The sequence below is a fragment of the Plecotus auritus genome (assembly GCF_963455305.1).
Source record: "Plecotus auritus genome assembly, chromosome: X".
NCBI lineage: Eukaryota > Metazoa > Chordata > Mammalia > Chiroptera > Vespertilionidae > Plecotus > Plecotus auritus.
In genome coordinates, this window is record NC_137784.1 from 11,329,238 (window position 1) to 11,590,109 (window position 260,872).

General features: G+C 42.2%; 3 protein-coding genes across 10 annotated transcripts; 1 reads left to right on the forward strand and 2 right to left on the reverse strand.

Annotated features, from left to right (window-relative positions):
* Positions 1–11,392: 11,392 nt before the first annotated feature.
* RS1 (retinoschisin 1) lies at positions 11,393–35,784 on the reverse strand (the record flags this gene model as incomplete). The annotated part of the gene is made up of 6 exons (XM_080653865.1): positions 11,393–11,545; positions 13,531–13,726; positions 16,175–16,316; positions 26,012–26,117; positions 26,918–26,943; positions 35,733–35,784. The coding sequence occupies 6 exons, from the start codon at positions 35,782–35,784 to the stop codon at positions 11,393–11,395; spliced, it is 675 nt and encodes a 224-aa protein (XP_080509991.1).
* Positions 35,785–37,893: 2,109 nt separating this feature from the next.
* PPEF1 (protein phosphatase with EF-hand domain 1) lies at positions 37,894–159,589 on the forward strand. Of its 4 annotated transcripts, XM_080652664.1 has the most exons (23): positions 37,894–38,070; positions 38,747–38,951; positions 41,906–41,959; positions 46,196–46,290; positions 48,610–48,705; positions 56,752–56,838; positions 59,169–59,244; positions 71,648–71,789; positions 90,942–91,069; positions 93,998–94,058; positions 102,346–102,509; positions 108,757–108,871; positions 112,097–112,143; positions 129,100–129,266; positions 132,155–132,191; positions 132,971–133,120; positions 138,404–138,544; positions 145,842–146,027; positions 148,397–148,539; positions 152,747–152,853; positions 155,654–155,817; positions 157,163–157,247; positions 158,028–159,589. In XM_080652664.1, the coding sequence occupies exons 8-23, from the start codon at positions 71,744–71,746 to the stop codon at positions 158,234–158,236; spliced, it is 1,950 nt and encodes a 649-aa protein (XP_080508790.1). In that variant the 5' UTR covers positions 37,894–38,070; positions 38,747–38,951; positions 41,906–41,959; positions 46,196–46,290; positions 48,610–48,705; positions 56,752–56,838; positions 59,169–59,244; positions 71,648–71,743; the 3' UTR covers positions 158,237–159,589. The 4 variants fall into 4 exon arrangements, with proteins under 4 accessions (XP_080508790.1, XP_080508788.1, XP_080508789.1 ...); XM_080652662.1 differs by lacking the exons at positions 46,196–46,290; positions 48,610–48,705; XM_080652663.1 differs by lacking the exons at positions 37,894–38,070; positions 38,747–38,951; positions 41,906–41,959; ... (1 more) ...; positions 48,610–48,705; positions 56,752–56,838 and adding an exon at positions 58,892–59,032.
* A 29,139-nt stretch (positions 159,590–188,728) lies between these two features.
* On the reverse strand, positions 188,729–255,295 carry PHKA2 (phosphorylase kinase regulatory subunit alpha 2). 5 transcript variants are annotated; one of them, XM_080653292.1, is made up of 34 exons: positions 255,177–255,295; positions 254,608–254,831; positions 239,388–239,546; positions 236,980–237,027; positions 235,893–236,061; positions 234,380–234,462; positions 232,104–232,184; positions 230,531–230,629; positions 228,618–228,764; positions 226,582–226,635; positions 225,869–225,991; positions 223,944–224,039; positions 220,020–220,127; positions 219,567–219,645; positions 218,091–218,225; positions 217,287–217,396; positions 216,008–216,152; positions 215,655–215,733; positions 211,386–211,558; positions 210,217–210,393; positions 204,444–204,532; positions 202,838–202,977; positions 202,270–202,426; positions 201,376–201,455; positions 201,097–201,175; positions 200,872–201,001; positions 199,969–200,070; positions 197,381–197,499; positions 196,361–196,390; positions 194,863–194,916; positions 192,989–193,159; positions 190,667–190,720; positions 189,755–189,955; positions 188,729–189,238 (listed from the first exon to the last, which is right to left on the reverse strand). In XM_080653292.1, the coding sequence occupies exons 2-34, from the start codon at positions 254,683–254,685 to the stop codon at positions 189,068–189,070; spliced, it is 3,720 nt and encodes a 1,239-aa protein (XP_080509418.1). In that variant the 5' UTR covers positions 254,686–254,831; positions 255,177–255,295; the 3' UTR covers positions 188,729–189,067. The 5 variants fall into 5 exon arrangements, with proteins under 5 accessions (XP_080509418.1, XP_080509420.1, XP_080509419.1 ...); XM_080653294.1 differs by lacking the exon at positions 194,863–194,916; XM_080653293.1 differs by lacking the exon at positions 236,980–237,027 and having other exon boundaries at positions 255,177–255,266.
* Between the last annotated feature and the right edge of the window lie 5,577 nt (positions 255,296–260,872).

A 260,872-nucleotide genomic window follows, 5' to 3' on the forward strand; every position in this document is an offset into this window, starting at 1 on the left:
ACACACACACACACACACATATATATATATATATATATATATATATATATATATATATATATATATATATATGGTCAGAACAGGAATTACCTTTCTCTCTCATTTGATCTCCTCCAACTCCCAAATTGCTCCCAAGTTTCATCAAGGCCTTTGGCCAACAAAGGTCATAGCCCCATGACTCTGGGCCATCCTTGGCAGAAATCACTCAACATCATCATCCATCAAGAGCATTAGATTTTTAGAAGTAGTCTCCTAGCAATAATATTTTTAAAGATCCCCTCCTACCCCTCAAGGAGGTAATGTCTCGGTATTTAGTACTTGTCCCAGGATTCTGAGAGTGTCAGCCCCTGAATCAAGTCAGCTGTAACTGAAATGTGCTATTACTGTTCCCCCGCCCCCACGATTTTGAGAATTATAGTTCTGATGATTATGAAGATTATAAAGAAAACGTGTTAGTTTCTTTGAAGCTTAAATTGTGTGCATATTGCATTTTATATAACTACTATAATGATGTGTATTGATTATATATAGAGGTCATTTTAAGGTGCTTTTTATTTAATTTAATAAGTGTAATAGGCACTAAAATGCAACTCAACTGGGTACTATCATTGAAACAATTTGATTCAAACCAATAGTTTGCATGCTCTTTGGTTCCTTTTATATCTTGTATCTTTCACCAGTTCAATACTATTCAAGTAGCTCTGAATTCTGGCTTTTCCCAGGCAGCTGCTCAGTTATATAAGTGATGTGGACCCTTAGCAGTTTTTGCCTGGATACTAATGACTCTAAAAGGGTGTGAAACTCTTCTTTTTCATACTAGATCTGTACCTTATATTCCCCCTTGCAAACCAGAAACTACATTTTTTCCTCTGGAAAGACTTCTCACTGTGCTGTGCGCTTAGGACTGCGCAGTCAACATTGCCATGTGTGGCATTGGAGGCTCGTCGTCACCTAGCGGCTGGTTTCCCATGTTTTCATCCTTGCTAACACTGGGATCTCAGATGTTTGCAGATCATTTCTATTCCTGATGGTTCTTCAAAGAAGGGCTAGAATTATTGCCTTTTACCTAGAGCAAAAGTAAACCTAAATGATGAAGAGTCAATACATACTTTTCGTACATTCCCAGATTTGAGCCAGATAATATCTACAGTGTTTTCAACTCGTGTTTTTGAGGTAGCTCTTTTATCCTCTTCTCAGCTTTTGTCCATTTTGACTTATCATTGACCTCAGTGAGTTGTAAAGTGAACTACAATCTGCATTTCTAGCATGTAAAATGCTTTTCCTACTCGCACAGGGGAATAGTCATTTCCTCTCAAATCTAACGGGCCCTCTCTTAGCTTTTAACTGTTATTTTCCTGTGTCGATGAATTATGGACCTCACAGAGATTGCCATCCATGATAAGGACTTGATTTAAAGTCATAAAAGCTGGCATTTTTCTTTAGGAAGGGAAATTTTTATGACATCCGTGCTCTGTTATCTGCCCTAACTTCCTAAAGAATAAAAAGGTTGAATGAAGGCTTACCAATTACTTTGTTTTATGGAAGGATCACTGATCTCATTTTGAAAAGAAACTCTGCTTTGCTGTTTTTCTGCTTTTGCTTTACCACCATCCTCGTTTTTCTTCTCACAAGTTCTAAGTGAACTTTTACTGAACCTTGTTTGGTCTCAATCTGAGGTTTAGCTTCTCTCCAGAGCCCTGGACCAAAAGTAGTCCGCACTAAGGGGCTCAAGAGAGCTTTACAGCAGGGGTTCTCAACCAGGGCCAATTTTGCCTTCTGGCAGCATTTGGCTCATATGTGGTTATTATAACTAGGTGTGGTGGGATGCTACTGGCATGTAGTTAGTAGAGGCCAGGGATGCTGCTACACATCCTACATGCACAGGACAGCCCCCCACAACAAAGTGATCTAGCCCTAAATGTTAGTAGTGGTGAGGTAGAGAATCCTACTCTACCGTATTCGAACCCCTGGAATCTTATTGTTTGTTCCCATTGTCTTGGGCCTGCTAAAAGGTGCATCCTTTGGGAGGAGACCACAGTTACTTTATAGGTATTTGAGAACTTAAATTCTAGGTCAGCGTCCTTAGAAATTGTTTCACAGAGCCATGATGCTTACGTCAGAAGTAAGCAGCAACCTGGCAGATCGGCACAATTTTTACCAAGTGCTCCAAGGTATCCATGGCTTTTAGCGGTGTCTCCCAAAAGAAAATGTCTTTGTTTTTCATTTAGGTCATTTAATAGCTCTTTACAAATATCGGCATATGACAGACCAATTAGAAGCAAAAATCTCTGTATTGGTGGTTGTGATGTGGCTGTTATAGGAGTATTTGTGCTGTACGCTTTGGTCAAATCTGTTTTCAAACCAGCTTTACAACTCACCATACGCAGTTGTACTTTCATTCTAAGCTCAGAGCTACGCTGGTTAGTTTCTAGTCACTTCATGTATTATAAAGTACGTTGTGGTTGTAGAGTTAGCCAGTTTAGCATGTTCCTAATCTGAAAATTAGTGACTTCTCTAGGAAATGCTATCCCATTTTCCAGTCCCAGCTCCTCTTAGTTAACATCATAGTATCCTCACTTCTTAAACTAGTTTTTAGAGTAAATAAGGAAAAAAGCCATTTATTTTCTTCTAGCTGTGTATTGAGAATGATTAATAAGTGTACAGCTTTTTTTAAAGGCCAGAGGATTACTTTTCAAGTGCGTGGAAGGCGCTGTTTATTTCTGTTCACCTACGTCCTGGTGGTGACCCAACTTTCAGCAAGGGCAGTCGCTCATTGGGACTTACTCCTAGAGCTCAGCTGGGACTTAGAAATCTGCATATTCTCTCCTGGTCAGAACATTGTTTGTGGAGAGCACTGCTTTTATATCTAGAAGTTCGTTACTTCCTGCATTATAGTGGGATATTGAGCTCCCTGTGAGCACTAAGATCCACAGCCTCATGCTTTTATGAACTGGGAATGTGGTAATGATACACTGAACCAAGTCAGAAAATACTGAACTATTTCCTTACCTCCATCAGTTCATCACCAATAAAGTGTGTAGGCAGAGAAAACTTATTTACAGTTAAAAACAAATGGTTTCTTTAAAGGGGGGCAGCAGAAAAGATGATGTCCTATCTCTAATCCCCAGGGCCAGAATCTCACAAGAAGGTTCTCTCAGAGACTTAAAGGGCCGGCTTACAAAACAAAAACTTGTAAGTGGTTCTGATTTTCTTTTCTTTTGTGTCTTGACCAGCTGAGATATAGGATATCTTGAGGTTTGATTCAGCTGGGTAAAAAAAAAAATCTGTCTTAGAAACCATAAGTAAATACAAGAAAATGAAGCTGTGACAGGACGAGCCCCTCGTCTGTCTGTATCCACACTTGTGGTGAAGGTGAGGTGGATAGGAAACTATGGGCCTGCTGCCCTATTCTACCCTATTTCTTCTTTTTTAACTGAATGTACTATAAAAGATCATAGACTTTCGTGCCAAGTCAGTTACTACGTGAGTATTCATTTCCCATAGTGCTTTGTTAATTCATCAGCATTAGGCCTGGACCTGACTGTATGTTTTTTCACTCCAGGCACTGACCCACCTTTGTGTGTATTTTCCTGTAGGCTATTAAATATGATCACGACCTGCCTTGTATTTTCATTCATTAACTGTTTACTCCCTAATTTGAGGGAGGGTTGTCTTTTTGTTTTGCCAGAAAAAAAAAAATTGTAATAGTTGCACGTTGGATTTCTAGGGCCAGAGAGCTGTGTCAGTGAAACCAGTTTCACTTCTAAGGCCCTTCATTACCAACAAGGTTAAGCTCTCTGAACCCCATTTGATCCTTGGGTCATATTTTGATCCTCCTTTGGAATCTGAAAAAAATCGGTCTCTGTGTTGTATGCAGAATAGAAGTTGCCTTGTTTGTTACTCTTCCAGCGCAGAGTATCAGGGAGAAAGAGGCCTTATCTGTTCCTCCATCCCCTCCATTTTGACAGATTGCTAAGAATTCCTCAGGACTTCCTTTGGTTTGGGATTGTACTTTCCCAAAAGCCTGATATGCTTCATTTCAGGCATAGACAAGTTTGTCCTAGTGTTCTGCTTCAGGGTTAATCAGACGAAACCCAGGAATAGAAAAGGTAGATGCCTTGACTTTTGTCCCTGTTGGGGGATTAAAGTATTTATTGCCAGAGTTGTCAAAAGCTCCAGTTGCAAAGCATTCAGAGGTTCAAGAAAAATAAAAGATACTTTTCCTTCTGGAGAACTTTGAAGTTCTCCATGATGGCTTAGGTTTTCCATAGTGGAAAGCAACGTTTGTACAAAACCCATTTTCACTAGCGATATACAATTGGTTATATATAGTCCTCTCAGTCTATTTCCCCCTCCTTGTTTCCTCTTCGGGCACTGATGGAGTCAGGCTGGAGGGGTAATGCTGTGAATGCAGGAAGTTAAATCTCACTGTAAACTTGGATTGATTAACAGAAACAATTAAACCAAACAAAATAGTGGCCCCTACTTCCTATCTCCAGGAATTGCTTTTGTGCCATTTTAAATTCAGGTAGTTATTCTGTATATACTTAGAAGATTATTCCGAGCTTCTTCAATCTCTAGGGCAGTGATTCTCAACCTTTCTAATGCCGCAGCCCTTTAATACAGTTCCTCATGTTGTGGTGACCCCCAACCATAAAATGATTTTCGTTGCTACTTCATTAACTGTAATTTGGCTACTGTTATGAATCGTCATGTAAATATCTGTTTTTTCCAATGGTCTTAGGCAACCCTGCTAGTGGTTCTCAACCTGTGGGTCGCAACCCACAAGTTGAGAACCGCTGCTGTAGAGCCTAAGACCATCGGAAAACACAGATATTTACATTATGATTCATTAACAGAGCAAAATTACAGTTATGAAGTAGCAACGGAAATCATTTTATGGTTGGGGGTCACCACAACATGAGGCACTGTATTAAAGGGTCGCGGCATTAGGAAGGTTGAGAACCACTGCTCTAGGAGGTTTGAAGGTGGTATCTGGGAAGACACAGGGCAAGGGTAACTTTGAGAACCCTGCTCATGCATGAAAACAAAAATAGGTATAAGTCAGAGTGATGTAACATCCAAATTTGTGGTAGTTGAAGAATCAGTGGAAATTCTTAATTGCACAGACTTTATAAATCCATAATGCAAAGTGTAATTCCATACTTTTTACTGTGGCAAGGCTGTGCTGTAGTGTTAGCCTTTTTAATTTTTGAGTCCAAACTGAATTTAAAGTGTTGAATATTTAAATTCCTCACAAGCTAATTATGAACCATTTGTAAAGTGTTTATATAACTCTTTGTATCATGTGTTCCTACATCTTATCAAGTTTTTTCTGGCATGTATTCCATTCTAAACTTCTGTAAAATTTCTATTGTTGCTGTAAATATTATACAAATATCTATTCCGTGGTAACCTAAATTATCAGCATGAAATGGTTAATTTTTACTGAGCACAATGTATTTTTGAATGGATCTTTCCAAATGTCTTTAATAAAATGCAGATTTTGCACTGACTGAAATGATTGCCAGGCCATCCCAGTCTTGAGCACTGTTGTCCCTCGAGTTTGAAAAGCAAGAAGCTCTTCAATTAGTTCCTTCTTTGTAAAGAACTTGGTGGAATTCAAATGAGGGAAAATGGGCCTTTGAAGTTGGAATCAGTTTAAGGGACTGAAATTAATGTAAAGCAGGGCAAATCCTGTTATTTAATGATGTTGATAATTTTTTTTTTTGTATTTATAAAGCTTTTTTCCCCTTCTGGCATTTTGAAAACTGGTTTCTTTTACACTTGAGTTCTGTCTCCTTTGCACGTTCCTAGTGGTTCACTTGGTGGGTCGGGGAGGATGGGAAGAGATGCCAGCCTCCTGCTCAGTGCCATGGAGAAAGCAAGATGGAGAACTTAATAAGGGTTTCCTTGTGTTTTAGAGCAGGGGGTTGGCAAACTTTTTCTGTAAAGGGCCAAATAGTAAATATTTGGGACTCTGTGAGCCATAGGGTTTCTACTACTCAACTCTGCTATTGCAGTGCAAAAAGCATTTGAAAATGATGGGTGTGTCTATGTTCCCGTAAAATTATTTACAAAAACAGGCCAGACACCAGATTTACTAACCTGTTCTTGGCCTTCACTTTTGTCTCTGAGGATAAGAAGATTGAATGAGTAAATGCTCTAATGAGTAAATGCTCAGTCAGGGAGGAAAGAACTTACATTTTGAAATAACACATCTAAATATTCTCCAGCTTTCTTTATCTTCCTAAACAAAGGACATTCTTATAAGCACTGTCATCAACTTCTTTGCTCTAGATTTCTCCTTAAGTCATGGAAACCAATGATTTCAGCTATATTTTTTATCAAGACATAAAGAGTATCTGGGGCTTGTAATTTTTTTTGTTCATATTACTATGGCTGGGCACAATGCCAAGTGTTTTGCTTTTACTATTACATTTATTTTTCACAGCAACACAATGAAATGGGTTGTATCCCCATTTTGTAGATGATGAAACTGAGGTCTGTGTGCTTTACATTAACTTGCCCAAGGTCAGCCAGCTAGCATTTGGAGCTTAGTATGTTCACGGTAAAGCCCGTCCTTCATCACTACTAAATAGTGCAGTTGCTGTGTCTCCATGTATAGAAACTGACATGGGTGATTCATGTACCACCTTTCCTCCCATCTCCCAGCAGGTGGTAATTGATTTGATCTGAGAATATAACATTTCTTTGAAATAGGTCACTAGAGGTCCAGAGACTGGTGAAGTGGTTAAAAGCACAGGATCTGGAGTCTGCTTGTCTGAGTGCAATCCTACATCTTGTATGGCTTTAAGCAAATTACTTAACTTTTCTATGCCTCAGTTACCTTATCTTTAAATGGAAATAATAATAATGATACCTACCTCATAAGGTTGTTTTGAGGATTTGCTGAGATGATACTTTGCAAAGCACTTGGTAGATTCTCAAAAAACATTAGCTATTACAACATTGTTGCTAGTATTTGTGCCCTAGTTAGCAGCCCTATGAACTTGAAAGGGAATATCACAGAATTATGATTGCCAGCTATGGAGATCTCATTAAACACTTTAGATACATTTATCCTATTTGATCTTCACATCAGCCCTGTAACACTGTCCAGGTTAAGAACCATTGTGACTTGAAGTTACTTACAGCTTGGAGCTACTCTTGGATCCTGGGGGAAGCAACAGCCCTTACAGCTGTACATTTGTCAGCAGGCCTCAGCAATTGCAGGTAGTAAAAAAGATGGGCTTCTGGCAGTGTCTGTTCAAAGGCTCACTTTAGGTGTGCAATCTTCCAGGTTCTGAGACTGGATTCATAGTGCCATCTTTATTTTGAAATACCTTTGCTATGTCCAAGTGACCTCCTCCCTCACTGAATACCCACATCAGTTCAGACCGTTTTCTTTATCTTGGCAACACTTTCTGCCACCTTTTTTGTTCGTAGCATTTAATTTAGCTGTTTTTAAATCTGCAATATGTATATTTTACCACGATTAAAAAAAATCTCCAAGTGTAGACTACACTAGCATTACTGAAAAGAAAAGTAAACATGTTAACATAAGGTAAGAGAATGAGTTTTTGCTACACTATATATTTTTTAATTGGAAGTTTTCCCCACAAAAGAAATAATGCTGCAAACAGTACGTGTTTAGTAGCAAAATTCTGTTAAGCTTCAGATGTCCCTCAATAAAAGCTTTATTTTTATACATTCTGGCATGAATTCAATGAAGTAAAAAATCATATGCTGTTATAAACAAATTACCTGCAGATAAACATTTTACGGATTTCAGTATCTCATTGTTTATTAAATTCTGAAGTATTGAACAATTTCCCTTGTGAAATCTCAGCTGACTTCTTTGCAAAAAAAACAAGTTGATCCTAAAATTTATATGGGATCCAAGGGACTCAATCAAAACAATCTTGAAGAAGAACAAAGTTGGAGTACTCACACGGTCTAATTTCAAAACTTACTACAAGGGCTACAATAATCAAAACAGTGTGGTGCTGGCATAAGGATAGGCATATAGATCAATGGAATAGAACTGAGAGTTCAGAAATAAACCTTCACTTTTATGTCAATTCCTATTTTTTCAATAAGGATACCAAGGCTATTCAATGGGGGGAAATAGTTTTTTTAACAAATGGTGCTGGGACAACTGGATATCCACATGCAAACAATGAAGTTGGACCCCTGTCTCATACCGTATATAAAAATTAACTCAAAATGGATCAAAGACCTAAATGTAAGGTAAAACTATAAAACTCCTGGAAGGAAACATAGTAAATCTTTATGATATGGATTTGGCAATAGTTCCCCAGATATAACTCCAAAGCACAAGCAAAAAAAGAGAAAAATAAATTGGATTTCATCAAAATTTTAAAATGTGTGTTTCCAAGGATTCCACCAAGAAAATAAAAAGACAACCCACAGAATAGGAGAAAACATTTTTAGATCATATGTCTAATAAGGGAATTGTATCCAAAATAAATTTAAAAACTCATACAACTCAATAATAAAAAGACAGCCTGAATTTAAAATGGATAAAGTATCTTAACAGACATATTTCCAATGAAGTGTACAAAGGTCCAGTAAACACATGAAAAGATTCTTAGCATTGTAAGTCATGGGGAAATGCAAATCAGAACTACAATGAGATACTACTTCATACTCCCCAGGGTGGCTATAATCCAAAAGACAGATAATAACAAGTGTAGAGAAATTAGAACCCTAATAGACTGCTGGTGTGAGTGTAAAATGATACAACCACTTTGGAAAATCATCTGATGGTTACTCAGAAGTTTAAACAGAGTTATATGACCCAGAAGTTCCCCTGCTAGGTATATATACCCAAGATAAATGAAAATATGACTACACAAAAACTTGTACACAATTGTAGCAACATTATTAGTAATAGCCAAAAAACGTGGAAATAATCCAAATGTCCATCAACAAATGAATAGATAATAAAATGTGGTCTACCCCTACAGTGGAATGATATTCTGCCATAAAAAAGGAATGAACTATGATATATGCTACAACATGAACAAACCTTGAAAACACCGCTAAGCGAAAGAATCCAGACAGAAAAGTCCACATATTGTGTATGATTCAATTTCTAAGAAATGTCCAGAATTGGCTATAGAGACAGAAATAGATCAGTGGTTACCTATGGCTGGAGTGGGCAAGTGGGTTGGTGGGGTGATAGCTAATGGGTGTGGGGTTTCTTTCTGGGATGATGATTTTTTTAATTGTGATAATGACTGCTCGACTCTATACTAAAAGTCACTGAATTGTACAATTTAAATGGGTGAAATTTGTATGGTGTGTGAACTTTATCTCAATAAAGATGTTACCAAACAAAAATAATCCAACATGAACAATTATTTGGAGAACCTTTATCCCTGCCTCACACCATTTCATTCTTTTTTCCCCTTGACTCGACTTCCCTCCTGGGTCCAGATTGCCAGTTGTAGAGGGCCTGAACTTAGGCTTTTCTCTGACAGTGCATGTCATGATAAAAGTTCATTCAACTTTCCCAGTTAGGATATCCAATCAGGTGTTCTGTTCAAAATGCATTTATCTGTGTGTTCTAAGACCAGAGAAGGATTTTTCCCCACCGTGAATTGATTTGAGAGCAGATGGAGCAGGGAAGAGTGTTTTTCCAGGTTCAAATATACAGCGTGAGGAGAAGAAAGAGGCTGGGTTAAATATGGAACTCCTCAAAGACCAACGACACCAGGGAAGAGACTGGGGATTTTAGGAGGCTGCTCACTCACAGAGAAGGTGAATGTGATATCTAGAATCATGTTAGTGTGAGTCCAGTCACTCAGCCTGGTGTTCGAAAACAGTAACTTGGAGAAATGAGCTGCTAGCAAAGGGTGTACTGCATCAAGGCCAGGATAGTCAGGTTCCCCAGTCTCGTTGAAGGACCCCATTCTCTGATTCCACCTGCTCTCATCTTCTCCTTTTAAATCCTCTCCTGCCCACCTGCCATGACATTATTAACCTTTCCCAGGGAAGAACCCAAAAACTCAGGCAGAGCTATAAATGACAAGGGAGACTTAGACTGTTGTTCCCCAAATTCCCTGCTTAATGAGCTTCTCCAGGAGGAGAAGGCCACACCCATTCCTTCCCAAGGAGGTTGCAGTCAGCAACAGGCAGGTTTGCGTTGCAAGGCAAGGGGGCAGAAGTTGGAAGGTGGGCTCACCAGGGGTGTAGCCACATCTCCACTCTTAGGACATAGGTTCTGACTGCTTCCTACAAAGGTAATGGGCTCAGCTAATGGGCCTCCTCCACGCAGCCAGTGATAGCTCCTGGGCCAACTGTTTTCAAAGTGTTAAGCTTGTTGAAAACAGCAGCCCTAGATAAAGGGAAATTCTGGTGTGTTCTGGCCATTTGGGGTTCCTAAATATAATGAAACTGCTACTTACATGTGCAGCCTGAATGGGCTGTATGTAATGGGAGCTCTGGAACGCCCCCTCCCCCCAATCCCAGTGAACATGGGGGTAAAAGCTCAGCAGCTGAAGCCCTTCTGCCCGGGGCCTTTGGTCCTGTGTGGCTCTCAGGAAACTGGGGCACGGGCTCACACCCACTGGACTCACCTGCACCGCCTGGTCACCCTGAAACCTTTCCCTCTGTGTCCCCGGTGCTCTACAGTCCTCAATGGTCATGATTTAATGAAAACTTAAGAGAAAGCACACGGCCGAAACCGGTTTGGCTCAGTGGATAGAGCGTCGGCCTGCGGACTGAAAGGTCCCGGGTTCGATTCCGGTCAAGGGCATGTACCTTGGCTGCGGGCACATCCCCAGTGGGGGGTGTGCAGGAGGCAGCTGATCGATGTTTCTCTCTCATCGATGTTTCTAGCTTTCTATCCCTCTCGCTTCCTCTCTGTAAAAATATCAATAAAATATCTTTAATAAAAAAAAAAAAAGAGAGAAAGCACACGCTTGCTCCTCCTTTGCATTAAAAGCCGGGCTTTATGAAACATTATGTTCCTGTTTTGAATAAAGCAAACGAAATTTCAAATGATCAGGGCTGCTTTGTGTTCCCTGGGGATGCCACCTTGCCCAGAGTTGCTGTGACAAAACAAAACAAAAACCAGCGTCCATTACCCCTGCCACATAGGCTCTTCTTTGAAAATTGTTTTTAGAGACATTTTCTTTGTTCTTATTTTCTTTGGCCCTGAGTGGGGAATATGTTTATTGTTTTTTTCTCATTCAAATTGGAAACTATATCTTAAAAACTGGAAGGAAAGAAAGAAACATTCTCTACCCAGCTCTGCGTTGAAAAGAGCTTGTAAAATGCCACCTCACTTGTCACAGGGGTGTGAGGGTCTCTGGGGGCCACTCTGCGCGCCCCACCCCTGCAGGCGCCCAGCTCGCAGGTGTCAGGCACACTTGCTGGCACACTCCAGCAGCTCCATCCGGATGGCGATGCGGACGTGCCAGCCCAGCGGGATCAGCCGGATGAAGCGGGAGATGATGGGCGGCCGCAGCAGGTTCTGGACTGTGGAAGTTCTGTCCGAGTTTCCATAGAAGACCTAAAGAAAGGGGTGAAATCCTGTCTCCGTCACAGCCAGGGAGGGAAAAGGAAGACTGATTCCTGTCTGGAGCTGGCCCCAATTTGTAACCGGAAAATCTCAGAAAGTGCTTGAAGTACAGAGAATTTGCAGATGCCCCACAAAATCTGATCTTGACTGGTTGTTAGCACCTATACGCTCCAGACCTCTCTGAGTCTGGAGACATCTAGAACTGCCCTGTCCAGTATGGTAGCCAGTAGCTACATGTGGCTACTTAAATGTAAAGGACTTCAAATTGGATAGCAATTCACTTCGTCAATCACAGCACCCATGCGCAATTGAAGTGCTCCATAGCTGAAATGGTTAGTGGTGGTCATATTGGACAGTGCAGATACTAACATTTCCATCATCGCACAGAGATCGTTTGGATGGCGCTTATTTTAAAAATTGCCTCTTGATTTTGCATTTTAATTCTTTGCGTTTTGACAAGAATTTTGAAAAGGACCACATCACACAAGAGGAATGTTCCCATGTTCCAAAGGTATCCAAAGTGGGGCTCAAGTAAAAACTTGTGAGCTGGCTCTGCAGTCGTGAGTCATGAGCCAAAGCTTAATGGTGAGTCTCTACATCGATACAAATAGCAAGGACTTTCCACACTTGGGAATGTTTTGTAAAAGAAAAAAAACAAACTAGAAGGAAGATTTGCAAGGAGGAGGGCAGGGCCCAGAGAATAGAGAGAAAGGGTTTGTTTTGTGGTTTTCAGGGTATAACATGGCATGATGCAGTGGGTGAAGCATAAAAGGTGCAGTGGATGTGTGGCTGTATTTCCAAAGAAACCATTCTTTTCAATCTTTCCAGAGTCATAGTGTTCTGCCCAACGTCACCAGAACATTTCATTCCCTTCTGGTATTATCTTCAGAAAAAAAATGACCTCATCCATCCACAAAACAAGAAGGGCCTCATATGCCATGATCTTACCTTTCTTCCCAATAATAATGCCCCACATCCCCTCCTCTACCCTATTTGTGCCCTTGAACCTATTCAAAGCAGCAGCCAGGTGAAGAGGGAGGATGGAACAGGCTCTTCCAGATTGCACAAGTGCCCAACAGGCACTTTGCAAAGAACCTCAAGGCCTTCAGAAGCACGGTGCTTGAAAAGAATTCCTATATCTTTTTGAAAAGCCAGTAAGAACAAAAATGGAACAAAATGTCCAAGTAGCAAGCTGATTTTACCTATTGTTCAAACTCCTTAAAATCTCAACCCATGAATGTTCTTGCTATACAAATTGGCATCAGAGAGTACAAAGCCTTCTGATTTTCAGCTGCACATGTCTACTCAATGTGGTTAAATGTCCAAATTAACTGGGTGAAGTCCTCACAGGCGAAAGGGCAATTAATATTTCCAAATAGCTAGTAAATTTTTAGTTCATCATAAATACACATTATAGATAGATAGATATAGGTAGAGAGAGAGTTCTGTTCAGTCTATGATGAACAAGAGTTGGGTCTTGTTGCTCAGTGGTTAGTGGCATATAAAAGTTTAAGGGCCTCTGTGTCTGCACTGCTGGAGTCGTTTTAAACATTTCTGTAGTTTAGTGGCTAACTTGCTGGGTTGTCCAGAACTTCCCAGCTGTAGGTCTCAATCAGTAGTAAGGAGGAGCCATATCTACATCAATGGACCAGGACCTACCTGCATCAGTAATGGATCATGTCAGACCTATGCAGCAAAGTGTTCAACAATCCAATGAGTTAGGAATAGTCCAGAGTTGGCTTTGATTATTCAAGCAACTATATGCTAATATGAGAATTTAGACAAAGATTTCTTCTGCATTCAAGAGTGACACTAATTTGCAGACAATCTACTAAGTCACCAGGGATATAACAAGAAAGACACCTGCCTTGGGGTCAGTGCTTTGACAGAGGGTGGCGACAGGAACACAGGGATACAGCAAAGAAGAGAGTCCCAGAGAGTGAGAGCTAAGGTGATTTGGGGTAGGCCTGACTTACCCGGTTGTTTCCGGTCTGGTCCTTATAGTAAATCCAGTTCAGGCTCTCATCGGTCCTGTACTGCACACTGTATTTGGTCATCCACTCATCGATGTCACAACGACCCTGGGTGAGGATCCCTGAAATCACCTTGACCTCCTTCAGATCTATCTGTAACCACTGGCTGCTGTCCTGGAACTTGGAGAGCCAGGCACACCTGCCAGGGACACAGAGAATCAGCAGGAGCTTTCCCTGAGAGTGCCTCCAAAGAGCCTGGAAATGCTGACTTTTGAGGGGATGCCAGCACCTGAAGAGCCCCCCACCCCCGCTAAGCTTGGGTTGAGCTACAATCTGTGAAGCACCCAGAGGCTTGTCTCCAAGACGTGCCCAGCCTCTGTGACATCCTCTTTCTCCCTGCACCTCTATCGCCCAAGTAAAAATTGTCAGATTCAACTAATTTGTCAGATAAATGCCTTCAAATGGAGCTGAAATTACCTTTGGGGCGTGGTTGAGCATGTCTTTCTTCAATGCATGGTTATTGCACCCATCAGCCCCCTTCCCTTTTCATTAGTCTCTCCTGATGTTTATTTCACCATGAATCTTTTGTTTTTCTTTAATATCACTCATCACTCTCTTCATACATATCTGCATCTCCTTCATGTGCTGTCATGCGTGGCTTTCAGGGAGTGTCTACCATGTGGAGAACAGTGAGATGAGTGGCTCTGGGAGGGCTTTTGACACTTACAAGCTAACCAACCTTGAGGAACTGATTTGTTTTTTTAGCTTTATCCCTCATAAATTGTGGAAACCTATAGCTCCCCCACTTTTTATTGTGTATTAATTAGCTTCTCAGAACTCAGTCCTTGGTTGCTTTCTCTTCTAATTCCAGACTTGCTCCTCAGGTGGCTCTGACTTTCTACTTCCACCCCAAACCTTTTCTAAATTCCAAATCCTGAGAATCAATTGCTAGCTAGTCAACCTCTCCCGGATGCCAGAGCATCTCAAATGAAACAAGTTCAAAAGTGAGTTATGAATTATCCCCACCCGAACCCCTCCTTCAATGCTACACCTCTCTCTGAATGCAAGCCCTGTCTTTCCAGATCTTCATGCCAGCAACCTGAGAGCCATCCTTGACCCCTTCCTCTCTGTCACCTCAAACAGCCAATCCATCTATCGGCTCCATCTCCAAGTGTTTGTTAGTCATTTACTTCTCTCCATTTCACTGCCACCACACTAGCCCTCAATTGTTGCCTGGACTGCCACCATAGCTTCATTAGTCTCCCTGGATTAACCTTGTCCCCAAACTACACAGCTCTCCTCACAGGAGCCAGAAGATTTTTTCTTTTCTTTTTTTTAAAATATATATTTTATTTATTTCAGAGAGGAAGGGAGATGGAGAGAGAGAAACATCAATGATGAGAGAGAATCATTGATCGGCCACCTCCCACATGCCCCACACTGGAGATCAAGCCTGCAACCCAGGCATGTGCCCTGACCAGGAATTGATCCGTGACCTCCTGGGTCATAGTTCAATGCTCAACCACTGAGCCACACCAGCCGGGCAGAAGATTTTTTTCTTAACACAAATTTGACTGTGATACTCCTCAACTTCCAATTTCTCTGAGTCTGCTAATTGTCTCCCAATAGCCTCTTCCCATCTCCCTTTGGTAATAGAGTTTTATCTGGGCAAATGGCCACCAAACAAAGATCACATTTCTTAGTATTCCTTGAAGCTATCTGGGCCATCAGACTAAATTTTGGTCAATGGGATATGGGCAGAACTGGCCAATAGGGTTGTCTGAATCCTTAAAGGAAAAGTGTGTGTGCTCTGTTCTCCTTTTCTCTCTGTTGACTAGAATGTGGATGTGACAGTGGAAGCTAGAGGAGCTAGCTTCCAAGATGGGAAGCTTCATGTTAAGGATGACAGAACAACAAGGTAGAAAGAATCTGGACCCCTGATAGCACCCAGCTGCCATAAGAACCCTAGACCGCCTAATGAAACTTTTAGATGAGCAGGAGACACACCTCTACACTAAGTCTCTGTACTTTGGGGTTCTTTGTTACAGCAGCACAAACCTGCATTCTAATTAATGCACATTCAGGATCCTCCCATTATCCCTAAAGTGAGGACCACACTCTTTAGCATGACTTAAAAGGACCTGTGTGATCTGATTTCTGTCTGCCTCTCCAACTTTGCCTTGCCTGTGCTCTAACCTTGCTGGCCTTCTTTGCGGTCCCTATCCATGCCCTTAAGTGGTATTTACTGATGGCCTTTACACCTGCTGTATCCTATGTCCACCCCCTCACCTGGCCAACTGTAAGTCACAGGTTAAATATATTTCCCTTAGAGAGCTCTTCCCTGGTGCTTCAAATGGACCAGGTGTTTCTCCTCTGTCTCCTCCACAGCACTCATCACACTTACTAAGTGATCACTTGTGTGATTATGTGCTTAGAATCCTTCTCCCCCTCTAAATTGTGTGCTTCTTAAAGGCCAGGACCTCATCCATCTTGTTCAGTGCTCTATCCACAGTCCTTGGCACATGGAAGACATCCAATCAATGTTTATTGAATAACTAAATGCATTTTGTTTCACTCATTTATTACAGAGACCTACTTTTTCAAATCACATGAAAAAAAAATCAGCTGAGCTGCCAGCCCTACTTACCCAAAGCCTTGACTGTTGAGCCGGGCCTTGTTGGCAGTCCACGACGAATACCAACCCATGTACTGCTCCGGGTTGGAGCAGGTGATCTGGTCTGGTGTAACCTCCCCTGACTCGAAACCCAGGGGTTTATGATAGGGGCATTCTGGGAAAGGAAAAACAATGCGCATCAAAACACTCAGATTGCATCACAATACTCAACAAACACGACAGACCGAAATGACAAATCAAACCATCCCGTCTGAAGAGGAAGTAAAGGAATTGCTATAGAGATTCGGGACATTCGTAAAAGCATGGCAGTGGTTGGGGGTAGTTTTGAGAAATAGTTCACCTCCTTCACAAACATACAGAACTAAAAACCAAAAGGTTTGCAGCGAAATGTCATACTTAAATGCCATACTCTTTGTTTTCCTCATTAATACATCAGCCATCCTGTATGATGACATCAGGGTCCCTAATTGTCCTTGGGCAGCATGTGGTGGCAATTATAAGGAAAAAAACAATGGTGAGAGGCAGGAAGGCAATTATATATTGAGACTGAGTTCCTCCTTGTAAATTGCAGTTGTCTCACTAGTCTAATGGGGGGGGGGAGGTGAAATGTGCTTGAGTGACTTTTGAATAAAGAACAGTAGGAAGGAACTGCTTTTCTCAAATAAGCATAGCCAAAGCTCATTCTTATATGTTAATTATCTGCTGCTTCTCATGTATTTCCTCTCGCATTTAGTGTTGGTTTACCTGGTCAGAGACTGCCAATTGCCATCCAAGTATCCATTCTCCCCTTTTTCACTAAAGAACCCTAATTTTGTTGGGGACAGCAATGTAGCCAGCTACAAAAACAATCTTTCCCAGACTTTCTTGCAGTTAGAAGTCATGTGATACAATTTCTGACCAGTGAGATATAAAAGGATGTTTGCTGGGGATTTCTGGTCAGGTTTTGCTTGCCCCTTCTTTCTAACTGTTGCCTAGAAGCAAGACTTAATGGCTGGTGTAACAGTAGCCATCTTGCACTATGGGGGTAAGGCCAAGGGAATGGCAGAGACCTCAGCCCTGATACTCTTAAGCAAAACCCTACCCCTAATCTTTTTACCATGTCAGTCAAAACAAAGCTAATTCAATAACACACTATTTAGGGGGCCTCTTATTTATAACCAAACCTAGTTTCTACTGAATTCCTATCTATCTATCTATCTATCTATCTATCTATCTAATAAAGAGGTAATATGCAAATTGACTGTCACTCCAACACACAAGATGGCCACCCCCATGTGGTCAAAGATGGCCACCCCCATGTGGACACAAGATGGCCACCACAAGATGGCCAGCAGGGGAGGGAAGTTGTGGGCAATCAGGCCAGCAGGGGAGGGCAGTTGGGAGGGACCAGGCCTGCAGGGGAGGGCAGTTGGGGGCAACCAGGCCTGCAGGGGAGGGCAGTTAGGAGTGACCAGGTGGCACGGGAGGGCAGTTAGGGGTGACCAGGCCAGCAGGGGAGGGCAGTTAGGGGCAATCGGGCTGGCAGGGGAGCAGTTAGGCGTTGGTCAGGCTGGCAGGGGAGTGGTTAGGGGTAATCAGACTGGCAGGCAGAAGCAGTTAGGGGCAATCAGGCAGGCAGGCAGGCGAGTGGTTGGGAGCCAGCAGTCCTGGATTGTGAGAGGGATGTTTGACTAGGGTCCCTTGAGGGGTCCCAGACTGGAGAGGGTGCAGGCTGGGCTGAGGGACACCCCCCATGCACGAATTTCATGCACCGGGCCTCTAGTATATATAAAAAGCTAAGTGACCTTCCAACTGGCCGGTAGGTATGACATGCACTGACCACCAGGGGGCAGACGCTCAATGCAAGAGCTGCCAAGCTGTGGTGACTTGGCAGCGGCGGTTCTTGGGTGATGCACCCCGGAATGAGAGAGAAGGGAGCCTGATTCCTCACAGGGCCGCGCAATTCCACCTTTGGCTGTGGGTTATGTTGTTGCTGGGGCACTGTCAGCCCTGAATCTGGATTACTTCATACTTGTGTTTGTGTTCCACACCCTGTACAACAGCAACTTTGCAGAGTGCCCTCTCACACTCTGGGACCCCTTGGGGGATGTCGGAGAGCCGGTTTCAGCCCGATCCCCACAGGCCAGGCCAAGAGACCCCAACTGCCAGAGGGACCCCCGCTCACTCTGCAGATGCCCTTCGAGCCCCGGTGCTGCCCCAGATGTGGCAGGCCGGGGAGGGACCACAGGAGATTGGCTCCAGGATGTGTCCAGCCTGTCTTGCCCAGTCCCGCCCCACAGGCCACCTTCTAATTAATTTCCTTTCAATCTTCACGAATCCATGCACCGGGTCACTAGTAGGAAATAAATCAGCTTATGCAAATACATTCTCCTAGTTTTCTGATTGTGAGTGATAAACTTCAAGTAAGGTAAATCAAATTATTTTTTTTCATGTGTAAGTTTGGGTTCATATTGAAGAGCTGAATATATTTACTCCGGTATCATCACCTTACACAGTAAAATGAGAGCGAGTTCTTTCTAGAGAATCATTTTCAGAAGTCAGTGAAACTGAATGAAGCATGAAAAAGCTTCAGACCCCCTGGGGTTGGGGGTGGGAGTAAGAGCCTTTCTACCCAATGCACCAAAAAAATAGGTCTAACTCCCACCAGTAGCTGCAGCTCAGTGGGGCTGGGGGTGAAGGTATAGCATTTGTAGTTGATCAAGTACCCAAGGCTTCAGGGGCCTATTAAAATGTCAATTCCTGGGAGAGGGAACAGGAACGCTTTATGGGCTACACGCACATGCCTTGTGTGGCCAAATCATCAAGGGAGCTTCTTAAGAATGTAGTTTCCAGGATTTCACTCCCAGAGTGGCCATTTTTTAACAAGCACGCTATCCAAGTGCACTGTGGAAGCCTTAGCCTACCACAGAAGGCATTTTGTTGGCTGGTGGATTCATGGGCCTAGTGCCCATGGCTTTGAGGGCTCCTCCACCTCCTCTACCCGCCTCCGACCTGGAAGACAAACTTGGGCCACCAGATAGAGGGACAAGGCTCCAGTGTCAGAAAGCTGGCTTTCAGTTGGGCCTTGGTGGTTACTTAAATTCTAACTGTGGATATCTCTAACTTCCCTGTATCCAGAACCTCCCTTTTCTTACTCCAGGGCCACCAACTTGGAGGAAGGGAGCAGAGGGGAAGAAAAAGCCATTGCCACCTCTCCAAGAACTTTATTCTTAGCATTTCGATCTTTCTCTGTTTCCCCTCATATCTCTTGCCATTTCTTCCCAATTACCCATCTAACAGTTAAGAGTGTGGGCTGTAGACATGCAGGGACCTGGCCAGGAGCAATGGCCTTGGAGGCCTGTGAAGACTTGTCCAGACATGGATCTTGTCCACACTCTCCAGGGGAAGTGATGATCTCACCATTCCCATGGTTTCAGCAGGCATGTGGGAGCCAAAGCCTTACTCCCAGGCCCTATGAGTATTTTCCAGGTGAATAGTTCCATCTGTGTGACCCAAGAATACTTCATAGCCAAAACTGAGCCCTTCAGCATGCAAGCCTCAAGCCTGCCCCTGTCCAGTGCTCCTGTCTCAGGCTTTGGTGCCTCCAACTACCCAGCTGCTACACAGAAACTGGATGGTTTGGCCCAGGGCACAGAGCAGAGACTCTCTGATGGGTCTCAGCCTGCAATTCACCTGGGGAGTTGCAGAAGTGCTGGTGTTTGGGCCAGACCCCCAGAGAGTCTGACGTCATTGGTCTGGGGCAGGACCTGGGCATGGGGTAAAATTGCAGGTCATTGTAATGGGCAGCCAAAGTCAAGATTGCTGGTTTAGAGCCAATGCGACCTGGAATTGAATCCTACTCTCCCTCTGTCAGTTTAGGCCAGTGGTCGGCAAACTCATTAGTCAACAGAGCGGCAAACCGCGGCTCGCGAGCTGCATGTGGCTCGCGAGCTGCAGTTTCCCGACCACTGGTTTAGGCAAGCTGCTTAATGTCTCTGCTTCAGATTCCTTGTCTATGAAAGGAACACAGCAGTAGAACCAGCCTCCACAAAGTTGCTGTGGAGTTATGTGAAATAACATTTGTAGTTTTATAAAGCCCATAGTGCCAGGTCAAAAAGCAGCAGCTCCTATTGGTAGGATAGGGTGAAATTGTGAGACTACAGTCATGTCTTCTTGTGTTTGGCATGTTTGTTTCTCTGATGAAGAGTCTCTAGGGAAGAAATCTAACAGCCTGCCCTATATCCCATGCTGTCCTGCTCCCATCTCTAAGAAAGAGGTCAGCTTCATGTTTCTAAAGGTTTGGGCTCTCCTTGCCCCAGGATGGAATAAGCAATGAGCACATCTGTGTGTGTGTGTGTGTGTGTGTGTGTGTGTGTGTGTGTGTGTGTGTGTGTCTTGAGAAAGAAGCCTGTCGGCCACATAGCATCTCCCAGGCTTATAGATTTGGAAGGTCTAGGCCTCAAAAGGAATCAGCTGATTTTCCCAGAGGAGGAGATGGCCAGGGGCTCTGGGCTTTGACTCTTGCTAAGTTGGGTCAGGTCGGGGGGCTCATGGTAAGGGCCTGAGCTTAGCTGGGAAATGGTGCCTCTGATGAGGCTGGACCAGGGATGGGGCCTGAGAGCCCTGAGCTCTGGACACCTTCAGGAAACCTGGAAAGGTCCCCAGGACTGAGTTTGGTTCAGAGGGGAAGCTGTTGACCTTGGAGTGGGGCTGTGGGCTGGGCAGAGAGCCTACTACGTAGCCTGGATCCAGGCCCTGCCCCAGGCAGCCCTTGCAATGGGTTCATGTAGTCCAAAGGGGAGAGAAAGGACCTTCTACAATCCTTTCTTTAGACTCTTCACAGGCCATGACAAGAGGGGACTGAAACTAAGATTATCTGAACTTGGTAAAATAGAAACTGTAACATTCCTTGTGCTCTGTGTGCTATGGAGTGAACTGTAGTACAGTTTATTATTTTTCCTGACTCCTTCTTTTCCCTCCTCCTCCTCCTTCCATGGTCCTGGCTGAGCTGCCTTCAGATCCTCATGCAGGCCTGGAGGCCTTCCCTTGAGTCTGTTCCCTCTGCCTATGACATTCCTGCATCCCTTCACCTCTACACATCCTTCAGATCTCTGCCCACCCTGAGCTAGGTAAAGGATTCCAGGTACTCCCGGGCACTCTACACCTGTCACTTGTCCCTCTTCCTGTGATTATTTAATCAGCAGCAGCCCCGTCGGTCTTTCTCACCATTCTATCCTCTGAGCCCTGCAGAATGCCTGCACATGTAGGTACTGCGTAGATATTGATCAGATGGATGGATGAAGGATGGATGGATGGATAAACAAACATCATCACCCCCCTGTTGGGTGGCCACTGGGGATAAGCAGAGAAAATTGCAGAAACAGGAAGCAGTGAGCTCAGGGAGAAAGTAGAAATTAACTGACCCAGAGACGTCCCACTGGCTTATGTCTATACTCATTTTACTCTTAAGGAGAAACCCAAATCATTTGTGGCACAAGTGGCTCTTGTGAGCACTGATGTGCTGCTTAGATGGATAAAGGCATATTCACATTGTGCTGCTAATCCAGACTATGGATATTTAACATACTAGCTTTTCTTATTGAGTAGATAATTTCTCAATCTCTAGGCATTCAGGCCAGACATGCTTATAAAAGATGTTAACCTAAAAGGACACAAAGAGAGTTGAGGGACATTCTTGTCAAGAAAGATGTGAATACTATTATGCATGAGTATTAAACTTGTATATTTATGACAATGTAGTAGAATATAAAATAATATTTACAGACGAATAGAATATAAATGTGACTATAATATAGAAATATAGAATCTGGATCTGGAATACAAGTAAAGCATTGAGTCATTGGATTTCTCATACTTTGATACCTTCCCAACCCTATTCTTGCATCTCAGAGTGCCCAGGTAATCTTGACTCAATGGTGGAAATGACAGACCCTTGAGTATTTCTAGTAGTGTTAAGATGAAGATTAGGAGGCCACAATGCACCTAGCCTTCTGCTCTATGGGTGGGACCCCTGGGCAGTAAGAACCATTGTGCCCCTGGGAGCTCCTTTTTGGCAGCTATGAATGACCTTCCTGTCCTCCTGTGCTTCCTAGGCTCTTCCTCCTCCCTAAATCAGAGTACGCAGAAAGCCTTGAATCACAGGGGCCAGAGACACCAACATCATTACCCAAGTTCTAATAAGGATCTGAGGCTCTATGGGCAACTGACTTCTGGAAGCTTGTAGTCCTGCTGCCCTGAATCGTATCTTTCATGGAAAAGCTAATTAACACCAATGAATCAACCATTTCACACCAAGGTTGTGTGTTTTCTTTCTTGGAAATATCTGTGTTGTTATAAAAACAAAAGAAAACAAACAAAAACAGTGGGGAAAGAAGAGGTAAGCTAAAGAATTTCTGATTTCAGAACCTCCAGTTCATGACTGTGTAGGGGAGATAGCTTTGGGGACCCAATTGTCTTCGCATTCCTCAAACACAAGGCCCTTTCACAGCTGATGAGGTCAATGAATCCAATCTGCATACATAATCTCTTTTCAATTTCTTAGAAAGAGCTTCCTTGGAATGGAATTCCAGTAGCCTCCTGTCTCTAGTGAAGAGAACATTTGTTTTCACCAAATGGTAAACTCCTCCAGGGTGGAGACAATGCCTTCATTTTTGTCTCCCCATCAGTATCTGGCACATAATAGGCACGTGATAAAAGGGGGCGGATTATTAATGAGGGTGCATCAATATTGACTGGGAAGATCATACCAACACATAATGGCTACAGGAGCTCCGGTCCAGTGGGAGAAGCCCACTAAACTAAACAGCACATAATGCTTTCCTCACTACAGGGACCCCACTGTTCCCTTGTAAGACTTAGTAAATAGGAAAACGGTGGCAGTAAAAGCCATTGTAGGCTCCCTCCTTCTCTCCCCCACAATTTGCTATTTTAATGCAAATTTAATGAAATAATGAAGAGAAGCTCACAGGCATACACACAAACCTGTCTCTCCCGGAGCTATTATTAGGCGATTATGTAAAGTGGATGACGTTACAGGCGCTCTGTAACTCTGGAGGGGGGGGGGGCAAGGACAGTTTCATACCAAAGAGGCTCTGAGCCTAGAAAGGACTGAGCATTGCAAATATTTGCGGGCCTCCTCAGCCTCTGAAAGCCAGAGTGTGAGCTCTTAGAAGGCAGGAAGAAAAGGAGCACCAATTTGCCAAGTACAGCACAACGTGCTTTAATGCCTCATCCGAGTTATTCCTCATAACAACTTCTTGGAGCGGGGGTCCACAAACTGGGGCCCTTGGGCCAAATATTGTGCACTGCCTGTTTTGTAAATAAAGTTTTATTAGCACACAGCCATGCACATGCATTTACATGTTGTCTATGGATTCTTTACGAGCAACAATGGCAGAACTGAGGAGTTGAGAAGGCATGACCCACAAAGCCATACATACTTATTGTCTGGCCCTTTACTGACAAAGTTTGCTGGCCCCTGCCTTAGCAGGAGGTAGGCATTCACATTAGTCAGGAAAGGTCATGTTACGCTGCAGAACAAACCGTCCAGAAATTTCAGAGGGTTAATACAACAAAGATTTATTTTTCACTCAGGTGCCTGAGCCATTGTGGGTGGGAAGGGGTTCTGCTCCACAGAATTTCCTGGGCACCCAGGCTGAGGGACAAAGCCATTTTCTCAAGCAGGAAGATGGAGAGCGGGAAAGTTGAGGACCAGCAGCCCTGAAATGCCTCACTTTGGAAGGACACTGCTCACTTGGGCGGGAAGTGCTAATATGAAGCCACTGATTGTGGGGGAAGGGGGACTGGAATATGGGGAAGTACATGGCTGTTTGGTGAGCAATGGCTATCCAGGCATAGTAGCATTGATACCATTGTAATTAACTAGTTATTAATAACTAGAGGCCCAGTGCACGACATTCATGCACTGGGGGGGTGTCCCTCAGCCCAGCCGGTGTCCTCTCTCAATCCAGGATCCCCCGAGGGGTCCTTAGCACTGCCACGGAGGTGAGAGAGGCTCCTGCCACCACCACTGTGCTTGCCAGCTGTGAGCCTGGCTTCTGGTTGAGTGGTGCTCCTCCTGTGGGAGTGCACTGACCACTAGGGGGCAGCTCCTGCATTGAGCATATGTCTCCAGGTGGTCAGTGTGCATCATAGCAACTGGTCGTTCTGCTGTTTGGTCAATTTGCATATTAGCCTTTTATTATATAGGACTAGAGGCCCGGTGCATGAAAATTCGTGCATTGGAGGGGGATCCCTCAGCCCGGCCTGCCCCCTCTCACAGTCTGGGACCCTTCAGGAGATGTCCTAAGCCGCAGTCTGGCCTCCCTCTACAGGAGGCAATTGGGCCAATCAGGGGAAGGTGCCACCCCCATAACCCTGCCACTGCTACTGCCTCTGGCCTCCCTCTGCGGGAGGCGACCAGGCCAATCGGGGGAAGGTGCTGCCCCCATCACCCTGCTGCTGCTGCCACTGCCAGCCACCCTCCTCGGCCCTTGCAGCTGCTGCAGCTTTGTTCAGAAGGACGTCTGGAAGATGCCCGGTCTATCCGGTCTAATTAGCATATTACCCTTTTATTAGTATAGATAGGAAAGGAGCAAAGGGAAGGCCAGATATTATAGGCATGTCATTTGGGCAGCTTCACCAGGAAGCTGCAACTTTACACTCCCCAAGGGTCCAGCAAAGAGAAGATAGATGCATGCCCACTAAAGTTGGAGGGCCTAGCGAAGGTGCTTGCTGTCAATCACACCTGGAGATAGAGATGGTTGGCCAGAATGGGTGTGGCCACTGCAAGGGCACGAAGATTTGGGATACATAATCTCCTAAACAAATGAGTTCCCCCTCTTGGCTCTCTTGGGACTCCTGTGACTCTGGGCTTGTGGGGCTCTTTTGCTCCTGCTTCCCTGCATTTGCCCACATGGCCCACAGCCATGGAGACCCCCCACAAAATGGACTAATGGACTGGAAGTTCATTACTGAACTGGACTCTGCTCCAACATGGAAAGGAATTCTGGACACTGGCTCTGATTTTAGCTCTACTGAAACCCCAGCTAAACTTCTTCTCTGACTGGACTAAGGGAAATGGGACTTTGGAAAGGGGTATAATTCCATGGAAATAAAGTTTTCTACCTTATCTCATCCTCCCGTGGGGACCTCTAGAAATGCTCCTTCCAGCGGTACCCCAAGAATCCCACTCCCACTAGCAACAGGAGAAGACGAAACATATTTTTCTCCTATAAAAGCATTGCCTCCATTTGATAGAAAAAGGGCAAAGTGGCAGTCCCAGAGTTAATAAGTGACACAGCCAGGACTCTAACTCTGGTCTTTCTGGCTCAAAAGCCTAAGCTGTTCTCAAAACTCCCTGCCACCTACCATTAACTTATTTTCAATTAATTATCCATTAATCTCTTTCAATGGGTCCCATCTTTAACAAGGACATCAGGTCAGTTTAGTGCAGCCGTGGGCAAACTACGGCCCGCGGGCCAGATCTGGCCCGTTCGGCTGTTCTATCCGGCCCGCGGAGCCGAAAGAGCAGAGGGTTCTCTTGCTCTCCCCTCCGCTCCTTTACTTTGAATTTATATTAGTTCACACAAACACTCCATCCATGCTTTTGTTCCGGCCCTCCGGTCCAGTTTAAGAACCCATTGTGGCCCTCGAGTCAAAAAGTTTGCCCACCCCTGGTTTAGTGGATCAGTGGCCATGTGACATTTGAAGCTCAGAGGCCAACTGGAGAAAATCGAGAGTGTGGCATTCAGGGGTTTAATTCAGCTGGATTGAAAGAAAGGAGAAACAGGGTGTGCCCAAGGACAACCCAAGGGTCTGGTGCCCCAAGGAAAGGGGATACTCATTCACCTGGTATGCAGTCTAAGGAGGTGGTGCCTGCAGACCACAGGGTATTGGCACCTCCTTGGCAATCGCACTTGCACACTTTGTGATACCAGGGGTCCTCACCCTCATCCTGTGGGAAGCCAGAGAGGCAGAGTGTCAGAAAAGTCAGGGTCAAAGGTAACTGTGGTCAGCACTACTGAAAAAGCTTGTGTTCAAAAACCGTGCTCGTCATTACTATTGTCTACAGCTGCTTTCACACTGCAACAGCACACCTGAATCATTAATCCAGCCTTAATGCACACAGTTGCCGCTCATCTGTGAGTCTAGATCAGTGGTCGGCAAACTGTGGCTCGCGAGCCACATGCGGCTCTTTGGCCCCTTGAGTGTGGCTCTTCCACAAAATAACACGGCCTGGGCAAGTCTATTTTGAAGAAGTGGCGTTAGAAGAAGTTTAAGTTTAAAAAATTTGGCTCTCAAAAGAGATTTCAATCGTTGTACTATTGATATTTGGCTCTGTTGACTAATGTGTTTGCCGACCACTGGCTAGATAAACAAGTTTCTGCACTGTTGGTGACCAGCTAATAATCTCACAGACACACTCATGTAAGGGGCAATGTTCACCCCATTATAGTTGTCTTCAGGGGTTTTGGGGCAACCCAATCCAAGGTCAGGCTCCTTACATCCCCTGGATGTCCCTTTTGGGGATCCAGTTTTAAAAGGTACTGGATTCAAAATTACACCATCTGAATTAAGATGTGGTTTATTTGCACTCTCTCAATGAAACATGGAACTTGCTCAGATAAAATGTGCTATTGCCACACCAGAAAAAATATCTTTAAAAGCACATTGAAAAAAGTCATAGCTCTATCCATTATTTTTGGCTAGGAAAAGCTTCAAAAACAGTATCCATGCCTTCTTACTGTAACATACCTCAGTAGATGATAATCCCAGAGTGGCTGAGCAAGAGGACAAGAGAAAAAAATCAAGTTAAAAAAAAAGGAAGAGAAATTCAACAAAATAATACATTACATGGAAAAGTGAAATGAAGTCATATAAAAGTTAAAGCCCCTTCTTAAATTGATTGTTTAAAGCTGTACTATCCAATGCCCTAGCCACTGGTTCTGGTGGCTATTTGAATTGAACTTAAGTAAAATTGATTTTAAAAAATTAAATTCCTCAGTCACACTGGCCACATTTCAAGTGCTTACCAGACTGGCCACATGTCACTAGTGGCTACTGCGCTGGACAGCACAAGTACAAGGCACTTCCATCGTTGCAGAAGATTCCATTATACAGCACTGGTTTAAAGCACCAAAGCGCCGCTTCTCATTTTCAACAAAACAAACACCTTCATTTCTTTTCTGATTATAAAAGCAACACATACCTATATATAAAAATCTCAAACAAAACCCGAGTGTAGACAGCAGGAAATAGAAGTCCCTCCTTAACCACTTTCCTATCTAAAAATCAGATCTGATTACCCCAAAATGCTTTCAGATTGTTTTACAGAGTAAAGGAATGGTCTCATCTTTTTCATCACAATTATAAAACTCTTCAAGTTGTGCCTCTATTTAAAAAATACATATTTACCCATTCCACAAACCCCTTTTGCGTATCCATTGTGGGACTGGCACTGTGCCAGGATGATACACATGGTGAATGGTCTACCAGGTTAGGCACAGGCTGCAGTGTGAGTCAAAGGAGCATATCTTTTTTAAAAACATCTTTTTATTGATTTCAGAGAGGAAGGGAGAGGGAGAGAACAAGAAAGAAACATCAATGATGAAAGAGAATCATTGATCAGCTGCCTCCTGCACACCCCACACTGGGGATTGAGCCCATAACCCGGGCATGTGCCCTGACTGGGAATTGAACCATGCCTTCCTGGTTGATAGGTCAATGCTCAACCACTGAGCGACTCCGGCTGGGCCAGGGGGCATATCTTTTAGCCTGGGCAGATTCAGAACCACCCCTCACCTGCATCACCAAACTGCTATCTCTCCTCAGCCCTCATCCTCTGGTTATTCATGTCTAGAGACTCTTTGGCCTATCCGCTATGGGCAGAACTGGCCCTCTCAGATAGCAATGAAGGTTAGGGAGCACCATCTTGGCAGGAGGCCAAGCCCTGTGCTGGCAAAGAAAATCACCAATGACTTCTTTTTTAAAAAATATATATTTTATTGATTTTTTACAGATAGGAAGGGAGAGGGATGGAGAATTAGAAACATCCATCAGCTGCCTCCTGCACAATCCCTACTGGGTATGGGCCCACAACCAAGGTACATGCTCTTGACCGGAATCAAACCTGGGACCCCTGAGTCCACAGGCCAATGCTCTATCCACTGAAGCAAACCGGTTAGGCCAGGGCACCAATGACTTCTTACTTTCACATTCGATAGACCCTTTCCAACACTAAGCTTATGCCTTTGTGGTACAATATTGGGTGCTGTCAGTCCCTCCCATTGTCCTACAGCTACAGCTTCTGGTACCATTCTGAATAATCCTCCTCAGTCTCTCTTGAGAGCTCTGCTTCCTCTCCACCTCCATCAATGTTGCTAAATTCAAGATTCCAACACTTGTATTGAATGGCTTACTAGACATCTCCACATACATTTCTCTTACTATGTAGAACTGGCTACAACCAAGTGTTGGCAAGGTCATGGAGCAACCCGAACTCTCATATGGTGCCAGCAGGGTATATTAGTAAGTTGGTCTAACCTCTTTGAAAAAGTGCTTGGTAATTTGTACCAAGGCTGGTCATACTGCATAAATGCCCTATGAACCAGCAATTCCACTCCCAAGTGCTAGTATTTGCCCACCAGAAATACATACATATGTTCTCCAACAAACAAAAACATGTACTAGATTATTTACAGCAGCAGCAGTATTTATAATAACTCCAAACTGGAAACACTTATATACCCATCAAGAGTAGAATAGATACCTGTGGTAGATTCACACAGTGGAACACTGTACTGCAATGAAAAGGGATGATCTACACACAATATGCTGCATTTCACAAAGTTGAGTGTAAAGCCAGGTGCTAAAGTGAACATACCATATGAATCCATTTAGCATGCACAAAAACAGGCCAAAGTAATCCATGCCACTAGACATAGGGTCCTGGTCACACTTGGGGTAGGGAGTGGCAGGTAGGAAGCCCAGAAAGGGTGTCTGGTAATGTTCTGTTACTTGATCTGAGTGCAAGTTACTTGGGTGTGTTTCATGGTAAAAATTCATTGAGTTGTACACTTACCTGGACTCCTTTGTATGTCTATTGTACTTAAATAAATGTATGTAGGTTATATATTTTTAAAAAGTTTTTTAAAAAACCAAACTCAGGAGAAACCAAGATGGCAGCATAGGTAAACACATAAACTGCTGCCTCACACAACAATTTCAAAACTACAACTAAAAGACAAAAGGGACATCATCCAGAACTATGGGAAGGCTGGCTGAGTGGAAATTCTACAACTAGAAGGAAAGAGAAAAGCACACTGAGACTCAGAGGAGCTGCAGGAGGTAGAGGTACTAGACGCGCGCGGAGAGGACTGGCAACTGAGTGTGCAGCTGGCTTTCTCAAGCGGGAGGGAGACAAAAGCTCCCGACTGTGCTGAACTCCAGTTCCGGGCAAGACTCTGGGGACCCAGACTCATTCAGGAAGGAACTGGACGGTCAGGAAAGAGAAAAGCACACTGAAACTCAGAGGAACTGTGGAAGGCAGAGGTACTGAGGCGCGCACGCAGAGAGGGTGGGCAACTGAGTATGCGGCTGGCTTTCTCAAGCGGGAGGGAGACAAAAGCTCCCAACTGCACTGAACTCCAGTTCCAGGCGAGACTCTGGGGACCCAGACTCATTCGGGAAGAAACTGGACAGTCTGGCAGCAGGTGGAACTTGAGGGCGGCTTTCTCTCAGAGGTGCTTGCAGTGATTACCATGGGACACTGAGACACAGGGGCCTATTAGCGCAGGGCTGATGGGAAACCAATGCTGTCTGCTCCGCCCTGAGACTCCACCCCATCCAAGCTGAGCACAGAGGCTTTTGCAAGTCTTCTCCCATAAGGGTGTCTCCAGCACAGAAGTTCTCCCAGCGTAGACACAGCTAATCCTCACAGCCAATGGGCCTGGAGGTCAATTCCTCCCAGTGATACCAACAACAATCAAGGCTTAACTACAACAAGACTGTGCACACAGCCCACAAAGGGGTGCACCAAGAGTGTCCACCTCAGGTAACTGAGGAGGCTGAGCCACTGGGCCCTATAGGACAATTAGCACACAAAGCCACTCTATCAACTCAGGGAAGCAGCCAAAATGCGGAGACAAAGAAACAGATCACAAATGGAAGAAAGCAAATGACTGGATATAGAGTTCAAAACCACGGTTATAAGGTTTTTCAAGAATTTTCTAGAAAAGGCTGATAAATTTGGCGAGACCCTCGAGGATATGAAAAAGGACCAACTAGAAATTTAGCATACACTGACTGAAATAAAAAATATTATACAGAGATCTAACAGCAGACTAGAGGATTGCAAGAATCAAGTCAAAGATTTGAAATACGAAGAAGCAAAAAACACTCAACCAGCAAAGCAAAAAGAAAAAAGAATCCAAAAATATGAAGATAGTGTAAGGAGCCTCTGGGACAACTTCAAGCATACCAACATCAGAATTATGGGGGTGCCAGAAGAAGAGAGAGAGCAAGATACTGAAAACCTATTTGAAGAAATAATGACTGAAAACTTCCCCTACCTGGTGAAAGAAATATACTTACAAGTCCAGGAAGCGCAGAGAACCCCAAACAAAAGAAATCCAAAGAGGACCACACCAAGACACATCATAATTAAAATGCCAAGAGCAAATGATAAAGAGAGAATCTTAAAAGCAGCAAGAGAAAAACAGTTAGTTACCTACAAGGGAGCACCCATACGATTGTCAGCTGATTTCTCAACAGAAACTATGCAGGCCAGAAGGGAGTGGCAAGAAATATTCAAAGTGATGACTAGCAAGAACCTACAACCAAGATTACTCTACCCAGCAAAGCTATCATTCAGAATTGAAGGTCAGATAAAGAGCTTCACAGATAAGAAAAAGCTAAAGGAGTTCATCACCATCAAACCAGTATTATATGAAATGCTGAAGGGTATTATTTAAAAAGAGGAAGAAGAAGAAAAAGGTAAAGAGAAAAATTATGAACAACAAATACATATCTATCAACAAGTGAATCTAAAAATCAAGTGAATAAAAAAATCTGATGAACAGAATAAACTGGTGAATATAATAGAATCAGGGGCATAGAAAGGGAGTGGACTGACAATTCTCGGGGGGAAAGGGGTGTGGGGGGTGCGGGAAGAGACTGGACAAAAATTGTACACCTATGGATGAGGACAGTGCCGGGGGGGTAAGGGCAGAGGGTGGGGTGGGAACCGGGTGGAGGGGAGCTATGGGGGGAAAAAGAGGAACAATTGTAATAATCTGAACAATAAAGATTTATTAAATTTTAAAAAATTATGAATGATAAAACTGTAACCAGCTTCCAATCTACTTGAGAAACAAGAATAAGACATGGGAGAAAAACAGTAGGTTGAAATAATGTCCCTTTCCATGAAGAAGAAAGAAGGAAATTGCTTCTGGTGTGAAAATGTTACTATTTTAGGCAACAGACATATTCATGGGTAATTCTGTTATCTGTACCTGCTTCACACAGATGAACCTCAAAAACATATGCTATGTGACAGAAAAAAGACCATATGTTATATGATTCCATTTAAATGAAATGTCCCGAATAGGCAAATCTATAGAGACAGAAAGTAGATCAGTAGTTGGACTAGGGAGTGAAGGCTGGGTGGAGGGGGGTAGTGGAGAATGGGGAGTGACTGCTTAATGTCTAACAGATTTTTTAGGAGAGATGAAAATGTTCTAAAATTAGATTGTGTGCTCCACAAATCTGTAAGTATACTTACTAAAAACCATGGAATTGCACACTTTAAATGGATATGTAAATTACATCGCAAGCAAGCTGCTTTAAAAAAAAATCTGCTGTCCCTGATCATTGACACACTAGCAAAAGAGGACACTTACCTGTAAGATGAAGCTTGGTAATCTTTTTTGTTTTTATATAATAACCATGAGCAATTAATTGACTGATAGAATTTACTAAGGACGGTGTTTTTAAAATCCTTGTTGGCTTTGAATCCAAAATGTACAATGTAAGATAAATAGAAGCCTGCTTCAGTTATAAGACATAAGCAGTGCTTTACTCTGATGATTAGTGCATTCCCAAGTGAACCCTCATCTAATGCGTATGTGAGGTCAATCCATTTACCTTATTTCACTGTAGTAAAGAGCCGCTGCCACCGTGGAATAGAAACAGCGAAGAGTAAATTAGACAAAGAACCTTTGTCTTCAGGTTCCCAGTGTACAATAGAATACATCTTTCCCATGTGCTTTATGTCTTATTCCTCTGTCTGGATTGCAAGCTGATTCAGTGCGGTAATTTTATACTGTACTTTTTTCTCTGCCTCCTGGAGCATCCCTCTAGCTCAGGGTAGAGCACTGGCCATTTTCTGCTGGCTTCTTCCCTTCCATGCCGCATGAGGATGGAGGGCCTTGGTTAGGTGGGTAAGAGAATTTAAACTTCTCCAGCCTACCCACTGGGCCATATTCCATTTCACTCAGACAGATACGATTCTCTAAATGTAAATTTCTGGAGCTCCCTAGCTATGCACAAAGATTGGTAAGCAATAGAAGCTTAACAGTAGAACAGGAAAGAAGGCAGGGCTCTGTCTCTCCTGACAGCATGTCTTTTATTGCAGATATCCCCGAAACGAGCAGGTCTAATTTAAAAACAGGTTGGTACAAGAGGTCACCGGTTCGATTCCCCTTCAGGGCACATGCCTGGGTTGTGGGATCGATCCCGAAGTGTAGGGCCAATGCAGGAGGCAGTGCAGGAGGCAGCCAATCAATGATCTTCCTATCTCATTGATGTTTCTATTTCTCTATCTCTTTCCCTTCCTCTCTCTCTAAAAATCATTAAAAATGTTTTTTAAAATAGGTTGGTAAACTTTTATAGTATTTCTTCACATTTGGGGGGATCACAGAACAGGGTTGTTAGACTCAGCACGTGTTTGGCCCATAGCAGGTACTCAGGGATGGGTTCTTGAATGAACAGGCAAATGAACGAATGGATAAACAAATCTCAATGACAATCACAAAGAGAAATCTGAGGATGAGTCCTATGGATATCTGAGAAACAGAGGTGTTGGGATCTAAGCCTTTAAAGGCTGTTTAGCTGTTCTTGCTGAGGAAAGGTCAAAGAGGAAAGGGAAAACAACAAAACCACAAAAGCATCTTAAACTATTAAGAGTTATTTGTAGGCACCTGGATGGACCTGGAGAACATTATGCTAAGTGAAATAAGCCAGTCAATGAAAGAAAAATACCACATGATCTCACTCATTTGTGGATAATAAAAAACATTATAAACTGATGAACAAAAAGATAGATACAGAGGCAGTAAAGCATCAAACAGACTGTCAAATTACAGCGGGAAGGTTAGGGAGAGGTGGGGGAAATAAGAGATCAACTGAAGGACTTATATGCATGCATATAAGAGTAACCAATGGATGCAAAACATTGGGGGGTGAGGGCATGTATGGGAGTGGGGTGGGGGGGCAATGGTAAGATATGTACACATATAATACCTTAATAAAAAATTTAAAAAAAAAAGAGTTATTGAGACAGTCCTGGCCTGTGGGTTCAGTTGGTTGGGCATTGTCTGGTGCTCCAGGTCAAGGGCACATGCCAGGTTGTGGGATTAATCCCTGGTAGAGGGCATGTAGAAGGCCGATCACACATAACAATCTTTCTCCCTCCTTCCTCCTCTAAAAAAATCAATAAACTATTATCCTTTTATTTTTTAAACAATTTTTATTGATTTCAGAGAGGAAGGTAAAGGGAGAAATAGAAAGAATAATTGATAGGCTGCCTGCGCGCCCCACACTGGAGATCAAGCCCGCAACCCGGGCATGTGCCCTGACTGGGAATTGAACCGTGACCTTCTGGTTCATAGGTCAACGCTCAGCCACTGAGCCATGCCAACCGGGCAAACTATTATCCTTTTAAAAAACGTTCTTAGTGATTTTAGAGAGAGAGGGAGAAACATTGAGTGCCTACAGTCAAACCCGCAAACTGGGTATGGCCCCTGACTGGGAATCCAACTGGTAACCTTTCCATGCACAGGACGATATTCAACCGAACCACACCAGCCAGGGCAATAAACTATTCTTTTTTTAAAAAAGTTACCGGGGCATGTTGCAAGGAGAAAAAAACAGACAATTAGTCTGAATGATCTCTACGTAGAATGATCTCTACATCATTTGCAAAATGATGTTGGGATTATATCTTTACAAGCCTTTCCAAATACTGAAAAATGTGACTAAATAACAAAAGCGATGTGATTGGGGAATCATGAAAGTGAGAACTCTACCAGTAAAATGTGAGAGGGTAGAAAGGAGAATGATTTAAACCAGGAATTCTGAGTCTGCTTGTGTGAGATTTGTCATGTCTGTCTACCAGGTCATTTACAGAGTGGAGAGGGCTCCTTCTCTGTGCCTGCTTTATTTATTTTCCGTTACACACATAAATACCCAATGGCCATAAAGAAGATATTTTGTTCAGAATTAACTAAAAAAGAAATCCTGAGCTGATGGGCCCTTGAGAGTTGAAAATTTAAAAGTTGAATTGGTTGACATTTTAGATATTTGCCTTTAATTTCTCCTTATTTAAGCATATCACTCCTGCTAGGACCATATTTAGCCATTTAAAAATAACTTAGTGTAGCCAAAACCGGTTTGGCTCAGTGGATAGAGCGTCGGCCTGCAGACTGAAGGGTCCCAGGTTCGATTCCGGTCAAGGGCATGTACCTTGGTTGCGGGCACATCCCCAGTGGGAGGTGTGCAGGAGGCAGCTGATCGATGTTTCTCTCTCATCGATGTTTCTAGCTCTCTATCCCTCTCCCTTCCTCTCTGTAAAATATCAATAAAATATGTTTAAAAAAAATAAAAATAATAATAATTTAGTGTATTGAGTCTTTGGGGGTTTCTGACTGTCAGTTGGATTATTCTTTCTATTAGAGTCCAGTGGTACTCAGCATGTTTTATTAATTCATATATTTTTATTTTTAATTTTTAATCTTTATTGTTGAAAGTATTACATATGTCCCATTGACCTCTTCTACCCCATCCCCGCCCCCCATGTTAATCCATATTTAAACTAGGGTAACCTCACGTCCTGATTTGCCTGGGACAGTCCTGGTTTACACCTGTTGTCCCAGCAGAATTATTAATAGCAACCTCTTCTACTCTCATTAGCGTCCTGGTTTGGAAGATTAAACTCTACAATCACTCTAACCGTGACTCCTAAAAATTTACAAGAACATGTCACACTTTCCTACTAATTGTTGAATTTGTAGCTATTTTATACGATCTCTGAGACCCTTCCTTCCTTCCTTCTGACCCATTTTAAGCATCCTTTGAACTTCAGAAGGCTCCTCACAGAGCCAAAAAGCCAGCGGTGAGACAGAGAACCGCATCCACACAAAGGCAATGTTGTTCATTCATAACACATATTAATTAACATGCTTTGCTAATTAATCATATTTTAATTATTTAGTTGCATTTCTCTTAATCAGCTATATTATTAATTCAATTATATTAAGTGTTTAATGAATGCTAATGGTTGGCTGGCACCTACCTTCATAGCCAAACAGAAGTAAGAGCAAGAAGCCTTCTATCTTGAGTGGCATTCTCCCTTGTCCTTGGCTGCAGCTCTACCTTATCCTGAGAGCTTCGCCAGGAGCAGGAGATTAACTTGAGCACTGGCCTCATTAAGTACCTTATGCCATTTAGTTCTTAGGGCTTGGGCTGAGCCCCACCAAGTTAACCCACATCGTTACCTGCCTTAACAAGGAAGCCTTAGACAAGAATCTAGTGTCAACTGAGGTCGGTTTAGCAAAGGAAAATATTGTTTTTATTCTATCTTTAAGTGTAAGGGAAGCACTGGAGGGAAATGGAAACTGGAATCAGAAGACCCAGGTCTTAATTTCTCTGTCATCATCTTCTAGTCACTAGAATCTAGTGGGTGACCTTGAGCAATTTCCTGCCAAATAAGCACTAACATTTGCGAGTTCTGTGAAAATGACATGGATTCCCCTCTTAGAAAGCAACCTGGCTTCATGTTCATATCTATTCACTCGGGGAAATACTAAAATACATTGCTGTGTTATTTATAATAACAAAAAGTTGGAAATAATATACATGGCCAAGGTTAGGGGTTTCAGTGCAACAGGTAGGGTTAAAAGCAGGTTCCGAAGCCAGACGGTGCAAATCCCAGCTCAACCATGTGTTTTGTGACCTTGGGCCAAGTTACTTAAGGTCTCTGTGTTTCAACTTTTTGATCTGTAAGGAAATGATAATGCCTACTTCATGAAGTTAGTTTGAGAATTCAATGGGATTATATATGTAAAAAGTTCTGGAGATCTTTTTCACAACAGTGTGAATATAATTCACATTACTGAGCTGTATACTTAAAAATGGTTAAGACGGTAACAAAAATACAGTTAAAACTTGAAGCGATTGTAATAACAGGGACAATCACATGTCATACTCTAGCGTTAGAAAAGGGTGCAGATTTGCACACTGTATGAACAACACGATGTGGAAAAAATGCAGAGAAAAGGACTGCGGTTCCCATGGCCTTTTCGGTTCTTGGCCACCACTATCCCACCTCAGCTTCCAGGGCCCCAGACACCTTTCCTTCATTCCTCCTGTCAAAGAAAAAAAAGGCCAATATTAAAAAGACAATGACCCCTCAAAATGAAAGTGTAATGAACTAATAAAGAGGAACAAAAAGGAACTAGAGAAGCGTTGTTCAATCAGTGTTTATTGGGTGTCTACAAGCCTGACATTCATTCTGTGCTGTATATGGATTCATTAAACAGACGAAGGTCTATTCAACAAACTCCACTGTTGTATTAAAAAGAAAAGGACTGTAAAGGAGACATATGTAGCACTTTAAACAAGAAATGAACTGTTTTATTAATTTTTTAAAATAGAAAAGGACTGTTTTCCCTACTCTGAATTTAAAGTTTAATGAAAACTTTAAATAATAATAATTATTATTTAATCAATAATAATTTGATAAACAATAATTACTCAAGACAGAATAATTATTATTAATCATTAATAAATAATAATAAGTAATAACCCTACAATAATTGAACAGCAATCAAAGAGCTGGCGTATTGCCATATTTTATTTGGAGGCTTTGGGCAGGGAAAGGGCCGCGCTGGATGGTGTTGCTTCGCCCCAGTTCTAGATTTTTCAGGCCGCCCTGAAGTAGCGGAGGGAAGATGGGAGTAGGGTCCTGGGGGGCCGCGGTGTGCTCCGAGACTACAACATTGCCGGACCCCCATCTCTGCTGTTTTTCAGTTGAGGCGATGGCGGCCGGGAATGGAGGAGCCGGGTATCTTTCATTACGCTTCTGTGATAAAAGCATTCTAAAAATTAAAGAAATAAAATGAAAGTTTGTTTAAAAGGAGAAAGGAAAGTACACGGTTTTGTTTTCTGTTTTCATCTGGACAACTCAAGGCACGCTAAAAGTGAAAATGAAAACTAGGGCGTCTCAGGATGGTTCCACTGGGGCTCGAACCCAGGACCTTCTGCGTGTAAAGCAGACGTGATAACCACTACACTATGGAACCTCCATGCAGAGCGCTCCCATCGTTTGTTTACTTATAGTCTTCCGTCAGAAACCGCGCCCTGCTGGAACCCCGCCTTTCCGCCGTAACTCCACCCCCCGAGGTGGCCCCGCCCCCTCCCAAGAACCCGCGTTCGCGGTGGGGCGGAGCTCACGCTCCTACGTAGAGGCCGCTGGTGGTCTCCGCGTGCCAGATTGCTCTCCCTGCGACCAGGTGTCCCTCTGTCCTTCCCCCCCCACTCCCCCGCTCAGCCGCGGTGTTTGTGAGGCGGTCTCGGCGGGCTGAAGCGGACCACAGCCGGGGCACAGCCCCTAGGGCAGCTTCCCTCAGCTGGTGAGGGGCCCGCACTTTCCTCATTTTCCCCACGGGCACACTGAGCCGCTTCTGGCGGTTTGAAGGGCGGACAGGAGCGCTACTAGAGCCAAAGATTCAGGCAGCGTGGGGCGTGGGGCGTGGGGTGTGGGGTGGGCTAAGGGCGGGGGTCACTTTTATGTAGGCGTTTATTTTGCCAGGGTTGGGAAAGGCCGCTGGGGAGTCGGCCTCTTGCCCCAGAAGGTAGGCTCTTACTGCTCCCCTGACCTTTCCACAGCCTTCTCCCTAGAGGGGCTAAACATTGCAGGACTTTTGTTTGCTCTTGGCTGGGGTAGGGTTGGGGTAGTGGTGTAGACAAGCCACCCCTTTATGGCTGGGTTAGGGCGGGGGGTGGGGAGTGAAGCAGGAGCAGACGCAACATTTGAGGGACCCAATGCAAAATAAAAAGTGCCAGGCCTTTTGTTCGCGTTATTAAGAATTCCAAAACGATGACCTCAGAGCACTAAACCCTTGAACCTGGCACTGTGGTTCCAGGACCATGGTCCCTATAAGGTGCTGGGACCCTCCATTACAAAGGGCGCCTGCATGGTTTCCTTCTTGCTTTTCATTGTCAGTGCCATTTATTCATACCTTCCTCTCCCCCCTCCCTTCTCTCCCCCGACCTGTGCCTCTGGCCGGATCTCTGTCACCATCCTAGGATTGCTTGCCATCCTCAAGCTTGAAAACCACGTAAAACCATATCTTTTAAGTGCTGAGTGGGACATGGCTGAAGGCTGCGGCTGTCCTTTACACTGGAGTTTTCCTCCGAAGCTACCAGAATGATGGAGAAATGATACTGATTGCATGAAAACAACCCATTCAGACAACTCCTGTCTTCCTGGGAAGGCCCCTGAAAGAAACAGGTGTGTGGAAGGTGCACTAATCTGGGGACATGATTTGGATTGTAGTCCTGTCTTGGCTACTTACTAGCTGTGTCCTCTTGAACTATAGTCAGTTCACCTCGCAAGCCTTCGTGTCCTCCTATATGAAATGCATGGGTTGGACTAGACACCCCCCCCCAACCCCAGTTTCCCCTCTGGGTCTAAATGTTATCCCAACTTTCCAGGTGCGAAAATGGAGGTAGTTATCTGCCATGTCAGTTTTTGCACAGAAATAGAGGCAGGCCTGCAGTTAGTGCTTGGGTGACAAGGTTCCTAAGATTTACTTCTCCCACTCTACTTGATTCCTTTTTTTACCTCTGTTAGAGAGTGGGAATTTTTTTTTAAAATATATTTCTTTATTGACTTCAGAGAGGAAGAGAGAGTGATAGAGAGATAGAAACATCAATGATGAGAGAGAATCATTGATTGGCTGCCTCCTGCACACCCCCTACTGGGGATTGTGACCACAACCAGGGTACATGCCCTTGGCCGGAATCGAACCTAGGACCCTTCAGTCTGCAGGCTGACGCTCTATCCATTGAGCCAAACCGGCTAGGGCAAGAGTGGGAATTTTTGAGCATGCTTCCTCCTAGTGAGAAGGCTAACCCCTTCATGTGACTGATAAAGAGATCAGCTCAAAATCCTTTGTCTCCCCCTCCCTTATTTATATATCTTAAGATGCCTCTAATTTTAAAGTCACTCTTTTGGGGCTACGTAACTGAACAGAACAATTTGGCTACTCCTCACTCCTACAGAAGCCCACTTAAAAGAAAATGTCTTGATAGCAGTGTCTAGCCAGTGGTAATTGGTGACAGAAATGAAATTGGCTATTCCCTCCACTTCCCTGACACTTAATGTCTTCTTTAGATTTATAAGTGGATTCAACTGTGCACACAATGGGGCTTGTCTCTAAGCTTGATGGGAAGGTTTTAGGAGTGGTGCAGATACCAGGTTCCTATGTCCAGGTTCCTACCCTGGAATATTAATCGCTGGACCCCTTCCAGAAGGCCTTTCTGTTAGGCCAGGCGTCCTCAAAACTACGGCCCACGGGCCACATGCGGCCCGCCGAGGACATTTATCCGGCCCGCCGGGTGCTGCTGCCTGTCCTGCTTAGCCGACTCGTCCCGGGTCCGCAGTGCGCATAGGAATTTGTTCATAGTTTTTTTTAAACTATAGTCCGGCCCTCCAACGGTCTGAGGGACAGTGAACTGGCCCCCTGTTTAAAAAGTTTGAGGACCCCTGTTTAGGCCTTCTGAGAGGACTCTGGAGCACTTGGTGCTTAGGTGGTCAGCCATGAGATGACTATGAGCGCACAGCCACCAGCAGAGGATGACTTCATAAAAGCTCCGTGTTTCCTCCTAGCCCAGTGGTCGGCAAACTCATCAGTCAACAGAGCCAAGTATCAACAGGACAACGATTGAAATTTCTTTGGAGAGCCAAATTTTTTAAACTTAAACTTCTTTTAACGCCACTTCTTCAAAATAGACTCGCCCAGGCCGTGGTATTTTGTGGAAGAGCCACACTCACTGGGCCAAAGAGCCGCCTGTGGCTGCGAGCCTCAATTTGCCGACCACTGGTCTAGCCCATGAGCCATAATGACCCTGGGATGCTCAGTAATAAGTATGTCGCACCTGTTTCCAAACCCCTATAGTTCAAAACAAGGCTTCTGAGAATTGGGTCTATAATTCCACTCACCAGTTGTGTTTTTGGTTTGTGTCTCTAGGGCAGCCGTGGGCAAACTACGGCCCGCGGGCCGGATCTGGCCCGTTCGGCTGTTCTATCCGGCCCGCGGAGCCGAAAGAGCGGAGGATTCTCTTGCTCTCCCCTCCGCTCCTTCACCAGCAGCAGTGTTAACATGGCAACGTCGGGAAACACGGCCGCAGCTCCTTCTTCTGAGTGGGCGGGTTTATATCCCCCATTCAGTAGAAGGAACAACCTCTCCATCTTCCAGAGGCTCCTTGTAATGCCCGCAGACGCGTCCCCCGACATCACCCCGGGAATGCATAGACACAGTATCGTGGTGATGTAGGGAGACACGCCCCTGGAGAGCACAGTATCAGAGCATTAGCTAAAAAGGAGACCAACAACACTGTTCCCACTGAAGTTGGTGTTTTAAAGACCAAAAACCTTTCAACCCAGTCTACATGGCCATCTACATCTACGTCCCGGGCATAATTTGGAAGTTGCACTAAAGAAAATGTTTAATTTACTGTTTACACATTTTGTTCTTTTCTATTTGTTTTAGTTTTAAATTATTTTATTATATTTAAGTTTAATTTGAAAGGCTTTTGTACCTTTCCTTTGTTAGGCAATTTTATTTTGCCTTTGCCATCTTCAATATAAGGTATGTTATTGTGCTATGATTCCTCCATTTTTTTGAAGTTTCAAATTATAATAGTGTTTACATTCTTCTTGTTAAAATGTTTGAAATGAATAAAACTATTGAAATAAAAAAAAAGACCGTACCCTTTTATGTAATGATGTTTACTTTGAATTTATATTAGTTCACACCAACACTCCATCCATGCTTTTGTTCCGGCCCTCCGGTCCAGTTTAAGAACCCATTGTGGCCCTCGAGTCAAAAAGTTTGTCCACCCCTGCTCTAGGGAGTGCTTTGCTCTTCCTTCAGCTTCCTTCCTGCCCTTGCTCTAAGGGTGGGTTCGCCAAGCGCAAGCTTTGATCAGGTTCCCACATGTATACTCCGCGTAGAAAAGAAGCTGGCGCACCTCTGAGGCATGCGACGCAGGGTTCTGCCTTGAGTGAAAAACTCCTCTCGCTTTTCTCCGTTTTGACAGGGACGGGGACTTTTGTTCCACTCCCTGCTGCTGTCAAGGTGTAGTCACAGTCTCCGTAACTAGTGAAGTACAACATGGTTGACAGCGCACTTTCGTATACATTCCTGCGAGGTAACCGTAGTAAATGTTACTGTTTTCCAGCTGAAGAAGTTGAAGCCGAAGATACTGAATGCCTTGTCTGAGACCATTCTGCTGGTGAGTGGCAGGGCTGGGCTCATACTCACTCTTCTGATACCTAAGTGATTTCAGGAGGCCTCTGTCCACAAAGGCTACATATTTTTCCCATAAGAGTGCCATGGTCTTCTGTAATATTTTGTATGCATGCCAGTGAGGAAATGGATACTTTTTCTTTTTTCTTTTTTTGTAATTTTAAATGAAATCCACAAAAGCAGGAACCAAGAACCTGCGGAAACAGCTATTGATTTTCACATTGAAACCACCAGAGTCATGGACAGTGCTTCAGATGGCCACAGCTTTGCCGGGCACTTCAGTATGTTCAGTTGGATTTGTGAGACCTGTCACCCCCAGGTGATGCCCATGATCATCTCAACAAGTATAAGACAAACACATAAAGCAGTAAATGAAGACTAGAAGTCACTTCAAGGTTTTTGAGTTCTTTGATTTCTCCTCTGTTCAGTGTGGCTCCCCCAGTGTTTGGCTTCACTGATGGAGGGAAACTCAGCCAAATGGACTGCAGTCCCAAACACTGACCTGATTTATTTATTTATTTATTTATATATTTTATTGATTTTTTTTTTAACAGAGAGGAAGAGAGAGGGATAGAAAGTTAGAAACATCGATGAGAGAGAGACATCCATCAGCTGCCTCCTGCACGCCCCCTACTGGGGATGTGCCCACAACCCAGGTACATGCCCTTGACCGGAATCGAACCTGGGACCCTTCAGTCCGCAGGCCGACGCTCTATCCCAGCCGTGGGCAAACTAGGGCCCGCGGGCCGAATCCGGCCCGTTCGGCTGTTCTATCCGGCCCATGGAACCGAAAGAGTGGAGGGTTCTCTTGCTCTTCCCTCCATTCCTTTACTTTGAATTTATATTAGTTCACACAAACATTCCATCCATGCTTTTGTTCCGGCCCTCCGGTCCAGTTTAAGAACCCATTGTGGCCCTTGAGTCAAAAACTTTGCCCACCCCTGCTCTATCCACTGAGCCAAACCAGTTAGGGCAACACTGACCTGATTTAAAAAGCTCAGTGGACTTGGTGTCATTTAGAAACAATTGTACTATGTCTTCCAATGAGTACTGAAGTATTTATTAAGTAAGCGAGTCATTACCTTGGTATAATAGACTTCACCTTATTTTTTCCCCTTTTTTGGGCGCATCACGTTCAAAATGTTTGGAACTTTTTGCTCACTTACCTTTTCATAGTTGCTTACCATAAGTCCCTCTGTCTTCTTACCCTGCTCAAGTTCTGTGGTCATTTTTATCACTTGTTTGCCTTTTTTGTTGCTTGTGGCAAGATCACGATCTGCTGAATTCAACTCTCTCCCTGCCACTCCACCTCTGAATGTGGCCCCAGGAAGAATACACATTCAGGCCGACAGGCTTCATATTAAATTCTTGACTACTTACCTCAAGTGAGCCCTTGATGCGGCCCAGAATCATGTCCACGTCCCCTGTCCATTCATTGTCCACCTTTCCTAAAGGACAGTTTTCATGTCTTCTCTCCCTAAACTTCTTGAACCTTCTTCACCAATCTCACAGCCGATGAACTTGCTTCCCATTTCAGTGAAGAAATGGAAGCAGTCAGAAGAGAGCTTCCACAAGTACCCCCCACATCTGCCCACCTACCTACATCTGTGCCCTCAGAGATCTAGACACGGGCTCTTCCTCTAGATCAGGGTTTCTCGACCACAGCCCTATTGACTTTGGGACTGGATAATTCTTGGTTGTGGGGAACTGTTCTGTGTACTGTAGAATGTTTCAGAGTATCCCTGGCCTCTACTCACTGGATGCCCACAGCATCCCTTCCTTAGTCCTGACAACTCAATATATCTCCTGGAGGAACAAAATCTTGGGGGCTGTTGACAGTATCTGCAGACACTTTTGGTTGCCATGACTGGCAGAGGGATTGGGGTGCTATTGGCGTCTAGAGGGTAGAGACCAGGGATGCGGCAAAACATCCTGTATTGCACAGGGCAGCACTCACAACAGATTACCTGGTCCCAAATGTCGATAGTGCCATGGTTGAAAAACCCCATCCTAGATGAATAGTCTGCATTCCTATTGAAACCCAGACCTCCACCTGCTCCTCCAGGAGTTGGAGGAGCCATGGCATGTAACACACATACCATTTTTTTTAATTTTAATAAATCTTTATTCAGATTATTACAATTGTTTCTCCTTTTTCCCCCCGTAGCTCCCCTCCACCCAGTTCCCACCCCACCTTCTGCCCTTACCTCCCCGCCACTGTCCTCATCCATAGGTGTATGATTTTTGTCCAGTCTCTTCATGAACCCCCCATACCCCTTCCCCCCTGAGAATTATCAGTCCACTCCCTTTCTATGCCCCTGATTCTATTATATTCACCAGATTATTCTGTTCCTCAGGTTTTTAATTCACTTGATTTTTATGTTCACTTGTTGATAGATATGTATTTGTTGTTCATAATTTTTGTCTTTACTTTTTTCTTCTTCCTCTTCTTTAAGAATACCTTTCAGTGTTTCATATAATACTGGTTTGGTGGTGATGAACTCCTTTAGCTTTTTCTTATCTGTGAAGCTCTTTATCTGCCCTTCAATTCTGAATGATAGCTTTGCTGGGTAGCGTAATCTTGGTTGTAGGTTCTTGCTATTCATCACATTGAAAATTTCTTGCCACTCCCATCTGGCCTGCATAGTTTCTGTTGAGAAATCAGCTGACAGTCGTATGGGTGCTCCCTTGTAGGTAACTAACTGTTTTTCTCTTGCTGCTTTTAATATTCTCTCTTTGTCTTTTGCTCTTGGCATTTTAATTATGATGTGTCTTGGTGTGGTCCTCTTTGGATTCCTTTTGTTTGGGGTTCAACACACATACCATTTTGACAGTAGGTTTAATCTGCACACCAGCTACTGAGGAATTGCCCGGTGTTCCAGTCCCCTGATTGAAGTTTATTATCACATTTCTTCAGTATGTCTAGAAGCACAGTGTTGGGCAGTGTGGGAGTTTTACAGAGACATATATGATATGGCCCCATCTTAGGCATTTGAAGAACATTAATTAACCCAAAGGGCTATTTTGTTCCAAGATATTAATGGATGATAATCATTGCATGTAGTTTTCCTAACTTAGGATATTATTGGATTTTAATTAGATCCTATCTCCTCTCAAAGAAGAAACTCAAAAGTGGAGAAGGCAGAGGGGAGTGGGGCCACAGTAATATGCAGAAACCTGTCTTAATAGTAAAGATGGCCTCATGTGGCATTCCTCTCAGTAACAGCTATCTATAATCCCCCAAATCACCCCCAACACGTTCGATGAGCTTAGATTTGATAGAGATAGCCATTCAGGAGATAAAGAGATCAGCTCAAAATCCTTTGTCTCCCCCTCCCTTATTTATATATCTTAAGATGCCTCTAATTTTAAAGTCACTCTTCTGGGGCTACGTAACTGAACACAGAACAATTTGGCTACTCCTCACTCTTACAGAACCCCACTTAAAAGAAAATGTCTGATAGCAGTGTCTAGCCAGTGGTAATTGGTGACAGAAATGAAATTGGCTATTCCCTCCACTCCCCTGACACTTAATGTCTTCTTTAGATTTATAAGTGGATTCAACTGTGCACACAATGGGGCTTGCCTCTAAGCTTGATGGGAAGGTTTTAGGAGTGGTGCAGATATTAAACAAAAATCATATAGTATATATTTTTTAGTGATTTTAAGTATTCATGATTTTTGGGATACAATTAGGGTATAGTCTGAAGGCTATATGTAATAATAAAACCAAACTAATTAGTAGGTTAACTCAGAGGCTGCAGGCAAGTAGCTTTCCTCTGCTAAATCTTGTTAAAATGAAGTGGATTCTATTTTGTACAGAATGAGCAGGCTGCCATGACAACTGACTGTGAATATTATTTCAGTATTAGTCATACGTTTCCAGTGTCTGACTCTGGGTCCAACGTTTATTCTAAAACCCAGATGCACATCTATTCTTAAAGGAGTTCTCCTGGACGTATTTACAAAAAAAACAGAAACAAAACACTTTCAACTGCCTGGGTTGTTTTCTTTTGGGAATAGCTATTTGAATGAATTTACACAATTGCAAATTGTAGATTTTATTGCTGTTCTTTTCCTTTGGAGAGGTGATTTGGGTATGAATTTATATTGTACTTGATTATAGAGTTGATTAAATAGACACACTAGACCAGAGTTTGGAAAGTTCCCCTCTAGGTATGTAATCTTTATGTTAAATTCTTTTTTTTTTTTCATCTAACAGTTTCAGAAGGAATCTGAGGTTGCAAGTGAGAAGATTCAGCCCAAACTGAGTAGGCAAAACCGATCTCAAATGAATCTGACTTGAAAATTCTGAAGGTAAAATTTCATCCAGTGTTTTACGATGGAGGGCCCCAGCTCTGTTTCTTTGCCTTTCCCTTGGTCTGACCTTCTCCATGTATCAGCTGCACCCCCCAGACTGGCTCTCCTCATGGTGATAGCCTTGCTCAGAGCACAACATTTGGGGGAGAAGAGTGAGTTTGTGTCCCAGCGCTTTCTCCAAAGCCCTGAGATTTGCTCTTAGTGCCCGTCTTTGGCTACATGTTCACGCAAACACTCCCTTGTGCCAGAAGACAGTGTGCTAACTGCCGTAGGTCACACCCATGACCTTCCAATGTATAGGACAACACTCCAACTGAGCAAAGGGAGTTTATTTTTATCTCACACACTATAAAATCCAGAGCTTCATTCATAATATGAAAGTGTTCATTACAAATAGCTCTTATTCTACCTGTTTAAGTAAAAGAGTCATTAAACATATAGACATTTCCTGGCTTTAGTTACATCAGGTTAATTTATATTACGTTTCCTTTAGACTGCTCTGTAAATCAGACTTTTCACTAAGTGAGAATGACAGTCCACCTTCCTGAGATAGGTTAGTGAAGTTTCACTACATTACTGATACCTCAGATTGCTTATAATTGTTATTTCTCTCATTCGTTCCAAATATTTGAAATTGTTAGCTTATGGCATTGTTTTAATTATATATCACAACATCCTTTCATTCTTGTGATACTACTGAATTGACCAAAAACATCACAATAACATTGGAGAATATAGTTTTACTTTAATAGTCATGAAAGGGTGGGTTGTTAAAGGAGTAGAGATTTAAACAAATAAAAATCATACTGTGTTATAGAGTAGCGCTGCTCAAAGTATACTTCCTTATCACTTGGGAGCTTAATAGAAATACAGATTCATGAGCACCACTCCAGGCCTACCTAATCAGAACCTCTAAGTGGATGGGCCTAATAATCTAATCTATGTTTTAACAAGACCCCCAGGTGGCTTATCAACACATTAAAGTTTGAGAAGCACTGTTTTAGAGAGTTTTATGGAAATGAGAATCACAGATTGTGTACTCTTTGGAATATTGGTGAAAATACTAACTTTAGCTTTAGTAAACTAAGACCTATATATTCAGGCTTGGATTTCCTTTGAAAGTCTTCAGGTCATGGAGTCCACTAATCTACTCCAGGTCACTGAGCTTTAACTCAACGTCTAAGCTTGACCCTATCCCCCTATCAACACCTTCACATAATTAATCCGTGTTCATCTTGCAGATGTCAGTACAAAGGTTATTTCCTCAGAGAAGCCTTTTTGCTTTACCTTCTGATTCACTCTCATGATACACTTAACTTCTCTACAAATTTATATTTATTTTTATAATAATTTAAAAATATTTTTATTGGTTTCAGAGAGGGAGACGAAGAGAGAGAGAGAGAGAGAAAAACACATAAATGATGAGAGAGAATCATTGATAGGCTGCCTCCTGCACGCCCCCCACTGGGGATCAAGCCCACAATCTGAGCATGTGCCCTGACCAGGAATACAACCAGCAACTCCTGGTTCATAGGTCAACGCTCAACCACAGAGCCACACCGGACAAGGTATTTTTATAATTATTTGATGACTGTTTACTTCCCTCACTAGGCTATAAACTTCATGAGGGAAGAGGCCTTGTCAGTTCTGTTAACTGGTATATCCCCCAGGGTCTAGAACAGTGTTGGGCACACAATAGATGCTTGACAAATATTTGTTGAATGAATATATGAATGAAACCAAGACAAGAATAAGTGTTCTTAAAATTTTCTAGCTCTGGCTGGTGTGGCTCAGTTGGAGCATCATCCCGTGTACTGGAAGATTGCAGGTTCCGTCCCTGTTTGGGTCGTGCAGGAGGCAACTGATTGGTGTATCTCTTTCACGTTGATGTCTCTCTCTCTCTCCCTCCCTCCTCTCTAAAATTGATTTTTTAAAAAAAGAAAATTCCCTAAAACTTTTCCAAAGGCTTCACCTTCACCATAAGCTATTAGTCATTTGAGACTATAGTAGCAAGGTTTTTGAAAATAAAGCCATAGATCTTTCCCAGGTCTTATTTAGCTAATAATTTCAACATTTTCCCAAGAAACCAACTGTTCTTTAGATTTTATGTTTATGAATACAAAAATGGTTGACGGGGTTAATGATGGCAAAAAGAAAGGTTGAAGGACCTTGTACCTGCCTTTTCAATAAGTGGTTTTTGTATGCAGGTTGTGTTGTTCACATTATGTTGGCAGGTGATGATGTCATAATTGCATCTGACATCAAGGGGTTGTCATGGCAACCTACTGAAGAATTACTGTATAATCATCTGTGCAGTTAAGTCTCAGTCCTCCTCAAGTAACACCTATGAGCAAGAGGATGGATTGAGTCCTGAGCCTCCAGCCCAGGCTGAAAGATACACCAACCACCCAAGTAAGTATTTAAGAGTGTGGAACTGTTATAATGTGGAAGGATAGGAACTTTTAAAGGAGAAGATGAATTGAATGAAATCTGGGTAGTCATGGAAACGTTTTAAAGTTAAGCTTCCTGTGTTTAGTTGTTTGGCCAACTCTTGTGGGCTTTATGTTTTGTGTATGGAGTTTATTGTACTTTAATATCTATATATATAAAAGCCTAAGCGACCATCCGACCATCTGACTGTCTACTTGGCAGCTACAGTTCTCAGATGATGCACCCGGAACCAGAGAGGAAGGAGCCCAATTCTGGGGGGTGTTACCCAAGAACCTCCCTCTCGCAATCCGGGACCCCTCGGGGGGATGTTGGAGAGCCGATTTCAGCCCGATCCCCGCAGGGTAGTCCCAGGGACCCCACCAGTGCACAAATCCATGCACCAGGCCTCTAGTATATTATATTGGAGCTATCTTTATAGGGTTGAATTGGGTAACTTTGTTATAATGGAAAGAGTACTGGCCATCCAGTCATAAGACTATGACATTTGGGAGCACCTAACACCTCCTGTGAAATGGAGGGCCTGCCCTGGCAAGTGTGTTCAGTTGGTTGGAGCATCGTCCCATATACTGAAAGGTTGGCGGGTTTGATCCCCAATCAGGGCACATACCTGGGTGGCAGGTTCAATCCCTGGTCGGGGCACATATGGAAGGCATCCACTTTATGTTCTCTCTCACAATGATATTTCTCTCTATCTCAAATCAATAAGCATATTATTGGGAGGATTAAAAAACAAAAAATGGAGGGTCTTTCTGAACAAGTCCCGAGGGCCATGGTATCTTGCCACATCATAGGCTCACCTATTATGGAGCTTTGGTTCAAGAACCTCATAGTGGTCTTGCAAGGGGAAATCCATCATCTGTGCCTAGATAGTTTCGCCCAATTCCCAGTGCTTGGACATGACAGGGAGTTGTGTAAAAGTATATTTTGTTGTTTGACTTTTGCCTTGGAATGGCAGATTAGAGCCCCCACAAAAGGAAAATCAGAATTACCATTGTTCTGCTATTGACTTATGCTAGATATCAAACTGAGATACTGCAAAACAGGAGCACATGCAAGCTAGAAGGGACAGATTGTGGCAATATTTAAAAATATCACAACTCTCTAAATAAGAAGCTGCTCTGGTAAGTGGATTTGGAATTCAGACAAAATACCCATAACACTGAAAATCTGAATTGTACATTGCCAAGGTAAATTACTTCTATGCAGTAATTATAGAAGATATGTTGGATTATATGTTAATACCTATCTTCCTTGGTATACAGACATCCCTCTTCCTTTCCAGATTGTTCCTTTGTTCGCTCCTTAATGTCTCTATTCCCCAGGGTTCTGCTTTTATCCCTGTTGCCTTCTTACTCTACAAGCTCACTCAGGCTATTTTATCTTCTCTAATCACTTCAACTATTACTGATACCCTGATGACCTCTTTAATCAAAAAGACCTGATTAATTTCCTGGGCTCTAAATGCCAGCTTCTCAAGCATATAGAACATTTCAACTTGTTCTTTTTCTCCACCATAAACACACTTGTCCCCCTTCATGTCCTACCCCTGTACCTGTTAATACTCTTCTGCAGTTAATGGTATCACCTAGACTGTAAATTGTAAGAGAGAAGGACCAGTGTTGTACCTCTAGCACCCAGCATAGTGTCTGGCACAAGGTAGACACCCAGTAAATAGTGATAAATAAGTGATGAATCCATTTATTATTCCAGACTATAAACCTTGGGATCATTCTTTTTTTTTTTTTAATCCTCACCCGAGGGTATGTTTTTACTGATTTTAGAAAGAGAGGAAGAGGGAGAGAGTGAGAAACATTGATGGACTGCCTCCTGTAGCACCCCAACCAGGGATCAACAGCAACCTGGCTTTGTGGCCAGACTAGAATGGAACCTGTACCTCCTAGTGCAGGGGATGATGCTCCAATCAATTGAGCCACATTGGCTAGGGGCTCTTTCTTTTTTTTTTTTTATCTTGGGGGGTTCTGGATCTTTTTTTTTTTTTAATCCCAGCCCTTTTTAAAATTGATTTTAGACAGAGAGGAATGAGAGAGAGAGAGGAGAGAGAGAGAGAGAGAGAAGAGAGAGAGAGAGAGAGAGAGGAGAGAGAGAGAGAAGAGAGAGAGAGAGAGAGAGAGAGAGAGAAGAGAAGAGAAGAGAAGAGAGAAGAGAAGAGAAGAGAAGAGAGAGAGAGAGAGAGAGAGAGAGAGAGAGAAGGAGAGAGAGAGAGAAGAGAGAGAGAGAGAGAGAAGAGAGAGAGAGAGAGAAACAGATCAGTTGCCTCCCGTAGGTGCCCAGACCAGGGATCAAACCCACAACCTGGGTATGTTTCCTGACCTGAAATTGAAATTGGCCTGCCACCTTTTGGGACTACACTCCAACCAACTGAGCCACCCAGCCAGGGCTGGAATAATTCTTGATACCTTCATCACTTTTGCTCCCTATATTCAGTCTGCGACCAGTGGCATTTTGTACCTAAAAGGCTTTTATATTTGGCCCCTCCTCTCCATTCCCACTGCCAGGGCTTAAATCAGCCCTTATATATCTATCTCCTAGATTGTGGCAGGAGCTTCCTCATTGGCCTTAAGGCTGGCTTTTTAATCACCATTTGACCCTCAGAGTCATCTTCCTAAAGTTTGGATCTAATCAAATTACTCTCAGGCTCCCCTTCACTCAAACAGAGCTTGCAATCTGGCAACCTCACACTGATCCATGGAGTTTATACAATGTTTTGAGAAAATGAGAATTACAGTATTTCATTGATTCTAAGATGCACATGTTTTTCACATTTAACATCTCTGAAATTGGAATCTGTCTGAAAATCAATGGAATGTCATAGTTTGGTGAGTGGCTTTTTTCTTTTTTATTGGTACATAAAATAGTGATGCACCTTATAATCGACGGCATCTTACATTTGCAGAAATATATTCATACTCACATTTAAAAATAGGAGGATTTTACATAAAAATATGTTTAGCTTCTCTTGAAAAATTACATCGGGCAACACGGCCAGGATTTCTGTATGGCAGCCTAAGAGGAGCTACCAGTAAGTAGCAGCTGTCTCATTTAGACAAAAACTCTCTAGAATGTCCCATCGTTTCCACCCAGGATGCTTTATTCATTTACTAGAGGCCCGGTGCACGAAATTCGTGCACGGGGGTGGGGGTGTCCCTCAGCCCAGCCTGCACCCTCTCCAATCTGGGACCCCCTCGAGGGATGTCCGATTGCCCGTTTAGGCCCGATCCTACCAGGCCTAAACGGGCAGTCGGACACCCCTCTCACAATCCAGGACTGCTGGCTCCCAACTGCTCGCCTGCCTGCCTTCCTGATTGCCCCTAACCGCTTCTGCCTGCCAGCCTGATCACCCCCTAACCACTCCCCTGACAGCCTGATTGATGCCTAACTGCTCTCCTGCCAGCCTGTTTGCCCCTAACTGCCCTCCCGTGCAGGCCTGGTCACCCCTAACTGCCCTCCCCTGCAGGCCTGGTCCCCCCCCAACTGCTCTCCCCTGCAGGGCCTGGGTCCCCCCCAACTGCCCTCCCCTGCAGGCCTGGTCACCCCTAACTGCCCTCCCCTGCAGGCCTGGTACCCCCCCAACTGCTCTCCCCTGCAGGCCTGGGTCCTCCCCAACTGCCCTTCACTTCAGGCCCGGTCACCCCCCAACTTCCATCCTCTGCTGGCCTGGTCACCCCTAACTGCCCTCCCCTGCAGGCTTGATCGCCCCTAACTGCCCTCCCCTTGCAGGCCTGGTCCCTCCCAACTCGCCCTCCCCTGCTGGCCACCTTGTGGTGGCCATCTTGTGTGCACATGGGGGCAGGATCTTTGACCACATGGGGGCAGCCATCTTGTGTGTTGGAGTGATGGTCAATCTGCATATTACTCTTTTATTAGATAGGAGGATATTATCTTCCCCAGTTCATGTAAGCATTTGTAATTGCATTCCCTGACTGACTGGTTAAACTCTGAATTCTTTGTTATGATTTACAAGAACAACCACAGGTACCAACCTACCTCTTCAGGTTCACATCCCCATCCTCCACTCTGTATTACCCTCTAGCCCCCAGTCTCAGGAAGCATTACTCAAATATAACATGCTCCCATGTTCCCTGGAATGCTTTGCTCACCTTTTAATCCCCTGTGAAACATTTCCTAACTTGCCCTGACCAAACTGATATAATTTTGGACTCCAATAGTAAGTGGCATATCTCTGGACCTACACTTTCGTTTTGAAATTATTGTGGACAGGCCTGTGTCCCTCATTACACTGTACCCTGGCAGGGAAATGAACCAGAGCTCATTCATCTTTGCATCCCTGCCTCGTAGCTGGAACATGCTCAGTAAGTATCTGTTGAGGGCAAGTGTTTTCCTTAGTGTTCATAATTTACAGCAGAAAGCACTGCTTCTGGCTGTGATTTAAAAAGGGCCCTTGGCAGTCAGAGGCTGTCCATGGGGACTTTAATATCTGCAGACCCAAGGCACTAAGCCAGAGCCAGCTCTGTGAAGCTGTTTGAAAATTTTATTTTTAAATTAGTGTACAGTAAAATCAACTTGCTGTACAGTTCTGTGAATTTGGTCCCATAGATAGATGAGTGTGACCACCATCATAATTAGATAGAGAACATCACCCTCCAAAACGTCCTATGCTGCCCTGGCCAGTGTGGTGCAGTGTGTTCGAGCATCGAACCTATGAACCAGGAGGTCATGTTCAATTCCTGGTCAGGGCACATGCCCCGGTTGTGGGCTTGATCCCCAGTGTGGGGCATGCAGGAGGCAGCCGATCAATGATTCACTCTCATCATTGATGTTTCTGTTTCTCCCTCTCCCTTCCTCTCTAAAATCAGTAATTCATATTCATTCATATTCTCTCTCTCTCTCTCTCTCTCTCTCTCTCTCTCTCTCTCTCTCTCTCTCTCTCTCTCCTCCTCTCGGCGCAGTGCACAAAATTTGTGCATGGATTAGGGGTCCCTAGCGGCTGCTAGCTGGGGCCTTCCTTCTCCTGGCTGCCTGCCACCACCGCTGGCTGGGGCCTCTCTTTGCACCCGCCTTGGCCTGGTGCCACCCGCTCACCTGCTCCACCATCTAGCCGCAATCCCAAGCGGGGCCCATTGGGGCTGGTAGCGTCTCCGTTGCCACCTGCTGCCAGCTCCGCTTCGCCAACACCTGCCATGTTCCATGCTGCCCCCTAGTGGTCAGCGCATGTCTAACTCCTGGTCTGTTGAACTCTGCCCATGGGGACAATTTGCATATTAGCTTTTTATTATATAGGATATTCTGTATCTATATATCTATATCTATAGCTATGTATATATCTATATATCTATACCTATACCTATACCTATACCTATACCTATACCTATACCTATATCTATATCTATCCCTTTGTAGTCATACCCTCACCCACTCATCAACCCTGGAAACCACTGATCAGTGCTCCATCACTGTGGTTTTGTCCTTTTGAAACTCTCATATAAACGTACACAACCTTTTAAGCCTGCTTCTTTCACTCAGCATAATGCCTTTGAGATTCATCCTCATGTACATCGATAGTTTGTTGTTACCCACCTTTGATTTCTTTGAATAACTTTCTAATTATTTGCCAAATCTGGCCTCCCTTTTCTCCTACTTAATATGGTTTTTCAATACCCAGAATTTATCCCTGAAAACACATGTGATTCTTTCTCTTTATTAAAATTTAATGTTACTTGCTATTCCTTCCCTCTCTTCAAAAGGCAGCAGGCTCTTTAAATCAAGGTTCTTTAAATGCATTTGATTGTGAAGCTCTCACAGTAAAAGCTTTCTGAGAATGAACCCCTAATACAGGTATATTTACTTATTTGCAGCTAGTACTGCTGAACTCATATTGTGTATATTACCAAACATACATGAAAATAGAAAATTCAAAAAGAATAAGAAAATAGATTAAAATGCCAATTCTAATGGTTTGCTTTCTATTCTCCAACATATCTGTGCTGCTGCTGTGGGGTAGGTACCTCAATTTAGAGACTACCAGGTGCTAGGAAGCTGAGATAAGGTATGATTTCTCCCCGCTAGCCCCAACACCAGGAGGCTAGCTGAGAGGCAGCCCCATTTGAGTTACCTCCTTTGGTTACTATCAGGCATTGAAGTATCAGGGACCTTAAGTGCTCACTACCAAACAGATCTGCACACATTGTTATTTTCTCAGTTGACTCCCAAATCCAGCTGCTTTGCCTAGATTTAACAGGGGTGGGCAAACTTTTTGACTCGAGGGCCACAATGGGTTCTTAAACTGGACCGGAGGGCCAGAACAAAAGCATGGATGGAGTGTTTGTGTGAACTAATATAAATTCAAAGTAAAGGAGCGGAGGGGAGAGCAAGAGAACCCTCCACTCTTTCGGCTCCATGGGCCGGATAGAACAGCCGAACGGGCCGGATCCGGCCCGCGGGCCGTAGTTTGCCCACGGCTGTAGCATATTCCCCAGTGTGTATCATGACCCATTAGAATTACTTTTCCTTGGTAGAAAATGGAACTGTAGCCAGCTCCAGGAAACTTGTGAAAAAGGACAGGTTGGCCTGCACTGCCCAGTCTCTCCCTTGTGAGGTAAGCAGCCTTCTCCATCCCCTCTAGCTTCCCATAGTTTGCTACTAGCATAGACTAACGGAGATGCTGGTTTGGGCTTCTTCAACAGCAGACCCTTAGACAAGCGTTTGAGAGCAAGAAGTTTATTTGGAAGGTGAAGGCAAACGCAGTCGGGGAGTGGGGAAGTGAGAAAGGAAGGAGAAGCAGCCAAGATAGCCAAGAAAGTGTAAGTCTAGTCTACAGAAATGGAAAGGCGGCCACTTTTCTCTACCCTCTCAAAAGTCTAACTGCAGCATTGTAATTAGGACCACAGTTCATTCTGATTTTTACTTCGCCTCTCCCATTTCGCATCCTTGTTAAGTACTATAAAATAGACATGTCTACAAGAACACCCTTGTCTCTCCCTTACCTCTTCTTCTGGCTAAATCTTAACTCTGGCTGCTCAATCATCAGGTCTCAGCCTTACCACCACTTCTAGAAAGCCTTCCCTCATCCCACTTTTTGTGATGGGGCTCTTTCTCTGTGTCTACCTATCTGTCCTGTTACAGATCTTATCATACTGTATTGCTTTCATTTATTCATATAATAAATATTATGTGCCTGGCACTGTTTTAGGTACCTGGAGATTATATTGCAATAGGGGAGAGATATTTTTAAAAATATGTTTTATTGATTTTTAGAGAGAGAGGAAGGGAGAGAGAGATAGAAACATTGATCAGGCCCTAGCTGGTTTGGCTCAGTGGATAGAGCATTGGCTTGCGGACTGAAGGGTCCCGGGTTCGATTCTGGTCAACATACCTCAGTTGCAGGCTCCATCCCTGGCCTTGGTGTGGCTCAGTGGTTGAGCATTGACCTATGAACCAGGAGGTCATGGTTTGATTCCCCATCAGGGCATATGACTGGGTTCTGGGCTCGATCCCCCGTAGGGGGCGTGCAGGAAGTAGCCGATCAATGATTCTCTCTCATCACTGATGTTTCTCTCTCTCTCCCTTTCCCCTCCTCTCTGAAATCAATAAAAAAAAAAATTGATCGGCTGCCTCCTACACACCCCCTACTGGGGATCAAGCCCACACCCTGTGCATGTGCCCTGACCCAGAATTGAACCAGTGACCACTTGGTACATAGGTTGATGCTCAACCATAAGCCACACTGGCCATGGTGGGGAGACAAATATTAATTTCTCATTTACCTATGTGTGTGTGTCTCACCTAATTGTTTCCATTTTCTTCACCATTTATGTCCGTCCCTCAGCACAGTGCCTGCCACATAGGAGGTGTTCAATAAAAATGTGTTGAATTGATTGAAACAGCACAAGGCATCTTAGTTAAGGATGATTTGGTATTTATATGGCCTTTCTGGGGGGGAAATTAGCTCTCATCTTTCCCATTGGCTGTTATCCTATGATGATGTGCCCATTGAGAGATAAATTGACCCATTAACTTTTCTTTTTTCAGGCTAAGACAATACATCCATCCTCAGCTGGAGGAAAACCAGATAACATCTGAGTAGAAGCTGGAAACATCATTTTACAAACATATAAGGTGCTGACTGAGGCAGTGTAGTGTAATGATTATAAGCAGAGGTTCTAAAGCAGGGGTGGGCAAACTTTTTGACTCGGGGGCCACAATGGGTTCTTAAACTGGACCGGAGGGCCGGAACAAAAGCATGGATGGAGTGTGTGTGAACTAATATAAATTCAAAGTAAAAGAGCGGAGGGGAGAGCAAGAGAACCCTCCGCTCTTTCGGCTCCGCGGGCTGGATAGAACAGCCGAACAGGCCGGATCTGGCCCGCGGGTCGTAGTTTGCCCACGGCTGTTCTAGAGTCAAAGTGCTTGGGTTCAAATCCCAGCTCTGCCACTTATTTGCTGTTTGACTTTGGGCTGTAGTTCCTAATTCGTAAATAGGGATAATAGTAGTATATGTCTCATATGATGGTCTGTGGATTAAGGAAGGGTAACACACTTAAAATTTGTAAGTGCCTAGAACGTAGTAAGTACTCAATAAATGTGATACTGTCATTGTGATTTGTTAACATACATCCATGCTCTTTCATTTAATAATTGGAGGCTGGCTATAGGATTCTGTGGTGCTCAAAGTAGCATTTTAGCATTCTTTGTACAGTGGAAAAATACGGTTAAATTCTTCATTTTAAGCAATTTTAAGTTTTAGACAAGTCACATATAGGGCACAGCCAATCCAATTCATAGTCCAGAAGCTGATCATTAAAAATAAATACCTAAATAAGGAGTTCTTGTCCTCTTTTTCTTTCTTTCTGAGATTAAACAAATATTTGTATTTGGTGCTGGAAATGCCAAGAGGAATGAAATGGATCCTTCCCCTTCAGGGTTTCACATGTAAAAGGACAAATTACAGTGCACTTTTGGAGGTTCTATAATTGGACGCACACATGGCTTTGAGTGCCAGAAGACAGAGTGACTAAGTCCCCTTCGGTGATTCAGGAAAGGCATCACACAGAGGAGGTGACATTTGAACAACTGTATCTAGACCATAGCCATCATTTGGTCGGTGGATTAAATAGGCATTTGGCTGGAAACTCATCCATATAGTGACATTATCCATTATTTTTTGGGAGTCTGGCTAATTATGCTATCATTTGCAGTGTGTACAGCAGTCTCCTCAGATTCTTGGCTTGGAGTTCCTGCCATAGAAACCTGTATGGTTACATTATCTCATAAGAGGCCCTCTGATAATATTGAATATGCTAATAAGCGTAGAGAAGCCCAGAGCTACCTTTCCAGTTATTTTTAAAGTGACTCCATTAGTATAAATATCAAGCTAGGTAACTGCTTTACTGGATCTCCTGTGGTACCAAATTGCAGAAAGGAATTGGCTAAAGAGTAGCTTGGGTGGGGTTATGAAATAATTACGTCTGGAGTCCTTTAAATCCTAGCTCTCTATGCCTAAGGCCAGTAAGCTAAGGCCATACGCTGTGTAACCAACTAGGAAGAGTTTGGGAGGAAAATTGCTGTCAGTGCAGCTGCAGTCAGCGTGAGACCCTGGGAACAGGTCACCCCTGATTGCCTCAAAAGACAGCCGAACTGTAAGCTGGTGGCATCCAGTACTAGCATCCGCACTTCGATTATTCAAGTGTGTCTTCACTCCTCATCCTTCTCAAACTCAGCAAAATTACAGGTCAACTTTCCCTTTCCTTTCTGCTGATGGTGGGAGGTGAATCTCCCTTTCACAGATGGGTTCTTCAGCAAGCGACTAATTGAATAGCTGGAGGAATAAAAATGTCATATAAATAAATTTGCAGCACAGCACACAGCAGCCGCCCCTTTAACCCCTGCCTTTTCAAGTCCTAAGGAGGAATGGTTAGTGATTCCGCCTCCTTTTTCTTAATTGTACCGAGGTTACTAGAATGTTTCCTAGAAATCATTCTTGATTTACCTAAAGAGTCAGCCATTGAATGCTTTTCCGCCCTTATTTGCCAAAATTCTCTTTTATGCTTTGTACTGGTGCATATTATTTATGCAAGCAGCGGCCTGGTCCTGCCCTTGTAGAGCCTGGTCCCCCTGGAAGCAGTCATGTGATCACAGCCCATTACTTGAGCACATCCCTATCTCCTAGCCTGAAACAAGGCAGGGTTGGGGCAGAAAGCTGTGGCTCCCGGCCAGAGCTCAGGCTCTCCTGGATCTGTGGCTCTGGGCTCAGCTTCCAGGCTGAAAGGCAAAGCAGCTGTGGCCTGTTTGGGTTATTTCTTTGTGTGTGCGGGTGTGTGTGTATTTCTTGATTTATTTAAGCCGGAGCTCATCCTGCAGAGAGCTGCAGAGATGTGAGATGTGTGGAGTGCGTGTGTATATGTAGGGGGTGCTCCAGAGAGAGCTGACTTCTCTCTTTTTTCTTTCAGACTTCAGCATTCCTCATAGAGAACGTTTTTTGGCGGGTGAGGAAAAACCTCTGCATTGGCCAAGCAAAAGAACCAGGTAATATGTTTGTTTTGTTCTTAGCTATTTGGGGGAAGCAGAAGTCTACATTATAAGCATATATTATGTAGCAACAAAACATGGAATGTGTACTCCTTGGAGTTTATTTTATTGCTTTGCAATTTCTCAGATTGATTTTTCTCAAGGATGCTGATTGCAAATCACTTGCCATCGTCTTAAAAAATGTGTACAGATGACTTTGCAATCTGAAGGGTTGTGGCCTATTTCAAATGAACGTGATATTTGGAAAAACTCTGTGGTCACTTGGGTGAGAGCTAGAAAATGAGGGAAGGGATACTTTAAGAAACTCTTTTAGGCCCTTCACGGGGTGTTCCCTAAACCCCATTGTGCAACTTCGTGTTCAGAATGTTCAGAAATCTTTTTTTAGCTCCTTTGGCCTCTTGTTACCACAGAGCACCACAGGGTTTCCATCTGTCTGTAAGAAAGGGAAACAGAATTCCCTGCAACATTAAAGAATTCTCATTAGTGATTAATGCTTACAAAGATTGACCAGGTTGGGTCCTGAAACCAGGGCATAGCAAACCTTTCAGTGGACATTTTTGTTTTTTAAGATTAAGCAGAGTAGGTCTTCGGTTCTGCCACTGATCAGCTGTGCCATGGAGTACAATATTTAATTTCTGAGTCTCAGTTTCTTCATCTGTAATATGGGAGTGATGATATGATCTTGAAGATTGCTGTGAAGATTAACTGGATTAATAGGAATACAAAGCACCCACTCTGCTGGGTAAATAATAGTTCCTTAATAAGTAGTGGTGATTTTAGCTGCCATTATTATTATTATTATTATTATTATTATTATTATTATATTGGTATAGTGTTCTTTCAGATCTTTGTGTTCTCAGGGGGAAAGAGCCCAGATCTTGTGAATCTGCAATTATCCCAGAACCTGTAGACACCCAAGGGATTTATTCTCTGGAAGGTCCCAGCTAATGCATTTGGAAGGAGGAGATAAGAGCAAACACAAGTTTCATTTTAACATTCCTACCACAGGGGTACCCACCCATGTATAGCCTTTCCTAACTCATCAGCTAAGAATTGCTCCTCATTAGTCCTCAGTACAAGTATGAGAGGTATGTTATTTGCCCTAGTTCCTGTTGAGAAAACTGAGGTGCAGAGCAATAAATGACTAGCTGAGAAGAATTTAAACTCTGGTTTGTCTGACTTCTAAACCCCAGGCTCCACTGGGTCAGCATTACCAGTTAGGAACCATAGGTGTTGTTGATATGGGTTCCCTGAAAAGGGTTCCCTGCTAGGCTGTTTGGGAAACAGTGGACACTATAGCCCTTTCTTAGAGATTCGCAATGCACATTAACATATGAAGGCTCTGAGGAGTCCTGTAGTAAAGAAACGTGTATAAATGTACTTCTCCTGAACTTATTTGATGATGAGACCTTTTTTTTGGGGGGGGGGGGCGGGGAGCCTTATTACTAGAATTATAAACAACATGGAACTACACTTCCACAAACACACTTTGGAAAACCTGGCACCAGGCCAAACTGCCCCTCATCACAGTCCTTCCTCATATAACAGCAGATACCCTCAGACACCTTCTGGTGGCCAGTATAATTTCTACCCTTTTCTTACCCTTTAACCTAATGAGACCCAGGAAGAATCAGCAGCTCCATCCTACAGATCTCCCCTTATTCATTTAGGACCCCTTATACAAGCAAATGCTACAGTGTTTTACTGTAAAGGTAGTAGTGGAAGGAGCCTCTCTTAGCATGGTCTGCCAGGGACTCCTCTACTCTATGCCCTTTAGTTAGGCCACAGACATCAGGCTGTACAACCCCTGTTTTTAATTTTTTTTTAATTTTATTTTATTGCTTAAAGTATTACAAAGAATAGTACATATGTCTCCTTTTTTTCCCCATTGACCTTCCCCTGGCCTCCCCTACCCCCCAGTATCTTGCGTCCATTGGTTATGCTTATACGCATGCATACAAGTCCTTCGGTTGATCTCTTACCTCCCCACCCTCCAACTCTCCCCAGCCTTCCCACTGTAGTTTGATAGTCTGTTCGATGCTGCTCTGCCTCTGTATTTTTGTTCATCAGTTTATAATGTTCTTTATTATCCATAAATGAGTGAGATCATGTGGTATTTTTCTTTCATTGCCTGGCTTATTTCACTTAGCATAAAGCTCTCCAGTTCCATCCATGCTGTTGCAAATGGTAAGAATTCCTTCTTTTTTACAGTAGTGTAGTATTCCATTGTGTAGATTTACCACAGTTTTCTAATCCAATCATCTGCTGATGGGCACTTAGGCTGTTTCCAAATCTTAGCTATAGTAAATTGTGCTGCTATGAACATAGGAGTGCATATATTCTTTCTGATTGGTGTTTCTGAGTTCTTGGGATATGTTCCTAGAAGTGATATTACTGGGTCAAATGGGAGTTCCATTTTTAGTTTTTTGAGGAAACTCCATACTGTTCTCCACAGTGGCTGCACCAGTCTGCATTCCCACCAGCAGTGCAAAAGAGTTCCTTTTTCTCTGCATCCTCGCCAGCACTTGTCGTTTGTTGATTTGTTGATGATAGCCATTTTGACAGGTGTGAGATGGTACCTCGTTGTTTTGATTTGCGTCTCTCGGATGATTAGTGACTTTGAGCATGTTTTCATATGTCTCTTGGCTTTCTGAATGTCCTCTTTCAAAAAGTGTCTATTTAGGTCCTTTGCCCATTTTTTGATTGGGTTGTTTATCTTCCTTTTGTTAAGTTGTATGAGTTCCCTGTAAATGTTGGAGATTAAACTCTTATCGGAGATAACATTGGCAAATATGTTCTCCCATGCAGTGGGCTTTCTTGTTGTTTTGTTGATGGTTTCTTTTGCTGTGCAGAAGCTTTTTATTTTGATGTAGTCCCATTTATTTTCTCTTTAGTTTCCATTGCCCTAGGACCTGTATCAAAAAGATAATGCTGTGACAAATGTCTGCTATTTTGCTGCCTATGGCTTCTACTAAGATTTTTATGGTCTCCCATCTTACATTTAAGTCCTGTATCCATTTTGAGTTTATTTTTGTGTATGGTGTAAGTTGGTGGTCTAGTTTCACTTTTTTGCATGTTTCTGTCCAGTTTTCCCAACACCATTTATTGAAGAAACTGTCTTGTCTCCATTGTATGCTCTTGCCTCCTTTGTCAAATATTAATTGGGCATACTGGCTTGTGTCGATTTCTGGGTTCTCTGTTCTGTTCCACTGGTCTATATGTCTGTTTTTTGCCAGTACCAGGCAGTTTTGAGAACAGTGGCTTTGTAGTATAGCTTGATATCTGGTATTGTGATCCCTCCTACATTGCTCTTCTTTCTCAAGACTGCTGCAGCTATTCGGGGTCTTTTTTTTTTTTTTAATTCCAGATGAATTTTTTGAGTTTGTTCCAGGTCTGTGAAATATGCCATTGGTATTTTAATGGGGATTGCATTGAATTTATAGATTGCTTTGGGTAGTATGGATATTTTAATGATGTTGATTCTACCAATCCATGAACATGGTATATTCTTCCATTTGTTCATGTCTTCCTCTGTCTCTTTTTTCAATGTCCTGTAGTTTTCCCAGTGCATGTCTTTTACGTCCTTAGTTAAGTTTATTCCTACGTATCTTAATTTTTTTGGTGCAATGGTAAATGGGATTGTTTTTTTCGCTTCTCTTTCTGTGAGTTCATTATTAGTGTATAAAAAGGCCATAGATTTCTTGGTGTTAATTTTGTATCCTGCTACTTTGCCAAATTCACTTATTAGGTACAGTAGTTTTTTTTATGGAGTCTTTGGGGTTTTCTATGTATAGTATCATGTCATCTCTAGATAAGGACAGTTTTACTTCTTTTCCAAATTGGATGCCTTTTATTTCTTCTTCTTGTCTGATCGCTATGGCTAGCACTTCCAGTACTATATCAAACAGGAATGGTGAAAGTGGGCATCCCTGTCCTGTTCCCATTCTTAGGGGAAAGAGTTTAGTTTTTGCTGATTTAGTATGATGTTGGCTGTATGTTTGTTGTATAAAGCTTTTATTATGTTGAGGTGTGATCCCTCTATTCCCACTTTGCTGAGAGTTTTTATCAAGAAAGGGTGTTGGATTTTGTCAAATTCTCTTTCTGCATCGATTGATATGATTATGTGATTTTTGTCCCTCAGTTTGTTTATGTGATGTATCACATTTATTGATTTGCAGGTATTATACCATCCTTGCATCCCCAGGATAAATCCCATTTGGTCATGGTGTATGATCATTCTAATGTAATGCTGAATTCGATTTGCTAGATTTTTGTTGAGGATTTTAGCATCTATGTTTATCAAGGATATTGGCCTGTAGTTCTCTTTCTTTGTGGTGTCTTAATCTGGTTTTGGAATTAGGGTAATGCTGGCTTCATAGAAAGAGCTTGGGAATGTGCCTTCCTCTTGCATTTTTTGGAATCGTCTGGGGAGGATGGGTTTTAATTCTTCTTTGAATGCTTGGTAGAACTCCCCTGTAAAGCCATCCGGACCAGGGCTTTTGTTTGCTGGAAGATTTTTTTATCGCTGCTTCAATTTCTTTGGTAGTTATTGGCCTATTCAGGTTTTTTGATTCTTCTTGATTGAGTTGTGGGAAGCTTGTATTTTTCTAAGAATATGTCCATTTCATCTAGGTTGTTCATTTTGTTGGAATAGAGTTGTTCATACTATTTTTTTCATAATTGTTTGTATTTCTGTGGGATCGGTTGTTACTTCGCCTCTTTCATTTCTGATTTTGTTTATTTGGGTCCTCTCTCTTTGCTTCTTGGTGAGCCTGGCTAGAGGTTCATCAATCTTGTTTATCCTTTCAAAGAACCAGCTCTTGGTTTTGTTGATCTTTTTTATTTTTTTGGTCTCTATGTCATTTATCTCTGCTCTGATCTTTATTATTTCCTTCCTTCTGCTTACGCTGGGCTTTTCTTGTTGCTCTCTTTCTAACTCTTTGCATTGTAGGGTTAGATAATTTATTTCCATCTTTTCTTGTTTTTGAGGTAGGCCGGTAGAGCTATAAACTTCCCTCTCAGGACTGCTTTTATTGTGTCTCATAGCATTTGCACTGTTGTGTTTTCATTATCATTTGTTGCCATGATGCTTTTTATTTCTTCTTTGTCTTTGGTAACCCAATCATTATTTAAAAGGATGCTATTTAGCCTCCAGGTGTTTGATTTTTTTTGGATTGTTTTTATTGTAGTTCGTTTCTAGTTTTATGCCATTGTGATCTGAGGAGATGCTTGATATGATTTCTATCTTCTTGAATTTGAAGAGACTTTGCCTGTGTCCCAATATGTGGTCTATCTTTGAAAATGACCCATGTGAACTTGAGAAGAATGTATATTCTGTGGCTTTGGGGTGGAATGTTCTGAAGATGTCAATTAATTCCATCTGACCTAGTGAGTCATTTAGGATTGATGTTTCTTTGCTGATTTTTTGTTTAGAGGATTTGCCCAGTGGTGTTAGTGGAGTATTAAAGTCCCCTACTATGACTGTATTGCGGTCAGTCTCTCCCTTGATATCCTCCAGAAGTTTTTTTTTTTTATGTATTTGGGTGCTCCTGTATTGGGTGCATATATGTTTACCAGAGTTATATCTTCTTGTTGAATTGCCCCTTAGTATTATGAAGTGGCTTTCCTTATCTCTTGTTATGGCCTTCACTTTGAGGTCTAATTTGTCAGATATAAGTATTGCTACCCCAGCTTTTTTTTTCATTTCCATTCGCCTGAAAAACCTTTTTTTCATCCCTTCACCATCAGTCTGTGTCAGTCCTTTGTTCTAAGGTGTGTTTCCTGTAGACAGCAGATATATGGGTCATGTTTTCTTATCCACTCAGCTACCCTATGTCTTTTGATTGGGGCATTTAATACATTTACATTTAAAGTTATTATTGATAGGTACTTGTTTGTCGCCATTTTTATTCTTTATGCCTATGTTCCTTCTTCCCTTACTATTTCTTCTTTTTATAGCAGACCCTTTAGCATTTCTTGCATTGCTGGTTTGGTAGTAATAAACTCCCTTAGTCCTTTTTTGTCTGGGAAGCTCCTGATTTCACCCTCAATTTTAATTGATATCCTTGCTGGGTACAGTATTCTTGGATTCAGACCCTTGCTTTGCATGACTTTGTATATTTCATTGCATTCCCTTCTGGCCTGATGTGTTTCTGTTGAGACATCAGTTGGTAGTTTGATGGGAGATCCTTTGTAGGTAACTTTCTGTCTCTCTCTGGCAGCCTTTAAGATTCTTACTTTGTCATTGGTGTTTGCCAGTTTAATTATAATGTGTCTTCATGTCGATCTCTTAGGGTTCATCTTCTTTGGGACTCTGTGAGCTTCTTGGACTTGTGTGAGTTTTTTCTTCCCGATATCAGGGCAGTTTTCTGTCATTATTTCTTCAAACAGGTTTTCTATTCCTTGCTCAGTTTCCTTTCCTTCTGGAACCCCTATTATGCGGATGTTGTTTCGTTTCGTGTTGTCCCAAACTTCCCTTAGGCTCTCCTCCTGCTTTTTAATTTTTTTTCTAGAAGCTGCTCTGCTTGGGTATTTTTTCGTACCTTGTCTTCTATCTCACTGATGTGGTCCTCTGCTTCTTCTAGTCTACTGTTGATTCTTTCTATTGAGTTCTTTATTGCAGCGATGTAATTTTTCATTTCTTCTTGGATCTTCTTCATTTCCTCTTGGTTCTTACACATATTGTTGAATTTGTCTTCCATCCTTTTCAGCAACCTTATGACCATTGCTCTGAATTCTTTCTCCGTCCTATTGCTTGCCTCCATTTCATATACTTCCTTTTCTGGTGATTCCTCCTTTTCTTTCATATGCAGGCTGTTTCTTTGTCTCCCCGTGATCGCTCCTCTCAGCGTTTCTGGTTATGTAGCTCTCTCTCTCCTGCATTGACTTTCTTTAGGCAATGCCAGCTGTTTAATTCGCCAGTTCTGGGTGAGTGCTCTTTCTAAACCCCTGTTTTTAAAAAATATATATTTTTTTATTGATTTCAGAGAGGAAGGGAGAGGGAGAGAGAGAGAAACATCAATGATGAGAGAGAATAATTGATTGGCTGCCTCCTGCATGACCCTCCTGGGAATCGAGCCCACAAGCTGGGCATGTGCCCTGACCGGGAATCAAACCGTGACCTCCTGGTTCATAGGTCTATGCTCAAATACTGAGCCATGCCCACCGGACTAGAACCCCTCTTTTGATGAAGACCAAATGTCATGCAGCAGGATGAGCCTGAAGAGGTATCTGGAGGACACATCAGTGGTGTCCACAGTTGAATGACTGGGTTCTAGATTTGGCTTCCTCAGGGCTAGAGCTAGAGCAGGCATTTCTCATGAAAGCTGAATTTTCGCTAGAAAAAGCTAAGTTTCTAGCATGGGAAACCAACCATAGTTCACATCTAGAATTCCAGAGGTGGAATCAAGGTCATCGTGGCTGAGCCAAGGTGTGAGGGTTCAGTAGAGATGCACTTTGAACTAAAATAATGAATAAGAACAACTTGGGGAGACTGGGCTAGCTTAGAGGGTACTTGATGACTGAGGTTAGCTTGGCTCCAAGGACCATCTTTTGTTCTTTCTTTGTATCTTCATCTTTGGAAATGAAAAGTGGCCAGGATGAAAAGAAATGAACAACATCAAGCAGTTCAACCCTCCACTTCTCCCCCTCACCCTTCTTCCACACACACACAGTGAAAACCTTTTAGTGGAAGCCTTAGAAACCTTTCATTCTGCACAGTTTAAATGAGTGCCCATGATGAATCACTATTTTATGTTTATGCTTAAAAACCATCCTCGGTATATATATATGTATCGGTAAGGACGGAGGCACTGGGCAAGTTTCAAGCTGCTTTTTGACTGATTATGGCATCCTTGGGTCTTTGTGAATGCTGATGACACTCCCCACCTCTTGAGCTGAAGAACCCATTTGAGGCTCCAGGAAACTGTTTCTTCAAAGACTCTAGCACACTAAATGCTTTGCTAATGCAGACAGAGGGCAGGAAATGGAAGGAGCTTATGTTTTCCCAAATAATGGAAAATCCCCAAATCATTTTTATCAGCTTAGCAAAAGCACATCTTTAAAAACTTGCTTCCCTCTCTGCCTTTAAGTGGATGATTACAGTCTAAGTTGGGCAGTGTGTGGGAGTAGGAAGTGGCATCTGGCCTTAACCAGTTCTTGTTTTGGCGAGAATTAAAATGAACTCTCTTTTTCTTTTTTTTAAAAATTTATATTTATTGATTTTAGAGAGACTGAGGCACTGGGCAAGTTTCTCACTCAACAATAGCAAGTGATATATTTCAATCTCCATTTTCTTTTTCCAGAAAAAGAAAGAAAGCAATATTTAATAATATAAAAATTCTAACAACAAACTATTATTTCTAATACCAAAGAATTCTAAAACAATTCTCACTTCCATCATGTTTTAAAAATTTTGTTTAAAAATGGATGTATAAGTACTATCCATTTTCTGGTTTAATAAAAGATTTATAATCAAATAGCCAGCATCTGTGCACAAAATTATAGACTAATAATTATCTTTAGTTACTAATTTTTAAAGGACCCTGGCTTAGAAATATTCATTCATGCATGCATTCAGCATTTATCAAATACTTGCTATGTTAAAGACACTGTGTAGGTGCCAGAGATTCAAGGAGTATTTAGAAAGTAAGATACCCTAGAAGCTTACAGTCTAGTAGAAATATATTCAACCATGATGCTTTTTAGTTCCTAGTGAATCATTTATATGGACTTTTGTTGTGCGGTGAATTAACTGAGAACCAAATGCCTTTGGAAAGATATATTGTTTTATTTCTTTTTCTGGAAAAAGAAAATCGAGATTGAAATATGTCACTTCCTATTATTGAATCAGTGTTTGTTGCCAACTCAATGCCCAACTCTTATATATTCATAAAAAGGGTAGGAAAAATAGCATGAAGATGGAAGTGAAGCCCAAGGAAGAGCAGAGTTTGTCAAACAGATACAGGGAGTGCCTGCGCCAAAGCACCCTGAAGGGTGCAGGCCACCCAGACTGCTTGAATTCAGTATTGGCAGTAAAGTCTGGGAACCTGCATTTTGATTTTATTTTTATAAAATATATTTTTATTGATTTCAGAGAGGAAGGGAGAGGGAGAGAGAGATAGGAACATCGATGATGAGAGAGAATTAATGATGGGCTGCCTCCTGTACTGGGGATCAAGCCTGCAACCTGGGCATGTGCCCTTGACCAGAATCGAACCAGGACCCTTCAGTTCGCAGGCCAATGCTCTATCCACTGAGCCAAACCAGCTAGGGCAGTCTGCATTTTTAATAATCTTCTCTGGTAAGTCTTGTGGTACTCACGTTGGAGAGCATTAATATAGGTGCTTGGATAAGGTCAGCAGGACTAGATAAACCACTTCAAAGGCTGATGAAGACCCTAGCAGATGTGTTCTCATAGGCATTGCAGATAACCTTAGAGATATTTTTGAGTATGGAGAGAAAGCAAGCGATGTGTAAATAGTGCCCCAATTTCAAACATGAGAAAAGAGTAGATGCCAGAAACCGCAGCCTTACAAGCCTGACATGACCTTTGGAAAAATCTTGTTCCAAACAGATGAAGTCAAAAAGCATTCAGAGGAAAATGTGATGTTCACTAGGCATCATCGTGGATTCGCTAAAACATTGTCTCTATTAGAGATTGTCAAACTTTGCTGCATATTAGAATCATCTGGGGAGCTTTAAAAAATTCAGATGCCCAACTCCACCCAAGGGGACCCAGGCAAACCATTTTTGTCTATATAATAATTATGCAAGTTGCTTAACTGCCTTGTACTTTCTGTCAATTCTAGGTAATTTTAAAGGTCTCGCCCACCCTTTACACATCTATGATTTTGTTACTTAAAATCATTCCAAACTGATTTCCTTCCTTTCTTCCTCTCTCCCTGCCTTCCCACCTTCCCTTTTCCTTCTCTTCCTCCTCCTCTTCTTTTTCTTCTTCTGATTTGAGATAGCTTGGAATGTCAAGGTGTCAAAGTACATATCTTAATTTCATTAAAATATTTAGCAAAATTTCCAAGGAGCACCCGGGCTGGTTTTGCTCAGTGGTTGGAGTGTTGGCCATGGATCAACGGGTCCCAGGTTTGATTCCCAGTCAAGGGCACATACTTTGTTTGCAGGTTCCCGGCCCCTGTAGGGGTGCGTGCGGGAGGCAACCAGTCCATGTGTCTCTCTCACATCGATGTTTCTCTCTCTCTCTCTCTCTCTCTCTCTCTCTCTCTCTCTGTTTTTCTCTCTCTCCCTCTCTCACTCTCCTTCTCCCTCTCCCTCTCTCCCGCTCTCCTTCCCTTGTCCCTCTCTTTCCACTCTCTAAAAATCAATGGGAAAAATACCTTCTGGCGAGGATTAAAAAAAAATTTCCCAGGACCTCTCATAAATACGTAAATTGATAGGTATGATGGATGAATGTACCACCCAAGTGCACAAATATGAGGATGTGAATGTAATGGATCTGCGGTAACCTTGGAAAATGGTTTGGAATGGAATGTCACAAGAGTTGTTGTGTTCTTGGAGCTGACCTTGTTAACATTTAAAAAAGATATAGCCCGAGCCGGTTTTGCTCAGTAGTTAGTGTCAGTCTGCAGACTGAAAGGTCCTGGGTTTGATTCCATTCAAGGGAATCATATGTTGGTTGCAAACTCAATCCTCTGGCCCTGGTTGGGGCATGTGCAGGAGACTACCAGTCTATGTGTCTCTCTCACATTGATGTTTCTCTCTCTCTGCCTCTCCCCCTCCCTTCCATTCTCTCTAAAAAAAATCAATGGAAAAAATATCCTCAGGTGAAGATGAACAACAACAATAACAAAAGATATAAAAGAAATCCCTATTAGATTTGTAAATAATCCCAAATTTAAGAGGGTTAATTGATTCAACATGTAAAAGAATCAGGCCTAGTTCTGATTAGAATATCTGTTTATTAAGGTTATTATTTTAAAAAATATTTCTATAATTCAAATATTTTGCTCATTTTTGTTTTCCCTTTTCTTCAGTTGAGTTGAAATTCTGAAGCTTTTAGTGTAGTGCTAATGGAAAAATAAACATGCCTATAGGGTCCCTAGTCAGTTAGTTCTCTTTGTTTCTATCAAGAAATGCAAATATATTAGATCAGGTTGGTTTGGAGAATCAAAAAATAAAGGAAATGTGGCAGCTAAAAAAATAATGATTTTCCTCCCACCTTCTAGGTTCTTCTACATGGCCTAATAACTCAGATCAACAGAAGAAAATTAAATTTCAATACATGCTCACGGGGGATTCACATAAGCATGGAAATTCCAAAGACAGTGAAGTAAAATTGGGTATACAGGTCATTTTTAAACAAAGAAGAAAGAGGGGGCCTGAGATTTCAAAGGGAGTAGGCAATTTACAGGTAGTTGAGGAAGAGAGGAACGTAGTTTTGCTAGGCAACCCAGAAACAGTGAGACACAGGGTGGTCTAGTGAACAGGCACCTGCTTGGAGTCCTCCTGTCTAGTACTAAGGTTCTCATCCTGAAGCAGGTTTTTTTCTTATCTGAATCTCTTAGGCAGGAAAGGGGGAAGATCAAAGGTTCTTTCTGAGTCTTTTGTTTCTCTTAATATCCTGCTTAAAGATTGCTATCACCAAAAGCAAAACTTTTGGCCCCCTTCAGAAATATCACCCCCCAAAAAAGCAATGAGGAAAGGAATTTTGTCAGAAATTCCCAGGGAGTGATTGTGGAAAATCCCTTTAGCAGTTTCATCTAACTTGTCAGAGGGGCTGGTGAGCTACCGGAAGGTAGACTTGGAAGAGTCTCAAAAACACTGGGAGAGCTTGTTTAAAAAGGGCACTTGGACAGATTCTGATGCCTTCATTTGCCGGGGTGCGGGGGGAGGCCTTGAACCTCCTTTTTATAAACAAGTGCTCTGACTGATTCTGAGAAATATTGTCAAAGAATTCACTTGGATTTGGATTTTGGCATTTAAATATCTTGTTTTTGTCTCATAGTCCTCCAATTTGTGTTTTTCAAAGCCCAAATAGGTTTAATTATTTGAGCTGAAAACCAAAACTGTTCAATAATGTCAGATCTTTCCTATCTTATTCCCTATATTTCAATTAGAAAATTGTACGCTCTTACATTGCCATTTTTCTTTTCGTTTTTAATGTTTTATTTTCTGCAGACCTTGATCTGACTGAGACATGAGGAAAATAATATGTGTATCAGAAAAGCAACCTATAGCTGCTCCGTTGCTGCTGCTGTGCTGTGGAAAATAAACCAGGATTAGATTATGTCTGGTCACTTTCCACATCACATGACAAACAGCCGTTGAGAAGAAGCATAAAATGAATCCTGCTGAGCAGTCAGTCCTTAAGATACCTAGTTGTTAACATCCTTCTTCCTTCCCCTCCCTCCTGTGTATTCCCCATCAGTGTCTGTGACTGAAGTGTCAGCTAAGGAGTGGTTCCTCACACCTCTTCACCATCTGGGAGTAAGAAGTTGAAGCTATTTTACACCATCTAGAAGACATGGGCTGTGGTAGTTCAGCAATTAAAATCAAGAAATCTGCAAAAAGTGAGTGCTAGGAATGTGTCTTCCTGATGAAAAGTGAGCCAATTACCTGTCCTCCTTTCTCATTTACGTACATAGTTGGTTCTGGAGCTGCCTGCTCTGTGTGATTTTGCACAAGGCATCATCCCTTGAACCAGAGGTTAAATATTGGGATAACATCAGAAACTACTGGTAGGAAGATGTAGCTTTGAATTTCTGATGTACCATAAAGTATTATCTAAGAGATATTTTATATTTGATTTGATTTCAGTTGGAAATGTACCAATATAAAATCTCAATTTAAAACTCAGTGGCAGGGAACAAGAAAGTCCCTGTAAACCTATATCTCTTTATTCAGTATGCTTATAAATAGCTATATTCATATCTGTGTAACAACTGGTAACAGCATTGAATCTTTATTCGGTTTTATAACTCAGTGATCAGATTATTTTTATAGCTATTCAACACAGAACTTTATGAGATTTGCCTCATGTTTTTAGAATATTCTAGGTAGAATTTGGCAAATGCTAAATCATCTGCTTCTCCAAAAGGGTGTTGTTTCTAAATAGTTGACATGCCCCCTACTATTACCATATAATTAGAAACTTAATATTTTCTTTATTTGGTACCGAAGTTCTTTCTCATAGCTACTAGAATCTAGTTGAAACTCGAGTGTCTAAGAAACATAGTCTTTACAAAGAAATTAAAATAAAAACAAGCAAGCTGGGACAATTATGTGAATAATGTGCTCTTAAATTCCATTCCTTTGTTATTTAGGTACAGATAATCTCCCCAATTTCTCTTCCACATCTTGGTTTTGGAAGGTCACTCAGTCTTAGTGTGGAGAGTTTAGGATGAAGAGTTTTCCATACTAGTTAGTGTGAGATGTTTTCCTTTTGGTTTCAAATGCTGTGCTCTCTCCTAGTTGAATTGTGCATGTGTAGTTGGCCATCCATATCTGTGGGTTTCCCATCCACTGATTTATCCAACCCCAGATCAAAAATATTAGAAAGAAAAATATCCCAAAAAGTTCTAAAAAGCAAAACTTGAATTTGCCATGCCCTGAACACTATGCTGAATCTGCATGAATGAAGTGATGTGTAGGCAGACCCTGCTGTAGCCTATATGCAGATATAGCCTATATGCAAATACTATGCCATTTTAAAGAATTTTCTCTATTGATTAATTTATTACATATGTGTCCTTCCTTATTCCCCCATTACCCCCCCCCCCTACTATGCCATTTTATAGAAGGGACTTGTACAAGTCCATCCACAGATTTTGGTATCTTTGGGGGTCCTGGAACTAATCCCCCACATATTCCAAGGGACAGTTGTATTGAGATGCTCATGTAGTTTTTGTCTTTTATTCTGTGATATGGTACACAGTAATTGAATTTTAGATGTTATACCAACTTTGCATTCCTGGGATAAATTCCACTTGATCATGGTGTATAATAATCCTTTTTATATGTTGCTGGATTTGGTTTGCTAATATTTTGCTTAGGATTTTTGCATCTATATTCATAAGAAATACTAGTTTATGTGGTATCTTTGCCTGGTTTTGATATCAGGGTAATACTGGCCTCAAAAAATGAGTTGGAAAGTGTTCCCTTTTCTTGCATTTTTTTATAAGAGTTTGTGAAAAATTTGTATTCTTTAAATGTTTGTTAGAATTTGTCAGTGAAGCTATCTGGGTATGGGAATATATATATATATATATATATATATATATATATATATATATAGTTGTTGTTGTTCTGGGCTTTTCTTTGTGGGTAGTTTTTGATTACTTATTCTATAATTCTATTCAGATTTTCTATTTCTTGTCATTTTCTTTTTTTTATAGATTTTATTGATATTTTACAGAGAGGAAGGGAGAGGGATAGAGAGCTAGAAACATAGATGAGAGAGAAACATGGATCAGCTGCCTCCTGCACACCTCCCACTCGGGATGTGCCCGCAACCAAGGTACATGCCCTTGACCGGAATCGAACCCGGGACCCTTCAGTCCACAGGCCGACGCTCTATCCACTGAGCCAAACCGGTTTCGGCTCTTGTCATTTTCTTTTCATCCAGCCAGCGTGGCTCAGTGGTTGAGCATTGACCTATGAACCAGGAGGTCATGGTTTGATTCCCCATCAGGGCACATGCCTGGCTTCTGGGCTCGATCCCCAGGAGGAGGCGTGTAGGAGGCAGCCGATTGATGATTCTCTCTCATCATTGCTGTTTCTATTTCTCTCTCCCTCTCGATTCCTCTCTGAAATCTATTAAAAAATTTTTTTTCAATTACAGTTGACATACAATTTTATATTAGTTTCAGGTGTACAACATAGTGATTAGACATGTATATAACTCACAAAGTGATCATCCCAAATTTCTTCTTGTGATTTTCAATAGTTTTTATCCACTTCGTCTTAAGTTATCTAATTTATTAGCATATATTTGTTCAGAGTATTCTCTTATAACTCTTTTTATTCTTCTATTACCTGTGGAATATGTGAATCAACATGTATTATAATTTCATAATAATAAATCTGCTGAAAACTGATGCAATGGTATTTACTTACATTTATCCATGAGATAAATATTTTATCCATAAAACTTTTTTCTCATTCAGAAATATTGTACAACATAGAAAAGCATTTGGAAATACATACTACTCCCTCATCATTCTACTACTTAGAGATAATGACTGTTACATTCAGATAATCTCTAGTTTTTTGGGGGGGTATAGTATAGATATTTTTATCAGACTAAATATTAATTTTTTGTAGTTTTGCTTTTGGCACTAAAACATTTTTATATAAACATCTCTCAGTTTGTTATAAATGCTTTGTAAACATCACTTTAGTCATTACTAAATATTTCATTTAGTGTATAGTCCATAATATAGTTAATTATTCCTCTAATATTGAAATTTTTTACAAATATAAATAACACTTTGAAAAATATTTTTTGTAAAGCTTTTTCCTTATTTTGGATTATTTCCATATTTAAGAGATTGGACATGAAATTATTGTACCAAGGGCTATGAATATTTTGAAATCTCTTGATAGAAAAGAATAACTATTATTTCCTGATTACTATTATTTCAGAGAGTGTTCAAAATATTTTACATATATTTTATTTAATTAATGCAATGAATATAAATTCTCAAATAAAGTGTTATTATTCCTATTTGTATAGATGAAAAAGCTCATGCTCAGTGAGGTGAATATTTGTCAAGTTGTTATAACTAACAACTGGCAGAGTTAGGGTACAGTGTTGTTCTTTTGATCCTCACCCAAAGATATTTTCGATAGAGAGGAAGGGAGACAGAAACATCGGATCAGTTGTCTCCTGTACGCACCCCAACCTGGGACCAATCCTGCAACCTAGGCATGTGCTAACCAGGAATCAAACCTGCAACCTCTGGTGCACGGGTTGACACTCCAACCAACTGAGCCATACCAGCCAGGGCTGACTACAGTGTTTTTTGCTGTCAAACAATACACACCCTTTTATGCTAACTCCCAGTGTAACTTTATTAAATTTACTTATATGAAGTGTATAAAGACGGGGAGAGAGAGATCAAAATCAAGGAGTATGGTTGGATTATTGTCTTGAACACTGGGTGGTTCTGAGAAGGAGAATACAGGGAGAAGGAAGAGGGGTCTGAGAGGTGAAGATGATGTTGACATGTATATTATCAGCTGCCTATAATCCCAGGGAAAGTATCCAGTAGGAAGTTGGACTCCTGGAGTGTTCTTTATCTATCAGAAAAGACACCACAGCTGTAAACATTTTGTGATATTATGAGGAATGACCAAAAGAAAAACAGCTTGGTCCCAATCAAAGACTGGTGGTTCAGTCTAGCTCAGGGGTGGGCAAACTTTTTGACTCAAGGGCCACAATGGGTTCTTAAACTGGACCGGAGGGCTGGAACAAAAGCATGGATGGAGTGTTTGTGTGAACTAATATAAATTCAAAGTAAACATCATTACATAAAAGGGTACGGTCTTTTTTTTTATTTCAATAGTTTTGTTCATTTCAAACATTTTAACAAGAAGAATGTAAACACTAATTATTATAATTTGAAACTTCAAAAAATGGAGGAATCATAGCACAATAACATACCTTATATTGAAGATGGCAAAGGCAAAATAAAATTGCCTAACAAAGGAAAGGTACAAAAGCCTTTCAAATTAAACTTAAGTATAATTAAATAATTTAAAACTAAAACAAATAGAAAAGAACAAAATGTGTAAACAGTAAATTAAACATTTTCTTTAGTGCAACTTCCAAATTATGCCCGGGACGTAGATGTAGATGGCAATGTAGACTGGGTTGAAAGGTTTTTGGTCTTTAAAACATCAACTCCAGTGGGAACAGTGTTGTTGGTCTCCTTTTTAGCTAATGCTCTGATGCTGTGCTCTCCAGGGGCGTGTCTCCCTACATCACCACGATAACGTGTCTACTTCCCAGGGTGATGTCAGGGACGCTTCTGCGGGCATTACAAGGAGCCTCTGGAAGATTGAGAGGTTGTTCCTTCTACTGAATGGGGGATATAAATCTGCCCACTCAGAAGAAGGAGCTGCGGCCGTGTTTCCCGACGTTGCCATGTTAACACTGCTGCTGGTGAAGGAGCGGAGGGGAGAGCAAGAGAACCCTCCGCTCTTTCGGCTCCGAGGGCCGGATAGAACAGCCGAACGGGCCGGATCCGGCCCGTGGGCCGTAGTTTGCCCACGGCTGGTCTAGCTCATAATATGACTCAGGTTGGTCAGCTAAGCAACAAAGGCCCTATGAGCCCTGGGCTAGCTAATACTCTTTTAATCACAAAAACAAAACCAAACAAAAAAACACTAGTTAGTCTAAAGACCCTGTCAGTCTTTTAGATCAGAATTCACTCACTTCCTCACCACACTCACCTGGGAAACCTTTTCCTGAGCACTTTCCATGTGCCAGAAATTGAGGATCCCCCCCCCCCCCGCTCAAAAAAAGCTTTTATTTGCATACTGCTTTTTAATTTTTTTAGATTTAATTTCATTGTATTTTATTTTTTTCCATCACTATTTATAGTTGGCCAGGCCCTTTCACATACATTTGATCTTTAAAATCTGTGAAGAGTTCTCAATTTGTGGAAAAGGAAACTGAGGCTTTGAGAGGCAAAGTGATTTGCTCAGTAATACATGGCTAGTAAGTAGCAGAGCTTGCTTCCTGTTTCTCACAGTCTCTATAGTGATGAGGGTGTTCCCCCCCCTCTTGGTCATTCAGCCCCACCACAATACTCTGCCTTTGGAATGTCAAGGCATTTAAAAAATGTTTTTATTGATTTCAGAGAGAGGAAGGGCGAGGGAGAGAGAGATAGAAACATGGCTAAGAGAGAAACACCGATAGGCTGCCTCCTGCACACCCCCTACTAGAGATCCAGCCCACAACCTGGCATGTGCCCTGACTGGGAATCGAACTATGACCTCCTGGTTCATGGGCGACACTCCAGCCAGCTGAGCAACACTAGCCAGGCTCATGGTATTTTTGAGAAAGAGTAGCCTACATGTAAAATGGAGGCTGTCCCCTTCTTGTGGGCTATTCACCTTCCATGTAGAGAAGTAGCATTGATTTTTATCATTATTGTTATTTCACTCCCTCTGTGACATGCAACAGGGAAGAGAAAAAATAATGGCTATACTTTGCTGAGCGCCTACAACATTCATTATTTCTATTTCTCACCAAAATTCTTGGAGAAAGATTTGATTAGTCTCTCTTTCTAGATGAAGAAACTAAGACTTATAGAACTATTCTGAGTCATGCATTAGTTGGTGGCTGACCCTGAATTGGAGCCAGCTCTGTCAGATTCCAAAGAATATGCTACTTTAAAAAAATATTTATTGAATGTATTGGGGTAACATTGGCTAGTAAAATTGAATAGGTTTTAGGTATACAATTCTATAATACCTCATCTGTATATTGTATTGTGTGCTTACTACCCCAAGACAGGTCTCCTTCTTTCATCATTTATCCCCCTTTACCCTTCTCTACCTCCCCCTGTTATTGGTGGAAGTGGAGTTCTTGGGGTGCTGCAAGGAAATGGAATTTCTTGAGTCCCCCCCCATGGGAAGATGGGGTTTTGTGGAAAGCTTTATTGATGATGTAAAATTAAGGGGTTCCCCTCCAAGGTCCCATCTTTGTCCATCTCGCCCTGGAAGAAGTCCAGCCTTCAGCAGGGCCCGAATGAAGGCCGCTGGCCAGAATCTCTGCTCCATATTAAAGCACAGTCCAGCCCAGCATCGGGCTAGCTTAGCTGTGTTCCCAGCTGCAGTCCATTGTGTGTGGGGTCCGCAAGGCCATGGGCCATGCAACTGCTTAAGGCCACATGGCTATAGAGAGAGAACAGGCGAGCACACAGATGAGTGTGGTCATGGAGCAAGGTCATGGAGCAAGAGAAGAACAAAGCAGAGGGAACTCTTTGGGGATTTTAACCAGGAGCTTCTTCAAACTAACCAATTAACTTTCTAAGATTTCACATGCTTTTGATGGGGTCCACCCCCTAGCCAATCCATTGTTCCCCAGGCTAGACTGACAGGCAAGCACCTCCCTTGCGCCACTCCAACTTCCACTGCACATGTGCCTATTCCCCCTTCTCCCCCCAATAATCCAGTACCAGATGGGGGAAGGGAGGGGTGTTAATACCTTGGAGGAACAATGCTGTGTGAAGCTGTAGCTTCCGGACAAAGCTTCCCAGGTGACCATGTTTACAATGTCTGACTCCATTTGCCTTCTTTCCTTCATTAATATTTATTAATGTTATGATGATAACACCCCACCCCTCTTTCCCTCTGGAAATCATCATACTGTTGTCTGTGTCTATGAACTTTTGTTTTTATTTCTTAATCCTTTCACCTTTTTCACCCAGTCCATGCTCCTTTTGATACACTGTCCTGACTTGTAAAATTGGAATTCAACCAAAAAAAACAGAAATTAAACATTGCAATTTCATTCTCTTGAACTTCAGTTTACACTTAAAATTTAATATCGATGGGTTTTGAATTAATAATCTGTTTCCTTTTGCTTTTTCTCATGGAGCACTTTGAGAACACTCTGATATATTTTCTTTTGTTTCTTTACTTGAGACCACTTAGGCATACATTTATTCATTTTCTCTAAGTGCTGAGGAGCCCACAAAGGCTATCTAGTTTTTTTAGCTTTGAAGTTTGATGTCTTAAGCTGTAACAAATGGAAAATTTCTCTAATGGAGATTGTTCTTTAAAAAAAAATACTTGTTCTCTATTTTTACTTAAAATTTTGAAAATACTAAATAGCCACCACATACTTCTATAATTCTTGGAATAACGTCTAGTTAATTTAGTGGTTTAAATATCTAACAATCAGGCCATTCAGAACTGCCTGAGAGATCCCCTCCCTCCATGCCCAGCCCCATATTTCCCAGTTGTTCAAAATTGCCCTTTGTAACTGTTTTCCTTCCCTTGCCCTCTTGTTCCCTCCAGTTACTCTCCTCTCTCCTCCTGCTAAGAGTTTGCTCCTGAAGGGAGCATTCACACCACTGTCCCCCACCTCTTCCTTTATCCCATCCCATGAAAAATGATTCTGACAGGTTCTTGAATGACCTGGAAGTCCAATGGTGCATTTTCAGTACTTATTTTGCTTGACGTCCTGGCAGTAGTTGGCATTCTTGCACACTCCCCTCTTAACATACTCAAGGCTCTTGCTTTCAGTGCCAGCATATTCTCCTGGATTTCCTTTTATGTCTCTGAACTATTTATGAGTACTTTTAATATATATATATATTTCAGAGAGGAAGGAAGAAGGGGAGAGAGATAGAAACATCAATGATGAGGGAGAACCATTGATCAGCTGCCTCCTGCACGCCCCCCCACCGGGGACTGAGCTCCCAACCTGGACATGTGCCCTGACTGGTAATCGAACCGTGACCTCCTGGTTTATAGGTCAGTGCTCAAAAACTGAGCTACACAGGCCAGGCAAGGATGCCACTTTCTTTCAACTTTTACATATTGGGGGTTCCTCTGGATTCTTCTTGGCCCTCTTTGTCACTCTAATGCTCTCTTTGGGTGACTTTACTCCCATGGCTTTAATTAAGATCAGTATCCCAAATCTGCCAATTCTTTAGTTTCAGCCCACATTTTATACTATAATCCCTGGTTGATTGGCATCAAATGGAAATCATTTTAAACAAGTACTTTTCTTTGTAAAAGGAGATCACTTCCTTCATCTGAAATTATGATCCCTTTCAATAACAATTTTTACTTAATTATTCACTTTTTGATATGATAATATATGAGCCTTGAGATTTATATAGGATTAGTACTAGAAACACGTTTATTGCCTGGATAGAAACAAAAACACTAAACAGTCTTTTTATTCTTTACACCAATTAAAGGCATCCTCATCTTTTTCTGTATTGTTATTTGCTGTGTGGTTAATCTGCCTGTGCTTTAGACATTTTCGGTATAATGAGATCCTGACGGGGACTATTCAGATATCCACTCTAGAATCATGAGCCTTTAGAAGGTAGAAAGTACTGCTGAAAGAATATGAAGTCACATCTCCCCATTTAAATGCTATTTACCAGCTTCAGCCCTAACTGGACAATTCACACAGAAACCAGCTTTATGGTTGGAGCCTGTGATTTGTTAGGAAATCCTGTAACAGACACATTTAAACTCAGCGTAAGAAAGGTCAGTACCTCACTCCAATTGCCAGTGATTTCCCGTAATCAGAATACCTTTCCTGTATGATTATGGCTTTGTATTGCATTGTCTTTTTAGCAGCTGCGAAAGACAGAACTTTAGTGCTGATTGTATTTAACCTTGGGTGAGTGAATCTGGCACTGTAAGTCAGATTAGCAATTGATAACAAAGGACACATAAAACATAATTGTGGTCAAGACATTTAATTTTTTCCCCACCAGGTGAGGATTAAAGGTCATTATGGAATTGTTAAATAGAATATTTCCTCTACGAAAATATTTTAATAATTTAAAATGACAGTTATACTTGTACATAGCTAAATTTCTTATTTAAGGATATGATAGTTTTTAAAAGTTGATATTTTCACAATAATGATTCTTTTGGGAAATTAGAGATTAATATGAAAGAGGTGTCACAGTTGCTTGTAAACTGTTGTTCACCTGGTTTTACTGATTTAGCCTATTATTTTGGTATTGTATAGATAAAACTTCATATTTTCCTGAACTGTGATTCAGCCAAGGATTACAATTCTCATGGAAACTTGCATTAGATGGCTTTATGCAATCCAGGTGTTGTTCCATTGCCATGTTGAATAAAAAAGGACCTTAAACGGGGCATTTAAAAATCCCAATCCTAGTAAATGTAGAACAAATGAGTTAAAATTTGCTGTTTTGCAACCACCATAGAAATAATTGATTTAGGCAAAAATCATCAATGGATGTTTTGGAGAATAGAATATATACACAGTTCCAAAGTGTTTTCCTGCAAATTATTTACTAATTATAAAGAGAAAGAAAATAACAGTACCATTAAAGGAAAGGAAAGCTAAGAACTTGGTCTAGAATAAAGAAGACTGAAGAAATGATGGATGATAGGTGTGTGTGGAGAGAGAGAGCATGCATATGTGACAAAATAGTAACAATTTTACTATTCTTACCATTTTCCAATATGTTTGAAAATGTTTCAAAATAAAAAAATATCCCAGTCCTGTAGTGGCTGCAACCTAGGTTTATGTCCTTTGGAGGTACTGTTTGTTAGCCCTCTCTTGTTTTTGCTGTCCACCAACTTTCTCATTCTTTGCAGACTCTGTGTGCCACGTCTTGGCATCATCTTGAGTATCTTCACTGTGCACATGAATAATCTCAAGCATGTTGGCATCTCAGTTCCTTGACCTCCTAAACTCCGGCAGCCCCTCCTCCACTGTACTTCAGCTGCTCACTCCCATATCCTGGCCCCTGTAGCCACTTGGATCAGTTCCACCTCTGCAATCTTTATGATTATTATACCATTCTTTGATCTCTTTTTAAAAATAGTTATTGATTCTTTTTTTAAAATATATGTTTTTATTGATTTCAGAGAGAGACAGAGAGAGGGAGAGAATCATCGATTTGCTGCCTCCTGCATGAGCCCCACTGGGGATCAAGCCCACAACCCGGGCATATGCCCTGACTGGGAATCGAACCGGGACCTCCTGGTTCATGGGTTGATGCTCAGCCACTGAGCAACACTGGGCCCCATTCTCTGATCTCTTGATCATCATTGAAACCTATGGGCCTTGGACCTTTCCCATGTGTCTCTGTCTTCCAGCCCCATCTTGTCTTCACTTTCTTCCTCATCCATCTTTCCCCATCTTCTATTGGGTATTTCTTGACCCAATTAACAGATAATATACAGTAATCATATTTTAGGTAATTTAAAGAAGTAATAGGTGAAATATTTCATGTTCCTTGACCAATTGCTAGCAAAGCTTGGCTACAACTCCTTGATGAGGAAGTCAAGGATATTAGTGACTTGACTTGGATTTTTCTACAGGGATAATTCACATTTTTAAAATAGTCTTTAAGCTTTGTCTTCTTTGTCTAGAAGCTTCTGATTTGAGTGTTTGCATTTACACATTCTATTTTGTCCTTGGTTATTTTCAACTTCACTATGTGCAATAATAGGCTGCAGCTGTGGCATTAAAAAAATAGAGGGATGAATTAGAGTATTTTATAACTGGAAAACATTTTAGAGATCACAAAATCCCAAGTTCTCATTGTTCACATGAGAAACTGAGCACCAGAGAGGTAAAGTGACTTGCATCTGGTCGAGTTGGGACCAGAATGGAAATGCCCAGTTTACAAATTCAGAAATTATTTTTTATTACCCCATGTGGATGAGTTGGTGGGTGGGCTAGTATATGAGCAAATAAAAAGGTCACAGACATTACCTCTAATTCTTGTCCTTCTCTGACTAACAGGCCAGAGGTTTTCAAGAATGATAAAACTATGATTTCTTTTGTCATTAGGGGAAAGTGTATAGTTTTGTTTAAAATGCCTGCCACTGTTTGGACACTGGGCCTCATGCTTTATCTCATTTACCTCTTGTTTAAGAAAAAATGCTTTCAAGGGACAAGGAGGCTGTGCTATGTCCTTGTTCTGCAGGGATGTCACAATTTGTGGATGAGTGAGTCTCATAGAGATCCTTGCCTTGTTTGCTGCCCAAGAATCAGGCTGTGTGACCATCTCACACTTCATGCTTTTTCCAGTGAAGTTGAAAGTCTCACTGTGACAGCCCCACACTCCAGCAGCTGGCAGATGTAGAATATCTGTGCACAAAAACAACAATGAAAACTGTGGTCCCAGAGTTGAGCCATACCCTATTTTCAGCATGCTTTGAATAGCTGAGGAAATAGATGCTTGTCCTCCTCGTTTAAAGCCTTTTGCCACTAGACGGTTCATTTTCTTTTCAGTTCATTTGACTTCATTTTAATCATTTTTATCACACTTGTGCCTCTCTCTCTTCCTGACTGGATGTCAGACCCCTTAAAGTTACACTACATATTCCCTCATCCTGGAGGCCTCTACCAACAGAATTTCAAAAAGCAGAGTCTTTAAATGGCTTATTCTGAATATAAGGCTTCTTGCTTAAATGTCAAATAAATTCTTATTTAAAAAACAAAGCAAACCAAACATAAGACAACCACTCTGCATGAGGAGGAACACAAGACAGAAAGTCTTAATTAAACAGTAGTTTCATTCATTTAACAAATATTTATTGAGTATCTACTATGTTCCAGGGACTGTTCCCAACAGGGATACAGCAGCTAATCCAATGGACCAAAATCCCAGCCTTTATGGAGATTGCATTCTAGTGGAAGGAGACAGACAATAACACACGAGTGAAATATATGCCATATCAGATAGTGATAAGTGCAGTGGAAAGAAAATAAGGAATGAGATAGGCAGTGGGAGAGGGGTGCCATTATAAAAAGGGTGGTCAGGAAAGGCCTCACTGAGAAGGTGACTCTTTAGCTGAGACTATGCTCTCTAAAGGAGTGAGCCCTGTGGGTCCCGATTGGCTCTTCTTGCTCCTGATTCTTGGGTTCTAAGATGGTAGCCTGTTTTGTTCACAATAGTTTGTGAAAATTTTAATGAAATATCGTATCTAATTAGGAAGTCTTTGGGGACACTAGAAATTGTTAGCCTGGAGATAGAATTATTGTCTCTTATTCCTGCTGTACTCGTTTTTTTAATTAAATCTTTATTGTTGAAAGTATTATATACGTCCCTTTTTTTCTCCGTTGACCCTTTATAGCCCCCCTCCCCGCCCAGGCCTTCACAACCCTATTGTCTGTGTCCATGGTTGATCTCTTCCTACTCATCCACCTTCCCCCACCTTCCCTCTGAGATTCTGCAGTCTGTTCTATGCCTGCCTTACTGCTTATTTTTCTCAGTATTTTTTTCAAGAAAAACGATTTTAAATATAATAATGTTATATGCAATAAACATTAATATCTCAAGAAAAATGTTACATGCAATAAACACCAATTATTCAAGAAAAATGATCTTACATATAATAATATTACATGCAATAAGCATTAATATTTCAAGAATAAAAGGATTTTAAGTATAATAATATTACCAAAACTGTACTAACATAGTATGATATCACAAAAGTTGTAGGAAATATTAAAAATCTGCAAATAACAGGGTTACTTCTATTATATTCTAGAATATTTTTCCCTCTGGCTCTATTTTTGTTCATCAGTTTATGTTGTTCATTATATTCCACAAATGAATGAGATCATATGATATTTATCTTTCTCCAACTTGCTTATTTCCCTTAGCGTGATGCTTTTAAAGTCTATTTTGTCGGATATGAGTATTGCTACTCCAGCTTTTTAAATTCTGTATGGCTAGGTTTCTCTCTCTGTTTCTTCTTAGCAATCCCTTACAGCAATCCCTTTAGCATTTCTTGTAATGCTGGCTTGGTGGTGATGAACTCCTTTAGCCTTTTTTTTTGGTCTGGGAAGCTCTTTATTTGACTGTCTATTTTGAATGATAGCCTTGCTGGATAGAGTAATCTTGGTCTCGGATCCTTGCTTTCCATTACCTTGAGTACTTCATGCCATTCCCTTCTGGCCTGTAGAGTTTCTGACGAGAAATCAGGTGTCAGCCTTATGGGAGCTCCTTTGTAGGCAACAGTTTTCTTTTGCTGCCTTAAGATTCTCTCTTTGTCTTTAATTTTTGGCATTTTAATTATGATGTGTCTGGGCATAGGTCTGTTTGGGTTCTTCTTGGTTGGGATTCTCTGTGCCTCTTGAACTTGTGTGACTTTTTCCTTTACCAGGTTAGGGAAGTTTTCTACCATTATTTCTTTTTTCTTTTTTAAAATATATTTTATTGATTTTTTTTTTTTTTTTTTTTTACAGAGAGGAAGGGAGAGGGATAGTTAGAAACACTGATGAGAGAGAAACATCGATCAGCTGCTTCCTGCACACCCCCTACTGGGGATGTGCCCGCAACCAAGGTACATGCCCTTGACCAGAATCAAACCTGGGACCCTTCAGTCCACAGGCCGAAGCTTTATCCACTGAGCCAAACTGGTTAGGGCTCTACCATTATTTCTTCAAACACCTTCTCTATTCCTTTCTTCCTTTCTGCCTCTTCTGGCACACCTACTATTCTAATATTGTTACATTTCACATTGTCCCACAGCTCCCTTAAGCTGTCCTCCTGTTTTTTAATTGTTTTTTTCTTTTTAGTTCTCTAATTGAGTGATATTTTCAACTGTCTTCTAATTCCCTGATTCAATCCTTAGCTTCCCCTAATCTGCTGTGCATTCCTTCTAATGTGTTCTTTATTTGTGTTATTTCATTCTTTATCTCAAACTGTTCTTTTTTCATAGTTATTATATCTTTTTTCATTCTGTTGACCATTTTTAACATCATTACTCTGAACTCTGTTTCAGATATATTTCTTATCTCTGCTTCATTTATCTCTTCTGGAGAATTGGCTAGTTCTTTCATTTGGGGGTTGTTTCTTTGTTTCCTCATTTTGGTTGTCTGTTTGGGTTTGTGACTATGTATTAGGTAGATCCTCTACACCTCTCAATCTTAGTGCAGAACATGTTAAAGGCTGTTTCTGACTAATTGGATCAGGCAAAGACTCAAAGCCTCCAGAGACTGCCTCTATCTACAGACTAATAGGATTCTGATTTGAAGCCTCCAGGCAATCGTCCTCTATGGCAAGAGTTTTTTCAACATGGTGGGTGCGGTTGCTTCTGCCTGGAGGCTAATTGTTACTTTTAATCTCTTAAGTGGCCTCGGGGCAAGGTGTTTTCCAATAGGGTGTGCCAACTGTCTTCCCCCCAGGCAAGGCAGATGTCTATGTGGGAAAGATGTCCTCTGCTGTGTGAGGGAATGACTCAGCCCAGGAAACTTGGGGTGTCGGCCTTCTGAGCTCTATCCCCTGAGTCCCCATTCCTGGGTTCTGCTGTCACAGCTCCAGTCCACTTCACCCACCAATGCCAAAGCACAAGCTTTTATTTTTGTCTTTTTCTGCATGGAGTTAATGTGGCGGGGAAGCCCTGTCACACCATGAAGCAGCAGGACCAGAAGCAGATATAAGCTGTCTAGTGAGTTTGGAACTGGACAACACAAATATTTTCTTCTATGGGCAGGGTTGGAAGTTATGGAGTCAGTGCCCCACCCCTGGAGTGGGGTGTATATCTGGGCTCTACCCTTTGCCATTTTGGAGGTTTCTGCTCCAGAGGAGAGTCCTGAGCTGGCTAGTGTGCCCTTCAGTGGTGACATTTTAGAAGTCTGATGTTGCTATGCCATTCCTGCTCTGCCTCTCCTTCCCTCTTCTCGAGAGGGTACTGGGAGAATTCTATCCCCAAGACGCAGCAGTACCTTAGTAACTGGCATTCATGCTCAGGATCAAAGTTCATTTTATCAGCCATTTCCCAAGTACTCAAAATCTCAATGTGGGACTCTAGTAAGGGCCTGAGCTGGACCTACTTTTCCCATTGCCATGGGACTAGCTCATCAGGTAGGGTTTAGTCAGGAGGCAGAAACCAAGAGTAGTTTGAATAGAGAGAACTGAATGTAAGCAACTGTCAGCTAGGAATCAAGTTTTTACTAGGTAACTAAAAGAGTCCCTGAAAAAGAACTTGAATGGGGGGGATAAGCGGGGGTGGGTGGGAGTGGGGGGAAAGAGACATATGTAAAACTTTACATAATAAATAAATATAAAGAAAAAGAACTTGAATGTATGTGGAGGTAGCAACTGCAGGAATGTTACCACCTCTAGGGCTGAGAGAACAAAGAGGGAAGATTGGAATTATTAAAATTTAGGAACTTGGAGGAGGGGTCCTGCAGAACTGAAACTCAGACCTTTGAGAAGGGGGGCTGCTCAACTGGTGCCCGCGTCTCTGAGGGGCTGCCATGAGGCTGGCTTTACAAGTGCTGGGTAAACTACAAATTGGATCCAATGGCTGCAACAAGGAGAATCTGTGGGGGAGAAGAGCACTTGCTAGGCTATACTAACAGGAACAGGAAGAAGTGTGTCCCCTGTCCCTCCTCTAGCCTCAACAGGCCCTATTTACAGAGCCAAACATGGGGCAAAGTGGAAATGTGGCCTGCAGAGTCCCAGCTTCCAGCACTAGCAAGCTGACTAAAGTAGAGAAGCATGGAGTGAGAGGTGATAGCTCAGTAAGTGGCCTTCATGCTCAAGTGTAGGGGCTCAGGTACAGGAATGCAAGCCCAAACAGAGATGGTGGATTCCCAATGGGGTCAGGGTAGCTCAGCTTATTGACTTTGGAGTAGAAGAGGAAGTGCAAGAGACAGGGAACTGAGCATGACTGTTCACCTTCCAAGGTCCATTACCCACATCCACTAGTAAAAGATCGCCCATGAATGTGCTGTGTGCTTACCAAACAAAATAACAACTCCTCCCCTGGGTGAGTGGACTGTGGTCCCAGCAAGGCAGAAATGAGAGGGGAGACTTAGATGACCTCTTCCTCCTTGTGGGAAGGAGTAGAAGTAGTAGTTTATGTAATGTGTCTGGCTTAGTTCTAGGCACGTAGTAGGCCCTCAATAAATGGTGGCTATTATTCAAGGAAGGAAAGGTACAAATAGATTAGGAAATGAAGTAGCTGGCTATATATTGTGGAGAGAGCCCAGGACTTCGAAGACCTGAATCCATACTAGGTGAATGACTTGAGCAAGATCCCTGCCTCTCTAAACCTGAAGTTTCTGTGTGTGTAACATGGAGATGATAATACTTGGGACTAATGTCTTATAGTAGACTTTAACATATGGTAGCTATTTTGTTCAATTATCAATTGTAGAAATAATAAGCTTGATTATTTATTACTAGAGGCCCAGTGCACAAATTTGTGCATGGGTGGGGTCCCTTGGCCTGGCTGGCGATCGAGGCCTATTGGGGGGCCAGCTGGCTGGGGAGAGGAACCCCGGGAAGTTGGCCGGCCAGACTCCCGATTGAGGCTGATGAGGGGGTGGTGACCGGATGGGGAGAGGGGCCATGGGAGGTTGGCCAACCAGGGGGCGGGGCTGTGAGATGTTGGCCAGCTGGCCCCTCAGGGCCTATGGGAGGGGCTGGCAGGGTGGGGAGAGGGGCCGTGGGAAGCCGGCTGGGTGGGAAGGGGAAGCGCCATGTGAGGTTGGCTGTGGAAGCACACTGACTACCAGGGGGGAAGCTCCTGTGTTGAGTGTCTGCCCCCTGGTGGTCAGTGTGCATCATAGCGACTGGTCAACCGGTCATCCTGGTCGTTCTGGTTGTTAGGTCCTAACGGTCGCTTAGGCTTTTATATATATAGGTTGATGTTTTTAATAGTAAATAGAAAGAGGTCATTTATTTCACTTCATAATTGTGCAGATGAAGAAACTGAGACACAGAAAAAGGTCAATAGATTTATGCAGGTTAAGAGCTTGGGCTATGGGGTCAGTGAGTTGTTGATTCAATTCCTGCTGTCCATTTCCATTTATTGGCTAAATGACCTTAAGTAAGTTAGTCTCTCTCAGCTTCACTGTGTGGCGAGGACTGCAGGAATGAATCTATTGCTGACCCTCAGTAAATAGCACTAGAACAGTGGTCGGCAAACTCATTAGTCAACAGAGCCGCAGTTTGCCGACCACTGCACTAGAACATTGTGCTTGGTCAACAGAAAACCACTGAGGTGAGGATTGGTTGGTCATGACAGTCACTGTTCCACAGAACAGACCTGTCAGGTTACTGTCCAGAAGGATATGGTAAGAACATGAGATTTCAGCCATGGTACTACCAACTATTTGCTTTGCAACATTGAACAAGTTACTCGATTTCTTCTCCCTGTGGTTTTTCCCTATAAAGATTTTGATATTTGACCTTATGTCTATTTCCTGGGGTTTTCTGAAAGCTGAGTAATGAAATGAGAGTCTCTGAAACCCAAGAGCCTTGAGGGAGCTCATAAATAAACACCCTCAGATGATTAGTGTCTACTCTGTGTACTACAGCAGTACTAAACTAAACATACTGGGACTGGAGGCTGGATTTCTGCTTTCAAAACTCAAATGTTCTCATTTAGTCAACTCTTTTTTTTTTAAATATATTTTATTAATTTTTTACAGAGAGGAAGAGAGAGGAGAGGGATAGAGAGTTAGAAACATCAATGAGAGAGAAACATCAATCAGCTGCCTCCTGCACACCTCCTACAGGGGATGTGCCCGCAACCAAGGTACGTGCCCTTGACCGGAATCGAACCCGGGACCTTTCAGTCCGCAGGCCGACGCTCTATCCACTGAGCCAAACCGGTTTTGGCACGTTTAGTCAACTCTTGATTTTTATGTGCTAACTGGGAAAAATTACAGCAGGAATAAAAGGAGCCAGCTGATGTTGATTCCTCTTAATTCTAAAACTTGAGGAAGGCATAAGAGACTATGTTTTAATCTCATCTTTCACCTGATCTCTTTCTATGAAGGTACAGGATAGTTCAGTGGTCGGCAAACTGCGGCTCGCGAGCCGTGGTTTGCTGCTCTGTTGACTAATGAGTTTGCTGACCACTGGGATAGTTCAAAGGCTACCAGAAGAGAGTCAGTGTGTTTGAATAATCCACAAACGAGAGTACTTACCACTATAGTTGACATTTATTTAGCATGTGCTTTACATTAGTCATTTAGCTAAACTCTTTACCTGTAGTATCTCATTTTGTCCTTACAGTAACTCTATGCAGAGGGAGGTGTGTTTATTTTCATCCATCGCTTGTCAATTGAATATCAGGTGTAGAAGATGGAGTGAATCATACTTCTTAATTCATTGTGCATTGTTATCATTGGTTTGTGCAAGACCCTTTCTTATGTTAATTAATTTGCTTATTCCCTTTTACCCATGTACCTGATGGTCACCCTCCCCATAAATAACCAATTATTATGTTTAGTGTGTATCTTTTCCTTTGTATATACTCTTATGAAATGTATATTGTGGTTTTGTGTATATGTATTTTAAATTTATATAAAATGGTATCATGTTATATTTCATTCTAACTTTTTAATAACTGTTCTAACTGAAGCACAATTTTTTAAGACCTGTTCATGTTACTATGGGTTTATTGAATCTATTGCTTCCACTTGTGGCATAAGACTCTATAGGTGCATCCACTACAGTTACATATTCTCTGTCCTAGCAATAGACAGCCGGGCTGTGTTGGTGTCAAACTTTATATTGCCACAAAGAAGCATTGTATTGCCATATGTCTCCTTAATGGACTGTGTGACAGTTGCTTTGGGGTATATAGTGAAGAACGGAATTGCTACTTCATAGGGCATACATAGACTTTATATGCTTAATTATTGCCATAGATAAGTGCTATTATCCCCATTTTACAGATAAGGGAACTGAGGCTTTGAAAGTTTTAATAACTTACCCAAAGTCACATAGACAGTAATTAGCAGAGCTGGGATTCAAATTCAGGTAGTCTTGCTCCAAAAATTTTACTCAATATTCATGCCATTATTCTTCTATGAATATTTGAGACAAGGACATTTTACAAAAACATGAGGGTAAATCTCATTGATTCTAGTTTTTAAGTGTGTAGAACCGAGGAATCCAGGTGAAATGACTATTTTTTCCCCTGAAGCACCTTCTTACCCCCATCATAGCTGCATAGTAACTGTTTTTCTCTGACTTTTGTGTCCTGTGTGTCTGCAGCAATAAGAGCTGCATTGATCATCCAAAATTGGTACCGAGGTTACAGAGCTCGGTTGAAGACCAGACAACGTTATGCTCTCACCATCTTCCAGTCCATTGAATATGCCGATGAGCAAGGCCAATTACAGGTCTGTTTTGTAAGCTTGTCTCTTATTTTGGTAAACTGCTTATTTTTACCCTTGTTATTGAAAGAATGACTGGTTGGGATCATTTTAAGCTGAGAAACCTTAGTGAAAGGCTTTAATAGAAGATATAGTGACATTGTCTTGGAACTAGCTGTTGAGAGAGGGAGTATGATTTGGGATGAGGATGGTATTTTTCAGTTCTGAAGTTCACATTTTTAAGAGGGCTGGAAAAAGCTATACAGTGAAGTATTTCCAGTGGTTATTTCTGGGGACAGGAGTGGGAGTGGATGGGAGAGGAATTCTCATTTTCATTCTGTATTGTTTGTAATTTTCAACAATCATATTTATATGTAAATTTATCACATTATCTTTAAAAATAATTAAGAAAATTTTAAAAAGTATCAAAGACATTGCTGGATTTATTCTTGACAGTTATAAAGATGATATACTATGATTCAATCAGATATTCCCTTTGCCTTGATTAGAAGCTCACAGTGTGAGCTGTCCTTTTAAGCACTGTGGAATGTAGTGATGAGTATAAAGGTAGAGTGAGCTCTAAAACTGGTATGTTTTATATGCACACATTCTAGTTTTAGTACATTCTTTAATATTGACTCTTTTTATAACAGATTTATTGATATACAGTTCAGTTAAAGTGTAAAATTTAATGGCCTTTTGTATATACCCAAAGTTGTAACCATCACCACAATAAATTTTAGAGCATTTTTATCACCCTCCCCAAAAAATATCTATAGTCATTAGCAGTCACTCCCCATTTCCCCTTCTTCCCAGCTCCTGGCAACCACTAATCTGTTTTCTGTCTTTATGAATTTGCTTTTTCTCACCATTTCATATAAATGGAATCACAGAAAATGCGATCCTTTTGTGTCTGACTTCTTTCACTTAGCATAATATCTTCAATGTTCATTCATGTTGTAGTGTATATCAGTACTTCATTCCTTTTGATGGATAATACTTGAGGCCCGGTGCATGAAATTCGTGCACGGGGGTGTGTGTCCCTCAGCCCAGCCTGCACCCTCTCCAATCTGGGACCCCTAGAGGGATGTCTAAAATGAACATGTAACATTTAAATTACCAAAACTGAAAACAACTCAAAAGTCTATAAACAGAAGAATGAATAAATTTTTGGCATATTAATAAATATGGAATATTATTCAGCAATAAGAATGACCAAACTGCATCAACATAGATGACTCAACGGGTTAATTTGCATATTACTCTTTCATTAGATAGGATTCCATTGTATGGATTTCACACATTTTGTTTATTCATTTCTCAGTGGACAGATCATTTGAGTTGTTTCCACTTTTTGGTTACTATAAATAACTAGAGGCCTGGTGCACGAAATTCATGCACTGGGGGGGGGGGTGTCCATCAGCCCAACCTGCACCCTCTCCAATCTGGGAGCCAGCAGTCAGATATCCCTCTCACAATCAGGGACTGCTGGCTCCCAACTGTTCGCCTGCCTGCCTGCCTGCCTGATCACCCCCTAACCACTCCCCTGCCAGCCTGATTGACGCCTTACTGCTCCCCTGCCGGCCCGATTGCCCCCAACTGCCCTCCCCTGCTGGCCCAGTTGCCCCCAACTGCCCTCCCTCCCCTGCAGGCCTGGTCGTTCCCAACTGCCCTCCCCTGCTGGCCTGATCACCCACAACTGCCCTCCTCTGCTGGCCATCCTGTGGCAAGCCATCTTGTGACCACATGGAGGCGGCCATCTTGTGCGAGCGCATGATGGTCAATTTGCATATTACCTCTTTATTATATAGGATACTGCTATGAATATTTGTGTGCAAGATTTTATGGGAACATATTCTCTTGGGTGTATACCTAAAAGTGGAATTGTTGGGTCATCTGGTAACTCTGTGTTTAACTTTTTGAGTAATCGCTAAATTGTTTTCCCAAGTAGCTACACCATTTACATCCCTCCAGCAGTGTATGAGGGGTCCAATTTCACCACATCTTTGACACTTGTTATTATCTGTCTTCTTTATTATAGACATCCTAGTGTGGGTGCAGTGGTATTTCATTGTGGTTTCTATTAACTCTTGGCAAACCCATCAACAGTGTTAAACTTACACATTTTGATATTTGTATGGAAAGCCTTCCCTGAACTCCCAGACCTATTCCCAGGTTGATAAGGTTCCTTAGTGGTCACTCTTTATGGGAGACAGGGCTTGGAGAAGTTATTTGTGCTGTATAAATGCAGGTTTTTGCAGATAATTGGTAGGCATAGAGGCAGCATCTATGTGATGGTTGGAATGCTGGTGGATTTCCATTTTTCCCTCCCTCTCTCCTTCCTTATTTATTTTCTCAAATATATTTGACATTTAAAAGTATCCCTTAACTCTTCATCTCACTACCAAAAGAAAAACAAGAGCTCATAATGAACAAAATTTAGTAGCTGAATTAGGTTGGTTTCCTAAAAGCAGAATCTGAATCAGAGATTCTGGTACAAGTGATTACCTAAAAGTGTTCTCAGGAAAAACCTATACGGAAGTGAGGAAAGCAAGATTGGACAGGGGAAGAAACTAGGCAAAACTATGGTTTCTGGAGAAGCTTGACCTCAGCCTGATCCCATTGGGAGCTTTGAAGGGCATCACGGTTTATCCCACCCAGTGGCAAGGGAACCTGGGGTCTGGGCTGTAATACCCTTGCTTCAGTTAGTCATTTTCTATGGGCAGCCTCCCAGGAGGATGGATATATGAAATCCTATGCAACTCTGGGGAAGGTGCCTCTCATATGCCAAGGGCAGTCCTTGGGAGGAGGGGGGCAAGTAGAGGTGGGACCTAGTGCAGCTGGGAGATGAGTGCCCTAGAAGACTAAAGGGGACTTACATGAAACACCAATAGCATTTATTACAGTAGCTATTTGGGGTTCATTAATTGATTAATGTGTTTTTATTTTATCCAGTTATCCAATTTCTTTTCCTTCATGTTGGAAAACTACGTACATATACAAGAGAAAGATCCAAGTAAGTAAAACTTTAGTCTTTTGAAAAGCACTCATTAAATATTGAATTGTCCTCACCAAGGGATGTAAACTCTGAAGATAGGAGAACACTAAATAATTTAAAAGATGCCCACTGGCCAGTGCTCTATCCACCGAGCCAAACTGCCTAGGGCGATAACCCTTTTTATTTGTGGTCATCTTTCTCTCTGTTGATGTGTGGTAATACCTTTATTATGTATTAAGTTCCTATAAATATTAGCATTTGTTTTAAGGCATTTTTATTTTGAGTTTTGTACTGTAAATGCTTTCTTGTCATTTGTTTTAAAATAAGAAAAATTTTCTTTTTTCCTCTTATTAAGTTTGGGGATGTTTATCATTCTAAAAAAGAAAAAAAGATGCCCACCTGTCTTGTCTATGTGACACAAAACAACTGTGAAATCAGTTCAGCTGGCTTTTTTCCTCTCTGATGGGAATCAACTAAATTGACCATTTAATCCTTTCATTTTCACAAAACTGAATTAGGTTTCATTCAATGTTAATTTGTTTAATACCATCTCTGAACCACGATTTATTGATGTACAGTAGTAGTTTAGTAAGGAGGATCTTATTTTTATCCATAAAACTTTAAAAAATATTTGTATTGATTTCAGAGAGGAAGGGAGAGAGAGATAGAAACATCAAAGATGAGAGAGAATCATTGATCAATTGCCCAACACTGGAGATTAAGCCCGCAACCTGTGCATGTGCCCTGACCAGGAATCCGACTGTGACCTCCTGGTTTACAGGTCGATGCTCAACCAATGAGCTACACCAGCCAGGCTTTCCATGAAACTTTTGTGCTGAACGATAAAAATATCTTGAGTATTTCATGAAACAGATCTTGGGGAAATGGTGGATTAAATACAGTTGGCTCCACCATGTCTCTGTCTTCTGCATAGATGTCGAGAGACAGACAACATAGGTATGGTTAAAAATAATTTTAAAATAATAGTTTTTCACAAGGCATGTATTTCTCCTTCAAATTAAGATCTGTCTGCTATTTGCAAGGTAGATGCTAGACTTTGAAACTTTTTTCTTCAATTTGGGGCAACCATTTTTTATTCTAATTTAAACTGTTTATGGCATCTAAGAGCATATTTTAAATAATCTAGTGAACACCTGTTGAAGTGGCAAAAGAATGGTGGTTTAATGGCATGCTTTGAGCTAAGTACATATGTATGAAACTAATTAAAGTGTTTAATGATCTATGGAAGCTTTTTGAATGGTGGAATAGCCAAACCTGAGGAGTTGGGAGTGGGTGGAAGTAAGTATTTTGGCATTTTCTTTCTTTTAGATAATTGCGGTTATCTAAAAGAACGAGAGTTATTTCATGTTCTTTGTCAAAAATATCTTTGAGAGGAAATATAATAATGATGAAATGAAGTAGCATTCTTTCTGCTAATGACCTAATATCTCTGTTTGGCCTATGCATCAAAATTGCTTATGGAGATTCATAGCCACAGATGGCTGGGTTCCAGCCTAGGTATATTTACTCAGTCTCTGATTTTAAAAAAAATCTACATTTGAAAAATTCTGCTGGTAATTTAAAAATATACTTAAAATTTTATCAAAGAAGGGGACAGTGGCTTAATTTTCTTGTGTAAACTTTACATTACAGAAAAGTACACAAATCATAAGTATATGACAATAGATTTTCTAAAAGTAAACAAACCCAGAACAAGAAATAAAACATTATTAGAACTACAGAATCCCCCCTGTCCCTCTCCAATCATTACCCAACCCCCCATCACTATTTTTCTCACTTCTTCACCCCAGATTAATTTTGCTTGTTTTTGAACTTCTCCAAATAAATGGAAGCATAGAGCTTTGAGTCTGGCTTCTTTTACACAACTTATAGTATTTGTGAGAGTCATCTATGTTGATGCAGTTTGGTCATTCTTATTGCTGAATAATATTCCATGTTTATTAATATGCCAAAAATTTATTCATTCTTCTGTTTATAGACTTTTGAGTTGTTTTCAGTTTTGGTAATTTAAATGTTACTTACTGCTATGCATATTCTTGTACATGTCCATTTTGGTAAACATATGTATTCTTTTGTTAAGTACTCATTTTCAGTCATATATTGCTACATAACAAACCACCCCAAAATTTAGTGGCTTTAAAACAACAGCCATTTTTTTTTGCTTATGATTCTGTGGGTCAGGCATTTGAACAGGACTCAGTGGGGATGACTTATCTTTGTTTCAGATGGTATCAGTTGGGCTCACTCAACCCATCTGGGTGGCGCAGGGAGGTCCAAATGGTTTTACTTACATGCCTGGGACTTTTTGCTGTTAGCTATGAACTTGGACAACTTAATTCTCTTCATGCAGCCTTTCTGTCCAACAGGATATCCTGAATTCCTTTACATGGCAGCTGCATTCCAAGGGATCAAAGGCATAAACTGCAAGGCCATTTAAGGTCTAAGCTCTGGAACACACACGAAATCAGTTCTGCCATCTTCTGTTTGTCAAAGCACATCACAAGGCCAGCTGCAGATTCAAAGGGGTTAGGAAAGCTCCATCTCTTGCAGGGAGCAGCAGAAGCATTATATTGTAAAGGGATATGGATACAAGGAGGCATGTTTCAATGGAGATCATTACTATAAAGATATATACCACAACCCAGGAGTAGAAGAGTAGGATTATAGGGCATGCATGTGTTCAGCTTTATTAGATACTGACAAACAGTTTTACAAAGTTGTACCAAGAGATACTGCCACCAGTGTATGAGAGTCCCAGTTGTTCCATATCCTCACCTACACTTGTAATTGTGTCTCCTTTTCATTTTAACCATTTGGTGGGTATGTAGTGGTATCACATTTCCACTTTAATGTGCATTTCCCTGGTGAGCAGTGAAATTGCTCACCTTTTTTGTATGTTCATCAGTCACATGCACATCCTGCTCATGAAGTGCCTGATCCAGTTTTTTGCCTTTTTCTTAGCAATTTGTGTGAATTTTCTAAGCATTCTAATTATAAGAATATTGATCTTTGTTAGGTGAATGTATTGCAAATATCTTCTCCTAGTCTTTGTCTTTTATTCCCCCATTCCAGTCTTTATGAAGTGTTTTTTGATGAACATTTTTTATTTCATTGTAGTACAATTTTTTTCTTTATGGTTAGTGGTTTCTCTATCTTGTTTAAGAAATCTTTACATATGTATATATACTGAGTGGTCAGATTATTATGATCTCTGAACGCAAAATAATCTGGCCACTCAGAATATATATATTTTAGAGGCCTGGTGCATGAATTCATGCATGGGTGGGGTCCGGCCAGCCTGGCCAGGGGGAGGGCCAGGGGGAGGGGACATAGACAGTTGGCCGGCCTGCCTGCTGGTCGAACTCCTAGTCGAGGGGACAATTTGCATATTAGCCTTTTATTATATAGGATATACATTGAGTGGCCAGATTATTATGCCTTCAGAGATCATAATAATCTGGCCACTCAGTGTATATACAGGGTGTTCCCACAAAATGTATACACACACTTTGAATGGTACACATTTTGGGGGACACCCTGTATGCACACACACAGACAGACAGATAGACAGACACACATACACACTCATTGGTGCAAAAATAAATATAGAATAAACCTACAGGATAAACAAGAAACTAATGACATTTTTTACCTACAGGTGCTTGGGGAGATGGGTGGGAGCAGGAAAGAAGGAATGGTAGAATGCAGATTGGGTAGAGGGATGAGGGGAGAGTGACATGACATGTCTCTGAGTATACATTTTTGTAGTTCTGACTCTTAAAACCATGATAATGTTTCACAGTCCTAAAAATATAATTAAAATCAGAAAGTGTACTATATGTGTGTATATGTTTCCAAAATGGAATACACACTGTGACAAATGAACATGACTGTATTACAAATAACATATCATACCTCACCTGAAGGAGGTAGGGAAGAAAAAAGACTAATCTAAGTAACATTGGAAAATAGCATTTTAACCATAATGTGCCTTGATAAGGTTTAATTTTCACTTATCTTGCATGGATTTTACTGAGCTTCTTGATATCTAAGTTTATATTTTTTGTCAGATTTAGAAAATTTTCATGCATTAATTATTTAAAATATTTCTTTTTAAATCTAAATACATTTTTTCTTTGGGAATCCTTCTGATTTTAAACTTAGAAGGCCCTGAAATATTTAAAATGTGATTGCTATGCCTGGGTTTTTAGACTTTTTAATGGCTTGACTTAAAAAATTTAACACTTTGTAAATTTTGAATGTTTTCATATTAAACCAAAAAAGGACATTTTGATGCCTAGTGATTGAGAAAAATTAAAAAATACAACTACAAAGAAAATTTCAAATTAGTTAACCATTTTTCTTAGACATTCATAATTTATCTTTGCACCATGATTTGTAGTACCTCCTTCATAATATATTTACTTAAAGAATATGTAATAGGGCATATTTCTGAGCCATCTATTCTCTTATACATCTCTCAATTGTAGAGTGCTAGAATCATATTGATTTAATTATTGTATATAGCAGAAAAAAATTTATAGATTGCTGCTGTAGGTTGATTTCATTTAAATATTTTCCCAGCTTTATTGAAATATAAATGACATATAATATTGTATAAGTTTACAGTGTACAATGTAATAATTTTATTTATGTATTTATCGTGAAATGATTACCACCATAAAGTTAGTTAACTTATCCACACCAACTCACTTAGTTACAATTTTGTGTGTGTGTGGTGAGAACTTTTAAAATGTAGTCTGTTGCCCTAGCTGGTTTGGATCAGTGGATAAAGCATCAGCCTGCGGACTGAAGCGTCCCTGGTTTGATTCTGGGCAAGGGCACATGCCTGGGTTGCGGGCTCAATCCCCAGTAGAATACGAGCAGCCAATCAATGATTTTCTCTCATCATTGATGTTTCTCTCTCTCTCTCCCTCTCCCTTCCTCTCTGAAATCAATAAAAATATATTAATAAATAAATAAATAAATAAATAAATAAATAAATAAAATGTACTCTCTTAGCAACTTGGAAATATACACTAGAGCAGTGGTCGGCAAACTCATTAGTCAACAGAGCCAAATATCAACAGTACAACGATTGAAATTTCTTTTGAGAGCTAAATTTTTTAAACTTAAACTTCTTCTAGCGCCACTTCTTCAAAATAGACTCGCCCAGGCCGTGGTATTTTGTGGAAGAGCCACACTCAAGGGGCCAAAGAGCCGCATGTGGCTTGCGAGCCGCCGTTTGCCGACCACTGCACTAGAGTATTGTTAACTAGAGTCGCCATGCTGTACATTGCTGTAGGTTGATTTCTAATAGCCCTCTTTGGTAGGAGGGTCCCAGACAAGCTCTACCTAGACCTATTTGGCAAAAGTGCTCTGACCCCTAAGTAAGGTATATTTAGAGGTACAACTATACTTCACATTTGCAGATTAATGGTTTTATTCTGAGGCACAGAGTAGGTCGACAACTCTGGGTGTTCCAAAGGTACAAGGTGACCTGGAAGCAGATATTTTCTGTGTCCTACTACTTTAGTTGCTCAAAAGCAATTCATAGGATTTGTTGGAGAGACTCTACACATCAGCTCCAGTCTGCTTTTCCATATCAGCCTCCTCCCACAGGTAGATAGCCAAAGCTGCTATACATAGCAATAGGTTTAATCAGAAACTGGTGGAAGCGGGAGTGGGGCAGAGTGTGTGGAAGTATTGTTTTAACTTTTGTTTTTGCTTCCAACATTAGCCAAAATGTCCTATCACACATACATACTAGAGCAGGGGTCCTCAAACTTTTAAACAGGGGGCCAGTTCACTGTCCCTCAGACCACTGGAGGGCCGGACTATAGTTTAAAAAAAAAACTATGAACAAATTTCTATGCACACTGCAGGCCCGGGACGAGTTGGCTGCTAAGCAGGACAGGCAGCGGCACCTGGCGGGCCGGATAAATGTCCTTGGCGGGCCGCATGTGGCCCACGGGCCATAGTTTGAGGACCCCTGTACTGGAGGCCTGGTGAATGAAAATTCTTGCACTGGAGTAGGGGGGTCCCTCAGCCCAGACGGTCCCCTCTCACAGTCCAGGAGGCGACCCAGAGTTCAGGGAAGGTGACATCCCCATCACACCTCTGCTGCTGCCGCTGCTGGCAGCGCAAGCCTCAGCCGGCCCTGGTTACCTGAGCCTCGGGCTGGCCCTGGGTGGCTGGGCAGCCACCATCCGAGGCTTGCCTGTGCCTCGAGCTGGCCCTGGGTGGCTGGGAAGCCACCATCCAAGGCTTGCCTGCACCTTGGCCAGCCCTGCTTGCCTGAGCCTCAGTCAGTGGGGGGATGCAGGAGGACCTGAGGCCCCCAACGGGGCTGAGGGGATTCCAGCAGCAGGCACGTGGAGCAGCTGGCCCTGGTTGAGGAATGGAGGATACTCTCAACGACATGAGTTATAACTTGCAATTTGTTGGACACCACAGTCAGGCTTCAGCTTCGGGGGAGGGAGGAAGAGAGGGATGGGCAGCTCTTTGGAGGAGCCTAGGCGAGCTGTCAGTCATTGGGGGGTGCAGGAGGACCCGAGACCCCCAGCAGGGCTGAGGGGAATCGGGCGGCAGGTGTGCGAGGTAGCCGGGCCTGCCACCACTGTGGATGCCACCATCTTGTGATGGTGTGATGGTAAATTTGCATATTACCTCTTTATTATATAGGATATTTTTTATTTTTCAATTACAGTTTATATTCAATATCATTTTGTATTCATTTCAGAAGTATAGCATACTAGTTAGTCATACAGGGGTGGGAAAAGTAGGTTCATAGTTATCAGTACATAAAACAGCATTTTTATTCTTGTATTATATATTTTTCCATATGAATAACAATAAACCTACTTTGCCCACCCCTGTATACTTTATAAAGTGTTCCTCCCAATATTTCCAGTACCCACCTGGCAAACATGTCTACTCTAAACATTCAAAATGATAGAAACTGCTTGCAGACAACTTCTGATTAATGACCTTAGTAGCAGTTGAGTGTTAATGAATTGAAAAGTATGTCATCATCCTCTGTATCACTTATCTGTTTACTATAATAATACTGTGTATTAAACAACAACAATAGTTTAGTGGCATGTAATAAACATTTCTTTTTGCTCATCAGTCTACAGATTAGCTGAGCTGCTGTTCTTAGCAGTTTTGATTGGGCAGTTTTTTGGGTTTTGGGTGGAGTTCGCTCGTGTCTGGAGGTCTGCTGGATGGTGGCTGATCTAGGACGGCCTTGGATAGGGTGACTCAGCTCTGCTCCCCATGGTGTTGGAGCTTTCAGTAGGCTAGCCAGGGCTTCATAGTAGTGGCATGTTTTCAAAAGCGAGAGCATGGAAACAAACAAGTCCTTGTGAGGCCTTGGCTTGGAACTGGTATGTAACACTTCCACCACTTTCTTTAAGCCAACACAAGTCACGAAGCAGCTTCAAGGGCTGGGGAAATAGAATCTTCAAAATCACATTAAAAAGGGCATGGCCAGAGTTTGGGATAGAGAATTGGGATCACTGTTACAATCAATCTACAGTATCCCCTTTCATTTTCCCTACCTGATTTGGCCGGATTTCTGTTCTTGAGCTGATCATTTTATGGGCAATCTAGCAAGAAAGGGACACTGGATCTCAGCACCTACTGAAATAAACAGTGCAGACAATGTTATATGGAAATGTGTCTCTGAGAGAGAGGGCCTTTGGAATTTCTGCCGATGGCTTGTCATCTTACTTTATCTGCTTTGTTACCAAGAAGAAAAAGAAAATCACGCCAGAAAATTTGTTTTTATGTGAAGAGGGAGACAAATCAATTACAGCTAAGTAAAATTTGAAGTGTTTAACGGGGAAAATTAAATGTTGCAGTTTAATTTTCTGTAGATCATGAATAGTAGCAGATGTTTGAACCAAATATAATGCATTGTTATGTTTTCAACACTATTTGTAAAAATCTGAGATGTAAGAGTGGGCAAAAAAAATGTAGAGTTAGAGCTTCAGAGCATCAAAATACCACGATTGATCAGTTTTCCCTGTGCTTATCCCTCCATTCCCCACTGATGAACTCACTGATTTGGTAAAATATCCACCCAGGAAGGGATGATAGTGATTCATGTGCATGTACCTGCTGGTTTCAGAACAAATCATTCCTCATGGTTATAAGTGGGATATCACGGCATTCATAACATTTAGCACAGTGCCTTACATGGGCTAGACTTTCAAGAAGGTATTTGTTGCATTTAAGTATGAGAATGTTGATCTTTGCCACCCTTTCTGTTTTTTTCCAGCTTTAGTAAATCGGCTGTTTGGTTGTGCCCCCCAGGACGACAGGGGTAGACAGGAATGTATAGGGATAGTAGAGGTTCCGGACTCCTATGGTGGCCCTCGGCTGCAATTTCCACTCAATACTAATTCTCTTAATATAATGATTGAGGCCTTTAAGAAGCAGCAGGTAAGTGGAAGCAGATACTGCCTTGATTCTGTACATAAAGTGTTCAATGACTATTTGTTGAATCAGTGAGTGAAAACACTTCAGCAGAAATGCATTCCCTTGGGAAAACCTTCACATCAAGTGAAAGCTACCCTGTGCTTTGCTTAACCCATTCAAAGAAGTATCCTCAGTTACACAGAAACCTCCTCTCTGTCCATTGCTTATGGCATTTCCTTTTTCTTTTTCTGAGATATAATTCACCGTAAAATTCACCATTGAAAGTATATGATTTAGTGGGTTTTAATACATTCACAAGATTGTGCAACCAATACCAATATCTAATGCCAGAACGTTTTCATCACCCGAAAAGAAGTGCCATACCCAGTACCATTCCCTTCTCCCCCACCCCTGGCAACCACTATTATACTTTCTGTCTCTATGTATTTGTCTATTCCAGATATTTCATACAAATGAAATCATATAATATATGGCTTTTTGTGTCTGACTTCTTTCATCTAGCATAATGTGTGTTTTTTTTGTGGTTTGTTTGTTTTTTTTAAAAAATATTTTATTGATTTTTTACAGAGAGGAAAGGAGAGGGATAGAGAGTTAGAAACATCGATGAGAGAGAAACATCGATCAGCTGCCTCCTGCACACCTCCCACTGGGGATGTGCCCGCAACCAAGGTACATGCCCTTGACCGGAATCGAACCCGGGACCCTTCAGTCCGCAGGCTGACGCTCTATCCACTGAGCCAAACGGTTTCGGCTAGCATAATGTTTTTAAGGTTCATTCATGTCTCAGCATGTTTTATTACTTCTTTTACTTTTATGGCTGACTAATATTCTATTGTATGGCTATACTATTTTTGTTTATCAATTTATCAATGAATGGACGTTTGAATTTTCCCTACCTTTTGGCTATTATGAATAATGCCGCTATGTACATTCATGTGTACGTTTTTGCATGAACATATGTTTTCATTTCTCTTGAGTATATACCTACCTAGGAGTGGAATTGCTGGGTCATATGGTTACTCTATGTTTACATTTTTGACGAATTTCCAAACCATTTTCTGCAGCTGCACCATTTTACATTCCAACCACCAATGCATGAGGGTTCAATTTTCTCCAGTTATTCTGCCAGCACTTATTTTTTGTTTCCTTTTATTTTATTTTTATTCTAACCATCTTAGTTGTGTGTGAGGTGGTATCTCCTTGTGGTTTTGATTTGCATTTCCCTGATGGCTAAAGATGTTGAGCACCTTTTCATGTTTATTAGATATTTTTATACATTTTTTGGAGAAATGTCTATTCAGATCCATTGCCTTCTTTAAAATCAGGTTATTTCTCTATTTACTATTGAGTTGTAGGAGTTCTTTATATATTCTGGATACAAATCCCTTATCAGATACATGGTTTGCAAATATTTTATCCCATTTTAAGGTTGCCTTTTGGCTTTCATATATATATGAAAGGGAGGAAGGGAGAAGAAGAGAGAGAAATATCAATGATGAGAGAGAATCATCGATAGAATACCTCCTGCATGCCCCCCACTAGGGATCAAGCCTGCAATCTGGGCATGTGCCCTGATGGGGAATCAAACCATGACCTCCGGGTTCATGGGTTGATGCTCAACCATTGGGAAACACCAGCTGGACTTTTTCACTTTTTTGATAATGTCCTTTGATTCAAAAAATTTTCTAAATTTGATGAAGTCCAATTTACCTATTTTTTTCTTTAGTTACTTGTGCATTTGGTGTCATATCTAAGAAGCCATTGCCAAATCCAAGGTCATGAATATTTACCCTTATGTTTTATTTCAAAATTTTTATAGCTGTAGCTCTTAACATTTAGGTCAGTGAACCATTTCCAGTTAATTTCTGTCCAACTTCATTCTTTGCATGTGGGTATGCAGTTGTTCCAGAATATTGTTGAAGAGTCTTTTTCCCCTCATTGAATGGCCTTGATACCCTTGTTAAAAATTAATAAGCTGTAGATGTATGGATTTATTGCTGGACTCCCAGTTTTATTACATTGGTGTATGTGTCTGTCCTTATGCCAGCAGCACATTGTCTATTAATATGGTATATTACATTAATTAATTTTCTTATGTTGAACTACACTTGTATGCCTGGAATAAACCCCATTTGTTCATAGTGTATAATTCTTTTAAAATTCTGTTGGATTTGGTTTACTGGTATTTTGTGAGGATTTGCATTTTATTCATAAGGGATATTGATCTGCATTTTCTTTTCTTATGATGTCTTTGTCTGGCTTTGGTGTCAGGATAGTACTGACCTCATAGAATGATTTAGGAATTGTTTCCTTTTTTGTGTGTGTAAGAGTTTGAGAAGGATTGGTGTTAATTCTTTAAATGTTTAGTAGAGCTCACCAATAAAGCCGCCTGGTCTTGGATTTTTATTTGTTAGGAGGTTTTTGATTAATGGTTCAATTTCTTCTTGTTCTAGATCTGTATTTTCTGTTTCATCTTGAGTCAGTTTTGGTAATTTGTATGTTTTTAAGATTTTGTTCTTTTTATCTAATTTGTTTGTGTACAATTGTTCATGATAGTCTCATAATTCTCTTTACTTTCTAAAATCCTCACCCGAGGACATGCTTATGCTTTCATTGGTTTGAGAGAAAGAAAGAGAGAAAGAGAGAGAGAGAGAGAGAGAGAGAGAGAGAGAGAGAGAGAGAGAGAGAGAGAGAGAGAGGTGTGTGAAGCACCGATTAGTTGCCTCCTATATGTGCCCCAACCAGGGGTCAAACCCACAACCTAGGTATATACCCTGACTGGAAATTGAAACCGAGACCTATCGGTGTATGGGACGATACTCCAACCAACTGAGCCACATCGGTCAGGGCTCTTTTTATTTCTTTTTTTTAATATTTTTTATTGATTTTTACAGAGAGGAAGGGAGAGGGATAGAGAGTTAGAAACATCGATGAGAGAGCAACATCGATCAGCTGCCTCCAGCACACCCCCTACTGGGGATGTGCCCGCAACCAAGGTACATGCCCTTGACCGGAATCGAACCTGGGACCCTTCAGTCCGCAGGCTGACGCTCTATCCACTGAGCCAAACCGGTCAGGGCTCTTTTTATTTCTTTAAGGTCAGTGGGGATGTCCCCACTTTCATTTCTGATTATAGTTATTTGCATTTTCACTATTTTTTTTTCTTGGTCAATGTAGCGAATGGTTTTTGAATTTTGTTGAACTTTACAAAGAATCAGCTTTTGGTTTTGTTGATTCTCCCTATTGATTTTCTGTTCTCTATTTCATTTATCTGTAGTCTGATCCTTATTTTCTTCCTTCAGCTAGTTTTCAGTTTAGTTTGCTCTTATTTTTCTAACTCCTTAGTGTTAAGTGAGACTTTTCATTTGAAATCTATTTCTTTTTTAATGTGGGTATTTAAAGCTATAAATTTATCTCTGAGCATCACTTTTGCTTTATCCCATAAGTTTTGATATATTGTGTTTTCATATTCATGATCTCAAAGTAATTTTCTTTTTAAAAATATTATTTGTTGAGAGAGAGAGACAGAGAGATAGTTGTTGTTCCCCTTATTTATGCATTCATTCATTAATTCTTGTGCCCTGACCTGGGATTGAACCTGCAACCTTGGTGCATCAGGATGATGCTCTAACCAACAGAACTGCCTGGCCAGGGCAATCTCAGAGTATTTTCTAATTTCCCTTGTGATTTTTTTGACCCATCATTTGTTTAAGATAATGTTGTTTGATTTCCACATATTTGTGAATTTTCTAGTTTTTCTTCTGTTACTGATTTTTAGTTTCATTTCATTATAGTCAGAGAAGATACTTTGCATGATTCCAATCTTTTAAAATTTATTGAGGCAAAAGATTTATACAATCTGAAGAAAGACAGCCCAATAAATTCAATTAAAAAATAAAATCTATTGAGGCTTGCTTTGTGGCCCAACATCTGAACTATTCTGGAGAATATTCTATGTGCCCTTGTAAAAAATGTGTAGTCTGTGATTATTGGATGGAGTATTTTATAGATATTTTTTAGGTGTAGTTGTGTGTGAGGTCTCTGGTGTTTCTGTTCCTTTAGCTTGTGTTCAGCTAATGTTTTGACAGAATCTCCTTGAAGCCCAGGAGCTATTAAAATAAAGGAAAAATAAGAAGAAAGAAAAACCCAGCCTTTGCGGATAGGGTCTTTGTTGTTACACCCCTTCACTGTTTGGCCAGGCTGTTTACAAATTTGTCTTAGCCTTTACATCCTGCTTGCACTGAGCCATTTTTAAGTTGCCTTTTCCTGATTTAACCTTTGCTTGGTAGTTATAAATTTTGACTATTTTCCAGAGCTCTGACAAAGTTGATTATGACAGTATTTTTTTTCTTGATATTTTTAAAAGTGTTTATGTGAAAGGATGGGCTTTGGAGCTACCTATCCATTATTTTCTCTACCATTACCCCAAAACTCTCATTCTCAGGTAGAACACTAAGGACATACCTTAGGATTAAGAGTAAACTAGAAATAGACTAGGCATTGAAGCAAAGTTTTGAATTCTTTAATTCCTGAGATTGAAATATCATCTTAGACAGCTAGTGCTCCTAGCCACATGGCAAAAGAAAATTTAAATCCTCTCTGCAAGAAAATAGGCCTCAAATTATTTCTCCAAGTTTTCATATACCATGTCTAGAACTTAATACAAATATTAACTAGGGACTGGAGGATACAAGATTCATGAAAGAAAGCTGAGAATTTAGAATTCTTTTGTAGGGAAAATCCTTAGTAGTCTGCTAGTTCTTGGATAGACAGGAAAGATGGGTCTCTCCCTCTAATCAACATCCAGGGGTCCTTCTCTTTCCTCCTAAATTCTCGCATTACTTCAAATACTGATTCCTGTCTTTGGACAAAATTAATAATGAAAATTCTCCAAATTTAAATCATAGGTTTTTGGGGTCTGGGATAGAAAATAATTTTATTATTTTAGTAGCTAGGGAAATGGAAATTTCAGGATACCATGAGTCATGATTGTTCCAAAGGGTTCCATATGTCCTGAATTCCATACCCAGAGCAGTAACTGAACAATATGTAGATATGACCCCTCTCTCAGCCTTCAGTAATCTAATCGAGTGCTGTCTAATAGACATTTAATGTGAGTCACATAAATACTTTAAAATTTTCTAGTAGTCCCATTAAAAAGGTAAAAAGAAATAGGAGAAATTAATTTTAATAATATATTTTATTTAATCCAGCATATATAATTATTTTAATATGTTAAAAGTTTTTAATGAAACATTTAACTTTTTTTCATACTAAGTCTTTGAAATCTGGTATGTATTTTGTGCCTATAGCATCTCTCAATTTCAACTAGCACCATTTCAAGTGGTCAGTAGCTCCATGGGACTAGTGGCTACTATATTAGGCCTGCCAATAGTCCTGACCCATAAAGTGGTGTTAACATCTGTTAAATTTTTATTGGCTGTATTACTTTTTGGCTTATGTATTTGGAATATTTTATAATTAAAAAAAGGGAGAACAACACTCTGGATTTAAAACAAAAACCCCAGAGGAGAAAACAGAGTAAATCTGTCCAAAACAATGATGTCATCAAGAATTAAATTGGAGGAGAGCAATGGAATGAATGGTCATAATAGGAGATAATCCAAATGGTTTATTTGGGGTTTGTATATGTTTTATACTTAGACTTGTACAATATAAATATGCTTGCTGTTCTGTAAACTCACACAATCTGTGTACCAACAATTGAGCCACACATGGGACGCCTGGCTTCCTTTTGAGATCTCTCAGAACCCAGCACCTAGTTCCCATCCTAGGTGGCAGGATGTTCCAGACAAATGCAAAGCAGCCCCTCTTCATCAGTCTCTCTCTACTTCTCATTCTCATTCTCTCTCCTTACCCTCCTTTTTATTTATTTACTTATTTGCACACTTCCTTAGGGCAAAGGAGTCTCCTATTTTTCCCATCACTTCTCTTGGAATTTACTGACTAAGAATAATCAGAAATGTTCTGTAAATGGGTGATGTCAATTAAGAGCATGGGAGCATAAATGTCCTAGGCACCATTCATTTATTCAATTTACAAATCTCCAGTGAGGGATTATTATATGCCAGATGCTGTGCTGGAATCATCTATCTGAGACTAATTTAGAGATGGTCCTGAAATACAGCTACCTGAAATGTGTTCATATGCTCCACCTTTATAGCTTTCTATTCAGTCATGCCTTTCTTCCTAGTTCGTCACATCTTTTTCTTCTCTTTTGCCCTCACAGATACTCCATGCCTATTATGTTTTAGAGATACTATTCGAAACTAAGGAAGCCATGAAGCAAATGCCAAATTTTACTCATATAAGAACTTGTCCCACCAAAGAGATAACAATCTGTGGTAAGTTTTAGAGCAGAGTTGCCAAATTAATATTTTGGAGCCTCTTGGTTCCACGTCATTTGCCTAACTTGAAAACTGCATAAATTGGACTGTTAAGGGAAAAGTGTTAATACAGAGTTATCTATCATGATAATACTGTTCCCCATCTTGTCTTTGTTTTGCATACCAGCTGGCAGGAATTAATTATGTGAGAAATTAAAGAACCCACAGCTTTTTATAAAGGCAGCATTTTAATACAGAAACCACCCATGGGTGGAATAAGTGTTCTTTGCCCTCTGTCTAGCTCTCATTATCTTTGTTCCATGTTGCTTTTCCCAGGTGGGCCTCTGCATGCCTCTTATGCTGGGAAGAGAAAAGCCAAAGGCAGGGTGAAGATTAAAGTCTTCTCTGCTTTTGGCTGCTGTTTTAGATTTTTCCAACTGGTCTCTGCAGCTTTTAGAAAAGTGGGAATGTCCCAGAAATCTGTTCCTTGTTCTTCTAAATAACAAGATTGAGATTGTGTTATCCTATAGGCCAGCCTGGCAGGATATTGCTTCAAGAAACAGTACACATTGAAATTCAACACAGTTGGTGCTCTCAGCATGCTTGCAACTGTCTGAGAATGGAGTGCGTGGAAGGAACAGCAACTCCCTTAACTTCTAATTAAGCCTTTAGGTTACAAAACAGTGATTGTTATTTTCCAAATCAATTTTTAGCCCGTGTTTCTTTTACTCTGGCAGGTAGAAGTGGATTTGACAATCTAATTAAACCATTTCCATTTCTAGCATCTGATAGTGGTGACAGGGACTTGATGTAGCAGCACATACTTCATGACATGCCTTGACTCAGGTTTTTGAAGAGTCTTCAATGGTTTAATTCCAACCTAATCAGGCCACCACATCTCTGCCAAGCAGATGAGGCATCTCAGCAGTGGGGGCCTTTTATTCAAGGCTTCACCGACTCTTACTTTTCATGGAAACAAAGGATTTGGAGTCATGAGACTTAGGAAACCATGCCTATCCATGAAGCCAGGGCTAGATTTGCTTTCAGAGTGTATATAATAGGCCAAACAGAGAGTGGGGCCTGTCCCCACATGTTTTCAGTATACCTCCAGGTGCCATTGTGACTTATCTTTGGATAAAAGGATCTGGAAGAAGACATGAATTAATTAGAGGGCATGGAATCCTGGAATCACACAGTGTAAGAAATGAGAGGTTCTTACAGAGACCATCTGTCTATCATGCCAAGCTTACTCAGCTGGTTAGTGACAGGGTCAGGATTAAAATCAGGCCCTCTAGTTAGAGCCAGCTACATATCTGCTATCCTAACTCCACATCATGTACTGCTCTGATTGGTGTTTCATTTTCCATCGTGAGACAAAGATTAGGGAATATAGATTGATGGGACAGTTCCATTCATTTAATGATCCCTGCATTGTGGGCATTTATTTCTAGGCTTTTCCCACATAGCACCATTGGTAAAAGGAAAAGCCAAGGTCAGTAGGTTCCCATAGCATGGGAATTATTTTATATTTTAATAGTCCCATTGAACTTAGAAAAATTGGTCATTATTTTTAAAAAATTAAAATTAGGTTCATATTTTCAAAAACATCTTCTGTTTAAGATAGTATTAGGAGAGGGAAAGAAATTGTGATGAAATTTTACCATCATCTTAATTTCCAGATGCATATTTTATATGCACATCTAAACATGCTACATGGTTCTCAGCATGCATGAAATATAGGAGTGTTTTATGCTCACTTCTGCAGCACATATACTAAAATTGGAATGATACAGAGAAGATTAGCATGGCCCCTGTGCAAGGATGACACACACACAAGAAATATAGGAGATGTTTTAGTCTACAGTTATGTTATAAACCATAACCAGTTGTACACTCACGTTTTTGTTTGCAGTGGAAATACCCTTCTGTAGCTATCTTTCCATGATATGGCTTTTATTGTTTGCTGCCCAAGTAGAAGTTAAAAATGTTTTTATAGTCTCTTAATATGCTGAAACCAATTCATTTTTAGCATGAGAGCTTCAACAGTTCTGTCTACCCAAATCTTTGAAAGATGAGTCACCCAGAAGCCAATTAGGAAAATAAAAGAAGTAAAAAATATATTTAACTGATAAGTAAAAAGTCCTTCTATTTTTATTTTTTAGATTTAGAGTGAGACCACATGAAAGCATGAGATTTAAGTATACAGTAGTATTAATATGCTCTTAATGTTAATATTACAGTCATTTTATGAATAAGTGCTGTGATAAGTATTTTAATTTTATCATTCCCATTATAATTGGAGTATTTAATATATATATTTGTTTGAATTTGGTTGTGGGTTTTTAAACAAATTGAGGAAATTTTTTTCCAAATTAAATTCTATTTGGTAATTAAGTTGGATATATGGAGTAAATATTTATGATCAGAGCTTATGAAAGATATTTACCTAGAAATAATTATCCAAGTAGGCCTTTTAAATATTCATATTTTCACTCTTGTTTTTAAATTAATGGCTTCATATATTCATGTAGTTTCCCTTAGTTAGCTGAGTTTTATAAAGCAATGCTTTCCTTTTAATTTTTTATAACTGTCTCATCAAAAGAATTGAGCCATCTACTCATACTTTTTAAGTTTCTAATGCAACTACCTGAACATATCCTTTAAAACATGGCTTTAAGAAGCTACGTATTTGGCAATTAAATGTATTTATTGAGTTCCTGCTATGCACTGGGTATAGAGGAAACACCTGGGTGTTTAATGCCAAGATAGACCCTATTGCTCCTTTAGAGATTAAATTACAGAATAATCAATGAGGGCTTTAGTTTTGAAATGAGATAAAATTGGGTTTAAGTTCCAGCTCTGATACTTGGTAGTTGGGTAACTCTGAGCCTCATTTGTAAAATGAGAATAATGAAAATAATATCCATCTGATAGAGTGGTTATAAGGATTGAACAAGATAATTAATGTAAACCTGTAGTACAGTGCTTGGCACAGAGTAAGGTAAGCACTGCGTAAATGGCAGGAGTGAATAGATAATTGCAATATTGGATGCTGTCGTCTATAGAAAGGGGACAAAGTTTCCATAGCACCTGGAATTAATATCATCACAGGGTAAAACCCAATGAATGCCCCGAGGATGGTTGGACTGACTATATTAGCAATATTTCAGTTTGTAAAATTCTGTAACAAAATGGGCATTTTCTTGTTTCCTACTGAAGAGTGATTTCTCATTTGCCCTCCAGGCGATTTACATGGAAAATTAGAGGATCTCCTTTTGATCTTCTCCAAGGTAAATGATTATTTTGCTAAATATTTGCATTTTTGTTGGGAGCAATCCTAGGGCAGATAATATTCGTTTTCATAGGGATGTGTACAAATATAGATGTAATAAGCAGCTTTTATGCAAGAAGCTGAAAGATTTGTAGAGGGCTATCCTTTGGGTTTTTCTTACACATACTTCATAAAATTTTTTAAAAATTTAATTTGGGTCTTTGTTCAATGTTATTGTTATCTGTGTAGCCCTTGGGATTTGTACCTGATTGTATTTGGGGTCTTTATTACATTGTAGATGTCTAGATGGCACAGGATGGGGAGGGGAGCGGTCTGTTTTATTTTATTTTGTTCAGAAGTGAGCATATCACATACCAGGCTTCTCTTCCAATGCATACTAATTATGTCTGAAAGGAGTCCCCCCAGTAAGTTCCACATTGCTCTCTTCTCTACCCGATTCACCATTGCCGGGCTCAGTTGCTCTTCCAGTGCCATGGCTCCTCGTCATTTGTTGGGTTTTGATGGTGGGAGTCCACACAGAGGACACAGAGCAGCTTGGTCTGCATGGGATTTCTCTGCATCTCTTGGATTGGAGTCAATTCTCTCTCTGACTCAGCTGCTGTCAATTGAATGTTTGCTTCTGGGATGACTGCACGTAGAAAACTGACCCTGAGGTGACCTCTGCCTTCACAGTGGTATCCCTTGATCTGTCTTTGATTAATGTGTCATCCCCACAAGTAGCATGTTGAAGAATTGGGCACAGCATAGGTGTCTCAGATGGACTGAAAGAAAATATATTCTGATTATTATGGTGGCCAATCAGTCCTACTCTTTGGAGACTGTGAGAGCTTAAGTCACATAGCTTCATAAACCTTAATTTTTCTTTTGGCTACAATATTCTTGAGCTTCCACCTCATAAGAGATTTTCTTATGAATAAAATAACAAATATTCAAAAGCATTTTTAAGTACTAAGTTATTATAGAAATGAAAGGTTTGCATGTCACCTGTTCAGAATGGAAGCTTGGAAGGAAAAGGAGCAGACCAAACCAGGAGTGGATGAATGGAGCTGTCACTTAGGAGGTGATTCCATTGAGACTGCAGGAGGCCTAAGCAAGGACTTAGAACATGATAGCCAGAGAGTGGGGTCAGAGGAAATGGGAGGCTGCCCAGGTAGTGGGTTGGTGTCAGGAAGTCCAGCCAAAGGTTTGCTGGTAGGAAGCTGAGGTTACTGGTAAAAGAGCAGTCTAGAAATCAGCCCCAGAATCCAAGCTGGGCAGGGAAGGAAGAGAAGCTAGGATGGGCCAATCAACTGGGAGAAATGGGAGGATTGATGGATTAGCATGTTCTCTGAGGTCAGGGAGCAGACTAACGGGTTAGGGCCTTAGGGAACAGAATGGATGGGAAGTTGCAAGGGGCGTAATCCTAGGGGATGAATGGGTCCAAAGTGAGGTCCAGAAAGTGGGTAGCTGAAGTGAGTAAAAGAGAACAGAGGCCATGAAGAGGTCAAGCATGTGGAAAGCAGGCGTATTAAGTGAGTTTGTGACAGGACTAAGAGATGGGGAGCAGGGGAAGGAAGTGTAGTCACAGGTCATGGGCCTTGAAGGAAGAGTAGAAGCTTTTACCTGATGCTGGCAACATAAAAAGCTGGGTTGGTGTTTTAGTGGCTCTGAAGAGTAAGTAGACCCTCCCCCAGTCCTGACCCTGAGATGTCCGTCCTGTGGAAGAATAGATCCTTTCCTCTGGGAGGGCTGCAGGAGCCAGGAGTACAGCAGTGTCTTTAAGACAGGCCCAGATTTTCAGAGCGAAGTCTTTCTGAATGAGTTGAAGGCAGAAGGGAGTTTATTTACTATGAAATGGGGATTCTACTTTCCAAACCAGAAAGCTGTGATAGATCTAGAAATGATAGAATGGTGAGAGGACACCAAGGAGTTGCACAGTTTGGGGAATGGCATTTGTGGAACTCTATATAGCACCATATAAATGTTCAGAAGTTCAGCCCTGATTTGTTGACAATTACAATGTGAGGAAGGAGGGGCAGAGGTGAGTGTGGAATAACCACACAAAAAAATCTGGTAAGTATTGCTCTGGAGGTTTTGGGAAATACATAAAAGGGAAAATAGTTGAGTAAATTAAATGGGGAAAGTGACTTTCAAGGCATTTAGAAAAGAAAATTTCTCTAGAGGTAGTTGAAGATATTAAGGTGTGATCAGGGAAAGGCCTCTGGAGTAGACTTGAGAAAAGAGAATTCCAACATATTGCTTTAATTCCAGGGGTGAACTATATGGAATATATAAAACTGGAAGGAGCTAATGTAAAGATCGAACAGGAGGAGGTGGGTGTTAAGAAGTACTATAAAAAGATCTAAAGGTGAAAATATAGCTTTCACATGAGAGCAAAAAATATTTTGAGAGTTAACCAATGAGAGTGTTCAGGAAGTAGAGATTGAGAGGCCAGTGATGAAAGAGTGGGCACTATTATTTGGGATGGATTTGGGTAGAGGGAGGTGAGAGGCCTGTTCGGAAAGCAGAAGTCTGCAAGAGCCATGAATTAGAATTTTACAGGCTTTAGCGAGAAGCAGGTAAAATGGAAAAAACATCATGCACCAGAATCTTGAAATTGCCTGATTTAAAAGGGGAAATTGAGGGAAGAGGCCTTGATGACAGCAAGGTTCCACTTTAAGAAATTGAAAAGATGGTGTAGTTAATGGTGTCTGAGAAGGGAGAATGACCTGGTGTGCTTATGATGATGGCGAATGGCGAGTCTCTTAGCTTCCTGGCAATGAGTGTCCTAAGTTAAGGGCTGAGAAAGAAAAGGGCAGGACAGAGATGTCTCAGAAAACTAGGCTATTTGATGATCTCTAACTTGTAAAAGTCAGTGTTTTGCCTTTTTCTTTCTCAGTTTTTAATCTGAAGTTTAAATGAGGAATGATAGATGGCAGAGTATAGGCTATAGTGCTTCCTAAAACCACAAATACAAACTGTTCTGAAAACAGTGTTTATACATGAATACAAATGTCAGTGATATCTGTACCCCGAGGTCAAACTCCCATCTACTTATCACTTCCACAGAAACCCAGAATTAAGTAAAAAGTGTCTCTGAGCTCTTGAAATTCTTGTCCAATGCACCTTACTCACAGGAGAGGTCCTAGACCCTTACTCAAAGACCAGTGAACATATATATCAGTAAAACCTTATGTGACACATTTTCTGCAAGTTTGCCAGTCTGGCTTCCCCACCCCCCCCCCAACAGATTAGAGAGTGGGAGGGGAAACGTGAAAGTGAGATTCAGTGACACTGAAGAAAAGTAAATTATGTTCCTAACAGTAAGAGGAGATCTAGAACTCTAAAAATGAGGCGGGCTATGAAGTCGTAATCTTCAGGGATCGGGGGCTGTGTGTATAGATTGGGAAGAGTGTTCTGTAGTTCTCAGAGGGCCTAAGGGCATGCTTAGTTTGATGTGTCTGCATGGTCAAGAAGGTTTCAAGTTCTACAGTGTATACTTTGTTAAGGAGTAAAGAAACAAATGCACATTTTAAAAATTCCCAGCCAAAGTGGCTCAAGTAATTTTAAAATGTAGTCTAGCTTTTAAAGGAGTACGCTTCAGTGATCTGGAAAATTCATTTCAGCAATGCTTACAGTATGAGTAAGTATCATTATTGGGCCTTAGCGAACATTAAAAAAAGTAAGATTCATTTAGATAAGAATAATGGGCCAGGAAAGTAGATGAGGAGGAAAGGAAGAACATCTTAAAATGAGGAAAAAGGTGGGGAGGGGTGGATTTCTCTTTTGGCATCAAATACAAAGGTCGCCTGTGAAGGGATTACAACAGGTGCTGCGACCTAAGCAATCACTTGATTGCTTCAGGAAATGGTAGAGTTTCTTTGATGGTGGCTGATTCTCACAGTGATAATGCATCCACAGCATGTTCAATCCTGATTACTGGTAATGCCCTGCATGTAGAGCTTTCCTCTGGTTCATTCATAGGAGCACGCAGGATTGAGCTGCCTCACTGTAAGCCATGGGCTAGCTGTCTTCTGTTTAGAAGAAGCTAGAGACCATGCTTTAACTAATCCTTATTTAATTTAACATTATCAACCTATCTTAATTTTATTTATAAAAATTATTTTTAGTTTATTCAAGTTCCGATTGAACTTGAATGATAGGGAATAGTTTGGCAAACTACATCCTGTTGGAGATTCTTGGAGCTATAAATGACCAGGTTTATATTATGCTCCCACTAACTGATTCTTCTCTGTCAACCCAAAGTAGAAACCAGAAAAACCTCAGGCTTTGAAATCAGGAAAAATTTTACCTTTCTGTTGGTGTTTTGCTAGACAATTTCTTCTTCATCAGTTCTTTTATACAGTATTAGAGGCCCGGTGCTGTTCACCAGTGTGGTCCCTCGGCCTGGCCTGCGGGGATCAGGCTGAAACTGGCTCTCTGACACCCCCCAAGGGGTCCCAGATTGCGAGAGGGCAGTTCTCGGGTGACACCCCCTGGAATCGGGCTCCCTCCTCTCTGGTTCCAGGTGCGTCACCTGAGAACCGCTGCTGCCAATTGACTGCAGCTCAGTAGCTCCTGCATTGAGCATCTGCCCCCTGGTGGTCAGTGCGCATCATAGCTACTGACTGGTTGGCCAGCTGGTCGCTTAGGCTTTTATATATATAAATAGGATCAGTAGGCTGCAGCACTGGGGCCTGACCAAGGCCAACCAAGGGCATAGCCTGAGAGCAAGAGTTATAATGTAGGGTTCCCCTGAGATGCCTCACTACATTACTTAACAAAAATTATATAATACACACACACACACACACACACACACACACTTATTTCAGAGAGGAAGGGAGAGAGAAAAAGAGAAACATTAATGATGAGAGAGAATCATAGATCAGCTGCCTCCTACATGCCCCCTACTGGGGATTGAGCCCACAACCCAGGTATGTGCCCTGACCAGGAATCAAAATGTGTTCATAGATAGACACTCAACCAGTGATCCACACCAGCCAAGTCATATTACTCTTTTCATTCAAGTGGTTGGTTTAGTTTAAGACTTCTATTGTTATCCAAACATATGTTAAATTGAATCTGTCTACCAATTTATTTATTCAATGAACTTCTGTCTGGTCCCTACAGTGTTCAAGGTACTATATAAACTGTGGAAAGATACATAGATGATTATGAAGTTCATTCATTTTATGTATATGTATTAAACGCCTTTTATGAATGAGGTATTCTGCTAAAAGTTGGTGATACAGTGTGACTGAAACACAGTTTTTGGCTCCAAAGACATCACAGTTTAGTGAAGGAAGGTCAACTAATAAAACAACAGGACAATTCAGGGTGGGATGAGTTATAATTGGGATAAGCACGAGACTCCAAGGGAGCACATTGGAGGGGCACCTAACCTCATGGGAGACTTCCTAGAGGAGGTGACATTTAAGACAATCAAATAATTTTAGTAATTGCCTAAATAATGAAGGAAAGTTTTGGAGGATTGGAAAAGATTTTATTCGTATACTAATGGCCCAGTGCACGGATTCATGCACATTGAAAGGAAATTAATTAGAAGAAATATTTTAATATTGCTATTTGCCCTTTCTCTATAATAGAAGTATCAGAGGTGAAAGAAAATTAGTAAAATGTATATGAAAATAATATATAAATATATATAACAACAATAAAGACATGATATAAAAACAAAACATGATATAAAAACAACATTGATAAAAACAATGACTCATAAATTGATTAAACTTATTCTAATATCTCCCTACATACCACATTAACAATAAAAACACTCTTAATGCATTCTGTCGATGACGCCAGCTTCTTTCGGCTTCAGAGTTACATTGTGCCAATAGTTGGTCTTCAGACATATTCTCTTGATGATGCTGCTTTCTTTCAGCTTCAGAATTTCAACAAAAACAACCAAATTCACGATTGACAATGACAGATCGAAACACACGCATGCTATTGGCGCCAGCGAGAGCTTTATATCTATTGCGCATGCATGAGTCAACGTTTATTTTTAAATTGCCAGTGTGCGTCACATGTACCAGTTGGTGGGACGGACGGATGGACGGTCGGTCACTTAGCCTTTTATATATATAGACTAGAGGCCTGATGCACAAAATTTGTGCAAGAGTAGGCCTTCCTTCCCCCAGCTGCCGGCACCAGCTTCCCTCTGGCACCTGGGACCCGGGCTTCCCTCTGGCTGCTGGCAGGCACCTGGGACCTGGGCTTCCCTTGCAGAGAGAAGCCCTGCCCACCCACTGCAGCCCACCAGTCGGTGGCCTGGGCCTCCCTCTGCGGAGCGATCATGGGGTGATGCCTGGGTTCCCGACCAATCACATAGCACCCACCTTGCCTGGCCTAGCGCCAGTGGGTGTCATAGCGTTGTCGTCTGGAAGGTCACCCAGAAAGTCATTCAGTCTAATTAGCATATTATGCTTTTGTTATTATAGACTACTGGCCTGGTACATGAAATTCATGCACAAGGGGCGGGGGGGGGGTCCCCTCAGCCCAGCCTGCACCCTCTCCAGTCGGACATCCTTCTCACAATCTGGGACTGTTGGCACCTAACTGCTCACCTGCCTGCCTGCCTGATCGCCCCTAACCTCTCTGCCTGCCTGATCGCCCTTAACCTCTCTGCCTGCCTGCCTGATCGCCCCTAACTGCCCTCCCTTGCCAACCTGATCTTGCCCCCAACTGCCCTCCCCTGCAGGCCTGATCTCGTCCCCAACTTCCCTCCCCTGCCGGCCTGATCTCACCTCCGATGGCCCTCTCCTGCTGGCCTGGTTGCCCCCAACTGCCCTCTCCTGCCAGCCTGATCTTGCCCCCAACTGCCCTCCCCTGCCGTCCTGATCTCGTCCCAAACTTCCCTCCCCTGCCAGTCTGATCGCCCCTAACAGCCTCTGCCTTGGCCCCCACCACCATGGCTTTGTCTGGAAGGAAGTCAAACGTCTGGAAGGTGGCCAGTCAACCCAGCCTAATTAGCATATTACCCTTTTATTAGTATAGATCAGTGGTTGGCAAACTCATTAGTCAACAGATCCAAATATCAACAGTACAATGATTGAAATTTATTTTGAGAGCCAAATTTTTTAAACTTCTTCTAACGCCACTTCTTCAAAATAGACTTGCCCAGGCTGTGGTATTTTGTGGAAGAGCCACACTCAAGGGGCCAAAGAGCTGCATGTGGCTTGCGAGCTGCGGTTTGCTGACCACAGGTATAGATAGATTATATAGGATAGGATTGCTTAAATCGGGGGGGGGGGGGGAGCCTTTTTCATCAGGAGGAGATGCTCTTGGCAGATAAAAATACATAATCCCTATATATGGACTGATAGCCAGCCATATGCACTATACTGCCAAACCAGTCATTTAAAAATTGAACCACTTTATTACACCTTACACCAAACAGTTGTTGCCCTTAAAACCCCTCCTCAGCCCCCACCTTAGGTTCTGCCTTCACAGTTCACCCAGATTAGGTTCTGATTGGTCAGTTTCTATGCCAGTCAGTGTCAAAAGCTCCACCTCCTAGGCAGCCATTGGCTCCTTGCACTCCACCCAGATTTGGTTCTGATTGGTCGATTTCTATGCCAGTTAGCGTCAAAAGCTCTGCCTCCTAGGCAGCCATTGGCTCCTGGCACTCCACCCAGATTTGGTTCTGACTGGTCGGTTTCTATGCCAGTCAGCGTCAAAGCTCCGCCTCCTAGGCAGCCATTGGGTCCTCACACTTCACCCAGGTTTTGTTCTGATTGGTCGGTTTCTATGACAGTCAGTGTCTTTGGGCCTATCAACGGGCCTGATCAGAGAGGCGGGGCTGATCAGCAGCCCCAGTGGAGGCCCCAGAGAAAGAGAGGTGTGGCTGCTGGCCAAGCCGGAGCGAAAGAGAGAGGCAAGTGCTGATCAACAGCTGCCATGGAGGCTACAGATCAGACCCTGCCTCTCTCTCCCTGGGCCTCTCTTTGGGCCTAATTTGCAGCCCCCTTGGTAGTCAGTGCTGGGCTGGGGCGCCCGCAGCAGCAGTCAGTGCTGGATCGCCATGGCAACTGAGCACTGACTTCTGGTCGGTTGAGCCTTCGGTTGAGCCTTTGGTTGTTTTGGATGTTATGGACCCTGGGTTTTTATATATTAGGATACTTTTTGTGATGCATTGCAATAAATGATGAGGTTCACACTAATGATTGTTTGTTTTAAGATCTTGGTTTCTTTAATATTTGGTTGTCCTGCTGGTTTGGCTCAGTGGATAGAGCGTCGGCCCATGGACTGAAAGGTCCTGGGTTCGATTCCAGTCAAGGGCACATACCTCAGTTGCAGGCTCGGTTGGGGTGTTTGTGGGAGGCAACCAATCGATGTGTCTCTCTCCCATCAATATTTCTCTCTGTTTCTCTCCCTCCCTCCCATTCTCTCTAAAAATCAATGGAAAAATAACCTCAGGTGAGGATTAACAATAACAAAAACAAAACAAAACAATATTTGGTTGTCCTTAAAAATTATACCATTTAGCACCTTTTTACTAAACCAGACTTTTTCAGCTCATAATCCTATCTGGATTTTTTCCTTTGAGCACCACACTGTTACCCATAACAGGCCTGTGTTGAAAGGCATCTCAACTTTATATGGCTCCAATATCATCAAGTGAACCAATTTACATAGCATTGGTTAGGTCATATTTTTAGATTTTATTTTCTGAACAAGTTAATTTAAATCAGCCACTTTTGCTTAATTAGAATGACCAATTTGAAATACTTCATTCAGAGCCTTAGTTAGCCTTGCTAACATTGCAAGACATTTTTCCTCACTGGAAACAAAGCTTGAAATTTTAGATCAAGTATTGGCAAATTATTTTGTTAAATTCATGCTGTGAATGGAGACCTCCTGAAGCTGAAAAAGAGATGCACATGGACAGAGAGAAGCTAATTAACTCTTAACCCTGTGGGTATTATACTGATGCTGTCCATTGGAAGCGTTGCCATCTTGGTGTTTGTTTTCTTTCTCTCTTCCTATCATCCTCCACCCCCGATGCCTGTGATTTTTCAGTTGAGAAGTTCATTAAATATTTTCTTTTTTCTCTATCACTGATATGCTTCACACTGCCACAGTAGTCCATTATTTTCTTTTTCAGATTAAGGTAGTATGTTGCAATCAAAAGATCAGATCTCTAAAATAGGATTCACAAAATATAAAATTAAAATATTATGGAGTTGAGGTACAGAAATTATTGTATGATGTGCATAAAAATGTCCACATAAGTTGGGATACCTTCTAGATGTCTATTTTAAAATGCTCCAGTAGAAAACAGATGACAATATCGGGAAACATTTTTGTCTTTACTCCAATTAATTAATTGTAGTCTGCTGTTTTTCCCCCGGCAGGTCATCTGAATGCTGTTCAGAATTGTGGTTACCCTGAGTTTTCTATATTTGTCAACTTCATTTCCATGTCATAGATGGTTTATTGTATATGTCAGCAGCAGAATAAGCCAGAGAGTTTGGTCTGCTGGAACTGAGTGAAGGATGGGCTATAGCAGCAGGTTTTGCTTCTTTGAAGGAAACCCAGAGAAATCTCAGTAATTCAAAGCCTAAATGTTCTAGAGCAGTGGTTGCGACCCACAGGTTGAGAACCGCTAGCAGTGTCGCCTAAGACCATTGGAAAACACAGATATTTACATTACGATTCATTAACAGTAGCAAAATTACAGTTATGAAGTAGCAACGAAAATAATTTTATGGTTGGGGGTCACCACAACATGAGGAACTGTATTAAAGGGTCACAGCATTAAAAAGGTTGAGAACCACTGCTCTAGAAACTTATGTCCCAGGAGACTTAGCTCCTCATCCTCTTATCTATTTTTCAGTTCCTGTATTATTCTAAGACTAAAACATTTTTTACTCAGACTGTATAAAGTAATATGTCTAATCCTGAACCAACAGGGCAGACCTTATACATCCAAATGAGTCTTGCCTTCTTTGAAGCAGTTGACTTAAGAGGCTCAACATGTATACACATTTAGAACTCCTTTTAGAATCACTTCCAGAGACTGATATATTCTATTGAGTGGCCTTCATGATCACAAATCACAGTCTTTTGATGTGTGTGACTTTGAAAATGTTAAAACTCATTGGGTGTCAAGCATGCTGTATAAGGTAGATGGCTCAGCTGACCATTATTATTTTTGACTTAAAATTAGGTTTGATTAAAGAAATTCATTATTCTTTGCTCACAGTAGAGATAAAATACCTATAAGCAAAGTTTGCTTTAACTGGAGATGAGTAAGTTCTAATACAAGAAAATTTATCATCACAGTTGAAAACATGTTTACCATCCAAATAGCTATAATAATAAAAACCTAATATGCTAATTAGACTGGACAGCCAAACGTCCTTCTGGACATCATTCTGTGTATCCTCTGGATGAAGCCATGGCAGCAGGTGCTGAGGCAGTTAGGGGCGATCAGGCAGGCAGGTGAGCAGTTAGGGGTGATCAGGCAGGCAGGCAGAGTGATTAGGGGCGATCAGGCAGGCAGGCCAGGTGAGCAGTTAGGAACCAGCAGTCCCGGATTGTGCGAGAGATGTCAGTTTAGGCAGTCGGAAATCTCTCAAGGGGTCCCGGATTGCAAGAGGGTGCAGGCCGGGCTGAGGGACACCTCCCCATGCACGAATTTCATGCACCAGGCCTCTAGTAATAGTATAAATTTAGACAGTTGAATGCTTTTCTCAAATTTTGATATTATAGTTTTATGAAATGAGCTGGAAAGATTTTCATTTTTTTCTATAGTTTGGAACTTAAATCCCTAGTTCTCAAACTCGATTATACATTGTAATCACCCAAGGAATTGGAAGAAAAATACCGATACCTGAGTCCCAATCCCAGAAATTCTGATGGACACCTACGTATGTTTAAAAGCTCCGCAAGTGATCTTAATCTGCAACCAAAGAAAGGAACCATTGATTTAAATAACATTAAAACTATTTACTTTTGCCCAGCTGGGTGGCTCAGTTGGTTGAGCATCATCCTGTGCACCAGAAAGGTGGTGGGTTTGATTCATCTCCAGGCACATACCTAGGTTGCCAGTTTGATCCCCGGTTGGGGTGCTTACCAGAGGCAAGTGAACAATGTTTCTATCTATCTATCTATCTATCTATCTATCTATCTATCTATCATCTATCTATCTCTATTATCTATCTATCTATACACCTATCTATCTACCTATTTTCCTCCCTCCCTCCCTTCCATCTTTCTCTCCCTTCCTCTCTCTCTAAAATCAATAAAAAATATCCTCAGAAAAGGATTTAAAAAACTATTTTCTCTTGAAAACGGAGATAGAGCTCTGCTATAAAGCCATATGGAACCAATGCACTGTAAGTTTTCTACTTCTTTTCTCTTAGTTTTGGTAGTTTCTAATGTTCAAGGAAATCCTCTATTTTTTCTAGATTGTGAAAGTACATTGCCATGGATGTGGTTATTATATATTTTACTTGTATGTAATTCTTTTATTTATATCTCCATATCTTTATGTCTTTTTTCTGATCTTTAATCTTTTATATTCATTCTCTCTTTTTTCACTTAGCGTCAGTCAGGCTCATAATGAATTTATCAATTTTATTGATGTTACTGATTTTTCAAAGAATCACCCTATGGATTTATATACAGGATTGGCAAAAGTAGGTTTATAGTTGTGAGTATGCTAAATACATAGTTTATTCTTGTATTAATATTTATTAATTATTGTATTACAACTGTAAACCCACTTTTGCCCATCCCTGTATTTTTTCTTTTTGTTTGTGTTCTATTTTATTAATTTTAGCTTTTATCTTTATTTTATTGATTTTATTGTTACATTCTAATTTTTTAAGATGAATACAGTCTTTCATGTGCATCTTCTGTACGAATGAAGGTATTTAAGACTACACATCTTTTTTTAGTTATGACTGAGCCTTCTATTGAACTTGTGATATTGCTTTTAATTTCCTCTTAATTCAATGTTTATCAAGACTACAATTTTTAATTTAGGATCTTAAAAATTTAAGGAGCTCAAATTTTTTGAACAACATTTTTATTTTTTCAAATTTTATTGGATTATGATATGAGAATATATCCTATAAAATGTTTCTCATTTTGAATTTGTTAAGGATTTCTTCAAAATCAAGTACATGATGCTGTATAGACAAAGGAAAATTAATTATGTTCTCTATTTATAGAATGCAAAGTTCTTCATATTTCCATCTATTAAGTCCATTGTTTATATACTAATTTTTCCATATATATTTATTATTATATCTGTCTAAATATGCATGTTACATATTGCTGTGTAATAAATTACTTCAATACTTAGTGGCTTAAATCTATAAACATTTACCTCACAATTTCTGTGGGTCAGAAATTTGAGTGCAGCTTAGCGGGGTGGTTAAGACATTCAAACTATTGGCCAGGGACATAGTCATTTGAAAGGTTGACTGGGGCTGGAGGACCGATTTCCAAGATTGCTAACTCATATGGCTATAGGCACAATAATTCAGTTCTTTTCTGGCTATTGGCAGATCAGCTACATGGGCCACTCCATAAGGTTCCTGAGTAGTCTCATGGTGCAGCAGCTGGCTTTCCCCAGAGTGCATAATCTAAGATAGAGAAAGCAGACAGAAAGCTGTAGTGTCCTTTTTAACTTAAGTCTCCAAAGTTGCACGCCATCACTTCTGCTTTTTTCCCTATTTGTTAGAAGCAAATCACTAAGTCCAGCCTACATTCAAGAGATGGCAAATTAGGCTTTACCTTTAAAGGGAGTGTTGCCCAGCTGGCGTGGCTCAGTGGTTGAGTGTTGACCTATGAACCAGGAGGTCACAGTTTGATTCCCGGTCAGGGCACATGCCCGGGTTGTAGGCTCAATCCCCAGTGTGGGGCATGTCTGAGGCAGCTGATCAATGATTCTCTCTCATCATTGTTGTTTCCCCCCACTCTCTCTCTCCCTTTCCCTTCCTCTCTGAAATAAATAAAAAATAATTAAAAAAAAATAAAGGGAATGTCAAAATATTTGTGTATAATATTACTAATATTTTTAAATTATTGACAGTATTACATGTGTCCCCCCATTTTCCTTCCCTTTATGCTCCTCTGCCCAGCCTCTACCCACCCAGGCCTTCACCGCCCTATTTTCTGTGTCCAATGCATATCTATATATATAAAAGGCTAAGTGACCGGCTGACTGGCTGACTGGCTGACTGGCTGGTAGCTAGGATGTGCACTGACCACCAGGAGGGCAGACACTCAACACAAGCAGAAACCACAGGCATGGAAACATGGAACAGACTGATGAATCTCAGAGAGAAGTGGGGAGGAGGGAGGGCAGAAAAAGATTAACCAAAGATCTTATATGCATACTAGATGCCTGGTGCACGGATTCATGTACCGGTGGGGTCCCTCAACCTAGCCTGCAAAGATCGGGCTGAAACTGGCCCAGTGCACAAATCCATGTACTGGTGGGGTCCCTCGGCCTGGCCTGCATGGATCAGGCCGAAACCGGCTCTCTGACATCCCCTGAGGGGTCCTGGATTGTGAGAGGGTGCAGGCCAGGCCAAGGGACCCCACCGGTGCACGAATCCACACACTGGGCCTCTAGTAAGTATATAAGTTCTTTGGTTTATCTCTTCTGCCCCCGCCACACATACACCAAAATATGTCAGTCTGTTCCATGCCTCTGTGCCTCAGCTCTTATTTTGTTGGTCAATTCATTTTGTTCATTAGATTCCACAAATAAGTGAGATCATGTGATACTAGTATTTGTCTTTCTTTGATTGGTTTATTTCACTTAACGTAATAGTCTCCAGGTCCATCCATGCTGTCTCAAAGGGTAAGATATCCTACTACAGCTGCATAGTAGGAATTTGTGTTTATTATTTTAAACCAATAATTCAATCTGAATATTTTGTTATGTTTATATTTTTAAATAATTTCTTCTTGCATTTATAATAGCCAAATACATGAAGCAAAAACTTGCTCCTTTTTGTATTGAATACAAATTCATGAAATGTATGTTCTTCATAAAATACCTCTTAATATGATGTAATGTTGCTTTGTGATATTGTTTAGTACTTTAAATTCCACTTTGTTTGGCATTTTTATTTGAATTTTTGCTTTCTCTTTGTTGCATTTACCTTACTTTCAACTTTCCTTTCTCACAAACTGTATGTATGCCTGAGTTTTGTAGTCTGGTAATCTTAGTAGTGTAAAGGTAGAATTTAATCCATTCACAATTAGTAAAACAGATATTTTTTGAAAATTTTTCTTCTACTTTGTTTACTATTTATTTAACTTGTTTTCATCCTTTTATTTTTCTTTCTGCTGTTTTGTTGAAGTTTTCTTTTTTATTGTTGTTTTCTTTGGCAGTTTTACTGTGCTTTCCCATTCACTATTGAGTTTCTTCCCATTCCTGACATTTTTAATTAATAATGTGTATGTGTTTCTCAAATAGCCATAACTTTATTTTTCCACAATTATTCTCTCTCTCCTCCAATAGGATAAATGTATTTATTTCACACTTTTCTATATATGTCCCACATTCAGATGAGATTTGTAGAGCATTTTGCTTTTCTTCCTTCACCACCCCTGCCCTCTCTAAGTACTGGCTATTGCTCACGCCATATTTTTAGTTCTTAACCATTATTAGGTGTTCCTTCATAGTATGTCTTTTTTGTTTCTATAATACTTGCTTAGTATTTAAATGCAAGTTTCACATTTTCACTATTGATTTATATTTCTACATTTCAAGGTTCATTTTACATGTCTGTATTTGTTCCTCTTGTTCTTTTCCCAGCTTCAGGACTTTTTATTATTACTGCTGTTATTTGGTTAGAATATTTTCTTCAGTGTTTTCCTCTATGGGACATGTAGGTGCTATTTTCTTTGAATGCAGGGACTTTTTATTGTTTACTTCTGTCTTTCTAGCACCTAAAACTGTCTCTATTACATAAAAAGCAACCAATATGTATTCATTTGTTGTAGTATTAGATTACTACATATTCACATGTCTTTCTTCCACCCCTAATAACATTTATATTCTTGGTGGTATTTGATATTTGACACATATGCAAATATTTTCTATCCCTCTCAGAAGTTAATGATGTCTTAGTCTACCAGCTGTGGGCAAACTACGGCCCGCGGGCCGGATCCGGCTGTTCTATCTGGTTCTCTTGCTCTCCCCTCCGCTCCTTTACTTTGAATTTATATTAGTTCACACAAACACTCCATCCATGCTTTTGTTCCGGCCCTCCGGTCCAGTTTAAGAACCCATTGTGGCCCTCGAGTCAAAAAGTTTGCCCACCCCTGGGTCCTTTTCTCCTTTTAATTTGTAGTTTTAATTCTACTATTTTCTACCTCCCACTACTACAGGCGAGGAGTCTGATGCTTGGATGAGTCTTTTCCCTTTGTAATTTATTCTTTCTGTCTGGCAGCTTCTAAGACTTTTACCAGGTAATAGGATATTTTTTCCCCATCAGTTGTGCACAGGAGTCATGATCTCTTTCAAACTTCAGGTGGAAATCTCTTTTTAATCATAGAAAATTCCCTCTTGTTTATGTAATTATTGCCTCTTCTCCATCTGTTCCTTTTTCCTGATTCTGGAATGCTTATTTTTATTGGCATATTAGTTCTCTTGGCTCTGAATTCTAATCTCTTACTCGTTATTTTCATCATTTTCCTTTTTGTTCTGTGTGAGAGATTTTTTATCTGCTTGCTCTTTATGGTAAATAATATATTTTCCAACAATTCTTTCTTTTACTTAGCTCTGATTGATATTTTAAATTTTAATGTCAAGAATTAACTTTTAAAAAATTAAATATATTGGGGTGACATTGGTTAATATGATCATAAAGCTTTCAGGTGTGGATTTCTATGTTGCAAGATCTGTATATTGCACTGTGTACGCATCACCCAAAGTCAAATCTTCCTTTACCATATATTAGGACCCTCTTCACTGCCCCCATCACCTTCCCTCTGCCAACCACCACACTGCTGTTTGTGCCCATGAGTTTCAGTTTTATGTCCCACATATGAGTGAAATCATATGGTTCTTAGCTGTTTCTGACTGACTTATTTCACTTAGCATAATATTCTTAAGGTTCATCCATGTTGTTGCAGATGGCAGTATTTCATATTTTCTTATGGCTGAATAGTATTCCATTGTGTATATGTACCACATCTTTATCCAGTCCTCTATCGCAGGACACTTTTGCTCTCTCCATGTCTTGGCCACCATGAATAATGCTGCAATGAATATAGGGGTGCATCTATCTTTGCGAATACTTGTTTTCAAGTATATTGTCCTGATCCCAGTTATTTGTCATGCTAACACTGTGTTTAAAGGTGTTATCTCATACTCAGGAGTGATCATCAAAATATTTAACAATAAATATGGTCTGGTCAGTGAGCAGTGAGAACACACACTGGCTATCAGTAGTGTGATTGTATCAGAGTGTACTGGTGTATCAGCCTTACACACAATTATCGGTGCCTTATACATTCCTGGGCACTTTCGTATCCATTGTCATTTGATCTGGGGAGGGGGAATGTAGTGTCATCTTCCTTTTGCAATTTGAGGCAATCACACCAAGCCCAGAGAAGTTAAACACAGGGCCCCTTAGAAGTTTCCCTCTTCTACAGGGAAAAGGAAGAGAAGAAAGTAGCCATTTTTTATGGGACAAATATCAGCTCCTTTTAGAGAAAACTCATAGTAGATGGTGGGTAGAATGAGCAATCCCCATCCCCTGAAATCTTCCTGCCCCAAGCTAATTCTTTACTTTCAAGGTCCCTTGCAGGAGATGCCCGCCCTGGAAGAGTGAAACTGACTCAAGCAACTGAGCAAATTTTCTCAAATGAAAGAACCGACTCAGCTTCTTTCTCCATGTCCACAGGGACATTAAGTACAAAGTAAAAGTATATTTTTGTAATTGCTTGTTTTTCCCCTCTTCTCCTTTCACAGAATGGCCTCCCCTCAGGGTATAACCCATATGTTTTTAACGGTGACTTTGTAGATCGAGGAAAATGTTCCATTGAGATCTTAATGATCCTGTTTGTGAGTTTTCTTCTCTATGGCGATGACCTGTGCTTGAACAGAGGGAACCATGAAGATTTTTTGATGAATATGAGGTAATCTAGGCCTTCGTATTTCCTCTTTTGTTTCCCATTTTATAAAATTCCATCATGTTTAGTTCCTAGCGGAGAGTTAGAGGTGAGTATAGAGAAGTAGGGATAAGGGGAATCTCAATTCTTACCCCTGTTTATAAGTCCCAGTCTTCTACTGAGTGAGTATACATTATTCTGAAGTCCTCTTTCAGTCTTTTTTTCCTACTTCTGTTCTTCCTTCTCCCTTCTATTATGTTCTTATCCTCCCATGCCCACCCTTCACAGTCCATATCATGTGCAGGGTAGATGTGTTAGGCCAGGTTTGGAGGTGTCCTTGTAGGTTCTCCGAGCAGGCTTAGATGGAATCATTCTGTTGCTACCCTTTTGGCTTGTGTCATGTGTTGTTTCAGAAACTAGTACTGTGTTTTTCACTGATATTTTTATGACATGGTAATTGCTTCTGCCACAGTTGTTCATAAACATATTTGAGAACAGCTGCAACATACCATTCAACTATCTGACTCACTGGAAATCTGAAGAATACAGATTGGTTAAATGGTTTACCCGTTTTTGCTGAAAGGCCCAATGGGTGATAGATGTTCCCCTTTCCCTTCTTTCTTCTTATTCCCCCTCCCTCCTCCTCTTCTACTCCCTCTCCTCTTCCTCCTCCTTCTTTTCTTTTTCTTGATTTATGAAAAACAGGAACCAGTTTTGCCCTAGGGCAGCAGAAGGCATGGAGCGTTTCCTGTGTTTGGTCCTGGGCTTTTGGGCGCCTTGATCAATGCTCAGCAACTTATTAGTTTTGTCTTTGGGGCAGTTTTGGCACCTGACCTGAGTACAGGGTTTAAATTCTAATTCTTAGGTATGGAAGCAAGTGCTGAGACTATGAAAAAAAAATTCCAAGACTATTATCAGAGGCCCATTAATGTGTAATATAGCTCAATACTTTTATTTGGGCACGCCATTTATCCTTTCATTTATTAATTTAGCCAATCATATTTATTTAATGCTGCAGTGTTTAATGAAAGAGACATGGTCCCTACCCTCATAGAGTTTACATCTAGCAGGCAAGATACATATTGAGCAGGTTTTTCAAGTGTGGTGAGTTTGTAAAGTGGGGGATCCAAGCTGGCTGAGAGGTGACAGAGGTTCTCTCACAGAAGTATGGTGTTAGTCTGAGCCCTGAAGAATGAATTAGGAAATCAAGAGAAGGTCATGGTGTTTCCCAGTGAGGAGACACCTTATGCAGAACGTAAGACAAGACTTTTTAGACTTGAAAGAAGTTCAGGGGGCAGGAGCATAGACTAATGGACAGGATGGTGTCTGATAGGGTTGGAGACATGAGAAATGGTTGGATCATGCAAAGGAATTTGGATTTTCTTCTAAGGACAACAAAAATTCATTGAAGAGTATCATAAGGTTGTGTTTTAAATACAGCAGGAAGAGGAAATTCGGAGATGAGGAAGAGTACCAGTATATATGGAGAGGCCAATTAAGAAGTAGTTCAAGAGTACATGATGGATTCTCACTTACACTAGGGTGGTGGGGATGGAGATGCAAAGGAGTAGATAAATTCAAGAGGAGTTTTGGCAATGGTGATTTAATGCTTGGTGGTATGAGGGACTTGAAAGAGGAGAGAATCAAGGGTGGACTCTAGGTTCTTGCCTTGAGTTTGGAGGTACATATCACTTACTGATATTGGGAACATGAAAAGAGAAATTTGGGATGAGAGAGAATGATGAGTTCAGTTTGGGGAAAAGCTAATCTGAGGTTCTGTGAGTAGGAAGTTGAGTATACGTGTCCAGAGCTCAGAAATGAAGTGTGGGCTGGAATATTGTCCTGTAGTATTGGCCTGTAAATAGTAACTGAAACCCTGGACAAGAATGACATTGCCAAGGGAGAAAGTGAAAGGACAGAATCTGAAGGAAATTCCCAATTGTTTAAGGCAAGATAGAGGAGAAATTGCAAAGGAGATTCACAATAGCTAGAAAGGTAGGAGGAAAACCAGGAGAGTTTACTTTCACACAATCTAAAGGAAAAAAGTTTTCCAGGACTATGTAGTCAACTGTATTTAGTGTTTCAGAAAGAGCAAGAAAGATGGGGACTGCAAAGTGTTCATTGCATTTAAGAACATGGAAACCTTTGGTGAGTACAGGACTGAAATAATCTCAGAAAACATAATTTTATACTGTAGAAGACTGACATGATATGATTTGCATAGGAACCTGGAGTGAGTATGTTGTGATCCAACTTCACTGTGTTGGGTACTAAAAGTATATACTATTATGCTAAGGCAAGGAAAACTAACTGAAGAAAATTCCCATCATTAAATCCCCCTTAGTGACTGTTATTCAGGCTCTAAAATTCCTGACACTTTCTATTAAAACCTTTAATACATAACATGAAATATATCCGAGAGACTATAAAGAGCCAACTTGTTTATCTTCTAGGTTTCTCTTAGTCTTCAGTCTTTTTCTCTCTCCATATCATTCATTTACTGTAAGATATAGGTGGTCCGAGAAATTCTATTTAAACTAGAAGCATTCTCCCACACAGCTTTCTCCATCTGCCACAGCACTCTTCTCTGAGTACTTGAAGCATTAACACAAACTATGCTTACCACATATTTTTAAAGTTGCTCGTGATTGTTTCACAAAATTTTATCTTCTTTCCCCAACTATACTACAAGCTCCTTGAGTATAGGGATAAAAGTTTTGGCTGCTTTTGTTCTTTCCCATCATGCCTAGCAAACACTTGGGTAAATAATAATCAGTTCCAGCTGAAGTCTAGTTTCTTAAGTTGCTGACATTTGTGATAGTGAGATGTCAAGGCCTCCCCTTTTTGCATGGCTCACATAAGTAGGAGTTATCAACATTTAATTAAATAGTTTTAATCCCCCCCCCCTTTTCCAGGTATGGCTTCACAAAAGAAGTCTTGAGTAAATATAAGGTAAGACTCGTACTTTAAAAAATTTTTTCTTTGCTGTCTATACATAAAGTAAACAAATAGCCTTCAGGAAGGGTTATGGGTGAACTGGTGAGAATCTATATGAATAAAAGCGCAGTAGGAAGCCCTAGCCATGGCAGAGGCTTAATTTTCTTCCTGGACTAAAGCAAGCTTTTTCAATGTGACTTTTGTAAATTTCAGCATAGATACAAACATATTCCATTGTTTTTAAGGTACCTGGGATTTGTTTTACTCAGGTGTGGTAAAACATGCAGACAAGAACACAGCTGTCCTAAAGGAAAAGGCTTTTAATAAGTTATCAGGAAACAGGAGGCACAGCACATCACATTGTTGGGGTGGGGGGGCACATGGGGAAGCACCAAGGTTAGGCAGAAGGCAGAGGGATTGAGAGGGAGAGTGGGTTTATTGTGTTTTCCCTGGGAAGGAATGGGGAAAGCAGTGCAAGCAGATTTAGGATTGGCTAGTTTGAGTAATTTCAGCCCCATAAAGGAGGTGGTTGGGGGTGTGGGCTTTTGATTGGTTGGCTTGCATAGGACAGGCAAGTTATTTACTATCTCTGAGAATTAGCTAGTCCTGGAAGGGACAGTCTCAAAAATACAGAATAAAAAGACATGATTAATGGGTGCTAGTGGGTTAGTGACTCTGTGCTCACTTCCTTTAGGTGTCATGAAAACTGTTTTGCTTTTTGTCCATCCATTGAAACTATTCAATAAACTTGAACCCATCAGAAAAATGAGTCTTATTCAAACTCTTGCTTACAGATACATGGGGGAAAAATCCTACAAGTCTTGGAAGAAGTTTTTGCCTGGCTGCCACTTGGTACAATCATTGATGATGAAATCCTGATCATGCATGGTGGAATATCAGAGTCCACAGATCTGAATTTACTCCATCATATAGAGAGAAACAAAGTAAGGAGGCAGTTTACATGAATCTTGTCTCATAGATTTATAAGAGGATATATACCTCTTTTTAAAATTTATTATTTTGTATTCATTTGTATTTTCGTGGTTGTAACTGAAAAGATTGGTACAGATTTCAGAAAAGCTATGATTGTATGGTAAAGAGCTAAATGGGTAACTTCTATACATGGGAAATTTAAAAAAAAAGATTTTAAAGAGGGAAGGAGAAAGGGAGGGAGGGAGGGAGGGCGAGAGAGAGAGAGAGAGAGAGAGAGAGGGAGGGAGGGAGAGAGATTGAGATTCCTTTGCTTGCCTCCCATACGTGTCCCAACTGGGGATTAAACCTGCAGCCTACTCTAGGTACTTAATGTAGGTGGAATCATACAGCACTTGATTTCTGAATTGTTATGAGTTCCCTTATAATATACTCCAAATGGCTCAGGGTAATATTTTTGGAAATATTTTTAAGCCTAATTAATCATATTAAAAACAACAGAAACAGAGCAGAGGCATGTATAAAACCCTGCGGGAAGTGGTTGTGTGGGTCCTGTAAAGCTCTTCCACCTTTGTGAAAGGCTCCTTCCACTGGGCTTTGTAGAGTGACTGGAGTTCTCTTCCTCCTGTACCAGCCAAGTCCCCAGACCAGAGGCTTAGGAGTACCATATGGGCATGAGGCCCGATAGCAGTTTTGGAGCCAGATGATCATATATAGTCCTAGTGAAAAACAGGAACCCTTACCCCTCAGGACTGATAACCAATTTCTAACCAATCTAGGCAGGTAGAGTCCAGAGCTGGAGTTTAATCTGATATAGAGAGAAGTGTGACACCTATTCACCTTGAGTTTTTGGAGCACTTATACCATTATCCTATCTAATAAAAGAGTAATATGCAAATTGACCATCACTCCAATACAGATGGCTGCTTCCATGTGGTCAAAGATGGCTCCCCCCATGTGGACACAAGATGGCCGCCACAAGATGACCAGCAGAGGAGGGCAGTTGGGAGGGACCAGGCCTACAAGGGAGGGCAGTTGTGGGCGATCAGGTCAGCAGAGAAGGGCAGTTGGGAAGGACCAGGCCTGCAAGGGAGGGCAGTTGGAGGCAATCAAGCCTGCAGGGGAGGGCAGTTGGGGGGGACCCAGGCCTGCAGGGGAGGGCAGTTAGGGGTGACCAGGCCTGCAGGGGAGGGCAGTTAGGGGCAAACAAGCTGGCAGGGGAGCAGTTAGGCATCAATCAGGCTGTCAGGGGAGTGGTTAGGGGGTGATCAGGCTGGCAGGCAGAAGCGGTTAGGGGCAATCAGGAAGGCAGGCAGGCAGGCGAGCAGTTGGGAGCCAGCAGTCCTGGATTGTGAGAGGGATGTCCGACTGCCCATTTAGGCCCGATCCTGGTAGGGGTCCCAGATTGGAGAGGGTGCAGGCTGGGCTGAGGGACACACCCCCCATGCACCAATTTTGAGCACTGGGCCTCTAGTACACATATGAATGATAATATTGTTGCTAACTTCTCACCCTTTTAATTTCAGCTTAAATATACCCACTTGCAAAGCCTTCCACAATGTACAGAGTAGATCAATCCCCTTTTATATGCTCTGAAGCCCTTGCATATATCCTTCATAACAGTTACTAAAATTAAATAACAAACTGTGGTACTGTTTGTTTACTGTCTTCCCCTGCTTCTCTAGTTCCCTGATATAACCCCAGCATCCCCAGCAATTAAGATGTAACAAGTGCTTAAATCAATGTTTATTGAATATCTCCTAAGAGATTTAAGAGCAAAGTGGGCAAACCTAAGACAAAACTGGATAAAAACATTTTTACAACCCTTTTGCTAATTCTGTGGTGATTTTGCATAGTCTCCTCCCCAACTTCACCCAAAGAGAATCATACTTCCTGATTTATACCTGTTGTCTTGGTATAATTGTTAATAGTACCTCCCTTTACTCTCAAAAATATCCCAGTTGCAATAAATTTTAAGGCCACCCTAAGTTTAAGGCATCTTTCTCATGGTATCAATAGTCAAGTCAATAAGATGTTTCGATCAACATGAGATAGTGTTAGCATAATGAGGGGATATGATTCTAGCCAAGAGCAAGGGAACATGATGTTTTTGTCAGTCAAATATTGGCAAGCACGTAGCAGGAATGAGACACTCCACCACCACCTGTCCTATGACAACAGAACTGATCAGCTGTGGCAGCCACTACCAATTGATCAGATTGAAAAATTTTCCTTTCCTGAGATTAGCCCAAGCAGGTAGCCCTCTCTAGGGCTTTTTGCAGATATTAAGATCTCATGTCTCTGGAATGCCCATTACTATCTCTGTGGAGAGCCTAAATTGAGAGCCACCTTGACCTAGTAAATACCATGAAATTCTGAGATCAGACAGGTATAGCTAGCTTTTCACCCTGCTTCTGCCACTTCCTGGCTTGGTGACTGGGCAAGGAACCAAAGTTGTTTAGGTCTCAGTTTTCATACCTATACATTGAAGCTAAAAATGCCTACCATATTGAATTATTAGGATGAAATATAATTACCTAGATGAAGAAAAGATCATAGAGTAAGCTCTGAACATTGAGCTCTCTTCTCCAACTCTTTATTTTTTTTTCCTGATACTTGGGACTAAGGTTTGAATTTCAGTCATGGAGACAGACCCTGGGTAGAAGTTTCTGGACCAGGAATTTTCCCAGGATACTTCAAATTTCATACCATTTAAATATCATTGTTCTACCAACTCATAAGATGGATTTTAAAGATAAAAATTTGACTTACATAGTTTTTGTAGCTTCTACTCTCCTAGAGTGAGGTTGAACTGGCAGCACATAGTTGTAATTAAATATAATTGAGTTGTAATAAAAGTATTAGGTTCAGTCCTTTAGAACTCTACCAGATGAGATATAAAAGTAGATTTTGAAGTCCAATTTTATTTATTTTTCATTTAAAAAAATGATTTGAGAGGGAAAGAGAGGAAGGGAGAGGGTGGGAGGGAGGGAAAGGGGAGAAAGAGAAACATATTGTTTCACTCACCCATGCATTCATTGGTTGCCTCCTGCATATGATGCAGCTGGGCATTAAACCTCCAAGCTTGACACATGGGGGCAAGACTCTAACAAACTGAGCTACCTGGTCAGGGCCTCAAGTTTAAATTTATAACCCCTACTTTTCCATACCTTAGGACCTTCCAAGTGTAGGTTGACCATGATTCCTGGTTTACACCTGTTGTGGTATACCTGTTAATAGGGGAGGGGGAGGTTGATGGCAACCTCCATTCTAGGTTCATTAAAGGCATTTTGTAAGGTGGGCAGTTTGGGAGGATGGGTCAATGCAGAGGGACAGAGAAGGAACATTCTATAAGATTAAGATTCAAGTATTCTTCAAACTCCCTGGCAGGGAATGGGGGAAGGGATGGTTAGGAGGTCCTCCAGGAGAAAATGATGGTGTGGGGCCTTAGGAAGGGGGTGGGGAAAAGTATCCTGATCCCTAGTGGCCGTGAAAACAGAAGATCCACATGTACGTACTTAAGAGACCATGTGGACTTGCCCAATGAGTTTATCAGAAATTGTGTGGACCCAAGTCCAGAGTATCTTCCCATAATATTCTGCTCTGCATAAGACCTGAGGACATTTGCTGGGGGAGGGAGATGAGGAGAGTAGGTTGTGAACTTACCAATAATAGCTGAGATTGAATTTCCAACAATCTCAATGAGACAGGACCTCAGAATAAGATTCAATTTTATTTTTGAAAAACAAAGGTAAGATTTCATATACACCCTAGTTTATAAAAGAAACTAAGAGTCTATCACAGAGAATTATCTATCACTGAACTAAGGCCACCAATATAACAGAAGTATTGTTTAAAATTATTTTGTACTAGAGGCCTAGTGCACGAAATTCATGCACGGGAGGGGGGGTTTCCCTCAGCCCAGCCTGCACCCTCTCCAATCTGGGACCCCTCAAGGGATGTCCAACTGTCCGTTTAGGCCCAGTAGGATCGGGCCTAAATGGGCAGTCGGACATCCCTCTCAAAATCCAGGACTGCTGGCTCCCAACTCCTCGCCTGCCTGCCTTCCTGATTGCCCCTAACCGCTTCTGCCTGCCAGCCTGATCACCCCCTAACCACTCCCCTGACAGCCTGATTGATGCCTAACTGCTCCCCTGCCAGCCTGTTTGCCCCTAACTGCCCTCCCCTGCAGGCCTGGTCACCCCTAACTGCCCTCCCCTGCAGGCCTGGTCCCCCCCCCCCCAACTGCTCTCCCCTGTAGGCCTGGGTCCCCCCCCCTCAACTGCCCTTCCCTGCAGGCCTGGTCACCCCAACTTCCCTCCTCTGCTGGCCTGGTCATCCCTAACTGCCCTCCCCTGCAGGCTTGGTTGCCCCCAACTGCCCTCCCTTGCAGGCCTGATCACTCACAACTGCCCTCCCCTGCTGGCCTGATCCCTCCCAACTGCCCTCCCCTGCTGGCCATCTTGTGGTGGCCATCTTGTGTCCACATGGGGGCAGCCATCTTTGACCACATGGGGGCAACCATCTTTGACCACATGGGGGCAGCCATCTTGTGTGTTGGAGTGATGGTCAATTTGCATATTACTCTTTTATTAGATAGGATAAGGGTAGGGTGCTACAAAGAAACAAGTGTAAAATTACAGTCTCAAGTTATGTAAGGGAATATTGAAGGGATTATAGTAATTGGCATACTATCGGAAAGATACTTTATTTTCCAAAGAAATGCATCACTTTTATTAGTAGTATTAGAGAACAGTACCAATTGCTGGCAGGGTCAGATTGAGACCACATTGCATTTTAAGTTGAAGGGCTTCCAAAGTTTTCAAGTTATGTCCCCTTTGAGAACTTTCCTGGACATAAATGTACTTTCTCGCATTTTTCCAGGAAAAATGAAAAGTAGCCACTTTTGAGGTATTTCTGAAATCAAAGCCTGTTGGTTCTCTCTTAGCCCCATGTATAGATAAAGGCTCAGAGGAAGACAATTTTCCCTTAGCATCTTCCATTTCCTGAGATAATGCCTCAGAACATGTCTAACACTGACATCTGTGCCTCTAGGGTCCTTTAGAAACTAATGGGAAACTTTCCCTGTAGGGCAGTGTCTCTATTTGAAAAATGTACAAGCAGAATTTAACAGGCTCACTTTCTAGATGATAGTGGATCACTAAGGTAAAGATGACCGTGCATTTTTCATTGGGTTGAGGCACAACAATGTAGAGAGAATAGCAATTGGTACTGAAGTTTCTGCGTGCCAGCACACCAAGCATAGAGTTTGACTAAAGCAAGAATTTGTTTTGTAGATGAAATCTGTGCTGATGCCACCAGTTCCAGTGGATAAAGACAGTGGTACTGAAACGAAGAAGAATAAAGGACATACACCTCGGGGAGTCAGGTTAAGTGGACCCCCTTCTGATTATTTAACAAAGCATGAGTGGGAACAGGTAGGTAATCAGACTGTTAACCAAAGTGGCAAAGATGCAGTATAGATTATGTTGTCTCTTACAATATAGAGATAAAACGTGACTTACCTTTATACACAGATCATATCCTTCTCACTGAATTTATCACTATATTTTTGACAGCTTTATTGATATACTAGAGGCCCAGTGTACGAAATTCGTGCACGGGGGTGTGTGTATGTCCCTCAGCCCAGCCTGCACCCTCTCCAATCTGGGACCCCTCGAGGGCAGTCAGACATCCCTCTCACAATCCAGGACTGCTGGCTCCCAACTGCTCACCTGCCTGTCTGCCTGATTGCCCCGAACCACTTCTGCCTACCAGCCTGATCACCCCCTAACCACTCCCCTGCCAGCCTGTTTGACGCCTAACTGCTCCCCTGACAGCCTGTTTGCCCCTAACTGCCCTCCCCTGCAGGTCTGGTCGCCCCCAAGTGCCCTCCCCTGCCAACCTGGTCGCCCCAACTGCCCTCCCCTGCAAGCCTGGTCCCCCCAACTGCCCTCCCCTGTAGGCCTGGTCCCCCCAACTGCCCTCTCCTGCAGGCCTGGTCCCTCCCAACTGCTCTCCCCTGCAGGGCTGGTCCCCCCCCAACTGCTCTCCCCTGCAGGGCTGGTCCCCCCAACTGTCCTCCCCTGCAGGCCGGTCGCCCCCAGCTTCCCTCCTCTGCTGGCTCAGTCACCTCTAACTGCCCTCCCCTGCAGGCCTGATCACCCCCAACTGCCTTCCCTTGCAGGCCTGGTCCCTCCCAACAGCCCTCTCCTTCTGGCCTGATTGCCCACAACTGCCCTCCTCTGCCAGCCATCTTGTGTCCACATGGGGGCAGCCATCTTTGACCACATGGCGGTGGCCATCTTGTGTGTTGGAGTGATGGTCAATTTGCATATTACCTCTTTATTATATAAGATAATTCACATACTACATAACGTACTTATTTAAAGTATATAATTTGGTGTTTTTTGATATTTTCACAGTGTTGTGCAGCTATCACCACAATCTAATTTTAGAACATTTTTATCACCTAATAAACTCCACACCTATTATCAGTCACTCCCCGTTTCCTCCCCATCTCCCCACTCTCCCAGCCCTGCTTCTCCTAGCCTTAGGTAACCATTAATCTACTTTTGGTCTTTTCTGGAGATGTTACAACATGTGATCTCTTGTGTCTGGCTTCTTTTACTCAGTGCTCTTGCTTCATGCTTTTGCTATTATATCTAAGAAGCTATTGACTAACCCAAAGTCATGAAGATTTATTCCTATGTTTTCTTCTAAGAGTCTTATAGTTTTAGCTCTTACATTTAGGTGTCTAATCCACTTTTAGTTAATTTTTGTGTATGGTATGAAGTAGGTGTTAAAATTCATTCTGTTGTATGTGGATATCCAGTTATCCCAGCACCATTTGTTAAAAAAGACTGATCCCACTGAATTTTCTTGGCACCCCCACCAAAAATCAATTGACTCTAAATATGAAGGTTTATTTCTAGATTCTTAATTATATTCCATGATCTATATGTTTATCCTTATGTTAGTGCTACACAGTTTGGATTACAGTAGCTTTGTACGAAGTTTTAAAACTGGAAGTGTGAGTTCTCTACGCTTTTTTCTTCTTTTTCGATTTTTTTTTTGGACTATTCCGGGTCCCTTAAATTTCCATATGAATTTTAGGATCAGTTTGTCAATTTCTACCAAAAAGCAACTGGGATTTCATTGCCTTGAATCTATGGATCAATTTAGGTGCTATTGCACTCTTAATATTATATCTTCAACTCCATGAACATGGGATGTCTTTCCATTTCTTAGATCTTTAGTTTGAACAGTGTTTTGTAATCAGATATTTATTGACCAGGTCATAAAAAAGCTGTCATTCAGTAAAATTTTTACAATTTTTGGTTTGACAATTTCAGGAAAGAATGGTAAATAGTTATTCTTTCTTGCACTTACCACCCAAAATACCCAGCATGTCAGAGGAGAGAGGGTGTTCTTGAGAAGAGAGATTATCTCTGCCTAGGAATTTGTTTCACCCTTTATAGAAGTTTTTGTTTGAGAGCCTCAGAATTAAATCTATGTTGTAGCCACAGTCTGGGTAAACCTACTCAAGTGAATGAATTCTAGACAGAAAAGAAATGCAGAATTCAAGGAGTGAATGATTCTGAAGTTCATTTCTATAAACCTATCCCTTACTACTTTGAATCAAAGAAAAATGAGTGTTACATATAGTTTCCTCATTTTATTGCTGAGCCATCTAAGGCCTGAATAGGCAAAGTAATTTGTCCCAAGTGACACAGGTGACACTTGAAGAATTAACTCTTTGGTCAGTGATTATTCTATTTCAACAGAGTCCCATCATATGTGCATTTAATTTATGTAAATTTAAACTATATACATATGGCAAAAAGGAAATGTATAAAATTTTACTTTCAGCCAAAACCGGTTTGGCTCAGTGGATAGAGCGTCGGCCTGCAGACTGAAGGGTCCCGGGTTCGATTCCGGTCAAGGGCATGTACCTTGGTTGCAGGCACATCCCCAGTGGGAGGTGTGCAGGAGGCAGCTGATCGATGTTTCTCTCTCATCGATGTTTCTGGCTCTCTATCCCTCTCCCTTCCTCTCTGTAAAATATCAATAAAATATATTTTAAAAAAATAAAATAAATAAAATTTTACTTTCATATAATATATTGTACATTATCACATATATAAAATACCACACATCCACATTGCTATATAGGATTGTATAAACAAAATCACATATACTGTGCTTTAAGGGTAATTTAAGAGGTTTTCCAGGGGTAATTTTGGCTATAAATGACTTGCACCTCATGTAGGAATTTAAATCTTAATCCCCTCCTTAAAAAACACAACTCCTTGTGTTCCATGTTTTCTCCTTTATTATACTAAATGCCAAGTCATATCCTCCAAACATGAATTTATAGTATAGGAGCAAGATATGATTCAGTTTAAAATGCAAGTGTTATTTTTATCATAAACACCAGCAAAGTAAATGGGTTCCATTTTATTTATTTGTAGGGTAGGGTTGTGCCAGTGTTGGAATTTAGTAGGGAAGAAAGGAGAATCATCTTTGGGTGGTTTTAATTCTCACTTCAATCAATCATCAAAAACTCTACAAGTGGCCGAGACCGGTTTGGCTCAGTGGATAGAGCGTCGGCCTGCGGACTGAGGGGTCCCGGGTTCGATTCCGGTCAAGGGCATGTACCTTGGTTGCAGGCACATCCCCAGTGGGAGGTGTGCAGGAGGCAGCTGATCGATGTTTCTCTCTCATTGATGTTTCTCTCTCATCGATGTTTCTGGCTCTCTATCCCTCTCCCTTCCTCTCTGTAGAATATCAATAAAATATATTTAAAAAAAAAAAACTCTACAAGTCTCTGGAATGTGCCTGGTGCAGTGTTTCTCCAATTCTGACCAGGTGCCTGTCATCCCAGAGCAGTTACCCAGCCAGTTCTGTTTTTTTCTCCACCTCACTGTCTTTTTCCCTTACTGATATCTAGCTCTCCTTTAATGCAAAACCTATAAATAGCTGTACTATCATGTTTAGTGGGACAGCCATTTCTGGTCCTCTTCTTAAGACCCACTAGAGCAGTGGTCGGCAAACTCATTAGTCAACAGAGCCAAATAGCAACAGTACAACGATTGAAATTTCTTTAGAGAGCCAAATTTTTTAACATTAAACTTCTTCTAATGCCACTTCTTCAAAATAGACTCGCCCAGGCCATGGTATTTTGTGGAAGAGCCACACTCAAGGGGCCAAAGAGCCGCATGTGGCTCGCGAGCCACAGTTTGCCGACCAGTGCACTAGAGTAACTGTACAACTTAAAATGCATACTTCTTCATTTCCTCAAACGAAACATGTGGAAAATATAGACTCTTAGAATCATGGTTTGTTAGAACTTTTTTTAAAAATAAATTTTATTCAGATTATTACAATTGTTTCTCCTTTTTCCCCCCATAGCTCCCCTCCACCCAGTTCCCACCCCACCTTCTGCCTTTACCTCCCCCGCACTGTCCTCATCCATAGGTGTATGATTTTTGTCCAGTCTCTTCCTGAATCCTCCCATACCCCTTTCCCCCTGAGAATTATCAGTCTACTCCCTTTCTATGCCCCTGATTCTATTATATTCACCAGATTATTCTGTTCCTCAGGTTTTTAATTCACTTGATGTTTAGGTTCACTTGTTGATAGATACGTATTTGTTGTTCATAATTTTTATCTTTACTTTTTTCTTCTTCCTCTTTAAGAATACCTTTCAGCATTTCATATAATACTGGTTTGGTGGTGATGAACTCCTTCAGTTTTTTCTTATCTGTGAAGCTCTTTATCTGCCCTTCAATTCTGAATGATAGCTTTGCTGGGTAGAGTAATCTTGGTTGTAGGTTCTTGCTATTCATCACTTTGAAAATTTCTTGCCACTCCTGTCTGGCCTGCATAGTTTCTGTTGAGAAATCAGCTGACAATCGTATGGGTGCTCCCTTGTAGGTAATTAACTGTTTTTCTCTTGCTGCTTTTAATATTCTCTCTTTGTCTTTTGCTCTTGCATTTTAATTATGAGGTGTTTTGGTGTGGTCCTCTTTGGATTCCTTTTGTTTGGGGTTCTGTACGCTTCCTGGACTTGTAAGTCTATTTCTTTCACCAGGTGGGGGAAGTTTTCTGTCATTATTTCTTCCAATAGGTTTTCAGTATCTTGCTCTCTCTCTTCTTCTGGCACCCCCATAATTCTGATGTTGGTACGCTTGAAGTTGTCCCAGAGGCTTCTTACACTATCTTCAACTTTTTGGATTTTTTTTTCTTTTTTCTTTTTCAGTTGAGTGTTTTTTGCTTCTTTGTATTTCAATTCTTTGACTTGATTCTTGTGTTCCTCTAGTCTGTTTTTGGGTCTCTGTATAATACTTTTTATTTCAGTCAGTGTATGTTTAATTTCTAGTTGGTCCTTTTTCATATCCTCGAGGGTCTCGTTATATTTATCGGCCTTTTCTAGGATATTCTTGAAGAGCCTTATAACCGTGGTTTTGAATTCTATATCCAGTCGTTTGTTTTCCTCCATTTCTTTTGTTTGTGATCTGTTTCTTTGTTGCCGCATTTTCACTGCTTCCCTGAGTTGGTAGGGTAGGTTTGTGTGCTAGGTTTCCTATATGGCCCAGTGGGTCGGCCTCCCCAATTAACCTGAGGTGGATACTCTTGGTGCACCCCTTTGTGGACTGTGTGTACAGCCTTGTTGTAGTTAAGTCTTGATTGTTGTTGGTATCACTGGGAGGAATTGACCTCCAGGCCAGTTGGCTGTGAGGATCAGCTGTGTCTACGCTGGGAGAAGTTCGGTGCTGGAGACAGCCTTATAGGATTAGACTTGCCAAATTGCAAAAGCCTCTGTGCTCAGCTTGGATGGGGTGGAGTCTCAGGGCGGAGCAGATAGTCTCGGCTTCCCGTCAACCTTGCCCTTGCTCGCGCGCGCCTCCAGACCTCTGCATTCCCCGGCTCCTGAGTCTCCACCCGAGAGTCCAGATTCCCCCCCCCGCCCCCGCAAGAGCGTGGGTCCCCAGGAGCTCGCCTGAAACTGGGGTTCAGTGCAGTCAGAACTGGGCTCAGTGCAGTCAGGAGCTTCTGACTCCCTCCCACTAGGGAAAGCCTGTGGCAAGCTCTGCAATCTTTGTGCGCACTGGTTCGCGCGCCTCCAGACCTCTGCCTTCCCCGGCTCTCGAGCCTCCGCCCAAGAGTCCAGATTCCCCCCCGTAAGAGCGTGGGTCCCCAGGGGCTCACCTGGAACTGGGGTTCAGTACAGTCAGAACTGGGGTTCAGTGTAGTCAGGATCTTCCGACTCCCTTCTGCTAGGGAAAGCCTGTGGCAACCTCCACAGCCTTTATGCACACTGGCGCGCAAGCCTCCAGACCTCTGCCCGCCGGGACTCCCCCGGGTCTCCCCCGGGTCTCCGAGTCTCCGGGTGCCTTTCTCTCTACCTGACAGTCCAGACTCCCCCTGTATGAGCCTGGGTCCACGGGGTTTCGCCCGGAACTGGGGTTCATTGCAGTCGGAACTGGGGTTCAGTGCCGTCGGTTGCTTCCTTCCCCCTCCCACCAGAGAGTCAGCCAGGCTCTCAGCCGCCCTTCCTCTCTGGGTGCACAAAGACCCTTTGCCGTACCTCCAATTCTCTGTGAGCTTTTCTCTTTCCTTCTAGTTGTAGAATTTCCACTCAGCCAGCTTTCCTGTGGTTCTGGATGGTGTCCGTTCTGTCTTTTAGTTGTAGTTTTGAAATTGTCGTGCGAGGCTGCAGTTTAGGTGCTTACCTATGCTGCCATCTTAGTTTCTCCGGTTTGTTAGAACTTTGATATACTTTATAAGTCTTATGGCCCAAACCTCTGCTTTGAAAGATCTAGAAACTGAGATCCAGAGAGTTTTCTCAAGGTTATACATATTTAGTAACAAAATTAGTTTTTCTCACTACTGTTTAAGCTCCTGTAGGAGACGTTTGAATAAAGAAACATCATACGTAGATTACAGCCACGAACAGGAATCCCCCAAATTTCTATTAAAATATTCTTAGAAACTTGGGACTTTGGTCCTGGGCATCATGTAGACTGCTTTTGCTTATTTCAGCCCCAAAATAAAATGTTATGCTAATAAAATACTTGTGGATTTAGGAGAACACATTGTGGAAACCAACCAGTGGCTAAATGTATTGTTGAAACTGAAATTTACTTATTAAGGGGGCATAAAGTCAAAAGAGATGCTTTAGGAGGTATTCTTGGATAAGCAGTTGTCTATATTTGTGATAGGAAAAAGGCTTCCCCACCCTATGTACTCAACAGTATAAACACCAGGGCCAAAGCCACAACTGAGAGACCTACCTTATCTCTTTGGCCATATTAAGAATATCTAATGTGTGTTCATTGTGGGGAAATGGCTATCTCCTTTGAACATGACAATTAAGTTCTTTCAAGAGAAAATACTTTTGTAGATTCAGCAATTATGAAACATTTGTGATGGGTTAAAAAAAAAGCCAAGGGCTGATTATTCATGATTACTAGGTATTTCTACATTAGTTACTATTTTTGCAACATTGCTTATTGGGGATTAGCAGAAAGGGATTGTGGTGACTATAGCATTAAAACTATTCTTGAAGAGATTCATGGAGGATAAAAATATGAAACAATTTTGAAGGAGGAATGAGAAATAGTAAGAGTTTAGGATAATGTGGGTAAATATTTCTGGAAAAGAAGTTGGAATCTAGAAAGATAAACTCTCACTTGTAAATAGCAGCCTAATCTGATTTGTTGTTTTAAGGTTATCGATATTCTGTGGAGTGATCCTAGAGGGAAACGAGGCTGTTATCCAAACACATGCCGAGGAGGGGGCTGCTATTTTGGGCCAGATGTTACCACGAAGTTTCTTAATAAAAACCGTTTGAAGCTGCTCATTAGGTCTCACGAATGTAAACCTGAAGGGTATGAAGTCTGCCATGATGGGAAGGTAAGCTAACATCGTTGGTGACACCATCATAGACATCCTTCCCCCAAGCACAGTCTTTATTCACAGGACTAGAGGCCTGGTGTACAAAATTCGTGCATGGGTGGGGGAAGGGTGTCCTTCAGCCTGACCTGTACCCTCTCCGATCTGGGAGCCCTCAGGGGATGTCCTTCTGACGGCTTAGGCCCACTCCCCATGGTTCTCTGCTCTCTGCAGGGCCTTCCTGCTCCACACCGTGGCAACTGCCAAGCAGGCCGTGCTGGGTGCTGCCTGCGGGCCGCACTTGCCTGCTCCCTGGTTGCTGTGGCGAAGGCCAAGCAGGCCGTGCTGGGAGCTGCCTCCTCCCTGCTGTCAGTCTCCATGGAGGCGATGAGGTTAATTTGCATACTCACTCCTGATTGGCTGGTGGGCATCATGAAGTGACAGTCAAATTGTATATTTCTCTTTTATTAGTGTAGATGTGTCTTACCTAAAGGCCCATGGGTAGATGTCTCCCCTGGTAGCTAGAGAGAAAACCATGCTTTGGTATACAGAAATAGGAGACTGCAGGGTTTACATACATTGTTGGACGGGGCCTCCCTGTCCCTTACCCTAAGGCAGTGGTTCTCATCCTTCCTAATGCTGCGACCCTTTAATATAGTTCCTCATGCTATGGTGACCCCCAACCATAAAATTATTTTCGTTGCTACTTCATAACTAATTTTGCTACTGTTATGAATCTTAATATAAATATCTATGTTTTCTGATGGTCTTAGGCAACCCTGCTAGCGGTTCTCAACCCACAGGTTGTCATGACCCACAGGTTGAGAACCGCTGCTGTAGAGCCCATTTTGTGATGAATACAAAAGAATATAAATTTGCATGTCATTTCCTTCTATTTCAACACTTTTGCTTTTCTTAACTATATTAGTACATTTTAGGCTTTTACTAACAATTGCAAGGTGGTTAAGGCAAGTATTATTTAGAGACTAGAGGCCTGGTGCACAAAAATTCATGCACTCAGGGGGGTCCCTCAGCCCGGCCTGTGCCCTCTCACAGTCCGGGACCCCTTGGGGGATGTCCACTTGCTGGTTTAGGCATGCTCCCTGGGGGATCGGGCGTAAGCTGGCAGTGAGACATCCCTCTGGCAGCCTGGGAGCCCTCAGGGGATGTCCTGTGGGGAGAAGGCCTAAGCCGCAGTCGGGCATCTTTAGCGCTGCCAAGGAGGTGGGAGAGGCTCCCGCCACTACTGCTACACTTGCAGGCCTCAGCCCGGCTTGTGGCTGAGCAGAGCTCCCCCTATGGGAGCACACTGACCACCAGGGGGCAGCTCCTGCATTGAGCGTCTGCCCTCTGGTGGTCAGTGCACATCATAGCGACCGGTCGTTCCTGGTGGTTCTGCCATTAGGGTCAATTTGCATATTAACCTTTTATTATAATATCTGAGACTAATGAGTATATGAAGAAACAGTATATTGTTCTTCAGGTTGTTAATTATTACAACTCTTGGAGTATCCAGCAACATTTTAAACATATAAATCCATAAATCTCATATTTTGAAATCTTACCTAAAAGCAGCACTAAAACTTATGCATATATATACACACACAGAGAGAAATGTTTGTTACAGTATTGTTTTTAAGTGCAAAACCCTGGAACCATTCTGGATGGCCATTATTTGAGCAAGATTTACTCATTTTACAACTGCTATGACATGTGTACACTACAGAATATTATGTATCTATTAAAAAGAATGAATTAGGTCTATATGTACTAACTTGGAGTGATCTTGGTAATTAGAAAATAGTATTGACTTATTAGGATAGGACTTGACCTAAGCAAGGTTTCTTGTCACTGACAGATGTTACCCTCCATCCTCCACCACAGCCCCAAGGCCAACAGAATGGTCGTGGTCCCTTATTTTAGCTACTATTTCTTTGCCCTTGAAGCACTGGTTTTGTGGAGGGCCCTGGGCCCTCTAAATCAGTCAGTTCCAAGCAAAAACAAAAGACTGATACTAGACAAGTTTTATTTTGAATGCTCAAATATCACAAGGAAAGAAAATAAAGGCTTTACCCCCTTGGAAAATTAAGAATTTGCAAAACAGAGCATTAAGGAGGATTCTAAGATTGAAGCTGAGATTATACACAGGATTGCAAGGCCATACCCTGTGAGGAGAAGGCTAGAAATCAGTACTTCTGGGGACACTGTTTTAAAAGCCTTGTTACTCTCCAATGGAATCACAAGAAATCTTGACAGACTTGAATAATTTGTATGGATTCTGAACTTTGTTTGATTTTTGCTTTTTTAAGACTTGAGCTATTTCTGACTTTATTGAAGGACATTTTGAGAATTACCTCTATGTAAACCTGATCCTCTTTTTCTTTAATCAGGTTATTACAGTATTTTCTGCTTCTAATTATTATGAAGAAGGCAGCAATAGAGGAGCTTACATCAAGGTGGGTTTTTGTACAACTCTTCGATTTTTCCAGTACCAAGTAACAAAGGCAACGTGCTTTGGACCTCTTCATCAAAGGTGTGTATACTCTAAGGGGAATTCTGAACACTGGTACTGGTGAACAAATAGAACCAATTCAAAGTGACTAAGAACAGCCACGAGGGTGAAGACAACTACTTATTGTTTACTCCTTGGTATGGAAATAGTTCCAGACACAAAGTAGCGAATACATTCATATTTGACAACAAGAAGAGCAATTTTTAAATTTATATATCTCTTTAGATGGATAAAGTGGTCAACATCCAGTCCTTAATTGAATGTAAAAAAAAAAAAAAGGTCCCCACACCACCCAGCCCTGTAACCTATAGTTTTGTCTGTCCCCACCCGCAAACAGCCCAGTCTGGAGTTACTTCTTTGTCTCTTCTCTATCCAGCAGTGTATATGACAAAAGAGTTGTGTGTGTTTCTCCATGTAATGGCATTCATAGCTTGTCTTCTTTTTATCCCTTTAACATTATCTTTTTAACATTTTTCATTATAAAATGAATATATTTATTATTAAGAAGTGAGACCAAAAAATATATAGATAAAGAAAATGTTAATGATCTCCCCCCTACTTTTCAATAATCCTTTTCCCCATAGGTAACTGAAATTAATAGCTTGGTGTGGACCTTCCACCCTGTTCTCCTTGTTCCTACAAAAATAAATAAGCAATTGTTTATTCATTGAATAAAAAACAAATTGAGCACATACTATGTATCTGACACTGTTTTAGGCACAGGTGATATAGCAATAACCCAAATAAGCAAAAATCCTTCCCCTCATCAAATGCATATCCTAGTAGGAGGAGAAAGTCAGTAAACCATACATACATTCCTTTTTATAAAGATAGAATCACACTGCACACTCTATTATTCTACAACTGATTTTTCCCTAAAGATTCTATCATGAACATCACTCCAAGTTAGTACATATAGACCTAATTCATTTTTTAATAGATACATAATATTCTGTAGTGTACACATGTCATAACAGTTGTAAAGTGAGTAAATCTTGCTCAAATAATGGCCATCCAGAATGGATTTATATGTTTAAAATGTTGCTGGATACTCCAAGAGTTGTAATAATTAACAACCTGAAGAACAATATACCGTTTCTTCACATACTCATTAGTCTCAGATATTATTATTCTTATTTTTGCCAAGCTGAGTTTACCCATCTTATGTTTTTTGGAAATTGCATTTTCTCTTCTTTGAATTTCCTATGTATATTATTCCCCCATTTTATATCATTGTGTTGTAAGAGTTCTTTATATATCCTGTATACATGTCACTTATTAGATATATGATTTGTTGAATCTAAGAAGCCATTGCCTAACCCCAAACACATTCCTATGTTTTCTTCTAAGAATTTTATTGAGTAAGTTTCTACAATTGGGTGTCTGATCCATTTTGAGTTACTTTTTTTGTATGGTGTAAGATAGGGATCCAACTTCATTCTTGTACTTGCGGACATTCAGTTGTCCTAGCACAATCAGTCGAAGACTGTCCTTCCCCCATTCTATTGTCTTGGCACACTTGTCAAAAATCAATTGACCATAAAGGTACATGTTTATTTCTGGACTTTAAATTGTATTCCATTGTTCTATATGTCTATCCTAATGTGAGTAATACACTGTCCTGATCACTATACCTTTGTGGTAAATTTTGAAACTGGGAAATGTACGTCGAACCTGGTTCTTCTTTTTTGAGATAGTTTTGGTTATTCTGTGTCCCTGACATTTGTCTATGAATTTTAGAATCAGCATCTCAACTTCTGCAAAAAATGCCAACTGGGATTTTGATAGGGATTAATGTATATCTAAAGATCAATTTTGTGGCTATTGCCAGCTTAACAATATTAAGTCTTCCAATCCATATTATTCTATTTATTTAGACCTTTCATTTCCTTAAACAGTGTTGTGCTTTTCAGTGTACAAGTCTTGGACGTCTTTTGTTAAATTCATTTCTAAGTATTTTATTCTTTTTGGTACTATAGTAAGTGGAGTTCTTTTCTTTTTTTAAAATCTATATTGTTGAAAGTATTACAGATGTCCCTCTTTTTTTCCCCATTGACCCTCACTCCTTTCCCACTCATTTCCCCTCCCCAGACCTTCACATAAGTCCATGGATTATGCATATATACATATAAGTTCTTTGATTGCTCTCTCCCCTCCCCGCTTCCCTCTAAGGATCCTCAGTCTGTTGCATGTTTCCTTGTCTCTGGATCTATTTTGTTTGTCAGTTTATTTTGTTCATTAGATTCCACATGTAAGTGAGATCATGTGATACTTGTCTTTCTCTGATGGACTCATTTCACTTAGCATGATAGTCTCCAGGTCCCTCCATGCTCTCTCAAAGGGTAAGGGATCCTTCTTTTTTACTGCTGCATAGCATTCCATTGTGTAAATGTGCCACAATTTTTTTTATCCACTCATCTACTGATGGGCACTTGGGCTGTTTCCAGATCTTAGCTATTATATACTGCGCTGCTATGAACATAGGGGTGTATATGCTCTTTCTGATTGATGTTTCAGATTTCTTAAGATATATTCCTAGAAGTGGGACCACTGGGTCAAATGGCAGTTCCATTTTTAATTTTTTGAGGAAACTCCATAATGTTTTCCATAGTGGTTGTACCAGTCTGCATTACCATCAGCAGTGTACTAGGGTTTCCTTTTCTCCACATTCCCACCAGCACTTGTTTGTTGATTTATTGATGGTAGCCATCCTGGCAGGTGTAAAGTGGTACCTAATTATTGTTTTAATTTGCATCTCTTTAATGACTAGTGACGTTGAGCATTTTTTCCATATGTCTCATTTTTCCATATGCCATTTGTATGTCTGCTTTGGAGAAGTATCTGTTTAAATCTGTCCATTTTTTGATTGGGTTGTTTGTCTTCCTTTTGTTAAGTTGTATGAGTACTTTATATATTTTGGAAATTAACCCATTATCAGATGTATCATTGGCAAATATGTTCTACCATTCAGTGGGCTCTCTTTTCTTTTTTTTTCTTTTTTTTAAAATATATTTTATTGATATTTTACAGAGAGGAAGGAAGAGGGATAGAGAGCTAGAAACATCGATGAGAGAGAAACATCGATCAGCTGCCTCCTGCACGCCTCCTACTGGGGATGTGCCCGCAACCAAGGTACATGCCCTTGACCGGAATCGAACCCGGGACCCTTGAGTCCGCAGGCCGACGCTCTATCCACTGAGCCAAACCGGTTTGGGCCAGTGGGCTCTCTTTTCATTTTGATGCTGATTTCTTTTGCTGTGCAGAACCTGGATTTCTTTTCTTAATTACATTTTTGGATGGTTCATTTTTAGTGTATTGAAATACAATTTATTTTTTTGTGTTTTGTGCAATATTGATGAACTTCTTCATTAATTCTGTTAGTTTTTAGTGGATTCCTTAGGATGTTCTATATACAAGATCATATTACCTGTGAATGGAGATAGTTGTACTTGTTTTCCAATCTGGATGTCTTTACTTCTTTTTCTTGCTTAATTGCCCTGGTTAGAACCTTCAGACCAATGTTGAATAGAAGTTGTGAAAGCAGATATTTTTGTCTTGTTTCCAATCTTAACAGGGACACCATTTAGTCTTGCATCATTAAGTATATTAGCTGTGTTGTTTTTTGTAGATGCGCCTTATCAAGTTGAGGAAGTTCCCTTCTATGCCTAGTTTGTGGAGTGTTTTCATCATGAAAGAATATTGGATTTTGTCAAATATGTTTTCTGAATCTATTGAGATGATCATGTGGTTTTTGTCCTTTATTCTATTAATATGGTATATAACAGAGGTGAGGTACTTCTGACCTGCAGGCCTTATATGGCCCACGAAATCCTGTGGCCTGGCCCTGCCAAGGCATTAGGGGTGAGTTAATTAAATGTTTGACTAAATATAGCAGGCTAATTTTGAAAAAAAATGTTTTTATTGCCCAGTTGGTGTGGCTCAGGGGTTGAGCGTCGACCCATGAACCAGGAGGTTATGGTTTGATTCCTGGTCAGCACACATTGGGTTGCGGGCTAGATCTGCAGTGTGGAGTGTGCAGGAGGCAAACAATCAATGATTTTCTCTCATCATTGATGTTTCTATCTCTCTTCCTCTCCTTTCCTCTCTCTGAAATCAATTAAAACTTTTCTTAAAGCAGAAACTGGTGAGTGGTAACATAGTACATTAAAATGAAACAGAACATGATAATTTATGTAATTTTCACCTAATAATTGTTTTCTTAACATAGGGTGAATACCATAGAAAGTAGTGCCATCAGGATATTGAAAGAGAGAGTGGTTTCACGAAAAACTGATCTCATTCATAGTTTCCAACTTCAAGACCACACTAAATCAGGTAATAAAATTATGTAATGCTTACCATTTCTTAACATGCCAGGTTATATATAGATCTGCTTTTATTTCCTTTGCTTTCTTAAGATCTCAGTTCTCTATTTTTACTATTGAGGAATGACAGAGATAAAATCCTATCTAATAAAGGGTAATATGCAAATTGACAGTCACTCCAACACACAAGATGGCCACCCGCCATGTAGTCAAATATGGCCGCCCCCATGTGGACACAAGATGGCCACCACAAGATGGCCAGCAGGGGAGGGCACTTGGAAGGGGCCAGGCCTGCAAGGGAGGGCAGTCGGGGGCGATCAGGCATGCAGGGGAGGACAGTTGGGAGGGACCCAGGCCTGCAGAGGAGGGCAGTTGGGGGGGACCAGGCCAGTAGGGGAGGGCAGTTAGGGGGTGACCAGGCCTGCAGGGAAGGGCAGTTGGGGGGGACCAGGCCTGCAAGGGAGGGCAGTTGGGGGGACCAGGTCTGCAAGGGAGGGCAGTTGCGAGGGACAAGGCCTCAAGGGTAGGGCAGTTGGGGGCAATCAGGCCTACAGGGGAGGGCAGTTAGGGGTGACTGGGCCAGCAAGGGAGGGCAGTTGGGGATGACCAGGCTGACAGGGGAGGGCAGTTAGGAGCAATCGGGCCAGCAGGGGAGCAGTTAGGCGTCAATCAGGCTGGCAGGGGAGTGGTTAGGGGGTGATCAGGCTGGCAGGCAGAAGCAGTTAGGGGCAATCAGGCAGGCGAGTGGTTGGGAGCCAGCAGTCCTGGATTGTGAGAGGGATCCCAGATTGGAGAGGGTGCAGGTTGGGCTGAGGGACACACACACCCCCGTGCATGAATTTCGTGAACTGGGCCTCTAGTAAAATATAATCCACTATATGCTTGGAAAAAGGTGTAGTCCTCCTTTTCAGTAAGCTTCTTTCAAACAACAATCCTGAATTTAAATTCTATTTTGGTAATATGTCAGACTAGACACTCTGGAAGGCCTGCCTGTTAAAAAATAGCTAGAAATCTAGAGGCAGAATTGTAGTGCGTTTACCAGCCTCACAGTAAGTGTGATAAATCTCCAGGCTGCATCTCCTTTCTCCATGAAACTGATTTTGGACTTTGAAATTCCAGAAATCTAAGAGTATAAATTTGTATTATTTTAAGCTACTAATTCTGTGGTAATTTGTTATAACAGCAGTAGGAAACTAATACAGATGCCTACTCTTAATACTGTTTACTAGGGACATTAGCCAATGAAATAAGGCAAGTTAAAACCATAAGAATTAGAAAGGAAAAAATAAAATGCCACTACGTATTAGTCAGAGCCTATTCAGGAGATAGAAACCACAACACTGTTTTGAACAGTGAAACTTAGTATAAAGAATTATTAACTAGTAAGAAATGATTAATTACTAAAAGAGATAAAAGAATATAGGAATAGGAAGTGTAGGGAACAGCTACTATCTCTAAAGCTTAGAGAGGGTACCCAAGGAAGGAACAAACTTGGAAGAGTCTCCTACTTCCAACCAAGGCTAAAATTCAGACCTCATTGGAGAGGGTGTGACTGTGGCTCATTGCAGGGAGTAGAAGGTCACTGATATGTCTCAGGTCAGAGTTGGTCTGCAGCTAGAGGGACAGGGCTGGAGAGGATGAAGCCACCCACTGTAATACCAGCAAAACTCTCTTTGAGGTGTGCACCACTGTGTCTCCCACACTGCTGGCAAGGGAGGCACCACTGTGGTTTCAGCTAAATTCACTAGTGAGTGGGAAGCAAAGCATACAAAAACCATTTCTTCTGCCATGTCTTTCTTCCTGAACCCTCTGCTGACAAAGCCTAACATTATACCAGCTGCCAAAAAAAGGAAATATTTACAGGATTCAGCTCCAATATCACAAAACAGGGCAAGGAAGGGTACATTTGGAGCTGAGTGGTAATAAATTGATAATTAGTGTAGCTAGCAATTAACTTATGGATAATAAAACCTTAAAATATACCATTTATAATAGATAATCAAGTACCAAGGAAGAAACCAAATGATTGATGTATGAGACATCTAAAATATTATTAAAAGAAATGAAAAAGAATTGAAATAAATGGGTAGATATTACTATGTTCAAGGGCCAATGTTGTCAAGACATAAATTCTCCCCAAATTGAGCCATAGGTTCAATGCACCAAAGGGGCATGTATGGAAATGTTCTTAGCAGCACTATTTGTGATAGCCCCAAATTGGAGATAATCCAGTGTCTACCAACAGTAGAATGGACATATAAATTGTGAATATTGTTTTATTTTCTGTTTATTCAAAAGCATTTCAAATAAGCATGTCTTTAATAATCAGGAAAAATAAAGATTTATATTTTGAAAAACTACATATCATATTAGGGGATTAAAGGGTATTTAATCTGGGAAAATAAAAAGTGAATAATATGTCAAAATGTTAAAGATAAAAGTAATCTTTTGTCCTTTATATAACGTTTTCTTTGTTTCCTTTTGCATTTCAAATCTTCTATTATAAAATACTTTATTTTGTTAATCAGAAAAAGGAAAAAGACATCTAACACCCAAAGTCTGACTGCTTACACATAACAGTAAAGGAAAGAGCTGTGGAATACCAAAGACTTTCTTTAGTAGTTCCTCCCTTGGAGCCGTGGGGCCTGGTAGGACAAACTGGGAAGGGGAGCAGGAGGCACCCAGGCATTGGAACCCCAGGCTTCCCACTGGCTCCCCTGAGGAGGTTGCATTTTTAAAATCAAATTATGAACCAACTAATAGTCTTCTTTTTTTTTTCTTTTCTTGTTCTTTTTGGTTGTTATTGTTAGGAAAAATTTCTATGGGCCAGTGGGCTTTTTCTATGGAGAACGTTTTGGGACTGAATTTACCATGGAGAACCCTTAGTTCACATCTAGTTCTCACAGACCAAGATGGGAATATTGACTACATGACCTGCTTCCACGATATTCACATTCAAAAACCTGTGAAAGAGGCAAGTGAAACACAGCCCCGGCTAAAACCCTGGCTATAAACACCCTTTGGGCAACCTGTAAGAGTAACTTGGTCCTTTGAAAAGTTGCGAGTGGAATCATCTAATGGACAGGAATGACAATCTTAGGAAATGCCTAAGAGGGATCTCCCAGGTGCATTGTGGTCTATTCAGGAAAATGTGCATTCTAATGATAAGCAAAAAAGAGAAAAAGCTTCTGCAAGCAAATCATGTCAAATGTGTGATTCCTCTCTTAAGTGCTGTCCAGCAGAAGTGCAGATGTGACATCCAGTCTTTCATATAACACTCCCTTTAAAATACTCAACATATTCCCTATTAAACTGTGAGTGTATAGTCTTACTGACATGACATTTTATACCTTAAGGACTTTTTAAAAATGTATTTTTATTGATTTCGGAGAGGAAGGGAGAGGAAGTAAGAGATAGAAACATCAATGATGAGAGAGAATCATTGATTGGCTACCTCCTGCATGCCCCCCACTGGGGATGGAGCCCACAACCCAAGCATGTGCCCTGACCGGGAATTGAACCATGACCTCCTGGTTCATAGGTTGATGCTCAACCACTGGGCCATGCTGGCCAGGCACCTTAAGGACTTTTAAATTTTAGAATCCTTTATTAAAATAGAAATATCCCAGGAAGAGTTGTCAGACCCCCCTATACTTATTAATTAATGACTCATTAGCAATTAGTTATAACATTGGGCTGAAAGTGAGCTGATGGGAACTAAGACTGGAATGATTGCAGGGGAGGTGAGAAGTTAAGAGCAGAGAGAGGAAGTAAAAGTGCAGGTGGGAGCCTCAAATATTCACAGGAAGGAGACTTTGGGCCTCACTTAAGAGGCAGTTTACCATGGTGACTGAGCTCATAGGCCTTGATCTCAGGCAGCTGAGATTCAAATCCCACCTACCAGCTATATGAACCTTGGGAAACTTACTTTACCTTTCTGTTCTTTAATCTGTAAAATTGACATAATAGTAGTTCTGTTCCTTGGGGCTGTGTTAAGGACTGAATGAAACAACGCACAGAAAAACTCTCAGTGCAGAGCCTGGCACACCACAAGGTGTTCTCAGTAAATGTTGGCTATTGTTATTTACTGCTTCCTGATTCGCTCTGGCCCTGTCCCTTGGGGAGTGCAGACTGCAGACCCCTCAGAACGTAAGAGCATGTTCTTCTATCTGATTAAAGAGGGTTGGGCCTGCCTTTTCAAATGGCTATCTAAATCCCCTACTTTGAATTGGTGATGGTGTCTTATGCTTGTTATGTTTACTAAAACTGATCTATGTTATTAATTCTATGTTTTAACACTTAGAAAATCTTTATTTTAGGCTCAGTCAGCTCTCATTGAAACTCTGTACAGATACCGATCTGACCTGCAAATCATTTTTAATGTCATCGACTCTGATCACTCAGGTAAAGGAACTTTGATTAGTTCACTAGCAGTGAGCAAAGGCTAGTTTGTTTCTCTGAAATCAGAACTCTGTTTTCATCTATTGCATACTTTATCCAAACTTGATTTAACTTTGGGTAGGGGAGAACTCGTCTTTAATACTATTGTTATTTTAGTTTGGCTACAAACTGTATTCAAGACTATGTGCTCCTATATAGGCCTATGTATCCATTAGTCAGACAAGAATAGCTCCTTTTATAAGTCACCAGCACAGATGAAAAGATAATTCACTGTCCATTTAAACATCATAATTACTCCTGGCAATAAAAATCATTCCTAGAGTTCTGATTCTATTTTTGGGACTGAGGGCTATGGAAACTCATTTTCTGCTTAGCTTTGATGCACAATTACTTATTTTCAAACTTTTTATTGCTTGCGGAAATACTTTATTTTTTTTTTCATTAAACTTATTGGGGGTGACATTGGTTAATAAAATTATATAGGTTTAAAGTGTACAATTTTATGATACATCATCTGTATATTTCATCGTGTGCCCACCACCCATATTTTCAAACTTTAAAAAATCATCAGGTAATCCTTAACTACAGAGATTATTGAACACCAAAAAATTAATGGTAAAAACACAAAAGTAAATTATTGCCTATAAAAAAATGACAGGGTCATTGTTTGCAATGCTCTTATTGAGTCCCAGCATATCTTTTCCCTCTGCATGTTAGTGAACTTCAAATTGGGACTATTCAATCTGTATGGTTTCCTTACAGCCTTCTCCTATATTCTTTTAGGTCTTATCTCTATGGAAGAATTTCATTCCATGTGGAAACTTTTTTGTAGACACTACAACCTTCATATTGGTGATTCCCAAGTTGATGAGCTTGCTGAAAGAATGGACTTGAACAAAGATGGAAGCATCGACTTTAATGAGTTTTTAAAGGCTTTCTATGTAGTACACCAACTTGACAACTTGAACAAATCAAACACCCAACTTGCTTAACAAGAAGTCGAGCTTTCCCTCCTTATGAATATAGTCACTAATACAGTCTTTTGCAGTACCAATAGTAGAAACAATAGACCCAATTTCTGCCATGAGCAGATGTGTAATGTGGGTATTAGCAGTGCCTAGTAAGCTGTTTCGTTAAGACTAGGTTAAATGTCAGCTCCAGTGGTAGGACTCACACATTTCTAGAGAGAAACTGATTTTGAGCCTAGTGTTGGTCTCTTTGATGTCCACTAACCAGGAGACCAGAGCAGTTTAGAAACATACTAAAAGAAAGAAACCTGTAGAACACAAAAAAAAACTACACCATCTGTAAGTGGTCTAGGAACAGGAGGAGGAATACTGAACTATTAATGTAATAAAATATTTCCAGCTTTCAACTGTAATCTTCTTTGGTGATACCATAAACCAGTAATTCTTAATTGTGGGGGAACCACCCTTCAGGGTTGGGGGCTATGTCAGATTCTCAGGGTAAGCTGTGGGAATACATTATTTGAAGACATATTATTTTGTTGTTCGTTGGAGATACAAAGTGAACACTTTCAGTTTGAGCCCTGCCTTGAATATGGTTTGACACCTTCATGGGTAAGATGAGGCCTTGGTTATGTATACATTGTGCAATTTATTCTGCTCTTCTGGTGACATATCAAACACAAGAAGAGATTTCTGTTTAAAGGCAAGTGTATTTTAATTTTTCTCTAAGTTTGAGAACTTCTAGATCTATCAATATGCCAGGGTAGATATATTTTCTACAACAATGCCTGCTGTATACACCAAAATAATGGATAAAATATAACAAATATATTTTTAAATGTATGAATGAGCTGGTAGGAAAGTAAAAGAAAACCCTATGGGGTAGGAAGAAACAGCATAATTAAAATCATAGCAATGTTAACATTAGACAGGATATACTTTAAGGCAAAGAATATCATTAGGCATAAAAAGTCATTACTGAATGCTAAAAGGAGTGATTCACCAGGAAGATATAATAATTATAAACATGCATATAATAAAAGAGCTTTAAAATTTATAATGCAAAAGTTGACATAACTACTAGAAGAAAGAGAGGAAGATTTTGAGTATACCTGTCAGTAATTGATCATGTAAATAAGTTAGTATATAGAAGACTGGACAACCAAATTAATCCACCTGATAATGTGTGTGTCTGTATGTGTATACTCTGCAATTAATTTTAGAGAATGCATATTATTTTCATGCACATATGGAACATTTATAAAAATTGATCATGTATTAGACCAGTGATTTTCAATCTTTTTCATCTCATGGCACACATAAACTAATTACTAAAATCCTACGACACACCAAAAACTATATTTTTGCCAATCTGACAAAAAATAATAGGTATAATTTTGATTCATTCACACTGGATGGCTATTGTGTTGGCTGTTGTCAGTTTTTTATTTGACAGTATAAGGGAAAAGAGATCAGTACCCCTGACTGAATGATCAGGTATTGCATGTTTTAAAAATTCTTGCAGCACGCCAGTTGAAAATCACTGTATTAGACCACTAAAAATATCTCAAATATCAAGCAATCCGTAACAAAGAGTCTATATTCTCTGATCATAATGCAATGAAATTAGAAAGCATATAAGAAGATAATATTAATGACCAAAAAAGGATATAACAAGCTCTAGCAGAAATTGCTAAAAATACCGTGAATAACTTTATCCCAATAATTTTTTTAAAAAATTGGAGAATGGACGATTTCCTAGGGGAAAATATAATTTACTAAAGCTGACTCAAGAACGAAAGGAGGATCTGAAGAGACACATAAACATTAAATAATGTGATGGCTTTGTAATGTGTCAACTTGAATAGGCTGAATTACATTTCTCAGAATTCCCTGTCTTGTATGTTTCTAGTTAAGGTAGGCCATGGGGGAGACTCTTGAGAGAGATGGAAGACAAAGGGAAGCACAGCCATTGTGTAGCTCCTACACAGTGTTGCTGCTGCTGATGCACCTTGTTGGTCCGAATGGCCTTTTTTATTTTTTTAATATATATTTTATTTATATTTTACAGAGAGGAAGGGAGAGGGATAGAGAGTTAGAAACATCGATGAGAGAGAAACATCGATCAGCTGCCTCCTGCACACCTCCCACTGGGGATGTGCCTGCAACCAAGGTACGTGCCCTTGACCGGAATCGAACCTGGGACCCTTCAGTCCGCAGGCCGACGCTCTATCCACTGAGCCAAACCGGTTTCGGCCCGAATGGCCTTTTGTTGTTGCTTCCTAAATCATCTGGTTATTGAGTCTCAGGTTCTTTCTGGAATTCTTATTTTCTCCCTTGGGCTTCTAATCTCTGGAATTAATTATCTGCCTTTATTGGGAAATTTACCTAAAAATGTACTTTGATTTTACTAAAGATTGCTATTTAATGTTGTAAAACTTGTGCCCGATATGAGCTGTGCTTAACCACAATTCAATTTTACAAAGCATATATATACATATATATATATATATACACACAGGTATGGGCAAAGGTGGGTTTACAGTTGTGAGTACATGAAAAACACAGTTTGTTCTTGTATTATTATTTATTATTGTATTTTCCATACGAATAATTATAGACATACTTTTGCCCAGACCTCTGTGTGTGTATGTGTTTATAGAGAGTTGTGAAAAATCTCACTTTTAATTTATATTTCTTTATTACAAGTGATATTGAGCATCTTATTAGTTTGTTGGTCAGTCTGTTTTCTAAGAAAGTCTTGTTCTTATCTTTTGCTTATTATAATACTGCAGCTGTTTGTCTTTTTCTTACTAATTTTTAGGAACTTTAAAGTTCTTCATGCTGACCCACTGTTCTTTATTTGGGAAGCAGATATCTTCTCCCAGTGTGTGACTTGATTTTTCACTTTCTTTCTGACATATATTTTCAAGCAAAGTTTTGAATTTTTCTTTATAATTTGTAATTTTTGAATCTTACCAAAACCCAAAAATATCCTTTCCAACCATGGAAATATCATAAAGGTACAGTTGATCCTTATTATTCACAGATTTTATATTTGCAACTTCACGTACTCACTAAAATTTACTTATAAATGAAAATCGATATTTATGGTGACTATGTGCAAAGTAGTGGACATTTTGAGTCACATATGTTCCCACCTGAGGTCGAACAAAGTGATGGTCTGCCTTCTTCCAGCTCTCTTGCTGTAAATAGTGTCCTGACAGTCTATTTAGTGTCACATGGGATTTTTTTTTACTGTTTTGTTTTCATTTTTATGTTTTTTGTTGGCGATCTTGCTGTTTGTAATGCCCCCCAAATGTAGTATTGAAGTGCTGTCTAGTGTTCCTAAGTGCAAGAAAGTGGTGAGGTGCCTTATGGAGAAAATTACTTTATTCAGACATGAGTTAGTGTTGCTAGCCGTGAGTTCAGTGTTAACCAACAATATGTATTAAATGAGGTGTTGTTAAACAGAAACACACATTAAACAAAGTTATGTTGTTGATTGAGTGACAGAAATGTTGTTATCAGAAGCTCACAGTGACCAAAGGAACAATTGTTTCCCTAGGAACAATTTGCAAATTCGGTGGTCACAGAGATTATAGAGAACGTAACTATTGCAAATAAGGAGAATCTACTATAATAGTATTCTTCAAAAAGTTTTAAACATTTTACTTTTCAAAAGCATTCAGCTCTTCTACCCACTGGAAATTTTGGGGTGTGATGTAGAAGCACCATTTACTAAATTGTTCATTTGTTCCTGCTAATTTGAAATGTCACCTCTGTCATATTAAGCTCTAATTCTAGGCTTTCTGTTAGGATCCAATGGTCTCTCTGGTCTATCATCTGACAAATATCTCATGTATTAAATACTACAGCTTATAATAGTCTTGGTATTTGCTATTATGAATTCTTTTCCTCCACCTTTATTCTCCTTCAACATTTCTTTGATCCGTTAGTCCTCTGTACACATTTTAGGATAAGCTTGTTAATTCTGGGAAATCCCCTGTTGGATTTTTATGGAAACTGTATTACATTTATAGATTAATCTGGACAGAATTGCCATCATTACTGTATTGAGTTTTCCTATGCATGAACATGGTGTATTTTTCCCCAATTATTTGTTTTTGCTAATGTCTTTTAATAAAGAATTTCTCACCATTATTGTAATCTTTTTTTTTTTAAAGATTCATTCCAACATATATTATGGTGTGGGTTTTTTGTTGTTCTGTCTTTTAATTCTGAATGCTCTTTCTTTCATAGGGTTTCATTCCAATGATTTTATTGTTTCCCTTCTAGTCTTCAGGCATTTTATACATATTCCATTTATAATCTCATTTTGGTTATCTCTCTGTATTTGGAGTTTGTTTGGGTGTAATTGTATGTTTGTCTTATGTACAAACTCTTGATCAGGTTGGATTGTTCATTCTTAGACCTTGTTATTTTATTGTGAATTCATCATTAACAGGGCTTATATTTTTTTTCTGTGAAAACCCCATGATGTTTGGGATGTAGGAGCATCTCTTCAGAGAAGTCTTTGTTTGCTTCTGCCTTGTGCCTCAGGAGTGTCTCTGCTTGAGGAATAATTCTTTCATTATTTTTTAGTCTGGAGTTTCTGAGATGTGCGTAGAGTAAAAGCAATGTGAATTGTGGTCCTGTGGTTTAGTATTCTCAACTTTTCTTTTTTTCTTCCACCTAAAGCCCTGTGGTCTCTCTTGTTTATAAATCTTTCATAAATAGAATAGTCCTTCGAGGGTCTTGGCTTTATGCAAAGCTCTCAGTTCCAATTCCCTACCTCCCAAAGCCAAAGCCTCATTTGCTACTGCTGTGTGGGAATTACCACCAGAGCCCTAGGCTCTGGAGACAAATACCCCCCACCCCCATTAGCTCAAGCACTCACCCCTCTGTTTTGTCACTTCCCTATTTGTTTCTGGCACCCGGGGATTTGCTTTTTTTATTTATGAGCCTAGCTGTACATTTAAAATAATTATGTTACATTTTACCCAGTACTTCTAGGTGATTATAGTAAAAGGATTTTCAGATTGTCTGAGTCTACTACATTTCTAGAAGCTGGTAAATACCGTAGACTTTTTTATTTGCTATTTGTTAATAATCTTGAGGGCTTTATATTTTTATCTGGACAATGATTGAATGTTCATAATATGCCATGGTGCTTGAATTATGCAACATGTGTCATTTACCAAGTCTCAATTTTTAAACTTTGGTCGAACTTATTTTTAAATATTTTTCCTCTTTGACGTTGGAGTTTGTTTTTTTACATAAATGGGATCATATTATATATTTTTTTGAATAGGGGCACTTTTTTTCCTTTAACCTTTCCTCCCCCAGCACAAGCATGGCCTTCATCATTCCTTCTCCCTCACCTAGGGAAGCCATGTTAACCTATACATGGCCTTCCATATTTTTATCTGTTCCATATAAACCTATATATAGGCCTCATATGTACATATTTTACATAGTAATACATAATCAAGGTGGATTTATTGTTGTATATTATATAAAAATGGGATTATGTTATACATAATTTTATGCATTCTGCTTTTCTCAACCAATAATATCTAGTTGAAATCCCTGCAAACTCAATGGCTCTAATTCAGGGGTGGGGAACGTCCAGCCCACGGTCCATATAAGGCCCACAAAACATTTGGTCTGGCCCTGCCAAGGCATTAGGGGTGAGTTAATGAAATGTTTGACCGAATATAGCAGGCTCATTTTTAAGTTGATAATTTTGAATGGCCCGAGAATGATGTTATAAATATCCAAATGGCCCTTGGCAGAAAAAAGGTTCCCCACCCCTGCTCTAATTCGTTTTCTTTTTTGAATGCACTAATCATGCGTATACTATGTGGCGAATTTCCACCATGAATACAACCATGTAACCACCACCCAGATGGAGAAACAGAACATTACCAGTGTCCCAGGATCCCCATTATGCATTCTTTCATGAACCTCACCCCTACCCTCCACCCCAACTCAAGGGTAACCATCATCTTAACTTTAAGAGCATTGATTTTTTTTTTAAGCCTGTTTTGTGCTTTATAGATTTGGAACCATTCAGTACATACTTTTTTTTTTTGTATAAAATTATAACATTCATAGTAGTTGTAGTTTGTTTATTTTGGTTACTGTATAATATCCTATTGTGTGGATATACCAGAATTTGTTTATCCATTCTACTACTGATAAGTGTTGGGGTTATTATGGACAGTGCTGCCATGAACATTTTGCTTATTAATTTATTCTTTTTAATGGCTATATAATAATTCAGTGCTATGGCAGACCAGTCTTTATTCAGCCATCCTGCTTTTAATAGTTATTTACTTTGTTTTCAGCTCTTTGCCACTAAGGCAAAGCAATAAATATTGAACATATGTTCCTAAATAGGGGTACTAATCTACTCCTACTAATGGGATAGTCAGCCAGAAGTCCAATTGCTGGTTAGTATAGTAAATGTCTTTTAAAATTAAGTGCTGTTGTTCTATTGTCTTCCAAAAAATCTTTGGCAGTGCCATTTCCATCAGCAATTTATGAAAATTCCCTTTTCCCTCATTTATACCAGCATTAGATGTCATAGTTTTATGCCTTGTGAATCTGATGGGTGTAAAATATCTCATAAGTGCTTTAATTTATATGACATGCCTACTAGAGAATCTGAACATCTTTTCATGTGTCTGGACTTGCTTTATTGTGGATTGTATATTGATATTTTTGGTCATTTTTATTTTGGGCTATTCACCTTTATTTAATTCATTTTGTAAGGTATTTTTGTATAGTATACAAATTAACCCTCTGTCATTTGTATTACAAATTTTAATTCACATCTATTGTTAATTGACTTTGTTCATGTTACCTTTATCATACAAAAGATGTTATATTTTAAATTAGAGGCCTGGTGCACGAATTCTGCACAGGTGGAGTCCGGCCAGCCTTCCCCAATTGGGCGATGGGGCCTGGCTGGCAGGGGGGAGGGGCCATGGGTGGTTGGAGGGCCTGCCCCACCCCTGATGGGGGGGGGCAATTCGGGGCAGGGCCAGCCAGGGGGAGGGGCCACAGGCAGTTGTCTGGCCAGCCCCACCCCCTGATCGAACTCAGGTTGAACTCCTGATCAAACTCCCAGTTGAGGGGACAATTTGAATATTAGCCTTTTATTATATAGGATAGTAAATATATCCATATTTGCTTCTATAACTTCTGGACTAGCAGAAGGTCTTTCCATGGACTGTAAGGTCTTTCCAAGGACTATAAGGTCTTTCCAAGGACTATGAGGTTTTTCCAAGGACTATGAGGTCTTTTCTAGAACCATAACTTCTTTCCAAGGTCTATAACTTCAGGAATTGCAGAAGCTCTTTAGATGATATATTTATACTCTTGGATTTTTTGCAAGGTTTTCATTTTTTTTGCGTGTAAGTCTTTACACCCAGGAGTTTTATATACTATAATACATGGTTTATTTGTATATTCTTCCATATAGATACCCTGTTGTTCCAGCCTCATTTATTGAATAATCCATGCTTTTCCCACTAGATTGAATGACCACACCTGTCATAGACTAATTTCACAAGCATACCACTATTTTAACTCTAGATTTTCTAGATGTTTCCATTAATTTTTGTCTACTTTCATACAAATATTATATTGATTTGATTTTTGTGGCTTTGTAGAATTCCCTATCTGGTAAGGCAAGTCTCACTCCACTGTTTTTTTTTCATAGTTTTCTTAGCTATTCTCAGGCATTTCTTTTCTATATGAACTTTAAGATACTATACAATTCCAAGAAAATCCCTGTTAAGATTCTAATTGAAATATAAATTAATTTATATATCACATTAGGGAATTTTTACATTTTATGATATTAAGTATTTTTAATTAAGAACAATTTGTTCATAAATTAGTTTCTATCTTTTAATAGGTATTGTAGGTTTCCTTTTATGATTTTTATGGCTCTCATATTAAATTTATTTCTAAATATTTTATAGTTTTTTGCCACTGTTATAAATGTAAAACATCCCCATTTGCATTTCTATGTACTCCTTGTTAGAGTAAAAAATCCATTTATTATTGTTATTGTATCTGGTATCTAGCCTCCTTACCAAATATTGTTATTAATTCTAAAAGTTTTGAATTTATATATCCTCTTTCTGGATTGCCAGATATAGCAAACAAAAATACAGAATGCCCGGTTATAAATGAATTTCAGATAAACTGAATAGTTTTTTAGAATAAGTATGTCTCATGCAATATATGGGACATATATTGTTAATTTGAAATTCAAATTTAACTTGGTGTTCTGTACTTTATCTGGCAACCTTACTTCTTTCCCATTGAGGATACCTGTTTTCTTTTCTTTGCATGTTGCATTTGCTGCACATTAACCTGAGCTAGGAAACTTCTTTAAAAAATACTAGTGCTAGGCCTCCTAGGTTCAGAGATTAAATTGGTATATATATTTTTAAAAATTTTTCAATAATAATTTACATTAAATATTATTTTCTATTAGTTTCAGGTGTACAGCATAGTGGTTAGACAATCATATACTTTGCAAAGTGTTCCCCCGATATTTCCAGCACTCACCGGCATCATACATAGTTATTACACTATTATTGACTCTATTTCCTATGCTGCACTTTACCTCCCCATGAGTACTTAGTAACTACAAATCTGTACTTCTCAATTAAAAAAAAAGATTTTCTTTGTCACATGTACCTGACATTTCTGTAAATGTTTCATGGACATACAAACAAAATACATTTTCCATTTGAAGAATGTCAGGCTCTCTATGTATTTGTTACTCCAAATTTCTACTTGTATCAATCACTTAAACTCTGCTCCTACTGACTCTTTGCTTATTAGATATATTCAGTTCTAAAATCAAAGCATACCTTTAACACTATATTTTTATTATATTCTACTAGAGACACGGTGCATGAAAATTCATGTACTGGGGAGGGGGTTCCCTCAGCCCGGCCTGCCCCCTCTCACAGTCCAGGAGCCCTCAGGGGATGTCCTACTGACAGCCAGCCCATGGGAAGCGGGCCTAAGCTGCAGTCTGGCTTTCCTCTGTGGGAGGCAACCGGGCTGATCAGGGGAGGGGAAGGCGCAGCCCCCATTACCCCGCTGCTGCTGCCACTGCCGGCTGTGGTGGCTGCGAGTCCTGAGCCCGGGGCCTCGCAGCCACTGTGGCTTTGTCCCGATGGACATCCAGAAGACTTCTGCCCTAAATTAGCATATTATCCTTTTATTAGTATAGATTTGCATTTCTATAGTTTTTGCCTTATGATTTTGACATCTACATTATTAAATTCACTTACATTTATGAATGTTATATGTTCTTAATTATATATTTTTATCATATAGAGTATCCTTTTTTATCTTTTGAGCCCTAATTTTCTCCCTACCTCTGCTATTCCTGCTTCCTTTTTGTTGGCATTTAATTTTCAATCTTTCTTTGTCACTTTACTTCATGTGTTTTTCCTCTAAACAGAATTTTAACTTTTAATGGTATCAGACCATCTTTGTCTTCTATTGGGTGAGTTCAGTTCAATCAGCTTTGGTGAATTCACTGATATACTTGATTTTACTTTACTCATTTTACTCTGTTGACTTATTAAACTGTTGTTTTACTTTTCTCTCTTTCTAGTTTAATTAAGTTGCCACCATTTCATTTTACCCTTAGTAATATCTACAATAGATAGACTTTTAATGGAACTTACAATGTATAGGATTTTTTTAAAGTCTTTCACATGAGAGTTTTAAGTGAGAGAGTAGCACAGATAAAGTCATGGACTTGAAAGTCAAACAAATGTCCTTTTCTGTTAATCCTCACCTGAGGATATTTTTCCATTGATTTTAGAGACAGTGGAAGGGAGGGGGAGAGACACAGAGAGAGAAACATCGATGTGAGAAAGACACATCAATTGGTTGCCTCCTGTATGCCCCATGACCAGGGCCAGGTACAACTGAGGTACTTGCCCTTGACTGGAACTGAACCCACGACCCTTCAGTCCATAGGCCGACACTCTACCCACTGAGCCAAACCAGCTAGGGTCAAACAAATGTTCTTTTGACTTTAATCCAACTAATATTTCTACAATACCTGGGATTTTGAACAAAACCAGGCATTTCTAACTAAATAACCATGGCTCATGCTCAGATCAGTTTAGGGTAAGGATCTGTCACTCTCTCGGGGCACATTGGTGAAGGTCTCTAGTGAGCCAGAACTGAGCATCCAGGCAGAAAGGGTGTCACCTGGCTCCATGTGCCTGATATGGCCAGAACTGAAGGCCTATTGGGTGTGCTTTCCAGGAGGCTTCTCAGGAGGGTTCTGGACTTCCTGCCCTTCTAGGAATGTGTCCTTCCCAGTAGAAAGGCTCAGCCTTGGATTCTGAGCAGGAGCAAAGCTTTGGGCTGTGCCCATAGGTCCAAGAAGGTGGTGTTCTCAGGCCCCTATGGCTTTGGGACTGTCACCAAGGGAAGAAGGCTCTGAATCATCAGAGTGGAAAGTGTGTCTTGGGCACAGGCTTGAGGCCCTGTTCCCAGCACCAGCTATTATGTCCCTTCCTCTTCTACAATACTGCTTCCTTGGGCCATTGTCTAACCATTGTCCTAGGGGGCAGGGAGTGTTGCTAGACTGCCATGTAGATCAAAGCTCATAGCTCCCCTCCTGGTGTCCCTGAACCTCCTGGGAGGACAGTCATCTAACAGGAGTCTGTGAGATACTGTCATTTTGTAAAGCCCTCCAAAGACTGTACATGGAGCTCCAATAAAATATCCAAAGCCAACAAAAATGTCACATCTCTTTGTTTTTGGAAGGAATCCCAGCTCCTCGGTTTCAGAATACCATTTATCTCTTGCTCAATAGAAATTTCATTTGGCCATCATGTTGGTCTCTAATTAATAAGTTAGAGGAGAACAAATTTACCTATCACTTGCAACTTGGTAGATAAAATCTTTGAACGCATAGAGAACATGGGGTGATTAAAAAAAATGCCTGATGGTAACAAGTAGGAGATCCCTGATGCCACTTACATGTTGGGTCTGAGTAGATTAAATAGCTCTTTATTAACTAGCTCCCAGGAAATCCACAATCAGGGCAGGTCCTCTGCCTCGATAACCTCCTGGGATTGGTGTGAGGATGCAGATGAGCTGACATTGTTGGAACTTCCGCTGCCTGAATGTGTGTGCCGAGTGATGAAGGTGGTTGTGTCATGGTTGTGTAGACTCTTCCTACACAGCCTGGTGTGGCTCAAAGTAACACTGCTCCCCTCTCCAAGAATGTCAGTGCAACAGGACCGCCAGAGAACACATCAGAGCACACTGGATGTGGCGACAGAAGATGGCTCTGCTCCCACTCAGTTGCTAAAAGTGTGTGAGATGGGGCTTGCATTTCCTCACCTACAACAAAAATGACAGGGCAGGATTCAGGAAAGGCCTTTGGCAGCTCCCACAGCCTGTGAATCCTACTTCTGTCAGGGCTCCTGCCTGTGGCTGTCTGTAAAGCAAGTGCAACCCTGTTCCTTCTGCAGAGCACTGTCACTGAAGCTCTGCTGATGGTGGTGGTGGTGGTGGTGATGATGATGATAAAAGTTCACACAAAGCATTTCCTCTGAGCCCAGCGCTGTTCTAAGGACTTCATGCCTATTAACTCATTAATCTTCACAACCACGCTAGGAGGTAATTTACTATTATCATCATTTCTATTTCACATACAGAGAGCTTAAGCCAGCTACCCAGGGTCATACAGCTGGTGCATGAAAAGGGCTATGAGCCTCGGGACTGAGTGTGGCCACAAGGCTGTGCTGTGTGGTATCTGTCCTGGGAGCTAAGTTAGCCAAAAGCTGCATAAGGATCTGGAAACTTCATTATTAACCAGGAGTTTCAACCTCTTCCAAAATTTAATTTAAAAAAATTGGGATGCTAGCAATAGTCAAAATGGCAACATTTTCCCTTCTTTTCTTTCCTGGTGGCCCAGAGCCTTCCACCTCGGTGCTGGTGAGATGATTCCCTTGGTTGGTCAGGCCCCTGTCACCCCTGCTCTCCTCCTTCCTGGCTGCCCAGTTAGGCCCTTAGCCATTCCCCCGGCTTGAGGCTTTCCCCAATGAGGAAGAATAAACGTGGGCAGAGTAGGGCCCTGGATACTGAACCCAAGTATAAAGACCCCAGATAAAGCAAATAGAAATAGAAATTCTGCGGCAGTGTGAATCACTTCACCATCATGACTCATGCTCTGCTAAGGTTTCCGTGAACAATATGTTCACAGTCTGATTTAATTATAGCCCGATGCACTGCTGCCTGGGTGAGCCTGGGGAGGGCGCCCCAGCCCTCACTACCCCAGGCTGCGCCAGCTGAAATGCCTCCCAGTGTGAGTGGGAGAGGGCCCTGGAAATGGTTTGCTGCAGGTGCTACTTGTCACATCATGCGTGGTGGACAGCTCTTGAGGGGACCTCGGCAAGGAGGGCAGCCTCCTCGAACAAGCTGACAAAACCTTGTGGTTGGTCTAAACCCACTGGGGTGTCTGCCTCTTGGGCTTCCCTTCATGCAGAGGTTGGATTGAGATGCACAGAGCGACAGAGCGTGGGTGTTTGCAGTGATCAATTGAGGGAAGCAGGATTTAGTCAAAGTTCTCTGGTGAGGGTGCAGGGAAAGGCAGGCTGCCTGCCTTCACAGACTGGCGCCTTCCTCCCTCCTCACCTCTTTGCAGCTTTAGGGACAACACTTGGAACTGCTGCATTTGAAAGGTTTCATTTAACGAATGTGGAGATGGGACCAAACCAATAGTCACGTTCCCAATGCCCCCCACCCCCGCATGAAAGCATTCGTGCAAACGATGCAGTTGCCCCCAATATCTGGCATTATGCAGAATGCACACAAGCCTCTGTTGAGCTCCAGGGGTGCCGAATATAAAATACAAGTACCCAGTTCAATTTGACTTCCAGATAACTTTTTAGTATAAGTGTGTCCCAAATATTAGTTGGGACATACCTGTAGTAAAAATGTATTCATTGTTTACCTGAAATTCCAATGTAACTGGGCACCCTGTGTTCTTATTTACTAACTCAGGCAACCCTACAAGGGCCTGAAAGTCACATGACTTCTGCCCCTCTGCCACCAAATGAGCTGTGAAACTCTGGACAAATGAGCAATTTGAGCTTCCATTTCTTGTCCTGCAAAACAAGAGTAACTCGCCGAAACCGGTTTGGCTCAGTGGATAGAGCATCGGCCTGCGGACTGAAGGGTCCCGGGTTCGATCCCGGTCAAGGGCATGTACCTTGGTTGCGGGCACATCCCCAGTAGGAGGTGTGCAGGAGGCAGCTGATTGATGTTTCTCTCTCATCGATGTTTCTAACTCTCTATCCCTCTCCCTTCCTCTCTGTAAAATATCAATAAAATATATTAAAATAAACAACAACAAAAAAAAACTAAGAGTAACTGTTGGTGACCCCCACATCCCCTTCTTACCGGCGCACCCATCCCCCAGCCCCAGGACTAACTACTCACGTTTGTATGCTTTTATCCTAAATTGGGGGGCTGATGGGAGGCACCTGCCTAGGTGGCCATGATGCCCCATTGCCCAGTGACTGGAGGAGGGGCACACAGCTCAGCCTCCTCTCCTCAAGGCAAGAAAGTGATCTGTCTTGAAGTTGACACTCCAGAGCTCTCAGAGGGCTCAGGCTAAAGCTGGTCCCCATCTGGATGTACATATAGTACTTCCTCAGCTCTTTCCCTGTTCCACTTCTCTCCCTTCCTACCGGTCTCTCCTAAGAACAAGCCCTCAACATAGCACTGGCACAAAAACCTGCAGCCTACGACACTGGAATTATTGTTAGCACACTGAGACCCGAGCGTTCACGTAGCCTGCCCAGAGCCCAGGGGTGGCTTGTGCCCTGAGAATGGGGGCACGTGGTCCTTGGGGCTGGGGTACTGTGCTATGCAGCAGAGAAGGGACTTGTTTCCTCTCAGGAAGGTGGGAAATGGAGAGTGAGAATGGGCCTCAGGCCTGGAGTCCTCTCTGCACCCCTGAAGCTCAACAGAGGCTTGTGTGCATTCTGTATAATGCCAGATATTCGGGGCAACTGCATCGTTTTCACGAATGCTTTCATGCGGGGGTGGGGGGCATTGGGAACGTGACTATTGGTTTGGTCCCATCTCCACATTCGTTAAATGAAACCTTTCAAATACCTGGGGTGGCGGGGGGAGTGGAAGCTACCTAGCTACCTCCTCTCCCAGAGCCAGGCTCAGGAGGCCCGAGGCCCTGGGAGGCTTGGTCTCAGCTGATCACTGGTTGGGGAAATTGTCAGGACCCGATTAAATGCAGAAGAATGGCATGGGTATGGGGCTCAACTGGGTGCTGCCTGAACTCTCTCCCTGTCTCCCATCTTATTTTGCACACTATCCCATATTACTTTGAGAAAAAAAAAAAAAAGCCGTGGGAAGGATGAATCCTTAGGAGAAGGTATACTAGTACAGTTTTAAAGAGCAAGGCCCAGCACTCTCAGCTCTGCCATTTGTATACAGGCTCTGGAACAGGGGTGAGCAAACTTTTTGACTCGAGGGCCACAATGGGTTCTTAAACTGGACCGGAGGGCCGGAACAAAAGCATGGATGGAGTGTTTGTGTGAACTAATATAAATTCAAAGTAAAGGAGGGGAGGGGAGAGCAAGAGAACCCTCTGCTCTTTCGGCTCCACAGGCCGGATAGAACAGCCGAACGGGCCGGATCCGGCCCGCGGGCCGTAGTTTGCCCATGGCTGCTCTGGAATATGGAGCAGTTTCTGAGCCTCTCCAAGCTTCAGTTTTCCTTCCTGCAAAATGGGGATAATAAATACTTCCCCTCAGGCCCTTTGTGACAAGTTCCAATATAAAGAAAAAATTCAGAGGTCAAAGATGAAGATAGGACTTTGAAACCCTTTGTTCCTCCTCCCAAAAGTGTCATCCCCTGCGTCTGTCCAGCCTACTTCATCCTGGGTCCACAGCAGAGAGACCTGCTCAGGGTGGAGCAAAGGGCGGTAACCTTGACCTCTCTAGAGTGCTAGTTATTCACACCTGAATTGGGTCAAAACATCCTCTGCCAAGCTGCAGTTGTGACCTCTTAAACATTTTTTTAAATATATTTTATTGATTTTTTACAGAGAGGAAGGGAGAGGGATAGAGAGTCAGAAACATCGATGGGAGAGAAACATTGATCAGCTGCCTCCTGCACACCTCCTACTGGGGATGTGCCCGCAACCAAGGTACATGCCCTTGACCGGAATCGAACCTGGGACCCTTCAGTCTGCAGTCTGACGCTCTATCCACTGAGCCAAACCAGTTAGGGCTCTTAAACATTTTTAATGTCCATTATCTAATTTTTGTTTGTCCTTCAAAACCTTACATGACGAGTACTATTATCTGCATTTGACAAATGGGGAAATGCAGCTCAGAGCGTGACTTGCCATCCATAGCCACACAGCTAAAAAGTAGCCTGTCTGAACCCACATTCATAACCAGCTCAGGTGCCTCCCAAGAGGTTAGGAGTCTGCAGATATAGGTGGGGTCCCAAGGGGTGGAGTGGGGAGTGACACAGCCATTGTTTCCGAGCTTCTGCCATGCACAGTAGCTTAAGTACATTATTACATATTCCTTGTTATTGATGTTATTTATCTGTTAATCTCTGGAACCACCCAATGTAGTTTATACATATACCATCCCATTTCACAGAGGAGAAACCTGAGGCACCAAGAGACCATGCATAACCCAAGGGTGTCCAGCTCTAAGCAGTGTGGAGATCTGACTTCAGTCCCGCTGACCACAGAGCACATGGTAGATAAAGGGCCAGGGAGCCTAGGAAGAGTTCAAAGGCAGGTGCCACTCCTTAAGCCAAATGCTGCCTCCATTCCAATTTTGCTGAAGGCTGACCATCTGGTCAAGGCCTCTCGGGTGGCAGTATCCACATTACAACAGATACACTGGTTGTTCAGAGATGTGGACTTTCCGAAGCACTAACCACACTTTTTAGATTTGAAGCAGTCTTTTAGAGAGAGCAGAGGAGGACCTGGCCTTCCCACTTAAGCTGGGAGTTGAAGGGCTACCTAGGGACCGGACTTGGACTGAAGCCCAAGCCCGGAGTATTGTTGATATAGCCTTGAACTCTGTACACTTGAGCTCTGGACACACCACAGGCCATGTGATGCCTCTCTTGGGAATGCCTGGGTCTTCAGTGGGGTGGGGTGCATCGTGCTGCACCCGGTTGCCCATTTGCACGCAGGACTTGGATCATCATGGGCTGCATTGGGATTTTCTATCCTTGTACAGTAAATCGAGAGTCCCACCCCCTGCAACATTTCTCTACATATCTACCATCCAAATCCTGTGTAATCCAAGAAAATGAGAGTCTCTCTTCTGAGGGAAATTTGTAAGGGAAATGCAATACTCTTTGTCCAGATCTAGGTAAACATGGAGCCTCCATTCATGGACTTTAGTCCTGGGGGAACTCGGGAGAATTTGTGAAATTCACAAGCCCTCTTGAGCCTTGATTTCCTCATCAGTAAAATTCTATGCTAATAACAGTCATCTAAGCAAATGTACCATGATAACAGTGTGCTCTCTACCTATATCTGACCGGATGTCCGGTTTAAATCTCTGCCTGCCTTTGTCTTTCCAACACACCTGAGGGTTGCTGAGAAGTGAGACCCACAAAAGACAAAGTCACTAATTCCAGGGACTCCTCAGAGCCAATACTGTTGGCCTCACTATTCCCATCCACACTCCCACTCCCTTCACCCACAGGGCGCACACCCTGGCCAGCCCCCCGGAATGTTCCCCTGACCACCACCTCCAGCAGGGAGCTGCTGCCTTCCTCCCAAGGATGACTCACTACATTGATTGCTTGCTTTTCATTGTGCTTTTTTTTAAAGTTCAAAAAAAGAAAGGTGTCAAATTTAAAACTTAGCACAGCACATCTATTTAAAGTTCAGAGGAAGCAGCCTTTGACTTGCAGAATGTAAAGCCTTTAGAGCCTGGAAGGCCTCAGCCCCAGTCTTTTTAGTGCTTTCTAACACCCCACTTGAAAGGCAGGCGGGTGCTTGCAGATGGCAGAGAAGAGATCTGAAGTCCCTTGGGTTGCGGATGAGGAGAAATTTCTCCAAGGGCAGGTAAGAGCAGGCAAAGCTAAGTCTGAGTGTGAGCAATGGGGCCTGATTCCCAGCCGAGGACCCTCAGGGCACAGGCATCAAAGCCCCATTCCCGGAAGTGTGGCAGGCAGAGGCAGGCAATGGCTGGGTACACAAGTGTCTATGTTTGCTTGAAAATGGTTGAAGGCCTGCATGGGGTTAGGCCTGAAATAGGCAAGGAGGGTTGAGAAAGAGAACAGGAATAATTTCCCTGTCATTCAACCATTCAATTGCCTCCACTTCCCAGCTACCAGATTCTTACCCCTAAACAGCTGCAAAGCAGAAGCTGCTGCAGGAGCTTCTGAGCCAGTGGAAGGAAGTTAAATTATCTTTGGCACTTGTTCCCTTCCCCTTTCCCCCCACCCCCCCCCCCCCCCCCCCCCGCCACCGACACAGTCCTTCCAAACCTGATGTACAATGAAACCCCTCTCTCCGCTGCCCTGTGTCTTCCTGTAAAGCAAGTATCTCTGGAAGAATCGGCAATGATTGTGTCATTCCTTTGTCTCCTCCCCACCCCCACCCCGCCAAAAGCCATACTCTAACCAGCCGTGGGCAAACTACGGCCCGCGGGCCGGATCCGGCCCGTTCGGCTGTTCTATCCGGCCCGCGGAGCCAAAAGAGCGGAGGGTTCTCTTGCTCTCCCCTCCGCTCCTTTACTTTGAATTTATATTAGTTCACACAAACACTCCATCCATGCTTTTGTTCCGGCCCTCCGGTCCAGTTTCAGAACCCATTGTGGCCCTCGAGTCAAAAAGTTTGCCCACCCCTGCTTTGATGGCTCCACTTCTGCCCTCTGACCTCCTTCTCCTTCTGCAAACATATTAGATGCACTCCTGCCTGGGGCCTTTGCCCTGACTGTTCCCTCTGCCTGGCATGCTATTCCCCTAGGTGTTGCCTGCCTCCGTACCTCACTTCCGCCAGGTCTCAGACCAAATCCAGCTTTATCAGAGATTTTCTCTAATCATCCCATAGGTCAGACCCCACACCTTGTAGGCCTCTTTGCCCTTTCTCTACATTATTCTTGTCCTGCCCACAGCTCTTGTCATCCCCAGGCACATTATGCATCTAATTGTTCCTCTGCTTATTGTCTGGGTGGGGAGAGGGAGGGGGAGTCAGGGCCTGGTTTCTTAGCGCCCCCCCCCCTGCTGAGCTACAGGGAAACCTGCAGATGGCCTCACCCAGTTGCTATATCCACCTCACTTCCCCCCAGCACTAGGCTTTGACATCTATCAGTAAGACAAAGTTCTTAAGAAGCTCTTGCTTGAGGCCCAATTTTTCAGGGGAGTGTTTTAGTCATCCTTGACCTGCTGTGGGTGGGGAAGACCCATCACATCCAGGGTTTCGAGGAGTCAACAGGTTCCCTCCCATGCAAATCCTTCCTGAGCAGTGCCAGTGTGGCCTTCTCCTTCGCCCTTGTATCGTTGAGAAAAGACAGCCGGTCCTGGTGGAGGAGTGCCTGGCATCCAGTGACCAAGGGCTCTGCTATGGCCTCTCTGACCCTCCCCACTTCGCCCCACCTGGTTCCAACCTCTGCTGGCCCAGTGCTCAGAGTGAACCCTTCTCTGGCTCTGGGCTCTAATTTGACCCCTCTCTCCCAATTGACTTGCTTATTTAGTCTCTTCCCTTACTAGGCCTGGAGCAGTCTACATTGCAGACTGCCAAGCATAGCACCAACCACATAAATGTGTGCTGACAGCACAAAAGCTACTAGTATCTCTGGTCTCAGTCAGGGTACTGGAGAAAGAAACACATATGGCAGGTGTGTATGTGATCACTGCAGCATGCGTCAGCTCGCTGCTTGGGGGATTAGAAGCCCAGACACAGCCGGAGATTCAGGCTTCGGGGTCAGCTCAAGCTCCTGTGCTTCATGTCAAGGGCCCACTTAGCCGTTTCTTCATTTCCTGGCACAAACAGCTGCCTTGCCGGCTGTGTGTTGGAGGCCCTCTCAGAAACCACCATGGAGCTTCCTGGCCCTTTTGGCTCCCGATCTCTCTCTCTCTCTCTCTCTCTCTCTCTCTCTCTCTCTCTCTATATATATATATATATATATATATATATATATATATATATATATATATATATATCTCAACTAGAGGCCCGTTGTAGGAAGATTCCTGCAATAGGGCTTCCTGCAGCGGTCTGCTTCCCTCCCTTCTCCCCCGCCCCGCCTGCTTCCCTCCCTTCTCAGCAGCCCCACTTGCTTGCTTCTCCACAGCTTCACTCCCTTTTGCAATGCTTGGCGTCTTCAGTCTTCGCTCTACTCCTGGATATGCAAATTAACCATCATCTTGGCTGGGTTAATTTGCATACTCGCTCCTGATTGGCTTGTGGGTATAGCAGTGATTGTTAATTTGCATATTACTCTTTTATTAGATAGGATACCCCTTATTGATTTCAGAGAGGAAGGGAGAGGGAGAGAGAGAGATAGAAACATCAGTGATGCGAGAGAATCATTGATCAGCTGCCTCCTGCATGCCCCACACTTGGGATCGAGCCCACAACCGGGGCATGTACACTGACCGGGAATCAAACCGTGAACTCCTGGTTCATAGGTCAACACTCAACCACCTGAGCCATGCCAGCCGAGCTCTCTCTTTTTAAAATCCTCACCAGAGGATTTGTTTATTGATTTTAGAGGGGGGGGAGGGAGGGAGAGAGAGAAATTGATCAGTTGCTACCCACCCCCAACCCATACAAGCCCTGACCAGAGATCAAACCCAAAACCTAGGTATGTGCACTGACTGGGAATTGAACCTGAAACCTTTTGTTGTAAGGGATGACACTGGATTTGTTGTGGTTAAGGAGGGAGAGGGAACAGCCATGGGAGCTGTGAGTGGGAGAGGGAGGGGATCAGCAGAGAGAGGCCAGCTTGCCTTGATGGCTATACTCCCTGGAGCCAAGGAGAGTGACTCGGATGCATGGGAGAACTCAGGGATACATCCCAGGTGACAGTTGAGGGAAATTATGTACAATGTCAGGAGAGAGGCTTACATCTGGAAGCAATTCCAATTCTTTATTTTTAAATCCCCCAGCTGGATAAAGACTTAGAAGGAAAGAGGCAATGATCATTTGTGTCTTGTCCCAGACGAGCTGGCACTCGGGGTCCAGAAAAAGGCTAACGGGGCTGGGCTGGTGGTCACGGAAAACTGTGAGGCCAGGTAATTCCTCCTTAGAAGCTGAGCGCTGGACAGCGGTCTGCTTGGTGGTCTGGGCAGCAGTAGCAGTGACTCAGCCACGATGATTTAGTAACATTTCTACCCAAAAGAGCACTTTCAATTGTCCCAGTGGAGCCCAGAGTGGGCACTGCGATGACCTGCACACCCCTAGCACACTCCTGCACAGCCTTCTTCACTCCTGCTGCACAACCTTCCCCAAAGGGCACATATACCTCTTAGTCATTCCTCAGGGCAGACTGAGTGGGGGAGGCACAGGTCCTTCTTTCTGGACAAAGGAATAAAAGCCAAGAGTCCTGGCTGTAGTGGACACTTAGTTTTGGATGCTTGGCATCAAACCCCTTTCTGAGTCTGGGGAATCCCCCGTTATGAAGCCAACCCCACCTCCACTTTAGAAGGAGGAACTAGAAGATACTGGCTTTTCCAACCTCCCTCTCAGCTAACAACCTGTCCTCCTCCACCCAAGCTGAGGCAAGACACCCGCCTGAGACTGAATTGACAGCTAGTGGCTGTTGAAATCCACTCTGGTGACAGGTGGCAGCCTCTGTATTTAGTTTCCAAAAGAGCAGAGGCAATGATCCTAGAGATGGTGGCTGGTGTGGGGGCATCTGTGGTGTAAGCCCTAGGGTGTAAGCCCGAGAGCACCCAGGAGTGACATGGGGAAGTGCCACACCTGGTGACCATGTGACTTACCTAATACCCTTTAAGAAACATACTTCCTACCCTGCCAGATTTGCTGTAATCTGCAAATAAGAACTCTGACACAGTGCCAAAAGGTGACACTGAGGACATGAAAGATTAGAGCTAATGACAGACTTCTCCTGGGTTTGTATCTCTAAAGCTCATAAAAAGGAGACATGGAAGGTACAACCACTATCTCATGCCCAATTCAGATGCAGCTTGGTCCCATGTGGACAACCCAAAGCTGTGGCCTTTGAAAAGCCTGGCGCCTCAGTTACACCAGCTGAAGTTGGAAGTGTCTGCAGTCATCCTGCTGAGAAAGAGGCCAAAGCTGCTCAGGATTTAGTTTTGAGGCGTGGAAGCCCTGGTAGACCAAGTGCTAAGAATGCTTCCACAGGAGGCTTGGAAGTGTCCTTCCTTAGATGTCTTCACAAACAAAAGAGCAATTTTTTTTTCATCTCCCACCACCTTACTCCATGTTTCTGCATGCCGGGCAATGCACAATAAATGCTTTCTGAGCAATTCCTTTTTCAGAATAGTTGACATATTGCAATAAGGCAGAGGGATGAATCACATGACATCAGAGTTCATTGGTTCCAATTATTCCAGTCTTTCTAAGAAGGCATTTTTGCCAAAATTGCACATATGTTCCTTAAAACACACACACAATTATTTTCTGATGGAATTTTTCCCTCTCTCAGACCATCAGTCAAGCACTCCATGCATTAGACTTGAGTACAGTCTCTCTTTCAGGTCTTCTCGTTCCTCAGAGAACTATTTTGGTAACTCAAGGACATGGATTTTCCTAAATGGCTTTCTGAGGGGAACAAGGAGACTCTAAGAAGGTGACAGCAGCTTTACTTTCCTCTCACAAGAAGAGCTATTGGTGGCCAAGTCCGGGAGAACAGAAGGAATTCTGGGAGCACGCAAACTGCAGAGATGCACACAACAGGGAGAAAAAGATGGCAGCTGGCAGGACGGAGGTGAGGGAGAGGAAGTGAGTGAGTGAGGGTATGAAAGGAGAGTGTGTGGATGTGCGCGGTGTGTGTGTGAGTGAGTGAGGGAAAGTTAAATCTCGCAGGAGCAGCAGGGGCTGGCAGACAGGCTCTCCTTGACAAGAAGAGACTACCACCGCTGTGGGCACTCCCCGGATGGCGGGACTCCAGCACGGAGCCCACGCCATCTTGAAGGGGAGAACGGCCTTTTTTAAGAACTCATCAGCACCACCACCCAGACAGGCCTTGGAACTACCCCGCGACCCAGCAGCCACTCCAGCCAAAATCCTGCTGCCCCACCCGCAGACCTGCAGACCCTGGGACCTCCACCTCCAAAGGTGCACCGCTTGGCAGCAGTAAGTGCAACCTCCCCCTCCCCAGCAGCAGAACTCAGGATTTGCGAGTATCCAGCCGGATTCGTGCGTTTCCAGCCAGCAGCCAGGGCACTCCACTCCAGATTCGCAGGTTTCCAGCCAGCAGCCAGGGCACTCCACTCCTTAGGCAGCGCCTGGGAGCTGCTGAGAGCCCCTGAGGGTGTGATTCTGCACAGACAAGGGCGCGCAGCCCCGCAGTAGAAATTCTGAATTCCCTCTTCCTGGATAACTGCCCACATTCACCCCAGCGGCTCAACCGCTGTGCCAGGCCCCCTCAGAGTGCATCAGAACTCTGCGCCCGACAAGCGCACCTCCACAGAGGCGAAGTTCCAACAGGCAGGCACCCTGAGCCCATCTACCCACAGGGCGCTAGTGGGAGCCACTGTGAGCTCTCCCTGGGTGTGATCTTGAACAAGCGGGGGTGAAATGCCCCTCAGCAGTAGAAGTTTTGAATTTACTCATCCTGGATACTGGCCCACAGGCACCTCAATTGCGCAGCTACACTGCCAGGGCCCTTCAGAATCCTTCAGTGTGCCTCGCTGGCAAACGTACCATGGGTGCACCTGTGATCCGCCACTGGGAGTGAGCACCTATCCACCACAGGTGCAACAGCAAAAGCTGGGTCTGCCCACCCCAATACTGCAGAACTCTGAGCACCACAGTCACACCTTTCCAGAGTGCAGGCCCCCTGAGCCACATCACCATGACAGACAGTTCCTTGGTGCCACTGTGAGTCTCCATTGGGCATGTGTGATTTCAATTAAGGATACAAGACAGCAAAAATTGGGACACTCCCCTATATGGTGGCTGACTTCTAGACACCGCAGTTGTGCCTCTCAAGCTCGCAGGCCTACATCAAGAGAACCCAAATAGCTCAAGTAGGGAGCTATACTAGATTACCAAGCCCAGGAGAACTGAGAGATTACACCAGTAGCACCATCCCCAAAAGAACCTGGGTAGCAAAGCAATTGGATCTACAATTAAAACATTACAGGAAAACATGAGAAGACAAAACAGCAATCCCCAAAGGAAAGAAAAAGAGGAATCACCAGAAAGGGAGTTAAATGAAATTGAGGCTAGCAGCTTATCAGAGAAAGAATTCAGAGTAATGGTTATAAGGATGTTTAAACGGCTGGATGACAAATATACACAACTCAATGAGAATTATAAGGAGCTGAATGAAAATGTCACCAACATGAAAAGGAACCAAGAGGAGATGAAGATCAACATAGCTGCAATAAAGAACACAATGGAAGGCTTAAACAGTAGACTAGAAGAAGCTGAGGACCACATCAGCAAATTAGAAGACAAGGTAGGAAAAAACACACAAACACAGAAGCAACTGGAAAGAAGACTTAAAAAGCAAGAGGAGAGCCTAAGGGAGCTTTGAGACAACACAAAATGAAACAGTATTTGCATAATAGGAGTACCAGAAGGAGAGGAAGAGAAATAAGGAATATAAAACCTGTTTGAAGAAATAATGACAGAAAACTTCCCTGATATTGGCAAGAAAAAAATCCATGCAAGTCCAAGAAGCACATAAGAGTCCCAAACAAGATGAACCCTAAAAGACCGACACCAAGACACATCATAATTAAATTAGCAAACACCAATGACAAAGTAAGAATCTTAAAGGCTGCCAGAGAGAGACAGAAAGTTACCTACAAGGGTTCTCCTATTAGAATATCAACGGATTTCTCAACAGAAACATTCCAGGCCAGAAGGGAATGGAATGCAATTTACAAAGTGACGCAAAGCAAGGGACTGAACCCAAGAACACTATACCCAGCAAGGCTATCATTCAAAATTGAAGGTGGAATCAGGAGCTTCACAGACAAAAAAGGGCTAAGAGAGTTTATCACTACCAAGCCAGCAATGCAAAAGATGCTAAAGGGACTGCTGTAAAAGAAGAAAGAGAAGGCAAGAAGAAACACAAACACTAAGGGAAAATATGACAACAAACATGTACTTGTCAATAATAACATTAAACGTAAAAGGATTAAATGCACCAATCAAAAGACATAGGGTAGCTGAATGGATAAGAAAACATGACCCATATATTTGCTGTCTGCAAGAGACCCACCTCAGAACAAAGGATTCACACAGACTGAGAGTGAAGGGATGGAAAAACATTTTTCAGGCAAATGGAAATGAGAAAAAAGCTGGGGTTGCGATACTTATATCTGATAAAATAGACCTCAAAGTAAAGGCCATAACAAAAGATAAGGAAGGCCACTACATAATACTAAAGGGAGCAATTCAACAAGAAGATATAACTCTGGTAAACATATATGCACCCAATGCAGGAGCACCCAAATACATAAAAAATCTCCTGGAAGATATCAAGGGAGAGATCGACAACAATATCATTATAGTAGGAGACTTTAATATACCACTGGATAAATCCTCCAGACAAAAAATCAGCAAATAAACAGCAATTCTAAATGACGCACTAGATCAAATGGACCTAATTGACATCTTCAGAGCATTTCACCCCAAAGCCACGGAACATACATTCTTCTCAAGTGCACATGGGACATTTTCAAAAATAGACCACATATTGGGTCACAAGGAAAGTAACCCCAAATTCAAAAAGATTGAAATCATATCAAGCATTTTCTCAGACCACAATGGCATAATATTAGAAATAAACTACAATAAAAACATTCCAAAAAAATTCAAACACTTGGAAGCTAAATAGCATGCTACTAAACAATGATTGGGTGATCAATGAGATGAAAGAAGAAATTAAAAACATCCTAGACACTAATGACAATAAAAACACAACATTGCAAATCCTATGGGACACAATGAAAGCAGTCCTGAGAGGGAAGTTTATAGCTCTACAGGCCTACCTCAAGAAACAAGAAAAAATGGTAATAAATCATCTAACTCAACAACTCAAAGAATTAGAGAGCAACAAGAAAAGCCCACAGTGAGCAGAAGGAAATAATAAAGATCAGAGCAGAAATAAATGACAGAGACCAAAAAAACAATACTAAAGATCAACAAAACCAAGAGCTGGTTCTTTGAAAGGATAAACAAGATTGATGAACCTCTAGCCAGGCTTACCAAGAAGCAAAGAGAGAGGACCCAAATAAACAAAATAAGAAATGAAAGAGGTGAAATAACAACAGACCCCACAGAAATACAAAGGATTGTTAAAAATACTATGAACAACTCTATTCTAACAAACTAGACAACCTGGAGGAAATGGACACATTCCTAGAAAAATACAATCTTCCAAAACTTAGGATGATTCTAAAAATCTCAATAGGCTGATAACTATGGAAGAAATTGAAGCAGTCATCAAAAAGCTTCCAGCAAACAAAAGCCCGGGGCCAGACGGCTTCACAGGGGAGTTTTACCAAACATTCAAGGAAGAACTAAAACTTATCCTCCTCAGAGTATTCCAGAAAATTCAAGAGGAACACTTCCAAGCTCTTTCTATGAAGCCAGCATCACCCTAATACCAAAACCAGATAAAGATAACACAATGAAAGAGAATTACAGGCCAATATCCCTCATGAACACAGATGCCAAAATCCTCAACAAAATTCTAGCAAATCGAATCCAGCACTACATCAGAAAGATCATAAACCATGACCAAGTAGGATTTATCCCAGGGATGCAAGGATGGTACAATATTCGCAAATCAATAAACGTGATACATCACATAAACAAATTGAGAGATAAAAATCATATCAATTGATGCAGAAAAAGCATTTGACTAAATCCAACACCTCTTCTTGATAAAAACTCTCAGCAAGGTGGGAATAGAAGGATCATACCTCAACATAATAAAAGCTATATATGATAAACCCACAGCTAACATCATACTCAATGGGCAAAAACTAAAACCATTTCCCCTAAGAACAGGAACAAGACAGGGGTGCCCACTCTCACCACTCCTGTTCGACATAGTACTGGAAGTACTAGCCATTGTGATTAGACAAGAAGAAGAAATAAAAGGCATTCAAATTGAAAAAGAAGAAGTAAAGCTGTCCCTATTCGCAGATGACATGATACTGTACATAGAGATGCACACAACAGACGGCAGGGACTTCAAAAGCATAAGTCACCTTGAAGAATAATGGTGCTAAGGGAGGGAGTGGGAAGCTTTTGTACCCTCTGACAACAAGGAAGCAGAGAAGACAAAAGCTATTTGCCAGACTTGTGCACAAGTCAATAGAACGGAGACATGATTCTGCTGTAATTTACATCAAGGGAGGCCAAGCCTCCTGTCTTCTTGTCTAGAAATAAATGGCTTCAATCAACTGACAAACTGTTCTCTTGCCTCCTGATCTTTTTTTTCTCTTTTTCTTTCTTTACACAGGGAGCATGTACATGCTCTCTATGAAGGTAGCTAATCAGTAACAGTCTCTTCTTCCATTCATCACGCCTCAAGTATTGCAGAAGCTCTAACTCAGTGGTTGCCAACCTTTCAGACCTCATGGCCCACCAGTGGTCTGCAGACCACCGGTTGGCGACCATTGCTCTAACTGACCTCCTGACAGATGGCCACCCTGGGAGACACGGCATGACCAGCAGAGCCCAGCCTTGGTCACCAAAAGGCATAGCTGGCCAGAAGTGAGGGAGTTGGGGGTTCCTGTGATTCCTTTGTGCTTACTCCAGTGCCAGTCTGTAGGCTTCTTGCACATTTTCCCGATGGCTAAATTGAGACACAAGGCTAAATAACTCACCTAGGTCAGAGCTGGGAGGGAAGGCTGGTTGGAGTCAGAGACAGAACCTTCCTCCTTGCTGCTAGATTCACCTGGGTCACAGCCAGGGTGAGCAGCAGGTGGGGCAGCTGGCTGCTTTTCACCTGAGGATGTTAAATGTTTGTTTCTGGTTCTGAGACAAAACAATCTGCCCTGAGTCCCAGCAAAGGTCAAAACTGGCCGCTCCAAATCTTAGCTATGGTGAATTTTGCTGCTAGGAAGTGCCCATCAGCAGGTGAGTGGATTAAAAAAACTGTGGTACCTCTACACAATGGAATACTACGCTGCACTAAAAAAGAAGGAATTCTTACCATTTGCAACAGCATGGATGGAACTGGAGAGCATTATGCTAAGCGAAATAAGCCAGTCAGAGAAAGATAAATATCACATGATCTCACTCATTTGTGGAATATGATGAACAATATAAAGTGATGAACAAAAACAGATCCAGAGACAGAGAAGCAGCGATCAGACCATCAGACCTCAGAGGGAAGGTAGGGGAGAGTGGGGGTAAGGGGGAGAGATCAACCAAAGGACTTGTATGCATGCATATAAGCCTAACCAGTGGTCACGGACAACAGGGGGGGTGGGGGCATGAATGGGGGGTGGGGGTCAATGGGGGGATAAGGACACATATGTAACACCTTAATCAATAAAGAAATAAAAAAAAACTGGCCTTTCTTCTCTGAGGAGGGAGATAGGAAAGTGCACATCCCCCCAACACCACGAGGCCGGGATGGTCGGGACAAGGCCTCCACCATCCCCCTCCACCATCTGTTCCTCTTTGCTGCGTGGGCCTCAACTGCTCGTGAAAGGGATCAAACCTCAGAAGCCTGTTCTCCTTCTTTGAAGCTGACAGCTTGATGCCTGTGGAAATGCAGTACTATTTCAGGATTTCATTTCAAAGAGGTTTCAAAAGAGTGAATCGAGGGCTCGGTTGAATTGCTTATTATGGCTCTTCTCCTGGCCCGCGTCTCAGTTGGTGAGCCCAAACACAGCATCTGTGGCTTTTGCACGTCATCCACAGGCAGGTGATTGTTCTAAATTAGCACCTGGCTCATTTTGGAGGGCCGTAACTCTTCCTGAGCCTTCTCCCAAGACGCAAGCGGAACTTTCACAGCTTGTACCTCTCCTATATTATCTATGTTTGAAATGATCCTCCAGGAAGTCTACCAGATAGATTATATGAGCCTTGTTTATGGCAAGCATGTCTTAAGGACACCAAAGATAAAGGCTATGAAAATGCTACTATGAAACCTGGGTGGCTGTGACCCCCCCTGGACCCTCAGAGGCAAACAGGATAAAACAGGTTTCCCAGGGAAAATGCGGTATGAATTGGAAGGCTCTGGGGCACTGCAGGAGCTTGGGGGAAGGGGAGCATGATGCCCACACTGTTGCTGGGCTCTGCCCCACGAGTGCCAGTGTTCGGGGCATACTCCACCTTGTCTGCCTCTCTAATATTGCCCCACCACACTAACGCATGGTCATCTTTTCACACAGGCCTTCCTTGAGCCATGTCTCATTTATCTTTATATGCCCACACTGGCACAGAGAAGCATTCTCAACACATGCTGATGAATAAAGGAAGGATCCAGTAATCTGAGGGGAACGGTTTTACATACTAACATGAAAAGAGGGGGTGGGGGTGAGAAGGAAAAGGAAGGAGGAGAGGGGGAATGTGGATGTCTATGGGAGTAGAAGCTGAGAGCCCGGGGACCTTTTCCTTCAGTTATTACTATCTACCTCATAAAGGAAAGTACTGTGCATTTGAAGAAATTGAAAACAGGCACTGAGGTTCCCTGTGTACGGTGCCGGTACACCACCGCGTCCAGGTAGGTACACCAGGGCTTGTATTCTAGACGGTCTCTCCCAGGGACAACTGCAAAGTATCTGGCTGGGACTGACAAAAGGCTCTTCAGTAGGAAGCATCAAGAACTTCCCTTTGCTTCCAGAATAGCCATCAGTACTACATTTTGACTGAGGGGTGTCACACACAGCGATGTCCCCTCAAAGCAGCTAGAGCAGGGGTGGGCAAACTTTTTGACTCGAGGGCCACAATGGGTTCTTAAACTGGACCGGAGGGCCGGAACAAAAGCATGGATGGAGTGTTTGTGTGAACTAATATAAATTCAAAGTAAAGGAGCGGAGGGGAGAGCAAGAGAACCGGATAGAACAGCCGGATCTGGCCTGCGGGCCGTAGTTTGCCCACAGCTGAGCTAGAGCATCGGCTTTCTCCCCCATCACTTAAACTTCCAAGCAAAGATCCAATGACCACATTCCCATTTCAGAAGCAGAGTTATCACAAAACCAACCTATCACTCTCAACCAGCCAGAGTTCACCATGTGGCCACCAGTTGACTGCCCTTTCAAGTCCTTTATTCACAGAAACTGTTTGCCTGTTGTCCCGCCCCTCCCGAGCCCTGAAGACAATGCCTAGAGAGAAACTCCATCCCCCAGGACATTGGCAAAAGATTGACAAGGCCCTGTTGGGTCAGGATTTATCCTGGCTCCTCTAAAATCGAGGCCACCAACCACACCTCCCTGAGAGTATTAAGATGGAAGTGCTTACAGGAGAAGGGCTTGAGTCCCCAGCCCCCAGGCTGGCTTTATCATAATAGAGAAGTATTGTTTTTGTGGGAGCACACCACCACCAATTTCCATGACCTCTGGTGTTGCATACTCATCACCTGGCTCCCCCCAGAGAACAGGGGGAGGTATAGCCGGGGTTGGAGAGTGATAAGATGGGACACAGGCCTTCCAGAGAGACTCCCTGCCCGCTTGAGCCCCAAAACAACAGCTGGCCTATCTAATAAAAACAGTTCACTCCGCCGCCACCACCATTCTGTTTTGTTTTGCTAGATTCCGGAAAATGTGGGATTTTTCAGAAGGCAGGAGAAACCCCTAATTCATGGGCAGTCAGGATAAACTCCTTGAAGACCATGAGCTAAAATTAACGAAGGTAGCCATGCCAATGAAACAAGAGGTCAAGAAAGAAAGAAAGAAAGCCACAAGAAAAAACAAACTTCCCCAGAAAGAGTTGCTCTATTTAGAAAACAGTTTGGTCCACAGACAGACTACATCCTGTTGAGATGTTCCCCTTGTCAAGGTCTGCCTGTGCAGCTACTGCTACTAGAAGGATCTTCAACATGTTCAATAGCTCACCAAACCTATTTCGGTAACTCTCTATGAGAGCCAATTTAAGCTGGATTTTTAGTTCACATTGCACTCAAAAGATACCAGTTTCCAATTCCTCCTTAGACTCCAGGAGACCAGATGCTATGACAAAATGTTCCAGCAAAATAGACCTGGACAATAATCCTATGCCACTCCTTGGGGAAGCACAGGATTCCTCAGTTCTTTCTTTGGCTTGGACGTATACTGTTTTCGGGTCACTGCCATCTCTGCCTTGCCAGTGTTTTTTTAAAAATATGTTTTTATTGATTTCAGAGAAAGGAAGGGAGAGGGAGAGATAGAAACATCAATGATGAGAGAGAATCATTAATCGGCTGCCTCCTGCACACCCCACATTGGGGATTGAGCCCACAACCCGGTCATGTGCTCTGACTGGGAACTGAACCATGACCTCCTGGTTCATAGGTCGACGCTCAACCACTGAGCCACGCTGGCCAGGCCCTGCCAGTGTTTCTAATGGGACATGCTTTTGTGACAGCACAAGGGATCTTGGGCAACAGAAGAAAGTTCCCAATGAGGCTAGGGGGCAAGTGACAGACTCACAGCACCAAGGCACTATTGCATCTGGCAGCCTGAATTGGGCAGCAATTCTTGCAAATGAGAAGCCACTGCCTTTGTTAGATAGGTCATTGTCCCATAAGCCCCACTTGGAGCACTGTCGTAAAAGAAGTGGCAAATGCCTGTGGCTTGGTCTTTCTCCAGGGTGTCCATGGCGCCGATCGACATCTGCAGCAGGAAAAGGCAGAGTAAAGAATGAGCAGACTTCAATTTTACAGCCTGTGATGACTCTGGGTGCTGCAGGCCCATGGCCCGTGGAGTTCCAGGCCTGGGGAAGGAGAGCCTACAGTGCCCGGGAGGACATTGACCTCTGCTCCGGCACTGCACTGGGTTCCCACATGCCCCAGTTCACTCTAATAAGTGGAAGGCTTCTCCTAATGCAAAGGGAGTGGTTTTGTCTACCCAGGGCTATGTATGAGCAGGGGTAGTATTTGCACTAAAACCTATGCTGAAATGGACCAGTCCACTTCAAAGGTCTTTAAATTTCCCAAGTGGCCACTGTGCCATTTTTTAACCAAATAGTTGACATTTTTCACCATCTGTGATGACATTTTCTTTGTTCAAGAACATTCTTTCCTATTGGACTCAGAATCTCCAATCTTTATAAATGCCAGCATAACTGGCTACCCTACCTCTGTCCCCACCTTGGCTGTGGGGTGAATGAACAGGCCTGGACACACCCACCTGGTCCTGCAGGAACAGCTGGTTGGCCATCTGCACGATCTGGTCCACGTGGATGATGCCCCCGATGCTATTCATCTCTGTGTCTGAGAGCAGCGTTAGCACCATGATGGCTTCTACCAGCAGCTGCCGGTACTCGGGTTGAGGCACACGGTTCAGCACTGACTCAACGTGGACAGCAAACTTGATCTCCTGCGGAGTCATCTGCCAAAGGGTCCAGTCAGGGGGTCAGGAGTGAGCCAGGACAGACACAGCCTGTCACCAACACTAACCACAACACCCACTGGGTTGAGGTCTCAGCTCAAATGTTGCCTCCTTTGGTCATTGTCCTGATTCTGCCAGCAGGAACCCTCTGAAACAAGAGGCCGAGGCTCTGCTCTGCGAGGCAGTTGGCCTTATCCTTAGCTGTATTTACCTAACCCACTGGCCTTTGACTTCCTGGGGTCGGGCACCATTCCATATTTCTCATTCTTCTTCATCATTCTTGTAAGCATATGGCATCGTGCCTTGGGTAGGGTAAAAACTAAAAAATCCGTTTTTAAAAGAATGAATAAGAGGAAAGAAACCAGGGAAGATGACTGCTCTCAGAAGAGAGGGGTCAGAGGAAGCTGCACATGGGTTTGATGAGTGTGGCGTGCGGCTTTGCTCTTTTCTCTTAATAGGCTTTCATGGGGCAAATCTAAAGACCTTCACAGTCAGAAATGCTATTTCTGAGAGGAAGGAGAAAAGGTGATGCTAATAAGTGTGGGAAAGAACTTTGCAAAAACTGAGGGTAAGTCAGCTAAAAAGATCGGACCTCCAAATGGCCTGTCTATAGATGTAAGAAGCTTGAAAGAAGTATCAGTGGTCAGAGTCCGTGACAGAGCACTTGGTAGAAATGGTGGTAGGCCCATGTTTGGGTTTTTCCCATCGTACCTCTCGTGTCGTTGAGGACGGGAGCACATAACCATCGATGGACAGGCCATGGCACTGCAGGCAGAACACACACATCACATTTCAGTCCAATTCTAGCATGTGATTGATAAGTGTGCACACACATGCGCACACACTCAAGTTGCTCTGCCCTGAAAACCTGCATGAGGGCTGGAACACGCCAGACTGTCATTTATTTTTAGAGAGCTGTTCTCACTGCCCACAGGCTGTGTTTTCGATGGAACAATCCTAGGGAACCAGCAGGCATGTTTCAGATCTCTCGCGAACAATGCCCCAGGAGCTGCCGGGTCTTCATACACTTGGCTGAGAGGCCCCCATTGGTGCCATATAAAGGGAGACTTTCATGGCTCCTGCTGGTGAAGTGATACTTCTGTGCCTTTGCAAGGCATCTATTTTTGAGATTTCTAAAATAAGCAGCAATCACAAAAAAACTCGAGCACATGCACAGACACGCACACGCACACCCATGTATATAAATATCAAGCGCCAACTCAATACAAAATGCTGTTTTTTCATAATAAAAGTGTCTTGATGTGGAGTCGTTGGAAGTCTAGATGGAAGCGTGTGATGCCCCAGGAAGAGTGAGGAGATTTTTCTAGGAACAGTTAGTTCTAGTCTAATTGGCTGCCTTCCAAATCCCAGTGTCTTGGCCGGCAGCAAATGCCCACCCCTGTCCCTGGGGGGCTGAGGACAGAGTGGCTGCAAACACTATTGCTTCCTGACAAGAGGCAGAGAATGGAGAACTAGAGGCCTGTGTGGGCTCTGAGAGCTCTAAGAGTCCACAGAAATACCACAGCTGAGTGATGCTGTGACTTTAGGAAGGAACTTGTATGCACTCAATGGGGATGACTTTTCTCTCCTCTCCTACTGTGAAATGAGCTAACAAAAATAGCTTATGAAAAAATCCGTCCTGCCCATTGTTCCTGGTTTGCATAGAAGCTTTTTATTAAATTTCTTTTTTTATTGAGTTTATTGGGGTGACATTGGTTAATAAAAGATTTCACTTATATGTGGAATCTAATTAACAAAATAAACTAACAAAGTAGAGACAGACTCATGGATATAGAGAGCAGACTGCCAGCTCTCATGGGGGAGGAGAAAGGGGGCTGGGTGAGAAGGGTGAAGGATTAAACAAAGAAAAAAAAAACAGAAAGACTCATAGACACAGAGGACAGTATGGTGATTGCCAGAGGGTAGGGAGGTGGGGGAGGTAGAAAAGGGTAAACAGGGATAAATGGTGATGCATAGAAGCTTTTAACTGAGGCTGATTGCCCCTCCAGGCAAGAGGAAAGACAAGATCTACTGGGACCCAGGGAGACACAAATGCTCTGGGGTTTATGTAGAAGGGGGATAGAATGTGGGTACAGAGAGCAATGGCCTTGGTTTCCCCCATGAACCCCTCCTTGGCCATAAGCATTTGGGCTGGGCTCTCCTGCACTCAGGTGCATGCAGTGCATGCTGTCTGTGGCTGTCCCCTTACATCTGTTTCTGATGACCTCTGCTAAGATTTTTGCAGGCCCCAGGAATAGTGAGCACTAAAGGGAGGGGTCTAAGGTCCCCATCTTCCATGTGGAAGCCCAGGGTGTATAGAGCTTGTGCTTTAGGGCACCTGGAACCTGGAGTCAGACTGGAAGAACTCAGGACCCAACATGGTGCCCTGCAGATGGGAAGTGCTCAATGATGTCACTGATAGACGTGGATACCATGCCTGTCTGATCATGTAGGAGACTAAGGGATGGGGGCGGGCTGTTCTGGGTCATCTATGTCATGGTGTTTTCATCCAAAGCCTTCCCTGCCTTCTCTGGTTCTTATGTATCTTCTGACTTTTCTACATTCCCAATATGTCAAAGGGGACGGTCCCACACAACCTGGGCTGTCACCTCATCTAACTTGCTGTGGTTCCAATCAGCAGTTCTCAACCATGGGTGGTTTGCTGCCCAGGGGGCAAATGGAGACATTTTTGGTTGTCACAACTGGGGAAGGGGGTGCTATTGGCATCTAGTGGGTGGGGGCCAGGGATGCTGGTTAATATTCCACAATGCACAGAATAGCCCCCACACAAAAAAAGAATTCCCCAGCCCCAAATGTCAGTGGTGCCAAGATGGAGAAAGCCTGTTCTAGGCTGTGAGTATCCAAGGTCAGGGGCTATGTGTTTGCTTGTTCTGCAACCACGTGCTACTTGATGATACCAGTAGGTGGCACCGTGCCTCACAAAGGGAGTAAGGGCGGATTGGTTCATTTACCTGGGAGTGTGGGTCCACTCACCCCAAGGCCTGCGGAATTCATTATAGTGGCCAAGCTCACCTTCTGAAGGATCTTCCACACCTTCTGGTAGAATCCCACAGGCACCCTGTTGATGGCTCCGTCCAGCCTTCTCCTGCGCAGCCACTGGCCCTGTCGCTCCCCCCAGCCAATGTGATGCCCTCCTGAGTCTGACGATGATGTGCCAGTGGGCGAAGGTGGGGTGCTGGACCTCTGCAAGACAGTGCGTGGCCTTCAGAAGCCTCACAGCTGGCGCTGCAAGACAGCTCAGTGAATCAAAACACCAGCTCACCACTTGCCCACAGAGGACTGTGCTGCCTTGATTCGAGCCTAACCATTTCTTGAAGCTGGTTGACTCTTTCCCACACTGGTTTGGTTTGGTTACTGAACTTGTTTGGTGCACAGGGACCCCAACCTGACGGGGAGGCCAAACAGCTGCCAGTGTGGGCTCTGGGATCAGCTGCGAATCCCAGCTCAGCACTAGCTGTGGCAATTCCTGACCCAGACACTGGCTCCAGGCCTTGACCTCATCTACACCTTGGGACACAGCTGGACTGTCCCGCAGCACTCACTGAATGAAAACACACAGAACCCCATGAGCACGCACGGCTGGTGGTAAGTGCCCACGGGGGCCCTTGGAGTAGGTGAGACCACCCACCCAGAGGTAATGCAGCCCAGGGAGACAAAGGCCAAAGTGCCCACTTCTGCAGTGCCACAGAGAACTGATCACCTCCCTATAACATGGGGTGAGGGTGTTATAGGGAGACCAAAAAGAAAAGGCTGGGGATCCCCATTTAGTAGTGAGGACCCCAGAGAGTATTGTATATGCGTTTGTCCTTTTCAATCTGCTCTCAGCCCAGCGCTTTATCCTAATTTGGGGCAATGGCTGCCTCTGCGCCAGGAAACCATGCTTTGCTGAAGCAGAGGGCAAGATATCTCCTGCCCACCTCCCTGCCTGAGGCTAGACTTACTCTGGCCTCTTCGAGGGATGTGCTGGGGCAGGGCCTGCCCATGACCTCAGAGGTGGCTCTGAGAGGCTCCCATCAGGGACCTGGAGACCAGGCCTGAATGTGGGGACCCCCAGAAGCAGATGGGGTGAAGCCATACCGTGCTCCCTCCCCGCAGCAAGGCTCTGGGCCTGCCTTCTCCCATGGATGGATTCTAAGCACATGGTCTCCAGGTTGGAAAGGGATAACCTACATCCTTACCATTATCTTTGTTCTGGACTACCTGGCATTTCACTTCTCAGTGCACAATATTAAATTGAAAGGTTTAAAAATGAAATCCAAATGTTAAGCATGCTACTAGGGCAGGAGGCAGGAGTGTTCTCTCTGGACTCATTTTGACTTCATGGGATCTTATTTTGAAAAGGCTGTTAGGCTGGGCTATTCCATTGGGCTCATTACTGCAATTTAAATACGGCAACAATTAGATACAAATAAAAGTAATTACAGCCGCACTCATCAATGACTCAGCTGGTTTCCTCCTTTTCATTTCAGGACGAAGATTCAGACTCGCCTCAGCGATTCCCACACTTCCTAGTCCTCCACTTTATGTGAGGCCTCATGCCAAGCAGAGCATTTTGAGTACACAGTGCTAATGAGCACATGCGGGCAATGGTTCACCACCATGGCACCAGGGAGAGGCACAAAACCAATGCCTCAAAGGTTCCAGAAGCTCCTGGACAAACAAAGCTCCGTTCAAGAACTTCTCAAAAACAAAAACAAAAACAAAAAAAAAGAACTTCTCGGCTTTCTAGGCTCTATTCCGAATGACAGTCAAATGAAAACACTGAACGCTATTGAAATCTTCAGGAATTAGGGATGAGGCGGGAGCATGAGAAGGACAACAAGAGGATTGACACACCACAAACAGGGAGGCGGCAGTGGGGACAAGGGTTGGGACGCATGGTTTACCATAGACTTGAAGCAATGCGAGGTGCTGGATGCGGCCTGGCTCACAGAAAATAGCTACAAGACAAAGAGAGTCCATTCAGTCATGTGCAGTGATACCAAAGGATGCAAGCAGAGAGGAGGAACATAGAACAGTGTGGAAAATACCCACAGAAAGAAGGTGCAGAGGATGCAGGTGGACAGACGATCTCATTCAGCACCCAGGCAAACAGCCCTAGAGACCAAGCAGGCAGAGATCTGGGCTCTGCGCAGTGAACTTGGGGAACGCTCTTTCTCTCGGTATGAAATGGTACCACGTTCCACTCCGATGTGGAGGGTTCCTCATCAAGTTAGGACCCAATTTATTCCCAAAGTCACAGCCATGAAAAGCTAATCTTTTATGTTAAGAGTTGTGAAAATCTACAGAGAGCAACAAAATACCCATAAACAGCATTTAGCATCTGGCACCTCCTGGCATTCAATAGGTATTTGTTAAATGAACAAATAAAACCAGGCTGATGACCTTGGGCCAAGTAAGTATTTCCTTATCTAAAAATCTAGGATGCACCCTTAATATTTCCTGTCATACACATGTGCACCCATGCGTGGTGTTCTTGCAAAAATGAACAGACATTTCAAATGCCATGGCAGCTATTAAATTTTGGATAGAGAAAATGTTTCCTTGATGGAAGTGACCACATACAAAACTTGTACTTGGCTAACTGACTCTAAAGCCATAAAGAAACCAAAGGTGATCATTGTGTCCCCGTAATATGCAAGGACATTAAATGGAGACAGAAGAAACCACACATATTCCCCCGGAAGGTGCCATAGGGATGTGAGTAACCAGAGGGATGGTGCCACCGAGTGGCTGGCAAAGGAACATGTTTTGGAAAGTCTACTTGGAAAGAGCATACATTTCAGTGAGAGAGCACAGTGTTTTACCCTGGGACAACACAGAGCCTGCATGTCATTATATGGTTCCTCTATACTCTCTGTCATGGAGACATTAAATCATTAGGGAGGTGACTCCAATTTTCTGGAGGAAGGAGGAGGAAGCATGGAACAAGGGTGATATAAAAGAACGGTACCCTTACATTTTTTCCCTTTCAGGGTTAAATCCCCCCAGGCAATCTGGGGATAGGAATAGGGTATACTTTCTACTGATATAATCAATGGCCACATTTTACTTTTTCCTATTTATTTCCCTTTTATTTAACAGACACCTCCGATGGAGCAAAGCCCAGAACCATCTCTTTCACAGAGTACCCTACAAAACCCAAGAGTTGAATAAATGGACTTTGTTTAAAGGCCGGAGCAAGGCCATTTCTCCTGCTTTCAAGTCCAGCACTCTGCCCGTCCCCAGGGCTGCCTGCCACATCTGTGGAGTTACATCCACCCAAGCCTGACCATTCTCCAAGCGTTCAGACTCTCCGTATTCATAGCCTTGCTTTCCACATTCGAGCCAGAAAGAACATGAAGCACGCACAGTAAAGGGCGAAACAAGACAAAGAGGTTTCACCTGTCCATCGGTACTAAATCGCCTAGTCATCTGAAAGTAAAAATACATCAGGAAATAAATAAACCAGTTTCGAATCAAGGGTGCCCTGCTACTTCAATCACCCTCTAGACAACCCAGGGAAGTGCTGTTCCAAATGCAGGGCAAGTAATCCGTTATTGTCTCCTGGACTCTATCTAGTCCAGGGGTGGGCAAACTTTTTGACTCGAGGGCCACAATGGGTTCTTAAACTGGACCGGAGGGCCGGAACAAAAGCATGGATGGAGTGTTTGTGTGAACTAATATAAATTCAAAGTAAAGGAGCGGAGGGGAGAGCAAGAGAACCCTCCGCTCTTTCGGCTCCGCGGGCCGGATAGAACAGCCGAACGGGCTGGATCCGGCCCGCGGGCCGTAGTTTGCCCATGGCTGAGTGGGTCATCATTTAAAGTGGAGAAGAAAACCCGAGTGCATTTCATGGTCAGAAGGACACTATTTTCTACTGTAGAGCATGATCAAGTCCTAGCACAGTAGCAGCACATTAAGTCTGAAAAGCTTTTGGCTTGTAGTTCTGTGAGGTCAGTTCAGAAGGAATTTATTGTGAATTAAATAAAGGTGAGCAAAGAAAAGAGACACTTGTGGCTGGTGGAAAATACAGGTATCACCAGCATTCCATTCTATTTCTAGATCCCTCTGGTTGTTTCATTTGAAGGGCACATTTGATGGAGAGATGATGCAGTTACTTTTTGCACATCTCTCTTTTTTTAAATGGCTTTGGCCCACTCAAAAGAGCGATTCTCGGCCCACTCAAAAGAGCGATTCTCAGCAACAGAGGCAAACATGGAGAAGGGTATCTTCTGGAATGTTCACATAACATGTTAAAGTTAAGGATGCGCATGTGTGAGTAGCTCTGGGATATCTGGGTACGGGGTGTGTTCAGATTCCAGGAGAGAAGGAATCTCATCCTCTACAAAGAGCAGGCTGCGCCCTACATGCCCTGGGTTGCTATCACTTTCTGGCACCATCGCCACCAACAGCTCTTCTTACCTGTTTCATCTCACTTCTCAGCCTGTTGATGCCACTCCTCTCAGTTTTGGTGACTCCAGTATGTCCCACCTCGTGGATGGAGATGGCAGGGCTGGATGTACAAGAATGGATAGGTCGCACTGGAGGGGAAACACACATGGTTCTTAGAAACTATATAGCATCCACCCTGAGTAAGGAATACGTGCAATGTGCTTATTTTTATCCACATCTCTCCCCCCCACCCCTTGACTATAAGCTCCATCAGAGGAGATCTCATCTGCCCTCCTGGAACCATACCTGCTACGCAGCCCAGGCTCAATATGTGTTCGAGTGAGTGGCTGAGAGAGAACATCGCTTTAAGCATGCAGAAAACACTGGGTGGTCATAATATCCTTCATGAGCTGGATATTTTATTTTATTTTATTTATTTTTTAATATATATTTTATTGATTTTTTACAGAGAGGAAGGGAGAGGGATAGAGAGCCAGAAACATCAATGAGAGAGAAACATCGATCAGCTGCCTCCTGCACACCCCCCACTAGGGATGTGCCCACAACCAAGGTATGTGCCCTTGACCGGAATCGAACCTGGGACCCTTGAGTCCGCAGGCTGACGCTCTATCCACTGAGCCAAACCGGTTAGGGCATGAATTGGATATTTTAAAAGTAACTTCTTTAACTTCTCCAAAAGCACACCTTCCTTGTAGAAAACAGACCACCCATTTAAGGGGCTTTGGGGCTGGAGAGGGAAGTCTTGGGAGAACAAGCCAAACCAAGGGCTAGAAGCAGAGATGTGGCTGCCTGAGGGTCAGTGCATTGCTGTGTCACAGAAGGGGCAGGGAGGCCTCCATCATGTCACTCTCCACCTGCTGCACTCACACCTGTCTGTGGCCCTGCCCCCAATACCTGGTTCTCCATGCTGTGGTCACAGTGATCACTCTAAAAGGCAAGTGTGATCATGTCACTGCCCACTCGGAATCCTTCCAAGCTTAGCTCTGTCTTCAGGATAAAGCTCAATCCGTCCTCCCAGAGGCACACGGAGCCCTACGGACTTGAGCCCCACCTGCCCCTCTGAGCTCTCCGCTCCAGGCTAGTCCCACCTGCTCCTCACTGCCCGGCATAGCCTCTCCGTCCACAGGCCCAGTTCAAAGGTCTCTTCCTCAGGCAGCATTCCCTGCACGCCCAGCCTTCCCAACAAACTTACCACTGAAGCCATGCAGTGGCGGACACTGCCCAGGGGAGCAGAGGCAAATAAGGAGCCAGGGGCACCAACATGTAAAGGACAGCAGAGAGGAAGGGACCCACAAAGGAGCTGGAGAGGGAGGAGGGACATGAGGAAAGAAGCCAAAAGGGTCTGAGAGGCTACAGTGGGGCCTGTATGGGGTGAGCATTAGCTGGAAATAGTTAACTCAGACATCTCAGGATTTAAGGAAAATGCTAAGACTATTCGAGTTTTGTAATTTATAAAAATTGAACAATTAAAAAGTACAATTAACAAATGATGTTATAAAAAGACAGGGCCTCTTCTGGCCTTGCTTGCAATTAGACATATTTATGACATTACTCTGTTCCTAGTTTTGTAAGCATCTATAGTTTTATATCTGATAACAAAATTTTAGTAATTATCTGTGTCAAAGCATGTATATTATTTTGATGAGCAGAACACATTAAATATTTATCTTGTACATTTACATTTCAAGGATTGGGCATTGAAAGAACTGAAAATTACTTTTGGAAAAGAATCTCAAGCACGCCTTCTTCAGGAAAGGAGAAAAGCCACCAAAACCCCTCTGAAGGCACAATGTGGTCTTTGTTAGCCGGCTGGCGCACACTCTGGGGGAAAATATTAAGTACCCAATGTCCTTCTTATTAAATAAAAAGAATGACAACCCACGCTGCATTTCTTTGGCTTGATTAAATAAATTCACAAATGTGTCTGCAAATCATTTTGCTCTATTATGAGGAGAAATGATAATTGCTTCAATTACAATTAGAGAGCATTTGAGAACAGTATTCCACCAGGACTTGGGTGATTATATTTCCTAACACTGCAAACAGGGTGTGGGTACAGATAAAAACGGAACGGGCCGTCCGGGGAGGAAGCAAAGTCACTCAGCAAGAAGGCATCGTGAGGTTGCAGGGGGGTCTTTTCCAAGCCCCCTAAAGGGGACTAGGGTCTGCTTGAGGACACTTCTGTCCAAACCAAAGGGGGGGCACTCAGGTGTTCAGAAAAGACAGCCCTTCCATCCTGATGCCCTGATTAGCTCACCCCTCCTAACACCTGTGCACAGTGACAGTACCTGGACCTAACAGGAGGAGGAAGGCAGCAGACCAAGGTGCAGAGGTGTGCTCCCCACTTCCACGTGGGACCAGGGCTGTCCCAGCAAGCCGACGAGGGTCACGAAGCCCGACAAGCTGGAACCTTGTCCCTGGGACTTTGTCCATCTCGGTAAAGTAGGAACCTTACCCTTATACATTATGCCCTAAATTGCAATTACTGATGTCTATATAAGTTGTATATAAATGAAGCCATTTCAGGCGATGCTGGATGCATCAATCAGGCCCTCTCTGCCCTCCTCCCCACAGAGGTAAAATGAGCATTTACTTACTGCTTCTTTCAACGCCAAATTCCTTTCCACTTAGAATATGATGCAAGAGATTTTTCATATCAAAAGGGCTTAGGTTCATCAAACTTTCAGAAGCTTCTTCTCCTAAAAACAAACGTTTTGTAAGTGTCTCAGACATAAGGCTGCTGGTAGGTGAAGGTAGAGTTGGTTGGGCCTTGGGGTGACAAAGGATGCTGTGGCAGGTTTCCCTACTCAGGATTACCTCTCTACTGCTTCAGGGCTGAAATGTACTGATCCTTGGTGATTCTAAATGCCACTGTTTAAGTTATGTATTTTCTTAACTGTCACATGCATATTTTCACACTGTAATGATCCTGATATTAGAATGTGTCTTGCAGTTCATTTACAGATTTCAGTTGGTAGGATTTGTCCCAGCAGATGTTATTAAATAGGTGATGACCGCCTAGCCGGTGTGGCTCAGTGGATAGAGCGTCGGCCTGCGGACTGAAGGGTCCCGGGTTCGATTCCGGTCAAGGGCATGTACCTTGGTTGCGGCCACATCCCCAGTAGGAGGTGTGCAGGAGGCAGCTGATCGATGTTTCCCTCTCATCGATGTTTCTCACTCTCTATCCCTCTCCCTTCCTCTCTGTAAAAATCAATAAAATATGTTTAAAAAAATAATTAGGTGATGACCTCACTGCAAGGAACTACAGTGAGGAACTTAGATGTCAGGAGCAGGACAGAAGATGCTAATGCCTCTTTCCCTGACATGAAATTCAACAGCCTGTTCTGGATGGCCTGGTGGATGTTTCATCTAAACTAGAGAACCAGGTAAAGCAACAGCATGTGCAAAGGCACAGAAGCCCGGGTTCCAGAGTGCTTGGGCGGGGTTCCGCTGGACTGACCACAGGAGCCTCCCGAGGGCCCGCCCCCCCCCCTTTGCACCTGAACAGTTCAGGCTCCGCGCCAGCTCCGTGGCCATCACCTGAATGATCAGTCCTACCCGGAGCCTGAGCATCTCCACGAAGAGGCTGGGCTGAGCCCTGACGTACATGGCCAAGTAGACCACAATCTCCTGCCACAGACACACATGGAGACAGCGTTTCAGAAAGCAGGTGGTGGCGGAGGCCTGGAGAAGGCTGCAGCCCTGGCCCTCCCCAGCCAGCTGACCTGTGTGAGGACGGCGATACTGATGTCCTGCCCGCTGGCTTCGTAGATGAGTTTTGTGAGCTCCTCTGGGGGAAGGGGCCTAGGAAAAGAGCGTCAGGACACAAACACCAGGAAAGATACCTAAGAGGTGTCTCCTCGCCCTCTGTGCAAGACCCTTATTTTCCTGCTGGAAGCTCCGGAGTGACAGTGTCTTTAAGGAGACCCTCTTCCCGAGTGGCGGATGGCACTGATGTTTTCCCACGGCCCCCACAAACCCAAGGCCCCAGGCTGAACACTTACGCAGAGATGATCTTCTCCCGAGGCTCTGGCGGCAGGCCCACGGTGAGCTGCGTCTGGTGGGACAGCAGGTCCGTGCAGGCCTACTCATTTAGCGGAATGGGTGCAGGAGAGAGGGAGAAAGGAAGAGAGGGAAAGGAGGAAATGAGCAAATTCAAAGGGGAAGGGTATTCCAATAAGATCATAACTTTTTACCTTTACAAAACTGATGACCCATGTCGCCATTTATTTGAAAAATTCATTCATAGACCCCAGACTGAGCAAGCCAGGCAGGGCTGCATCCCTGTGACCTCTGTGTTCCCAATATGTGGCCCCAGGCTGGCTCTGCAGGCCCTGCTAGTGGGTGTTTAATGCCCAGCTACTGCAGCCAATACATTGGATTCCCTGATATGCTACAAGCGGATGGGCTGTTGTGAGTCCTGAAATACCAATGTTAAGAGTTAATAACCGTATTACAGTCTTAAATTGTCAGTTTCCCCGTTACTCACATATAATAAATACCATCTCCTTACCATATCACTGAACTTTAATGTCTTAGAAAGCAGTTCTGGATGTTGCAGGGCCATAAGGTTAAAAATATTAATGATTATACTGTGGTTGTACAGAAATAAGAGAGCTCTGTTTAAGAGGATGTCAGGCCACAGAGCATTTTTGTTTTACTTCTTGGTAAACCTTTTTCTGCAGCTAAGAAGGAACAAAATGAATCAGCTTCAATTTCATTTCCTCTGCTCGCCTTCCAAGAAGCAGTGGGAGGTCCGGAGAGGAGAGCCCGCTCCATCCATATATTAAATAACTGGTTTCCTTTACAAATAAGAGGTGCTTGCCTCAAGCTTTCATAAAAGGAAGAGGGCATGGGGCTAGAAAAGACAGATGGACAGCCAGCACAGTGGCTCTGACCTCGGCCAGGACCTCCACTTTCTTCCTGAGCAGGCCAGAGATGTAGCGAATCAAACCCCACTCCTGGTTCAGGCCGGCTTTCCCATAGAGCTCACTGAGGAGGTTTTGAACTGTGACTCCATGCTGTCCGGAGAGATTTGTGTCCCAGCTGGGGCCCCTGTTGAGAGAAAACCCTAGAAGTGTGGCCCACAACGTTTACAGGCCGGATTCTCTTGCAGCGGAGCTCACTTGGCAGGGAGGGGAATGAATCACTGCACACTCTGCCAATGCTCAGGGCCCTCCTACTGCCTCCGCGTCTCAGGATTGGGTTGAGCCTTACCAATGCATCCCTCTGACCACTGGAAACAGAAGCCTAATATCAGGAAACAGTGAGATCCTGGCTTCACCTAGCCTCCTCGTCCTGAGAGGCCAGCATGAATAGGCAGTAAAGGGGATAGAAGTCTGTTTGCAGTGATCCGGGGTAATTTGGGTAATATATCCATGACCCAGCTTGCTGGAAGGCCAAAAAGATTAAGACAGAATCAAGGAGATGGGGGAAAGCTCGGACCAGCAAAGATCAGAAACTTACTTTATTACATACAGGATGTACAGAATGTCTGCTTGGTCCTGTAGGTTTGAACAGTCTTTCAGCTGCTCGACCAGCTTCTCACAGTCCATATCGCCATGACCATCTCTGGGCCACTGGAAGTCACCTTCGGGGGCCGGACCCTACAAAAACCAAAAAGCAAGGGAGAAGAGCTGAGCATGCAAACTTTCAGATCTGAAGTGACACATCAACCTGGTCTTGGAACTCTGTCACGGTATTCCAGGTTTTCAGTGAATCTTTTGTAGCTTTTTATGTATGTGCTTTACTATTTTTGATCAGTGAATCACTGCATTAGTCAATGTTTTCAAGACACTGGACTGAACAGGTTAAAATATGTATAAGTTTTTTTAAAAAAATATATTTTATTGATATTTTACAGAGAGGAAGGGAGAGGGATAGAGAGCTAGAAACATCGATGAGAGAGAAACATCGATCAGCTGCCTCCTGCACCCCTCCCACTGGGGATGTGCCCGCAACCAAGGTACATGCCCTTGACCGGAATCGAACCCGGGACCCTTCAGTCCGCAGGCCGACGCTCTATCGACTGAGCCAAATCGGTTTTGGCAATATGTATGAGTTTTATTTATGCCAAGTTCAAAAACAGCAAAACTAACCCCGGTGTTAGAACTTATGCTATCATTTACCTTTGGAGTGGAGGGGTGGAAGCGACTGGGAAGGGCACAAAGAGTGGTTGGTCATTTACCTGTGTCTGTTGGTGTGGTGATAATTCAGTGAGCTTGTATACTTTACACTCTATACCAGCCGTGGGCAAACTATGGCCCACGGGGCGGATCCGGCCTGTTCGGCTGTTCTATCCGGCCCGCGGAGCCGAAAGAGTGGAGGGTTCTCTTGCTCTCCCCTCCGCTCCTTTACTTTGAATTTATATTAGTTCACACAAACACTCCATCCATGCTTTTGTTCCAGCCCTCCGGTCCAGTTTAAGAACCCATTGTGGCCCTCGAGTCAAAAAGTTTGCCCACCCCTGCTCTATACACTTTTCTATATATGTTATACTTGAATAAAATATTTTTTAAAAACAAATGCAAAAAGTATGTGAGTTTTAAACAACCTAAAATTGAGGTTAGGTTAAAATATTCTCCAATAGATACTGAATCTCTCTATTCATGTGGGATAAAATCAAACGAGATTTCTGGATAAAATAACAGATTATGGGAACCAGTCGGAAACACCCTGAGATTTATTCTCCTGAGGAGTCTTTTCTGATTTTGTACCCCATTCTGCATGTTGCCAGCCTTGGCTGGCTGGCACAGACAGGACAGGGCTAGGAAGTGAGCTAGCTTATTTCCTCCAGTGTGACATAGATTCTGATGAGTGGGCAAAAAGTCAGTAGCATTTTCCTACATGCAGAAAATAAAGGTTTGCATCAAATTCAATGTGCATACTGACACAAAGCAGATTTTAGACAACTGAGTGGGTTCAGATGGAAAACCAGAACTTCTAATCCTAAAAGTCCTGGATATCAAGAAATATGCTTTCTTTTGAGTTCAACCATTTAAAAGATTTCTTGGGACTACACCAACATCAAAGAATATTACATTTGTTAGCAAAGTGATTCTAAATATTTTACCTGTTTTAGGAGTGGCTGAGGAGAATCAACAAGATTCAGCGATTTACGGTGGGTATTTAGAGCTTTAGTTGGCAAAGTCATGGGAACAACTGGAAAACCAAAGAATAAAGAGCATTCTTTTGAGGAGGAGGAAGGAGAAAATATTTCTTTTAAGAGGTACAGTAGTTACTCCTTATTCAATACAAACCAATTAAAAAAGTGATTACTTAATTAGCTTAACTTCAACAAGAATTTATCATGTAGCTACATCATGTGCTGGAAACACATGAGCAGGACATTGACCTTGCTTTAAGGAGTAAAATTTCACTTTTGCCTCCTGGAATTCAGGGGAAAATTACATAGCATCTTAGGACTGGACTGAGCCTTAGAAATGATTAAGCCCAATTTCTTTTTCTTTCAGATGAAAAAAACTGAGAGTCAGAGAGGGTAGGTCATTTATCCACGGTCACTGGCCTTCTCATAATCAAGGTGTCTGGGCTTCCTATCCAATATGTGTTTCACTTTGCCACTGCCAGGCATTAGGATTTATGTTTTCTAACCACCTTTGGATGTTATCATTATCAATATTTATTCATTAAGCCACCTGTGTCTTCCAGGCTATCTCATATCATCTTGGGAAAACAGGAAGTTTTCAAGGTAAAGATGAGACATATATAAAAGGCATTTATATACTTTCAGGTTATATTAACGCATTAAACATACATTTTCATTTTACTTCCTCTCAAATCCCAACTAACACTACAGAAAAAAAAATGTTTTAAAAAAGACAAATCCTCAAGAATAGAGAAAAGCAGGAGAGAAGATATTAGTAACATCATTTTGGAAGTTGGGAAAGCTGATGGATGACAGATAACTGACTTAGCCAACACAAGGTAAGGCAACCAAACCACAAGTCTGCAGTGGGAAAAATCAAGAACCAGTCAGATTTGCATCAGAGAATCCTCAGAAGTGTCAGAAGCTTGCTGCACTATGTACCTCTGGAACTGGCGGGGAGAGTCTAGAGGGAATGGTCCAGAATAAGAAAGACTGGGTAATTGCTGTGCGCGAAGCAGTGAGCTCCCTAGGTGCCTTTGTCAACTCCATACAGCTTGGCAACTGCCTTGTTCCACCTTCCCCCTGACAGAAGAATAGAGGGTCATTTTGAGGAGGGCCCCAAGAGTGGGGGCTGACTGGCATGTCTGAAGGCCTGTGTATATTCCTTAGGGGGAATAAGAACCAGATCCTTACCTGTCAAAGAGGAGAACAGAGTATCTCTGGGAAATCTGCCCAGTCTATACCCATACAGCCAACAGGCCCCACCTACATGCTTTGAGATTCTCACGGATGAGCAGATAACTAAGGAGCACCCTGCATTGAAGGAAAGGCTCTAACGTGGAAGATAGAAAAAGAAACAGGAAAAATTGACTTGGGGAAAATGGAATCCACTCAGGGAGAAGAAAACAAAACCAAAAACCCTGCCATTAACATTCTTAGAGTAATAAGAAATTATATTGTACGCATGAAATAAGAATGAATGCAATTCAGAGAACAAAAAATTAAAATATGATAGCAAAAGTGAGAAAATTCAGTTGAGAAGCTGGAACAAAAAGTTGAAACAACTGCCCTCAGAAAAGAGCAAAAGACAAAAAAAAAATGGAAGACAGAAGAGAAACGATAAAGACTTCACCAGGAAGTCAACACTGAAATCATAGAGTACCAAAAGATAGAAAAGAGAAAATATAAGGAAGGAAATGAGTCAATAAATTATTCAGAAAAGCTTTACAGGTCTGAAAAACATAAATTTCCAGATTGAAAAGGTCCAATGAGTACCCAACACTGTGGAGGAGAAAATACACCTAGATCAAGGTATGTCACTGAAATTTCAGAACCTGGGAGCAGAAAAGATCCTAAAATTTTTCAAAAAGAAAAACAATTTATATTTTAAGGATCAAAAATCAGAATGCGTTTAAGTTTCTTGAAAGTAACTCTGATATAAGAAGATAATGAAATGATGCTTTCAAAATTATGAAGAAAATTTTATTTTCAATCTAGAATTTTATATCCAGCCAAACTCTCAAATGGATATAGTATATTTATAAATATTTTCAGACTTGAAAAGTCTCAACAATTTGAACCACCATGTACTGCTTTTTGGGAAACTACTGGACATCCCCCATCAAAATTAGAGAGTAAGCTAAGGAAAAGTTGAGACACAGAAAACAGAAGAGCCAACACAGGAGACAAGGAATTGTCAAGGAACTCTCCAGGATGATGGTGAAGGAAGATCCCAGGATAACATCTATATCCTGGACATGGAGGGCAACCATGCCAAAGGGGCAGTGAATTTCACAAATTGAGGGTTGTGATCATCATACCCTCTTCCATTATACTATTTTTTTTAACTTACTGGAACTATTCTAAAAGTGCTCCACCAAAGTAATAAATTGAAAAAGAGGAACATGTCAGATTCAGGAAACAGGGAACCCAACTGGAGAGATAAGCAAAGGAGATTCCAAGAATTACAATAAAGAGAAGCCCTAGGGGTGCAACAGGCTTAGAGCCCAATCAGCCAGACAGAAGGAGACTTGTGGATTCTATTTAAAAAAATAAAAAAATAGAAGATGGCAGCATAGGTAAACACCTGTACTTGCTGCCTCTCACAACCACATCAAAACTACAACTAAAAGACAAAACAAATATCATCCAGAACCACAGGAAAGCTGGCGGAGTGGAAGTTGTACAACTAGAAGGAAAGAAAAAAGCACATTGAGACTGGTAGGAGGTGCGAAGGTGTGGAGGTGCGGAGGCATGCTTGAAACTGTCTGGCAACTGGGTGTGCTGTTGTTTTTTTCAATCGGGAGGGAGATACAAGCTCCCAACTGCTCTGAACTCCAGTTCCAGACAAGACTCTGGGGACCCAGACTCATACGGGGAGAAAATGGACTAACTGGCATCAGGCCAGAACACAGGGGCGACTTTCTCTCAGAGGTGCTCACAGCGATCATTGTTCCTGCATGGAGCTGTGGGACACAGAGACCTGGGGACCTCTCCTGGGCAGGGCTGACTGGCAGCTATTGCTGTTTGCTCCACCCTGGTGATTCCCTGAGACCCCACCCCACCCAATTTACAACCCCACCCAAGCTGTGCACAGCGGCTTTTGCATATGAATGGCCTGTCCTTTTGCAACCTAAAACCTAACAAACTGAGGCTGGATCAGAGAGTGCCAAAGCTTCCAAAAGAAGGCCTAAGGTCCAGCAGCAGCAGCCTGCATTGCTTCACAGCTGGGGCTCATCTGGGCACTTCCAAACCCCAAACAAAGAGGAGGAATATGCATATTTCTCTGTAGCTCCTGCTGGGTGGCCTCAGGCAGTGGCTGACTTTGCACCTCCTTGGAGATCCAAGAGCCAGTGTACCCAGTGTTCAGTGTGAGACCATACCAGATTACAACTCTTCACATCCATAAGCGACACACTCAAGAGGCAGACTCAGTGAGCACCAAAGCCCCACTGAAGCAAGTCCTGCCTCATAAGTGTGTCTCCAGCACAGCATTTCTCCCATTATAGACACAGCTGGTCCTCACAGCCAATTGGCCTGGAGGTCAATTCCTCCCAGTGATATCAACAACAATCAAGGCTTAACTAAAATAAGACTGTGCACACAGCCCACAAAGGGGTGCACCAAGAGTGTCCACCTCAGGTAATTGGGGAGGCTGAGCCACTGGGCCCTATAGGACACCTAGCACACAAAGCCACTCTATCAACACAAGGAAGCAGCCAAAATGCGAGACAAAGAAATAGGTCACAAATGAAAGAAATGGAGGAAAGCAAACTATTGGATATAGAGTTCAAAACCACGGTTATAAGGTTACTCAAGAATCTTCTAGCCAAAACCGGTTTGGCTCAGTGGATAGAGCGTCAGCCTGCGGACTGAAAGGTCCCAGGTTCGATTCCGGTCAAGGGCACGTAACTTGGTTGCAGGCACATCCCCAGTGGGAGGTGTGCAGGAGGCAGCTGATCGATGTTTCTCTCTCATTGATGTTTCTAACTCTCTATCCCTCTTCCTTCCTCTCTGTAAAAAATCAATAAAATATATTAAAAAAAAAAAGAATCTTCTAGAAACCTCCGAGAAATTTAGTGAGACCCTCGAGGATATGAAAAAGGACCAATCAGAAATTAAACTTACACTGACTGAAATAAGGAATAATATACAGAGATCCAACAGCAGACTAGAGGATCCCAAGAATCAAGTCAAAGATTTGAAATACAAAGAAGCAAAAAACACCCAACCAGAAAAGCAAACAGCAAAAAGAATCCAAAAATATGAAGATAGTGTAAGGAGCCTCTGGGACAATTTCAAGCGTACAAACATCCGAATTATGGGGGTGCCAGAAGAAGAGAGAGAGCAAGATATTGAAAGCCTATTTGAAGAAATAATGACAGAAAACTTCCCCTACCTGGTGAAAGAAATAGACTTACAAGTCCAGGACGTGTATAGAACCTCAAACAAAAGGAATCCAAAGAAGACTACACCAAGACACATCATAATTAAAATGACAAGAGCAAAAGACAAAGAGAGAATCTTAAAAGCAGCAAGAGAAAAACAGTTGGTTACCTACAAGGGAGTACCCATATGACTGTCAGCTGATTTCTCAACAGAAACTATGCAGGCCAGAAGGGAGTGGCAAGAAATATTCAAAGTGATGACTAGCAAGAACCTACAACCAAGATTACTCTACCCAGCAAAGCTATAATTTAGAATTGAAGGTCAGATAAAGAGCTTCACAGGTAAGAAAAAGCTAAAGGAGTTCATCACTGCCAAACCAGTATTATATGAAATGCTGAAAGGTATTCTTTAAGAAGAGGAAGAAGAAAAAGGTAAAGATAAAAATTATGAACAACAAAGTGACAACAAATACAGATCTATCAACAAGTGAATCTAAAAATCGAGTGAATAAAAAATCTGATGAACAGAATAAACTGGTGAATATAATAGAATCAGGGCATAGAAAGGGAGTGGACTGACAGTTCTCGGGGTGAAGGGGGTGTGGGGAGTGCGGGAAGAGACTGGACAAAAATCTTACACCTATGGACGAGGACAGTCGGGGGGTAAGGGCATGGGGTGGGATGGGAACTGGGTGGAGGGGAGCTATGGGGGGAAAAAAGAGGAACAACTGCAATAATCTGAACAATAAAGTTTTATTAAAAAATAAATTAAAAAATAGTGAAATGAAAAAATTCCTAGATATGATTGACCTGGTGGAAATTTGTATTGAGAGGCCATTGGAAGTATAAAAAGGAAGCAAGGCAAATTAAAAGATAGGGCAACTATTAGCTTTAGAAAAATAAGTAAAAAACAATAATATAATCATAGTATACTATAATGCTCAGTTGGGAATAATATTTGCATACAAACAATAGCATAAAGAGTGAGTACTGATTTAACTTAGTTTTAATACAACTATATCTGACAGCTAGGAAAAGTGAAGCAGAGGGAGAGGTGGTGATTTAAGACAGCTAAACCTCACCCCATAAGAGAAAGTCAACAGACACTGAATAAAGTCAATGCATCAAAAGACAACAGTATACACACATTATTTTAGAATTATTTTAGAAATGTGGAGCTATATAAATGCCAGAAGAAATAAATAAGAGTTGAATGTGGTTGCCTCTAAGGACTGGGGGCAGTAGGGAGGGGAGGGGTGAGGGAGAAAACATCTGCATTTTGTTGTCTCTTTGGAGTCTTTGACTTTGATTAAAAATGTATTTTAACAGGCAGAAAAGAGTTAATAACATACATGGAATTTCCAAACCCTTTGCTTTTGCCATCACGGAAAGTATATCCCGAGTAGAGTGGATAGCACTGAAAACATGGCTGTCTTCTGAAGTCTTCTTACGAAGAGAGGGCAGGTAGCACTTCAAGGATGTGCTCTGCAGGAGGTGGTTGATATACTGGTCAAATTCATCCTGGCTTTCTGTAATTGGACAGGCAAGCAAAACAGCCAATGAAAACAAGCTGCAGAAATATTCTAAAGGCATAATAGTGATTATGTGTAGCACACAGCACTAAGTAAATTTAGTGGAAGATATTTGCACCCCTCCCCAGAGTAAAGAGATTTACACATATAAAGCTACTGTTTGAAAAAAAACAACTTCATCCTAGGAAAAGATAGTGTTCATATGAGAGCATCACAACATGAACTGAATATGTAAGGCACCCTGAGGGCCAGCAGCTGACACCTGCTTTTTGTTTTAATTTGTCATGAGTGAGCTAAGCATTATGGAATCCCCAGCCCCAATCCCAAGTACTATCCCAAAGTAAAAAACAGGTCACTTCAACCCCAAATCCTATTCAGTTTGAGAAATGTTATACACATAGGATTTCAGCTCTCATATCCAACCAAACCTAGATCATTCTACCATTCCTTTGAAAATTCAAGCCCTGTGTTTTTGTCTTTAGAATACTGTATATTTTGTGAAAAGTCCTCATTCCTGAAACTCTTTGTCACGCTAGGTTTGAAAAAGCCCCACTGTAGCCCTAACTGGTTTGGCTCAGTGGATAGAGCGTCGGCCTGTGGACTGAAGGGTCCCAGGTTCGATTCCAGTCAAGGGCATGTACCTGGGTTGCGGGCACATCCCCAGTAGGGGGCGTGCAGGAGGCAGCTAATCGATGTCTCTCTCTCATCGATGTTTCTAACTTTCTATCCCTCTCTCTTCCTCTCTGTAAAAAATCAATAAAATATATTTTTAAAAAAAAGCCCCACTGTAGTTTAGGTTTTTAAAGTGGCATTGTATTCATTTTAATGCCTACAAGTTTCCAAAGCCTTTTTTGTTAGGTTAATTAACAAACATTTTTGTTAGGTTAATTAAAAACATTTTCCGTGTTTGTGTCTTAGGGCAATTCTACCACAATGCTAAGGTTTCAATAAATTCAATGAACAGCCTGCAAAGGCATTCCTAGCTATACCTCGATTGTAAGTCTCTCCGAAATATCCTCCCAAATCTGAATCGCTATCAGGACTGATACTCCCTTCGCTGGAATCATCATCAAATAACTTTTCATCACAGTCTGGATCCAGGAAGGTCAGATACGTGTAGAAAGACGTGGTGAGAAATTCCGAAAGGCTCCCTAATTTTACTCTGCCAAGGAGACACTATGTTAGAGATACAGGTGCACATGGACAAACTTCCACTAATGAATCATGGAAATACTTTTCAAGAATCAGGTAGCACTTCTGCCAGGATCAATAAATATGTCACTCTGCAGTAGACAGCCAAGAAATTAAAATGAAAATTCAATAGCAAGTACAAAGTGGAAGTACACAGCATATTAACAGCCAAAATGAATCACGCTGATTTCTTATTCCTGAGCCCAACACAAACAGAAATGTATTTTACTGAACCAACCAAAGTTTTACAAAACATATTAAGAGAACCACTTTTAACCAGAACCAACCTTTCGGAGGTTTTGTGCCCTCAATGACTGGACCAGAACAAAACCATAAACAGTGATTCTCTGGGTGTACTTGTGCCATCGTTTGAGTCCCTACCATGCAATGGGGTCACACAGGTGCAGACAGGCACGTCTCAGAGCCCAAGTTCTGTCTAGAAGGAATGTGATGGGTGGGCCATCCCCAAACCAGAGTAAATGCTCAGAGTGGCCCTAGTGTATTACCAGGCTACGAAAAGTTCCACTGAAAACTGAGAGATGGCTTTGCCAGTGTGGGGTTCCGCTGCAAAGGCCACAGCCTTTGAGTTCTGCAGGTCCACCCCCGGGTTCGGGGAGTAGTGGGATGTCCACGCTACAGAAAGAAAACCTCTTCTGTGTGCTTCTTAAAATGTTAGATCTGGAGGCAGTAAGATGCCTTGGGGCTACTAGCATCAGATTATGACTTAGTTGAAATGGCTGAGAGAACCATTTAAGGAATAAATTAAAGCAGTGATGCAAATGAATTCATAAGTGGTTGAGCTTCAATGGGCAAATGGACTAGATCATAAACAAGGCCTCAGGACAAGAAAAACCTTCCCTTCATAAAGTAATAACGTTCCCCCCTAGGGCCCTGGAGTCAGTTCTGGTGATGGTTTTGCCCTGAGGTTGGGGAACAGGACTGGTGAGGTAGAGCCAGGAAAAAAGACAATGGAAAGTTTCCCTCTGATTAAGTTGGAAGGCGTCAGGGTCAAAGGTGGAAAGGCAGTAAGTAATTTGATAGCAAGCTACCCCAGCTGGTTCCAGGAAGTAGAGACCAGCATCGAGGGTGAGTTCCGCTTTTACAAGACCCTCAGACATAAAGGAAAAAGCAAAATGAGATTCAGTTGTAACCGCTGTGGATGAAAAGGGGCCACATGCTAACCTGACAAGCTCAGGGAAGGCCTGTGTGGCAACCTTGCAAATTCGGAGACCTAAAGTAACTACAAAGGAAGGTCTGAAATTAAAGCATTTTAAACTACAAGCAGTTTAGGCAGATAGTCAGGTCCTAGACTAGAATCTTCCCTAACAAAGGTCAATCTTTACCTTAACTGAGCCTGTCTATGTCTTTTGCATCTGTGATAACATACCTTTATAAGGCAGGGTAACTTCCCTTTTTTCGGGCCCCTCAGGGCACACAACCAATGCACCAGAGCAGATACTACAAATCCTCTCCTTGTTATTTTTATCATGTTGTTGACTATTAACTGTCCTGTACCCACCTATGTAAAAGCTGTATCATTTTACTTTTTACCCAGTCCCAGAGGTTTCCCTCTTCTGCTTTCTCCTGCCTCCTTAATCTATTACCAATGAATTTCATGTAACCCACTTACATCTTCTCTTTTGACTGGAATGCATCAAATAAGGTGCAAAACTGCCATTCTCTGGAGCATGATCTCATTATGTTGAGATTTTTGCTTCCTGGCAATTGCCACGGTTTGGTTCAAATAAACTCACAAAAATTCTTTACAGGTTTGAATGTTTCTTATGTTGACAGTATCCAGAACTCAGTAGGGAAGGCAGCCGAGGGAGCCCAGGCATTCCTGTTTGGTTCCCTGTTTCTCGGAACCATTGCCATACTCTGAAAATGGGAGGTTCTCCCGATTCCTATAAGCCCTCCGCCAGCTCCACATGGAATTAGAGCCTGGTTGCTGGATTCACACAGAGCTTCTGCACCCATTTGTCTTGTGAGCTGGCTCTCCGAGGTGACTGCTCCTTCTCTATAAAGTGGGAATACAGCCCACGTGACAAAGTGAAGATTAAATGTGACAATGCGTACTGCGTACCAAGCAACAAAGAACACATTGCAAGTGCTCAATTAACTACAGTGTCCTTTTGACAATGATTATATTTCAATTAATATATAATTTTGAAAAACAGTTAATTATGGGCATATGGTATTTTCTCCTGGTTAAGATGCTGTACACCAGGTGGTAACTTATTCAAACTGGAGGTCAAATGTATGAATGTGGGTGTTGACTGCAGGTATGGCACTAGCGCCGGAAATGTAGATGGCAAAATGTTGGGGACAGTCTCACTGACACTCCTGAGAAAGGCCAGGAGCAGCTCAGAGTGAGAGTCACTTCAAGTCTAGAGCAAAACTTACAGTAGGGCCCTAACTGGTTTGGCTCAGTGGATAGAGCATTGGCCTGCGGACTGAAGGGTCCCAGGTTCGATTCCGGTCAAGGGCATGTACCATGGTTGCGGGCACATCCCCAGTAGGGGGTGTGCAAGAGGCAGCTGATTGATGTTTCTCTCTCATTGATGTTTCTAACTCTCTATCCCTCTCCCTTCCTCTCTGTAAAAAATCAATAAAATATATTTAAAAAAAAAAACTTGCAGTAGGTCTGTGAGCAGAGGTACCAACCCCAGCACAGTGACTCAACCCTGAAGACATCAGGCTACATGAAATGAGCCGGTCACAAAGAGAGAACTATTGGATGAGTCCGCTTAGATGAGCTACCAAGAGACCGAAAGTAGAATGGTGGTTCCCAGAGGCCGAGGGCAGGGGAAAATGGAGAGTTGTTTAATGAGCACAGTTTCAGTTTTACAAGATGAAGAGTTCTGGAGGTTGGTTGCACAACAATGTGAATGTACTTAACAGTACTGAACTGTATACTTACAAATGGTTAGATGGTAAATTTTATTTTATGTGGATCTTACCACAATTTGAAAAAGGTACTGTGGCAGCAGGGTCTCTAGTATGGGAGGATGTGAGAAGAAGGGCGCTGATTTTAAGGCCCAATCAAATTTAGCAAGTGGTTGCCCTGACTGGTTTGGCTCAGTGGATGGAGCGTCGGCCTGCGGACTGAAGGGTCCCGGGTTCGATTCCAGTCAAGGGCATGTACCTGGGTTGCGGGCACATCCCCAGTGGGAGGTGTGCAGGAGGCAGCTGATTGATGTTTCTCTCTCATCGATGTTTCTGACTATCCTCTCCCTTTCCTCTCTGTAAGAAATCAATAAAATATATTAAAAAAAATTAGCAAGTGGCATTCCATCAGGAACCAAATGGAAGCCCCCCTGAGCCTGGGAGAGGCCACGCCTCACTAGAGGCTGGCTTCCCAGTAAGGTTCTCCTGCGGCCCTTCTGGCATATCCCAGGAAATTCAGAGAGGTCAGGGCATAGATGCTCCAGAGAAAACCTCTGCCTTGTGACAGTCAGAGGGTAAAAAAACCAAAGGGGTTTTACTGGGAGGTGAGCCCCCATCACTCAAGATGCTTAACCATAATACCTGGAAGCTTCTGCCATACCGTGGGCCTACAAAGGAATGGGTATCATTCCACTGAGATGAGGGGACAATGGTCTAGGTCTAGGCACATTCAGGTGCTCTGCTCTGAGGGCCGCTAAGGAATTTGTAAAGTTCTGTGAATTATTCTTCAGGTGATAGCACACTCAAGTCAATTCAAGGAGCATTTATTGAGCACCTGCCAGATCTTAGGCGCTGGGTCTTTTCTTTCATGCCTTTTACTAGAAATAGCACAGAATTCCATACATGCATTCCAGGAATGCCACTTCAGAGAAGTGATATGTTTACCTCTCTATGCCCCAGGCCTCCTGGCGCCCACAAAAGCTTCACAAACACCCACCGAATGCTGCTTTAAGAGATTATTCCAGTTTCACATGGGTCACTGGCGTCAATAAGTTTTAACTTCCTTCTTACTCTAAAGCACCATGCTTCTATGTTTAGCAATTGACATGAAAAATGGGAGAAGGGCAGCAAAAAGACTTTAAGAAAGGTCAGTGTTACTTTTTAAAAAAATCATAAATTACCTAGCTCCTCCAAAATATCCATCCTCTAGTTTTCTAATTGTAGAAAGAACTGCAGGATGAATGTCTGAGCCATCATTTGCTGAGTGGGGGGAAAGGAAAAGATGAGTTAGTTTACTCAATCTGGGAATACTTTCTTTGTGGGGGTGGGGGGAGGCATGCACCGAAATGTTTTCATCAACACAACCTCATTAAATACCTATGTCATAGAAGATTCCTGAGCTAAGAGACTGAACTGCTGAAAAACCCCTTCAATACTTAGCTCTGTCCACAGGAGCCATTTTAAATAGTGTGCAAAGGGCCCAAACCAATAGTGGGATATGTATGATTCAGGCAGATCAAGTTCATGGAGTTACTGAGCATGGTGTGGGTGATTGGGAAGGTGAGCGTGGGTCTGCCTGTCATCCGCCAGCAGGTGCACAGGTAAGCCAGCTCAATCCTCAGCATCTCTACGATCATCTCGTTGTCCAGGGCCAGATAGAAGTGATGCTGGTCAGTAAACTGCAAGTCAGAACAGGCCAAGTAAGAGGTTGTCCTTCATTTCCCTCGACACAACCCCAGCTGTCACTCACGGCAGCACTAATCCTTGTGCTATGTTTCCAGAGAAACAGTTCAATCCTGGTTATAATCCACCTATCATGGGGCTCTCAGACAAATCGACCTGTCACCTGCACAGGAGCTGTGGAAGGGAAAGGTGCACAACGACATCTATTTACAACTCCTCAGATGAGGATATAAGCACCAGGCCCAATATCACTGTCTCCTGAAGGAAATCAATAACTCCCTAATTCGTACTCCTCCAGGGCTGCTGGGCTCGGAGATGCTTTCCAAGCGAGGGCACTGAGAGCAACCGAGTTGTGGGAATTATGATTACCTGATTGATGGCCTGGCTAATGTGAACTAAAGGCACTGTGACCTGATGTCGATGAAAATCAAATTGGTCTTCTGGCCTCTGGACTAGTCTATGCTCAGTTCATGCTCTGGTCTGAAATTTGTTAGGAACAGCAATAACTCACAAGATTTAAGGGAGCAGTGTGGGATAGGGTGAAAAAGAGCAATTTGGGGCTACTGACCCCTGACTATGTACCTAGGTAGTGGGGGCGCTGTGCTCCATGTTTACAAAGTGGTACCACAGTTGGTCTTTCTAGCTGCCCAAAGGGATGGAAAACATTTGGTTTGGGTTCCAGAGGACAAGTTTCTTTTGGAAACAAAAACTCTGAAAGACAGTTCCATAATCAGTAAATTCAGGATTCCATCAAGGGGGTTGGGGCCTGAAAATCAGACTGGCTGGGTGTTACAGAGGGTCTGATGACAACTTAAGCAAGCGTGAGGGACTCTTGTGATTAGGAGCACAAGGGCTATGAGGCAAGTGATATGTTACTAGCAAATTTATAAAGCGGTGTGAATTTCCCCACTAATGACTGGAAGTTATGACACCCTCAATTCGATTCAAGGCACAATAATTGAGCACCTACTAGGAGTACAGAATTGTACGAGGGTAATGGGTGTCATCCTAAATGTCTCTATTTGAACATATGCATGCACATTCTACCACATTCAAAATGGCTCACCAGCCAGAAAAGAGAGCTTAATGCAAAGATGCTTGTTGGTTTCCTACTGGCATGCTCTTCTCACCTGAGGTGTGAAAGTAAATATTTGGTTCCTAATCACATATAGTTTAGATGTTCCAAGGACGCCAATGTGCCGATATGGTCGCCCGCTCAATTTCATATTCTTATTCCGTCCTATTTGGGAAAAAAAAAGAGAAATGGTGTTAGAGTAAATATAGTAACATCTAATCCAACTGACTTCAGCTAAGACTGAACATAGAGTAAATACAGTAACATCTAATCCAACTGACTTCAGCTAAGATTGAACATATTTTTACGTCAAACAATCCACTGTGGGGTTTGATTTTTCTAACACCAGTACATCTTTAAACAGGACAAAGACAAATTAAAAACAAGTCCCACCCCCTTTTCATGAATGTATATTCAACATCTATATAGAATAAAACTGTTGCAAGGATTTAATTAATTTTTACTTCTAATTTACAAAACAAAGTCAGATTTTAGAAAAAGTAAAGAGAACCCCCTCCTATTTTAATGGGTAAATGACAATTTTTCTGAGACTCTAGATGAAAATTAAAACATTATCAAGACACAATGACTGTTCCAATTGTGAATTTTTCAAGGGTGGCTGCATATTTTACAACAGTTTGGCAAATCACATGGCCAACCTGTGGTGACATCTACTGAACCGGCATGAGGAGAACGTGCTTGTTTGCCCATTCTTCTTCACATGGAAGTGATCAAACCACCTGCTATAGGGCTTTGCCCAAAATTCTAAAGAATTTATACATATCACAGTCTCCCCCCAGATCCAAATCTAGAACAGAGATGCCTCCTTGCCAAAAATGCCCTATTTCCACAAACCTACCAAGCTTGGCGTATATGTGACTAAGGATCCGGCCTGGTTGGACTCGGATTGGGTGAATGTCAGCAATACTTTGGACGTCTATCCCATGCTTCCTCAACAAGTCCTTAATGTGGTTGTTTTCTGCCAGAACAGTAACTGCAAATAAGAAGAACACACAATCTTCATTACATTGTGGCCCTTGTCTCCTTACATGGATATATATGTCATTGACTGACCTCTTCTTTGGCCTATGATATACACATTAGCATGCTCTCCATGAACTAGGTGTCTTTGAAAATGACAGCACATGTACGGCTGCTCTTCCTGGTTCTCTCTGGCCCTGCCTCTTTTAAACACTCACGATGCATATTTCATGTACTCACAATGTACATGACAGTCTGATAAGAGACTTCTAAAAAATGTTCTTCAACAGATCCCATGTCAAATTACCCTGTTTCATATGATGTCTTGCCTTCCCCTGGATCTACATTTATTCTAAACCTGCCTGGTCTTTTCATATGTGGTCAGAAATAGAGACAGCTCCACATGGGAGTACCAGGAGAAACCTGTGCCCCTGCTCCCAAAGGACATAGCTTCCATGCTAGCACATGCCACCTGCATCACCACAAACATGTGAGTAATGTGTTCCGCTATGATGTTACAAATTAATATACTCTAAAGCATACATATATCATACACACTTAAACAATAAAATAGAAAATCATGGGACATTTGCATTAACAATACATGGGTTTTCCCAGAAGTGGAATCGCTGGGTCATAAGGCAATTCCATGGGAATCTATCCTAAGAATTCCGAAACACTGATTAGAAGGAATATATGCACCCCTATGTTCATGGCAGCGTTGTTTACAATAGCTAAGATTTTGATGCAACCTAAGTGCCCAACAGTAGGTGAGTGGATAAAAAAGCTGTGGTACATTTACACAATGGAATATTAATTGGCTATAAAAAAAAGAAGGAAATCTTACCTTTTGGGACAGCATGGATGGACTGCGAGAGTATTATGCTAAGTGAAACAAGCCAGTCAGAGAAAGACAAGTACCATATGATTTCACTTATATGTGGAATCTAATGAACAAAATAAACTAATAAACAATATAGAGACAGACTCATGGATACAAAGAACATATTGATAGCTGCCAGAGGGAAGGGGGGTTTTGGAGCTGGGTGAAAAAGGTGAAAGAATTAAAAAAAACCTCATAGACACAGACAACAGTATGGTGATTGCCAGAGGGAACGGGGGTTAGGGGGAAGTAAAAGAGGGTAAAGGGGGGATAAATGATGATGGAAGGAGACTTGACTTGGGGTAGTGAACACACAATACAATGTGCAGATGATGTATTATAGAACTGTACACCTGAAACCTATATAATTTTATTAACCAATGTCACCCCAATAGATTCAATAAAAATTCAAGCAAAAAACACACATGGGTTTTACAAAGTTAAATAAAAATAGTAAACACGCTCACAAACCTTGTACCACAACATCAGGTTTGACGGAAGTGGAAAATCTTCTATTTAAGGGGTCAATTTCACCAGTGGCAAGGAATCCCTAGGGGGAAAAAAGGAGCATTAACACTATGAAATATTGATTAACCAAAATTTAACCTAAATTTGAAAATGACATCTTTTGGGGCTCAAAATATTCAGTATTTATTCCCTTATATATTTCAAGTCTATTGCTTATTTTCTCTGAAACACAGTAGATCATTTAGATAGGCACTGATAAATGTGTTATGATTTCGGCACCTAGCTCTCCACAGCTAGTCAAATATGCCACCATCTTATGTGAGTAAAGAGAACAATGGTAACGGATACTTCAGAGCAGCTGACTTCAAAGCCATGAAGATGCCAAAGACATTCACCACCACAGAGAGCCACTGTGCTCTGCTGGTTCCCCATCTGTGAAGCCCCCAAGTTGCCTACCTCTGCCAAAAGTGAGCTGAGGATGTACAAGGACTGACCCCACAGATGGGGCAGCTTCCCCAGAGGAACTCTGTCCACCGTGTGAGGATTCTTATACTCTTCGTCTACCTGGCAAAGAGAGAAAATCCTAAAGTCAGAATGTCAGAGGATAAAAAGGCCAATGTCACCACACACTAGAAAGCACACTGAGGATTCACAAAATGCTACTCATTTGCTCCTCCAGGCCAATTCTGTGTGAGAGCTGGAATTGGGAGGCCAAGGAGGCTAAATCTTTGCGCTGGTGGTAGTGGGTGGGTGCCGGAAACCGATCATTGTCTCACTGATAGAAAGATGTGGACAGGAAACCCGGAAGGCTGGTCAACAACCTTAATTGCTCTGAAAGGTCAGAGCTAGTTCGCTCACTGTTTAGTTGAAACATTGTTAGCTGAAGCAGCCTCCAGCTCTGTTTGTCTTATGTAAATTTGTTATTGGAATTTCCTGCCTAAAGGCTATGGGTGTATCCCATAGTCTTTTTTTGTGTTTGTTTTTTTAAATTTCTTTATTGATTAAGGTATCACTTATTTGTCCTCATACCCCATTCCCATCCCAAACCCCTCCCCACGCATGCCCCCACCCCCCTGTTGTCCGTGACTACTGGTTAGGCTTATATGCATGCATACAAGTCCTTTGGTTGATTTCTCCCCCTAACCCCCACCCTCCCCTACCTTCCCTCTGAGGTTTGACAGTCTGATCAATGCTTCCTTAATAAAAGGGATGGCAAGGCCAGAGCGGGGTGTAGTCCTCCCACTAGAGGTGGGCTCCCGCCTGGCCCCCAATATCCCCAAATTAATACTTTTCTAGTCTCTTTCATTTGTGTGTGGCCTTCTCCAGAGCCCCAACCTTGAACCTGAACCCTGAACCACGCGGGACGTGAAAGGGGTTCCCACAGGTGGGAGGGGTGGCTCACACGTAAAAGCAGCAGAGGCAGAACTCCTATCTAGGCCTGGTTCCAGGCCAGCGCTCTGCCCACAAGCACATTGATAGCAAAAGGCAGAGAGACAGACACTGGAAGCCTAGCCAAGTTTCTTTGAGCACAGCTCCAGGCAACAAGAAGCTGCACAGCTCATGCTTACATCTGGCTGTATTTCGGATACAATGATCTAAAACATCAGCCTTCTGCCATGGCAGTGCATCACTGCATGCTAAGTCAGGTTTCCTTGATCTTGCTATCCCCAGGAGTTCATAAACTCTGTATGCTTACACAAGAAAATTACCAGAAGGTGGCACTATTTATTGAGAAAAGAAAACAATTGTACTATTAGATCAGGACGTTTTCATCAGGGATTCAAAAAGCTGAATCCATTGGGGGCTCTTGACTCATCTAAATAAGTTACAGTTCTCTTTCTCATGGGCAGTGCCGGCTATGCACTATAAGAGTTAGTCTACAACTTTCTCTGTTGTAAACTCCATGCTGACCTTTGGGTTTTTATTCATTACAACGTTGGTTGGGGGTAATGTCAGTGACCACTTTTTTCCTTCCATAAAATATCAGTCAATCAAAGAGTAGAAACATTTATCCTTCTCCAAAGGGGAAAATCACACCATGAGGGCAGTCATTCTTTGTGTGTTAATCAGTGATGTTATTAATATACTTAGTAAAATTTTTAAAATTTGCTGTAGTAGTAAACATTAAGAAAACCTGAAGATCATAAACTAAACAGAATGAAACATCACCAGCAATCAAATAATCAAATGGGATACTCGTATGAAATGAGATTCACCAAAATGTCACAGTGGTTATCTGTGGGTAGTAAGATTAGAGATAGGTATTCACTTCTTTTGGCAGAATTCTGGATGTTTTGCAGCGTGCAGGATTACTTTTACAATCAGATTGTATGTTAAAACTATTGAAATGTAAGTAATGTCCAAAAAGACTGAAAAGATCTAGAATGAGAAATAGTCTATGCAAAGAACAGAAGGCAGGCAAGGTGTCCAGATCACAAGACAGCCTGGCTCTACCCTGTTGCCACCCACGGGCTGGCTCCTGCCTCCCTCTAGTGGCACCTCCTCCCCCTTTTCTACCCCTTCTGATCTGCTTGCAAGTCTTCCAATGCATCAGGTCTTTGCCACCACCACTCCTGTGTCTGCTCTCCATTCCTGGACTAGCTCCTCTGACCCCCCACTAGCCTGCAAGCTTGCAGAGGCAGAGCTGGCATTGCAACCCTTTTGTGCCCCAGAATCTAGTCTGGTACCAGGCCCGGAGCAGCTGCTTAATACGTATCTGCTGGGCACACTTGAATTAGTCTCAAGCTATGCAATGGAGGACCCCATGGATGGTGGCCCTTTGTACAAGCATGTCTAGCTGAGGAAGAGTGAGGCTAAAATCCAGGCTTGATGACACTTTGGCCTGGGGCTGCAGCCACTTCAAGGATGAGGTCCTTTTTCTAATTTGCTCAAAGGTGCCATATGGGTCTGGGTGTCCCTATCGGCAGTGGTTTCCTCACGCCACTGTTGTGATGGGTGAACCTTCCCACGTGTTCTCTGGAAGCAGCCTACACACACTGTGTTCAACATAAAATAGTGTTCAAAATAGGTGCCTTGCTTAAAGGTCAGTGCAAAGTTTAGAAGAGAGAAAAGTTGCAGAGTAACTTCTTACAACATGTAGCCAGAACTGTTCACACCTAGCATTTACTATAGTTAGGAATATATGCCTTTTAGTAGAACACAGATGGATGGTTATTCTCTACCATAAAATAGGTGAAATACCCATGAAGTCATTTATTTCCACTTGCTCTGCTTCCAGGATCCAAATGGCCTCCTATTACTAATTTTGTTCTGCCAAATGCCTCAGTATTGGAAATGGGAAACCTGAATATATAGTTGCTGGGAAATAACTACCCAGGCCCGACCATCAGCCCCTCACCAGCAACACATACATATGAATACATTTGCAGGATGCCTAGGTCACTGACACTTAGAGAGAAAAGAGCCCTTGTAGGCTCCATGGCCTGATCAGTAACTATAGTGAGGGACTCTCCAACACCTGGAAATGTACTACCCATTAGGAGGCACCTCGGGTCTGGTCCCAGGTGGACCAGTGCTATCGGAGCACTAACAGGTTCCAGAGCCTCTTTGGGCAGAGGCACACAATTTCAGAGCCCCCACCAGTTCCCTGACCATGTGTTTGTGGGCCTGATTCAACCACAGAACCCCTAAACCCAAGCTTTGGCATGACAGCTTCTGCTGGATTATGATCTCCTGCTGATCCTGTCAATTAGGGGGAATATGCTGCTCTCTGAAGTCTCTACTTTCTGCAAATACAGTAATGAAGCAATAGGAACAGATGAAGGACAAACAGCCTTGAATCAAGAATTCTTTTCTTCTAAACATGACACACATATAGGGAAATCTTCCCACCAAGATATACATAGGTCCATCATGGCCCAATTTAAGAAACCGGATAGAACAAAACTATCTTTAGGCATCTTATTGGAACTGGCCAATTTCTCTCTCCCTGATATAGAATGTCTTCTAAGTGATTACTTGAGCTCTAGCTCTGGAATGGCTTGATTCAAAGGAAGAGATTCTCAACTATATCTACACATCTCTCCTCCTTCCCTAGGAAGATTCTGTCTGGTTTCCTCTTCTGTGGATAAGCGTGAGAACATGGTGTCCAACAGTGTTTTGTGCATTTGAAGGTTCATTTGGCCTTGGGTTCAGGTGAGGAACAGATAGCCTCTGAAGATCCTCCATTGATGCTTCACTTGGACTCCCCTTTGCAAGCATGGCTCCAATGCCATAACTTCTGTGATAGACAGGGACACTACTGAAGGCTTTACAAACCACTTCTCCTGGAGAAAAAGTGTTAGTTCTGGAAAGGGGGTGAAAAATATGAAAAGGCCAAGCACCAAGTCACTTTGTTCTCGATAAGCAATGCCTGGTTACCTTGTTAGGTGGGATGGCATAGAGTTCTGGCACCAGGTGGATCCCATTCTTGCCCCTGATTAATATTCCCTCCAGGGCCTCTCGGTATTCTTGGACCTGGAAAATAGTCCCATCCCCAATGGTATGAAAGAGGGGTCCTTAATGCTGTAACGTCAGTGCAACACAGAACAACACCTCTCTTGACAGCAAACAGATTAGAAGTCGGACACGGGGCCAAGAAATGCACAAATACCTTTAACTCAAAGGGGGCAGGAGGAACCGGGACTCTTGCTGACAGCAAGTGTTAGGAGGAGCGAAACACAACTGGTCTTTTCTGTATGGCCTTTTTCTTTTTTCTCTGTGTGGTCTTTAACCCATGAGTTAAAAATTTCACTCTTAACTTCTCACATATTTAAATTTTGTCTTGCCCTGGCCAGCATGACTCAGTTGGTTAGAACATTGTCCTGTGAAAGGTCACAGGTTTGATTCCCGGTCAGGGCACATACCTAGGTTGAGGGTTCAATCCCTGGTCAGGGTAAGTAAAGGAGGCAACCGATAGATGTATCTCTCTCACATCAATGTTTTTTCCTCCCTCTCCCTATCTCCCTCTCTAAAAAAATAAGTAAAAAATAATAAATAAATAAATAAATAAATACAATTTGTCTCACCAGCTAGACTATAAGCTTCTTGGAGTGGAGGCCGGATCTTAAGAAGTGCATCCCATTTCCACCTATAGGTAGTTTTACACTACAAGGCCCTCATTCAAATATTTATTGCTCAAGAAACACTTGCTGAACAAATCTCATGTGAGGAAAAGGAAGAATACATACTATGATCGATGTAGCCCTATTCTTAGGATGCTGTTGGTGTAAACATTTTCATGAAATTAAAAAGGCAATGATAAAAATCTACATATTAAAAGGGAAAAGAGCCAAAACCGGTTTGGCTCAGTGGATAGAGCGTCGGCCTGCGGACTGAAGGGTCCCGGGTTCGATTCCGGTCAAGGGCATGTAGCTTGGTTGCGGGCGCATCCCCAGTAGGAGGTGTGCAAGAGGCAACTGATCGATGTTTCTCTCTCATCGATGTTTCTGACTATCTATCCCTCTTCCTTCCTCTCTGTAAAAAATCAATAAAATATATTTTTTAAAAAAAAAGGGAAAAGAAAAAAGAGAGGAAAAAAAAACTTTAACTAGCCACCTGCTATTTAAGACATTTCATCTTTGGAGAGCCCAGTCAAAGCGTGACCAGGGGTGCATCATTTTTTTAAATGTCATTGGGCAGCAAGTAGAAGAGACAGGGTAGGCATAAGTGTAGTAAATTCTATGAGACCTAGAAAATAAGGTACTAAGTATAGTCTTTTGTGTCTCCTTAGTCTTTGTTTGCTTCTGATCATTGTCAAGCTTATTCACAATTGAAATTCCAACTCAATCTTTTTGAGATCTTTCAGTTCTGGGATAAAAAGAACACATAAGATCCAAGATAATCACTACTGCATAAAAGTAAGAATGAACAACGGGGCAACAGTAACATTTCAAGCTTGCTGTTGTTTCTGCAGCCTCCCAGCATTCCTGAGCAGAGGCAGCTTTCAAAAACTAAAATAAATCTTAGATTGTTCACCCCAACCGAGAACACATGATTCAAGCAGGTTAAAAAAAATGTCAGATCTGAAAAGGTTAAAAAAAAACAAACAGCAAATCTTTGAGTTTATCAGTCATGTGCATAAGCTTTATAAAGACAGGTCTGTTTTGCTCACCAAAGTATGCACAGCAGCAAATGCTAAAGAAACCTGTCTTGAACAAATGAATGCTGCATTAACCAATATTTACTGTGTACCTACTATGTCATAGGCACAGGGAATATGTTGGTGAACTGGATAGAGACCACCTCCAGCAAAGTCCTTTGACAGATAAGTGGAAGATTAAACATAATACCCAGTATCTTCTTACCTGAACAGCGTCACCGCTGAAGACCCCATCGATTATGAAATATGTCCAGAACACGGGCCATTCACATTCAATGTTTTCAAAGAGCTTGAGTTCAGCAGGATCATAATGCAATCGGTTTGGGTCCTGTAATCAAGTAGGTAAACCTTCTAAAAGGTGATGTCAGATACATAGATAATACCATTGTACCTTACTGGGTTTCCCTCGCTTGTCTGTTTCAATACAGCTTTGAGGTTGGTATACCATAATTAGGATTCTGCTATAATGGGGAGATGCCATTTTTGGCAGTTTTCTATGGTAAAATATCAGAAATGTACACAAGACTCCTTGGTAGCTTATTATATTGTTTCCTACATCTCTAACAAATAAATAGCAATTTATCTCTCACAGTGCTTGGCAGACTATTTTATTGATATTATTCTACCAGTCACTATGTCAAAGAAACCCAAGGAGGCGGCCACAGTTGGTATTTAAAAACCCATGTGAGCCACAGAACTGTTTGTCCTGTCTACAAGCTGGTTTTAAACCACCAGCTTGCTGTCCTCCTAATGATTTTACTATTCTATTGTCTAACTCCAGGCTTGCTGATACCAAAATTAAGACTTCTCTTTCCAATATTCTAACATGTAATTGTAATCAGTAGAGGGAGAACACCACAGTGGCAACTTAGATATGAAGCAGTTAAGGAATCTTAAGAAACATTATTTAAATACAACCTCTCTTGGGGTTTTATAACCATCTCGAAGGAAGCGACAACATCCATAACGCCCCTAAGAAGATAAAGAAAAACAAGTACATTTGAGGACATCAGAAGAATTTCTTTGTCTTTTGATTTTAACTGCAGTCAACCCTTTGCCCCCTTTCTCATGAATCTTGTAGTACTGAAATGTGTACCAAGTGCTCTTTGTTATCAGTACAAAAAGTTATTTTTAAGTCCTACGTAAGGTAAATTCAGGTTTGATGAGTCCTTGGAAGAAAATTCCAAAATACTACATTAAACTATCAGAGGTGTGAGAATAATCACTGAGAGTTCAGCGAATGACCAGCCTTTCATTCTGATTTGTCATATTATGCAGTGATGCAAAGGGAACCTCACTGCTTGGAAAAGCCACCATTCAGATACCTGGATTGGACTGCTTCTGCTTCAAAGACTGGAAAACTAAAAGGGCATTCCAGACTCCTTGCAGATAAGCTCTATTCACAAAATTCATGTCTTCCACTGCAAAGGAGCCTGCATCCTGAAGCTTGATAGGGAGGCAGATGGGGCTTCCTGTGACTTAGAGCCGTCACTTCTGGTTTTCCTGCTGCAGGCTCCAGTGTTCCTGTCCAGCTTTCTGGGTGTCAGGAAAGAATGGCAGTGGCAGGGCTCTCTGCCTTTCTAAATCCCTGGATAGCAGCGTTGGGTGACCGTTTCCCAATTTCTTAAGTGTGTATGAGCTGCTCTAGGGTAGGCTGTGGAGGCAAGCACTGCCCCAGTGGCCAGTCCCAGATGGCTCTGGGAGGCCCAATTAGAATCTGCTCCCTATAAACACTTCGTTTCCTGCACTAACTCTCTGCCTGCTTCAACTATCTAAAGAGGTTCCTTTTCCACCACTGAACCCTGACTGAGACAGCCATCGTCTTTTGGGGATATGCTTGGAGACCCTTTAATTCCTTGTTTCCAAGTGCTAAAAGCATTTTTCACGGAATCTAAGTAAGATCATAAATGTGAATTTTGGTTTAGAAAACTTATATTCTTTGATAATTTTACCAATAACTTCAGTTGGCTGGAATTGTTTTTAAAAACTTGTTGCCCGGCTGGTGTGGCTCAATGGTTGTGCATCGACCCATGAACCAAGAGGTCCCCGGTTTCAGTTCAATTCCTAGTCAGGGCACATACTTGGGTTGCAGACACAATCTCCAGTGGGGAGCATGCAGGAGGCAGCCGATCAGTGTTTCTCTCTCATCGATGTTTCCATCTCTCTCCCTTCCTCTCTCTCTTAAACACAGACACACACACACAAACACACACAAAAAACTTGTTAATGAAACTTTTAATATTTTTTCCCATTGATATTTTTTTTTAGAGAAAGAGGAAGGCAGAGAGAGAGAAACATCCATGTGACAGAGAAACACTGATTCACTGCCTTCTGCACACCCCCTACTGGGGATCAAGCCCACAACCCAAGTATGTGTTCTGACTGGGAATTGAACTGGTGACCTTTTGGTGCACGTGATGACTCTCAACCAACTGAGCCATACCAGCCAAGGCTGGCTGGGATATTTAATAACATTCTCACTTTGATGTAATGTATCATAGTTAGATAGTTACTCAGAACAGGGATTTTTTTAAAAAATTCAATTTAACTTTGGGATCACTAAGTCCCCTGATATTGTGTGTAAAGTCTGAGGATATTGAGACATGCCTTTTTTTTCCTGGCAGGGACTCTATAGCTTTCAAGACATTTTCAAAGGAGTCTGTGACTTCTAAAGGGTTAAGAAGTTCTGCCTTAGAAGTACAGGAATGGGTTCAAAGATGACGGCTTGAGTCAACCTCTGCAACTTAGGAAGAGAACCAAGTCACTTGATCACTAAGAGACTTAGTTTTGTCACCTGTAGACTCTGCTCTGGATACCTCACTCTATGAGCCCACTTAGATAAGCCAAGCTATTGGCCTCATGGAGAACCAAGGCTTGGGTGAGCTGCTCCACGTCACAGTGTGAAAGTGGCACTTAACACAGGGCAGATCAGCACTAGGGTGACCACCACTTACCTGGAGCTTAGAAATAATTTCATTTTTGGTCACATTCACAAGGTTCATATCTTCCACTGCAAAGGCCGGGAAAGAAATAATAGAAAGAAGTCCAGCATCAATCTCTTTAGACGTCGATGCTCTTGGCAGCATGGAGAACAGAATAGACTGAATGAAAAAGAGGTGGCTTTAACCTGTGACGTACTAATAGTTATGTACAGTATCTAGAAATCATGACCTTTGCCTCAAAAGGAACATTCAAATAATTAGAGCTTTGTCCTACCAGTATGACCCCGATGGGTGACCTTGCCCACCCAACCAATGCTTCCTGTTCCTTGGGGGAGAATAAGGAGTTGGAGGGAGTGGGGTACTGCCTGAAGACCGAGCTGAGAACTCCTTGTCTCCCTTCCGTCATGACTTCTGTTGACTTTGCTGGGTCTTCAGGACATGTAGGGGAGGAACTAGGGGCTATGTGTGTCAGCAGGTTAGGATGTCCTGATGGTGAAGAAAAAGACAGAGAAGAACACACATACAGGGCCACTATAGAGAAATGTCTGGCTTCTATGGAATGTGGCCAGTTGGACTGGGTGACTGAGAAACCACTTAAAGAAAAAGTCAAATCCAGAAGAACACAAGAACACTCAGGCAAAATGGTAACAACAGAATTTAGTTTAGTCCTAGAGAGAATGGGTTACTTAGTGGCACTATAATATGGCCTCAATTATAAGGTGGTTGGATTAGGCATTGTAAAATAAAGGAAGTTGAGATTATAAGGAAAAGTTTGGGAAGGGAAGAAGCTAATCCTGAGATTTAACATGTAAAGACATGGGGCTAGACCCTTGAAAACATAAGCTTATTAAATATTTCATATGAAGAAGGAATTCAGGTACTACATCCAATTCACACTTGAGGACTCTTTAAGACTAAGTACAAAGACAGTCTAAAGAAATGCAGCTAGTATGCAACAGATCTAGGATTCCAATCCAGGACCAGCTGGCTACAAAGCTCACACAATTTCCACTAGACTATACATCTATTAAGATGCACACTAGCTTGACTCTATTAAACCATACTTCAAGAAATCGCAGATTCCCCACTAACAAATATTTAATGGGGGGAATGGAGTGAGCTGGACAGTGGGATAAAAATGGGGGGTAAACCTTCAGCTTCGGAGTAAAACCTCATTTTTTATAACCAACTGAACCCTCCCCGCCTCCCCGCCCCAAGCTTAGTTCTTGAACTAGTTATTCTTCCCTAGGCTCTCTCTGCCTGGAAACATACACTCCCTCCGGAAGCTCTCTGCTTACAAGTTTTTATGTATCTGACTCCCATAGCCCTAGCACACAGTGGGCCCTCACTAAATAAGAGTTTGGTGATTGACCAGTAGTTGGTGACCTACTATCTGCTTAATCTTCACAAAATCACTCCTTTCTCTGATTTTTATTTCATGAAGGTTCTACTACTTTGCCATTTTTCCCATCTCATCTCTCCACCGTTACCCATTCTGCCCATCTCCTCCTCCCTCCCCAAGTGAACTAGTGCTTGATAGTCATTCAATTTGGGGGCCTCATGAAATAAACCCGAGAGAAAACCACCTATGTGCTCAAAACAAATAAAAGAGATTTTGCCTTTTGCAAAACAAGGTGTCTTGATTGCTGACTCCATATACATATTATTGTTGTGTCTTATGTTTGCATGGTACTTTCTGGCTTACAAAGTACTCTGACAAATTAAGTTGATTTACTCTTATCCTTAGGACCACCTTGTGCAGCAGGAAGGAAAGGGCCCAGTATGCCCACTGTATGAATGAGGGAACTAAAGCTCAAAGAAGCCAAGTACCACCCAGCTAGAAAGGTGAGGAAAACTGGAGCCCAGGTTTTCCCTTCATGAGTCTCCTATCCAGCTCTCTGGAATGTGAGAGGCTGAGCTGTTACCTGGCAGTGTTCAACCTCATCAGGCAGGACATGGATCACTGACTTGCGTCCTCCATGGGCTCCAAAAAGATCCAGTTCATCAATTGCTTCAAGTGCTGCCTACAAACACAGGTCAGAATTACTTTTCCTTTCTAGTGAACATGCACGCCCATATCTGATACTCCTTTTTCATTAAGCAATCTAGGGTACATGTTTTCCCAAAGGTGATGAAACATTATCTTTAAAATCCAGCTAAAGAGTCCTATGGTCATGTTCTATCCTTATTTTCAGTAGATCAGAGCTTAAATGTTGCAGCTCATTGCAGGAATAAGCAGAAGAAAATAAAAATATTTCCCCAAATGAAATGATTATACAAAAATGAAATATTAACAAATTAATGAGTGTGTGTGTGTGTGTGTGTGTGTGTGTGTGTATACACGCACACACACACACACAGGGGGCACTAAATTCATGGTTGGCTTTTCTTTCTCCTATTTTAGTGATTAATTCCTAACAGCATATCTGGCGCTTAAGAAAGTTAATTCTTTTAGTACTAAGTATGTTGTCTGTTAGTTGACCTTAACAGAGCATATTTTTTTACTCTTATTATTTATGTATTTATCTTTTATTATGAAATTTTTTTTCACTTGCAGTTTGCATTCAATATTATTCTTTATTAGTTTCAGGTATACAGCATAGTGGTTAGATAATCGTATATTTTACAAAGTGTTCCCCCCCGCCCCGATATTTCCAGTATTCACCTGGCACCATACATAGTTATTACAATATTATTGACTATATTCCCAATGCTGTACTTTATATCCCCATGACTATTTTGTAACTACCAATCTACTTCTCAATCCCTTCACCTTTTTAACTCTCCCCCCAATCCCCTAAAATCTGGCGATCATCAGTCTGTTCTCTTAACAGAGCATATTTATTGTTGCTTTAACAATTCTAGCGCTGGAGTCTTTCCAAAAGTACACTTTGATATTGAGGAGGAGGAGAGGAAAGCATGCTAAATGTCTAGGACAGAGATGAAAACTGGTAGCCTGCAGACTGAATCTGCCCCACAGGTGTATTCTGTTTTGTCCTGAGTAAGTTTTTAAAATGATTTTGAACTGGAATACCTTTAGAGAATGTCCTCAGTATCCCCAATACCCCTCGATATTTTTCTATCTGGCCAACCTCACATATTTATGTTTTACTTGGCTGGCCCTATAGACTTTTGAACTTGTAAGCCCTGCCCTACAAAGTGGTCATGTTCTTCAGCCCTCTTTATGACCCAGAAAAGAAAACTGAAGATCTACATCCAGCTTCCTAGACAACAGTAAGAGCTTAGACCCTTGGGTGATAACAATACACAGTGAGGAAGGAGTGCCCTTATTTTCAAGCACATGCAGATTTCAGTGCAGGAAACCTACATTCTTTACCTATAATTTCAGTTGGCTGGGTATACGCGCCACTTGAATTTCACACTTGCTGTTGACTTTTGAAAAATATACTAATCAGATTAAGTTCGTACTTCTAATGAGAACCAAGTCAAAGCAGTAAAAAACGCACAGAAGGAAGAACAAGGAGGATGAGCCGTCACCTTGGCCATTCCTACAGAGCTTGCATTCAATTCCGGAATGCCCTGATTAGTCTTATCGCCACGTTCCCACATTCCATAATCCTGCAGGAGAAAAAGGCAGTGATCAGAGCAGGGAAAAGAGGAACATGAGAAGTGCTGTGGGAAAATGATTCCTTTACGTTACTGCAGACATAATGGAACATGAATATCTCTTCTCCAAGACCACCAAATTCATGGTTTTACACACTCAGGCTGTGTTTTTCCTCGATTTCAGTTCATTTGACCTTTGTGCAGTTTTAGAAGTAAATACTCAGGTGGAACCAAAAATGCATGCAAAAGTATTCTCAATTTTCTTATTCCTAAAAATTATTAATTTGTGAGTAACTCTTGATTTGTAGAAAACAAAATATTTTATTTATCTTAAAATCAAATAAAATGTTGCCCCTCAATTTAGCTAATTCCTTTGAACTTATATTAAATTATAAGATGAAATAAAGAAACTTTAACAAATGGGTTAGAAATAGTTGAAGCCAACCAAACCATTTAAAATAATTTAATATCTTTTTCGAGCATTACTTCTTGGGGGAAGAAATGCTCAGCAAGTAACAGGAGCCCAAGTCAAAACTAAGGCACAGAATACTGAACTTTCTTGGTATTTTAAACTGGTTAATATGAATTGGCTCAGAACACTCTGTCCACATAGAGGACTCGATACATGCATATCTAACTTTTATAATTCATACGTTTTCTTAAGAAACCTAAGCACTGCATACTGTTTTGAAAAATATGCTATGTGTACTATTGAAAGATTACAATCCAATAAGAATAGGACCAATGCCAACATTTCAGTATTTACTATCTGGTCTCTAAAGATGAGCATTTTCAAAGTATGAAAATTTCAACTTAGACACACCAGAGTGACTTTAGACTCTTTGCCTTGTAGCTAGGACCTAGGACTCCTTCCTTCAGTATTCCTCATATCTGGGCCTTTCCACATTCCAAGCCATCTTCACTCCAACTCAAAAATTGCTTTGATCAGCTCACTTCCTGCTTAAGAGTCTGAAGTGACAAACTGTTTATACAACCCTAATGGATCCTGTTCAAATCTCTCTCTCTGGATGGCCACACTTCCATTATTTGGCCTCTCCACCTCACCCAGCACACCCACAAATTGACTGTTTTCTACCACTGTCTAACACTCAACTTTCACCCCCAGTCTACTCCTTCACTCTGCACCCCTTTTCCCCAAGCATCCTCCCAAATACACACACTCAGAGCTTGTTCTTGCCTCTATGACTGCTCATGCTCTTCCCTTACTGCAAACACCCCTGTTCATCCTGTTTATCTAACTCTACTCATCCTCCAAGGTCCAACTAAAGTCCCACCGTTTACATGAAGATTTCTTGAGTTCCTTTAGACCAGGATTTGTCAACCTCGGCACTATTGACATTTGGGGCCAGATCATTCTTTGTTGTGGGTGCTGTCCCGTGCACTGTAGGATGCTCAGCATAGTCCCTGGACACCACCCTCTTTATGTAAGTAGCACCCTCCCCAGTATTACAACCAAAAATGTTTCAAGACATTGCCCAATGTCCCCTGCGAGGGGAAGATTGCCCCTGATTGAAAGTTACTGCTTTAGACCTGGGGGTAGTAAACTACAGCCCTTGGATCAAATCTAGTTAGCCACCTGATTTTGTAAATAAAGTATATTTGAGACACAGCCATGCTCACGTGTTTATATGTTGTCTATGGCTACTTCGGTGCTACCATGGCAGAGGTGAGCTGCAGCAAAAGAGATCACAGGGACCACAAGGCTGAAAATATTTACTCTCTGGCCCTTTGCATATAATGTTTGCTGACCCTTGCTTTAGACCATAGTGGCTTTCTTTTTCAAACCAAACTCTACACTTTCCTTATCACCCTTATAGTCAATCCTGGAGGAGCTGGGGTTTATGCACATTTGCATCTGCACACACCTGGCCTGGGGCACACATCTGGCTCTGGCTCCTCTACCTGTGGGCTGCTTGGGGTGATCACCTTGGCATAGCAGCTCCCACTGAGGTGCTGCTGCTGCTGCTGCCCTTAATCCTGAGTCCAACCAGCCTATGTACATGCCACATGAACTCTGCAATTGTGTCCCAGGACAAAAATGTGTACTTCGTGTGTGGAGGTGACATAATCTTACACCTCTCATCATGCTAAATTTCAGGTCAGCCCCAAATGGCATGGCTCTCAGACAACCATATGATTTTTTATTCTTTTTGACAACTGAAAACACTACCGGGGTTTATACTTACAGCAACTTTATATGCAGCTTCTATATAAAAAACAAGATTCTGTACGAAGGCAACCTCATCGAGGGTGAAAATAATACGTAAACCTAGTAAAGAAAAGCCAACAATGGAGTTATGCTGTAAAGAAAGCTGCCAATTACAAATATCACACTAGGAAATGAATCCTTTTACCCCATTTTCATTTTTTCTTTTTTTAACTTTTATTGATTGCTCAGAGAGGAAGGGAGAGGGAGAGAGAGATAGAGACATCGACGAGAGAGGATCATTGATTGGCTGCCTTCTGCATGCCCCTTACTGGGGATCAATCCCGCAACCTGGGCATGTGCCCTTGATTATAATCGAACCCAGGACCCTTCAGTCTACAGGCTGAGACTCTATCCACTGAGCTAAACCGGCTAGGGCCCCATTTTCATTTTTCTTACTAGATCATCAAAAATTAAGACTGAAATAAATTTTAACAGGATGTCTAGTAGCAGAAAGAGGAAGGAAGGAAGGAAGGAAGGAAGGAAGGAAGGAAGGAAGGAAGGAAGGAAGACAAGCCTATATCTACCTTTGTGTGTGTGCCTACAAGCAGAAAGGATTAAAAGGGAAGGTGTGGGGCCTTCTGCACTCCTTGAATGAAATCTAACTAATGGAAGGAAACAAATAGATATGGGTCAAAGTTGGTATTGCAATATTAGTTATAACAGCAAAAAGGAAAAGAATAAAGGAATAGTTAAATTAATTGTAGCATATTCACTGATAAAATCTGGGAGAAGAAAACTTTAAGAGGGGGCATGGCATTCTGCAGAAAGTTGAACTGTTGAAGGTAGATCTCATCTAGGTTGTCACCCAGTAACTAGGTGACAGTGACAGAAAGGAAGCTTTGGAATTAACTACAGAGATGCTAACAGAGCTGGCTCAATAGCCCTCATCCTGCGAGTGCTCAGGAGGCTGACTACTGGCATGTCACAGAGTCAGCACTCATCTATATATATAAAAGCCTAAGCGACCAAATGACTGAACGACCGGTCAACCGGTCACTATGATGTGCACTGACCACCAGGGAGCAGATGCTCAACACAGGAGCTGCCCCCTGGTGGTCAGTGTGCTCCCACAGTGGGAGCACCACTCAGCTGATCGAGGGGCGCAAGACCCCGGGCTCACAGCTGGCAAGCGCAGCTGCAGTGGCGCAAGCCTCTCTTGCCTCCATGGCTGTGCTACTGAGTGCTGGTAGGTGCAGCGGTGCTGGGATGAGCAGGAGTGGAGCAGCACCCAGCCTGGGCTCCTCCTCAGCTGCCTGCTGCTTCGCGCACTACTACATCCCTTGAGGGGTGTCGGATTGCAAGAGGGTGCAGGCCAGGCTGAGGGACCCCACCGGTGCACGAATCTGTGAACCAGGCCTCTAGTAATATTAAAAAGCATGCTTTTTCTTTACATAAATAGCTTATTTTGAATACTGATCAATATCTGCCCTTCCCTGCACCCTTCTGGATTGTCACTCCCTGTACAATGGGCTCAAATGGCCTTGGCTTACCTGAAGCAGTCATCTGAGCCAGGAACAGGAGGAAGAGGGAGGTGGCATCCACCTGAAGGTGGCCCCACTGGTCATCACCCACCACGGTGCTGCAGGTGGCAGTGTTGTACTTGGCGTGCAGGCTGTCCTTGGTACTCTGAGTGTGCTTGAACTTCTCCACTTTATCCACCTGAGGGAGAAGGCAAGCCAGCTCTGCATAGCTAAGAGGTTCATGGCTGGCAAAGGCCACACCTAGGTTCAGTCTCTTGGATGCAGACCTCTTATCTGCTACCTCTGGGAGCCAAAGGGATGGAAAATGGGATTTTCACTAGTGAGCACCACACAGAGGGACTGTGTGGGGGATTCTTCTTGCCCATCTTTAGGAATGTCCAGCCCAGTGGGATTTTAACTAGTTCTGCAGGGGCAAAGGGTCAAGACAAAGGGTTTCCATGCCTGTGTATCCCCAGCATGAGCCTTAACACATGGTAGGCACTCAATGAGAGAAGGAGGAAAAGAGGGTGAGAAGGATAATAGGAAGAGGGCCTGTTATGTTGAAAGAAAAAGAATAACTGTCTTTGAAGACTAGCAGGCACATGCTGATTAAGGGTGGGGACAGTATTATAGTCATCTTTGTATCTGTTGCAGATCCTAGTATGATGCTCTGTATACAGTATGTGCTCAATGAGTTGTTTTATTTAACCCTTACAGAAAATACCAGTAAATAGTAATGTCAAGTTTTAGAAACTCAAGCATTTCAACTCAAAAGAAACCCTTTTATAAACTCAACAGAATAAACAGCAGAACATGGCTTTCTAGGAGTGGCTTTTAAAAACAATGTTTTCTTCCCCATTTATTAAAAAAAGATATGTTCTCCTTTTACACAAGCAACTCTTCAAAAGAGATTCTGAGACACAGCATGCTTTGAGTCTGTGAGTCATATAGTGTAATACAAGTATTGAAGATAATTTTAAAGAAAAAAGTAAGCAAAATATTTTCAGTTTCTCATCTTGAAAAGTTCAAAACGCTTTAAGAATGTTAGTTGTCATCATGAAAATGACAAAATGCCCACTCAGGTGACCCACAAACACATTTGTCATTTTCCACCTACCTGTCTCATCATGCACTGGAGAAGACCCCGCATGAGTTTCACCACGTTCTGTAGAAATAAAGTGGGACCAGTAACAAGACCAGCTTCCCTGCTCCATGGAAACCTCACCACATAGCCAGTAAGCCAACACTGCCTGGAGAAGGCAGATCCTGAGTGTATACAAGTATTCCGATTGTTTAGTTATTTCCACCTCTCCACTCCATCACAAAGAAAGAAAATTCTGACAAAGTGACATCTCAAATGAAGGAGCTGGACCAGATGGCATTTCCCAGCTCTGAAATCTAGAGACTCCTCACTGATATTTTAGCAAGCAATTGTATAAGCCTAGTACCCTGGAGCTTTATGGCACAATTCTTAGTAATTTATTTTTGTTATGCAAGGATGAATTAAGTCCACCATCCCTGTCCCAAGTAATACTGCTCTGAGCCAAAATAGCCATTTGTGACACCATTACTGAACTGTTGAGTAAAGTTCTTACAAAATGCAAGTAGCTGCCAAGGTTTCTTAATAATATGTATTGCAACAAATTATTATAATTCTTATTATCATTATAAATAGAAATAGTACTTTGATAATCAGATACTATGTCCAGGCATTGTACAAAACACTTTACCTGATTCTCTCTAACTCTTTCAACAATCTTTTGAGGTAGGTATTATTATTACCTCACTTTATAGATGAGGAACCAGAGGCTGAGAGAGATGAAGTAACATTGCTAAAGTTTCCCAGTGGATAGAGCAAGGACAGAGTCCAGGCCATTTGACTCCAGAGTTTGAGTTCTGAGTCAATACATTATGTGACCTCTCATTTCCTTCACAATTCAGGTCTTAATTGTGAATATTGAAAGACTGGTCTTAATATGTCCTATGTTTTGTTAATCCTCACCTGAGGATATTTTTTCCATTGATTTCTTTAGAGAGAGTGGAAGGGAGGGGGAGAGACAGAGAGAGAAACATTGATGTGAGAGAGACACATCAACTGGTTGCCTCTAGCACATGCCCCAACCATGCTGGGGATGGACCATGAAACTGAGGTTCATGCCCTTGACTGGAATTGAACCTAGGACTGCTTCACAAGTGGCTGGAGAATAGGATTGCTCAAAGTTGCCTGGCTGAAAGAAGCTCACCCAGGGCCATGAGCATCTCCTCTCTTACAGAATGTACATGGTTTGCAGTGGAGGATGTAAAGGGTCATGAAAACTGAAAACACCTCCTGTGCTTAGGGACAGATTATTTTCTTACATACTCAATGATGCTAAATCTTTTCTTTCTTTTTTTTTTTTAAATATATTTTATTGATTTTTTACAGAGAGGAAGGGAGAGGAATAGAGAGTTAGAAACATCGATGAGAGAGAAACATCGATCAGCTGCCTCTTGCACACCTCCCACTGGGGATGTGCCCGCAACCAAGGTACATGCCCTTGACCGGAATCGAACCTGGGACCCTTCAGTCCGCAGGCTGACGCTCTATCCACTGAGCCAAACCCGTCAGGGCGATGCTAAATCTTTTCTTTGGTGGGTATCTTGGATTCTGATTTTGGAAAACAATAAAAGGACTTCATTGAGCTATATGGCAACATAAGCACAAAAACTGGATAATACCAACATGGGAAATTCCAAAGATGTTTTAAATGGTGGCAATACTGTTTGGATGAGCTTCCTTTCAACATAACTACTTGAAAGGTGTATACTCTTTGGAATGTGTAGTTCTGGTGTACTGACTTTTAAAAAACAATCATATTAGTTTATATAACCTCATATATAACTACTAGAGGCCTGGTGCATGAAATTCATGCATGTGTAGGGTTCCCTAGGCCTGGCCAGTGATCTGGGCCGGTTGGGGCTTTCTGGCTGCTGGCCGGGACCTTCCTTCCGCGCCACCCCCTGGTGGTCAGTGCACATCATAGCAAGCGATCAAACTCCTGGTCTCCCGGTTGAACTCCGGAGGGGACACTTTGCATATTAGCTTTATATATATACATATATATATGTATATATATAGATATAGATATAGATATAGATATAGATATAGATATAGATATAGATATAGATATATCTATCTATATATATATAGATATATACATATATATATATATATATATATAGATATAGATATATAGATATAGATATATAAAATTGACAGAACATGTGTGTGAGAAATAACTAGTTGGAAATTTGAATGCTTTATTTTCCAATTCATTGTGACTATTTTTTGGAAGGAAAAAATCTCAAAGGGAAAAACAAATGAAAGGTTGAGGCCACTTAAGTGCTTCCCCAAAACATTCTATAGCAGAAATGGAGCCAACATCTGCACCAAACTGTTCTGTACACACAGCTACTTCCTTGTAGGCTTTTCAGTTTAAGGAAGAGGTGCTGCACGGCCAAGACATGGCTGCCAATCAGCATTACCTGCTCCAACTCATAGGCTTTGGCCTTGTCTTCATCACGGTCGGCATTCTTGCGGTAGGCCATGCCCAGGCCCCACACAGCCAGGATGCTGTAGATATTATCCCGCACCCAGGCATCCTTCTGTTCATGACTGGCAGACAGCAGCCCCGTGATGGGATTCTATTAAAGAAGAGACACAAAATGATTCAACAACACCCTTTACCCAGCTCCTGGACAAGGAATACTTGTCTTCAGAGGCCACAACAAGGGTCAGGATTACAAGTGAAGAGACAGGAGTTTCAGTTCTTGCTCTGCCACCAACAGTGTGATCATGGGCGAGAAGTGACATCACTATGAAGATCTCTAAGGAATACTGTCACTTTGAAGTTCTTGTTCTTTTGATTTCAGACCAGATCACATTATTGGAAATGACAAACAGAAAAAAGAGCAAACAGAAAAAGCCTGCAAGATTTTTATAAATATGTGCACTTCGGGCTTTAGGTCTTCTTCTGCCTTCATGTAACCACACAAATTGGTAAAGCATTGTCACCAATGTGTACAGCAATGCCAAGCCATGCAATGCCATTGCTAAATGACAGTCACCTCTTCTATTCTTTAGCTTGAGCTTAACTGTTGAAGTGGAGTTGGACCCCACTGAAGAAAAAAAGAGATGGAATGATGGAGTGGGTCTTAGCTGCCTCATCTGTAATCCAGACACTTCATGTGCCTAAAAAGAGGTGCTGAGCAAGAGGACACTGGGAGTGCTATTTAGCTATTATATAACCAGTATTTTAAAGACCAGATGAGTCACTAAAAAGCCAGACCTTCACACATAAAAAGTATATACAATGTTTATAACAGCATTATGTGTAATAGCCCCAAGGAAGAAACAACCCAAATGTCCATCAACTGATGGATAAACAAAATGTGGTCTATACAAATAATGGAATATTATTCAGCAACAAGAAGGAATGAAGTACTGACACATGCTACAACATGGATGAACCTTGAAGACATGATGCTAAATGAAAGAAGCCTGTCACAAAGGACTACATATTGTATGATCTCATTTATGTGAACTGTCCAGAATAGGCAAATCCATTGAGATATAAAGCAGATTAGTGGTTATCTAGGGTTGAAGTTGATATATTAAAACCATTAAATGGTATACTTTAAAGAGATGAATTATATGATAAGTAAATTATATCTCAATAAAGCTACTGCTTTTTTAAAAGCCAGTCCTAATAAACTCTGTACCTAGAAATAAAATAGATAAGAGGAGTCAGAGAAGCCTCTGTTGACTTTTCCTGAAAATATGCAAAGAAATATGCATCTAATAAAATACATTATAACAATCAGAGCCTTGCCAGTTTAAAAAAGGGCACCAAATTATTTACAAGAAGGCTCATGAAAAAAACTCTCTTGGGTACTGTCAAAGTGATACTGCCAAGGTTATTAGGTAAAGAAACACTGGCATAGTTTAAAACTGTCTTACCCAAGGAATTAAATACTGGACTCTCCTCTTTAATCTATGCCCTTAGAAAAAACATCTGAAACTCAACTGATACTGCTCTTGGGAGGAAACATTCAGTATATTGACATAGTTCTACAGCCAACTACAAATCAATAATTTTAAAGTCAACTAGAATTGAAGTCTAGGTGTGGCTGACTGAAGGTACAAGTCTTATTCCAATAGTGGACGTCTGGAGTTATTTTTTTAAAATCACTATGCACCAAACAATCCTATCTAATAAAAAAGCAATATGCAAATTAACCACCACTCTGCTACACACCAGCCACGCCCACCAGCCACTCAGGAGCAAGTATGCAAATTAACCCCAACCAAGAGCCACGGAGCGAGCAGGAGGGAGGCTTGGGTTTCCCCGGCGATGGAGGAAGCCAAGCTTCTGCAGCCCTGGCCTGCCTTGGCCTCTGCTTAAGGCTACAAAGTTTCAATTATAGAAGATAAATAAATCCCAACAGAAATGGCTGCCGCCACAGAGTGAGCAGGAGGCTTGGCTCCGCTCCAGGCTACATAGTTTCAATTGAAGAAGATAAATAAATCCTAGATACCAGGGCTTCCACTTGGGTCACCGGGGGGCATGGTCAGCCTGCAAACCACCACAGGCCTCTCGCCCAGGCTGCCCCACGCCCCAAGGGAACCCCCACCTTGATCCGGGACACCCTTCAGGGCAAACCAGCTGGCCCCTACCCATTCATCAGGCCTCTGTCCTATCTAATAAAAGAGTAATATGCAGATTGACCATCACTCCAACACACAAGATGGCTGCCCCCATGTGGTCAAAGATCCTGCACCCATGTGGTCAAAGATCCTGCCCCCATGTGGACACAAGATGGCCACCACAAGATGGCCAGCAGGGGAGGGCAGTTGGGAGGGACCAGGCCTTCAAGGGATGGCAGTTGTGGGCGATCAGTCCAGCAGGGGAGGGCAGTTGGGAGGGACCAGGCCTGCAAGGGAGGGCAGTTGGGGGCGATCAAGCCTGCAGGGAAGGGCAGTTAGGGGTGACCAGGCCGGCAGAGGAGGGAAGTTGGGGGTGATCGGGCCTGCAGGGAAGGGCAGTTGTGGGGGACCCAGGCCTTCAGGGGAGAGCAGTTAGGGGTGACCAGGCCTGCAGGGGAGGGCAGTTAAGGGTAAACAGGCTGGCAGGGGAGCAGTTAGGCATCAATCAGGCTGGCAGGGGAGTGGTTAGGGGGTGATCAGGCTGGCAGGCAGAATCAGTTAGGGGCAATAAGGAAGGCAGGCAGGTGAGTAGTTGGGAGCCAGCAGTCCTGGATTGTGAGAGGGATGTCCGACTGCCCATTTAGGCCCAATCCCGGTGGGCAGTCGGACATCCCTCGAGGGGTCCCAGATTGGAGAGAGTGCAGGCTGGGCTGAGGGACACCCCCCTGCCCCGTTCACGAATTTCATGCACCGGGCCTCTAGTGTATAACATAAGCATCTTTATCTGTTCTGAGGCCAGTTGGCTAACCCAGGACAGGAAACCATCAGGACATCCAGGGAAAGGACGTGGCCCGTTTCTGGTGTACCCATCAACCCTGAGTCCACAGAGACAAGCAGCCTTGTGATGACACAGCAGGGACTGCTTGCACATAGTGCCAAGTGTGGTTTGGATTATGAAATGTCACTGCCCCGCTAAATGAAAGTCACCTCTTTTATTCTTTAGCTTGGGCTTAACTGTTGAAGTGGATTAGTTCATCCCTACTCAGAGCTATATTGAACCCCTTGTTCTACTACAGAGAAGCAGTCTAGTGTTTTGGCGATCCCCACATTCAAAATGCATAAACAAGCCATGCTAAATTGAGGCACTACTGCACTCAACAGAAAGAATACTTATGTCATGAACTGAATGTTTATGTCTCCCCAAAATGTGCATGTTGAAATCTAATTCCTACTGTTATGGTATTTTGGAGGTTATGCATTTGGGAGGTGATTAGGTCATGAAGGCAGAGCCCTCATGAATGGGATTGGTGCCCTCATAAGAAGAGGCCAGAGGACTCCCCTGCTCTCCTTCTGCCATGTGAGAAAGTAACGAGAAGTCAGCTGTCTGCAACCCAGAAGAGGGCTCTCATCAGAACTCGACCATGCTGTCGACCTGATATTGGACTTCCCAGCCTCTAGAACTGTGAGGAATAAATTTCTGTTTAAACCACCCAGTCAGTGGTATTTTGTTAGAACAGACTGAGCTGACTAGGACTTGCTTCTCTCTTTAAGTCTATAAAAATAATATATTGTGTTGGAAGAAGATGTGGAAGTGCCTTTTGATGTGTTTCATAAAAACTGAAATGACCATAGACTGGGGTATACTTTGTGACCTCCGGCCTGCTGTCCATTCTTTTTTAAAAACTACATTTTTATTGGTTTCAGAGAGGAAGGGAGGGGGAGAGAGAGAGGAGCATCAATGATGAAAGAGAATCATTGATCAGCTGCCTCTTGCATGCCCCACACTGGGGATCAAGCCTGCAATCCGGGCATGTGCCAGTTGACACTTAACCACTGAGCACACCAGTCAGGTTGCTGTTCCTTCTTAAAAGAATGACCCGGTGGTTTTGTCGTTGAGTTATTCCCCTAGTAGAGGAGGATTGCGCTCTATCATCTTCACTGATAGTCACTGATTTTTGTGAACCACCCAACAGGTCTATCTCTTTAGAGCCCTGGGGTCTTCTGCTTACATTAGTTATTTTAATGGAGGGGGGACAAAAGGCTCTGTATCTGATGCAATTTCACAAGCTAAACACAAACAGGCAAATTGCAGACAAGAGGAAGGTAGGTATATTTGTCCATGTTAAGCCTATGGCTTCAGATATGTCGTTTTAGCTATATGCTACTTTCCAATCTTTTAAAAATATAATTTAATTTGATCTATACCCATACATAGCCTTCAATGTATTGTGTTTAAGAGCACAGGCTCTGGAAACAGACTGCCTGTATTCAAAGCTCTACCACAATCCAACTGTGACCTTGAACAAATTATTTCATTGTCTCCCCATCTATCAAACGGGGATTAGAGTAGTGCCTGGAACTCATGGGGTTGTTTGTGAGGATGAAATAAAGTAATTCGTATTAAGTATTTTGTCTAGCAGTACAAATCAGTGCTCAATAACTACAAATATATTAACATTATTGACCTATTTGAATAATTTCATTCACATTATTTCTTTTTCAAATAATTACTTCAGGAAATCAGATGAAGATACATGGTTAGGGGAAGAATCTACAAGTTAGCTCAATGTAACCATCATTATTTTTATTTATTTATTTTTAAAATATATTTTATTGATTTTTTACAGAGAGGAAGGGAGAGGGACAGAGAGTTAGAAACATCAATGAGAGAGAAACATCGATCAGCTGCCTCCTGCACACTCCCTACCGGGCATGTGCCTGCAACCAAGGTACATGCCCTTGACCGGAATCGAACCCGGGACCCTTGAGTCCGCAGGCCGACGCTCTATCCACTGAGCCAAACCAGTTAGGGCAAACCATCATTATTTTTATTAGGAAAAAGCAATGCCTGGGCGTCCTCTTTTATTTTTACTGTTAATACCGCTAGTTTTATTCTGTTGATATGGTTGAGACAAAAACCCTGGCAATTCTGCACCCTCTCTACCCCCAGCTCTTTGCCTTGCCCCTTCTTTAGGCCTGGGTTTGCTCACTTATATAAACCATTCCTTTCTGTTTGACTAAACTCTCTGTGTACTTTCCTTGAAAAAATAAATTAATATCAGTGATAAATGCTATAATAAGAGCCACTCTACCACTCGATAACTATTTCCTGAGGTGACAGGTGTGGGGCCAGAAAGGAAGAGGATGAGGCAGATCTCAGTCAACGGCAGCTATCAGGAGAGCTACTAGTACAGTCAATGGTAGTGGCCCAAAGCAGTGTTAGAAGAGACAGCACAGACCTGAGCAAACCTGATCAGTGCCCCTGCTGCAGGGGAAGTGAGTCCTGAAGTGTGAGTCCTCCAACTTTCTTCTTCTTTTTTTTCCAAGATTATTTTGACCATTCTGGGTCCCTTGCATTTCCATAGGAATTTTATGATCAGCTTGTTAATTTTTGCAAAAAGGCAGCTGGGCTCTTGATAGGAATGCGTTGAATCTGTAGATCGGTTTGGGGAGTAATGCCATCTCAACCATATTAAGATTTCTGTCCACAAATATGGGATATCTTGCCTTGGCCCATGTGTCTCACTTGGTTGGCACGTCATCCCGTGAACCAGAAGGTGGTGGGTTAATTCCCAGTCAGGACACATACCCAGATTGCAGATTTGGTCCCTGGTCGGGGCATGTGCGGGAGGCAACCAATTGATGTTTCTCTTCTCTCTTCTCTCTCTCTCAAAATAAATAATTTAAAAATGGGATATCTTTCTGGCACAATCTTAAGTATTGTTTCCATGTTTTAAGCTCCCTAAGGGCAAAGTCTGCCTTTTTAGTTTACCACTCTAACCCAAGGTCCTGACCTCATTAGGTGCTAAATAAATAAATGGACAAATATATAATAAGGGTTATATTTTTACTGATTTATAGCCTGAAATATCTTTCCAAAGATATTAAAAGTGTATATATTATCTATCTATATGTGCATTATGTATAGTAAATACAAGTAATTTTCCCTTTAAGAATGCTTGTTTTATTTTTCTACACATTCTTTGGTTTAATCTTTCTTCAGGAAACCCTGAAGAAGCAAATCAGGTTTGTACAACATGAACCTTAGGAATGATTCAAACAGGAGGTAAAACCTCATTTTTGCTTTAAAAGTAGAAAAGTGAATAAAACAGGGAGCTGCTTCTAACACAGGAAATTACTTACTACTAGATGAAGAGAAGAGATAGGTGAAATAGAGAATAATAACCTCACAGGACAGAGGTGAAGTTTTAGAAGGCAAAAGGTAGGGCAGTGAACTTCACAGGAGGTAGGGGTACAATGATAGAGGGTGACCAGAGAAGATATGGTACATGACTCCCTAGGATGGTATGTGTAGTTTAAGAAGAAATATTCAACAGTATTATTATCTCCTTAAAGAGAAATTTTTTGTTAATCCTCACCCAAAGGTATTTTTTACATTGGTATTTTTAGAGAGAGTGGAAGGGAGTGGGAGAGAGAAACATGAGACACATTGATTGGTTGCCTCCTGCACATGCCCTGACCAGGGCCAGGGATCGAGCCTGCAACCCAGGTACGTGCCCTTAACTGGAAATGAACCAACGACCCTTCAGTTTGAGGGCCGACACTAACCACTGAGCAACCAGCTAGGGCTCTCCTTGAAATGTTTTTAAAAAGCTAAAGTCTTCATCATACAAACTCAAGAAACATCACTTACACAATCTTCTTGGCTAGAGGCAATACAAAGATGATTCTCAGAACAAGCAAGGGATGGGGCAGATTTTAACAAAAGGAGAGGGCAGAGATGCTGAAATGGTGATATCTACTGCTCCTAAGAGGGTATGTGCATATAAAGGAAGGGGCATGTATGGGCTGCAAAGTGGATGCTGAGCCAACACGAGAACAGCAGACTACTTTTGAACTTGAACAATAGGTTGGAACAAACTAGACAGAATTCAACAATAATTTATTTATTGGGCTCACATGTTCTTACTAGCCATTACTCCCACACTTTTGAGCTGACTCAGCTCCTTATGCACATACTCTCCCACCCCCAGGGCTCTAACAAATTTTTAAACAGAACCTCTTCTCCCTTTTCCAAATAAGGCCCCCCCTCTCCCACCCTAGCAGCTACCCTGTGACCCAGCCACATCTCACCCTAATACTTAGATGCAAGAAATGTCAACTGTAAAACACTGACTACAGGTTTTAACAGCAACCTGCCAACAGCATGTGAATGGATACCAAAAGCCAGTGCTGTGTTAATGGAAATAGAGTTTTCAGAACAAGGAAAATGAGAGTTTCACTGAACTGCCAGCCTGGCAGAGTGCATCTGGTGTACTTTGTCACTGACAAGCACCATGTTTCAAAAGGGATATCTGTTACCTGCAACATACCTAGAGGATGGATCAGGGCTAGGAAGAGACTAAAAGCCAAGTCTCATGGAACAGAGGAAGAAGATGGGTGTTTAGAGAAGGTCCCATTTACATGTGAATGTGTTCTGTAAGATTCCACAACACTAGGTTAAGGACTGACATCTCACTAATGCCTCACCTTAGTACAGCAATTAGTGGGAAGTAAAGAATAAAAATCTCTTAAGAGTGATAAAGCCAGTACATCTACACAATGGAATACTACGCTGCTATAAAAAAGAAGGAATTCCTACCATTTGCAGCAGCATGGATGGACCTGGAGAGCATTATGTTAAGTGAAATAAGCCAGGCAATGAAAGAAAAATACCACATGATCTCACTCATTTATGGAAAATAAAGAACATTATTACCTGATGAATAAAAAGATAGATACAGAGGCAGTAAAGCACCGAACAGACTGTCAAATTACAGCGGGAAGGCTGGGGAGTGTTGGGGAGGGAGGGAAATAGATCAACCAAAGGACTTGTATGCATGCATATAAGCACACCAATGGACACAAGACACTGGGGGGGTGGGATGAGGGCATGCAAAAGGGGTAGGGGAGGCTGGGGGAAGATCAAGGGGGGAAAAAAGGAGATATATGTACTACTACATGTAATACTTTACCAGGGGTCCTCAAACTTTTTAAACAGGGGGCCAGTTCACTGTCCCTCAGACCGTTGGAGGGCCGGACTATAGTTTAAAAAAAAACAACTATGAACAAATTCCTATGCGCACTGCGGGCCCGGGACGAGTCGGCTGCTAAGCAGGACAGGCAGCGGCACCCGGCGGGCCAGATAAATGTCCTCGGCGGGCTGCATGTGGCCCACGGGCCGTAGTTTGAGGACCCCTGCTTTAAACAATAAAAAATAATAATAAAAAGAGTGATAAAGCCATTTGCACGTTAGAGGCCCAGACTGTGAGTTTTGAAAATTATAAGTTTAAACACCACATATATACCAATAACTCCCAGGTTTTTATCTCCAGTTCAGACCTCTCCCTTGACTTCTAGACTCATATATTCAACTGCCTACTTACCAAAGCTTCACTAAACCCCTTATCTTCCTCCCCAAACTTGCTTCTCTACAACTTTCTCTATCTCAGTAAATAGCAGCTCCATTCTACCAGTTGCTCCAGCCCAAAACCTTGGAGTCATTCTTGACTTCTCTTTTCCCCACACACCTTACACCAGTAAACCCTGTTATCTCTATCTTTGGAATTTCTCCCAAATTCCACCACTCTCAGCTGTCTCCACTGCAACCACCTTTGTCTGAGCTATCATGGTCCAACTGGAGAAGCTTCGTAATTGGTCACACTGCTTTGCTCCTTTGATTCATTCAATTTCTTTAATGGTTGTAGGTCTAATTAGGATTTTATGTTTTTCTTGAGTTAATGTTGGTAACATTTAACTCGAAAACTGCCCATTTACATTTTCAAATTTACTGCCAAAAAGTAGTCATAGTATTTTTTCCATTTTCTCCTATATTGTTGACGTGCCTCTCCTCCCATTGCCCTGCCCGTTTACCCATTTATTAGTCTTTTCTAAAAAACAGCTTTTGATTTTGTCAATATTATTAGTTTTATATTACATTATTACTTCTACGTTATTTACTTTCCTCTATTTTCTTGGGTGCATGCTGTTGGCCTTTTCTCGATCTTGAGTTTATTAATTTTTAAATTTTTCTTCTTTTCTAATATACACAGTTTAAGGTTTTAAATTTCTCTTGAAATCCCACTTTAGCTATATTCCATAAATTTGTGTTTGGAATGCTTTTGTGGTTATTCAGTTCTAGATATTTCATAATTTCCATTTTAATTTCTTCTTAGATCCATGATATGTATATCCATGACCTACTTAGATATATTTAGAAGTGGGCTTAGTAAGATTCCAGACATATTTGGGAGGGCTTTAGCAATTGTTTATTATCGCTCTCCAATTTTCTTGCATTTTGGCACAAAAATGTGGTGTACATAAAGTTGATTTTTCAGTGTTTTTGATACTTTCTTTTTTGAAAAATTGATGACAAGTTGGGGTAAAAAGAAACTATCAAAAATACTGGGGAGGGTGAGGGGGATAAGAGATCAACCAAAGGACTTGTATGCATGCATATAAGCATAACCAATCTACACAGACACCAGAGGTGTGAGGGCATGTGCTAGGGGGTGGGGGTGGCCAGCGAGAGGTCAATGGGGGAAAAAGGAGACATATGTAATACTACATGTAAAACTTTAAACAATAAATAATTTAAAAATAAAAATATATATACTTTGCAAGATTGAAAAATTACTATTTCCTATTGGTGGAGCACAGAGTTCTATGTATGCACACTTGATCAAGTTCGTTTCTTAGGGTGCTCAAATCTTCTATGTCTTAATTATTTCTCTGCTTGATCTATTAGTATCTGAAAAGGGGGAGTTTAAAGACTCCCACTATGATTACAGGCTTAACTTCTACAATTAGGTCAAGTTTTGCTTTACACATTTTGGAGCAATGTTGTTAGTATTCTGTGGGTTTAACATTGCTTTATTTTCTTGGTGAATTATCCTTTTATCATTTAGTAATAACATTTTTTAAATTTCAAAATCTACTGCTTGGTATTAGTATAATTACAACAATTTCTTTTTGGTTTGCATTTGCCTAGTATATTTTGTCCCACTAAATTACTTTCAACCTTTCAGTATCCTCTGTTTTAGGTTTTGTCTCTTATAAACCACATGTATCTTTATTTACTTTTATTGATTTCAAAGAGGAAGGAGAGGGAGAAAAAGATAGAAATATCAATGATAGAATCATTGATCAGCTGCCTCCTGCATGCCCCCACACTGGAGATAGAGCCTGCAACCCAGGCATGTGCCCTGACCTGGAATTGAACCATGGCCTCCTGGTTCATAGGTTGATGCTCAGTCACTGAGCCACGCTGGTCAGGCAAACCACATGTATCTTAAAATATTTTTTAAATAATTTCTATTATCTGGCTAATTTTAAAATTTACATTTGTTGTGATTACTAATATAGTTGGACTTATTTGTATCTTCTTTTGTTCTTTATGTTTACTATGTGTGTGGGTTTTTTTACTTCCTGTTCTCCCCAAGCATTATTTTCCTTCCTTCTCGTGGAGTTGTGAAATTTTCTTTGTTCCTCCATTGCTTTAAAAGTTATATATCCCACTTATTTTTACTTTAATGCTAATGCTTAAACATGAACTCCTGACTTAAAATATGTAATACCTCTATCTTCCTTCTTAATGTGATAAGGGTCTTAGAATGCTTTACCTCCTGTCTCCTCTCATTCTTCTGCCATATTATTACTTTCCAATATTTAATTATATCTTTTAAAAATTATTACTATTTTTTCCATTATTCCATGTTTTAGTTTTTCCATTCTCATTTTAAATTCCATTGCTGCTAAATAGCATTATTTAGTTACTGTCCTGGTCTCTTAATAATCTGCTTTTTATAACAAACTAGAGGCCCAGTGCACGAATTCGTGTACCAGTAGGGTCCCTTGGCCTGGCCTGCAGGATCGGGCCGAAATGGGCTCTCCAACATCCCCTGAGGGGTCCCAGATTGCGAGAGGGTGCAGGCCAGGCCAAGGGACCCCACCAGTGCATGATCAGGGCTGGGGAGGGATGCAGGAGGTTGGCCAGCCAGGGAGGACCACAGGAGGGCTCCAGGGCATGTCTGGCCTGTCTCGCTCAGTCCTAATTGACCAGACCCCAGCAGCAAGCTAACCTACCAGTCAGAGTGTCTGCCCCCTAGTGATCAGTGAAAGTCATATCGAGCAGTTGAACGGCCTTAGGATATCATTAGCATATTATGCTTTGATTGGTTGAATGGACGACCTGACACTTAGCATATTAGGCTTTTATTATATAGGATAATCTGCAATTACAGTGAATACTGCCTTGGTCATTATTTTTCTTTCTGATCCATATTCTCTTATCATCACTTTGTACTGAACAGTTTTATAAATGAGCCTTCAAACAGAGCTGATCTTGAAGAAATGCACAAAGTTAGTATTTCTTATCTGAGCCAAAAATACCTAGGAATTTCTTTTTTTTTAAGTCAACAAATATTTGAAGATACTTCCTAGAATACATACTTATACTCTCTCCATATATAAAACCAAACTTGCAAAGGATATTTTTATAAACATAGCTCTTTCCTTCTTTTATTGAAGATTCAAATAATATTAAGCAGCAAATATATTTGGCAAATTACTAATGGAAAAAAATTTCTCTTCCACGGATATAGGAAAAGGAATTGGTTGACATGCTAGCTGATATGAACAAACTATTGCCTCTAAAGACTGTTTATGAGTTTGACAGTAACACTGAATGATTTCTAACTCGTGACATCAATGTAAGTCGATCTTGATTTAAAAAGCAAATCAGAAACAGAGTTCAAAGCTGACATTGAAAAAAATGCCTCATAAACATCTGCACATATCTACTGTAGATGGGGAGATATAGCATAAACTTTAGAAAGCATTATTCTAGCTCACTTATTTTTTTTATTGCGGTAAAGTATACATAACAAAATTATTCATTCATTTTTACAGAGTGGTTAAGTGGCATGCCTAAGCCAGGGGTCCTCAAACTACAGCCCGCGGGCCACATGCGGCCCACCGAGGACATTTATCCGGCCTGCCGGGTGCCGCTGCCTGTCCTGCTTAGCAGCCGACTCGTCCCGGGCCTGCAGTGCGCATAGGAATTTGTTCATAGTTTTTTTTTTAAACTATAGTCCAGCCCTCCAACGGTCTGAGGGACAGTGAACTGGCCCCCTGTTTAAAAAGTTTGAGGACCCCTGTGACCACTCAGAAAAGATGAAGCCCTAAATGGGTTGCGGTTCTACAATTGTGAAGACTAGTTGTTGGGGTAGGATGGGTGTGGTCTGGGGAAGGTGGGAAGGAATAGGATTCTACATGTTCAGGCTCATGGGATTTCCCAGCAGAACCATACTTGGAGTATTCTGGTTAGCCAGCAGAGCTTGACAATGCAGCCGGGAAGGGGAAAAGAGGACAAACATGAAGGCTTCTCACCAACTACCCCCAAAATAAATACAACTAAAGGCTCAGCCCACTTTTTAATCATTAAAATGTTAGAGAGGAAAGTCCAACACTGCAGATTTGCTTTAACAAGAATAGTTCTTTTGCTTCCAGGGGACTGCAAGTCTGGATCAATAGCTAGGTCATTAGGATGGCTCAGCGGCCTGCAGGACTTAAGAGTAACTTGCATTTGTGTGGAGCACTGCTTGATGAAAAGGGAACAAAACTAATGAGGTCTCTACGTTTAAGGATCTCACCCTATCAGTGGAAGACATATGTTCAAAGACCAGAAAGAATCAGTAACTGGATCCGGGCCTTCAGGAAAGGGAGCAGCGTGGGCCAGGGTGGTAAGGCAAGGACATTTGGCCTGGGTGTGTATGGCCTACATCAAAGTCTTAACACCACAATAGCACTCACTATTTACTGATTGCCTACTACAATGCCAGGCAACAGACTGGGCACTACTTTTTCTTCATAATACTTCAATGGAGGCAGGTGTTATTATTTCCATTTTACAGATGAGGACATGGACTCAGAGAGGTCAAGTACATGTCATTCGTTGAAAGCAGGATTTAAACCCAGGTGTGACATAAGAACCAAGCTTTATCAGTTCGCCTTATAGCCCCTTCCATCACAGTAATGGAAGGAACAGCCTTTCAACTTGTATTTTAAAACACTTTGGTTGGCATGGCTCAGTGGTTGAGTGTCAACCTATGAACCAGGTGGTCAGGGTTAGATTCCCGGTCAGGACACATGTCTGGGTTGTGGGCTCGATCCCCAGTGGGGGTCAGGCAGGCGACAGCCGATTAATGATTCTCTCTCATCATTGACGTTTCCCTCTCTCTCTCCCTCTCCCTTCCTCTCTGAAATCAATAAAAATATATTAAAAAAACACTTTATAGATAATATATATTCGAAAGAGGAAGGCAAAAAATAACCTCTGTTCACCTGCTTACTCCTTCTTTAGTTATCAATTTGAACATCATCTCTTCCAGGACTCCTCCCCGGCTTCCCAAGCTGGGCTAACCTTCCAAAACAAGAGCCACCGTCCTTCATGTGCAATTTCAAAAGCCAATAAGCTCTGAAAATTTCAAATGTTTACCTAAGTTAGCGACAAGCTCATTTGGTGGCAAAAGATCTCCTGAACTGATATGAAACTATTTTCAGTCTTTACTTTTCTACTCAGTGTGAATATTCATAGTCTGATGTGGAAATAATAACGTTTTTGATTAAAGGGTGCTGCTCAGACTCCATTGCAATTATTATAGAACTAGAGGCCCGATGCATGAAATTCATGCAAGAGTAGGCCTTCCTGCTCTAGCTGGTTTGGCTCAGTGGATAGAGCGTCGGCCTGCGGACTGAAGGGTCCCAGGTTCGATTCCAGTCAAGGGCATGTACCTTGGTTGCGGGCACATCCCCAGTAGGGGGTGTGCAGGAGGCAGCTGATCGATGTTTCTCTCTCATCGATGTTTCTAACTTTCTATCCCTCTCCCTTCCTGTCTGTAAAAATCAATAAAATATATTTAAAAAAAAAAAAAAAAAAAAAAGAGTAGGCCTTCCTTCCCCTGGCTGCCGGCACTGGTCCCTCCGGCACCCGGGACCCGGGGTTCGTCCGGAAGGACATCTGGTCTAATTAGCATATTATGCTTTTATTATTATAGATATATAACATATGCATATTACTTTTCTAAAAATCCAAACATTTCTGACTTGCAAACCACATCTGGCCCCAGGGGTTTCAGACAATGGATAGTGGCCTTATACCCTATGCATAAATCCCACTGCACTACAATAATTTATTCTTCTGTGTGAGTCCAGCCACCTGACAGAGTGCCTTGCATATAATAGGTACACAATAAATATTTCCAGAATGAGGAAACAAGGCTGAGAAATTGGCTAAGAAGGGATAATGGTTAGTGGCTTGGGAGTGACCATGGCTCTCAACTTGCAGGCCAGGAATCTAACCTTGGAATGCCACTTTCTTTTCTGACAGGAGGGTCCTATAAATAGTTTCTGTTGATTGAAGGCAAGCAACATAGCTGCTGTCTTCACTAGGAATAAAAATAGTCCAGTTTTCTTATATGATGGGTCCACATATAACATTAGGCTGGTAATACAAAACATCAGGCATACCCATACTTAAGACCATATGAGCAGCTTCAGAGGTCCCCCAGAATTTGGGAGCAGACCTGCATTTGGGTCTGACCCTAGTAACCTTTCTGGCCCGCAGTTTTCTCATCTGTGAAATAGCAACCAGAATAAGTCGTAAGGCCCTGCCAGGTGGGTTGCTAACAAGGTGATCCACGGGAGGGACAGCTGACAGTCGCCCCACACTCCAGGTGAGATGCAAACCTCAGGAGCTTCTTCATTCCTGTCTACTGTCCTCGAAGTTCAGACAGAGTTCATCATTCTCATTCAGTGGGCTCTGTCCAACCTACACACACCTCCTCTCTCATCCAAATGAAGTAGAGTCAATGTAAAAAGACAGTGGGCAAAAAATTCTGTGAAGATTAGCCACACAGCCTTTTGATCCCCTGACTCATAGAAGATGGGGTGGGATTGGGGGGTTTTAATCACAGGCCAGCAGGATTTAATTTAAAGAGGAAAGCTCTTAACTGCAATGTCTCACGACCCAAGAGGGGACTGGGGATGATCCCTTCTTACCTGGTAACACAGGATGGTTTGCTGAACCAGCCTAGCGTAACCGTCCAAGCGGACCCCGGAATTGCTCCTGCTCCTCATTTCTGCAATGCTCCCGGGGGCCGCTGCACCCGACCTGCTGCGTGGAGGTGGGACGCCCGGGCTGCGGCTGTCAAACGGGCCTGGTTCCCAAACACTCACAGTCTCAGTCAGTTCTTGGGATGGAGCCCGGCAGTCGTAGGTCGGAGCTAACAAAAAAGATAGAATCTAAGTATGATTGGAAAACAACCAGAGTTTCATGAGGCTGGAAGGCGCGGGGGCGGGGACTGCGGCTGGCGCTGTGGCTGCCCCGCGGGAGAATCGGGGAACTGGATTCCGGGCGTGGGGCTATGACACCCCCGCCGAGCCTTTTTCGTCTAAAGGCGGTCAGGAGGAGGCCCGGGGGAGGACCCCGAGCCCGATCCTACCCGACAGCCGCGGCCCTGCCCCCACCACCGAACAGAACTGCCCCCGCCTCGGCCTGAGGGGAAGGAGAATAGGGAGATCCGCGGGAGCAGCGGGGAACCCGGCTCCCTCCCGGAGCCCCTTCCTACCCGCGAGCCGCCGATTGCAGCGGAGGCTGGAGAATTAGAGCCGCTCGCTGCAGCCACCTACAATGCCCGACCCTGCCTGGGCCCCGCCCATGGCCCCGCCCTCGCCCCGCCCCCGACGCGGAGCGGAACTCGCGGAGCAAGGTAGGCGTGGGCTCCGCTAGGGGCCCAAGACGCCCCAAAATCCCTGCGGCGCGACTGGTCCCGCCTTTCCGAGGTGAGTTTACAGTCTGGCACCTGGCCCCGCCCTCTAATCCCGCCCCCAGGTCTGTCCCCACCAGCGGAGCGGAACCCTCCAAGGGCGTGGGGGGTAAAGGAGGGCTCCGGGCTGGGCAAGTGGCTGCCTGTCGGAGGCTCCCCGGATGAGCTGCCAATCTCACCAGAGGCGGGAAAGATAAACCCGCCCACTGCGGCCTCCCGGGCGCCCCTCTGCGGGCCAGGTTCCTTGCCATGCCCTTGGCTGAGTCTCCGGGGCCGAGCGGAAGTCGAATAGTGGGGTCCAGTAGGGAAGAGAAAAGGGGGTGGCTGAGACAGGGTCCCTAGCGCCCCCAGCCCCACTCCTAGTCATCTGGACGCTGCTCACCTGGACAGGCCTGCAGTTAATGTCCATAGGGCCTACAATTTGAAACTTAGATTTGTTTATTGTGACCCATAATTACCTACACTTCACAATTATTGGCCCAGTATTCATTTTCCACCAAAATCTGGCCCCATGTGAATTCCACTGGACAGCTTCTCTAATGTAATCATTGTTTCCACGAGCCCATGGCTAGTCTCCATGCATTTACTGTATGCTTGCTTCACCCAACAGGCCCTTCCTCCTCCTCCTTGCCTATCTGAAGCCTATCTTTCCTTTAAACGTCCGCACAGTTCCTCCCTCCAGTTAGCCCTCCCTATTCTCTGAAGTCCCATAACAATTTCTTTACTAAGAGCTTAGGTCTTGGAGTGAATTCACATTGACTTTAAATTCCAGATCTGCCATGTACAAGTGGTGTGAGCTTAGGTATGCTGTTTTAGCTGTTTCAAATTCACTGTTTGCATCTGTAAAATGGGGGTAATAATAGGGTGGTTATGAAGATTAAGAGGATGACTGTAAAGCACTTAGCAGCATGCCTGGTTCCTAGAAAAGTACTTCATAAATCATAGGTGTTTTCATCATCATTTGACGACAATGTATTGCCTCATTGTAATTTTTTTCATGTACAGCATGTTTTTCTAACTGGGTTGTAAGTTATATATGGAAACTGTCTTTGGTATTTCCTACCATGTCTGCTATAGTGTTGAGTATATAGTTGTAGTTCAATTAATGTTGAATAAATGAATGAATGAATTAAAATCAGCCCTGCTCAGCTGGGTCCCCCTATGTATAATCCCTGATCAGGTTCATTTAAAAAATTATGTGACATAAATCTGTGTCACTCAACTAAAGTGCCAAACCCTTCATCTCTCACATAGTTTTTTTTTATATTTTCTTACTTAACTGTCTGGATACCTTTCTTTCTTTCTTTCTTTTTTTTTTTTTTGAATTCTTCATCTTCTACTTTATTTATCCAGATTGTCCCCAGGTCAATGGGAGATCCACCAAGGGAAGTTTGTGACCTAGAAGTTCTTGAGCTTATAAACCTTTTACAGATAGCTCAAACCTCCCCCATATAATCTTTGCCAAACTTCTAAACTCTACCCTAGTCTCTCCTCTCAAAACCATATGGCTTCCACTGAAACCGGTTTGGCTCAGTGGATAGAGCTTTGGCCTGTGGACTGAAGGGTCCCGGGTTCGATTCTGGTCAAGGGCATGTACCTTGGTTGCGGGCACATCCCCCGTGGGAGGTGTGCAGGAGGCAGCTGATCGATGTTTCTCTCTCATCGATGTTTCTAGCTCTCTATCCCTCTCTCTTCCTCTCTGTAAAATATCAATAAAATATATTTTTTTAAAAAAGAAGAAAACCATATGGCTTCTTTCTCTTTAATACACACTTGTCTCCAATTTTGCTGGATGAGCCATGATTTTGCCAATGCAGCATTTCTAATTCTGACTACAGATTCCATATATTCTATTTCTACCATCAAAGCTTATCACAGAAATCATCCCCAAACACAAGGGACTACATAAACATAGCATTTTACATACTTTTTAAAAAATGTGTATATAGAAATCTTTTTTTGTACTTTTTATTTTATTTTTTATTCTTTTTTAAAAAAATATTTTATTGATTTTTTACAGAGAGGAAGGGAGAGGGATAGAGAGTTAGAAACATCGATGAGAGAGAAACATCGACGAGAAAGAAACATCGATCAGCTGCCTCCTGCACACCTCCCACTGGGGCTGTGCCCGCAACCAAGGTACATGCCCTTGACCGGAATTGAACTTGGGACCTTTCAGTCCCGAGGCCGATGCTCTATCCACTGGGCCAAACCGGTCAGGGCTTATTTTTTATTCTTTATTGATTAAGGTATTACATATGTGTCCTTATCCCCCCATTCCCCCCACCCCCACCCCACTCCCGTTCATGCCCTCACCCCCCTGTTGTCTGTGTCCATTAGGCTTATATGCATGCCTACAAGTCCTTTGGTTGATCTCTCCCCGTCCCCCCCTCCCTCCCCTGCCTTCCCTCTGAGGTTTGACGGTCTGATCGATGCTTCTCTGTCTCTGGATCTGTTTTTGTTCATCAGTTTATGTTGTTCATTATATTCCACAAATGAGTGAGATCATGTGATACTTATTTTTCTCTGACTGACTTATTTCGCTTAGCATAATGTTCTCCAGGTCCATTGGATAACTTTCTTAAATTATGCAGCAATTCATGTGATGTACCTCCATGCAGAATTTACTATGGTCTAGGGCAGCCTTGCGCAAACTACGGCCCGCGGGCCGGATCCGGCTGTTCTATCTGGTTCTCTTGCTCTCCCCTCTGCTCCTTTACTTTGAATTTATATTAGTTCACACAAACACTCCATCCATGCTTTTGTTCCGGCCCTCCGGTCCAGTTTAAGAACCCATTGTGGCCCTCAAGTCAAAAAGTTTGCCCACCCCTGGTCTAGGGGTAGATAAAACTAGACATTAAGTTATCGCCAATTAAATCTCTTTTGGAATCTGAATATGTATTCTTACTAGAACTCTCATATATTCTTCTGCATCTAAGAGCTGGGATCATTGCTTCTTTTCATTACTGCTTTGCTCACATTGAGTGCTTCTTCGAGTCCATTTTGCAGCCATAATAAATAACCGATGACCTTTGCTCATTACCTGGCCTCTCCATCCAGTATAGAAACATTTTCAGTTTCCTGATCTCATTCTTTACACATATACACCCTTTTTGGCATATACCCAGCCTACATTCTTCGGTTTTGGTCTATGCGTCAATGTATATTATCATATGAGCTATATTTTTCAATAAGCTTGAAATTCAGGAATAAAACCAAGAAGGAAGACTACTACTTATTAGCTTTTAAATTTTCAAGTGAATTTTAGTGACTAGATTCATTTTGGACTAGAAGCTGTGCTATATAAAAATGAGACATGTTTTAGTATCCTTGTGTCCCTGAGATACAACACCTCTACATCTTGGTCCCCATATCCATGAAGCCTTTATCTGGTTGGGATCCAGTAGAAACCTGTTTCTTGATCATTTCTCAAATTTTTGTCAAGAATCAAATATAGCCAAAACCGGTTTGGCTCAGTGGATAGAGCGTCGGCCTGTGGACTCAAGGGTCCCAGGTTCTATTCCGGTCAAGGGCATGTACCTTGGTTGCGGGCACATCCCCAGTAGGGGGTGTGCAGGAGGCAGCTGATCGATGTTTCTCTCTCATCGATGTTTCTGACTCTCTATCCCTCCTCTCCCTTCCGCTCTGTAAAAAATCAATAAAATATATTTAAAAAAAAAAAAGAATCAAATATGGAATGTGATGGGGTATGTTGTTGTTTCTGAAGCTGGTTCATGATCTTCATAAAGGTGAAAACCCGGAACCGGATCCTGGAGTAACAGCATGTCTGATTTCTCTGATTCCAGTCAGAGTATCTACCCATTGTCTTGCTCCAGGGACTTCAGCCAAGGAAGTTCCCAGAGAACCACATGTCAGCATCCAAAACAGAAACCAATAAACATTTCTCTTAGCGGGTTCAGATCTTTGACTTTAAAGAAAGGCATTCTTGCCCTGACCGGTTTGGCTCAGTGGCTAGAGCGTCTGCCTGCGGACTCAAGGGTCCCGGGTTCGATTCCGGTCAAGGGCATGTACCTTGGTTGCAGGCACATCCCCAGTAGGGAGTGTGCAGGAGGCAGCTGATCGATGTTTCTCTCTCATCGATGTTTCTAACTCTCTATCCCTCTTCCTTCTTCTCTGTTAAAAAAAAAAATCAATAAAATATATTAAAAAAAAAAAGGCATTCTATCTTTGACACAGAGGAGAGCGTCCATTCTGGACCAATTTGCTGAAAATAGCCAATTAGCCAAATTTAGTTATTTCTATGGCGCTTTAACTTTAATTGACTGGAAATAATTTTGTGTTTCATCACTGCTCCGGCTTCCTATAGCTAGTTTGAGATTGAGAGGTAAAGAGAGAAAACATCAGGGAGCATAAGATTTCTTCACAGTGAAGAATATATGTATTTAAAAGAACATATTCTCAAGCAATGTATTCAATTTTTGTCTACCTTAACTTTTGGATACTGTACCTAGGACTGAGGTAAAAAGAAAAAAAGAAAATGCTGATAAGAATTCTACCTGTTCCAAGTTATGTTCATATGACCAGACTTTCCTTTTTCCTGTCATTCAGACTCCAACCATAGCAGCAAGGAGCTGAGGCAGAGATAAACGGAATAGTCTTTAAAATGCTCTTATGGAGACAAAATGACAACATACAACTCCACTTGATAAAGCGCCCTTTTAGTAAATTAGCTCTTTTTCAAAATGGCCTTCAACAAAATAACCTGTCCCCTAGGTAACCTCATTAGACACAACCAAGTATCCCAAATGAAGCCATCTCACCATTGTTGCCGAGAGCTGCTCATTGAAGTTAATAGAATTACTTTAGGAATTAATGATTGCAGTGTGTTTTGGGAAAAAACTTCTTGAATGTTCTGAGGAAATATTTCAAATACTGGCCACTCCTGTGACATTCCTCCCCTCCTCGTATTGGTACCACCTCTATCTCCTTCAGTAGAGTCTCAGATTGTGGGACCAATTTGAAACCCAAAGGAGGCTGCTTCTCAGGAACATTCTCTGTCCCGCCCCTTATCAGTCTGAAGTAAAACAAACAGACAAGACAATTTGACTTAAGGACACAAAACACAGCAGGAAAAATAAGGGGGGTGGGATCTAAAGGACACCAGACATTGTGCATCCTGCTGTGTACACTTTGGTTACATAATCTGCTTCAGATTTGGTTTCGGAGACCTTACCCCCCAAATCTAGAGTGTCTCACCATCTCCCTTAATACTCAACAATAGTCTTTGAAGCTGCTGAGTATTGTGGAAGGAGAGATTGCTCAGAGACCTCTTGTGATTGAGGCCAGCTTTCCCCATTTGTGGCTCTCATATACGAATCAGGTCTCCAGAAACCCCAAATCCTGTCCTTCTTGAAATCCTACTGTTCAATGCTAAAGGAGCAGGCACTTGGAGGGGATCCATATGTGGGGCTCATGTGGGCCAATGGCAACATGTTAATGCCGCCACCCTTTAATACAGTTCCTCATGTTGTGGTGAC

Coding starts and splice junctions, on each gene's coding strand:
- PPEF1 (XM_080652664.1), top strand. CDS start 71,744: ATGGGCTGTGGTAGTTCAGCAATTAAAATCAAGAAATCTGCAAAAA. Junction 132,192..132,970: donor AAGTCTTGAGTAAATATAAG/GTAAGACTCGTA, acceptor TCTTGCTTACAG/ATACATGGGGGAAAAATCCT. Junction 157,248..158,027: donor CATCGACTCTGATCACTCAG/GTAAAGGAACTT, acceptor ATATTCTTTTAG/GTCTTATCTCTATGGAAGAA.
- PHKA2 (XM_080653292.1), bottom strand. CDS start 254,685: ATGAGGAGCAGGAGCAATTCCGGGGTCCGCTTGGACGGTTACGCTAGG. Junction 215,734..216,007: donor AATCACCCACACCATGCTCA/GTAACTCCATGA, acceptor CCCCCCACTCAG/CAAATGATGGCTCAGACATT. Junction 190,721..192,988: donor TGTGGAAGATCCTTCAGAAG/GTGAGCTTGGCC, acceptor TTCTGCCTGCAG/TGCCATGGCCTGTCCATCGA.